Source organism: Ursus americanus, chromosome 26 (assembly GCF_024610735.1).
Source record: "Ursus americanus isolate L20-20 chromosome 26, mUrsAme1.1.p, whole genome shotgun sequence".
In the NCBI taxonomy this organism is placed as follows: Eukaryota; Metazoa; Chordata; class Mammalia; order Carnivora; family Ursidae; genus Ursus; species Ursus americanus.
In genome coordinates this window covers 37,537,341-37,824,222 of record NC_142152.1, presented here as the reverse complement: position 1 = coordinate 37,824,222, position 286,882 = coordinate 37,537,341, and the positions used below count along the sequence as shown (strand labels likewise).

Sequence of the window (286,882 nt, the reverse complement as noted above, 5' to 3'; positions counted from 1 at the left end):
AGTGTTACTTCATACTCCAAAACCTTAAAAGTAAATTGTAAAGATTCAGGGCCTCCCTTGTTTTTTGAGGGCACATTTAATCATCACTTATAGAAAAAGGATCATCTAGATATATAACATTTGTCTTCCTACATTTAGGAATCTAAAACACTCACTTTGCAAGGCTGGCCTGGTTATTTAAATTAAGCCAGCAAGATGTTGCAGGAATAGGCCTACAAAGGGAGTTAGGAAGGAATGAGAACAATGATCGACGGACTTTTCTAGTAAAGCAAATCTTTTGGATAAGTGCACTCTAAAGAACTGTCCAATACAGTAGCCACTATACTGTGAAATATATATATGTATATATAGTGAAAAAGAGCCAGCCTGGCTGAGGAACTGGATATTTAATTTTAGTTCATTTAAACTGAAACAGCCACATGTCGCTAATGGCTACTGTATCAGCACACATTTACACATTAGTATGTTTATAGCTATTTTAATAATTTTAACCCAGAAATTAAGATGCCTTAATTCAGGTCACCAAAAAAAATTACAAAATCTTTTTTTTTTTTTTTTGGTACAGAATATTAGACAGCAAACAAGACAACCTAAGTAAAATTCAAATGTCATACAATCCTCCCTCCCCCTGCCAAAATACCATAAATCAATTGGAACTATCTATTAAATCACTGCTTTTCAACCAGGGATGACTACACTCCTCCGGGAACATACAGCAATGTCTGGAGACGTTTTTGGTCATAATTTGGAGAGACGGGGGCAGGGGCAGTGCATCTAGTAAAAAGGGGCCAGGGATGTGTTTTGCTTAACATCTTACGATGCACAGGATGGCACCCTAAAAAAGAATTAATCTGATCCCAAAATATCAACAGTGTCAACATCAAGAAATCCTGTATCAAGTCTTAAAACTAACCAGCTGGGGAAGAAATTTTCTCTACAAAAGGCAGACACAAAAACTTATGAAGCCTAACCTCAGTCCCTTTCTCTAACCAACTTACTACCTACAGTTAAGCTATAAAGAAAAGGACACTGATAAATCTGAACAGGAATGAGCATTACTTTCATTCATCCAAACACATTTTCTTGCCCTTAGTAAAACCAGCAGGAAGAACTCTATCAAGAATTACTGCTTAAAGAAACTTACTGAAGTAAGTACCTGAAACAAAACTATCAATGAGGTAGTACTCACATTTCACATTAAATAAATCTAAGTTTTAACTTTGTCTACTTGACTATGGCTTTAAACTTAAATATTTAAAAAATGCCATTAAAACAAAGCTGTATTTCCTATAGAGGGTTAAGGAAACACTAAGTTCAATAAATGAGTAAAAAATACTTAAACTTGGACATCTGCTGCTCACCTCAAAATGAACTTCCTTTTTAAAATCCCATTCATGGGGTGCCTGGGTGGCACAGTCAGTTAAGGGTCTGACTCTTTATTTCAGCTCAAGTCATGATCTCAAGGTCCTAGGATCAAGCCCCATATCCAGGCTCCATGCTGCGTGGGAGTATGCTTGAGAGTCTCTCTCCTTCTGCACTGCCCCCCTCCCCCCCCTCTAAAATAAATCTTTAAAAATAAATAAAATCTCATTTGTATCAGGAATTCTATCAATTAGTGGGGCGCCTGGGTGGCACAGCGGTTAGGCGTCTGCCTTCGGCTCAGGGCGTGATCCCGGCGTTATGGGATCGAGCCCCACATCAGGCTCCTCCGCTATGAGCCTGCTTCTTCCTCTCCCACTCCCCCTGCTTGTGTTCCCTCTCTCGCTGGCTGTCTCTATCTCTGTCGAATAAATAAATAAAATCTTTAAAAAAAAAAAAAAGGAATTCTATCAATTAGAAACATGCAGTACACTAGTCCCCCGTTTAGAACACTCCTTCTATTGCTGAAGTTTTAATCAGGTGCTTGAAATATATATATGCTGTTTTGAGAAAACAGTATTATAAATCTGACTCAAACCAAAAGACTTTCTTCTATGTTAATCCCCTCTTTCAAGTTTTCTTCAATCTTTGGTTCTCTTTCCATCAATTTTTCAGTTGTATTATAGATTAAATATGCATTTTGCACTGTGCTGAGAAAATTATCACTATTTAAGCAATTTTTTAATATCATCTCTACCCCCAACATGTGACTCAAACTTACGACCCCAAGATCAAGAGTTGCACCCTCTACAGACTAAGCCAGCCAGGCGACCCTATGCAATTTTAAAAAATGGGTCAAATGAATTCCACACACAACTCTAAGAATACAACTCCTTTACCACAAGCCCAGTCACAGGTTTATGAACTGTATGTATGATTTTTCATAATAAAGTTTTAGGAATTCAGTGAATATGATAAAAAACTAAACAGAGGGGCGCCTGGGTGGCACAGCGGTTAGGCGTCTGCCTTCGGCTCAGGGCGTGATCCCGGCGTTATGGGACAGAGCCCCACATCAGGCTCCTCCGCTAGGAGCCTGCTTCTTCCTCTCCCACTCCCCCTGCTTGTGTTCCCTCTCTCGCTGGCTGTCTCTATCTCTGTCGAATAAATAAATAAAATCTTAAAAAAAAAAAAACCTGAACAGATACTCAGTTTGAGAGTGTAATATCTGAAAACCTAAAAACTGTTCATTGCCATAGGATTGATGAAAAGGTAACAAGATTCTCAAATATTTAATATACATTTTTAAAGCATCTCTTCAGGGAAATATCTATTATTTCTGTGAAGCATAGTTTCAGCTTTAAATATCGCAACAAAAAAGTACTTATAAAAATCACTGAATTCAGTTCAGTTTTCCCTGCTTTCAAAATAACTAGAAACAAAATATAAATTCTGTTATCAAATAGTCTAAAACGGACTTTGCGTTAAAGACTCTAAATCCACGCTAATGAGAACAGCTTACTACTTAAGACTGCTGCTGTTCAGTTGGCAAATTACTTCATATACAAATAAGTCACCTTACCTTGCTTTCACTGATTTCTCGTATCCACTCTTTTACCAGGTTATTTAATTTTCCCAAAATTAAAATCCTGTTGATAGAGCAAATATCGATCAAGTATCAAGTTGTTTCATTACTAATTAAAATGAAAATCAGTTCTCAATAGGTGGCTCCCTAAATTTTAACCAGTTTTTAAGATACCAGAAAGTAAGTACACACTAGTTAACTATATGTAGGCACTGTAACACTGGGTAAGGCATTCCTTTAGCTGAGTAATAAGCTTTCCCCTTCTGACAATTCTGTACTGTAATAACCAAAAGCATCAAAAATCAAAAGGGAATAAAATTCATTGTAGAAAAAAAGTTTTTTCTAAGCATCGGTCTTGCTCAAGACAGATTTCAGGGAACAATTCTGAGTAGATAATGCCTCAAAAATTAATTTATTACACTGATAAAAAATTATAAATTAAAAGAAAAACATATATGTGTGTATTCACCTGCGCTGCAGTTCCTCTTCCTCTTCAAAAACCCCAAAGGGCTTCAGAGTCTCAATTAGTTTCTGTGTAAGCAGGCAGTCAGTCTCCTTGGGGGCTGCTAAGCTGATAGGAGAGGTAATGCCATAGTGCTTCTGGGGCGGCTGTGTTTGTTGTGATCCCTGCGTTGTAACTGGACTACAAAACAAAATTAGATTAAATTACTACTAAAGAATTTCTACAATTTGAGACAAACTGCTTGACTAGAAAAAACTGCTTCAGTAAAATGCATTTCTAAACACAGTTGGTTCCCTGCCATACCCAAAAAGACTCCTTTCAAAAGATATCTTACAACAAAAAGTAACCAACCAAAAGCAAGCGACTCAAAAGAAAACTCTGTATCTCTTCCCACTCCACGGATTTTAACGTTTTCATTACCTAAATATCTAAATAAGCTATAAGAATCCATATCAAATATACTGGTAGAGAAAACACAATCTAGAATATGGTGAACTGAGAAACGACTTCTTGAAAAGGAGCCAAAATCTGTTGTATTGTTATTTCTAAAGCACAGACAAACACACTACAAAAACACTATAACCAATACAAGAGACTCCCCACAAACAGAACTTAGTATCTGACTCACAGTGAATAAAATTTATAAAATACAGGGTAAATAACAAAGATAACTTGAGGAATGGGGGGCAGTGTAGTCACACTAAGCTTATTACACATTTCTGGTGAGAGATTCACACTTCAACAGTGATGCTAGTCTAAAAGGTTTTTTTTTCCCCCATTTTAAGGGAAATTCCAGACTTTTGTTTACAATCAGTAGGATTTTACTATAACTGGTTAAATACAAAAAGGCATGGCATGCTTGAAATGTTTTAGGAAATTAATTTGACCCGAGTATTTTTCAATGAAACTCATTCTTGTTCTTATTCTCTTTGTTAAAATAATTGTAAGTCAACGGATGAGAGCTCCAAAGATAAGTAGCACAATTATTACATAAAAACTAACAAGTCAAATACCATACAAAATGAGGAATGGGCTAAGAACCTAACATCTGGATCAATTATTTCTCCCAAATCTGTTCCTTAAAAAATTAAAGTGTTTGTTTTACATACACACATACACACACCCCTACTTTTCTTCCCAAGTTCTAAGTATGTATTTTTTTTTATACTGAAGAGAAAAAAAAAAAAATGAAGTGCAATACTTAAGCAATAACATGCCAAATCCAAGAATCCTATGCAGGGAAGTCCCAATACGCATTTAATACCTATCCACTGGGTTCTGGTTTATACAGTGACTGCTGGACAGTGTTCTGTATTTTGTCTTCTGATACCAACACAGAACTAAGAATGCCAGGAAACCCATACTGCTTGTTTCTAAATTAGCCATTGGTCTGTATATTCTCTAGTCAATGTTTCCTGGTCTAGTTATGCACTGTCTCAATTTCAATCCAGGTTTTATAGTAATATTTACTAAATAAATATAAATCAGATATATTATCTGCTGCAGCAATTAACTCATCTCAGATCCTTGGTCCTACTCCTGTAACCTAAACTGCAAAGTTATATAAACGCTATGTTAATTCCCAGAGCTGGGGATCCACATGAGCACCAAGCTCAGACTAAATATCTTAATGTTCTATTTTTCAAATTTATGTAGCATCTCCTATGATTAAAATATACAAATTAAACTAAGTGTAAATGCATTCATAATGTCTTGGTCAGTACATATTTTTGCCAATAAACAGTTATCATCAGGTTCCATAAAAGTGATTATCAAAAAGGTAGCCCTCGGGGTGCCTGGGTGACTCAGTCGGTTAGGTGGCTGCCTTCAGCTCAGGTGATGAAGATTCCAGGGTCCTGGGATGGATCCCTGCATGGCTGGGCTCCCTGCTCAGCGGGGAGCCTGCTTCTCCCTCTCCCTCTGCCTGCTGCTGCTCTGGCTTGTGCTTGCTCGCTCTCTCAAATAAAACCTTTAAAAAAAAAAAAAAAGGCAGCCCTCAAAACTGCCTAACCATCTGAGAATTCTCCTTCACACCACACATACTCTGATCTCAGATAAATCAGGTATTAAATGGAAACAGCACACTTATCACATATTCCAAAGTGATTATATTCTCTCCTATTTTTCATTGCTTCATGAGTTTCCCCAAGTAAACTAGACTACCACAGATTATGACTACCACAGGATTATGAATACTTTAATAAATTATTTTAACATGAGTAGAGCCAGAAATGAAAACAAGTGCAAGTTCATTCTAGCTAGACTTGGTTCAAGCAAAGTGAGCTTTCAAGTCAAGTGTGAACTGAATTCATGTTTTCATAACTTCAGGTAATAAACCTCTAGTGGATTGTTTTTTGTTTTGAGCAAGTAATACGTTTCTCTGCATTCATGCCTTTCAATCCATTGCCAGTTAAGTTGGATCACCAGCAAAATAGGAGTACTTACTCTCTGTAAAGTTAAGGCTCACTTATCTTTCCCATTTTTTTTCTTTCTCAAATATTCAGGTTTTTCACTGTCACACAAAAAACAATGCTTGGAAAGGCACTGTCTACTTCAAAAATATCACCAGAATATTACGATAACAACTCACATTTCTAAATTCACACTAAGTCTGCTCACCCTAATTTGAAAAATATGTTGATTTCTATGAGTTTCCACATTAACATTTTGATGGGGAAACAAATTAGATGCAAATTATAGCATTTTTATTTACTTTATTCAAAATATCATCACATCATCTAAAATAAAGATCACATTTGTCCCATCTAACTCAGGAAAGAACATAAGAGCATATGTCTGTCTACACATGTATACATACAGAACATATTATCTAATTCAAGTACAAGTATAGAGCATATACTAACTCAAGAACGCATATAAAAAAATAAAAATGAATCAAAACCGAGTAAGAGAAAAGAAAGAAATACATACTCTGAAAGTTACAAGATACCTGTGCCTCCAATAAAAATGGTTTAATCGTGCTTAAATAGCTGGACTAGAAATTCCAAGCTGCCATATGCTTTGAATGTCCAAAATGTCCCAAGTAGAAATGCAAACCATGACACTGTACTTTAAACGGAGGTTTAAAGTCAAGTTTTCCATTCAATTTTAGTATTAGAAATCAAGCAGAGTGATAAAACAAGGATCTTTTATTTGCTGTTCTAACAAAACAAAAATACACATTCCAATACTGAGTAATTTAAAGAACTCTGCTTATAGACCCTATCCTGGAACAATACACCAGACAGCTATCAATCTCAAGAATGCAGAGTTCTTCCTCCCATTCTCAAACACATTAGATATCTGCCCATATCTATCACTTTCTATCAAATTTTTTACTAGCATTTAGTTTTCTTCAGACACTGTTCTATTTTAAAAATAAAATTCTAGGGGCGCCTGGGTGGCTCAGTCGTCAAGCGTCTGCCTTCGGCTCAGGGCGTGACCCCAGAGTCCTGGGATCGAGCCCCTACATTGGGCTCCTCCGCTGGGAGCCTGCTTCTTCCTCTCCCAATCCCCCTGCTTGTGTTCCTTCTCTTGCTGGCTGTCTTTCTCTCGTCAAATAAATAAATAAAATCTTAAAAGAAAAAAAAAGCTTTAAAAAAATAAAAATAAAAATAAAATTCTACAATTACATAAAACAAAGAAAAAACAGACTAGATACAGAGCTACAGTATCCATGACTTATTAAAATTTCCTTCAGGTTTTTACTATGAAGAACACTTGTGCTTTTCCTGAGCAGTTTATTTTCATCTCATGAACATGATTTATCTTTACTTTTAGGGTACTCTGAATTCTCAGAGTGAAACTGGTAGCCATCCAACAAGTTCTCTACTCTACACAATCTAAGTATCACTGTATCTCTGTTAAGAACTTGTACCCTAGGGGCGCCTGGGTGGCTCAGCCGTTAAGCATCTGCCTTCAACTCAGGGCGTGATCCGGGCATTGTGCGTCGAGCCCCCGCATCAGGCTCCTCCCCTATGAGCCTGCTTCTTCCTCTCCCACTCCCCCAGCTTGTGTTCCCTCTCTCGCTGGCTGTCTCTTTCTCTGTCAAATAAACAAATAAAACCTTAAAAAAAAAAACAAAAAACTTGTACCCTAATTTCTTGCTGTTTTATAGCTTTACCCGTATTTTCCCTTTTCACCCAACATTTAATGCAGAACATTTTGCTCCTTTTTAACATGTGACTAAAGCATTCTGTCTTAATCCCTTCTGGATCAGAGTAAGATATAAATACATACCTACAATTTATAGTACATATCCGAATTTTGCCCCCTCTCAAAATGACAAATGACAGCATCCCCATCCCACTTGTTCTGGTGAATAAGAAGAGTGGCATCTGGGGGGCCCAGAGTGTTAAGTATTTTCAGAATTTTTCTCTCAGCCTTAGAACACAGGATATTTTCTTTACAATATTTAAGATATTTTCATCAAAGCAAAGCTTACACAGGACACATGCCCATTTTTCTTTTTTTTTTTTTTTTTTTTTTAGCTTTAACATTCTGTGTAACAAGTCCATTCCAACTACTCTAGTTTTGACTCTTGGCACCTTGTTCTCACTCCTTCTTTCTCCCTTGTCATGCCAGTCCACCATCCATACTGCTACCAAGTACATCTTCCTAAAACAGCTTCCTTAAAAACCTCCATGATTTCTGGTATGGGAATTCAAAACTCTTGTCTACAAAGTCTGCTCTCAACTCAGAAGCAATCTGCTTAAGTAGAAAGAAAGAAAGCAGGCCTGATTTCACAGCTACTAGTTATGTATCACTCTGGTTTCACTTCTGTCACTATTATCTGTAAGCTGTACCTCCAAAAATTTCTCTCTCTTCTCTACATTGGATGGCAAACTAGGAATTTAAAAACTATAGCACATCTATAACACTAAAGAGCAGTTTCCAAACACAGAAAGTTTTAATACAATACTCAAAGAAAAGCCCATCCTTTCCCAATGTTAGGCTGTGCATAACGTGACTCTAATTGGGATAAATATTTAGGTACTTAGAATACCACATTTTTGTGAAATTAGTATATGACTGACTATAGGTTGCTTATTTCAGCTATATATCTATTTCAAAAGTTTAGGCATCTAACTTAATAAGTATACTCTGAAATATCGAGAACCACTCTGGTACAGTAATTATAAAGCTAACTCAAACAGTATAAGTTCCCATGATGTTAACTGTAGTTTAGTGGCCATATAGCCAAAGTATGATCATTCTTTAGATAAATTATACTAATAACCATTTCTTTTTTGTTTTGTTTTTTAAGATTTTATTTATTTATTCGACAGAGAGAGAGACAGCCAGCGAGAGAGGGAACACAAGCAGGGGGAGTGGGAGAGGAAAAAAGCAGGCTCATAGCAGAGGAGCCTGATGTGGGGCTCGATCCCATAATGCCAGGACCACGCCCTGAGCCGAAGGCAGACGCTTAACCGCTGTGCCACCCAGGCGCCCCCCTAATAACCATTTCAAGTCACTGAGGAAAGTACAGAACACTCAAATGGGTTTGGTTATCCATTGTAAAGTCTAAATTCCAGATGTCACGATATTTCAAAATATTGAAGAATCAGAAATATTTCAAAATATTAAAAACACTATTTTCAGACCATATTTAAGCAAGACACATAAAACTCAAAAGCCATACAGAAAAAGATTTACCTACATAAAAATATTATAGCTTTTATACAACAAAAATATATTATAAGCGAAGTTAAAACAAAATAAGTGAGGAAAATACATGTAACCTATCCCAAAAGAGTAACAGTCTCAATGTAGAGAGTTGTTAAATCAACTAAAAAAAAGTTTCACTGCACATCAGGCAAGCAAATCAGGACAACTAGTTTCCTGTCAGACTGCAGAAAAACAAAGTTGATACACATCTGGTAAAAATGAAAGAGCTATTATAAAACTACAGTATTGGTAATGGTGTAAGAAAACGAGCGCTCTTACCCATCACAATGCAAATGAACGTAATTTTAAAAAGCAACTTGGCAATATTCATTAAAATAAAAATGTATCCATTTTAAAAGTTTATGTTCAGCAACTTCACCTCTAGCAATTTATCTTACAGAAATATCAAGACACAAGACAAACCAAAGGCCCTGAAATTGGGACACACGTTCTTTTTAATTCACAACACAGTTTCAATATAAACTCTAACACAAAAATCCAAATTTCCAGCAGCTTGCGGGATAGGAGTACAATGGATTGTAAGACAGGTCAAACATGGGCCTAAAATCCTGTACAGCAACAATACACTTGAAATTAGCAGTGCCTATCTCAGGTTTATCCCCTATGGGGGGTGGACATGCTTGGTATTTGTAAATACCTCTGTCACTCCACAGGTTCTAGAATTTGACCCTTCTCATAGGAATAATACAAAAAGACATCCAAGGTTGTTCACTGGAGGACTGTATACAATGTACTAACTGGAAACCACCTAAATATCCATTAATATAATATAGGACTGGTTAATTACAGTACACTCTTACAACATGATACTATGCCACATAAAAAGAATGAAGTGATTATTACATGCAGTAGCACAGAAAGATGCCCACAATATATCAGCTGAAAAAAAGCTGTGGAATATAATAATTATAATAGTATTTATTGAAACCTCAACATATTCTAGGTAGCATGTCAAGCACTTTACAATATTCCCAACTGTTCCTAACAACTCTACTATTAACTGTCTCCATATTACAGATGAAGAAAGTAGAGAAACAACGGCTTATCTAAATTCACTGGGCCAGGATAAGAACCCAGCACCTAACCTCTATGCCGAAGTACCTTTATACATCATTTACAATACATAGTTTTATATACTTAAAAGTTATTTGTTTTTATGTCTACGGATACATAAAAACACACCAGAAAGAACGAAGATAGAATTTACACTTTGCACTTTATGAAGGTTTGTTTCAACTTGTTAAATTATTTTTTAAATTAAATATAAATGACGCCATACAAAAGGTGAAAATCATCTAATTCTACTATTTATTCACCATTAAATTAGGTTAGTGATAGTAAGGAGGCCAAAATCATGCCCTAAAATTACTCCCTGGCAGCAAGAGACACCAAATAAATGTTCAATTTAAAACAATAATTAGTATTTTGATTGTTAGATTTAATAAATCCGTTTATGCTAATCAAAGCAATTATCTTAAAGTGAAATAAACAAGACTTTAAAAAATGGATTTTTTCCCATGCAATACTGCATTCAGAAATAGTTAAGTACAGCAAACCATGTTTTCATTGTTCCAGAAAACTGCTAAGGCATTCAAGGTTATCAAACTTCATCAATCCAGTTTTTCTAAAAGCATCTTTTTCTAATTTAACTTAATTTTGCCAAAAAGTATAGCCTAATAAATTAGGCTAAAATTTACTGAATTCCTAAATATGTATGAAAGACAACACTAAGATCAGGAATACAAAGATAGTCTCTGCTCTCAGTGACAATCTCAGATTTGGTCTGGGACTCAGAACCTTAAAAAAAACAAGTAAGTGCAAAGTAAAAGCTTAAAATAAATACTACAGAAACAAAGAATCAAGGCTATGCCAAAGAAAATCATTAAGGAGGTGTGCACTCCAAATGACTTTGATGGGGGGTAGGAGGGAAGGCAGTCTAGGCAGATGACTAACACAGAAAAGGAAAGGACAACAAACCACCAATAGTGTTTTACCCAATAGTTAATGTTTAATGACTTTGCACCCCAATTTAAACAAAGCTCACACTACTGATGAATCCCTGCCTCCTCATATTGGGCATGTGGAATATGCTGTGGCCTAACAGTATCAACAAAGTCAAAATTCATAGCTACCAGCCAATAGAAAACACTTTATCATTTCTTCCTAGCTTTACTCATGTTAAAACTGAAATCTTAATTTGCCTGATAGTCTTCTTTGGAAGCAATCAGATAAATCACAAAAACATATTTAATGTAACAATTCACCACAATATAATTTGCTGCAAAGAGGCCTTAAACATCATGTGCCCACTGGGATTAAGGAGGAAAGAAAGCACACCAGACAGAAATGGAATAAGGGTCTGAATATTCATTCAGATTAATTCTTAACAGAAATAATATAATCTCTTTCACAAAAAGTTTAACATAGGATGTTTTAATTTTACTAGTAGCTTAGTCAAGCCTAGAACCAAGACCCTGTATCTGATCACTAAGAAATTTTACCAAGAATCACTAATTCACCCCCCACGTGTTCTGTGTAAGTGGTACCAAACACATTTACAACCTCGCCATTCTCCTAAAATATGTATTCGAGGTCAATCAGCCGGTATTTAGGAGGCAGCAGCAGAGGTCCCAGTAATAATTTACGCTCAAAGGGACTAAATTATGATGAATCCCAAGGCCAAACTTTGGAAATGCAAGGCTGGTTATGCAGGGGAAGGGTACTTGTTACTCAGTTACAAAAATGACGAAGTTATTCTTCCTTCCTAAGGTCACCTCCAACTGCCCCCTTGCCCTCTTTCTCCCAAAGAGCTAGAAGTAAAAAACCTGTCAGACCATAGTACTCATGCATCAGTTTGCCAACTACAAACTGAAAATGAAGAAAATGTAAATAAAACAGAAAATCTGAAAAAGTATAAAGATGGATTAGAAAGAATGGTCAAAAATACGTTGTCATAGTATTGTAACACGTTAACTTCAGGAAATGCAAGATGTTTCTGAGGACCAAAATGACAAGACCACTATTCTTTTACAACCCCAAAATTATAAACGCCATCATAAAATACAAGAAGCTGGTTTCTGGACAAAACACAGTGGGAATACGAATTTGAAAGACAATTCTGTGACAGAAAAGAGGTAGAAAATAAAGATATCTAGCAAAATCCTTACATTTTTCCTTTCCCAAATCCTTAAATTTCCACAAATGAGAAGGTTATATAATTCTGCAGACCTACAACCCAAAGATTAAAAAATAACACATTCCACAGAAGGCAGTGGTCACAAAATGAGAGTGTAGAGTGGTAAATCTGTACGTGGCTTTAAATAAATAAACCTAAAAATACACTCTAAGATCTCAGGTTCTGTAGTATATTACACTTTATGTATACTATACATATATAATACATGTCACCAGTATATTAAAAAAAAACTTGAGATTCAAATATTCTACACGCAAGAAATGTGATATTGAAAATTAATTCTGCTCCAACTGAACTGATGAAACATAGTTCCCAACAAAGTCCATAGCAGATGGTATAGTACTAGAATGAGAAGGGTACATGGAACCCACAGCTGAATTAAGCCCCAATCTACAACTTAAGCACCCTTAAGACCCTGGACAAGCGACTACTTTAAGCCTCAATTTAACTAACTTTATTTTTATTTATTTATTTATTTGACAGAGAGACAGAGCGCACACACACGAGCGCAATCACAAGCAGGTGGAACAGCAGAAGGAGAAGCAGACTCCCATCTTGGTAGGGAGCCTGATGCGGGGCTCTATGCCAGGACCCCGGAATCATGACCTGAGCTGAAGGCAGACACTTAACGGACTGAGCCACCCAGGCACCCCTCAATTTAATCAACTTTAAAGGGAACTAATATCTCCTGCAGTTCTGCTGTTTTACAAATCATAAACTGAGAATGTGCATTTAAAGGTGCTGATTAATCAGAACAATGAACACACAAAACAAAAAACATGCCTCCAACTCCACCAAAATGGGAAATACTAGGAATCCAAATGGCTTCATTCTGGCCAGAAGGCTTTCACCTGAGAGGGGCAGGGTAGGGAATGGGGTGACTAGGGAATAGGAACTGAATTCAGGTTCATATATTCAATTCCAATATCTCCTAACTTCTCCATCAAAAAGCATGAACTGAGAACAGACTTAAGGTAATACACCACATTCCAAAACCATAGCCAACATTTATTCCGCAGCAAACAATTCAAATCTCTAAATCCTAAAATCTGAAAACCAAAATCATTCTGTTAGAAGTTATCTTCCCTAAAGGTTATCCAATTAATTGTTTTGCATCGACAACAACAAAAAATCTTTAAACCACATGTATGTCCATCCCTCCACACTATCCAAAAACCACCCAGAAAGGCTGCAATGACATCACCACTGGAAACAGCCCTTGGTGCAGCAGTTAGCTGTTCCTGTAAGGCAGCAATTCCCAAGTTCTCAAACTTTTTGGTCACAGACTCCTTTTACAATTCTTAAGACGTATTGAGGACCCCAAAGATCTTTTGCTTACATGGATTATGTCTGCCCATATTTACAGCATTGGAATTGTAACTGGGATAAATTTTTAAATGTTTATGTATTAAAGTAACAAATCTATTACATGTCAATATAATTTTTTTAAAACTGTCTTCCAAAACAAAAAATTTAGTGACACTAATCCTACTGCTTTGCATTTTTGTAAATCTCTTTAATTATGGCTTACTCAAAGACAGCTGTATTCCTCTATCTGCTTCTGCATTCAATCCCTTTGACAAGTTGTTTTGGTAAACACATATGAAGAAAACCTGGCATCACACCATCCTAACTGGAAGAGTATTTCAATGTCCTTGTCAAATAATTGAGGATATTCTTCTATGATACTACACCAAAACTCCACAAGTGGTATTTTATTGAAGATTAGTTACAGTATCAAAGCTGAAACCGTATCAATAAACCCCTTATACTACTGCATTAAAATCCATTGGTCTGGGGCGCTTTGCAGGTGGAGCCTGTGACTCTTGATCGCAGGGTTGTGGGTTCAAACCCTATGTTGGGTGTACAGATTACTTAAAAATAAAATCTTAAAAAAAAATCCACTGATCTACACTGCACTTTGAATGTACCTTTTACTGATGTATGATTTTTATGACATCAAAATTAAGCTTATCTTCCAAATGTTGACACATTAATACAAAGTATATTTTTTAAAAACTGGTATCATTAATATCACTACCAATATAATCAGAACTATTTTTCAACTAGTAGGAAGCTGTCAAGCTCACAATGACAGAAACAAGCCTTCCAAAATTCTCGTTTTTAATCTTCAAGTTCAAATTTATCATTTGGCCACCAATGCTGTCAGCTGTTTTCCTTAAAGAGACAGGCTCACTTCATTTTTAGGAAAATGCTAAATGGTCCAAGTGTCAATACCCACAGTTCATCATTTGTTTTTTCAGATAAAAGAGCTCCAAGAGAAAAATACTAGTTTAGCTCACAAATTAATCAGACATATGCTTTTCTCAAAACAACCATTTACTTTTTAGTATACAGCTTTATGTGTTCTTCCCAATTTATCAAGGCTTATGCAAGACATAAATTCGAGAGTCAGAATTTATTAAAATTAATGTGTTTTACTGTTTCATCAAGAACTTTTTAAAATGTGTTATTTGTATGATAAAGGAATACAATGACTACTAGTACAATATGGTGCCTATGCCTCCATTTTTCCTAAGGCAAGAAGAGCATTATCCACTACTGCGTTCACACGATCGATGCAAATGTCAATAGAGTAAAAAAGACATAACATTTCAGCACTATTATGAAAATAGTTTGAAATTTATGTTCTCCTTAAAAGTATCTCAGAGATCCCCGGGGTTCCACAGATCACAATGTGAGAATCACTGGTACCCATCACCACCCACCAACAGATTCCAGTTCTACTTGCTATGACTTCATGAAGTTCTTTTTTTCTGACTGCTCCAAATATTTGGGAGAAAAGCTACTGTCTCCCCCAAGTCTTGCTAAATATCTCTTCCAGTAACTTTAACAACATTCTATGAATGTGGTATGAATGTTAGGTCATTGACGATGGTTACTCTCAAAATCTTTATTACACTTGTGATAGCCAGAACTGAGCTGATGCAAATAATTGATCTGTCCAGCATAGAGTAGGGCAGAAATCACAATACAGTTCCCAGAAAGGCTTTATACTCTATTAATGCAGTGATTCTCAACAAGGAGAATCTTGCCAGGGTACACCTAGCAACATCTGGAGAGAGACATTTTTCAGTTGTCACTAGTGGAGAGATGGGAGGTGGGGCTCCTGAAATCTAGTAGGTAAAGGCCAAGGATGCTGTTCAACACCTTACAACACACAAGATGGCCCCCTTCAGAGAACTGTCTGGCCCTAAATGTCAACAGTACCTACTAGAGAAACCCTATAATAATGGATCCTAAAGATTACCAAAATTTTTGGAAGCTTCATCACCACAGCTCTTAAATCATACCTGCCTTTCAAAATTATACATACTATTACATGAGTTTTAGATCAAATATGAACACTGTTCACAATGCTGTAATGACCTAAACTTCAGTAATCTATTTTGATTTAACCCACTCTGACAGCTTAACTATGGTCTATACCACAATCCCACCCACCCACCCAAATTTAACAGGACAGGCATACTAAAATTCAAGTGGAAATCAAGCACGATAAGCCTGGAAATCACAATTCAAAACTTCAAAGAAACAAAATGAAAGACATTTGACATATGACACCAGAATATGAAAAACAAAGGAAGTCAATTAATAAGGAAAAAGGCCTATTTAGCTAGGAGCCTGGTCTTTTTGTTGTTTACTTAAAAGTACAGTACACTTAGGATTAAAAATGAGACGGACAGCTAATGAAAAACCAGGCATATTGTTCACATTTCAAAAAACACACTGGAAAGCCAATTATCCATGTGTGAATCTGCTGTCTAAACTCTGTCTTCCATTTTATATATTTGAACTTCCAAGAAAATTTATGCTTTTAGGTCTTTAAAGAAAATGTACACCTCCCTTCCTCAAAGAAGGCTGGGAAAAAGTAGGTATGAAAGTATTTTTATTTTCTACAGAAAAAGATACAGTTGTGTTATTTCTAATTAAAACCTCTTAAGTTGTACATTTCCTATCACTGATCAAATCTTAATACTGACATGATTATCACAAAGTTGCTTTTCAAGCACAGCAATGTGAGCTAACACAAAGAAGTCACATGGCATCACTAAAAACATTTATTTTAATAGCTGCTGAACCGAAAAATGCCACAAAAATCAGTGTTCCTAGTGTCTCTAGCATTTCATAAAAGGATGAATGACTCAATTAACAGTGATCTTGCAGATTCTAAGACTTCAGGCCTGCATATTTAATTAAAACTAAGAAATATTCTCATTTACAGAAATATGTTGATAGGCCTCTTAAAAATGACAGGAGTGGGTGAGGAAGAGGTGCATGAAATTCTTTTTTAAAATACTGTGTAAAAAGCAATAGGTATCTTAAAGCCTGTGTCAAAGTTAGAGCCTCACCTGTAAAGAGAGACACATACATACACAGAGACAAATAAATAAAATTGTAAAACTATAATCTGTAATACTTGCGAAAAAGAAATTGTCTTTACTTAAAAAAACAGATAAACCTGAGGTGCTGTATTAGGTATCTAAAAATCATAAAACCTTTATTTGGCACATAAATAAAACTTCGAGTGTCAATTATATAGTTCGTTTGGAGCCTACAAAGGAAAAAATACGGTCCCTCCTCTCAAAGAAGCACTCTCTTACACTAGAATGTTCAAAAATGGAAGAAATGCAGTCTCACTATTTAGGCCTCTACACTGCTGGATATACGCAGGAAAAAACAAAAAACAAAAACTGTAATCTACTTTCGAACCCAACAATGAGTTCTCAGATTACATCACATTCTTTGAAACAGAGAAAAGAAAAACTTCTTAAAAACGCTACAAGGGAAAGAATATAAGACGCAGACCTAGTAAGATTAGAAGGCAAGGATGGACTAGCTTTAAGTCTACGATCGAAAAATTAAAAGTACCACTGGAGATGGAAGGAGAAGGAAGCAGAATGCATCCGACTGTATCCTATCAAAACAGAACACAGAGCAATACCTAACACAGCGCGTTGCGGAGGACACCCTGGCAAGTGCCTCTTTGCGGACGGTGGGAAGCCTAGGGAGGACTGGGGCGGGGGGGGGGGGGGGTAGCGAGGCTTCCAAAAAGCGAGACTCAACGCTCAAAACTGGGCTTTTAGCTAAGTGCTTGTGCAAGCTCGGACATGGAAGTGGGTTAACTCTGGCGCACGATTTGGGCATCTTGGAAACGGCAGGAAGAGAGGGACGCAGCGGAGGTAGACCAGGAAGAGAAGCATCGAAACGAGCCGAGAGACGCCGAAAGTGGACCTGAACGCCGTGTGCAGACCCCGCAACGAGCGGGACCTTCCTTCCCCGCCACCGGGCATTGTTTTCTCTTTTTCTTTTTCTTTTTTTTTTTCCCCGGACGGGGCGGAGAAGCGGGAGCACTAAGGTTCAGATTCCCCCGGCCGTTCCGGAAGGGGAAGGCCCCCGGCCCGACGGCCGCGGAGCCAGGAAGGGGTGGGGGGAAGCGGGAACCGAGCACAAGGGGAAGTGCGGCGGCGAGCGGGTGAGGAAACAGGAAGAGCCCGGTTCCCGCCTGCCTCCCCCACGGGGCGAGGGCCCGGCTCTCGCGCCACCCCCTCCCCCCTCCCCCGACGCCCCCAAGGCCCCGCCGGCGTGCGAGAGAAAACAGAATACAAATCACTTACAACGGCATCGTCTCCTGCGCCGGCACCGCCCAGTCACTTCCCCCCCGCAACCGCCGCCGCTGCCGCCCTGGGCATGATCCACTGAGGCGGGAGGGAGGGGGGGGCCTGCCTCAGCCCTGGGTCCAACCCCACTCCCGCACCGCTCCCGCCGCTTTAAGCGCTTCTCCTCCTTCCCCTTCGTCCTAACATGGCGCCCGAGCGCTACCACAGCAACGTTCTAGAACTGCTGACGCCGCCACGCACACCGTGCGCGCGCCTGCGCAAAAGCCGCCCAGCGCCGCGCAGCCTCACGGGAACGGTAGTTCGTGAGGCGGCCGACGGTCGGGCAATTTCCGCCCCAACGCCGTCGCACTTCCACGGTGGGTGTCCGGTGTCGGCTGGGAGAGGTGCGGGAGGCTCCGGGTGGCTGGCCGTTCCTCGAGCGGGGACTCTCCTGTCGCCGATGAGCACCACGCGGCACCTCACAATGCGCCGCCGCTCTCGCCCCCCGAGGTCGCGGCGGCCGCGCTTCCCCTCGAACGGCGTCCGTGGCGGCGTTCGGCGGGGACCGAGGCACCCATGTGTGCCGGGTGAGCCGCCCGAGTGCCGGGCTTAGGACGCGGCTGCTCGGGTCGGTGCCTTGTGTGGTCGCAAGTTGCTCGGCGTCTTCCTGCTGCTCTGCGAAGTGAGAGTAAGACCTGCTCCCCGGGATCCTGTCGACTGCTGCATGTGTTGGTTGATGCAGGAGTGCTTAGTACGGGCTGGTTATTGGGACTCCCCCTCTCCTGTTAGACTGAGGTTCCCCGTCTCTGGCTTTCCGCTGATTTTTCCACCAAAGTGTGTACGCAGGCGCTCAAGAAGTGTTTGTTGAATGAATATATTTGCGGGGCGGCACTGTGATGACAGCGAGTTCTGGAACACGAGCTGATTTTACTAGCAGGAACTTCCTGGTAAAGCTGCACTTAAGTAGAAGGATCGATGGCAGTAACCATTGGGATTTTAGCAAAGACTGTGTTTTGCAGCCCGATCTATCCCTGGGGTGGGACCTAGGAGTGGACTCCCCACCCCCCAGCAAAAACTGGAGGAAGAGTGCCTGAGCCCGACTCTTAAATGCACTCCTTCCCTCTGCTAATTAGAACGCGTTCTAAAGCGTCACACAGAAGGTTTATGGAGGGGCTAGAAGGAATTAAATACGGAAGGGATGAAGTTCTAAATTATTTAAGTAGATTAATATGGACTTGTATAACCTCGAAATTTGGCAAAGGACTTAACCTGTTTTCACAGAACATCTAGTAGGACAAGCGGTCTAGGACTAAAGGCTCAGTAGGAGAAGCACAGGACCTAAACCTGCATTGTCCAGGACTATAGCCATTTGTCACATGTGACTTTTGAGCACTTGAAATGAAGCTAGTCCATTTAAGATGTACTGTAAGTGCAAAATAAGATTTCAGAGATCTTAGTAGGAATAAAAGAATGAGATACCTAACCGATGTGTTTTATATTCGTTACATGCTGAAATAGTATTTTGGATATATAAAAAAATTCATGAAAGTTAATTTCATCTGTTTCCTTTTAAAATGTGGCCACTCGAAAATGTTAAATTATACACATGGCCCTTATTTCTGTTGAACAGCGCTGATTGGGAGACTGACTTGTCCTTGAATCTCAATTCTTCTGCTTGTTCCCCTACCGTTTTGTCATCAAGGGGTTTTGGTTGGGGGCCCAGTAGCAGACCTGCCCTTAAAAGTTTGAAAATCTGAGATCCAGAGAAATCAATAAAATACATTAAGGCTGTGGTCTTAAAATTTGCTCATAAAGCTAGGCACTGATGATGTATGCTAAGAATTAAAGAATGGGGGTGCCTGGGTGGCACAGCGGTTAAGCGTCTGCCTTTGGCTCAGGGCGTTATGGGATCGAGCCCCACATCAGGCTCCTCCGCTATGAGCCTGCCTCTTCCTCTCCCACTCCCTCTGCTTGTGTTCCCTCTCTCGCTGGCTGTCTCTGTCTCTGTCGAATAAATAAATAAAATCTTTAAAAAAAAAAATTAAAGAATGGGAACTTCTTGAGCTCATGGCTGTCCTCTGCCTGGCATGTCAAAAGGCAGTGAAGGAGACAGGGTCATGAAACCTCTGTGCTTTCAGTCTCCAGCTGCTCCACAGCCTTCTCTATAATGAGGCAGCTAGATAGCACAATTAACAAATATTTATTTAGTACCTAGAATGTGCTAGATGCGGTGTTACTTGCTAAAGACAGAAGGAAGTATACTTGTTGGTGGAATCAAGGTAGACTTCCCAAGGTGACTTTAGAAATGTCCTCATAGGGCAACCTGGGTGGCTCAGTTGTTTGGGTGTCTGCCTCCACCTGAGGTTGTGATCACCGGGTCCAGGGTCCTGGGATCAAGTCCCGCATCCTGCTCAGTGGGGAGCCTGCTTCTCCCTCTCCTCCCACTCATGCTTTCTGTCACTCTCTCAGTCTCTCAAATAGATAAGTAAAATCTTAAAAAAAAAAAAAAAAATAGGAATGTCCTGATGTCAAATCTCTATGTCGTATACCTGAAACTAATGTAACACTGTATGTCAACTACACATCAATAAAAATTTTTTTTTAATTAAAAAAAGCTTAACAATAAAAAAAATACACTGACAGAAAAGTTAGGATTTAGTAAGGGGACAGGAGGAGAAGGGCATAAAAGGAAACAACTTTTCAAAATGAAGGAAAGTACAAATAATTTAAAGTTTATTTGGAGACAGGGGGACTTTTGAAGTAACTAGACCACAGACACATGGTGGGAATGAAGCTGCAGAGGAGTGAGGGGCAGATAATGAGGGGCCTTTGTCCAGCAGAATGTGCGCCTGCCGCACACCGTCCCTGTGCTAAGTTGGGAGGGCGCTTTCCACTATGAAAAATGGTCAAGATCCCTGACCCAGTTAGACTACATTCTTGGGAAGCGGGGGGCAAATAATGAACCCATGAACAGACAAGGGAATTAAGAACCATGAATAAGGGGCGCCTGGGTGGCACAGCGGTTAAGCGTCTGCCTTCGGCTCAGGGCGTGATCCCGGTGTTCTGGGATCGAGCCCCACATCGGGCTCCTCCGCTATGAGCCTGCTTCTTCCTCTCCCACTCCCCCTGCTTGTGTTCCCTCTCTCACTGGCTGTCTCTATCTCTGTCGAATAAATAAATAAAATCTTTAAAAAAAAAAAAAAAGAACCATGAATAAAATAAACTAGATAATAGAATTACGGGGGCAGGGGGTCCACTTTAGGTAAGGTGGTCAAACAAGGCCTCCCTTCAGAGGACTGGCCTTCGAGACCCGGAGCTGTTTAAAGATTCAGATTTTATCTTTTTTTTTTTTTTTTTTTTTTTTAATGAATGGAGGAACTGTCGAAAGTTTGACAGCAGTGATGAGATTACATTTACGTTTTCAGGAAAGATCACTCAAAGGGTAGGGAACGAATTTGAGCTGGGAGAGCTTTTGAAGCTGGAGGGTAGGTTAGCTCTTACTGTGGTTCAGGTAAGAGATGATGATGTTTGGAATAAAGAAGGGGCTGATTTCTGAGAGATTTAGGAGATGTAGTTAATCCTGAATGTGAGGGGAGGGAGAGGAAGAAGACAGGATTTCAAAGGTTCTAGGGAGGGTGGCAAAGTGGAGGGAGCTACCAGGAAACAGGAGGATAACTAACTGGGTGAGTGGATGAGGTCATGAGAGTCATTTGGTGGGTTTTTTGAAATGCCTGTGGGACCCTTAGAAATGTCTATGAGGTGACTGAAAACATGTTTCAGGAGCTGAGAAGTCAGGGCTGGAGATAGAGTTGTTTTTTTTTTAAGATTTTATTTATTTGTCAGAGAGAGAGCGCACAAGCAGGGGGAGCAGCAGGCAGAGGGAGAGGCAGGCTCCCCACTGAGCAAGGAGCCTGATGCAGGACTCGATCCCAGGACCCTTGGATCATGACCTGAAGTGCAGGCAGACACCTAACTGAGCCCCCCCCCAGGCACCCCTGGAGATAGAGATTTTAAACTCTGAAAGCAAGACTTGTATCTTGGAGTCATGTTTCAGTTCACAGAAGGAAGGGCCCTCCGTACACCTGGTAACTACAGTATAATCCAACCCAAACTTCACGAGTGCGTAATGAGCTAGGTGCTCAGGGATCACCAATGTTTAGCATCCTCTTAAGGATATAACTTGAGCCAATGAAAGGGGAGCGCGTAAGATAAAGCCAGTGACCAGAGTACTGGTTAAGACAGGATCCCTATTGTTAGCCTTGCCTTGCTCATCCTCAGAGCCCTGCCCACTCCCCCCAGCTGCTGTCCCATTCCTGCAGCCCTCACCCTACCACAGCGCCTGTGTTCTACTGACTGCGGACATGGGGGAAGACCTTTGCTACTGGTATCTTAAGGATTGTTCAGATTGCATTTTCTCCAGTACAATGTCATGAGTAGGGGGCAAGAATTCCTAAGCTGGTTCTCATAGGTCCACAGTGCATTCAAATTTAAGAAATGGACAGAAATGTTTATGAGAACAGAACCTCTTCACATACTGAATTAGCTAGATTGTGTTTCAGTGTCATTTATGAGGTGATAATTGGAGATACTATGTTGATATGGAGATTTTTATCCCAATAATAAACTACGCTGATTCATTTGATGACTAATGATGCATACGTTTTAAAATTTTTTTAACCGACACAAGAGACCTAACTATAGAGAACAAACAAGGTTGATGGAGGGGAGGTGGGTAGGGGATGCGCCAAATAGGTGATGGGGATTAAGGAGGGCCCTTGTGGTGAGCGCTGGGTGTTGCATGTATGTGATGAATCACTAAATTCTGCTCCTAAAACCAATATTACACTATATGTTAACTAACTAGAATTTAAATAAAAATTTGGAAAAAAAACCTTTTTACTAGGATTAACCAGATTTATAAATCCCTTAAGTAAAAAAAAAAGTAGCATAAGCACTTTCATCTAATGAGTACCCTGGAGCTATCTTTTCTTTAAATTCTTTAAATTCCCTTTAGATGTTTATTTGTTTATGTTTTAAAGAATATGTCTACTAGGGGTGTCTGGGTGGCTCGGTCGGTTAAGCGTCTGCCTTCAGCTCAGGTTATGATCTCAGGTTCCTGGGATCAAGCCCCACATCGGGCCCTCTGCTCAACGGAGAGTCTGCTTCTCCCTCTGTGCTCTCCCCCCACCTCTCAAATAAGTAAGTAAAATATTTTAAAAAGAAAAGAAAGGAATGTGTCTACTACCATTTGCACAAAAGGGAGAACTTCAATAGCATGTTGATGAGAAGTGGCTCAAACCTGTGCCTCCACTAGTCTCTGCCTTTCGGTCAACAGCACAAAGGGCTTCCAGCTGAAGCCAAACCAGCAAGTCAGTCTCATCAATTCCTTCCTATCTTTCGCTACTCATAGACAAACCATCGTCAACTCCTGTCAGCTGCACCCCCACAATCCATCAGAAATCACCCCCTTCTTGTCCTCTGTACCACCCTGGTCTCAGCCACTGTCTTGTCTAGCTTGGGCGGTTGGGCCAGCCTCCGTGCTCTTCTCCTACTTCCATTTGTGCTTTCCTTCATTCATCCTCTGTCCAGCAGGTGGACTTTGAAAACATAACTCAGATTTTATCACGCTCTCTAACAAGACCAGTTTAATGGCTTCCCATTGCTCTTAGAATAAAACCAAATTTGAGAGTGGCTTACAGGGCCTTGGGTGACCTGGCTCTTGATTTTTCCCTCTAACCTCATCTCAAACTTTGGCCCTTCTTCCCTGTGCTTCACCCTACTGGCCTTTATTCTTTTTTTTTTTTTTTTAAGATTTTATTTATTTATTTGACAGAGAGATGGCCAGCGAGAGAGGGAACACAAGCAGGGGGAGTGGGAGAGGAAGAAGCAGCCTCCCAGCGGAGGAGCCTGATGTGGGGCTCAATCCCAGAACGCCAGGATCACGCCCCAAGCCAAAGGCAGACGCCCAACGACTGAGCCACGCAGGCGCCCCTGACCTCTATTCTTTTCCTTCAACATGATCAGCTCCGAGGAGCTCCTGGGAAACTCAGTCGGTTAAGCATCTGCCTTTGTCTCAGGTCATGATCCCAGGGTCCTGGGATCGAGCCCGACAGGGAGCCTGCTTCTCCCTTCCCCCCCTGCTCGTGCTCTCTTTCTCTCTCAAATAAATAAAATCTTAAAACACAAACAAACAAAAACATGCTCAGCTCTTCGCTGCCTCAGAGCCTCCATGCTTGTCCCCCTCTGCACTGCTGCCCTAGCCCTTCCCATGGCTGTTTTGTTCTCAGTCTGTCAAAGCTCAGATGTCACTGCCTCCCAGAAGCCTTCCCAGACCACCTTATCTAAACTGTTTACCTGCATTATAATCCTTATCATATAACCAGAACTGCCTCACTGATTTTTTTTTTATTTATTCTGTCATCCTTACTAAAACCGACTTTGTACATAACACCTAATGTGTCATACCCAAAAACACTCTAAATAAAGAATTTGAATGGCATTTTGATTAATTTCAGTTTTTTTTAACATAAAAGACTAATTTTTCTTAATGGGAATTCAAATGGTATTTTTCTTTCCTGAAGTAGCTCTAAGGAACTCCATGGCTATGAACAGGTCTGCATTGAACATTTTCTGGGGGTCAGGAATTTGGACATGGCTTAGCATGAAGATAGAAACCCTAACTATATTGTTCAAACTAGTCTAAGCCCAACGCACAAAATCATGCTGGGCACGTACTGGTACTTAAGAATTAAGTTGTTTCTGATTCTTTAAAGACAACTTAGACTTGCTCAGTATTTCCATTCAATTATTTTTTCCATTCAATTATTTTCAATTCTGTAATTAATCTGGCTAAAAAAAACAAAAACAGTTGGTAATTATCTTAGCATGAGCTGCCATAACAAAATACTACGGAATTAGTGGCTTAAACAATAGAAATGTATGTCTCACAGTTCTGGAGGCTGGGAAGTCCAAGATCAAGGTGCCAGCATGGCCAGCTTCTGGTGAGGACACTCGTCCTGGCTTGTAGATGGCAGCTTTTTTACTGTGCTCCCATGGTGGGAAAGGGGAGTGAAAGAGAGGTGATGGGAGGGAGGCGAAGAAGAGGGAGAGAGAGAGAGAGAACAAGCTCTCTGGTGTCTCTTCTAAGGAGACTAATCCTACTGGATCATGGCCCCGCCCTTAAGACTGCACTTGACCTTAATTACTTCCTTAGAGGCCCCATCTCCAAATACAGTCACATGGAGGGGGTTAGTACTTCAACATATGAATTTTGGGACATTCAAATATTCAGTCCATAATAATGATCATCTCAGGATTTTGAACTCCTAGAAAGTAATGATGCATATTCAGTGATACTAGTTATTTAGTGCTGTGTAACAATTTGCCACAAATTTCAAACTATTTAAAACACATTTCAAAAAACAACAAAAAAAACCCACATTATCGAACATTTTCTGGGGGTCAGGAATTTGGACATGGCTTAGCTGGGTCCTCTGATTTAGGGTCTCGAACAAGGATACATTCATGGTGGGCTAGGGAGGGAGTCTCTTCTGAAGGCTCAACTGTGGAAGGACTTCCACACACGTTTGTTGGCAAGATTCAGGTCTTCAGAGCTGTTGGATTGAAGGTATCAGTGTCTTGCTGGCTGCTTGCTAAGGGCCCTCTCAGTTCTTAGCCATGTGGGTCTCTCCAACAGAGCAGCTTGCTTCATCAAAGCATGTAAGCTGAGAAGGCAAAAGATTCTGCTAGCATGATCTCATACAGTCTTAGGTACCCTAAGATTTGCTGGATTCCATTGGATAGAAGTAGATCATGGGTTCCACCCACACTCAAAGGAAAGAGAGTACGCAAAGGCATGAACACTATCAGACAGATTACTGGGGGCCATCTCAGAGTCTGCCTTCCTTCTCAACTAAACCGACTTTGTGCATAACACCTAATGTGTCATACCCAAAAACACTCTAAATAAAGAATTTGAATGGCATTTTGATTAATTTCAGTTTTTTTTAACATAAAAGACTAATTTTTCTTAATGGGAATTCAAATGGTATTTTTCTTTCCTGAAGTAGCTCTAAGGAACTCCATGGCTATGAACAGGTCTGCATTTTAAGGAGCTCTTTTGTTTTGTTTTGTTTTTAGCTTTTTGTTTTGTTTTTAGTTTATGGTACATGGTATATTTCATTTTTTAAAGGTAGAATACCGGGGCGCCTGGGTGGCACAGCGGTTAAGCGTCTGCCTTCGGCTCAGGGCGTGATCCCGGCGTTCCGGGATCGAGCCCCACATCAGGCTCTTCTGCTATGAGCCTGCTTCTTCCTCTCCCACTCCCCCTGCTTGTGTTCCCTCTCTTGCTGGCTGTCTCTATCTCTGTCGAATAAATAAATAAAATCTTTTAAAAAAATAAAAAAAAAATAAAGGTAGAATACCAGTTCCTTTTTAAAAGATTTTTTTTTTAAGATTTTATTTATTTGTCAGAAAGAGAGAAAGAGCACAAACAGGGGGAATGGCAGGCAGAGGGAGAAGAAACCTGGGATCCCAGGACCCTGGGATCGTAACCTGAGCTGAAGGCAGATGCTTAACTATCTGAGCCACCCAGGGTTCCCTTGAAAGATCATTAAGGTACAGTCATACAGTAACGTGTACAAGCATGAAGGCCTTTGTGCTTACCCCTCCATAACACTGCCTTTTGATATGTATGGATTTTTATCCTGTGCACACTCTCATGTAACTAGTACTTGAATCAAGATAGAGAAAACGTTCAGTACCCCAGCAGACTCCCTCCCAGTGAATAACCTTCTGTCATTACCACCACCACCACCACTGCCATATAACCCCTATTTTGACCTCTATCACTATGGACTAGTTATATCTCTTTTTTCAACTTCATACACATGGAATCATACGCTATTCATCCTTGTATGTAACTTCTTTCACTCAACAGTATGTAAGACTTTGTTGAGGGAGTGACAGTTCATTTTCACTGCTGTGTACTATTCTGTACTTTCACCATAACTTTCTCCTATTGTAAATATCACAGTATATCTTTCTCCTATTGATGGACATTTGGGGTTTTTCCCAGTTCGGGGCTTTTATGAGTAATGTTGCTTGAATAGTCTTGTACACGCCTTTTTGTAGACATAAACACTCATCCCTCTAGTGTATATAGTGGAATTGCTGGATCATGTGTATACCCATACTTAGCTTTAGTATGTACTCCCAAAGGTTTTCGCAGGGATAGTACCAATCTGTAGTCCCACCAGCAATATATGTGTGTTCCAGTTGCTCCACGTCCTCCCCAGCACTTGATGTCAACTGTCCCATTTAATTTCAGCCATCTGCCAGCATCATGCTGGAATTCCCCTACGTCTTCATTTGCATTTCTCTGATGATTACTGCCTTTGAGCACTTGTTAATATGCTGACTGTTCATTTGGATATCCTCTTTTATGAGGTGGTTTCTCAAGTCTTCTTCCTATTTTTAAATTGGATTGTCAATAAAAAAAATTTAAAAATTGGGATTGTCAGTCTTACTGACTTGAAGGAATTTTTAGCATGTTCTGAGTACAAGTCCTCTGTCATTTACCTACTTCATATCTGTGCATATCTCTGTACATCCATCATAAATATCTTCCCAATTCTGAAGCTTGGCTTTTTACTCTTTGTAAAAGATATTTATTTAAGTAATCTCTACATGCAACATGGGGCTCAAACTCATGAACCCAGGATCAAGAGTCACACGCTCTTTGGACTGAGCCAGTCAGGTGTCCTGGCTTTTTTTTTTTTTTTAAGATTTTATTTATGTATTTCTTTATTTATTTGAGAGAGAAAGAGAGAGAGACAGCATGAGCTGGGGGGAGGGGAAGAGGGAGAGGAATAAGCAGACTCCCCGCTGAGCAGGGTACCCAATGCAAGGCTCAATTCGAGGACTCCGGGATCATGACCCAGGCTGAAGGCAGATGCTTCACCAACTGAGGCACCCAAGTGCCCCCTGACTTTTTACTCTTTTAATGTTACCCTGAGAAATCTTTGCCCATCCCTGGGTTATGAAGAATTCCTCTTACTTTTTACTCTATTCTAGAAGCTTTATTGTTTTGACTTTCCTCTTTAAGTCTGCGATCCATTTTAAAATAATTTTGTGTATAGTGTGAGTTAGAGGTCAAGCGTTTGGGTTTTTTGGGTTTGGGGGGGTTTTGGGAGGATTGGTTTTTTGGTTGTTTTAATGTATGACTCTCCAACATGACCTGCACCATTTATTGAAAAAACCATACTTTCCCCCATTGAACTGCAAAGGTGAATTTGTTGTAAATCAGGTGATTTATTAATGTGTAGATCTGTTTCTGGACTCCTTATTTTCCATTGATCTTAATTACTGTGGCTTTATAATAAGTCTTGCTGTCTGGAGAGTGAAGTCGTTCAGGTTTGTTGTTGTTCCTTAAGATTATCCTAGGTTCTTCTGCATTACCATATACATTTCTGAATCAGATGATCACTTCCCACCAAAAAAAGGGGAGAAAGGAAACACTGGAATTTTGATTAGGATTGCATTGACTCTACAGATCATTACTTGGGGGAAAGAATTGAATTATTAACAATATTGAGCTTTACAAGCCATTAATATAGTTTATCCCTCCATTTCATTTTTAATTACTATCAGCAGTGCTTTATAATTTTCATTTTTTTAAAAGATTTTATTTATTTATTTGACAGAGAGAGAGACAGCCAGCGAGAGAGGGAACACAAGCAGGGGGAGTGGGAGAGGAAGAAGCAGGCTCCCAGCGGAGGAGCCTGATGTGGGGCTCGATCCCAGAACGCCGGGATCACGCCCTGACCCAAAGGCAGACGCTTAATGACTGAGCCACCCAGGCGCCCCGCTTTATAATTTTCCATGTAGAGGTTTTACACATCTTTTTTAGACTGTAGCTAGGTATTTTATTATAAATGAAACCAGCTCTTTTAAGTAATATAAGAATATATCTATCCAAACTATAGTATATATAATATGTCCATCCAAATTATAGTTCTATAGAGGGATGCTTAGCAGTGACAAGCTGACCTGCTTAGATGTTAGGGGGAAATTGCCTTCAGAGACCTTAATTCTAAAGTGACAATGAGTCAAACCAGAAAAATGAAAAGTCACCTTAAAGAGAGTGCCTCCTAACCTAAGACCTGGAAGAATGAATGTATCAATATCTCTGAAGAGAAGAATGTGTCAAGGGAAGTCATGGAGGTAAAAGCTCACTGTGCATCCAAATGTCTAGGCAAGTGCACCTTGTGAGGAAGAACCAGAGCACAGGACAGGTATGCTGGGGGTGGAGACATCAAGCTAGTGGAAGACAATGCCTTGTCCCGGTTTTACATTCCCCAAGCACTTGTGATCATCCGCTACTCAGACAACCTGCTTCTAGGGAGAGAATGTGCTGGTGAAATGGGTGCAAGTATCCTCCCACTCAACAATTATGTGTCTCATTGTAAGTCCAATCCGTACTCTCTCTTCTCGCCTGGTCTCCTAGGAGATTGGTTAAGACAAGCCAGCATCTCAGGGTCCTGCCTGAACTAAGACATGGCTGAGATCACTCATCTTAACTTGCATGGCTGAGGGCTAGACACTATAGTGAATTCGCCGAAATCAGTGCCACTCAGTGAAGCCTCTTAGTGATCCTGAGTTACTCAAGTATCCCATCATGGCCTGTGGAAATGTGTGTTATGGACTTCGTCAAAGGACTGGAGATCTGAATTAGTTATATACAAAATAAGTATATAACAAAATTTCAGCTAAATAGCTTTCATTCACTAATATTTATTACATCTCTACCATGTGCTGTGTACCCTTTTCATCTGTAGAGATACAGAAAAAAGCAAAATCCCCACCTCTGGGGAGCTTATACGTTAGTGGGGGAAACAATAAACACATAGGCTTATAAAATGATGTCCGTGCAAGCAGAGAAGAGGAACAGAGTGGGATGTCATCAAGAGGATGATCTGAGGAGGCCCCTCTGAGGACATGATATTTGATCCAAACCAAGGATGAAGTGAGAGTGAGCCACAGGCATATGTGTGGGCTGAGGATTCCAGGCAAAGGCCCCAAAGCAGACTGCACTTGGCAATGAAGAGCGAAGTGAGGGGGCAGTGAGGTCATGAGGGGTCAGACTATATTGGGCCTCATTGCCTAGGTCAGGACTTTGCCTTCCATCCTACATGAGATGGCAAGACCTTGGAGGGCTTTGAGGGGATCTGACATCTGTTTGAAAAAGATCCCCCTGCTGATATGTTGAGAGCAGTCACAGGACGGAGCAGCCCAGGGACACGTGACAGCAGCAATCCAGGTGGGAGATGGTGATATCTTGGGCCAGGACAGTAGTGTTGGAGGGGTGAGAAGCAGGCAAACTGGGCATATGTTGCAAAAGTTGGGCCAGTATGCTGCACAGGTGCACTGAATATGGATAAGGAAAAAAAGAGTCAAAGGTGACACCAGGTTTGGGGCCTGAGCAGCCGGAAGGATGGAACTGCCAATCCCTGAGATGGGGGCCTGGGGGAGGAGCAGTAGAGGGGAGAGGTGAGTGTGATTAGGAATTGGATTGGCCATGCTTTAGACATTCAGGTGGAGGGAAGACAGGGTTTCAAGGAGGAAATGATAAAACGCTCACAGAGGTCAAGCAAGATGAGGACCAAGGCTTCACAGCTGGATTTGGAGGTCACTGGTAACCTTGATCTAAAGAGGAACAGGATATTGGGGCCATGGCTGGAGGAGGATGCAGAGGTCTAGGAAGGTTTTTGCATTTTAATCCATTTTTGTCTTGTTTTGTTTTGAAGCGTAGGAGCTAGTACATTAAGTTGGAAGCAAAAGGCGATGATCCAGAAGAGGAGGAGAAATGGAGGCTGTGAGAGAGAAGAGACAGACCTAGGAGCAGTATCTGATGATGCGAGATGGGATGGCATCCGGGGCACAAGTCAGGAGTTGGTCTGAGATGGGAGCACAGAAGGGAAACAGAGCTAGCTCGCAGTAGGACAGAATGGCTCTTTGATTGCTTGGGTTTTCTCAGTGAACTAAGAAGCAAGGTCGTGAAATGAAACCATTGTGAAGGCATGAAAGGTAACTATTATAAAGGCTAATGCCTTCAAACTTGAATATGTGTTTCCTTTATTTAGTGTTTTTGATTAAAGTATACAGGGTCAACAGCAGTGCAGGGAAGCAAAAGAAAAAATAGGTAAATTGGATGTCATCAAAATTAAGAGCTCTTTTGCATTCAAGGGCACCCATCAAGACACTGAAAAGACAAGCCACAGAATAGGGGAAAATGTATGCAAATCATAGATCTGATCAGGGTCTTACATGCAGAACATATAAAAAAAACTCTTACAGTTCAATAGCTAAAAGACAAACAACCCAAACACAAAGTGAACAAAGGACTTGAATGTCCATTTCTGCAACGAAGATATACGAACGGCCAGCAAGCATGTGAAAACGTGCTTAGTCACAGTATGACACCACTTCAGACCCATTAGCATCACCGGTGCGTGCACCCACGCGCGTGCGCGCACACACAGCAACAAGCGTTAGTAAGGATGCAGAGAAATTGGAATCCTCATGCTTTGCTGGCGGGAGTGGAAAATGGTGCAGCTACAGCAGAGACGTGTGGTGGATCCTCACCAAGTTACACATGGAATTACCATGTGATAGCAACTCCACTCCTAGGTATGCACCCCCCCTAAAATTGTCACCAGCTGTTCAAATAAGAACTTGTACACAAATGTTCATAGCAGCAGTATCCCCAAAATCTAGAAGGGGGAAACTACCCAAATTGTCCATCAGCGAATGAATGGTGAAACAGCACGTGCTGCGTCTGCCACAAGAAGGAGTGAAGCCCCGATACACGCTGCAGCATGACCCTTGAAAACATGCCAGTGAAAGAAGACACGAAAGGCCACAGATTGTGCAATTCTGTTTATGTAAACATCCAGAAGAAACAAATCCGAAGAGACAGGAAGCAGATTAGTGGTTGCCAGGAGCTGGGTTGAAGGGGTAGTGCAGGGGACAGGATTTCCGTCTGGGTGATGGAAAAGTTCTACAACTAGGTAGTGGTGATGAGTATCCAACCCTGTGTGAACCAGACTGACGCCATCTTGGGCAAATGCGGTCCGCTGACATGCTAACAACTCTGTGACCCAGAGCCTTCTAGAGGTCAGTCCTTCCCTCACATTCTTTCCCTTTGTTTAACCACGCCCTTAAGTGCACCCTTAGGGCAGAAGGTCCTTGATCTGCCCTGGAAATAGGACTATGACGCACACCTATTCTTTCTGTTACTGTTGTTGTTTTAACGGGGGAGGGGGCAGAGAGAGAAGCTTGAGCAGGTTCCACGCCCAGCGCAGAGCCAGACGTGGAGCTCAGCCTCACCACCCTGAGATCATGACCCGAACCGAAATCAAAAGTCAGATGCTCAATGGACTGAGCCACCCAGGCGCCCGGACACACACCTATTCTCCCGTTGGGTGGACTCCCAACCCCTAGGGTATAAAAGCAGCTTTTATGGGGGGTGGGTTTTTGGGGATCTACTACTGGTCTTGGGGCTACCCTGAAACACACTTCTGTCCATAAGTCTCCTTAATAAACCGTTTCTTGTTAAGCTGGACTTGTCAGCCTTTTTCTTTGGTCTTCCTGCTTCCTCAGCCGTCGGAGGTCGTTTTGCATGTACCTCCCTTTCATGGCACAAACAGCGCGTGCGCTTAATGCCACTGGCTTGTACGCTTTAAGATGGTCACGGTGGTTAAATGTTATCTTGCATGTATTTTACCATAATAATAATATAAAAAAACCAGTGCAGTTATATTCAGATTTAACATTACTTGAAGAGATGAAATAGAAATAATGCATTTCTCACTCATGGTAATTTCTCATTCAGTATAATTCTGGAAATGATGGGATTTTTCAAGCTGGAAAAGACCATAGGAATTGATTGCTTATGCCTATATTGTAAAGTTTGTTGAACATATTCAGCAACTTTTAATTATCACAATTATTAGGATTATTCATTCTGTTACGGGATTTTTTCTACCAAGAGGTTTACAGTTCTCTGACTCGTTGCTTAAGATACTGACCCTGAACTCGAAAATGGAAACCAATGACTGACTCAGTGTGAGTCAACAAAGCATAAACCATTTTCATTTCTTTCTGACACCATTGGTATTGGGGCAATAGCAAACTGTGTAAAGTCATTAGCCTACATGTTCCAATAATATATAGTCTGATTTTGTTCATGTGATAAAGTGTGCAGAACACTTGGCTCAGAACGAGATATTAGATCAGTGTTTGTCCCATGAACTATGCACATACTTTATCACCTTACCTTTCAAATAAAGTTCTTTAATGAAGTCAAGCATTGCCATCAGCTTTTTAGAATATTCTACTTAATAAAGTATTTGCAAAAAAAAATTTATAAAGTATTAAAAAATAATAAACTATTTGCTTATGGGGGAAAACAAAGAATTTTCCAAAAACTGGAAAAGCATTTTTTTTTCCAAGCAAAATTTCAAATTACAATGTTAACTTCATCTCTAACTCTACAAAGGTATATCACACACGATCTTTAAAGGTTCACTGCATTTCGGGATTGTTCTTGAAGAGATACTCTGCCTATAATTGAAAGAAAGAAAAAAAGACAAGTCAGTTTAGAAGACACTACTACCACTAGCGTGGACAATTGAAAAATAAAAGCACATAAATCTTTCCTTTCAAATGAATAAGAAAATCTCACTATAAACTGTGAAGGTTTTAGAGGCTATTTCCCAAATAACCAGACACACAATTTCTCTATCTCAACTAGCTTTCTGTTTAGATTCAGGATCTTTTGTTTTCAAATTGATATTAAAAAAAAACAAAAAAACAAAAAACCTCTTACCAGAAAATCAACAGGATCATCTGGTCTGACCTTACAACACTCATTCAGACCCTGCATCAGTGTTGGCATAACGTGGGTCATTAAATAGTTTCTCAGGGGAACAGACTGGGCCTCTAGTAATTCTCTTTCTTCTCTTTTCACTTCCTCTAGTCGTTTATTCTACAAATAGAACATTTGGGGGTTGGGGTAAACAGACAGAAAGGGGAGTACACTTTCACCTGATTTACCCCAGAGTGCATTGGAACCGGATACCACTGTACATGGTCACCACGTGATGATAAAGATGGCATTTCAAACAGCAGAGAAAAGATGTAAATGATGTTATAACAATGGCTTAGTAATCTAGAAATTAATAAACTGGATCTCAAACTCACTTCTTTTTTGTCGTTGTTGTTAAGATTTTATTTATTTGAGAGCAAGCAGGAGAATTAGTGAGAGAGAGAGAGAAAGAAATGAACACAAGCAGGGGGAAAGGCAGAGGGAGAAGGAGAAGCAGGCTCCCCGTTGAGCAAGGAGCCTGACGATCCCAGGAGACTGGGATCATGACCTGAGCCGAAGGCAGACACTTAACCGGCTGAGCCACCCGGGTGCCCCCAAGCTCGCTTCTTAACTCAAGATAATTTCTAGCTGCCCAGATGAAGAAAGTAAGAGTGGGAGGGTGGGAAGGAAGGAATGAGGGAAAGAATCAAATCATGGAAGTGCTAATAGAAAGTCTAGAAGGTATTCATCTGGTGGACCAGTGTTATTCCTTGCTCAGCATATGGTCCCTCCTCTCCTGGGAAAAGTAATTCCAGATTTCCTTTGAGAAATCTCCCTTCTTAAACCGGGTGGTTTAGGTGGGACTTAAGCCCATCAGCCCAGCCCAGCTCCCAGCTGTGGATGTTAGTAAAGGATACGCACATCAGGTAGAACCAAGGATGATGCCAGTGTGGAGGGCCAAGCAGAGAGAGGGACCCCAGGTCCTTGGCGACACCGTCTGAGCCACTGTATCAAGACTTGCCTGAAGCCAGCCCTACCCCCCTGGACTTTGATGTGAATCCATAAGTTTTCTTTATTTCTAAGCCATTTTGAGTTTGCTTTTCTGTCACATGTGAGATAAAGAGTCCTAACACATTATTTGTTCGAAAGGAGTCTTTCCCAGCAAGACAGCAAACCCAGAAATCAACAGGGGACACGGATTGATGGATTTGATTACATACAACCATAAAACTTCTATATGTCCAGAAGAGACACCATAAATGCTGTCAAAAGATAAATGATGTGTCGAGAAAAACTGTTTGCAACAGATTATAAAAAGCTAGCCTATGACGAGACGCACACAATTTGCCAGGCACTGACCGCACGCTTCTGCACACACTGACTCATCAAGCTAGTCACTGCATGAAGCAGGTATGATCAGCATCCTCCTTCTACAGATGGAGAAACGGGGACACAGAGGGCAATTTGCACAGAGCCACAAGCCTACAAGGAGAAGGAGCGAGACTTGGACTCTAGCAGCACAGCTTGGGAGACCCTTGTCTCCTGAGGCCATTCGTGTTTCTATGACTACACTACGTTATCAGGAGCTGTTCTTGCAAAATACTAAGGAAAGGACACACCGCCCAAACACAAGCAGAGAAAGCATGCAACGTAAGAAATGCCAAGGAACGTAGGAAGAGTTGTTACATGCCTGACCTGAGAGATGAACATTAAAGCAGTGGGATGGGGTTTTGTTTATCAGGTTGATATTTTGTGAGCAAAACTGAAAAAGCAGGGTGGGAAGAAGTGTAGGCAAAGCCACTGGTAGATAAGGTGTGAGCTGCTTTACCCTTGCTAGAAGGTAGTTTTGAAATATGTATCAAAAATTAAACCACGTGTAGTCTGACCTAACAAAATTCGGGAATTCATGCTAAGGAGATAATCAGGAACCCAAAGATGTGTGCATAAGGACATCCTTCCTTCGTCTCCCCCTTCCTTCCACAAATATTTGTTGAGTGTCTGTTACGTGCCAAGCACTGTCCTTGGCATTGGAAACATGGTAGTGAACAACATAGACAAAAATCCTTGTCCTCATGTGATTTAAATTCTGTGCAGAGAAAAGACAATAAACAAGATAAATATATAACACATATAGTCCAGGAGAATAAATGCAAAGAGGGAAATTGAGAAGTATAAAAGGGATATGACATGCAGGGGGGAGTGGCAGGGGTTGGCATTTTAAATACGGTGTGCAGGAAAGGCTTCCTTGGAAAGATGACTTTTTAGGAAAGCCTCAAAGCCAGTGAGGAAGTTAGTTGCAAGGATGGGTGTGTTGTTTAAATGCATCCCGCCAGAACCTTGAGGGCCCCCACAATGAGTTTGGACTTTGGTCTCATGGTGATGGAAGCCTGTGAAGAGTTCCAACAGGGAACTGCCCTGGTGGCTCTGTCTGTTAGAAGGACCGCCTGGGGGCGCCTGGGTGGTGCAGTCCGTAAGCGTCTGCCTTTGGCCCAGGGCGTGATCCCAGGATTCTGGGGTCGAGCCCCACATCAGGCTCCTCCGCTATGAGCCTGCTTCTTCCCCTCCCACTCCCCCTGCTTGTGTTCCCTCTCTCGCTGGCTGTCTCTCTCCCTGTCAAATAAATAAATAAAATCTTAAGAAAAAAAAAAAAAAAAAGAAGAAGGACCACCCGGCGGCAGCAGGGGAACAGGCTGGAGAGGGAGAGGAGCCCAGTGGGGAGACAAGCGAGGAGGCGCCGTAATTCCAGCGAGAAACTCTGACCCGGATCAGAAGTGAGGCACTGTGGGGGGATCGGAGTATGATTTTCGGAAGACTCTGTGATTTGGGGGAATTGAGAGGGTGAAGGAGGCTGACCGCCCAGGTGAGATGGGGAAATGCGGGAAAATCAGAGGATATCCCAAGGTTGGCACGGAGCATCATGGGACCCTGTTACAAGGATCTGGATTATCAATACTCTTGGCGACAGCTAGTTACTATTATTGTGATTATTTCTCCCAAGCAAAAGACCAAGGGCACCTTTTAGGAAATGGTCATATGACAACACAAACAAACAAAAAACGTGCTTGGGTATTTCCATGACATTTCTCTAGGAGCAGGGTGGGAAGTGCAGCTGACTTAAGTGGCTTGGCTTCCCCCCACCCCCCAAGACCCACACACACGCTCACTCACCCACTCCTCCCAGCGAGCGATCTTCTCGGCCAATTCCACAGCCTCCTTGTGCTCCCGTTCTGCTTCCTCCATCGCCTCCTTGGCCAGCCGCTCCTCCGCAGCCCTCCGCTCCTCTTCTGCCTTTTCTTCGTCCGTTAAACCGTAATTTCGAGGCTCCCCAATCTCTTTGATGAGCTGTTTGATGGCAAGCCTGTTCTGAGGGTCTTCAAGTTTTCCTACATCTTTAAATACCAGGAGAGAGGAAGGAGAGCAGCACACGCTTACGTTCTGCAACACACTCTGAGACCGCATTCGGGAAAATTCTTTGTTCCTATTGACGTGCCATGGCATGTTATGGAAATGACCACATTGGGCTTTGCGTGGCCAGCATGGCTCAGAATTTCTTGTCTCACTGGCAAATAGCGCCGTGCCTGGGAGTCCCGGGGCTGGGAGGAAGACTGGGGTTCAGTCTTTGAGCTCTTGACAGTGTTGATTTTGAGTGGGGGTGGGGGAGAGAGGGTTGGATCCCCTTAAAAAAAAAAAAAATAGAAAAGAAAAAGAAAAAAGAAAAAAGAAAAAATCTCCATGCCTGGAAGCATCCAAGCAGAGACAGATGCTTCTGTGGGGGTTCCCACAGGAGGAAGTCCTGCAATTGTTGAAAGCCAGACAGGATTTCCCCGATTTCTTTTTTTTTCTTTTTCTGTTTCTGAGACTCAATGATTCTGGGATACATTTTCAATTCATAAGGAAAACAAACCATTTCAGTTAGCCTACTTGAAGAGGGAAAAGTCCACATTCCAGAATATCTGACTAATGTTAACATCAAGACCAAAAAAATAAATAAATAAAAACAAAAACAAACCCCAAACAAACAAACAAACAAAAAAACCCCCACAGCAGCTTCTTGGTAAACAGCGGGTTTCTCCACAGTCCCTCAACAGTAAATTCTACATCACCCTCTTGGGTTTGCTTGGAAGGTGCCCCCATGGAAGGGTGTGCAGTGAACGATTTGGGTTATCAGCGCCTCAGAACTTCCTAGGGGGGAGGACTTTCTTCTCACTCCGCCCCCAGGCACAAACACGGCCATACCCCCTCCCTCTGTTCAGACAGTATGACCTTGACCCAGACTAAAGGCACCTCCAGCTTCTGCATGGGAAGAGAGGAAGAACTGGGTCAGTGTATCACTTGGTAGGAGGAAGCAAGATCCCCAAAAGCAAAATAAAACAAAACTCGTATATTCTACTTGTTGCCTGCACTCTGACATTTCAGTGTATTTCTCCCGATTTCTCTAACAGAGTAATTACAACTCGATGTGCTTGAGGCTGCTCTGAAACACTTTTGAAGAGATTCACTTTTGGAGAATAGTACTGCCCAAACCAGTACTTCTGCCCTGACCCTGGGACAGGGGAACTGCTGACTGGGGGCGCGAACCTGCCCCAACCTCGACCTTGGATTTGCCCTTTTAGGGAGGTGTTATTAGGGTGGAAAGTCTAGCTCTGGGCTTGGTTCCCAGGGTAATGTGGAAACTCCCGGGTTGTGGGGCCCCCAGTTCACCACGTGGGTGATGGGGGAGAGACGCTGGTCCAAAGAGCCAGAAAGAAAGAGACTCCAAGGGAGAGGAGTCTGGAGGTGCAGAGAGAGAATTCAGGTGCCAGCCCCAGGCCGGTCTGCATTCCTAACCTTGACATCCTCCTCCACACCCACCCTAAGGTCCACTTCTCCCTTCTCTTTTACGTCATCTCCTGCTTGTCAGGGTGGAGATGAGGCCAAATGTGACGGGCACAGAATGAGACAGGAACGCAATGACCACTCATCCATCCCTCCCCCTCATTTCTGTTCTTCTCAACATTTCTCCCCGGAGCTCTCTTGATTTTTCCATAAATAACTTTTTGAGCTTTACTGAAAAGATGGCAATCACTGTTCTTCTGCAATTTGTTCACCATTCTCTCCCAGTTCTCTACTCAAATAGGGTGAGCTACTTTCCGTATTAGTAGATTCAAATCCTAAGGCTTTACATGGAAAGCCTGTGTCCACTGCGCACAATGTCCAGATGAGGACAAAACCCATTTGCTTCCGCGGGTGCCAGATTGTGTAGATTTATAAATTGCGTTATCTTTTTATTGCTTAATAGCACGCCACGTTATGCCTTAGTAATAATAAAATTAGTTACCACTTCTTGAACTTCCCAGTGTGCCAGACACTTCCTGTCTCTTATCTCTGCACTTGGAACAACTCTATGAGCCAGGGATTATTTCCCCATTTCACAGATGAGAACACAGAAACAGAACCAGCCCTGAAATCAGCTCTCCTACCTCATGCGGACATCCTTCCTTGGCGCTACACCTTCCAGTACTCCAGGGTCCAAATGCTGTCCCATCTGGCTCTTGAGGGCAAGGAGAGACCCTGAGAGATCCCCCCCCCCAGGGGTTAGCCTGGCCACTAAGCTTCCACCAGGCCAGGGGGTTCTCACCAAAACCAGGGGAGGAAGAAATGTCAAGCTCCAGGAAGCCAGAAAGGAAGTTCAGCAGTTCACCAAAGCCGAAGGGAGTAGAAACACCTATGACAGCTGAGATTTGGAGCCAGGAACAATGACGGCCACCGTGAGGTTGATGACAGAGCCTATTTCCTGAGTGCCTGCTGGGTGCTAAGATCTGAGTTCAGTGTTTACTGGAAACAGAGAGGAATGCAATGAAGAACAATTTGCTTTCTGAGTGGGGGGGGGGTGTCAGATGGCTGGTCTAAAGGCCAGGAGGGGCTCCGTGAAGAACACCAGTGCCCTGCAATGCTACGGGGACAAAATGTTGTCCCCAAGGCAGTTGGCACAAAGCAGCCAGCAGCAAATATGCGTATCTTTGATGTGTCCTTTAAAAACAATGTCAGTTTGGTATTCGATTTCATAAGATAGCCATATGTTTTCATATAACAATACCCAACACGCACTCCCCCCCCCACAAAATCCTCAAGTAGAAGGACTCCCCAGGAGGAATGCCTTGTTTATCCTGTGACCTCCTGGCCCCGGGGACGTAGCTCTGCTTCCCTGCCCCCATCCCCAGCCCCATGACAGATATGCACCACGGGTGCGGGGGGTGGGGGGTGTCCTGACACTTGGCAATGGGTCTTCACATTCACCTTAGTCTTGAGGTCATTTCATACCAATATGTATCGGGTGGATTTCAATCTCATCGAAATAGTTGATGACAGTCTCATCTTCAGTATTGAGGTCCCGGTAGTTGCTCAGAGACCGGAGGAAGCGGTCCTGGCTGTAGTGGGTCCCCGCTACGATGCTCTCAGGAAGGTTCATCACCCGTTCCTTCAGGAACTCATCCGAGGCATCCAGCACACAAACGAACTCTGGGGAGAAAGAGAGGCTTCAACTTAACCCAAGGATGAAGGGGCTAACTAGCAGGTGCTGGTGGCCAGGCCAGTGCTTAACTCGAAATGTCCGGTTACCAGCCTGGACCTCATGACAAACTGGCCTTATTGCTGCCTCTCACCGAGGATACATACATACAAATCACTGACGTTTCCAGACAGCACCCTGTGAGGCCCAACCAGCGCGTATTTTGTGAGATCTGTTATTTTTCTATTTTTCCCTTTCTTTCCTTCCTTCCCTCCTCTGAAAAAAAAGCAGCAGAAATTGGAAATAACAGATCTCTAATGACAAAAAAAGAGCTAATCTAATACCAAATAGCAAACAGTAGCAAATCTCATCATCGAATAAAAACACATCCGACAACGAAAAGCAGCAGAAATCGGAATTAGCGCATTTCTGATGAACTTGTGCCATCAAGGCCTCCCAGTCAACCCCCACCCCGCCTCTTTCCCAGCACCGCATCTCAGGCTCCCAAGGAGACTAGCGGCTGAGAGAACTGTGGCCAATTTGGCAAATTAATAAAAACAAGGACTTCTCTTGGGATTTTAATTTCCCAAGAAGCCAGCTCTCTTCTCACTTAATGTAATTGGCTAGGAAGCATCTGCCTTCCATCCAGCACAGCGCTTATCTGATGTTTGACACGGGGATCAGATTAATGATGGGGATCATTTCACCCACCTGTGATTTTCTTTTAAACTATGAAAGCAGCTGTTTCTCCAGCTTCTAGCGTAAGTTCAGTGGATATTTGTTGAGTGAATGAATGATTAAAGTGCACATCAGTGAAACAGACTCTCTAGGTGAGTTACTATTCTCAGAGGTTCTTAACACGGTCAGAGTACATGGGTGCCCAAATCATTAACCAGGTGTACTGCAAATAACCTGCTACCTGTAAGAGTCTGGCAAAGCATGGAAACAGTTTAATTTTTATCCTAAAATTGTGTTGGTTCCCTGCAGGCTAAATCCGGCCCATCATCTGATTTTGTAAATCGAGTTTTATTGGGACATTTAAAGATTAATTAATTAAATTGCATTGGTTTGCCATGTAATAATGCCGTTTTCACGTAAATGCATTCTAATAAGATTTCTTGAGTGAGTGAGAAAAGTAAGTGTACAGAGCAGAGCCCAGACCAGAGTGTGCCTACGGGGCAAGCGGACACCCGCTGAATACCAACTGCTTCATGCGTTAACAGTGAAAATAAAGGCTGGGGACAGAGCTCGTGGAGCAAGATCCAAAAAATTCATAACCACAGTCGGCTGCTGCCACTATCCTGACGTATTTTAATTGAGTTTAGATGTTCATCTGTGATCATTTGATTTTCATGAGTGGCTATATTTTGAAAAGGAGAGGAGACAGCTGGACCTCCAAATGCTGGTATACTACTTAAATTGAAATTCTGTCAATAAATTCACTGAAATTTGAATCTAGTTAAGCTCCATGACGTCAGGCATCTAGAAGAAAAGTTAATAAATCTGTTAGTAATCTAAGAATTTTAAAATGCGATGCTGTATTTTTTTTCCCCAGTGATTGGGAGAAGGAAGATTCCAGTTAATGAAACACCACGAACAGTGAGTGATGGACTTGGCTTCCAACTTTCAACAATTTTAGCATGATGAAATATATTTCCCACTGGATGATTTTTTTTTTTTAAGTAAGCTCTACATCCAAGGTAGGGCTTGAACCCATGACCCCAAGATCAAGAGCTTCGTGCTCTACCGACTGAGCCCGCCAGGTGCCCCCAGGTGATATTTTTAAAAGTCCTTTCTCCCTTATGATTCAGAGAGAACTTCAGGATTTTGCAGTACCTTGAGATAATTATTCAGAACATCTCCTGTCCTGGGGAGCCTGGGTGGCTCAGTCGGTTGAGCATCCAACTTTTGATTTCGGCTCAGGTTATGATCTCAAGATTGTGAGATCGAGCCCCATGCTGGACTTCCAGCTCAGCTTGGAGTCTGCTTGGGATTCTCTCTCTCCCTTTCTCTCTGCCCCTCCCCCCCACCCACATGCTCTCTCATTCTCAAATAAATAAATAAATCTTAAAAAAAAAAAAAAGGAACATCTACTGTCCTTGTACTGGCTAACTACGGACAGCAAGTAATAGATTTCTGCTTGGTAAGATTGTCTATAAGAAGGAGGTCACTGTGTTTGGCTATCTGGAGTCGTATGAAAATCTGTGGTTTTTTTTTTTTTTTTAAGATTGATTGATTTATTTGAAGGGGGGCAGAGGGAGAGGGAGAGAGCGAATCTCAAGCAGAATCCCCGCTGAGCCGGACACAGCACTTGATCTCACAACCCATGAGATCATGACCTGAGCCAAAATCATGAGTTGGATGCTTAACCAAGTGAGCCACCCAGGTGCCCCTGAAAATCTGTGTTTTAAAACATTTTTTCCATAGTCATCATTTTTTAAGTAGGCTCCACGTCTGATGCGGGGATCGAACTCATGACCCTGAGATCAAGAGTGGCGTGTTCTACCGAGTCAGCCAGGAGCCCCAAGCAGGTATGACTTTAAACTTGTCTGCTTCAACCACGAGATCTGAACAGCACTGAAGCGGGTGCAGGCTAGCAGCGGTTGTGAAGTGCAGTGATTTACCAAGCGGCGATAACAGCGCCTATGACTGGGTCACCATACATTCAAATGTGTTATCACTCCAATCAAGCATGGAGACTTGTGTTAGTCAGATTTATTATTTTCTGTATCTTACGATGTTTTGAACATCTCAGGGGGACGTTACAGACCTGGAGAGAGCCTGCCTCTTTCAGAACTGGCTAATTCCTAAAGATGGTCAACAGCTTACTCAGGAGCATGGCCCTCATATGCAAGGCGACCACCCCCTTTTACAAATCTCACGCACCAAGCCAGTATTTCCCCTGCCTTAAATCATCCCAGAGCCAGGTACCAGGGAACTAGAGAGCAAAACCCACTGGGACTGGCTTAAACTAGCCAATCCTCTAAAAAAAAAAGCTATTTACTCAGTCCTGCCTTGCCTTTCCCAGAGAAGCCCCAGTTAAGGCAATGGCCTAGCCTTCCCCTTGCTGCTTCCTGCCTCTTGACCAAGCCTAGCACACTTCCCCACTCCACCCAGCATGGTGCGGCACACCCCCTGCTCTGGGGACCCTTCTTTCAATGGCATTAGCTTCTCCTATCCTCACTCAGCCACCTCCCTGTATTAAAAATCCCCTGGGGTACAAATGAGACAATCCTCTCATTTCTTTCAGGAAGACAGAAAATAATGACAATTTCCAGAAAGAGGATAATTTACTAAGAACAGACTAAACACTCCAAACAGATGACATGTTCGACCCGTTTGGACCACGTCCAACAGAGTTAGGGCAGCCCAGTGGACCATGGTTAAGAATCGTGCACAGTTCACATTTGTGATTCCATTTTGTGGAAGGGTTTCACTAATTCTGTGTTTTGGAGGCAGTGGAAAGAGCAAACCGAGTTTGAATTTAAGCCATTCCGTGTACCAGGAAAGTGGTCTTAGGTAAGTCTCTGGGCTTTGGCTTCTGGATCAGGTAACCATGGGAGTAATTCAGCCTGGCAGGACCCTGCAAAAGTTCAAGGAGTTCCTCTCTCTTGTGGTTCTGGGCACAGGACGGACCAACAGTTCATTGCGCTGCCCCAGTGACAGTGTGAGGATTTACAATGCGGTTTGCAATGAATGAATATTGCCCAGAAGTGATAAACTCTAATAAATCAGACAGACCTGGTTAACCGATTTTACTTTAACTTTTTCTGAGCCCAACGCATAATCTGAGACAACCCACCCTTTTGGCATTGCAAGTTCCCGCCCCAGGCTTTAGGGTCCTCAGGCAAACAGTAAATATCCATCCCTGCTGATGACTGCTTTCTGGTGGCCCCAGTGCTTCCAGAAGCCCCATGGCAAGCTGTTCCTGGACCAACGGGAGAGGATTACAGCCATAAACTGACTCCCGTGGGGACTCTGACGCAAGTGAGGCGGGGTGGGGGGGTGTCTGCCCACCTACCCAAGTTTCGACCTCGGGACCTTGGGCTCAGTTGCTGAAAAAAAGCTGTTTTTGTGTTTCCTATGATGATATCTCATGCAAACTGATTTTTAAAAAAAAAACAACTTGAAAGTTCAAGGCAAGGTCACAAGAAATGCCTGCGGGGTACTCAGCAAATTCTTTTTCGTGGAATAAGTTGTTTATGCTTTACTTCTAAGAAGACATTGTGCAATATCTGTGTGTTTACGTGAACAGTGAACTGAGATGCTCTGCACCTGCCCAGTCTCGATCCTGGATTTGGGAAAGACGGGAGAGATAACAGCATGGTTAGCACCTAAAACGGTAAGAAGGGTCCAGTCCCTGGTGGCCTTGCCAACTGACTCAGAAGTCAAGGCATCAGGGGACTGGCCACCCAGTGCTTTGTTCCCAGAGGGAGCGGCCGAAACAAACATTCTCAGAGGGACTTCTGTCCATTTCAGAACTTAGCATTCCTGTATTCCTGATTGCTGCCCCCCATACATTCCCTAGCCTGAGAGTTTATGTTTAAGGGTATCATTTTACCTTTTTCCTAAAAAAGAGAGAGAGAGAGAGATCTGCTTTATTAATATCAAAAAGATGGTTTGGTTACAAAATGGCATTCCATTTTAATGGAAATTTTAAACTTACCGGGTATGATTAGTTTATCAAAGGGAAACATTTTGCCTCTGACTTCTTCTTCCTCCTCCTCGTCTTCCTCTAATAAAACAAAATATACGTTGTTGTGTTTATTACATGCTACCATTATGGACAGCTTGGCAAAAATTAAAATATTTTAACTAGAAAACTAACCATAAATAGAAAAGCATTTATTTTAATCGTCTCTCTGATGTTCAGATTTTAACTGAGTGACTATTACTACAATATGTTGCAACTTATCTGAATATAAACACAATAAAGGAGGGGCATCTGGCCGGCTCAGTCCGCAGGGCTTGTGGCTCTTGATCTCAAGGTTGTGAGTTTGAGCCCCACATTGGGGGTAGAGTTTACACAAAGAAAGAAAGAAAAAGCTTAAAAAAAAATAAAAAAATAAGGGGAGCACTCAAACTTACGACTGAACAGGTCTTTAGCTTGATCATAGGTCTTTGGGAATCCATCCAAAATATAACCTTGATTCCTGCAAGGCATAGATTTCACCTTTTCTTTGATAAATCTAATTATATATTGATCTTCTAGTCGGCCTGGTAAAAAGAAAAAAATATTACTAGGGAGTCACAATCTACATGGGGGTTATCGTCCAAAGTCATCTCAAAAATTGTTGTGTAGTCAGTGTTACTACTGAAAATCTTCTATTTTAAAGTTACAAATACATGGTTTTGCATTTTGAACATGACATGTGAATTTTAATGCACGATAAAATAGGAGAACCCAATGAGCTTGTCAGCAATAAAGAACAGAAGCAAATGCTGATATCTGCAATTCCCAAATACTCAGAACAAGGAGCAAGTGGAGACATCCTGAGTGCTCCCACTTGCCAGCAGGGTTCGCTCAATTCTGTTTTGATATTATGCCTTAATACGTAGCCTTAAGGCATAGTAATAAATGTTTCTGTTGTAAGATTTAGGTGAGATAGTTTTCACGTGTGCTAACACATGACTTAACTAATAGTGTAATAATAGTAATAAATACTTGCTGCATTGGAATACAAATCAAGCTTGGGGCACCTGACTGGCTCAGTCGGTAGAGCATGCAATCGATCTTGGGGTGGTGAGTTCGAGGCCCACGTTGGGGGTAGAGATTACTTAAAAATAAAAAGCAAAAAATAAATTAAAAAATAAAAATCGAGCTTGATCTGACTCTCAAAGGCACAGTTCTCTTTAAAGCTGCAGGAACGAACGCCCTCCCCACCCATCTCTCCAAATGTGCATTCCCGACCTTGGCCCCTCTCCACAGTTCGCTGTCCAGCCTTGGACGCTGTGTTCCCCCAGTTGTGTGGCATCGATGAGGAGGGAGGGGTTTGCTCTACAACTGGCACAATGGTTAAAGGACAATATGATGCAGCTTCACGGCAATATTCATTTATTATTCTATCGTAATCATCAAACAGCTACCATTTCTGAGACAAGGCCCTGCCCTTACATGCTTAACGTATGCATTACGGTATTGTGAGTTTGGCAACTTTGAGTAACTGATCTACGAAGCTCTTTCTAGGGTCATACCATACTTTTAGTTTATCAGTGGGTCTACAATACAAAATAGTTTTGGTCTCTCTTTTTTTTAATTTTATTTTTTATTTTGTTATTTTTTTAAATTTTGTTTTAGAGAGAGAGGCAGGCAGAGGGAGAGAGAATCTTTTTTTTTTTTTTTAAAGATTTTATTTGTTTATTTGACAGAGAGAAAGCAAGAGAGCACAGGCAGGGGGAGGAGCAGAGGGGAAGGGAGGAGCAGACCCCCCCCCAACACACACACAGAGCAAGGAGCCTGACTTGGGGCAGGATCCCAGGACTCTGGGATCCTGACCTGAGCCAAATGCATACCCTTAACCAACTAAGCCACCCCAGCTCCAAGGGAGAGAGAATCTAAGCCCAGCAAGCAGCTCGACATGGGGCTCCATCTCACAACCCTGGGATCATGACCTGAGCCGAAATCAAGAGTCAGATGCTTAACCAACTGAGCCACCCAGGCATCTCGGTTTTTGGTGTCTTTTAATCACTGGATTAAGGACAATAAAATGATGTCATTAAAACACTTCTTCTTTCTTCTACCTCTCATTGCCCCATGACTCATTAAGCAGTAACTGATTCAAAACTAATTGTGTCTTCCAGAAATTTAAATGTTAGGGCTGAGACCAAAAAAAAAAAAAAAAGAAAAGAAAGAAAGAAAAAGATAATCAAAGGCATTATTTTGCATAATGAAATTCCTCGAAATGATTAGACATTACTTCTCACTAAGGTTCACTGTGGTGCAAAGAAATAAAGCCAAATAAAATGTCGAGGGATTCAGCAAAATTCAAAGACAAGTTTTATCTAAGCAGTCTATTTCTGACTTTCAAAGGTTCCATTGCTGAGGCAAAGACACATAAATACTCAGAAATGAGGCTTCAGGCCCCTCCATGCATCCCCTGCTTGATTTCAGCCAGCCCGCTTTGCCATTCATTCCTGTTTCTGAGCTGAAGTGTTCAGTATGCAAGAAGGGGCATCTAGCAGCAGTTTCTGATAATTACGGAATGTGAGTACACAAAGGGCCAAGCCCAAGTAGCTCTCTCTAGAGAACTGTGACCTCCTAGAGATACACCCACAACCTTGGCAATGGGGAGCTCCTTGGAAGGGAACTGTCACTTCTGCTTTGAAATGAAGGAACACAGCCCTACCGGACAGCCTTTAAAACATCACCTGCTTTTTTTTTTTTTTTTTGAAGTCTATCTTTCACATTCAAGTAATATCTTTTTTAAAGATTTTATTGATTTTTTCGAGAGAGAGCACGAGTGGGGGGGCGGGGAGGGAGGGGTAGAGGGAAAAGCAGACTCCTCACTGAGCAGTGAGCCTGATGCGGGACTTGATCCCAGGACCCTGGGATCATGACCTGAGCCAAAGGCAGATTCTTCACCGACTGAGCCACCCAGGTGCCCGAATTTTTATTTTCAAACTCACAGAAAAGTTGAAAGACTAGTCCAAAGACCATTTGGAATCCCACCAACTAGTTTCGATAATCCCACAATGCTTTTGAAATACATAACGTGAGCATAAAGAATCGGCAACCGGTACCTTCTGGTCTAACCCAGCCCCTATTTTGGCCGCATCGTCAGGGGCTGACCAGGGTGGAATTCTCAGGACGTGGAGGCGCCCCACCGCGGGACTGTGAAATTTGTCTCGTTGGAACTGTCAGAGTCATTTAATAACAAATTGGGTCATGTGAGGGAAAAGGGAGCTGACCTCTGACCTCTGACCTGTGTGTCCTTGCTCCAGCCATGCAATTTCTATGTAGGTCTGTGCAGGTTGCTCAAAGGTCTTGTTTTGTCCAAACAGAATCAAGGTCCATGTCCTAGTTTCAGGTAAATACGAATAGGGAGGATTTGGGGACAAACTTGAGGAAGAAAAAAACCAGAACAAAACAACCTTCCTGAGGTTAAAGGGGACTGAAGGAACTGTTCAATCTGGTAGGAAGCGGGTGGGTGACTGCAGGCCACTTCCTCTGCCCCCCTCCAAGGTCCCTTGAGGCAGAGGCTGCTGACCCGGCGTGGCCTCTCCTTACATGTGGGGGAGAACAGAGCCGGCTGCCAAGGACAGGCCCCTCTTAAGCTAGAACAGCACAGCGACTGTCTTCGGCTCGGCACTGAAATTCTTGTCAGCCATGCTCACCTCCCCTGGGGCTGGAAAGGGCCCTGGTGGCACTTCAGACCATCCTGTTACACACTTTGGATACTATTTTTGGGTTCTTGCAAAGACCAATTACATGTCTCTGTCCAATAAACATTGTTCAGGGTTTGTCTCATCCCGTTAGCCTGAATCCTACATGCTCTTCCCTCTCTTCTTGGGGTGGTGTCGTTCACCATTCCCAGTGCCCTGGTCTGGCCTGAGACCTCGGGCTTCTGGTGTATAGACACAGGGCTGTGTACACCTGCAGACCCCTTACAGTCCCAGCCCTCCACCCTCTAATGTGGTCTTGCCAGGTCTCCTTCCACAGGTGTCCTTGCAAGGAATGTCTTATCTTGGGTTGTTTCTCCTCCCTCAAGTGGTGGGAGCCAGGATGCTGTTAGTCTCTCTAGAATCAGCACACCGGCTCCCAAGTATCTCACAGGTGAGACAGAGACCATGTTTTATCTCAAAGTATGAACTGCGTTTTCTACAGTGAGTAGAGCATGTTACTCTTGATCTCAAGGACATGAGTTTGAGCCCCATGTCAGATATAGAGATTACTTAAAAAAAAAAAAAGGGTCGCCTGGCTGGTTCAGTCAGAGGAGAGCACGTGATGCTTGATCTCAGGGTCGTGAGTTCAAGCCCTACATTGGGTGTGGAGCCTACTTACTTTTAAAAAATAAATAAATAATTTTTTTAATTAAAAAAATTTTTAAAAAATAGGGGCGCTTGGGTGGCACAGCGGTTAAGCGTCTGCCTTCGGCTCAGGGCGTGATCCCGGCGTTCTGGGATCGAGCCCCACATCAGGCTCCTCCGCTATGAGCCTGCTTCTTCCTCTCCCACTCCCCCTGCTTGTGTTCCCTCTCTCACTGGCTGTCTCTATCTCTGTCCAATAAATAAATAAAAAAAAATTTTTTTTTTTAAATAAACTGGGTTTTCGATGTACCTTCCTTTCCCTCTGGGACGTCTCTGGGATTCTAAATTCCATTTCCTCCTGGCCCAGCCCATACCAAAGCAGGAACCAAGACACATATAACCAGCTGCCTGCTTGAAATGGACATCCAGTGTGTGCATACAAGCCCATGTTCCCCACCCCTGAACGCCAGACTGGAGTGGCCTGGGGCAAGGAGAGGAGGGGGAGAGATACCTTCAGAGGAAGGTGTGGAGACGCTAGAATTCTTGAAGATGAGTAGCTGGGGAGAGGACCACCTGTAGAGGACAAAGGGCCGGAAGACCAGAGGCAGGGAGGGCAGTCAAGAGCTGTGCCCCAAGGAATGCAGTGGGTGGTCCTCAGTGGGAGGGTCTGCGAAGGGCAACACCAGAAAGGAGCCATCTGTCACCCAGGATCGGCTTACGCCTCTGTCCTCCTTCCCTGCTTCCACCTGCCCAGCCCAACTCTGGAGGATCAGAAGCAGCCACCAGCAAAGATGAGAGGAGGCAGTAAGAGGGAAGAAGCCAAACGTGCTTGAGAGGGTGGCCAGGGGAGAAACTCCGTTAGCTCAGAGTCTGATGGTCACACATTGGACTCGTCTATGAATGATACCAGTAAAACCAGTTTGATGGAGGATCTCGACTGTCTATAGAAATCAAAATGAAGTGGTTTTCGTTTCCGAATAATTACACTCTTTTTCTGCCAAGTAGCAAGGTCCCCTGGAAACGTCTAAGTTCAAAACACAGCTTATAATTATTTGATTGGAATGGACTTCTTAGAGCATGAACAAAAAACGAGACTACTTACTTATTATCTAGGAGTTGTAATGGAACCAGCCTGAAACTCTGTCCAGGGTGGGGAAAGAATGAGTCCAGAGATTGTGTTTAAAGCAACCCCTCACTCTGATGAGTTTGCTTAACAAACTGGTTGGAGTTACCCAATGAGTAAGGACATTTTTCCATTTATTTGTATTTCTTCCTGCATGTATTATGACTCCATATAATCCATCCATTTTTTTTCTATTAAGGATTTAATGATTTTCTTATTAGTTTGCCTGAGCATTTTATATATTAAGGATATTAAGCCTTTATCATATTAGTGGCAAATATTCTTTCCTGGTTTGTCCTTTGCCTTTTAGTTAATGATTTTTGATGCTTATAAAATATTTATGACTACACATTTGGTCTTTTATTATTATTAACTTAGGTAGCTCTTTCTGGTGATTTTTTTTCCTCCGGAGGACAGGGGGATGAGACTATGATCAAAATTTCTTTGTTATATTTTCTGTACTTTAAATAGCAAACAAGTAGTCTTTTATAACAAGGACACAAAGCCTGTTAACAAGAGCAGCCCCATGCCACGCACGCTACCTGCGTTTTGCTCCATGCTTTCCTTGATGCCATCCAAGAGCTCCTGCGCATCTTCCACATTCTCCTCCTCTTCCTCCTCCTCACCTTCTTCTTCCTCTTCCCCTTCATCCTTAGGTGTGACAATCGCCTCCTACATACCACAGGGATATTCAAATTAGATGACGCCCCACACAGATCTGCTACTCAAAAATCATCTGGCGAGTGATCCTGGAAAAGGCTGGCGTCCAAATAGGGAATACGCTCACCCACAGTCATTGTGCAAATTGTCAGGATGGGTGTATCTACAAAGATGGTTGAGAGCCTCGAGGTTTCTCTTACTCTATTTTAGGAGAAGAATCCATTTCTGTTTTAACACCAGAACTGCTTAAGAATCAACACTTTTCTGGGTGTCAGGTTGTATCTTACTTGAAGGAAACACATTTTGTAGAAATTAAGACTTCAAGTAATGATTTAAGGAAATATACCATAGTGGCTGCCACTTCCAATAAAATGATAAAAAGCAGTTAGCCGAGGGGAGGTTGGGATGAATAGACAGAGCACAGAGGATTTCAGGGCAGTAAAACGACTCTGTGTGATACTATAATGGTAAGTACATGTCATTATACATTTGTCCCAACCCATAGGATGTGTAACACCAAAAGAAACCCTAAAGTAAACAATGGGCTTTGGGTGATAACGAAGTGTCAGTATAGGTTCATCAGCTGTAACCAATGTAACTGTTCTGGTGGGGATGTTGATAATGCAGGAGCTTCAGCGTGCAAAAGGTAGGGGATGGATGGAAAATCTCTGTACGTACCTCTCAGTTTTGCTATGAACCTAAAATTGCTCTAATAGTCTCTCCTTTTTTTTAGAGAAAGGAAAGTGTGTGCATGCACTCGAGGGGAGGAGGGCCAGAAGGGGAGAGAGAGAAAGAGAGAAAATCTTAAGCGGGCTCCACACCCAGTGTGGAACCCAATGAGGGGCTTGATCTCATGACCCTGAGATCATGACCTGAGCCAACATCAAGAGTCGGGAGCTTAACCAACAGAGTCAAGAAGGCACCCATTCTCTCTCTCTCTTTTTTTTAAAGCAGTGAATAAATAATCTGATACTACTCAGAGAAACACACATCAAGAATAAAAAAACCTAAAAAAAATTGGGGTGCCCGTGTGGTTCAGTCAGTTAAGCCTCCGACTCTTGATCTCAGCTCAGGTCTTGACCTCAGGGTGGTGAGTTCGAACCTCACACTGGACTCCACGTGGAACGTGGAGCCTACTTAAAAAAAAACCCAAAACTAAAAATGTTCCAGTCAACAGAGAGAATATAAGACATATTTTTTAGCAACAGCTGGAAACAGACTAAATTTCAAGGGCACCCCATGAAAGATGCTTCCACCTCACAGAAGAAAGTCCTGTGGGATGCTCTGTTTTCCTAACCAGGGCCAACAACAAAATCCAATTAAAATAACAAATCTCTATGCAGGATGCCATGTAAAATTAATTGCTTCCTTATTACAAGACTAAGAAAAGCATTTTTTAAGATATAAAAATTCCCAGTGAAGTAGTTAGAAATGTTACCAGTTTCGCTATGGCTTCGGAAATAACATCCTTCAATTTAATGTGATGCAGTTTGTAGTGCTTGGACAAGGCTTCGGCGACACTGGATTTTCCCACAGCAGGAGGACCCAGGACGCAGATCTTGATCGGCTGCAAAAGGAGAACAAGGACCTCCAGTGAATTACGAACAGTCTGTGGCTTGACAGAGTGTTTTTCACTTCAGGGGGGCGCCTTTCCTGAACGTCTCTGGTCCTGCGGGCTTACTCTCCCCTGTCACGCCTCCAGAGCCACTTCCTGCATGGCCGGCCTCTGTGGTCGGTGCCACATCGTCCTCACAGTGCTGCTCCCCATCAGGGAGGGGCCATTCCTGCTCATTCTTAGTAAGCATCTACTATGTGCACCGACTGGCCGTGGGGGCCACAACGCTCACCGAGACGTGCTCAGGCCATACTAGAAGCACTAAAAGAAAGAAGTACTAAAAGTGCTAAAAACAAAGTACTTAAAAGTACTAAAGAACAAAGTACTTGAGCATTACACACTACCATGTCACTCTTTTTAAAATTTCTTATTTAAAATTCAATTTAATTAACATATTGTGTACTGAAGTACTAAAGGACTCAAGCATTACACTAAAGCACTAAAAGTATTAAAGAACAAAGTACTCAAGCATTACACACTGCCATATTACTCTTTCTAAAAATTTTTTTACTTAAAATTCAATTGAATTAACATATAGTGTATTATTCGTTTCAGAGGTAGAGGTCAGTGATTCATGAGTTGCATCCAACACCCAGTGCTCATTACATCCCGTTCCCTCCTAATGCCCGTCACCCAGTTACCTCAGCCCCCCACCCACCTCCAGCAACCCTCAGTTTTTTTCCTAGAGTTACGAGTCTCTTATGGTTTTTCTCCCTCTCTGATTTCGTCTCATGTTATTTTTCCTTCCCTTCCCCTACGTTCATCTGTTTTGTTTCTTAAATTCCACATATGAGTCATATTACTCTTACAAAAACAACAGAGACAGAGAATTTCTGGTCCAGTGGGCGGGGACTTAGATCACTGCCTCATGAACATTGCTTCTGGACTGGGTCTTTAATCATACTTTACTTTTTAGCACAGTTAATTTATTCTCGTTTTTAAAAATATACTCATTAAAAAAAAAAAAGCGCCACCATTTCTTCTGCTGAAACTTGCTTGAATGTTCCAGAATCTCTGTGACATTCATAACCAGGGAGTAAATGTTTATTTTCAACAGAATTCAAAATATCAGTAGCGGTCATTTCTTGCAAAGTGGTCCAAACAGTTGTGGAACTGAAGCCTCGTATTTTGTCAGGCAAGTTAGTAACGACAATCGGGCTGGTGGAAGAATTCCCATTGGCGGAGTGTCCGTGTGCTTAAAGGTTATATAATTTCAGCCACCAAGTTGGCTGTGGTTATTATTACTACCATTTGACGGACAAGGAGACCAAGGCTGTGAAGGAAATAAACAGGGACATTGCAGGGGTGCTGGGTGACGATGCTGAACATGGCTGTTCTCATCTGCCAAGGGACACTTTCGGGACGATGGTGATGACCAAGGTCATGGGCAGGGGGTGTCCAAGAAAGCAGCTCAAGGTGAGTCTGGATGGGCAGGGCTGTGCCCCTGGGAGGACCTGGTGCATTCACCACGGCCTGAGGTCCAGCTGCCAAGCGAGCACGTTCACGAGCACCATTCTGTCCACACACCGATGGCAGATCTGTCTCCTGGGGTGGGCGCACCTCAGCCAGTGAAAAACCAGAATGGCAGTTTACCTGTTCAATAGTGAAAAGTATGACTGCCACGGGACTCAGAACTCCAAGCACACTTGTCTGTACATCTGCTCCCTCGGACAGATGGCCACGGAGGCTTGTTGATGAGCGTCGTTGGAACATGAAGAGTTCGATGAATGGGCTATTCAGTGGCATCCGGTCACGGAGGCTTGACGCATCTGTCTGCAGCAGGGACCACCTTGCCTTGCTAAGGGGACCGGAATCATGGACGCCCTTGGCTTAAGACTCCATGTTTTGGGATGTCACTGGTATGGCACTGTCTACCCCACCCTGGGTAGTTTCCCTTGCTATGCTTCTACTCTGACTAGCCCCCAGGGATGGATAGACTGTTTCATTTTTATTTTTTATTATTTTTATTTTTATTTTTTTTTAAGATTTTATTTATTTATTCGACAGAGACAGAGACAGCCAGCAAGAGAGGGAACACAAGCAGGGGGAGTGGGAGAGGAAGAAGCAGGCTCATAGCGGAGGAGCCTGATGTGGGGCTCGATCCCAGAACGCCGGGATCATGCCCTGAGCTGAAGGCAGACGCTTAACCGCTGTGCCACCCAGGCGCCCCAGACTGTTCCATTTTTAGAGATGCTCGGGGCGCCTGGGTGGCTCAGTCGGTTAACTGTCTGCCTTGGATTCAGGTCATGATCCCAGGGTCCTGCTCAGTGGGTAGTCTGCGTCTCCCTCTCCCTCTGCCCACCCCCACCTTTGTGCTTTCTGTCTCAAATAAATAAATAAAATCTTTAAAAAATTATCTTTTAGAGCTGCTTATTCCCTCTATCATGTTCTGTCCAGTCTTGCTAATGGGAACCATGTGATCTCTTTAAGGTGTCTTGTCCTTTGTCCTTGTACCCTAACTGCGTTGTTTTCCATTTGACCCACAGAGGACAACACTAGTCTCACCAATTGAGTTGGGTCTTGTGTGTCTCAGGATAGGCTCCAAGTACTGCCACCATGGGTATCTCAGATGCTTAAAGGTATCACTGTTTCTTTTGCTGAGAGGCACATCTCCTACTTACTCTTAACTAGGCATGTTTTTCAGGAGAATGTGGTTCCTAGACACAATGGTGATATTGTTCTTGCTCGTATGGAGTCTCCCCTGCACAGTGGTAGCTATGGTAAGGATGGCACCTGTTCCTCATATGTTACCTGACAGTTTTCAACAGGTGTTCTCATGTATTACCCACTGTCCTCGTTGGGATGTTTCCCTGGGATAAATCAAGGACCTGGGCAAGGGCTACATACAGCTGATTTCAGGGAGGGAGGTATGGAGACACTGCAGTTAGGCTGTTCTAGCTAAGTCTGCATCCCAACTAGTTTGAGTCTCTGACTCGCTGTGTGACCTTGAAGAAATTGCTTAACCTCTCTGAGCCTCAGTTTCATCATCTACAATGTGGAGATAAGCATGTCTACTTTGAAGAGTTTGATGATTAAGATGACTAGAGAAGCCCCTGGGCAACAGGAAGAGATCAAAGTAACAATCAGACTTCTCCTTTCCACCTCCTGCAGACCCTCTCCTGTAGGTAACCAAGGGCTGAAACAGGCCAGCCAGGATGCACCTGTTATTTTTCTGTATGTATTTTTTTTAAAAGATTTTATTTATTTATTTATTAGACAGAGAGAGACAGCCAGTGAGAGAGGGAACACAAGCAGGGGGAGTGGGAGAGGAAGAAGCAGGCTCCCAGTGGAGAAGCACGATGCGGGGCTCGATCCCAGGACCCCGGGATCACGTCCTGAGCCAAAGGCAGACGCCTAACGACTGAGCCACCCAGGCGCCCCTATTTTTCTGTATGTAGACAGTACTGAGCTTATTATCATGTTCAATTTGTGTCAAGCATAATAGTCATTATTTGTGTTACCTTTAAAATGTTTAATATTTGATTGACATTAATTAACTAATTAATACAATATACACATAGATTGTTAGACGTGGACGAGTGGATCAAATTTCTAAAAGAACTTGGTTTTAGAAATTGGGGCATTTGAAAAAGAAAATACTTTCATTGGTGTCATTATACTAAACGTTTCATTTACTTTGCTTAAATCAGAATTTAAAACAGGAAATTGTTATATTTACCAATAATCCTCTGCTTTGCTTGTACTCTTTGAGGATATTGTTGATATTTTCCACAAATCCTGTTTGGGCAACCCATCGAATATTAAAATTCTCCTTCACAAAAAGTGCTTCCATTCTCAAATTGACCAGTAAATGGTCAAGGCACTCTTGCTAAGAGATAACGGAATATTAGAGATTGACGTGACTTTTCTTTCACTTTGACAGTTGTAACAGACCAAAATCACTGTGATTAAAGAAAAAAATATTCAGTTGCAAAACACAAAGTCATCAATGGCAACACTTGGTGTTGACAGGGCGCCTCCTGTTGTCTTCCATGACACTTCTAAACTCTTCCCACCTCTGCGCTTGGGACAGGCACATCCTGCCTCTTAGACAAGCAGCTCAAAGAGTAGGAGGATGCCGGAAATCCCAGTGTAAGGTTTATTTTTTTGCAAATTGTAACTGTATCTATTCTTTGAATAGTGCAATCCTAGAGCTCAAAATCCAAAAGAAAAAGAATAGAGGAAAGCATTCTCTTTGACCCCCATCACCACCCACCCGGCTCTGCTCCCCAGAGGCAACCAGGGATACCAGTCCTTCCAGAAACATTCTCAAATGTAGGGTTTTGATGCAATTTATTCCTAAAAAATAATAATAATTAAAAAAATTAAAAAATTATGTCCTAAAGCAAGCTCAAAGGGCACACTCCTGACTAGAGCTGTGTGGGTGTCTGTCGTAATGGAATCAGAAACCCCAGGTTCCTGTGTGAATTACACAAAGAGGCCAAAGAGAAGGACATCCAGTGTCTGTTAATATCAAACAGTTTTCAAATACGGTTTCTGACCAGGACCTCTGATGGTTTTTGAGAAAAGAAAACCAAAGCTTTCAGAAGACAAGGGGAAATTGCTTAGGGTAAAATGTTTAGCTGTGCAGGAGCAAACAGGAACCTGGAAGCCAGGTACTAGGACTCCAAACCCCTCAAGAGTCAACACATTTAGGAAAAGAACCTCTTATCCACTCACTGTTAAGTCCTTGGTTAGGAAGGCATTTTCTTTGGGTACTTTCTGGATTTTCCCAGGACCAGTATTTTTACTGATGCACTATTAGAGAAAAATAGAAATACTATTTGGTTTACCTGTTAAGATTTTAATACAAAATTTCTTAAATGAATGTCAATATAAGTAAATAATTTTCTTTCCTTTTTTTGGGGGGGGGACAGAGTGGGAGTGCCCTGAAGGTATGCATTGATTCATTTGTTTTGCAAATATTCACCCCTGCAAGCCAGGGACTGGTGACAGAGATGAGTAAGGCTGGATCCCTGCCCTCCAGGGGCTCTCAGTCTGAAGGGCAGGCAGCTGAGGACACAGATGATTATGACCATATGCAGCTTGCCCAGGGGACGCTGGTAAAAGAGGCAACTGGCCCGTGGGGGAGGTGGGAAGGAGGCAGAGAGGTGTTCGGAGGATGAAATCTAAGCTGAATGTTAAAGACGAGTAGGGGGAGGTCAGGGGAAGGCCACACTCGCTGAGCTAGCTGGGCTACAAGGTGACAAGTGGCCTGGAATGGAGAGATGCCCCCACAGACTTAGAGCCCCTGGAAGCCGCCAGTAGGTTTGGGGAACCTGACCATATCAGCACTTTGGGGCAAGTGTCCAGGACACATTTTCGTAACCCCCTGTGGGATACCTGTGTGTCTTGGCCCCAGGTGGCCTCTCCCACTCCCTTCCGTGCACAGACGAGAGGAAGGCCATCTTGATTGTAAATTTCCCAACACATGCACTGCAGATGCCGACAGTGACTGTGGTTTTAAGGATATTCCATTTGGGGAGTCCCCAGTCTTGTTAGCACACCCGATTCCATCGCTATACTATAGGGGTAAAACAGTTCAAGAAATGCTATCAAATACGGGATGGAACGGCTGTACCTTGACCAAGTCTTCCAGGGTATGAACAGACTCGTCCACAGCAACCAGGTAATGAAGCTTCGGCACATGGTCTATGATGTTTTGTATCACTCTGCAGCCCACCAGGAAAAACCATCACCAAGGGGAAAAAGCAAAAGAGATGGAGTCAAGTAGAGGCTCACCAACCACTGCCCCCTGGGGGGGCCAGGCAGTATCTCACTTCATCTCCAACATGGTCAGGGGTGGGACGGTGATCTCTACAGATGGGTAAGCTGGGAAGGTCAAGTGAGGCGTCTCAGGCTGAAGAGCCACCGGGGAAAGTAGAAAGGCCAGGATTTCAAGGCCAATCCGTCCAGCTCCAGCTTCACCAGTGTGCTGCAAAGTGCACCTGACCCCCGGAAGGACTTCCGGTTCATGAAGTCTGCTCACCTGGAGGCTCCTGTAAGTTTCTCAACAGTGCTTTGGGGAGGGGTGTCCAGAGAGCAGGTGCAGATCTGGAGAAGCCTGCCTCTCTTAGGGGAGCCACGTGGCTGGAAGAGGCAGTGAGGGGACTACGATTTCCTACCCCGGTGTGAATCATGACTTCCAACATTTTGGAGAGCCTACCTCCGGGTGAAGACTGTGCGATGGGCTTTTCTGGCACTTTTAGATGGTGGACACTATTCCACCAGACCCAAAACAGAGACAATAACCAGAGCTTGTGCATAGGGTTGTCGTCAAGAACGAATACAGTAACACATGTAAGGGTCTTCGCGCTTGGTAGTGCTCACTAAGTGTTTACTTAGACACATTAGTCAATTACTTCCGGGCAAGTGCTAGCGCTAGGAGAACACTTACCCTGCTAGATCCAGAACATGAATTGCTGGAATTACATTTGTTCCATCTCCAAACACAGGTAACGCAGGGACCTCACCCAACCAAGCGCTCTGAAAGGAAAGCAAAAGCTATTTTCCCCTGGTTGTATGTAACTATCAGAGCTCACACACAGCCAGAGTCAGGGCATCCAAAAGACCTAGCTGTCTGACGATGTCATCACCTAAAGGGGATGTTTTGAAAATGAGTTCTGATGAGATTTAGTTGCTGATCAAATCCTATTAAGAGAAACTGTAACCTCAGGCTGAAATACTTTTCTGGAAATCTACAGTCTCGTAGGCTATCTTCAGTCGTCATCTGCACGGTGTCTACACAGAAAGGAAATGCTTTCACATACATGACACCTTCCATTCTCACAAAAAAATGAGAATGAAAGTCTAAAATTACCCCCATAGCCCAGGGGTAATTGTTATCAGTTCAAAGATGAAATGCTTAGTAGATAAAGCATCTGATGAGTCACGAGTCTGGATTTGAACCCCGATCTTCAGAGTCCAAACCCTTGTCTTTTCCCTGCATTTGGAAGTATTGCAATAAAGAAATAGACAGTCTGGATACTGTTTAGCTGTCAGGTACTAGATTATTTTATATTGCTCTTAAAGAGTGAAAGAGGTGACCGCCGGATCTTGTAAGATATTTTGGACTTTGGGAAACCATTGAAGGGTTTTAAGCAGTGGAGTAACATCATTAGATTTGCTTTCGTTGCCTCGTGAAGGAATGATGGGAAGTAAGAGTCTAAATTGGGAGGTGGAGGCCAGGACAATCATGTGGACAAGAGATGTCTGCCCTATCTAGCCTGTGCTTGGGGGGCTGGGGGAGTGGGGCTGGAGAGAAGGAGATCCTGAGGAGGTTGGCTTTATGGTACTGGGAAATTTTGTGACAGATGAGAACGAGGGAGGAGTTGGATTCTGGTTGGTGCATCCGGGTGGAAGAAGGTCTCATTTTCTGAGATGGGGTCCTGGAGGAACAGCAGGTTTGGGGATGACTATAGGTAGAGTTTGGGTTTGTGAAACATTCAAAGTGAGGTGCCAAATAGGCAGCCAGATTCACAGAGCTAGGACTCAGGAGCGAGCCCTGCTGAAAAAACTGATGTTTGAGGGTCATTGGCACCAGTCATGGAAATGGACAGATGAACCCAAGGAGAGTACAGATAGGGAAGACAAGATGGGGGTGCCAGGGTCACAAAGTCAGTTAAGCATCTGACTCTTGGTTTCAACTTGTCATCTCAGGGTCATGAGATCGAGCCCTGTGTTGGGCTCTGCACTCAGTGTGGGGTCTGCTTGAGATTCTCTCTCTCCCTCTCCCTCTGCCAGAACCAGAGAAAGCCAACATTCAGTGGTCAGGTAGGTGAGAAGCAGCTGAGAACAGACAAGGACAAAAGGACTTCTTTGCCTACCATTCCCTTGTACATTGGCTACACTCATCTTTTGTTGTTCCTTAATACAGCCCACACATTTCTGCCTCAGGGCTTCACACTTACAGTTCCTACTGCCTTTTCCCCAGAAAGCAAAGTAGCCAGCTCCCTTGTCACTTTCTGCTCAATGTCATATCATGGGAAAGGCCTTCCCAGACCACCATATTCAAGATATAATCTCCCAATCCTACCTCTGGCTCTCTATCTTTCTCTGTTTTGTTGCTTTCCATCTTATTTTTCAACACCTGAAATCCCTACGTGAACTCCTCTTGCTCTCCTCCTCCATCCCACTGGAATGCAAGTTCCACAAATACAGGGACTTTATTATTACAGTATCAGATTCCCAGAATCTACAATGGTGTCTGGCACATGGTAGGCATCAATGTCTGTCTCATGAATGAAGGGACATCCCTCTTTTTCCTTATTGTTCTGAGATTGGTAAATACACGTTGCCAATCATAGGAAAGAAAAAGAGAGAAAGAAAAAAAATCTTCTAATTGCATAACCTTACTGTAAAACGCTTTTTAAAAAACCCTCATAGACACTAAAAAGTCATACCTTAAAAAAATAATGTAAGATGCCACCTTCCACTCCATACTGAAGTCCAGCAGCAACCACGTAAGTTGCGAATTTTTTGGCCTATTAGATAAAGGAGAGGAAAAAAGCTAAATGTAATATTATTAATCATACCAAACCAGATTATTTTAGTGGTTAAAATGAGTCCTGTATGAATGGATCTGACCACTACTGAAATTTATTTGGGACTTTTAATGAAATGAAAGCCAGAGATAATTATCTGTGAAGACTTCACACCTGCATGCATTATGCTGGCACCTACAGAAAAGGGGAGATATAAAAATGCATCCTTCCATGATGATCTTTACTTACCCAGTAGGGGAGGTGGACATACACAGGGAGTTTTTAGTAATGGGCCGCAATATAAGGTGTGATATTGTGACTCATAAGAAATATATATTTGGTCTTCATCTCCATATCTGGCACTGAGTTCCTAGAACTATGGGAATTTCCAAGCAAACAGAGAGATAGATGCCTTTTGTTACATTAATCAGGTGACTTCAGGACCCAACCTGAAGATGTGGGTTGACTGCCAACTTCCAGCTTCCCTGCCATCTCCAGGGAGGGGTGGGGGATGGAGATCAATGGCCTGTGATTTACTCAAACATGATGAAGACTCCATAAAAACCCAAAAGGAGAATGTTTGGAGAGCTTCTGGGTTGGTGAACATGTGGAGATTTGGGGAGAGCGGAGAAGCTCCATGCCTTTCCCCAAACCTTGCCCTATGCTTCTCTTCCATCTGGCTAGTATTTTCTCGTCTTTAAATGTTTGGTAAAATTCCCATGGGAAGCCTCTGGCCTCAGACTTTTGGTTTTTGGGAGATTTTTGATTACTGATTCAATTTCTTTGCTGGGTATGGGTCTGTTCAAATTTTCTGTTTCTTCCTGTTTCGGTTTTGGTAGTTTGTATGTTTCTAGGAATTTATCCATTTCTTCCAGATTGCCCAGTTTGCTGGCATATAACTTTTCATAATATTCTCTTATAACTGTTTGTATATCTGTGATGTTGGTTGAGATCTTTCCTCTTTCATTCATGATTTTATTTTCTTGGGTCCTTTCTCTGTTCTATTTCATAAGTCTGGCTAGGTGGTTATCAATTTTATTAATTCTTTCAAAGAACCATCTCTTAGTTTCATTGATTTGTTCTACTGGGTTTGTTTCTATATCATTTATTTCTGCTCTAATTTTTATTATTTCCCTTCTTACGCTGGCTTTAGGCTTTATTTGCAGTTCCTTTTCTAGCTCCTTCAGGTGTAAGGTTATGTTGTGTATTTGAGACTTTTTTTTCTTTTTGAGGTAAGCCTATATTGCTATATACTTCCCTTTTAGGACTGCCTTTGCTACATCCCAAAGATTTTGGACTGTTGTGTTTTCATTTTCATTTGCTTCCGTGTATTTATTTATTTATTTTGATTTCCTGGTTAACCCATTCGTTCCTTAGTAGGATGTTCTTTAACCTCCATGTATTTGTGGTCTTTCCAAATTTTTTCTTGTGGTTGACTTCAGATTTCATAGCATTGTGGTTTGAAAATATGCATGGTATGATCTCAATCTTTTTGTACTTATTGAGGGCTGATTTGTGATCCAGTATGTGATCTATTCTGGAGAATGTTCCATGTGCACTCAAAAAAAAAAAAAAAATGTGTATTCTGCTGCTTTAGGATGAAATGCTCTGAATATATCCTCTGAGACCACAAGGTGTCACCTTAGAGCCATGATTACATATCCCTACAGTGGGTTCTCTGCTCATGGGAAAAACGTAGTGGATGGAACCTTCAGAGGTTTGGGGGTTCTATATAAGTTCTACATAAGCTAAATGAGGATAATGATAATAGCCCTTGATTCACAGAATTTTGAGGGTTATTGAGATACACGAGGATTATGTGAACTACCATAAGTAAAACATTTAGCATAGCGCCTGGCATATAGTGAGCAAACCTTCAATAATTCTTAGGTGTAGTGAACTCATTCATCACCAGGGCATTCCTACCATTATTTTGACAAAAGAAAGGAAATACAATGGTTTTACAATATCTATGTGTCAAAATGATAAATTTTGCTGCACCAGAAGGCTAAGAAGCTGTTAGTGTCACAAGAGGTTCTCAGCCGTAGCCGTAGGTATATCATAATAGCAGGTGACCGTGACCGTGCCCGCGTCCAGATCAACCCTATTGAATGATGGAGCTTTGGAATCCAGAAAAAATAAAACAAAAATAAGCCCTGCTGTCTTTGTGGTGGGATGGATCTGAGGTTGAACCACAGCTCTACCACTTGGTACCTCTTCCCCACAGCGCCCACATCTGTGAAATGGGGATAATTATGTATGTATATGACACCATTGCTGTACGGAGTGGATCAGACAAGGCCAAGAAGTGCTCAGGACGGTGCTCAGCAAATCCTAATTATGTGACCTTAAGCTAGTTACTTAACTTCTGGAAGGCCTCATCTCCAGATTTGTAGGGTAAGGTTAATACACACTTTTCTGGTATAAGAATCAGATGAGAGAGATTCTGGAAAAGGGGGAAATGTGGCTCCCCACCTTCCCACTTGGACTCTGAGTTATTTGTCTCTTCTGGGCTAAAGGACTCTTTGGACCCACACCTTAGTGGGCGAGGGCTTGAGCTCTCCTGGGGCCCTAACACAAGGCTGTCAACTTAGTGGGCTGGACCAACACCGGGACCAGAACCAAAGGACAGCCCATCTTGGGGTAAGCCTGAAGCTCAGAGATCTGTGGGCATAAGGACAAGGAGACTAGACACAGAGACGTGTAAGAAGTTGAGATACACGTGGAACAGCCCAGCCCTGGCCGTGTGCACCGAGCGCTGCCTCAGAAAGGACTTCTCTCACCCTAGCTGCTTTACTACTCCAGACTTACATTTTTTCCAAATTTGAGAACCATTTTTTCAGCATTTATGTGGTCCAGAAAATTTGGATGGTGTTTTCTTCTTCGATAATCCTCTTCAGTAAATGGAATCTCAGAATCATCCTATGAAAGACAAAAAGCCAGACCTGAGACATAAAACATAGAGTTACATAAAACTTCTAAGCCCCAAATGCTGGCTCGACTGTGTTCCACAGAGTTCAAACAAAGCATTTGAAAAGCTACTGCTTACTTTTCCCAGTGTTATTCAACTCCCTTGAAAATGTTTTAGCTAGCCAAATGTTATCATTTATACTTACCTTAGGCAAAATAAAAAATTTAAATGTCTTTTAAAGATATTAAATAACCCATTTCTTTTTAAAAATTTTTATTTTGTTTAAATTCAATTAATTAACATATAGTGTATTATTAGTTTCAGAGGTAGAGTTCAGGGATTCATCAGTTGCATATAACACCCAGTACTCATTACATCACGTGTCCTTCTTAATGTCCGTCACCCAGTTACCCCCTCCCCCACTCCCATCCTCCACCCCCAAACCTTCAGTTTGTTTCCTAGAGTTAAGACTCTCATGGTTTGTCTCCCTCTCTGATTTCATCTTATTTTATTTTTCCCTCCCTTGCCCTATGATCCTGTTTTGTTTCTTAAATTCCACATATGAGTGAAATCATATGATAATTGTCTTTCTCTGATTGACTTATTTAGCTTAGCATAATACCCTCTAGCTTCATCCACGTTGCTGCAAATGGTAAGATTTCATTCTTTGTGATGGCTGAGTAATATTCCATTATATATATAGACCACATCGTCTTTATCCATTCATCTGCCGATGGACATCTGGGCTCTTTCCACAGTTTGGCTATTGTGGACATGGCTGCTATGAACATTGGGGTGCAGGTGCCCCTTTGGATCACTATGTTTGTATCCTTTGGGTAAATAAAATAACCCATTTCTTTTTTTTTTAATAACCCATTTCTTAATAGTTCTTGCAACATACATAATTTCATGTTTTAACCTAACTTGTGGGGTTTTTTTTCTCTTTTCCACTTTGCCCTTTCCCCTTAAATCAGCCTCCTGTTAGAAAAAGCATTCCACATGCAAGTTTCTGTCAGATAAGGTGAAATGTCAATTTGCATTGGGAATCAAGGATGAAAAATATTTCTCCACAGTCCACTGAGCGGCATATCATGTTGATTGATTCCCTCCACAGCTCACCCTCCTGTGTGGATCCATGGAAGGATCCTTCCAGAACAAGGAAATGAAAACTTACAGAAAATCAAAGGAAGAAATTGAGACTCATGGTACAGAGTGACTTCCCCTGATCCATCCATACATAGAGGTCCTAGTAGTTGAAGGAAGATTTTTAAAACACAGGGTTCAATAAGGAGCCTTTCAACCACATCACAGTGGTCCACGTTCAATAATCAATCCAAAGCATTTGAGTCCTGGGTTTACATGGAATGAATCAGAGACAGCAAAAACACTAGGATGAGGACCAGAAGTGGCACAATTATTGGCAGGAAGGGCCCAAAGGACCAAGGCCAAGCTGGGAATTGGTAGAGGACAAGGCAGGCAATAGCCAGTTGATCAGGGCTTGTGGACCATGTTGAGAAATTTACATTTAGTCTAAGAGGATAAGAAGGCACTGAAGGGTTTTGAGCATTTTAAACAGAACTAAAACATGATCTGAATTATATTTTCACAGGATCACTTAGGCTGTCCCTTAAAGATTGGATTGGAAGGAGGTGATGGCAGGCACCAGTTACCAGGCTGCTTTTGTAGTGGGGGGTGGTAAAGGCCAAGGCTTGGGCTAAAACGTCGCCATGGATACAAAGAGAGCAAGACGGATTCCGCCACATTTTGGGTGATGAGTTACCACAATGTACTGATGGTTTGGCTGGTGGGTGGCAGGCACTGAGGCTGGAGCAGCTGGAATGGTGGTATTGCAGTGGGAGGGAGACTGGGAGAGAGTCAGGAGAAGATCAAGCTAACCCACCTCAATTCTGGGTGTGGTGGACACTCAATGAGTACCTGTTATGTGATTAGCTGACCTCTAAAGTATGCCCAGTGGCTCACACGGAGGATTGCCAGAGAAAAATACAGGACAGCCAGCTAAATTTGAATTTCAGATAAAAAACAAAAAATTTCTCAGTGTAAGTATGTCTTAAATACCCCCATGGGATATACTTATGCTAAACATTATTCATGATTTCTCTAAATTCCAAATTTAACTGGGCATCCTGTATCTGCATTTGCCAGATCTGGGGATCCTACTCACATGGGGTCTGGCAACAGTGTAATTGGCTTTGCCTTTAGGATGGATTGAGTCCATCTCCAGAGCCCCAGCTGTCATGATGGGGGGGGCAGCCTGCCTGATGGGCCCTCCTGGGCTCCCTGGGTGCCCAGCACCCCTCTTCTAGGATTTGCCTCACCTTCCATCCTCGTGGCTGCAGCAGAGATGGTCACATCCCCAGTGCTCTGGTTCTCTGGCCACAGGTTTTGATGGCCAGTCAACCTCTTCCTTGACATTCTAAGCCCAGGACTGAGGGGCAAGGAAGCTCGCCATCTCCCTGGCCAGCTGCACAGTTGCCCGTCCATGGGAACCAGCCTGGGCTGCAGGTTGTCATCCCGATGCCAGGTTGGGACAGAGACCTGGCTTGCACACTAGGAACCTTCGCTACTGGTCGCTGGGCTGTGTTCCCTCTAGTCCTTAAATGTCACTTGTTACAAATAGACGACAAATGAAGTATATTTTGATCCTGTTTCTTTCATAGAGGTTTTGGTTCCTTGTAACTATTTGCATCTGTGCTTTTCCAATAAATGATGAGTCAGCTTTTTGTCGGCATATCCATGATCTTTGGTTGTCACACAATGGTGGCTGGAAGCATTCCTGGAAACTTAGCCTGCCTTGGTAACATCTCACTACGCTCAGTCAGCTTGCTTAGGGGCTTCATCCTTCCAGGAGGTGAAGAACTGACTGCAGAGCGGTCCTCCCCTTTCTGTTTGGGTGAAATCTGTTGTCTTGTACTACGGTGTTGGGCCTGCTTTTCCACTGGTCATTGTGTTTGACTGCTTGTGTGGCACACCTGCTGGACCTTCCGTGGGACTATCAGAGCACATCAGTCCTTTCTCCTCCGAGCTCTGTGGCTGAGTAACGGTCACCGCTCTTGACTCACACATAAGAAAGCAAACACATAGCTATACTTTTAAAACAGATACTAGGGGCGCCTGGGTGGCTCAGCTGGTTAAGCGCCTGCCTTTGGCTCAGGTCATGATCCCAGGGCCCTGGGATCAGGTCCCACTCTGTTTCCCCCTCTGCCTCTGCCTCACTTTCTCTCTCAGGTAAATAAAATTTTAAAAAAATTAAAAAGTCTTAAAAAAAATAAAAGATACTAAAGAAAAAGGCCCCATAAGTATTAAGATTCTCCCACTTATTAAAACAAATACAAATGAAAATATTCTATTATATTTACCCTTCTTTTGTATTAAAAAATGCCGGAGGGTAGGGGGATGGGGTAACTGGGTGATGGGTATTAAGGAGGGCACGTGTTGTGATGAGCACTGGGTGTTACACGCAACTAATGAATCACTGAACACTACATCAGAAACTAATGATGATGTATTATATGGTGGCTAATTGAACATAATAAAAAAATAAAAGTAAAAATAAATAAAAATAAACAAAATAAATAAATGCCCTGTATACAGTTTTGTATCCGTTTGGATGCTTTTGGCTACAAGGAACAGAAAACTAAATTCAAAATGGCCTCAACACTGATGGGATTCATTATCTCCCCAAAATAACATCAGAAGCAGGGTGGCTCCAGGGGCCCCTGAATGGCTCAGTTGGTAAGTGTCTGGCTCTTGATCTTGGCTCAGGTCTCGATCTCACGGTTGTGAGTTCAAGCCCCATGTTGGGCTCCGTGTTGGGTGTGGGGCCTCCTTAAAACAAAACAACACAAAAGAGCCAGGGTAGCTCCAGGTGCCCTGTGATGGGCTTCTCTGCTCCTCTGATGCTCTCTCGGCTCTCTCTCCCTTGGGGTGTGCTCTCCCTCTTCGGGCTCCTAGCAAGACTGACAGCAGCAGTTAGTTCCAAGTGTCATGTCCGAGGGGACAGTATCCCCAGAAAGAAGGTTGCATCGTCTAATCAGGGACGAGCCCTTCACAGAGGTTTCCTGGCAGACTTCTCTCTGTGCCAACGCCTGGACCACGCTGATTTCCTGGGTGCAGAGCTAGATGACATATCGCCAGCTCTCTTGCAGTTGGGTGTGGCCACGTGACTGGGTTTTAGTCAAAGGGATTTAGGAAGGGATGCACATGTCTTCCACGCCTGGCTTGGAAAGCTTCCCGTGTGTGATCTTTTGTGCCTTCTACCCCGAGTCCCCAAGCTTGATGTAGACTTGCATAATGGTTCTGGAGGCCACTCTGGAAGATGGTCAAGCCATCCAGTGGGAGGAACCTGGGTCCCAAATCAGAGTTGGGAGGACACTTACTCATTCATCAAGAACACCTGTCATATGTTGCATACGAGTAAGGAATAAACTTTCACCACGGCTAAGACATTCTACGTGTCTGGGGTTTGGCTGTTACTCCCTGGCATTCTGGAATTAGCTTTCATGCCTGCCCCTTAGCTCATCATTGGTGAGAGAAATGGGGCCATCACGGTTCATTTGGATTCATAAGGCTTTCCCCCTGGAGCTGGGGATAGCGTCCCCTTTCCCTGGCTCTCATGGGCAAATCCTGAGCAAATCAGGACTCTGCTGGCAAGGAGGACGGAAGAGGGGGGTGGGTGCCAGGGGACCAGCAGTGTCTACACCAATCCAAGCTCACCTTTCTCTTTTGAGTTGTATAATGACGTCATGGCTTTTCACCAACTCAATGGATTTCAGTTAACCACAATGTGTCAGGCGGCGTCTTAGCAGGACAAAGTGGATAATTTGAGGAGAGTTTAAAAACGGCATTATTGGGACACCTGTGTGGCTCAGTAGGTTAAGCATTTGCCTTTGGCTTAGGTCATGATCCCAGGGTCCTGGGATCGAGTCCCGCATCGGGCTTCTTGCTCAGTGGGGAGCCTGCTTCTCCCTCTCCCTCTGCCTGCTGCTCCCCCTGCTCGTGCTTGCTCTCACTCTCTCATTCTCTAAGAAATAAATAAAATCAAACCCAGTGGGCAGGAGAGGGCAAGCTTGCTTGCTGACCTAGCCTGTCAGACCAGAGCAGGGTGGAGAAAAGTGGAGACTGGATCTGAAAGGGCAGTGGGAAATGCCCAGCATGCAAAATTATTTTCCTGATGCTCACCCTTCACCACTGGGCTACTGGGGAGCCCTCCTTGGACTCTCAGCACTGCCCATGGCATCTCTGAAAATGTCTTAGCTTCCTAGCACCAAAGATATGTTCCAGGCTTACCCAGGTTTTTACTGACCCGAAACACGAATCCAGTACCTTCCGTAGTGTCCTGGAGCTAGTGTACCAAAAAGTGGCGTTAGGGATGAACAATTAATTGTGTCTCAGGGAGGCCCAGGAGGGCTGCCATTTTTTCATAATGACAGAGCTGAAGATCTGTCTTTTTTTTTTTTTTTAAAGATTTTATTTATTTATTTGACAGAGATAGAGATAGCCAGCGAGAGAGGGAACACAAGCAGGGGGAGTGGGAGAGGAAGAAGCAGGCTCCTAGCGGAGAAGCCTGATGTGGGGCTCGATCCCAGAATGCTGGGATCATGCCCTGAGCCGAAGGCAGATGCTTAACGACTGCGCTACCCAGGCACCCCAGAGATCTGTCTTTCTTAAAGTCATGAGTTCACAATGATTTTTTTCCAGCTTGACATATCTTGTTAATGACCCCTACTTTCCTCGGACCAGGTTGTTAAGATTTCCTGGGATGATGACGAGAAGGCAGAAGCAGAGAAGAGCAGGGGGACAGGTGCACAGGGTCTGCCCAGCTCCCCAACCTCTACGGCCTGATGGCTCTCTGTCCATGGATTTTGTAAGACATTGCTTATATCTTCACAACAGCGTCCTCTTTCTGTGTCTGCTAGCTCTAGCTAGATTCTGTTACTTGCAACTTGAAAGCCCTGATTTCCATTGATGCCAAAGTCTTCCTCTGCCCCACACCCTTCAGTTAGATTTTTGGGGGACAAACAGTCTTTCAGAGCAGGTTGGGCTCAGTTTGTTCCATTTCCCTAGAAAAGGGGGAACCAGTCATCTCTATGACAGACACTGAGGACAGATATTCGAACTTCCTCTCCCAACCATAACCACAACTGGGATGGTGAACATCTCTGGGCAAGGAGGCAGTCATAGGCCTTAAAGGAAGTCATTAAGGGGTTGCACTCAAATGGTTTTATTCAGTATTTGTGTGGGGCTGGGTGACAGAGAGCCATGTTTTGAGGCCTCACATTTATCAGATCCTCCCATGTCCTGCCCTTACAAATTTAGCTGAGCTCAACTCATCATCACAAGTCACTTGTGACTTGCACAAAAACCCTAGACTATTAGTGCAACTGTGCCTCAAACAGGGGAGACTGAGGGACACCTGGGTGATGCAGTCCATTGAGCGTCCAACTCTTGGTTTCAGCTCACGTCCTGATTTCAGGGTCCTGATCTCAGGGTTGTGGGATCGAGCTCTGCATGGGGCTCTGTGCTCAGTGCTCTGCTTGAGTTTCTCTCTCCCTCTCCCTCTGCCCCTCCCCGCCCCCACCCCCAGCTCTCTGTCTCTCAAATAAGTAAATAAATCTGAAAACAGCAACAACAGCAACAACAACAGGGACAAGTGAAATTCCACCTTTCTTCTTTCTTCTGCGCCCAGTGTGCTTCTCGACATTTTACTTACTTGTGAACTTCCACACTGACAGAATCTCACATTTACGGAAAGTTTGCAAAAACAATATGGAGAACTCCTATACCTTTTTCCCCCTCAGATCCACTCATTTTTAAAATTTCATCACATTGTTTTCTCATTGTATCTCTCTTTCTATTTGTATGAATATCTTAAGGACAAATACAAATTAAAAATAAGAAGCTTAATTCTCCCTGTTGACGAGGGAAGAGGCTTCTCCCCCATCCTTTTTTCTCAGAGCCTTATACTTTCAGAAAAAGTTTGTAAGTTCTTTCTCTGTCTCTTTGAAATGTGTGTCTTTTTTTAAAGATTTTATTTATTTATTTATTTATTTGAGAGAGAGAAAGCACAAGCACACAAGTGGGGAAGGGGGAATCAGGGGCAGAGGGAGAGAGAGAATCGCAAGCAAACTCCCTGCTGAGCTCGGAGCCAGATGCAGGGCTCAGTCCCAGGACCCTGAAATCATGACCTGGGCTGAAATCAAGAGTCAGACACTTACCTGACTGAGCCACCCAGGTGCCCCAAGTGCGTGAGGTTTTTTTTTTTTTTAGAAGCAAAATAAGCCTCTTGCCAGCTATCTAACCAAGAAAGGTCTTTCTCAAGGACCTGGGAGATACCTCTTTGAAATGTAAACATTAAGGGAGAGAGCACCTGTCTTCCAGTTTCTGCGGGAAGGTAGGAGCCTGACATTGCTGCACACCTTGCTCTCAGCTGCAGAACTACCTCCTGTCGTAAAGATAGGAAAGTTTTGTTTTTCCTCTGGATAAACCCAATTAGCTAACACAGATGGCCACCCAAATTACTAGGTGAATCTAGGACGAACGATCTGTGACAGATGGCGCTGTCAAGTCCCCTTATCAGGAAACATGTATGCAATGGACTGAATCTGCTTGGCTACAGAAAAAGGTGAGATTTCCTTCTATCTTTGGAATCTCTTAGCGGACTGCCCACAACGTGCATGACATTCCATTCTAATGCTTGCTCAGTAATAAAGCTGTTTTCTTTCTCTACTGGCTTGCAGAGGGATTTTCCGGGTTGGGTGAAGACATTGCTCCTAATTATATTTCCCCACAGCACACACACGTTCTTTCTTTCTTTCTGAACCATTTGAGAGCAGGCTGCATACACCGTGCCCCCCTTCTCTTAACTTTTCAGTGTGTATCTCCTAAACACATTCTCTCATGAAACTATAGTACGGTGATAAAATTCAGGAAATTTAATATTGATAAAATAATTTTATCCAACCAACAGTCCATGCTCCAACGTCGTCAGCTGTCCCAGCGATGTCCTTTATAGCGCTTTATCCTCCGGCAGAGGGTCCAGCCCAAGATCCCGTCTGGCCCGGAACTGCCATGTCTCACTCATCTTTATCTGGAGCAGGGCTTCGGTTTTCTGTCTTTTATTGCCATTCTAAAAGCACATGGACTAGTTCTCTAATAGAACACCCTTCAGTTTGGGTTCGTGTGATGTTTCTGCACGATTCGAGATTCTATTCGGGTTCCTGCATAGCGAACCTGGTTTCCTCTCGGCCCTGCATCTCCTTCCTCAACCCCGGGGTGATTTCGAAGGCAAATCTCACACACAGCATCATTTCATCCATAACTACCTCATTCATTCCACTGCAGTTGATTTTACTCATTTTTGGGGGTCATATTTAGCATTACTAGGTCCTGTTTAAGAACTCTTCCTCTACAAGTTCTATTAATTTTTCTTAAAAAATCAAAGTGTTGGCTTTTACTTTTAATTATATGATCCATCCGGAAGTGAGCTTTTGTGTGGTGTGGGGTAGAGAATCTTGGGGCGTGATGGAAACGCCCCCAAATTGGTTCTCTGTCTTGACTGCTGTGGTGGTTACACAACCGTGTGCATTTGTCAAAACTCACATTAGTGTCCAGGAAAGAGGGTCACCTGTACTTTACATAAGTTACACTTTCGTAAACCTCACTTCAAGCCATCATGGGCTGTCGAGGAAATATAAGTTAGAACCACAGGGAGAGGATACAGACGTACCACAGGACATAGGAGCTAACATGGCAGCCATTTCCCTATATTTTCTTCTGGGGGACCCACTTCTTCTCCACTCTCAGCCCACGCAGTTTAGGGACTGATCCTCCCTGCCTCTAGAAGTGAGTATATAACCCCAGGCCTGGCCCACCACCCGAGCTCTGTGTTCCCCTGGCCATAGTGACTGGCTCAAGTTTAGGCCCAACACTTGGACTCATAGCATATTCCAGTCCTGGGACCACCAAAGTGAACAAGGGAATTGAAGCTCTGGAGAGGTAAGCCTGGGAGCTGCTGGGGCCAGCAGGAGGGGAGCCTACCTGAGAATGAAGACTACTCAGGAAGGAAGGAAGCAACAGAAGAGAGAGAGTAGTGAGCTCTGAAGCCATTGTTTAAGCTTCTAGCTCCAGCTGTGCCTGAAGTCCACCTTCGGACTTGCCAGTTATGAGCCAATACACTCCCATCTTGCTGAATTCAGTACGAGTTAGTTTATAACTGAAGGAGTGAGCACAGTCTGGCAGGCCAGCTGCCAGTCAAGTGACCAATGACGGTTTTGTAACAGACACTTCACTGGACAGTCTGAAGGAAGAAACTAGAACAGGAGTCAAATGACCAGCTTGGCCGTTGAGGTGACGGCAACCAGATGGAGTGGGTGAGTGAACTTTACGAGAAAAGGACAGAAAACCTTAGGTCTCTGATCTCAAGGATCTCCCAGTTCACCAAGGGAGAGACAATTAAACAAACAAATGGCCTTTGACGCAATGTGTGGTAAGTCCCTACATATTTCCTCCTGATAAGGAATGTATTCCATTGATTCTAACATGTGCCCTTCCCTCCCCACATTCTGAGCTCTGAAGTGAGAATGTGCCTTGCGATCGATCAGTGGGTTCTTACGGAGGTGCTCAGCCAGGAAGTGTTGACGCCGTCCTTGCTGGCACCTGGGTGACCTTGAGCACAACTGATATTGTTATCCCTTCTGATGGAATCAGGCACTGCACCTGTTCATTGAACTGCCTTTCTAAATGTCTTTCACAAGATTGCTCTGTGATTCAGCACCAGAGTGAAAAGGTGGTTCACGGGCACGAAGGCACTGGGGCAGAATGGCAAAGGTCCATCTGATATCAGTAAAGAAAGTCAACAGCCCCGGAAGACCGACTGCAAGTCCACACTCTCCTGCAGAGGAATGACCGTGCGCTTTATGGAAAAGGAAGGAAATGACACGAGGCAGCTTTCCTACTGAGTTATTGTGTGGACAAAGACAGTAGGTAGGGGTGAGTCACACCCCTGGCCTCTGAAGATGAAGGGGTTTGGGGGTTCCTATAACAGCTCTGTGGGGCATCCTTTTTCCTTTTCATCTCTGCATGAGAAGGCGTATGACAGAAATAGAGGTCTCAATACCCCTAAAAGAGAGCTTTTTCAGATAAGAAGTCTAAGTGATAAGTAAGCATGGTTACGGTTTAATAGGTATCATTTATCTTTTCCTTCCTAACTGGCACATAACACAGTGAGGCCCCTCAGAATTGAGTGTGCTTAGAGTTGGTGATTTCTGCTAAATGCTTATTATGGGATAGGGTTCAGGAGGGCAAGAATACACGGTGCACTGTAGAAAGTTCTCTCCACACACAGATCACAAGGTATTCAGGGTGAAAGGCTGCATAAAGGAAAAGCTAGTATAGGGGCACCTGGGTGGCTCAGTTGGTTGAACATCTGACTCTTGATTTCAGCTCAGGTCATGATCTTGGGTCCCAGAACTGAGCCCCACGTTGGGCTCCTCACTCCATGGGGAGTTGGCTTGGGGTTCTCTCTCTCCCTCTCCTTTTGCCCCTCTCCCCTCTCACTCACTTTCTCTCTCTCAAATAAAGCTTTATTTAAAAACAAAAAAGGAAAAGTTAGTGCACTACTTACAGGGTCCAGGGGTTTGGATCGCGCCCAGGTCATCACCGTGGATACTAAAATAAACACCTTGCGCTTTTCAAAGTGGCTGAGTTCTTCATTCAGTGCTGTAGGGCCAGAAAGTGGGTCCGTTATTTGGATTCACAAAGACCTTGTTTTCCCCATCATGTATGGATTTGAAATTAAGACGGGGGTCACCTCTGATCTTCCCTCACTGGTCCCCCTGCCTTCATGGTTCTTGGCATTCTCCCTCTAGCCACCCAAACTCTACTGAGCCCAGCCCCAGGTCTAACCCTCCTTTCTGCCTCCTGGCCCGTAGCAGTGTGATTGCACTTTTACGGGGGGCCAGTGGGAGCACTGATCCTCGCTGGTATGGACTAGAACAGTTCACGGCCTTTCCTGCATCTTTACTGTTATGAGATAGGTCCTACTATTATTTCTGTTTTACAGATTGGGAACTGGGGTGCAGTTTGCCCAGAGCATGGAGGAGAGGTGGGGGGCACAGTCCGATCCCGGCAGCCTGGTTGCAAAGGCTGGCTCTCCCCGCTATGCCCGACAGCCAGCCAGCTGCGTGGAGAATAGAGCAGAAGGACCTAGCAAGGTTGGGGCTGGGGCTACAAAGGCCCCAAATCCAAAGGTGGGACCCCCCCCCCTTACGATTTCACCTAAAGCGGTCCTGTGTCACTTGCGCTGCTGTGGAAGGAAGTAATCTGGGGGGGTGACCTCCCTTCCCACTCCCCCTGGCCTGGGCGGGGAGGCAGCCTATGCAGCAGGTGCTGTGGGCCGTGGCTGGAGGGCCTCGGGTACGGCGGGAATGGCTGATTATGGACACTCTGTAGGGATCAGAATTTAAAACAGTGGTGGATGGAAGCATGAACATTGGATTGCTAAAGGGTTTGTCACCTCCCGGGGCGGGGGGTCTCCACACACTGAAGCATTAAATCTCCTTAAATACTGTCGGCATGTGATTCCATTAAAATATTTTTCATGATGTATAATTTTCCAGAAAAAAAATATAAAGGGAGGTCTAATTAAATTGTCAGAGGAGTTAAGTGACACGGTTGTCATGGTACATTTTTAGTCTCACGAGCTGATTCCCTAAAGAAGCCAAACAACAGAATGCTGATACCCTGAATCCAATTAATGCGTGGAGTCCGACCCTAAGGTGTGAAGGCGTTACTGAATTGAGGATGAGAACACTATGTCCACGTATTAATCTCCGACTCAAGTGTTAATTTTGGTTCCATTTTCATTCTATTAACAAAAATGGCCTCTTCAATTTAATTTTGCCCTTTTACCCTTTTGGCTCTACTGTGCTTCAGACTGGCCTAGTTTGGGACTGCTCGGCCCACTTAGAGCTCCTCAAAGTGGGTTATCCTTTCATTTATGATCATTTTAATGGGTCTAAAATCATCTCCTTGTTCACTAGTGAACAAGCACATTTTATCCTTATATGCAAATGGTTTTTCTCATTCCTAATACTTGTTCCCTTCTCTTGTGTCATCTTGCCTTCTTTTGATAGCATCTGTGAAAAGTAAGGTAGGAGAAGCCTCTTATATTAAAACATTTTAAAATTACTTAATAAAACATATTAAGAAGTAAGACATATCCTTTGCAAACAACAACAACAACAACAACAACAACAACAACAACAACAACAACAACAGGGGTGCCTGGCTCAGTCGGTTAAGTGCCTGCCTTTGGCTCAGGTCGTGATCCCAGGTCCTGGGATCAAACCCTGAGCTCCGTGTCAGGCTCCCTGCTCAGTGGAGAGCCTGCTTCTCCTCCCTCTGCCCCTCCACCCCTCTCATGTTCTCTCTCTCTTTCTCTCTCTTTCTTGCTCTCGCTCTATCTCAAATAAATAAATAAAAATCTCAGAAAAAAACCCACAACAAACAAACAAACATGCAAAGAAGCCCAAAACAAAAAATAAACCCCAAATCTAAGAATGTGCACATCAGGTAAAAGGACAAAATTCTCGAAGCCCCACCAAGCCCACACTCCCCCCACCCCCTCAGGTGACCCCGATGACAGGCTGAGGGCCTCTGACTGTACTTTCTTGCAGACACACACACTCTGCTTCTCAAAAATGAGGTAAGACAGTTAAAACCTTTCCCCCAAATAGAGAGGTAACATTTTCTTAATTATTAAAGCTGCTCATTAGAATGAAGAAGGCAGTAAAACACACTCCATTTTAAAGCTCACGAAAGGAGATGCGGTGTCAAAATCTGGGAAACCATTATGTCCCCCCCCCCCGGGCGCAGTGGGGGGGTCCTATGAGGAGGAGCAGCTCATCTGTCACAGCAGGAGGGCCGGGGCTAATGTCTCAAATTCATAACCAAAGGACATCAGTGCAAGCATTTTTATGCATTAAAAGGTACAAGTGGGTTAAATGAGCTTCCTTTTGGGGTGTAGGGATGGAGTAGAAGGGAAATGCAAGGAATTGTAGCTTTTTATTCTAAGCCTTACTGTGCTTTTTATTTTATTTTAAGATTTATTTATTTTAGAGAGAGAGAAAGAGAGAGAGAGCACGAGCGGGAGGGGCAGAGGGAGAGGGAATCTGAAGTGGACTCTGCCCAGTGTATGAGCCCAATGCGGGGCTCGATCTCCCCACCCTGAGATCATGACCTGAGCTGAAACTAAGACTCAGAATCTTAACCGCCTGAGCTACCCAGGTGCCCCAGCCCTACTGTGCTTTTTAATTTTCAAAACATGCCCAGGGTTTATTTCAGAAAAAAATGTTTAAACATTGCAAGTATACATTATATAGAAAAATTAGTTTTTGAAGCCTGACACAAAAGAAGGAACTCAATAAATGTTAGCTCTGATTGCAATTTTAAATGGTGCAATTATTTTAGAAGGGGCAGTTATACATCATCTGTAGATATTTGCAAAGGGACAACATGCAGAAAGTAGGCTTTTCAGAAAAGCTCTGCTTCAAAAGACGATACAATGTTTGTGTTTTTGATTTGTTTCTCACTGGATGAAATGTAGGCACAAGTTATAAAAGAGAAATCAAACATTCTAAGCCCCTGAGGAATCCCACACATCCGCAGACAGTACTTTTCCACTATTTCCCGGAATGTGGTAGAGGCATTCCTGAGGCTGCATTCCATTTCTTTGAATTTCAGCTAAAATATTGCTTTGCTATTGATCTTATTCAAGGGTTGGTAAAGTATTGCCTTTTTTTATAAATAAAGTTTTATTGGAACCTAGCCCATCATTTCCATATTGTCTATGGCTGCCTTCTTGCTACAACAGCACAGTAGTTGGCTCGAATAGACAAAAATATTTACTCTTTGGCCCTTTACAGAAAAAGCTTGCTGACCTCTGATCTAATCTGCCTGAAACAAAAATACTGATGTGTATAAAATATTCAAATATAAGGTGCTCTGCGTCTTTTTGGCTGTCCTGCTAGTCTAGGATACTGATTCAAATAAGCTGATACGCTTTCTCCTTTGCTCCTGACTTAATCAAGAGGTGAATCATAACAGCCCCAAATTGCTAAACATCACCCTGTTCTCTCAGACCTGTGGTCCTTAGAGTTCATTACAGTTTTGAAAGCATTTGAAAAATGTAAGCATTCTGCCCAAGCCCTCGCTGACCCTTGCTATCAGTGGACATTTGTTGAATTGACTCAAATCCTCATAGAAATAAGTCCTCTCCTCTTAAAGGCACACCTGTCTTGTGATACCTTTCTTGTGAACATGCCATTCTCTGTCCTGCATTAAAGTTCCTCACGTGTGCCTCATCTCTCCCGTGGGACTACAGGGACTTTGAGGGTATAATCTTTGTCTCGTTTGTCTTTGTATCTTCCCAATGCATTTAACCCCACCTCCTTAAGCAGTGCCTGTAGAATGAATACAGGTTGAATTTTGAAAGTTACTGTTTCATTTCTTTTCACGATTAACCAATTCTATTCTTCAGAAGCGCACATTGTTCAATTAATTCAAGGAGGCCATTAAGTCTCAGGTGGCTCTAAGGCCATAGCAGTCCCCATAAGCAAACCAAAACCTAGGTCTGTAAAGGCCACAGGGTTAGAAAATCAAAACCCGAGGATGACCAATCACGACAGGCAGCGAGGCTCTTCCAGGTCGGGCAAATGCTTAAGCTATAGCCAATCCAATAATTCCCTTGCTTTGCTCTGCCTTTGCTCTGTCTGTCTCTCCCCTGGCTCCTGTTGCTGGAGAGCTCCGAACCACTTCCGATGTGGCGAGCTCTCATGAATCAAGTTTTGCTCAAATAAACTCTCGAAGATTTTCCTTATGCCTCAGCTTAGCTTTAACACCATCCAAAGGCATATTCATTAGCCTAATTTCATTCTTATTTTGGGTAGGTCTCAGACAGGTTTTCCCGGGGTCGTAATTTGCCTCGTGGTCACTAGATGGCTCTAAGGTTAAAGAAGTTGCACAAGAGCAGCTTCCCTGGAGAGAGGAGAGAGCGGTTCACTGACCAGAGACTGCCCAGATGGCCTCCTCTGCCTGCTGTGGGTTCTCGGTGATGTTATAAATGATGACGTCACACTCCAGGAGGCGCATGAGAAGGTGCTCTCGAGAGATGGTCTGAAAAAGAGAATTGACAGTCATTTGTTGCCAGGAGCTAACCTTAATATTTAGCCGGAATGACAATTACCAAATTAGATATACTGCAGATGAAATGTCCTACAGGAAAACGTTTGCAGGATTTCTATTTAAAATGAAATTTTGGCTCTCTTCTGTGTGTAGTTTCCAAGTAACAAATAAGTTTATGGAAATAGCTGGGAACAGATGATTTAAAAATTGCATAATGATCTTAGGTACTATTTTCTGCATGCTGTTTAAACCCCAATTCAGAAGGGAAGAATTACAACACACTGAAAGAAAATGTGTGAGGCATTTGAAACTAACTTCAACTCTATGCACGATTATTCGAGCCATTATATATCATGAATCACTCACAAGTGCTGATGAGTGATTAATGCGGATTGTTTCAGAATCCTCAAGTTGGAATTAATTGGTCCTCTTTGTAGATGTAAGGTGCCTTATTACACTTGACAGTTGGGAATGTTTTAAAAATACAGAAACTTTTAAATGGGTAAAAATACAAAATTCTTCCATTAGACAACAGTAACTTTAGTGATCATCATGTTTTAAATAGTTATTCCTTCCTATGTGGATGTCGGCATGTTTCCTAGGAGTGCCCTACCGTGGGCAGGTAGTAAGACAACCATCAGAGGACCCTGCGTTTCCAAATCAGGATTTGCATTTGCTGTTAGTCCAGTTATCCTGAGGATCAGATATTCCCCACAGTTCCTTGACCAGTTGCTTTAGAGCAGAATATTTCAGACCAGACGTGATCTCTTACCACATAACTTGGTTAAAGAACAAAAGCAAGGTGAATGCCTTTCCATATAGAGGACACTACCCTGGCAGGGCTAATGCATCCCTGTTAAACCCAACCACACAGACAGCCAGTTTCCCCAGCCCGGTTCCCTAAGGCCTTTTGCATCCAGCTGCACTAATTTCCAGAGGCTGCTGTCACTTAGTGTCACAAACCGAGGGGCTTAAACAACAGAAATTCATGTCCCCAGTCTGGAGGCTACAAGGGTTGCTGTTTGTGACTGTAAGGCTCTGGACTGTTGCTGCCTTGCTGCCAACCTGAGAAGGAAGTTACCCTTAAGGGAAGGCAGAGCCCAGGAAGGGGCAGAAAAAGCAGCAGCAGCCCCCGGATCACGCCAGCCCTGAAACAGCATCTTCCTTGAGACCACCAGCCACATAAACTGAAGAATTTCCTTATTTAATAAGCCAGCTTGTGTTGCCACATTTCCCTTCCACTTGCAGTCCCAAACAGCCTGAACCGATAGAGAGCAAGGTCCTTACTAAAAATGAGGAGTCTAAAACGTAGAGAGGTTTGCAGAGGAGTGTGATAAATTTAATTTGGGGCATACTGATTTAGAAGTGCCAGCAGGACTTCTGGGGGGAGCGCACTAGAGGGCAGCTGGATTTGGAGGTCAACAGGGCTGGAGACAGATTTGAAAAGCATTGGCTCCTATTGGGGAGCTGAAGCCATAGGATTGGATAAGATTGAGGAAGGACATCCATTAGGGGAAAACTGCATTTAAAGGGAGATTCAGATGCACAGGAGAAGTCAGGCTGTGAAGGCTGCGGAAGGGGGAAGGAGACTTTCTCCCGTGGGAAGCGAGGGAAGACAGGACTTTGGGAATTAGGAGCTCCCTGGTGACACTGGCCAGGGCATTTCCTGCGATGTGGTGGGGGCAGAGCCTCCTGGCACGAGACTCACAAGTGGCCAGGAGTGCAGGAGTGAGGCCGGCGAATGTGGCAGTGGTGGCTGGGCTCGGTAGGGGTGGGCAGTGGAAGAGGAGGTTAGCCAGCCCGGGGTGGGGGGGGGGGGGAGCAATGCAGTGTTATTGACACTTGGAAAGATGTGAGCATGGAGCACATGGAGAGGAGGAAAGAAAGCAGCCAGTCGTGAGCAAAGACCCTGGAGAGTGTGAAAGTGGGTAAGTGGTGGAGAAAGTTCCCTCGCATGGCAGGAGGGGACTCATTCATTCATGTCACGAATGTTTATTGAGAGCTACTTTCTGCCGGTCGATGTGCTCAGGGCCAAAGATGCACAGATGAGCAGGAGAAAAAGTCAGGTGCTGTGTCTATTCTCAAGGGGTTGCTAGTTGTAGTCCGGGCCACCCACAAGAGACAGACAATAACCATGAAGTGTGACAAGTGTGATGATGTAGGCAGGTAAAGATGCTATGGGAGTACAAGAAAAGAGCTCAGTATCTAGACTGGGACTGAGGAAGAAGTGGAAATCACTGAGGGCTTCCTGGAGGAGGTGATATCCCGAGTTAAATCTTGATGGATGACTAGGACTGGGTGGGGTTGGAAGAGGAAAGCCTGTGGCAGGTTTTGGTGTGTGCAAAGTTGTACGGTAGGGTCTGAGGAGCGGCAGGCAGGGTGATGAGAGGGACACCCCTCTCACAGGTATTTAAATGTCGCAGCACGAGGATTGGGTAGCATTTGTTATGGGGAAGCGGTGAAACTGCTAGAGAAATGTAAAGATGGGTGGAAATTAAGATAGATATGCTAGTGCTTCAGCAGGGCTTGATTTTAAACTGAACACATTTTTCTCTTCTTCATTCTAGAAGCACCCCCCCCCCTTCACTTGCTTTTCCGTAGAACCCTTTGTTCCAGGAACTGGGTATCGGTATTGACATCCCGCTGACCTCAATGTATACTTAGTAATGAGACTCCAATGGCCAGCACCAGTGGCATCAGGAGACCACCTTGAAGATGGGAGGAGCAAGGCTGGCAGCACCGACTGGATTCTTACGGAAACCACTCAGATCCTGTATTTTCCTATAAAACCTCTCAGCCTTTTACCCGGGGTGGGTCTGCAGTGTTTTGTTTTTTGCTTTTTTTCCAAGTTTTTATTTAAATTCCAGTTAGTTAACATACAGTGTAATATTAGTTTCGGGTGTAGAACTTAGCGATTCATCACTTACATATAATACCCAGGGCTAATCCTAACAAGCACCCTCCTTGATACCCATCCCCCATCTAGCCCATCCCCCTGCCCACCTCCCCGCCAGCAACCCCCAGTTTGTTCTCTATACTTAAGAGTCTCCCATGGTTTGCTTCTCCCTCTCTCTTTTTCTCCTTGCCATATGTTCATCTGTTTCCTAATTCCACCTACGTGTGAAATCATTTGGCATTTGTCTATGAGAGACTTGTTTCACTCAGCATAATACCCTCTAGTCCCATCCATGTCATTGCAAATGGCAAGATTTCATTCTTTTTGATGGCTGAGTAATAGTCCAGCGTAAAATATATCACATCTTCTTTATGCATTCACCCATCGACGGACATGTGGGCTCCTTCCATTGTTTGGCTATTGTAGACATCGCTGCTATAAACATTGGGGCGCAGGTGCCCCTCTGAATCAGTATTTTTGTATCCTCTGGGTAAACACCTAGTAGTGCACTTTCTGGCTTGTAAGGTAGCTCTATTTTTAACTTTCTGAGGAACCTCCGTACTGTCTTCCAGAGTGGCTGCACCAGTTTGCATTCCCACCCACAGTGCAAGAGGGTTCCCTTTCTCCGCATCTTCGACAACACCGTTGTTTCCTGACTCGTGAATTTTAGCCGTTCTGACAGGTGGGAGGCGCTACCTTACTGTAGTTTTGATCTGTGTTGCTCTGATGATGAGTGAAGTTCAGCATCGTTTCATGTGTCTCTTAGCTATCTGTATGTCCTCTTTCCAGAACTGTCTGTTCCTGTCTTCTGCCCATTTTTTAACTGGAAGGGTCTGCAGTTGTGAAGGCATTAGCCTGCTGCAGCCTCCTTTGCCTGGCAAAGTAATAAAACTATCGTTCCTCTTTATCCCCAAACTCCATCTTCATGTTATATTTCAGCTCCAGAGCACAGGGGTGGGTTTTCAACAACAGCAGCACTGTCTCTCAATAAGACAGCAACATAATGAATGATATGTTATTATTGAGTGGTTTAATACCAAAGGACGTTTCTCTTTCACAGAGGTCAGCACCCACCATAGCCCAGGGTTGTTAGGTAATGTAGGGTTGAATGCATTTTAAACATAGTTTAGAAATTTTTTTAGGGGGGGGCAGAGGGAGAGGAAGAGAGAGAATCTTAAGCAGTCCACACACAGCACAGAGCCCGACGTGGGGCTCGATCTCACAACCCTGAATCATGACCCAAGCCGAAATCAAGAGTCAGACGCTTAACCAACTGAGCCACCCAGGCACCCCAAGTTTAGAAATTTTATGAGTCTGGAAGTCTAGATTAGATCCATCCCTTCCAAGAATATCTAACTTAAATTCTTTGCTCCAAGGCAAGGCAAATATTTAAAGTGGAGACAATGGTTGCTCTCCATCAGAGGAGGACCTGTCTCCACCTGCCCCTTACCTTGTCCCACCCCCATGTTTGCGGAATAGAGAAGGAGAAGCAAAGTATAAGGTGTTGGAGCTCGAGGTGGCTCTGCCCTTGGTCTACTCTTAGCAAAAACTGCCTAGACTTACATCGTACGTCTCCACAGCAAAGTCAGGCCGAACGCTTTCGAGCTTGGAGAGCGTGCCCACAATCTGGAAGGTGCCTTCCTTCAGTTTGGCTGCTGAGGCTTCCGGCATGGTTGACTTATTTTCATCTTCTTCCTCCTCTTCTTCTGTAATTTCTTCAAGGGAAGCCCCGACCACGCAGTTAGACAGAAACTGCAAGGAAACAAACATTTATTAAGAAAAGACTAAGAACAACGTAGAGTGAGGGCAGTCAGTGAAATGACTCTAAAAACGGACCTTTCTGGAGGGCTTGCTAGAGGTGCTGCACACACACAGCCGGTGGGTTGTACATTGGCACCTCGCTGAAGTTAACGACAACCACAGCAACACGGCGAAATGTGTACTATTATGATGCTCTATTTTATAAGATAAGGAACCCAGGCTCAGAAAGCTCAAAGCATGTAGCAAGGATATTGCCTTGCTCTGGCAACAGGCAGGGTAGGGCTGCGGTCACCATGTTGGTCTTGCCTAATAGAAATGGAGAAATGTCATGCTATCCACTCTGGTAAATTAAATTGGCTAGTAGCCACATTAACAGAAGTAAAAGGAAACCAGTGAAATGAATTTATATAATGTTGTATTTAACCCAGCAGATTCAAAATATTACTAATTTCATATGTTATCTTTTATATTCCCTTTTGCTTATACTAAGTCTTTGAAATTCAGTGTGGATTTTACACTGAGAACAGGCACTTCTCCATTTGGACTTGCCAAACTGAAACGTTCAAGAGCCACATGTGGCCAGTGGCTACCTTAATGAATAATGAAATAGAATCAAGTTGGCAAAAACAAAACAAAACAAAAAACAAAAACAAAAACACCCTACAAAGAGGGGCACTTGGGTGGCTCAGTCTGTTAAGTGTCTGATTCTTGATTTTAGGTCATGATCTCAGGGGAGCAGGTGGCATTGCCCAGCTGGGCAGGGAACTAAGGACTAGAGACCCAGCCTCCATTTCTTTTATATGCTTCACATTCCAACTCCTTCCTTGATATGGAGAACAGCGATTCCCTAACATTTCAGAACTAGAGGTCCAGGTTAGTCAAGGAATAACCAAAAAATTCTGTTACTGATAAGTTTTTGGAAAAGATCTCTACAAATTAAAAGAAAACCCTTTGTTCTCAAAATATTATGCTGTAAGAAAATAACCAGAGCTCAAAAGGGGGTAAAGAAAAAGGTTAAATTCTCTTGCCTCCCACCCTCCTAGTCTCAATCAGCTCCCCTCCCTTTTTAAAATAATCCAGGGGGCACCTGTGTGGGTCAGTGGGTTAAGTGTCTGATTCTTGATGTCAGCTCAGGTCATGATCTCAGGGTTGTGAGATCGAGCCCCTTGTCAGGCTCTGCACTCTGAGTGGAGTCTGGTTGTCCCTCAGCCTTTGCCTCTCCCCGCACCCCCTCTTTGTGTTTGATTCTGCTTCGTTAATTTATGCAACAAAAGTCAATGGAGTGCTGACCACGAGTGGGGCACCAGTGAGCTGCTAAGTGAGTCCACCTTCAGACTTTCATGGGCCCTTTCTTCCAAGAAAAAAAAAATGTTAAAAATTATGTTTCATGACTGTATTGCCATAAAGACCCACCATCTTTGACTCTAAAATTTCATTTGCTTCCTTCTGATTTTAAAAGAGATTAAGACATGTTTGTGGGCCACCAAATCTCGTGGGCCTTGGGCCCTGCGCCTGCTGCTCTGGGGCCTGATTCCCTGCACCCTCAACTCTCTGTCCTCTGATCCAACCTTTGGCTCTGCAGTGCCCTGAGTAGCTCCTCTGGCTCGATCCTCAACCTGGGGTGTGAGGGTAAGGGCCAGCTTTAAGGAGAGAGCCCTTTTCCGAGACTCTAAAGCAGCTGCCCTCTTTCACCAGCCAATCTTCTACTCTTTTTCTTCCAAAGTACCTATTACACACCGAAATACCGTGGTTGTTCGAAAAATTACTTATCGTCTGTGGGAGGGGCAGAGGGAGAGAGAGACAAAGAATCTCAAGCAGACTCCCCTCTGAGTGTGGAGTCCGATGTGGGGCTCAATCCCAGGACCCTGAGATCATGACCTGAGCTGAAATCAAGAGTTGGAGGCTCAACCGACTGAGCCACCCAGGCGCCCCTATTTTGAGACATTTTCTGCACATAGATCATCTTTATTTATTTGTCTACCCACCTATCTATCTATCTTCTCTATATTTTTATCTTTTTGAAAGACATAAATCACTTCATACTACACACCTCTTTTTAATGGTTCCTTTCTTTAAATAAATGAATTTTGTTATATACTTTTCCTATTGTGTCCTTGCCCTTTCTCTGCCCCTCCCCTGGCTTTTCTAGTAATGTGGAAGATATATCATGTATTTTTAGTCTCTCGTAGTAGATACATGATATACAATGTACGTACTGTTAAAAAACAAAATTCAGCTGAGAACATTAGAAGATCTAATTGGCTTTACTAAGTGATTCATGAATTGAGCAGCAATGCCATCTAGCAAGTAGAGGGCAGCCCTGAGAAGCTGCACAAAATGGAAGGTTTTTATGGGAAGGAGGGCAGGGTGAGGAGTTATTAGCAAAAAAAGGAAGGATTGTTTTAGCAAGGTCACCTTCCTTCAGGGAAGGGGGGTTATGCAGATTACCTCATCTTCCTTTGGGGAATGGAGGGAACCCTGTGACAGATAACCTCACTGATGCCATCCAGAGAATTTCAGACTGATTGCCTTAAAATTCCACTCCTGGAGAGGTTGAAACTACAATTACGTCTTGGTTTGCTGTCCTGGCAAATGGCTCCACTTGGGCCTTGTGGCTTCCTTTTTAACAACACTGTCACATATATTACTATATACGATATTGCATGCCATATACACGATATACCAGATATACTATTTTTACATGTATATTACCTATCTAAATCTATCTATCTATCTATCTATCTATCTATCTATCTATCATCTATCTATCTATCTATCTATCTATCTATCTATCTATTTTGACTGATCAACTTTAGATGGTGTACTGGGTTGAGTAGTGGCCCCCTACACCCCACCCCCATTTGGAAATAGGATCCTTGCAGATGTAATCAAGTTAAAATGTGGTCATACTGGATTAGAATGGGCTCTAATCCAATGGGTGGTGTCCTAAAAAGAGGGAAATTCGGACACAGTTACTTGAGGAGAACACCATGGGAGGACAGAGGCAAAGGGTGGAGTGATGGGTCTACAAGCCAAGGGTTGCAAGAATTTCCGGCAAGCACCAGGAGCTACGAGAGAGCTGTGAAGCAGAATCTCCCTCACAGCTTTTAGAAGGAACTGGCCCTGCCCACACTCTGATTTTGGGCTTCTGGCCTCCAGAACCGAGATAGAATAAACCCCATTGTCTTAAGCCACCCAGTTTGTGGTAATTTGTGATCACAGCCCTAGGAAACCGGTACGGATGGTATGCACGGTAGCCACATCCTTTTCAGGTAGCACGTGTTGTCTGAAAGGACGATCATTAGCCTCACAGAAGTCCGCCCAAGGTGAGGTTACACTTCTGTGAAGCTCCAGAGGGTAGAATTGAGATGAACAAGTCCTGCTCAGGGAAATTATAAAATTATGGCTTTTTTTTGACTACTGAGTATTTTAAGATGAAGGGTCTCAGGATCCTCTTTCAGAATACCCTCATTTCCCAGGGCTAACGATGAAGGGTGGGGAAGTTTAGTGGGACTCAGGGCCCAAAACAGTGCCTGGCACTTAACAGACCCTCAAAATGTCAGCGGAAGGCATGGATGAATGAATATGCTTGGTTGGGCGGCACAACCACTGGGCTTATCTGTCAGTTGTCTGCTTCAGATGCAGTGGCGGTGGGTAAGAAGAACTCAGGAGGCCGGAGACCTGGGCTTTGTGTCCAGGTCCGGCCCCCAACTTGCTATGTGATGTGGGGCAAGCCCCTTCCTCCCTCTGAGCCTCAGTTTCCTTTCATCAATGGGGGAGGACCCAGCGCTGGACCGGCAATCTCCAAACACTTGGGCTTCCAGCTGGGGGTCTGCATGCGGACTGGTGTCCAGGACAAGGGACCCTCCTTTAGGGAAGGCCCCGACAGCGTCCCGTGGCGCCGGGCTCAGGGACCCCAGGTCGGGGGACTGGGAGCTAGGGGCTGGGGCTCTACTCTGACCCACCGCTGCTCACCTTCCCGATGTTGCCGCTGCTGTATGAATCCAGTAGGTTTATAAACACTCTCTGGATCCGGATAACTTTTTCCGTGGCTGCAGTAGCTTCCTCTTCTTCAGCCATGGTGGGAGCAGCACTGGTTGCTAAGGAGAAAGCGTTCCTCTGGTTGCCAAGGAGGTGGGGCGGGGCCTAGGGCTAGAGGCGGGGCGTTCCGGGGCGGGGGCGGGGCCCCGGTGTGCCGCGTGGGGGAGGGGGGTCTGTGGAGCCTTGCGGCCAGAGGCCCCCCCCCTTTGCTCCACGCCCAGTGCTCTGGGGGGGGGGGTTGAGTCCTCTTTAGGGGCCTCCTGGGGCCTTGCCATAGGGGCCATGTGACCCCTGCTCCCTTTCATCTTTTTAATTCCGAAAATGGAAACACCCCGGAGTTCACAAGACCTGGAGGACTGAAAATACTGCTGAATCTCTGAATGAGGAAAGCCCGAAGCCCATTCCCCTGTGGGCTGGTCTGACCGGGAGGATGTGACAATCCTCCAGCGCCAAGAGCAGCTGTTGCCATGGAGTTCTGGGTCCAGGACGCTGAAACGACAGCGTGTGTGGTCCTCACTGGGCAGCCAGTCGCCGCTGGGTCTGTGGGGCTCAGTAGGCTCCAGGGCTGCTCGGTAGCAGCTCGGGAGAGACGTCTGGGGCAGGGCTGGGGTGGTGCCGGCCATCTACATTCACAAAGGGATGGAATTTAGGTTTTTGACCTTTCCAAATGAGATTCTACATGCAGGTGCCCAGATAAACCTACAAATTAAAAGATGACATTCAGTTTGTCTTATCACAGGACCACAAATGTCCTTGTGGACATCCTGCCCTTATCTTGGAATAGTCAGATTCTATTGAAATACTTGCTGCTCTAAACAATAATTTGTTAAATGTAAATATTTAACACATATAGCATTTTGCGGGGTGGTGGTGGTGGTGATTTTTTTGTATTTTTTTTAACTGATTGCCTCAAAAAAAAAAAAAATGGATATGACCCAGGAGCTCCAAACAGTTTGGAGGTTCTGGGCACTCAGATCTGGCCTTGAATTCCAGCTCTACAGCCATTTGTGAGCGATTGGGACAATATTTTAACCTTACCTCAGCTGTTAAATTGGCTGTAAAACAGGAGTGAACTCACCAGCCTAAAAGGGCTGTTAGGATTAAATAAGACATATTTGACAGCCTTTACTAAAGTGGTGTTCAAAGGTGAAATTGCTTTTTTTTCTGCAACATTAAGGCACACTTCTGCAAATGGGAGCCTTTCATTCTTTTTTTTTTGGTCTTAACCCCCTTTTAATTAATTAATTAGTTAATTAATTAATTAATGGTGGGGAAAGGCAGAAGGAGAAGGGGAGGAAATCTTAAGCAGGCTCCACGCCCAGTACAGAGCCCCACGCTGGGCTGGATCTCACCAACCTGAGATCATGACCTGAGCCAAAATCAAGAGTCGGATGCTTAATGACCGAGCCACCCAGGTGCCCTGCTTTTCTTTTTTACACATGTCTCATTAAAACTGTTTTGATAAAATAATTAACACTTCGAAATTTTGCATTCAATTTGGGAACAGCTTGCTCATAGCAACATTCTTTTTTTAAAATCATCAACAAGATGTAAAAATATTCATGCAAGACTTGTGCAAAACTTGATGGAGTAGATCTTCAGCATTCTTTCAAAAAATTTGTTAGTTCAAATACTCTAGAATTCACGGGATGCCTCCTTTTGATTTTTAGTTTGTCCCTATTGATATGCAGTTAAGCAGGTAAGTATTCTGAAAGCTATCCAACTGGATGTGTTGCTATAAAATATCTTACCTTCTTTCATTCTTATTATTTATACTCCTGATAACAGCTAAGAGCTAGCACCATAGTTTTAAGTGGATGGCTTCCAGAGAATTTTACATCATCTATCATTTTGGTAGGTGAGAAAAATGAGACTCTATTAATTCTATCATATCAACAAGTAATGTACCTTTCTTTTACTGTTACTCCTTTTTTTCAAAATCAGCTTTCATACACAGGCATACCTTGGAGAATTTTGGTTTCCACACCACCACAATAAAGTGAATATTGCAACAAAGCAAGTGAAATGAATTTTTTGATTTCCCAGTGCATATAAATGTTTACCTTATACTGTAGTTGATTAAGTGTTCTATTAACTAATGTACATACCATAATTAAAAAATACATTTTTTTTTAAAAAAAGATCTTATTTATTTGACAGACAGAGAGAGAGCACAAGGCAGAGGGAGAAGTAGCAGCAGGCTCCCTGCTGAACAGGGAGCCCAACGTGGGGCTCGATCCCAGGATCCTGGGATCATGACCTGAGCCAAAGGCAGACGCTTAACTGACTGAGCCACCCAGGCGCCCCAGCAGAACTTCTTTCAAAATTGGAGTGGATTCTCTCAAACCCTGCTGCTGTTAGATCAACTAAGTTTATGAAATATTCTAAACCTTTTGTTGTCATTTCAATTATCTTCACCAGTAGATTCCATCTCAAGAAGCCCACTTTCTTAGCTCATCCAGAAACAGCAATCCTCATCTGTTCGAGTTTTATTGTGAGATGACAGCAATTCAGTCCCATCCTCAGGCTCCTTGCTGTCTCCACCCTATCTGCAGTTTCTTCCTCCACTGAAGTCTTGAGCCCCTCGACATCATCCATGGGGGTTAGAATGAACTTCTTCCAAACTATTAATGTTGGTCTTTTGACCTCTACTCATGAATCATGAATGCTTTTCATGGCATCTAGAATGGTGAATCCTTTTTAGGTTTTTAATTTACTTCACCCAGATCCATCAGAGGAATTTTAAGACAGCCACAGGCTTTTGAAATGTGTCTCTTAAATAAGACTTAAAAGTCTAAATGACTCCTTGATCCATGGGGCAGAATAGATGTTGTGGTAGCAGGCATGAGAATAACATTCACCTGACTGTCTCCATCAGAGTTCTTAGGTGACCAGGTACATTGTTAATGAGCAGTAATATTTTGAAATGAATTTTTCTTTAACCAACAGGTCTCAACAGGGGCTTAAAATATTTAGCTAACCATGTTATAAACAAGTGTGCTGTCACCCAGGCTTAGTAGTTCTGTTTGGGAGCACAGAGCAGGTTTAGCACAATTTTTTTTTTTTAAGATTTTATTTATTTGAGAGACAGAGCAAGCAAGTGAGCACAGGGAGGGGCAGAGGGACAAGCACACTCCATGCTGAGCGTGGACCCCATTGCGGAGATCAATCCCAGGACCCTAAGATCATGACCGGAGCCGAAGTCCGACTCTCAACTGATTGAGCCACCCACGAGTCCCTAGAATAATTCCAGGATTTTTTGGAATGGCAAATGAGCATTGGCTTCTGCTTAAAGTCACTGGCGCATTAACCCCTGACAAGTCAGCCTGTCCTTTGAAGCCAGGGATTGACTTCTCTCTAGCTACCATAGTCCTAGAAGTTATCTTCTTCCAGTGGAAGGCTGTTTCATCTACATTGAAAATGTTTAGTGTAGCCACCTTCATTAATCATCTTAGCTAGATCTTCTTGATAGCTTGCTGCTTTCATTTGTACTTTTATGTTATGGAGACATTGCCTTTCCTTAAACCTCCTGACCAATCTTTGCTAGCTTTGAACTTTTCTTCCACAGCTTCCTCACCTCTCCCACCCTTCGCAGCGTTGAAGAATTAAGGCCTGGCTTTGGATTAGATTTTAGCATAAGGTAATGTTGTGGTTGGTTGATCCCCTGTCTAGAACACTAGAACTTTCTCCATGAGCAATAAGGCTGCTTTGCTTTATCATTCATGTATACACTGGAGTAGCCCTTTTTCCTTCAAGAACTTTACCTTTGCATTCACATCTTGGCTAACTGGTGCAAGAGGCCTAGCTTTTGGCTTATCTTGGCTTTCTATGGTTCCTTCACTAAACGTAATCATTTTTATCTTTTGATATAAAGTGAGAGATGGGCAATTCTTCCTTTCACTTGAATACTTAAAAGGCCACTGTAGAGTTATTCATTGGCCTAATTTCAATAGTGTTGTGTCTCAGGGAATACGGAGGTGTAAGGAGAGGGAGAGAGGGAAATGGCTGGTCAGTGGAGCAGTCAGAACATAATGAATCAATTAAATCCACCATCCTATATGGGTTTTGCGGCATCCCGCCCAAATTATAGTAACATCAAAGATCACTGATCACCACAATAAAATACCTTTAATTTGTGGCAAAAAAATCCTGCATTATCTGTAAAGCGCAATAAAATGATGTGCACCTGTAACCAAAGAGTTCGGGTGATGCTTTTATCAACACACACTGGACAGGGATAGTTGGTGGAGACAGAAGACTGGGGTGTGACCCAACTCGTGTTCACAGGTGGGCTTCAGAGCAAGTCCCTCCATCTGTCCAAGTCTCAGCTATGTCATTCACAAAACAAAGGGGCTGAAGACAGAATTCTGAAGTCGACGTGGCCTATGTCGGAATCTGTGTTTCTACCCTGCTCCCCTTGACACATTCTGTGTTTCTGAACACCAGACAGAACTGCGCAGTGTGCGATGGAGGAAGCTAACGACCAGGACACCAATGGTAGCTGATTTGCTGTTGATGACCTAGAGGTGGGGAGGGTGTCACCATGGGAAAGGAGGCAGGCACTCTTCTGTCTTCATCATCCTACTGCTTCTTCAAGGATCCTGGGAGCAAACACAACTCAACCTAGTTTGGTGCTTTTGCTAGAGAGAGGTTCTTTAGCTGGCTGAAACCCTGGATCCACTGTATTTCCCCTCCAATCAGTGCATATAGGCTAATGCAGAGAAAGTATGAAGGAGATGAAAATTACCTATCTTACTACCTAGTGATAGCTATATTAACATTGTAGAACATTGCAGATTTTCCAAAAATAGACCATAGTTTTATATCCTTTTTTATCATGTAGTGTCATTTTTTTCCTGTTGCCATTCTTTCCATGATTTTTAACGGCTGCATATTTTTCCATCAAGAGCATGTGGCATAACAACCACTTTTTAGAGCCTTTCCATTTTTTCATTAGAGAAAAAGAACATCCTTGTAGTATATCTTCTGCTGAATCACTTCCCTATGCTAGTTTGCTAGGATATTACCGGTTCAGAAGTTACAAGCTTTGTAAAGGCTCTATTACCAATGTTTTCCAGCAAGGTTTCATCGATATATTCTCCAACAGAATGTAGGAGTGCCCCTCACTAAATCCTTATTGTTATCATTATATTTAAATAAGGGAGATTATTAAATTATTAGGTGAAACCCAGAGCTAAACCCTATTTTCCTTTCTTGGATTACTGGTCAAGTAGAATATCTTTCAAGTGGTTACTGGACATCTATATATTTTTTAGAGTTGTTTGATCATATTATATGCCCATTGTTCTTGTTTTCTTACTGATTTGTAAGAGTTACTTATTTAGAAGCTTTTCCTTTTTTTTCCCCTTTTTCTCTGGGAAGTGAAATCGAGGCCTAATTTATCCGATTTCTTTACTCAAGGTAGATGAAATAGAAGTCTTAGTATCTGTATAGTTTTATTAATATCTTCTCTCTCTGTTCCTCTTTCATAATGATAGAGCAAGCACTTCACAGCAACATGTAACCGCACGGAATTCAAAAATGGCCACGGAAGCTCCTGGTCCTGGAACCAGCCATTTATCACAAAATGAACAATGTCAATTTTTGAATATACAATCACTTTTCTTCATATTTAACTCGAAATGAGTCAACAGAATTTTATTTGAACTTTACAAATATCTTTTACATTTATTTAGCCTGAGATTAAGCGTGAGAAAATCCGACCTGTAGTTGGACTTCACTGCCCAAACAGTTAGCATCTGAAAAAAAAGCTGCAAATGGACATGTGTTTACCGAACGTAGTTAAAGCATCCCGATGAACTCTGACGACGAATACTGACCCAAACCGAACTTCAATCTGGTCTACGTGCTCTTCAGAGCCTAAAAGTACCTATTACCTAACAATGATTTTAAAAAGTCTGCAAATGACAAATTATGAAGGTGTGTCCCAATGCAGAATTTTACTTCAACATTTCTACAGCTGCTGCTTTAGATTACTACTACAAAATCAACTCTCCAATCCTCAGTATTCAATGTGTACTTGAAAACATGTAGCAGCATGGTACAATTCATTTTTATAAATATTAGTACCTGTAATAAAGTATAAAAACAGAGCCTCCCTTTTTCAAATATTAAGTCTCTGAATGCTTCATTCATCCTTTGGTTTCAAACCCATACAATGCACACATTTTACATTGTAGATTTAGCATCGAGACAGAATACTGTGCATCTGCTGGGGAAGGAGGGGCGCTATGGGAATACCAAAGCACTGCATTATAGAAAGGAAACATTGAAGCAAAAATACTTTCTGAATATATACTGTACATTATGTAAACAAACATTCATAATAAGAATCAACACAGGCCAAAATATTGTTTTCTAGGAAATCGGAATCTTCTTCCTTTTAAATCCCACACACATACACTGAAGATGCTTTTTGTTAAGAAAAGTGGAGCCTGTTCCTGTATTTGCTTATGTGCTTCAATATCTTGGAAACAAGTAATTATTACATTCATTTGCTAATGGTTTGTCCTCTTAGTTGGCTGGCTGTTGCAAACAAGGAATACAGAACTATTATTTCAGTACCTGTTTTCCATTTAATACTAGCTAAGTAATATATATATAATTAATTCATCTTTATCAGTCCATATTAGTAATATAAATAGATTAAGTGAAGCAGTGAATTTCAAAATTTGTGCAGGGGAAACTAGTTGATAATTTGTTTCCAGTAAGGCTAGTAGCAAAATAATTACTACAAAGTCAGTCCAAGCTAGTAGTAAACCCCTGATTTAGCAAGCTGAATCCAAGTTTGAAGTTAGGTCATTTTAATTCCTGTATATTACTGTGCAAATCTAGAATCTCCTATATAAGAGAGCGTGCTGGCAGCATCAAAGTCCTGTAATAATAGAATGAAATACTGATTAGGCTTTGAAATGCAGAGATACTACACAAAGAAATCTGAATGTCTTGATAACGGGGTCACAGCAATGGCCTCAGGATTCCCTTCATGAATCGGAAACGAAGAAAGACAATTCATTAGTCAGTAATATCTGAGTCAGAAGCCTAAACTTGAAGCAAGAAATGGACATAAAACTAAGGATGCATTTTCTACTCTGACATATGCAAGTATTTCAAGCTTTATGTCAACCTTTTGTACCAGCAGCAGCCCCTCCAGAAGGAGAAAGCGTCGTCACGACTGTCCATCCCTCTTCAGAGCTTCCAGTCTTTGCAGAAGCGCGTTTCCAAACGCTTCCCGGTAGGCGGGGCTGAGCGTGTCCAGCAGCGAGTAGACGGTTTCGTGATAGGGGGAGTGCAAGTGATCATCCACTTGGTCAAAAGCATAACCTACCACCTGCAAGAGAAATGCAACAGTGAATCAAATAACTAGATTTAACTTGGTACAGAAAGCAAAAACCACCTGTTTACGGGGGCCATTCTTGAATGACACAATTTCTCAATCAACAGTTAGAATATGCACATCTTCTAAGCAATCTGAAGCACAGAGGAACACCACCAGCAGAATGCCCTCTTTATCATTTTTTTCTCAAAATGTAAAAGGTTCAGTTTACCTACTCCTGAACCTAAAAAGGCATGTCAGAAGGAATGTAAAAAGCTACACAGAACCAGTATTTCATTTTCATAGACTGAAACACCCTTCTATTTAATCCCACACCTAGTGAGGATCAACCATAACAAGGCACCAGAATAGATAATATATTATCTGTCCATATTTTTATCATTATTTATTTAAACTCTTTTATAAAGAATTCTAAAAATTGTTTATAGTTTCAATCCTGCTTTACAATTAGTTACATTACTAATTCAACATTACTAATACATTACTTACCTGACAAATACTCAACTCTGTGAGATAAAAGGGAATGCTATTCTGCGTGTGTGTGTGTGTGTGTGTGTGTGTGTGTGTGGTGTGTTTTCTTTACACACAGTGAAAACTTTTGTCCCCAAAAAGATCTATCCTGGCTCACCCGCACAGTGTTAGGGCAAAATCGACTTAGTTTTTGTTGATTTGACTAAAGCTTGTGAATTCCCTAGAGAAACTCTAATTTTTTATGACATCTATCCAAGACACCTATCCAAGAAGATGCAAGTTTATGGTACAAGTGGCGTTGGCGTTGTTGTTTTGTTTTATATGACTAGCAGAGGCAGACAGTCAGGACAATGAGTCACACCTCTTCAGAACCATGCTGTGTCGCAGCACTTTCTCTGTGCACTCCAATTCCATTTGCCTCTCTTTTCCCTGCTAGTCTGTAGTCCTCCTAGTGGACAGGGATCATACCTTACTCATGGTTTGATTTCCAATTCCTGATCCAGGATAGTTGCTCAATAAAAGTTAAGTGAATAAGACTGCAAGAACAAATACTGGAATACTTATGTGCCAGGTTTTTAAGGGATCTAGATCTTTCTGCAAACCATTCATATAAGCATCCCCCAAACGCTTTTTAGTTCTTTCTTTTTCTAATCCCTAGGCTATAGATAAAGAAGCAGGGACTCAGAGAGGTTGAATGACTTACCCAAGATCACTTGATTTCCCACGTTAGGCTTCTGACTCTGATCAGAACCTTTCCTACCTTCCCACAGCCATCTCAGAGTCAATCGGTGCAAGACAGAATTAATTTAAGCAGGGTCATTTATCTCTACTTTTGATTTGCCTATTTCTGTTAAAGATCCACTTCTATAGACTTCTGTACATGCTTTTAGAACAAGTTTAGGAATTTAGGAAGGAGAGCACAAAGATTAGTTAATCCAGGTAGTACTCCCAAAACTAAGGAGCTACCGACGTGGCAGTTATGAGGGAACCGGAAGTAGTGAAGAGGTTAGCCTTGCAATTTACTTCAGTGGAGGTGACTGCCTGTCAACGAATACACAGGACACATGGTTCCTATACTTCCAAGCAAACTGAATCTAGTGAAATAACAAGATGTCTGTGTACTTGTTTAATATTGTATGACACTCTTACTTGCTTAGGCCTTGCCCTGTACCTAATGATACTGTGCAACTTTGCGGGGCTACTCTTAGGTATAGAAACAGAAAAGTCAGAGGTCTTTCACCCAGACTGATAAGTATTAAAGTCAAAAACTAAATTGTGCTATTTCTACTATCTATTCCTTTGTTCAGGTCAAAAATTTTCCTAATGGTGAGTTTTGTTGTTCTAGTTATTATTTTTTAAAGATTTTATTTTCAAGTAATCACTACACCCAAGGTGGGGGCTCAAACCTACAATCCTGAGATTAAGAGTTGTACGCTCCACTGGCTGAGCCAGTCAGGCACCCCAGTGAGTTTTGTTGTTTCAAATAGTTAGTTGCTCTTGGGAAGGGCTTTCCAAAGTCAGGATTCTCATTCAAAGGGTGCTGAGAGGTGACTGCCTAGAAAAGCTGACCCACAGGAAAAGACACTCTTGCAAATCTGGAGGCAAAGTATTCTGCTGTGACTTAGTTCTGATCCAACAGCTAGAGAACAGTGCAGTCAGGGGTGCTGTTTTAGTAGAACAGACAGTTTGTGAGAGGTTGGAAAAGATCCTCAACACAGTGACTGCAAAACTCAGTGCACAGAATGCCTAATTTTGGCAGACATATTTAGCTACAGGCAAGAAATAAATTAATTTGGGGGGTGATGGTCAAAACAAAGTAATACTGCAAATCAAGTTTTGTCTTTTTAAAAAAATCCAATTTCTCCACGTTGACCAAAAGACTTTAGAATTAGTAAGAATTCCTAGGGAAAAAAGCTTTCCTTACAAAATCTTGGGGCACGTGGTGGCTCAGGCTGTGATCTCAGGGTTGTAAGATCGAGCCTGGCGTAGGGCTCCACGCTCAGCACGGAATCTGCTTGAGATTCTCTCCCTCTCCCTCTGCCCCTCCCACCTGCTCGCTCTCTCTAAAAATAAATAAATAAACAAATAAATAAATCTTAAAAAAAAAATTGGAGCTGCTGAGTGTTGCGTTCTCAGTTAACACTCTTCCCATCCCCCACCTACAGTGGTAGAGATACCAATAAAAGAAAATTTTTTTTTCCAGAGAGAAAAGCGACTTACCCTTAGTCCCGCTTCAGTGAGCTCCAGGCAGTATCTGTTCCTCTCTCTTGTTTCCACATTGATATAGGCCACATCGTCAGCACAGCGCAGGTTTTTTGAGACAAACATGTTGTTAACAGCAAAGAGAACATCATTTACAACTGCTTCGGCTTCTAGCTTCATGTCTTTCATATCAGCTTCTTCAAAACCATTAAGCTCTGCATCTTCTTCAAACCCTGACATGCTGCTCAGCTCCATGGGATTACAGTCTGTTTCCATTCTGCAAAGGAGTAGATATAAAACATGTCTATAGAGAGACATTCCAAATATTATTGTTTGATTAAAAGGAGCTATGCCTTAATAGAAAACATTAACTAGCTAGCAACTTATACAGAAAATATTGTCTAAAACCATTTTCAGTTGTTTTTCACAGATGTGTATAGATTTTCAAAAAACAACTGTTTTCCACTCCTCCCCAAAAAGGTTAATTCCCACAGTGATACTAATTCAGAATATGAGTTTTCAGCTATTTCCAACAATGCCTCAGTAAAAATCTTAGTACATACTTCATTTTTTAAAAGATTTTACTTATTTGACAGAAAGAGAGAGAGAGAACAGGCAGGGGGAGCTGAAGGCGGAGGGAGAGGGACAAGCAAACTTCCTGCTGAGCAGGGAGCCTGACGCAGAGCTCAATTCCCAGGACCCTGGGATCAAGACCTGAGCCGAAGGCAGACGCTTAACTGACTGAGCCACCCAGGTGCCCCCATAGTTATTTTTAATGTGTAATTATTTTTCTAGGATAGATATTTAAAATTGAAGTTGCTGAGTCAAAGTGTATGCTCGTTTTAACTTTCAATAGATACTGCTGATTCACCTTCAAAAAAAGCCTATACTGATTTATCCTCCACGAATAGAATATGAGGGATGACACTTTTTCATTACCCTCTTTACAATCCTTGTTAATATCTCCCAATTTGAGAGGTGAAGAATGATGCCTCACTGTTTGAGTATCTGTTTCTTTGATTAAACATCTTTTTCATATTTATAGGGTAGTCTTAGTTTCAAGATCATATAGCTGTAAAAAACAGAAACGGAAATGAACTCAGATCATTAAATCAGAATTCAAATCTTTACCTACTACAGTACATGATTTCTCAATGGCTCCTTTTATGACTTCTGGATTTGGGGTTTTGCTTTACGAAGGCCTTCTCCACTCCATGATTACATTTTAAAAACCTCTTGTTTTATGAGTTCTCATTCAATATATGTATAGTTAACCTCCTGATCCACCTGGAATTTATCTTGTGTAGCTTTAATTTTGAAATGGATGGCTTACTGTCCCAACACCATTTATTGAATGACTGACTCATGTTTTTACCACTTCTCTGAACTGATCCAAATATTATAATTTGAAAAACATTATTTCTCAGGCTAACTCAATCCAACATCCCTGCCAGGTTGCTATGGAGTTCTAGCTTCTCTTCTCTGACTCCGGTAGCAGTGAGTATTGTTAAAATTCAAAATGTATGAATGCGAAAAGTTAATGAATGTCAAATTGCACTTGAATGCAGGCTTTTTCAGAAGAAAATATGCTTTCTTTTTAGCTGCAGGCTTTAAAAGTAAGTTTTCATATCTCTGAACTGGATTAAGCATCCACGGTCCTGAATGTAGTAGGACTCTTCAACTTGGGATGATCATTTATATAATTTCTCTATTATCTTAAAAATTCCATCTCTTTTTCTACAGTTACTGACTTGTGCCCTATTTGTAATACTCAAAATCCTCTAAGTTAGTGGTTTTTACTTTGGCCACTGACCCCACCTCAGAGAAAGTGAATCAAATTCTCTGGCAGATTTTTCTGCATATTTTTTAGAGTTTAGAGAATTCTGTATAGCTGCTGTTCTAAAATTACTCACAAAAATCTTAAGGAGTTAGAGTTCCTGTAGCTGCACATCGTTTGCCATCATTAAAGGCAAACCATTTGCTAAAGGCAGTTTATGATAAACCATGTCAAGCCATTTCAAAAACTTGCATAGCAAATGTACTAATAATCTATTCCTCCAATCCTATTCCAACTAATGCTATGCTTTAAGGTTCCTTTACCTTGTCTTCCACGGTACTTTACAGAATTAGTCGCTCACTACTAGGAAGTTAATTATAAATTTATCAATTACTGCTGGAGCAATTTGTCAGATAACTGGAATCTAATATTGACTTATATATATGAAAGTGAAAACATTTGTTTTTCTAAAAATTTCTACCTTTTTTTTGTTTTTTAAAGATTTTATTTATTTATTTGACAGAGAGACAGCCAGCGAGAGAGGGAACACAAGCAGGGGGAGTGGGAGAGGAAGAAGCTGGCTCCCAGCAGAGCAGGGAGCCCGATGTGGGGCTTGATCCCAGGACCCTGGGATCACACCCTAGCCGAAGGCAGACGCTTAACAACTGAGCCACCCAGGCGCTCCAAATTTCTACCTTTTTAAGGTAGAATCATTAGGTATCATTTTAAGGCATAATCATTATGCTCCTTAATATTATACTTGGTTTATGTATAAGAAAAGAACCCATTTTATTTTTTTAGAGAGTCAGTTTTGAAGATTTTGGAATGGAACTGTCCATTATAAGTCTCTTAACATCACGAATAACGAACACCTTTGTTTTGGTTAAGTGATCAAGTACCTCAATTATGAATGTCAGAAATAATAACCATGACATAAAAAAGATGTTTACATGAGAAAGCTTGTTGACAAGCTTTTATTTATTTTTTTAAAGATTTTATTTATTTATTTGACAGAGACAGCCAGCGAGAGAGGGAACACAAGCAGGAGGAGTGGGAGAGGAAGAAGCAGGCTCCTAGCCGAGGAGCCTGATGCGGGGCTCGATCCCAGAACGCTGGGATCATGTCCTGAGCTGAAGGCAGACGCTTAAGGACTGCGCCACCCAGGCGCCCCTGTTGACAAGCTTTTAAAGCAGGAGTCTAATTCACTGCAATTAGGACCTTAATGATGGAGAAAGACGAAGAATCCAACACCAGAATGGAAGAATCCCTCACAGGTCAGGAAAGTATGTCATCAAGCTGTTGCTATGTAATAATTAGCACCAATGGGGAAAAAAAGAGACAACTTTCCTAACTGCAAACTTTTAGAAGATTTTTTCTAAAATGTCTTGGGGCACCTGGGTGGTGTAGTTGGTTGAGCATCTGACTCTTGATTTCGGCTCAGGTCATGATCTCAGGGTTGTGAGATCGAGCCCTATGTCGGATTCTGTGCTGGGCATGGAGGCTGCTTGGGATTCTCCTCCCTCTGTCCCTGCTGGCCGCTCATGCCGTGCTCACTCACTCTCTCTCATTAAAAAAAAAAAAAAAAAAGTCTTTATGTGATACAGGAAAAAAGACACATTCAGAACTTCTGGTAATGATACATACACATGAAAATGAAACATTTTAGTACTGAAGCACTATACAAGTTAATAACATTTTACACTAGTATTACTTCAAGATATCATAATTTATCTTTTATCCATTATAAAGGCTCTTGATTATTATCAATACTCTTTCCCTTTCCTAATAGCACCCAGATTTTCTTAGGGGAATCATAACGCCCTCTTCCCTTACTGAGGAAAGTAACGAAATAATGTGAGTGAGACTGACTCCAGTCCCGGCTAAAGACTACCGTCGTCGACACGTCAATTCCTCCCAGTGACTCCAATCCAGAGCAGTTGAGCGCATAGCCCCAGGTGTTCCTGGTAGTCATCCTGAGACGGGGACACTAGCCCAAGGATGATGCTGACAGTGGGAACGAACGCAGCCAAGAGATTCACAGTGAAAGGGAGCCAGAGTCCTGCCAGCTGCCCAACCTTCATATTTTTCAGTTATTGAGTCCAACAAATTTCCATTCTTACTGGCAACTGACAGCATCCTAATTGATTTAGAAGCCGACCCAAAATGAAAAGTAGTGATTGATCTAGCTCTTCAACAGCTTCATAAAAGAGATTTAAAAAATGGAACTGATATTTTTGAGCCTGCCATGCAGAAAGTGCTTAATAAAAGCTCTGTAGAATGTGAATTTCATTATGTGTCTCTATTAGTTTCCTATTGCTGCTGTAACAAATTAAGCACAAACCTAGTGGCTTAAAACAACACAAATTTATTTTCTTATATTTCCGGAGGTAAAAAATCTAGAATCCAGGTAGCAGCAGGGATGCATGACTTCTGGAGCCTTCAGAAGAAAATTAGTTTCCTTGACTTTTCTAGCTTCTAGAAGCTGACTGTATTCCTCATGGTTCCTTCCTCCACCTTCAAAGCACATCACTACACTCTCTGGTTCTGTGGTAACACCTTCCTGTTCTGACTCTTCACATGGGCATCCCTTTCACAAGGACCCTTGTGCTCAGGTTGGGCCTACCTGGACAATCCAGGATATGTCCCATCCAAGGTCCTGAAGTTAATCCAACCTGCAACGTTCCCTTTATCATATAAGGTAACACATTCCGTTTCTGGGGATTAAAACGTAGACATCTTTGGGGGCCATTATCCTGTCTACCACAGTGCGTGTACCCTATTAGCAGGAAAGGAGTATGAAGGCAGTCCAAGAGACCTCATTTTCTGGCCTTCCTTTTTGGAAGTTGTAATTTATTTTTAATAAACACATTGGACAGGGAATGTACAGTACCAGGCAGTTTACATGGTTCTCTTAAAAAATGCCCAGAGTACTTGCCAAGCTAAGTGTCTTCTTCGGAAAGATTCCTTAATGATAGTTTCATGCTTTGTATTCTGTAACTCCAGGACCATGATCACAGCAAAATGTACTGGGGATGGTGTTTCAATTAAAGGTATCACCTCAAGGCTGGCAAGGGGTCTATAAATCATCCTGAATTAAGAGCTCTGTCCAGCTACTTGATTCTGGGTGGTAACTGGCCTATCCAATTAGATCCTCTCTTGAGGAGACTGAACACAGAGCCATGAAGGCACCACCAAACACTAAGGCAGCTAGTGGTGACAGTGCTGGAGCTACGGCAGTAGACCACCAAGCAACAGGGTGGCTTTATCAATGGGACACTAAAGAAATGGCTTCTACATTTCTGATGATGCATCCCAGCAACTAAAAATACTTTGAGCAGATACCCCATGATATGTATATTTATTTACATACATATTCTACTACAATACATAAATATGAATTTAAATAGACGTAAAATATGATCTATAAACTTATTTTCTCTTACTTCTCAGTGGATTATCTTGTGTACCTGACTGTGGAGGCCTGTACCATAGACGATGAGGAAATGCGTGCCCGTTCTGGTGAAGGGACACCACTAGAATTACTCTTGACACATTAGAGCTGCTGTCTGGTTACCGGAATGACTCTCTCATCAGTATGAATCTGGTAAAAATCCTTGGTTTCCCTTTCTGCAGGCAAAACAAGTTATCATTATATAACAAACTCTAGACCAACAGAACTTTGTGCGATGATGGAAACATTTTTTATCAGTGCTGTCCAAGACAGTAGCTACAAGCTCCTGGTTAGAGTGACTGAGCTACTGAATTTCAAATTTCATTTAATTTTCATTCATCTAAGTTTAAATCGCTAATGGCTCCTGTATCAGACAGCATAGGTATAGACCTTTGTGAATACCTGTGGGTAACATGACAAGGAACTGAATTTATATTAGGGTTGAAAAAAATCAGTAAATATAAACGTACTAAATTAAGCTTATTTTATATATGAGTAGCAAGATTTGGAAATACATATTAGAAAAAATATTTTTTTAAAAAAAGATTTTACTCATATGAGACAGGGAGAGAGGGAGAGGAAAGAGAGAGGGAGAGACAGAGAGGTGGGGGGTGGCAAAAGGAGAGGGAGAAGCAGACTCCCCGCTGAGCAGGGAGCCCGATGAGGGGCTCAATCCCAGGACCCCAAGATCATGACCTGAGCCAAAGGCAGATGCCTGACTGAGCCACCCAGGCGCCCCTAGAAAAAAATATTTTGAATCTTAGCTAGTCTATGGAGGGGAATTAACCCTCTTGTTTCAAATGGTAAAAAGTAATGAATTCTTACGTTTTGTGATCTTGTCAATTCAGACTCTAAGTTTATTAATTATCATATGTCATAATTACCAAGTATAACCCACTATGCGCCTATGCATCCAGCATCTCTTTAAGCGTTAGAATACTAATTAAAGGTGTCTACTGGTGGGGCACCTGGGTGGCTCAGTTGGGTGAATGTCCGAGTCTTGATTTTGGCTTGGGTCATGATCTTGGGGTCCCGGGACTAAGCCCGAGTTGGGTTCTGCACTGAGCAAGGAGTATGCTTGAGATGCTCTCTCTCCCTCTCCCTCGCACTCTCTCTCTAAAATAAATAAATTTTTTTTAAAAGATTTTATTTATTTATTTGAAAGAGAGACAGCCAGTGAGAGAGGGAACACAAGCAGGGGGAGTGGGAGAGGAAGAAGCAGGCTCCCAGCGGAGAAGCCTGATGTGGGGCTCGATCCCAGAACGCTGGGATCACGCCCTGAGCCGAAGGCAGACATTTAACGACTGTGCCACCCAGGTGCCCCTAAAATAAATAAATCTTAAAAAAAAAAAAAAAAAAAGGTCAGCTTAATTTGGGAAATAAGGCAAGAACATGAAATATGTACATAAATATTAACGCTATGCACATGCATCATAATTACAACCTAAGAAATGTACTTAATTGTGAGTGGCAGGTAATTAGAGAAAGCAATGATATGTTTTGGTCCTACTACAAACTTACCACTAAACTTGTATGAACCTGGGCTGGCCACGTAACCTCACTGGACTCATGGTTTTCTCACCTATAAAATAAGGGGAATAGACAAGAAATTCTTTACTGTTCTTGAGAGTGCTGACATCCTGTGATCTATGACATAATTGTCAGTTATGATGGGGCTTGACTTTGACTCATGGAACAGATCAGTCAAAACTGGTCTTGAATGAGCACAGGTGAAGTTATGGATAAAGCAGAAAGGACTTGAGAGTTGTGAAGAATTCTTCATAGGGAACACAGCATAAGGAAGAGTCTGCACGGGGTGTGGCAGGAATTCCTAGGAGACTAGCCTAACTAGTCTAATGCAAGGACAATGTTAGGAGAGGAATGATACAGATGGCCCAATCTGAAGTGTGCTGCTACCCAGAAAGGAGAATTTGATTTGGATAGAAGAGCCTCTTTCAAGCTCTTTGTAAATGGTAACAGCAACAGTCTTTATATTTAAAGTGGGTTTCTTTTAGCAGCATATAGTTTGGTCCTGCTTTTTTATCCAATCTGACGATCTCCACCTTTTAATTGTAGTGTTTAGACCATTTATATTTAACATGACTACTATAATTATTGATGTGGTTACTATTTTGCTGTTTTCTATTTGTGCCCATCTGTGTTCTCTTCTCTTTTCCTTATTTTTCTGCCTACTTTTGGACTGCCCACCTTTTAGGATTCTTTTTTAGGCCCTTTGGTAGCTTATGAACTAACTCTTTGTTGCGTGTTTTTATTGGTTACTTTAGTTTATACTATACATCTTTAATTTATTACCGTCTACCTTCAACCTTGAAGTGATATTATACCACTTCATGTATAGCATAAGAACCTTACAAGAGTGTACTATATAGCCTTTGTACTATTTTTGTTGTATTTTACTTCTACGTGTTAGAAACTTAATACATATTATTTTTGTTTTAAAAAGTCAATTTTTCAGCGATTTAGGTAATAAGAAAGAAGTATTTTTGGGATGCCTGGTGGCTCAGGTCATGATCCCAGAGTCCTGGGATCGAGTCCTGCATTGGGTTCCTAGCTCTGCGGGGAGCCTGCCTCTCCCTCTGTCTGCCGCTCTCCGTGCTTGTGCTTGCTCTGACAAATAAATAAAATCTTTAAAAAAGAAATATTTTTAAAAATGTATTTTATATTAACCACATAATGTCTATTTCTGGTGCTTTGAATTCCCTTGTGTTTATTTACCTTTGCATCTATGATCTGTATCATATTCCTCTGCCTGACGGATTTCCTTTAACATTTCCTGTAGTGCAGGTCTGCTGTTAATGAATTCTTTCAGCTTGTCTATATCTAAACAAGTCTTCCTTTCACCTTCAGTTTTGAAAGTTATTTCTGCTTGGTAAGAATCCTGGGTTGACAGTTCCCCCACCCCTTCAAGATTTTAAAGATGTCTACTATTAATTTGTTTATATTATTTCCCATGAGAAATCTGATGTCACTGTCTTTGTTCCTCTGGTTGTAGTTTTCCTGATTTCTTTTGCTTGGGGTTCATGGAGTCTCATACTCTGTGGGTTTATACAGTTTTTAACAAATCTGGAAAATTTTTGGCCCTTATTTCTTCAAACATTGATCTGTCCCTCCTCTCTTCGGGGACTCAAATTTCATGATTTGTCTAAATGAAGTTGTCCTACTCCTTTTTTTTTTCTTCACATTTTTAATCGCTTTTCTGTGTTTCACTTGAATAGCTTCTATTGCTATGTCTTCAAATTCACTAATCTTTTCTTCTGCAGTGTCTTATCTTTTCTGCCTGAGTCTTTTTAAAAAACATATTTTCCACGTCTCTAACTTGCTCAGTCTTCTCTCAAGCCTTTTAAACATATGAAATGGTATTTTAATTTTAGAGTTGGGGAAGAGAGGCAGAGGGAGAGAGAGTCTTAAGTAGACTCTGCCCTGAGCATGGAGCCCCACATAGGGCCCAATTCTATAACCCCAAGATCATGACCTGAGCCAAAACCAAGAGTCGGAGGCTTAACCAACTGTGCCACCCTGGTGCCCCTCTTCCTTATAATTTTCTTAATAATATCTTCTTTTCTTTGTTTTATTGTTAAGAATACAGTGTATAATGCATGCAACATACAAAATATGTGTTAATTGGCTACTCATGTAAGTGGTAAGGGTTCTAGTCAATAGCTGGCTATTTAAAGAGTTTGAGGAGTCAAAGTTATACTTGAAAAACAAAAAGTTATACTTGGATTTTAAACTGCATGGGAGTTGGTGCCTGCATTGTTCAAAGTTCAGCTGTACTTTTGGACTCTTAGTTTTTCAAAATTCAGCTTGGACACATTTATTTCAGGATTCTGCATCTGATCTCAAGAAAGAGTTAATCACTATAACCTTCTTCCTTTGCATAGTACTGCCATAGGTTTTCATACTTCATCGCAAATCAAGGCCTCTGATGTCTATATTACCAGCATAGGGTCACGCATAAAGCAGGTCTTCACTGAATATATTTTTTAAAATTTATTTATTTATAATCTATACCCAACATGGGGCTCGAACTCACCACTCTGAGATGAAGAGTCACATGCTCTACTGACTGAGCCAGCCAGGTGCCCCTTCACTGAATATTTTCGGAATGAATAAACCAAAGAAAAAATGTGAACTCTCTGCTTCCCAAGCTGTGATACTTGGCCCTGTGACAAGGGGCATACAAAGCCTAGGATAAACACTGTAGACATTCTCCCCAAATACACATCACTGTTATAGTAACAATACTATGAAATATGATGCAAAATTGCCTAGAACTTTACAGCAAAGGGAGGTCTTAAGCCATGCCCTCTTCAGGTTATGCCTCCACACCGCTAGGGTTTCCTTTGCCTCTGATAAAAAATATTTGAGTGAATAGTAAAAGAAGTACTGCTCTTCCCTAAGAAATTAACTCAAAAAGCTTAAAATTCCAGGCATTGGGTCTGGGGGTATGAAGTTAATGAGCAGAGGTGGAAGCTAGTAGAAGGGTAGCAGGTTCGTACTGAGTTGGACCTCTCTATGTCTTTATGCTTCTTCCCACTTCAGTTAGTGTATTGTTTCTTTGTAAAAAGCTAAGGTAATTACTGATAGCTCTTACTCCACCTGTTGGTATGATTTAGGGGCTGCGGTAAGTGTTTTTGGAAAATTCATGAAACTGGTTATCGAGATATTGATTAGTAAATCCTTTATTCCCTACTTCTTAATTTTTTATCTTCTAATTTTTCTATGGTGAAAAGAAAATGTATTATGTTTGCAATAAGACAAGAGTCTTTTGAAAATGTGATATATTGGAAAGTACAAGGTATAGAAGCAGAAACACTCTAAAAGAAGCCAAGCTATTGAGATAGTTAAAGTAACTGGTAGCTTCAGTTTCAAGGGGAATGAGAGGTTTGAATTTATCTGCATTTCAAACAAGAGTTTTGAAAGTAAAGATGAATCATGTTGATTAATTATAATTAGCAACATTTAGAAATTAGCCAAAGCTAAAGCTAGTTTAATCTTTATTTTCTGTTAAAAACACATTTAATCTGTTTTCAATAGCTCTAAGATGTGTTTTGAAATTAAAAACTTTATTTTTTAAAATTTTTCAAAAGGATTTTATTTATTTGAGAGAGAAAGCAAGAGAGAGAGAATGAGCTGGGTGGGGAGGGATGGAGAGGCAGAGAGGGAGAAGCAGGCTCCCCACCGAGCAGGGAACCCGATGAGGGGCTGGATCCCAGGACGCTGAGATCATGACCTGAGCCGAAGGCAGATGCTTAATCGACTGGGCCACCCAGGCACCACCAAAATTTTAAAACTTAAAATCAAAATAATCATATATTACAAATACACTGTATTTGTAATTCAAATAAAAGTGGTATTTTTTTCATTTATATACTAATTTGTGAAATTACTCTGCATCCTACTTTCAACAATGATGGGGACACATATACATGACTAAGTAATAACAAATCAGTTATGGAGGGAGCTAACAGTGAAGAAATATACAGATACTGTTAATTTGAGAAGCCTTGTAAACTATAAATAAGCAGCAACACTACACCCCTGTAAACAACCTTTCCTTCAAAACCAGAAATTAGAAATGAGATTCTAAGAAAAGACTCAAAAATTGAATTCTTAAAAAAAACCCTCCAGGCTTTAGTTTTTCTTTCCATGTAATCCTCTAGGTTACAGAGGATTGGGTACTATATTTAATATAAAGTACACTACAAGCAAAATAAGACAAATCAATATCTAAATAGATATAAAATAGAAAACCTCTCTGCTTTCCATTTCGACTCTAAATTGGCACCTTACCAGGTTCTGAGCAATATTCCACTGCCAGCACCTTCAAAATATTGCAATAGCTTATGGATGCTATCAGTTATTCTGGTAGACTGCGTCACCTTGTAGAAAGTTTCCAAAATGATTCCTTAAAACATCGTACATCAATTATTTAGGAACCAGCTCTTTTTAAAAAAAAAAACATTTTATTTATTTATTTGAGAGAGAGAGTGCACACAAGCAGGGGAGAGAGGCAGAGGGAGAGGGAGAAGCAGACTCCCCGCCAAGCAGGGAGCCTGATGCAGGGCTCAATCCCAGGACCACGGCATCATGACCTGAGCTGCAGAGCTTAACCGAATGAGCCACCCAGGCGCCCCTAGGAACCAGCTCTTACTTCGTCTGTGGGTAGAATTTTTGTGCTATGTTAGTGTTCTAGAGGACTGATAAATTGATTATCAAGGTATTTATCACTAAGTTCTTTATTCTCTACTTGATTTAATAGACTTTATTGTGTTTCATCATAAATTTACACCATCAAAGTGCTGAAAAAAGACTGTAGATTTGTCCTTGATGACAACAATTATATAGCATGACAAAAGAACCGAAGCAGGGGTGCCTGGGTGGCTCAGTGGTTAAATGTCTGCCTTCGGCTTAGGTCACGATCTCAGGGTCCTGGGATGGAGCACTGCATCGGGCTCCCTGCTCAGGCGGAAGCCTGCTTCTCTCTCTCCCTCTGCACCTTACCCCCCCCCCCGACTCATGCTCTCTCAAATACATAAAATCTTAAAAAAAAAAAAAAAAGAATGATTTCAAGAGCAGCATACAGATTTCCAATTTTCACTTTGAGAATTTGACTTTATAGGTGACATTCAAACACTCAGCAGAGGGCTAGAACGTAGTATCTTAAACAGGATGACTTTTTATTTGTATCATATATCACAGTCTGGAAAATCCACTCAATATGAACAAGAAGTGGCCAGCCAATAGGTGCAGTGGTTAAAGGGTCTGGAACATGGCAAGAATCTCAGCTCTGCTACCTACTCTGGGACTTGGGGCAAGATACTCGAATCTCTCTGGTAAGATACTCCTCCTCTCTAAAATGAAGCTAACCACAGCATCACCTAGTGGGATACCACAAGTACAGATGGAAAGTGTTTAGCATGGTGCTAAGCTCAAGAAATATTATCTGGTTATTATTATATATTAAAAAGATCGTTAAAGAAGAGCTGACTCTGAAACTCAAGCCATTTAACTCTGAGTTTGGTGCTTTTTACATCACGTAAATGCTGTAGCTGCTGCCGTCTTGTACAGCTTCCAGAACCATGCAACGCGGGAGCCCTAACATCATATTCCTGTTACCTCAAGTGCCAAGTCTCAAAAGGCCAACAGCAGGCATGTCATCCACTTTTCTTTTGTTTCACACGTTAACATGGATTTCTTTGAAGGATGTACATAGCTCTGGTATGTGGCTTCTAACCTGTCACTTCAAAGCCTTTTACAGAATTCTTAAAAAGTTGACAGTGTTTGGTTGACAATGTTTCTTCACCTTCTTCATTAAATTAACACTAGGTGTTAACATTTTGTGATAGTACTCTGTCTTTGATAAAACATAAAAATAGCACTGTGATTTAGGATGAGTTCATACCCTGTTTGAGCTAAAAGTATAATAATGCTAGGTCCTAAGCCTTAACAACTATGCTGACTTTCTCCTAGAAAGCATAAAACATACAAGGCAACAGGGGTAACACTGGAAGGGAACATGTTTATTATAAAATCTTTCCATTTTTATTTTCCTTTCCTGATATTTGAAATTCCAGGCATTCCATGGACAGTCTGAATGCAATTCTCTATTCCAAAGGAAATCACTTAACACTTGGACTTGAAAAGGAAGTCAATTTGTCAAAAGTCCGGTTCAAACCTTACAAGGCCTATTCTACTTCTCTGCCAGATGAGATTCCACCTTTTCATCACCTTGTTTATACTCCTTTTATGGCAAATGTAATTATTATTCTTAAACATGTCTTACTTATCATCTTCAAAATATATCCAGAATCTAACTGCTTATTACCTTGACCACAACTACTATAGTCCAAGCTACTGCCTTCTGCTGCCTGCATTCCTGCAATAATCTCTAACTGGTCTGGCTTTTTTCTCCTTTGGTCCTCCCACCTCTACACCGGTGTTAGCATGATCCCGTATAAATATAGGCCAGATTATGTCACTCCTCTTCCTGGAACCCATTCACCTACCCAGAGTAAAAGGCCAAAGTCCTTACAGGGCCCTATGGGGCCTGCCCTCACCCAAGCCCCCAGCTTCTCCTCTTTACTTCACGCCCCACTGATGTTCCTTGAACTCACCAAGCATGCCCTGCCACAGGGCCTTGCACTTGCTGTTCCCCTGCCTCGGAAAATAACATGTCTTGCTCCCCAGCGTTCTCCCAAGACTCTGCTAAAACATCACCTTATTAAATAAGAGAGGCCTTCTCTTACCCCTTCTGTAAAAAAGTGGCAAATCTCTTCCCTCTCCATTCTCTTTGTATCGCTTTACTTTTTTTCTACAGCACTTACCAGCACATGGCCTATGATATATTTAATTATTGTCTGTTTCCCCTCCCTTCAATAAAATGTAAGCTTCATGAGGCCGGGGATTTAATCTGTTCATTGCTCTATCAACAGCACCGAAAACAGTCCCTGGTACATGGCAGGCAACAAACAAATCTTTACTGAATAAAGGAATGGCCTTTCACCACAGAACATAAACTCCTTGAATTCTTTTCTACCTTTTCCACATCACCAACTGTGGAGACCTTCAATTAACGGGTCCTTAACAAATATTTCTGAATGAACGAATAGTAAGGGAACTGAGAATGCTTGGGACAAACCTACAAAGAATGAGGGGTACCAACAATCTAAGCAACTACATATACCAGAGAGCACACTGGTTCTCAAATGCAAAGGTGGTTGTGGAAAGGGGAACCCGAGCTTGTTTCATCTGTGAACATTTCCGGGCTGTCTTGGTAGAAGTTATCCACGTAGCAATAAAATCTTCTGAAACCCTTCGTCTTAATTCGCTACCCCTAACGAAACCTTCCGTACCAGTGGTCTGTTTAGGTTTGTCCCCTACTCAAGCTGGGCTAGTCTGGGTTCTAACCCCGGGCATCTGGCCTCCTGGGCACCGAACACCCGCAAGCAGGCCTTTCGGGGTTGACCAAGTTAAAGGGAGGCTCGGCCTCTGCAGGAGCTGCCCTCTAAAAGGCTGAAAAACGGTGGCGCAGATTCCCAGAGCAGCACAAGGACTTCGCTCAGGTTTCCGCCGGGTCCGGAGGCTCTGGCATTGAGCAGAGAAAGCAGTGCTGCCCACAAATGCCTCCACAACTCAAGTTTCCCGGCGGCCGGTGCAGCACACCCAGCACGAAGAAAGCGCTCTGTAAACTGCAAGCCGCTAGGCAAACAGTACCGAAGATGAAGCTTTGGAAACAATACCTGAAAGAGGCGGGGGGCGGATAACTTGCTGACAATGGGCACCGGTCAATACCTGGGGTGCAGGGGTGGGGGATGCGCGGTGGCAGGTTGGGACCGGAGATGCTGCAGCCCCCAGCCTGGGGCCGGCGGCACTCCGAGAGCCTGTTTCCGGGGTCGGGGTCCCCATTGACCGGACGGCCCAGGCCAGACGCGCCTCCAGACCCCTGTCAACCCGGGCACCGGGCCCCTTGCGCCGTCGCCTCCCACGGCCCGGCCCGCTGCGCCGCGTCCCGCTCGCTGGACCCCCGGGCCTCCCGCGAGCCTGTCTCGGCGGCCGCCGGCCCGCCTCCTTCCCGGTGCCAGCTCACCTGCACGCGTCCGGCGTCCTCCTCTTCCTCCCTCCCGAGGCGTCTGGAACCGACCCGCGGCGCCGTCCCGCCTCCCGCCCTCATCCCGCCCACTTGATGCCGGAACCGCTCCCTTCCCGCCTCTTCTCCCCGCCTCCTCAGTTCTAGTGTGGCGTCACTTCCGCCTGCGCCCGGCCGCGCGCCGCGAATGTGGGTGTCGCGAACGCGCCGGGAGCGTCCCAGAGCCGGGAGCGCGCCCCGCGGATGACAACAAATTCGTCGTGCGCCGGCGGTGGAGGAGCCCGCCTCAGTACCTGCCTCAGGCCCTGCTGCCTCCCCGCGTGTCCTCTTGCATCCTCTCTCCGTAACTACTAGGACCCTCGCGGAGGCCCCGCACTCCCACCCGGACCTGGGCCGACGGGGACTCCGCCGCGCCTGGTCCCCGCCAGGCCTAGCGCGAGCCGCGCGGCTCGGGCGATGGGGTCGCCCTGAGGGACGCCCGTCGCCCAGCGGTCATGGAGGGGCTGTCCCGGGCTTAGGCCCCTCCGCGGACCGGGGACGCCGGCTGGGACCCGAGGCGCCGCTGTCGCGGCCTGGAGCCGGAGCCTGTGCCCAGGGCCGGAGTCGCCGCCGCTTGCAGCCCCCGCGGGCCCCGTTGCCAGCCCTTATCATGCCTTGGCCGTTTTCGGAGTCCATCAAGAAGAGGGCCTGTCGGTACCTCCTGCAGAGGTACCTGGGCCACTTCCTGCAGGAGAAGCTGAGCCTGGAGCAGCTCAGCCTGGACCTGTACCAGGGCACTGGGTCCCTCGCCCAAGTCCCCTTGGACAAATGGGTAAGAGCCGCCGGCGGCCAGCCGGGAGGGTCTCGCTGCCCTCCTTAGGGCGATTTGAACGAGTGTCACCCGAGTTTCGTGACGTTCAGCCCCTCCCTGGGGATTGTTTAGATCCAAGTGTGGCAGGGCTCACAGAAATGTGTTCAAGTATTTAGTCTGTTTCTAGGAAGTTTGCGTCCCCAAATCACGTGTTTCAGAAACTTAACAGAGGTGATGGAGTCTACATTGAGGGAAGCAGCTGCGTCAGTGGTTTGGGGGCTTTGAAAGCTGGCCGCGACGGGTCCCTGGAAGGTGGTGACCAGGGCTGACACTTGGGTACTAGGGGTCGCGGGGTTCCTATTTCATGGGATGACACTCTGGAAAGGCTAAGGATGAGGAGGACCTTTGGGGATGTCAGAATTCCTAGTTATTCCTTTATTTTGGGTTGGCTAGTTGAACACCGGGGTCTGGGTACAGCGTCTGCCATCTGGAAGGAGGTTAGGCGAAGGCCTCCCGCCGGCCGGTGTGCCTGTTTTTGCTTGATGATATGTTTACAAGGCCAACCTGTGAATGGTTGCGTGGCCCCAGTAGTGCTGGTTAGTTTTGCTTATTGGCTTCACGTGACATCGTAAAAGCAGGTGTTGCAAAAGCTCTGAAGCTGCGATATTCAGACATTTAAAAACCTGTATTCTCCTTGTCAGCCGGAGGCTGTGAGTTGACTCTGTGTCTTACAGGTGCTTCACGTATAGTTTAACTCACCACATATGGTTGTACCTGCATTTGTATGTTCAGTGCATAGTATTTCACTTAAACTGTATTCAGCCTTGAGTTGAGCAAGAATGGAGTGACTTTTCTCCTTCCTCCAAACCCTTTATTTGTTGGCTAGAGTTTGCTGCTGGCAGTTTGAATTGGTTGTGCCATTTTAGAGTTTTTCTATTCTAAAAGCAGTCCTACACAAGTTACATTTAGGATATTTATAAACATAGGTGACTTGCCGGTGACAGTTGAGCAAAACAAAAGGAAACCTCCCCCTCCCCCATGTAAGCTGTTTAAAAAGCTTAAATATTTTTTACTTTTATATAAAAGTGTTTAACAGAGTAATGACTTTCTCAGCTGCAGAAACCTGAAAAACTCAAATTATGCTAACATCTTATTATGACCCTTTGATGAATTTGTACTAATATGAATAAGCATTTTTTTTCAGTAAGCAGATGACTTAACTAAGGAGAGTACGGGAGATAGTGGAAAAGGCCTGGCTTGAGTAGACCTAGCCCCACATCAGGCTAGATCACGCTAGCCCAGGCTGCCAGTTAGCTTAGGGTCAGGAGACGTAGTAATTCACCTGAGTTTAATAAACACTAATGGAGTATGCATTCCATGCCTGGCTCTGTGTCAGGGTAATATATTAATGTAATTCATAGCTGAAGACATGGATTCTGATGGATATTTTTAAGTTGGGTCACCCATGAATCTATATGCTTCTAGTAGAGGTATGAGTAAACTATCTTAGAGGAGGAGGATTGGGCATTTATTGTCTTTTGTTGTTTGAATGACTTTATGCATTCTTTTTTATTGACTAGTCACATTAACCCTATAAGGTGGGTATTATTTCTATTTTAAAATTGGAATTAAAAAAAATGTGCCCCAGGTCAGACAGCTAGCAAGCGGTACTGTGAGAATTCAAACCTGTCTAATTCTTAAGCCCCTTATTTCTTCACTAATCACATGGCTTCAAGCCAAGGAAAAGGGCAGTTAATGTTTATTGAGCATCTACTTATTTCAGGCACTGTGCTAGGCACTCTTTTTTTTTTTTTTAAAGATTTTATTTATTTATTTGACAGAGACAGCCAGCGAGAGAGGGAACACAAGCAGGGGGAGTGGGAGAGGAAGAAGCAGGCTCCTAGCGGAAGAGCCTGATGTGGGGCTCGATCCCAGAACGGTGGGATCACGCCCTGAGCCGAAGGCAGACGCTTAATGACTGCGCCACCCAGGCGCCCCTGTGCTAGGCACTCTTATTTGTGTAGTTTTTATTTAATCTTTATGGGAAATCAGAGGTGGTGATATTTGTTTTTTTTTTTTTTTCATGTTTTATTTCTTTTTAGAGAGAGCACACATGTGCATGTGTCGGGGCGGAGGGGGTGTGGTAAAGGGGAAGGGGGGGGGAGAGAGAGAGAGAGGAATCTTAAGCAGACTCAAAGCTCAACATAGAGCCCTACATGGATTCCAGCCTCCATCTCAGGACCCTGAGATCATGACCTGAACCGAAATCAAGAGTTGGATGCTTACCTGACTGAGCCACCCAAGGGCCCCAGGTGGTAATAATTGAATTTACAATTTGACTTCAGGATTGTTAACGTAACAATTTATGGCTAGACTTAATCTGAAGATTATGGTTTGTTTTGTTTCTTGAAGGCTAAGGATATGCCCAATTAAAATGTCAAAGCATTTAGTAAACGTTTGTTGTTGCTGATTTATCTATTCTAGTGTGCTGTCTCTGAACTAGGATAAATTTTGATGTGACACTTAGCTATAACTCTTCAAAGTTCTTTTTTTTTTTTTTGATTTTGTGTTATTTGTTAGCACGTGCACACGCACGCGCACACGGGAGCAGCAGGCAGAGGGAGAGGCAGGCTCCCCGCTGAGCAAGGAGCCCGGTGCAGGACTCCATCCCAAGACCCAGTATCATGATTTGAGCTGAAGGCAGGTGCTCAACCAACTGAGCCACCCAGGTGTCCCAACTCTTCAAAGTTGGGACTGATTCCAAATTCAGTTGCTTTTGACTTTTGATTCTAATGACTTTCATGAGTGAAACAAAGAAGATACCTGGCAAAGATTCATAGGTCCAAATGGAAGAATCACATCATTGGCGACATTAGTAATGTTTCAATTCTCAACCATCAATTATGCACAGGATTGTGTTGAAATTGATTGTGACATTCCCTTCTTCCTTGGTCTCAATCAGTTTTTCTTATTAATTGGAAGTTGTTGCATTTATATGTATATGAAAAATTAACTTTAAAACCTCTTTTAAAAAATTCTTTTAAGACTTTTAGATTCACTGGGATAATCTCGTGTTTGCAAATCTTTTATAACCTGTGTAGATGACTTTTAAAAAAAGACAATATTTTTGATTGTTTCAGTAACAAAATCATGTGTGAATGGAAACATTTCCAAATGTAATTTTCCAGAATGTCTTCTCTGTAATACAGGTATCCTTTGAAAAGCATTTTTTCCCTTTTTTTAAAAAAGATTTTATTTATTTATTTGACAGAGTGGGAGAGGGAGAAGCAGGCTTCACACTGAGCAGGGAGCCCGGTGCAGAGCTCTATCCCAGGACCCCGAGATCATGACCTCAGTGGAAGGCAGGTAGCTCAACTGACTGAGCCACCCAGGCACCCAGTTTTTTCCCTTTTTTTGGGAAGATTTTATTTCTAAGTAATCTCTACACCCAACGTGGGGCTCGAACTCAAAATCCCAAGATCAGGAGTTACATGCTCTACCAACCTGGCCAGCCAGATCCCCTGAAAAGCAGTTATTTTCTCACTTGTTATTAAAGTGATATCCTTACTTTTGGAGGGGGGGCAGAGGGAGAGGGAGAGAGACAGTTTCAAGCCGACTCCATGCTGAGCGCAGAGCCCAACACAGGACTCAGTCTCATCACCGTGAGATCATGACCTGAGCCGAAATCAAGAATCAGACACCTAACCAACTGAGCCACCTAGGTTCCCCTAAAGTGATACCTTTACTTTGAAAAGATGGTGTGTTTTTGTTTTTTGGAATATACGTGCTAGGTAGCATATGCTGTTGTTAGCCATGGGTTGTCACATAAATAGCATATTTGGAACTCTGTGTGTAGAAGAAAACTGCTTATCATCTTTAAATTCAACTCTTAAATATTTGGCCATAAGAAAACAAAGTTTTTGTCACATTCTGTCTCTTTACAAAGTTCCTACTGTTTCAAGATCTGTTTTTATTAATGTAGAGTCTATGCTAAATAAGTTTCAGAATGCCGAAGTGGAATATCCAGGTGAGGGCACCACTCTTAACATCTCCCCAGTGTGGAACCACTGTTCTTCACTTTATGCCCATCTGCTTAACGGTGTGAGTAAGAGTATCAGTGCCCATTTGTATATTAAATGTTGGTACACTTTTTAAATCTAAAAATGTGAAAAATGTCTAACTTCTCACCTACCTTTATGTCCTCTGTTCTACTCTCTGGAATACATACACCGCACTTTGGAGATCACTACCTTCCAAGGGCTTAACGTGGAAGGGAGGAATAGAAGCAGGGGGTTTGAAACTATTCTACAACTGTAGTGGGTTCATATATTCATAAATTGTTTTCCCAAGGAAGTGGTTGAAAATTTAAAATGTTGAAAGGAGGAAATTCTACTTGGGTAGGAGGTTGGATTTGATGACTCATCCTTTTCCAACTCTTTAAGACTTTGACTTTATTCTTATTTCTTTGAATTGAAGGTTTTTTTTGTTTTGTTTTTAAAGATTTTATTTATTTATTTGACCGAGTGAGAGACAGCCAGTGAGAGAGGGAACACAAGCAGGGGGAGTGGGAGAGGAAGAAGCAGGCTCCCAGCGGATGAGCCTGATGTGGGGCTCGATCCCAGGAGCCCAGAATCACGCCCTGAGCTGAAGGCAGATGCTTAATGACTGAGCCACCCAGGCGCCCCTGAAATTTTTTCATCAATTGGTTCATTTACCTTTATTGAGTTCTTAGCACATGCCACTATGAGGGGCTGGGGGATATAGCAATGGATAAAGACCCTTCACAGAAGTTCAGTATGTCCAGGAAGACAGACATTAAGACATTGAAGACTTTTAATTTCAACTTAATAATCTTTCTATTGCTTTCCTGCTTATACTGGTATATATAATAAAATTATCTTTAGTTCAAGCAACATCGATTACTAATTCTATGCCAGATGGTGTAGTAGACCAGTGTTACCTTCTCTTTGTCTATCTATATGCATGAAACTCACTGATAACTGAAAGTAAAATGGCCTTCAACATAAGAAAAACTCTAAGGTAATCTGTGATATGACATTTGCTGAGCACTTCAGGGGGCTCTGCTTTTAGGTTAAGAATTAATCACAAGCATATACTTCATTGGGCTAATGAGGAAAATGTTGCCTGAGTAGATAACAGGGAATTAGTTTGTCCCAGTGGGCTGAGACTTTTATCCTCATACACTGTAGTAGACCTTGGAATATCACAGAGTGAGTGAATTTCCAAGTACTTTATGATATGGAATATAGGGAATTTTGCCCAAGTGCATATAAGATTGTATAGAAGTTTGACCTATTTAAACATCTTATATTTAGAGATAGTATTTTGTACCTTAGTGGCACAGTGTAAATTCTTGAACTATTGACTCTTTTCAGAACTGTTTCCTTAACATTACCAAATTATTTCTTTTAATACTATTCTTCACTGCCATAATAGAACTTTCTGAACTGTTATAAACTTAAGGTAGCCACAAAATTGAGACAAATGAAAACTTGGTGTTTATTGGGAAGAGAATTCTATCAAATCCAGTTTCCTAGATAGTTGTCTAATGTTAACAGATCCCCATGTTACAGAGGCTACCATTGCCTATATATAGTTTAAAACACTTTAGTGTATTTTAAATTATTTACTTTTATTATATAATTAACATGTTGATTGCAAAAAATTCAAATGGTAAGAAAGATGAAGTATATACACAGACACACGCATATATATATAAAGGAATGTATTGAGTATTGAATATGAAGTAATATCCCTTAATCCCATCTTTTCCAGAGATAACAAAAATTTCAGACTTTCTTTTTTAAAGATTTTATTTGAGAGAGAGAGCGTGTGCGCACACACACACAACCAGGGGAGAGGCAGAGGGAGAAAGAGAAACAGGCTCCCTGCTGAGCAGGGGAGCAATGTTGGGCTTGATCCCAGGACCCTGAGATCATGACCTGAGCCAAGGCAGATCCTTAACTGACTGAGCCACCCAGGTGCCCCCTCCCCATTTCAGACTTTTAATTGTGGAAGTAACCCATGAGACAAGCCATTCAGAACTTTTTATATGATGGGCCTTTTTTTAGATCCAAACATTCTAAATTATTCATTTAAAATTGATATGAAAATATGAAAAACATGAGTAGAAGGCTGAGTCTTGAATGACCATGGCTTACTGCACTAGTTTATTGGTTTAATAGGAAATCTTAGATATGGAGAAGGTTGTGTTTGTCCCCCTTCCTTGTCCCTGTGGGAGTGGGAGCAAGTGGGAGAGGAAAGGAGGAGATTGATATTGGGGGGAGAATAAGTTTCAACATTGACTTTTTTTTTTTTTTTTTAAGGGGCTTTGGAACATCCAGACAGAGATGCTCAGGAGGCAGTGGGAGCTCTATGTTGTTACCCTTAAAAATAAAACTGCTAGTTGCTTTCCTGGCAAAAATTGGTTTATTTGGGAGTAGCAGAGAATTGCAATCTGGGACAAGTAAGCTATAGCAAAACTATGGGCTAGACTGGAGAACAAAGAAGTAAGCTTTTTTACAGAGGAAAGGGAGAAGTTGGAAGGGCTGTTAGAAACAAAGTCCATTGGAGTAAACTGGAGTTCGAAGTCGAGTGGCTCTTTAGCGGCTGACTGTGACTGTCTCTCCCCAGCTTGGCTGTTGTGGGCATCAGGGAAAGGAGGAAACTTTCCTGCCTCCTGCTGGGATAGGAAGGTAGTAGCTAAGGTAACATGGACTTGCAAGGTAGGTCTCTCCTTGCTGGGTCTGCAACTGACCACCAGTGGTAGGGCATGAGAGCTTTCCCTCCTGGCCTCCTGTCTCCATTTTATTTTATTTTTCAAAATTTATTTTTTTATTAGCGTGTGCGAGTGCAGGGGGAGGGGCAGAGGGAGATGGAGAAACAGAATCCCAAGCAGACTCCCTGCTGAGCGTGGAGCCACATCTCATGACCAATGAGATCGCGACCTGAGCAGAAATCAAGAGTCAAATGCTCAACTGAGTCGCCCAGGTGCCCCCCTTCCATTTTAGATGCGGTTTTCTTTTATTAACTCTCCCAACATATATGATATTGGAGTTGAGGGAGAGCTGGAGATAAAGATTTAGAAGTTATCAGAGTGTCAATAGTGACTGAAACACAGGAACCGCACAGAGTGCGTGGGTAGCATGTAGATGAAGCTGAGAAACAAAAAAGGCTGAAGATGAAGCTGAGTGAGGTGAACACCACCATTTAAGTGGTGAAGGACTGGAAGGAAAAGTGAGAGTGTGAAGAGTGACAGGAGCCAAAGGAAGTTAGGATTTCAGACAGGGAAGCAGTCATAGGAATTAGAGATGAGAATTCAAGGAAGGTGAGGACTGAACATTGTTGCATTCGGCAGCTCTTTTCGGCAGTTAAGAGCAATGTCATCGGAGCTGGGGGTTAGAAGGCAGGTAGTAGTTGGTGATTCCGGTAAGTTGTTGCCTTGGCTATGGGAGAAATGAGGTTGATGACTAGAGGGGACGTAGAGTCAAGGTAGGGGATTTTAGTTTGCTTGTGAACACAACAGCATCTGTTTATTAAGCAGCTTCCATCTCTGTATACCGTAGTGGGTGCTTGTATAAATGTTTTCTTGCGCGCTGTCAAACACACCTTGAATTCCGGGTAGTGCTCATCATTGCACTGGGTAGGCCCTGTGCGAGATAAAGAACAATAGTCAACATTATATTGTGAAGTGTGTACTTGGTACCAGGAACTACGTTAATAGCTTTATGCATTATCTCATTTATGCTCCTGATCACCCTGTGAGATAGATACTGTCCTATTTTATGGCTGAGGAAGTGGAGACTCAAGAATTTGTTCAGAGCCACCCAGCTAGTAAAGTGAGCTAGGACCTGAATACATGCTCTTTTAAAGGAGTGTTCTTCAAAACACGTTTGCCCAATTTTCTTTTAAAGTTTTTGAAAAATTATTGCATTCCCTTGTGCAATTTAAAATTGACTTAAATTTTTTCATAATAAATTTTGTTAAAAAAAAATTCACCCAAAAGCATTTGGAAATCTACTTGGCTGAATCATGCAGTATCCCACCTAGCAGGTAGAGGGGAGCTCCAAAGTTGTGCAAAAGGGAAGGTTTTGGAAAGAGGGAGGGGGGGGCAAGAAGTTGCCAGCACAAGAAAAGATTGTTTCTGGCCAGGACTTCTTTCCTGAGGGGAAAGAGCAGGGACTTTTAGATGGATTACCTCATCTTCCTTTGGGGGTGGAGAGCCCACAGGACAGATTACCTCACTGGTTGCCAGCCAGAAAATCCAGATTGATGGGCTAAAATTTCATTCCTGGAGAGGTTCAGACTGCAGTTAAGTCGATTTGCTGTTCTGGGGGGCAAGTGACTCCACCTTGGACTTTAGTTTTCTTTTTAACAGTTTAAATAGTTGTAGAGAGTAATTTGTATTATGTTGTAAATATTGATATAAAAAATACATATTTTCACCCAGTAAGATCTGAATACCCATCATTATACATTTAAAAGTGCTTGAACAAGCTCTTCATTAATAGTTGGAAATTTAACATTGTATCTTTTCCCATTGAACTCATATGTCCATCTTGCTTTGCAAAATTTTATCTTAATTTATATATTTTATGCCTAAGTCTTTTATTGATCATGTTATGCTTTCTCTACAATAAAAAATTAAATTGAAATTGATCATATTTAAAAATTTACTGTTACCATCCAGCTTTCTTTTGTATTAGGTAAATATTTCCTTTTTAATTCCTTTTAAAATTTATTCCTTTTAATTCCCATTTTAATTCCTTTCATGATTTCCTCACTTGATGTTTTTTGAGTGGTTTCTTTAGTTCCTCTAAGGGCTTCCCGTATTGATGTTAACTTATCAGTATTTCCTTCAGGTAACTATTAGGCTTTAAGTATTAACATTTTTCCTCTGAAATTGTGATTATTATGATTATAAGTGCAGTTGATCAAAACAATATAAATATACATTTGAAATACTAAACGTAAAAACTTCTATTGGAAATACATTTTTTTAAAAAGATTTTATTTATTTGAGAGAGAAGGCAGAGCAAGATAGAGAGCATGAGTGGGGCTCGGGGGGAAGGGGCCCAGGGAGAAGGAGAAGCGGGTTCCCTGCTGAGCAGGGAGCCCAATGTGGGGCTCAGTCCCAGGACCCCAGGATCATGACCTGGGCCAAAGGCAGACGCTTAACTGAAGGAGCCACCCAGGTGCCCTGGAAATACATTTCTTAATGATGCGTGTAGGTGGTTTTCCCCCCTCTTCCCTGATTAGTTCATGTGTCCATCAACAAATATGCGTACAACTAGAATTTGATAGGGCTCATCATAAATTTCATTCTAAATTTTTGAAATAGTTACAGGCTTTAGTCATAAATAAGTAGATGAGAATTGAAGGGATTTTGTAGTAACAACATCACTTAGTTTTTTGACTTTCATTGAGTGTCATGCCAAAGATATGTGTAAGATAGGGAACGACTAGCAAACTTTTTGCTGGTGCTTCCTGGAGATTTTTATACCCTGACAGTGCACAAAGGAAGATTTGGGAAGGGAAAAGATAGGCCTTTTTGGCGAAGTGGGAGAAGGGAGATTATACAACGGAATATGGAAGAGGAAATCCAACATGGTGCCACAGGTAGGTACTCTTCTTAGGAAGGTCAGTTTTAGAATATTTTTGTGGATTGAGGATCTGGATGTGTTTACCTTAAAACCACCCATGCCGGTGTACTCTTCAGAAAGTCTGTAGGATTACACAAACATCAGCATGAAGAAAGCCTTTTAAAGTAGTGACCTCCAATGATAAAATGTGAGCCAGTCTGAATCTCAACATTCAGCGTTAGGTTTGTAGACAAAGAATTATGACACTGCTGTTCACCATAGCGTGCAGAAAGTACCTTACATATACTTAAACTGACATTTAATAAACATTTGGTGTTTTAAGTTCTTTTAATTTATAAAGTACATTGTCCAAAAAAAGTACATTGTCAAGAAATACACTTAATTATTCTAGTAACGATATTTACATCCATTCTGTCTTCCTTCTCTTGTAGTCTGGCTTGCCTTACCACACCACTGAAATCGTTTTCAGTTGGATCACCAGTTCCCTAAACATCGGAAAATCCAGTGGACGCTTAAAAATCTTTGGCCTCTTTTTGCCTTTTGTTGCACTGCACCACTCTATTTATAATTGTCTTTCCACGATTTTGGGGGATGTAAGACTTTCTTGATTTTCCTTCTACCTCTCTGCTTTTTTCTAGTTTACTTTGCAGGTCCTCAAGTGGGCTCCACGCCCAGCATGGAGCCTGATGTAGGGCTGGATCTCCTGACCTTGAGATCATGACCTGAGCCGAAATCAAGAGTTGGACGCCCAACTGACTGAGCCACTGAGGCACCCCCGATTCTTAATTCTTAAATGTTGGTGGATTCAGTCCTAGGCCTCTTGTCATTTAACTCTACATAAGTTCTCAACAGCTGTCTGTCCTCACCCTAGGGCTACATTGATGCTCTGGATTCATAGTGCCCTTCTGTATCTTCAGGCCAGATGGCTCTCCTGACATCTAGACCAGAATATCCAGCTGCCTCCTGGACATCTCCACCTGGATGTCTGCTCACATATACTCTTTGGAACTCAGCTCCCGAGCTCCCCCTAACCTGCTTCTCCGGGTTTTTTCCTCAGTAAACGGCACTGCTAGCTAACCAGCTGCCGAGGTCCCCAACCCTGAAGTCATTCTTCATTCCTTCTTTTCTTTATTTCTCATGATGACAATTAATTCTACTTCCTAATATTCTACAGAAATCCGTCCACTTCTGCCCTTGCCAAATCAATTTCCCTGGCTTCTCTTACTCAGAACGACCTTTCTGCCTGAGTTTTGCTTTCCTCCAATACACGCTCCGCTTGGTAGCGGAACTGAACTGGTTTGCCTACAGTTTTAATCTCATCGTGGTGCCCTTGCTTAAAACCTTTCAGTGGCGTCACTTTGCTCTTGAGATAAATGTCAGAATCTTTAACATGAGTTACAAGGCTGTTCGGATTTCACTCTCGCTTATCTATGTGGCTGTATCTCTGGCTCATCACCCTAGCACTGGAGCCTAAAGCAGCTTTTCCTTTTCAAAAAGTTTTACGTCTCAAATATGTGGGCTTGCACTCTCTGACCTCTGCTTTCTTTGATTCCTTCCACACGCCGTTGTCTCTGTGTGGATCACTGTGCTTGCTTAACAACTCAGCCTGTCTGGTCTCACCTTTAAATAGCACTTCCTCAGGTGGCCTGCCTCGGATCTCCGGGTTAGGTTCCATTACGTGCTCAAATAGTACAGTGTATTTCCTCTTTCACGTAGCTCATCGCACCTTAATTATGTGTGTCCCTCGTGGTAAGCTATCTTGTAAACTTCGTGAGGACGGGGAGTCTTTGTCTTGGACTCTGCTTTCCTTATCCCTAGTGTCTGACACACATATCAGCATATTCAGCATCTTTGAATTAGTTAACAAGTTTGAGTTCTTGTTCCTGTGATTTCAAAATGCACTTGGTTTTTCTCTTTAGTGTCTCAATGAGATCCTGGAGTCAGCAGATGCGCCTTTAGAAGTCACCGAAGGATTCATACAGTCAATTTCTCTGTCAGTTCCGTGGGGCTCCTTGCTACAGGAGAATTGTGCACTGGAAGTGAAAGGGCTGGAAATGGTCTTCCGGCCTAGACCCCGCCTAGGTAAGTGTGTTACGTGTTTCTGTTTTGTTTGTTTCTCTTTGTATTCTTCACAGTTCGGGAAAGTAACCTAATTGTATTAAATTCAGTATTTAGTTTATTACTTAGCATTGTATTTGTGAGATCTTCAGTATAAAATATTAGGACTTGGGGGTGTGTGATTTTTACCTTTAGAGTTACTTGTTGCCCTACTTACCCATGGGAACTTTAGTATATACTGATGATTTGGTTTAATTATTTGTTACTGATTATATAAAGTGACTTGTGTTTTAAAGTTTCAAAGTATTGTGCCAGAAACCAAGGAAGTGCTCAAACATTGATGGAGAAATGTTAAAAGGACAGAGGATTGGGCTTATAGGTGCTCTCATTGGCCAAGTCTGGGACTAATGACAATAAATGGATTATAACACTTGGAATTTAAAAAAAAAAAACTACTGTAAGTCCATACTGTTACAGATAAGTAATCAGTATGTAAGGGAGGCGGGAAGAAGGGAAAGCTCTTTATTGCAGTAGAATATCTACTTGAGTAGAAAAAAATGATAGGCCATCACCGTGTTTTTTGGCCACCAGGGTAAAAATTGATACCGGTGGTCATCATCAATGAATGCTAACCCCATTTGGTGAACAGTTGTTGAGGAGCTTAATATTGAGATGTATCAACATACCTCCCATTGATTACATATTATTTACAGAGATAAAAATGTTTCTTTCACAGTGGAGGAAATTGACAGTCACCACAACAACCCTAGTGGTCAGTCTTAATTTCATCAGTAGTGGGTCAGACTGTCACGATGTGTGTCCTGATGTGATGGCTGAAAAGGACACATCGTATATATACTATGCCTGTTAAAATTGCTTCATCTGAATCAGTCATAAGAAGGCAGACAAATCCAAAATAAGGGGACAGGTTGTTACTCTTTAGAGTATCAGTATCATGAAAGACAAGAAAGGTAGACTTGTTCCAGATTAAAGAGTAAGACATGAATAACTGCAGTAGATAATCCTGTTTTTTTGTTTTTGTTATGAAGGATAGCACTGGGACAGCTGGGAAATATGGGTGTGGAATGTATAGAAGATAGTGTCTTGTCAGTGTTACGTTTCTTGGGTGTGTCGTGTTGTTGAGCTTTTGCATGGGAATGTTTGTATTTTAGGAGTTTCCTGCTGAAGTATTTAGGAGTGAGTGTTAGGATGCCTGCAGTTTACCTTCAGATAGTTCAGCAAAAAGAATGAGAGTGTGTGTGTATTTGCGTGTGTGTATATACTTGTGACCAATCTAAGTGAAGGCTGTGTAGGTGTTCATTGTACCACTATTTTACTCTTCCTTAGGATTGAAAATTTTCCAAGGAAAAGTGTGGGAGGGAGAAGCTTTAAAGAAGTAGTAAGTTATTATTTGTAAGTGTATCCGTGTGGTAGCTTTAGTTATATATATGCTGTTTTCTGACTTATCAAACAGTGTATAGTGTTTCTTGCGTGCCAGATGCTGTTGTGAGTGCTTTACCAATATTATTTTACCATAGCTCTTTGAAATAGATATGTTTGTTAGCTCCAATTTGTGGAGCAGGACATTGAGGCACATGTGGATTCAGTAACTTGTCCAAGGTCGTAGCTAGTTAAGTGGAAAGTTGGAATCTCAACCCAGGCAGTCTAGTTCTGGAGTCCATGTTCTTAACCACTGTGCTCTGTTATAGCTCAGATTTTCTACTTTGGAGAGAGAGAGAGAGAGTGTGTGCTTGTGTGTATGTGTGTGTGTATTTTATAAGCCAATAGTCATGATATAAATCACCTTAAATTCCGAATTAAAATTCTTTGAGTGGCAAGTGATACCGGTGAAGATATACTTGAAGAATTACAATCCTAAGTGCTGTCTGGAACAGCAAAGGTTAAATTATGCTTACTGGAATTAATAGCACCTGTACTTTGAAAGGGTAGTCTGTGCATGGAAATCCTCTTTGATAATGGCATTTAACTAACAAGAATATTTTATTTTTTTAACCATGATGAGTACATAGAATAATATTTTCCTATGGAAAGTCAAATTTTCTCCCTTTAAAAATATTCCATGAGAAGGGTTTTTAAATTCCATTTTGGAAGGCGGTAATTCTAGCAATCTCTGTCAGTTTGTTTTGAATATTGTAAGGAAGTGTAGTGCAATTCTTTAATGAGGGACGACCTGGAAAGGATTTTTCCCAGTTCCTGGATTCCTCAAAGGATGTTCTTCGGTTTTGTCTACATTTATACTGACCTTCTAAAGCCTGGGTCAGATGCCACCTCTACCAGATTTCCTGTTAAAATTCTGTCTGTGGGAAGAATTAACCTCTTGATTTAGCTGTCAGTGTTTTCTGTTGATACTGCGCAGTTGCTTACTAATTCTTCTTAACCACATCTCATTTCTTCCACTCTCTAGGCTCTCAGAGGGCAGAATCAATCATTATTTTTCTGTCCCCTGCTGCAGGGTCAGCTAACTATGGCCTGCAGGCCAAATTTGATCTGTCATATTTTTGTAAATAAATTTGTATTGGAACACTACCATACTCATTCATTTCCTTATTCTCTCTGGCTGCTTTTGCACTAGAGCGAGAGAGTTGAGTAGTCAGGGTAGAGACTCTAGGGCCCACAAAGCCTAAACTAGTCGTCATCTGACCTTCGCCAAAAAAATTTGCTGACCCCTGTTCAGTATTTTGAACAGTACCATGCATGCATTAGATACTTGTTGAATGAATTCATGAATTAACATTTGACAGATACATATCATTTAATGAGAGCACGTGTCTCTGGTCTTCTTTCTGTGATTTTTTTTCCTTTTTCTCAGTTATTAGAAGGTGATGTTTAAATCTCAAGAGTAATTTCTAGAGTATCATATGCCTGTGTAACACCACTATGTTATATATCTCTTGGAGGGTTAAGAATTTATTTCGAGTGTGACGTTTTAAGAATGGCTTTGTTGTAACTATGAGAAGTTATTTAGGATTAATCTATATTTTCTGCAGCAACTGGTTCTGAGCCTATGTATTGGTCAAGTTTCATGACCAGCAGTATGCAATTGGCAAAAGAATGTCTTAGCCAGAAATTAACAGATGAACAAGGAGAAGCATCACAGCCTTTTGAAGGACTTGAAAAGTTTGCTGAAACCATTGAAACAGGTTTGGCATTATTGAGTATTTTTTAAAAATTTTAGGTTTTTTTTTTTTTTTAAATTAGTAATTTAGTACCTTTCTTTAGTAAGCCTAGTATAAGGAAAACCATTGGAGTGATTTTTTTTTTTTAAAGGAGTTACTGTTCTCACTTCAGAACTTTAGAATTGCAGTTATTTGAAATATTCAATTTAATTTCAAGTTCTTTTGTACCCTAGTTTTTCCTCTGTTTCTTTTTGTCAGTAGAGTGTGTTGGGCGTTGTGCAGGTACCTGTTGAGATGTGTTGGGGTAGGTGCTCAGTAAGGCAGAATGTTTTATTACCAAACTCAAGATTTTGGGATTTTTAAGGAAAGAAATACAACTTTATTTTGTACGTTCTTATTACTATTTATTCCTTTCATTAGAAATTTTTATTTAGTATATGTATGGTCTCATGTTGACGGTTACCTGTTTACTCTAGTACTAAGAAGAGTGAAAGTCACTTTTATAGACACTGTCTTGAGAATTGAACATGTGCCAGAAAATTCCAAAACTGGAGCTGCACTTGAAATTCGAATAGAAAGGTGAGACTTCTTATATCTGAGAATAAATGACCCTATTCTTTTCTTTTGTAAGTAATAAGATCTGACTTTCATTAAATTTTATGATGCTTTTAGAGATTAGAAGTGATGCTATTGAGTAACTACATTGTATGGTTTCCGAGTAAATGCTGTTCCAAGATACGTTCTAATCCCATAATCGAAAACTTAAAGTCCCAGTTGAGGTATAATTGTATATAATACTGTGTGGAATTCAAAGCAAATGATTCTCTTTTAGTCAATAATCAAATAATAATCATGAATATGGGAGTGCTGCTAAATTTAAGGCACTGCTGTTGGAGTTTTTTCATACCAGCGACACGCCTGTTTCGGCGTGTCTCGTTAACGCGAAGGGCTTCTTTGCTTTCCTGTGCTTGATCTGAGTGCTGCTTTCACGAGAAAGGCTAAGCCTGCAGTGTTCTTTGAGAGGATTCTGTGAGAGTATCTGTGCGATAGTGATTTACTTAAAAAGATAGAAACCAGCACTTGGTTTTCTGTGTATGCCCACTTGGAGCCTTATAAATAGCTCCAAAACAGAGATTGATTCATACAGATACTCCTGAGTGTCGATTTGAGGTAGTCACTGGTTTTGTTTTTGTTTTTTGGTGGGCAGCAAAGCGAAGTTTATTGAGAGCACAGTAACATACAGATAGTACAAAGCACCCAAAGAAGGAGGGGACCCGGGAGGGTAGCCCTTGAGGTAGTCACTGTTCACCTGTGTCTTAATGTGACAGAAATGTGCAGAATGAAGTGTGTGCACTGAGCACCAAGGACACTTTGTATAGGAATCTGTTGGGGGCTTTTACCAAATTTTTAAGCAGATATCTTATGGTTTCTGTCTTCCTATCATCATAAAATTACCTATTAGTGAAACAGTTATTGTTAACAGATTTTTGAATTAGGTTGCAGTACCTGAATGGTATATTAAGAAGTATCTAAGATCTCATGCATGTAGAACTACATTCTGTATTTTATTGAAACTGAAGTGTAGTCATAAGATCTCATAGTCACAAGAATTCAAGAAATGTCATTCATTGAGGACTTGTGACTTGGAGCCAAATGCTGTCTCACTGTTACCAAGAGATGTTTGTGAGGGAGACAAGAGTTGTTTTCCTTGAGGCTAACTTTAGGAAGTTACTAATCTTTTCCCCCAGTTGAGGAGCCCATAAAATTATCCTCCTTGAGGCTGAGGTCTCTTGGTGAAAACATTTCCTGTGGCACTAATGCTGACCACATTCTAGGCCTTTTCTAAGGAGTGCTAACACTTGAAAAACCCTTTATCTTAAAAAGCTGTGTGTGTTTCTTAGACTTGCAAGTAGGTTTCCTTAGGAGTTTTATGCCAACGCTTTTGAACTTTCAGAACTGTCTACTGTGATGAAGCTGCGGATGAGGCCTCAGGAATTAACGTGCATCAGCCCACAGCCTTTGCTCACAAGTTACTTCAGCTCTCCGGAGTATCTCTCTTCTGGGAGGAGTTTTCTGCGTCAGCAAAGTCTTCCCCAGTGTGTTCAACTGCACCAGCGGTAAGAAAAACAAAAGGAAAAAGCCAAACACTAAATCATAGGTTTTTAAAAAGTTTGAATTAGCGGCGCCAGGGTGGCTCAGTCGATTGAGCGTCCGACTCTTGATTTCACCTCAGGTCGTGATCTCAGGGTCACCTCAGGTCGTGATCTCAGGGTCGTGAGATCCAGCCCAGCATCAGGCTCTGCACTGGGCATGGAGTCTGCTTAAGAGTCTCTCTCTCCTTCTCCAAAAAATAAATTAAAAAAAAAAAAATGGTTTAAAGGAGGTCTATTAAATTGTGCTAGGATATAGAATATGTGTTAGTGAGTTTCCATCCGATCTGGAAGTTAACACAAATATTCAGTAGGGAGTCTCACATTTCAGAGTTTTTAAAATACTCATGATTAATGCCTTTCCTACCAGTGCTGGGTATAACATTGGATACTGCGTCTTGTGGGAAAATGGTATATTAACAGCTAATACCCTTTTAAAATAAAAACAAAAGCAGTGTTCACATTTACCTTACATAATGACTATATTGTTGAAAACTTACAAATCATATCTTAAAAAATTTTTGTAATTTTTATTAATCCTTTCTAAGAGTGGAGAGTCCTTTTATAAATCAGTCCTTCCATAATTTGTCTTTTATATTCAGATTTTCATAATTATAGAATGTCTATTAAGTTTTCTTATTGCTGTAATTTGAATAGATGTTGTGCTTTTTTTCATAAAGTCCTTTTCCATGATTTACCTTTATTACTGTTGTGTTTCATGCTGGCTATAAGACAGTGGTTTATTCATCATCACATAATACAGTTTTTCATGTCAAATTTACTCTTAAGTTGACATTTGTATTTTGCATTTCGGTTTATTTACAGTCAGGTGTTTTAAAGAATTACTTTATTCTTATTGCCTCATTGTAGGAAACTGAGCCAAAGCTGTCACCTAGCTGGAATCCCAAAATTGTTTATGAGCCACACCCACAACTAACTAGAAATTTACCAGAGGTAGCACCCTCTGACCCAGTGCAGATTGGAGGGCTAATTGGTAGGCTGGAGTTGAGTCTCACACTGAAACAGAATGAAGTACTTCCTGGAGCTAAGGTCAGTATTTGTTTCATTTTCTACAGATAAAACAGAGGTACAAGTATTCTTGAATGTGTGCAGTGACCGACCCACTGATTGGCTACTGTGGGTTGTCCTGTAACTAGCATGCCCTCTGTCCTGGATTATGGAGTTCTTACTCTCAGCTGGTGCCTCTGTCCTTAGGTCTCAGGGACTCATGTGAGGACTGTCTTCACCCTCTGCTCAGCTCAGGTGTTAGCACTGTCTCCTGCGCTTGCTTCCCCCCATTCTAGCAGTTCAGAAACCTTCATGAGTTAATAAATTAGGAATTTATTGAAGACCCTTTCTATCATCATAGCATTCGGTTTAATGGAGAAGAGATTTGGAAGTAAGTTGACTGTAGAAGGTGTTTAATTGTATGCATGTAAAAATGCCCACCCAGATGTGTTTTGAACAGAATGACTGTTTTTATAGTTGAATAATGTTTATGAAAAGAGATTTTTTTTCCCATGATGTCTTATGGCTTTTTGAAGACCCTGTAAAGACAACTGCACTTGTTTCTTAGGGAACATATTGAGCAGTGTGCTGGAGAGTCAAGAAGCCTTTATTTATTTAGTCTGTTAAAACATATCTGTGAAGTGTTATTTTCAAACTTTGAAATCTAATTTTCTATATAATCTCTGTAAAATGTAGTTTAAGAAAATATCAGGATTTGTTCATTTGTTTACTCACTGGACTAACTAGCTGTAGATGTTTGAGTGACTACTGGATACCAGGCCCCATGCAGTTTCTTGAGGGAGATGTAGAGAAGAGTGGAATACTGCCTTTGCCTTAATACAACATATAGTAAGGGATATAGACATACATTGCTGTGGGGACATGGAAGAGGGAGCAACTGAGTACTTGTGCACACACGGGAGAAGATTTTCAGAGGATTGAGGATCTCCAGCAATCCATCTTGGACTGTCACTCCTGACTCCAGTTAGAAGCAGAGGAAGGTGATGATCAGAATGCCAGCTTTCCTGTTGCTGATTACTTCGTCTTCTTTTTTTTTTTTTTCTTTTTCTTACTGCTCTGTCCTATCTCAGGTGGTACAAAATCCTTTCACCAGGTCTTAAGCCTGTTCATAAAATAACAGGAAAGCCGTAGGTGTGTTTCAACACTACAGGGAATGCCGAGAAGTGCTAACATCCTTGGGAAACTGACACACCCATGCCTCTGGGGAATGCATCAGCTAGTTCTCTAAGAAGGAAGAACCATGGCATCACTTTTATAGTTCTCTTTTGATTAAATTAGATAGTCCTCCACATTTGCGTATTAGGTCTTTGTGCATACCGGAACTTTTGCACATTGTGTTGATTTGTATAAGTGCCTTTTCGATGTTACTTTTGGACATCTGTGTATTAGGTGACAAATGAACATGTGGAATTATAGCATGATGGCATTGTTTGCCAGCCAGCGTTTGATATTTGGAGAGGTTCCCATCCTTGCCTACATGGTAATTTTGTGTAGTAACTTGAGTTTGAGTACCTTTTGTTATTTAATGAAAATGAAGGCTAAATGGAAAAATCAAAGTTCTAGATATTAGCTTTGAGAAACATAAATCCCAGTGAACTTAATGCCATGTAGACAAAGATGGCATTGGTTAGGGGTGCTCAAGTGTCAGATCTTCAGTCTCGCCAATGTTCGTTAGATCCACAAGTTTTTCAACTGTGCATCAAGATGTTATGAAGGATTTTTTGTGGGGGAGGCTCCTGGGTGGCTCAGCCAGTTAAGTGTCCGACTCTTGATTTTGGCTCAGGTCATGATCTCAGGGTCGTGAGATTGAGCCCTGGGTTGGGCTCCACACTCAGTACAGTCTGTTTGAGATCTCTCTCTCCCTCTTCCTTTGCCCCCTGCCCCCTTGCATGTGCATGTGCTCTCTTTCTCTAAAATAAATCTTCCAAAAAAAAGTTTTTGTTTTTGTTTTGTTTTGTTTTTAGTTCTCTGAGATGGTATCCACCCCAAATAATGTGTCAGCCTGATAGTTCACATGTTCAGTTTTAGCATATACTTTCAGGAATGCATCCTATAAGGAAATAGACGAGCTGTGTGTATTGAATTTATAGACTTTTTGTTTAGTTACCATGTCATATTGAGTGTGAAATTATTTTAGTTATGTTCTGTCTTTTCTATTTCCAGAGGAAAGTAAGAGGTGCTTTGCTCTTTGTATGCCAAACTTAGAATGTAAAAATAATATTTCTATGAATATTAGAAGTGAAACTCTTGATCATTCATCCTAGTGAAGGTCGGAGATTATGTTTTCAATACTAAGAAATTGAAAACCGGTTTTTAAATATGGCTTGTAATCAGAGATTTTCCCACTGTCCCCAGCCTAAACTCCTTGCTGATTCACTGTCTGGGATGGCAGCCGTCAGCAAGGAGCCCCATAAAACAAGTCCACGGAGAGCCATGTCATTGGAGGAGTGAGGCTTCCCATCTAGGTCAGCCTAGGTTAAAATGCTGGCTCTGGCTCTGTAGATAGCCTTGTGCAAATCTTTGTGATCTCGTGTCCTTGTCTGTAAAACAGGAGCCTTACTAGAATGTGGGGAAATGTAATAAAAGCATAGTGCCCCAAACACTCAGAAAAAGGTGATAGTGATGATTGTTATTACTGGAGAATGTATTATATTCTCAGATCATGGAAACCTCTTAGTATTACTATGTAATATTTTTTGTGTTTAGAATCAGATGAAACTATCCCCCTCCCCGGGAAGATACCATTTCCAAATATAAATGTTATTAATTGAATTCTTTTAAAATTGCAAATTGACATAAAGATAATAGGAGTGTTAGCATTAGCCCTAAGAGGAGGTGAGTGAAAAGTAAGGCAGGCATACTCAACGTGTTAGAATGTGATATAGAAAATAGAGTAATTGTTTTGTCAGCATATACTCCACAGGAATCAGGATGAGACCAGCTGGGGCTTTTATTTCGAGGAGGAAAAATGGACAAAGACTTGGAAAAGAGCAAGGCATTCCACATGAGCACCACTTCATGGGCATTTCTGCTGTGGCCCGCACTTTCCTGCCCAGCAGAGAGCGGGCTTTGTGGAACATTGCCTGGGCGTGTGGAGAGACACACTGTTGGTGGGGAAGGCCTCCCATGCTCTGCTTAGGGAGTGTCATCCACAGGCAAACTTGGGAAAGCCAACTTCATTTGCTCTTGGTTGGAATCCCACTTTGAGGATTATGATTTGAGTCTTGAAGTCCTGTTGGGAGTGAATTCTGAGCTATCTTCGTATTCTTCCTAGTGACTGTGGCTTGAAGCCTCCTCAAATACTTGAAATACTCAGAAAACTCAGATAAAAAGTAGGACATTGGACTTGCCAATATGGAATTTTGCAGGAGGATTTCCTCCCTTAGAACAAGAGTTTGGTGGCCTTTAAGTCTTTTCGTTTAGGTTGTGTGAATTAGTGGAGGATATCTTAAGCAAAGGAATCCAAGACTAAGTAATCAGTATTCATCTCAGTGCATTAAAGTATACTGGGATTTGTGGTGATGAGGTTTTAAAGAGTATTTATCCTGAATTGCTTTTTTTTTTTTTTTGGAAGTTGGATATTGATGGACAGATAGACTCTATTCATCTATTCCTGTCACCAAGGCAGGTGCACCTGCTTTTGGATATGTTAGCAGCTATTGCTGGACCAGGCAAGTATGGCAATATGCAACTCTGTTATTATTTTTAATTATTTAAAACTTTATAGATTCTGTGATTCTTAGTTGCTTAAAGCTACTGCAGAGCTCTGGTTAATATTAAATAGTGGAAGTTCTGCATTGACTGTGGCATGAAGTTGCTGTTGGTGTTGGACAAGTGGGTTTTGGGAGAGAGATGAGTGATTGAATGACTCCAAATTTAATTACTGTTTTGCTTTCCTTTCTGTACTTGTAGAAAATTCTAGCAAAATAGGGTTAGCTAATAAAGATAGAAAAAACCGACCCATGCAGCAAGAAGATGAATATCGAATTCAGATGGAATTAAACCGGTATTACTTGAGGAAAGATTCCCTCTCAGTGGGTGTATCTTCAGAGCAAAGCTTTTACGAGACAGAATCCGCTCGTACACCTTCTAGCCGTGGTAAGCCACTAAAACAATTGACACTGGATTCCTACAGCGTCATCACAGAGCAAAGTAAACTTAATTTGGCTGCTGTGAAGTGGAGTTTAGTAATGAAAGAACGGAAAATCTGTGATCTAAGAAGGTTTAAATTTATGTTGATCTAACCGCAGCCTTACAGTGATGCGCTGGCGCACGTATCTTTTTTTGATTGTGTAATCTTGCTTTGTAAATCACAATTTCTTTCTTTTTTTTTTTTTTTGGTAATTTACAAAAATGTCAATTTTTACAAAAGATAAATTGGGGTAATTATTCATTTTGTCAAATTCTTACATGCTCGTATAATGATTTACGGTTAAATGCCCTTAAATGGAACCTGTTTTTCTGCTCTTCCATTAATTACACGTAAATACAGTCTGTCCCCAGTTTACTTTGCATTTTTACAGGTGTTTTAGAATGTTTAGTGCTAATACTTTAATAATAAGAATCAATTTAAGTACGGAATGTTGAACTAAATAAGTTAAAAACTAAAAAATTAAAAGTCGACTCAAGAGATTTTGGTCGTAACAAACTTCATTTCCATGAGGGTAAGCCAACCTCCAGAAAGAAGTGAAATGTAAATAGAATTCTAGATAATACATTCAGGTATTTTTTTTGTTTTTGTTTTCTAAAGAGCTGTATTCATATGAAACCAGAGATTGCAAGATCTTTATACTATTTTAAAGTTGGAATATAACTTCTAAATTGTCATATGACTCTTTAAAACATACCACGTAGTACTGCAAATCCTAAAAAAAAAAAAAAAAACCACCCCAAAAACAAGTTCACTAGTAGGATAGTATAACCTCTTGTTAACTTGTTTCTGGTTGAGTTTTTACTATGCCATTTCTATCTTGGATCCTCACAAATGAACCCGTCAGAAGTAACGTAAATTGTAGGGCGTCACTGTGTCTCAGATAATCCGATCCGAAGAAAGAATATTATATTGATGTATGTTAACTGACTTTAAAGACATGAATTATACAACTGACAAGGTTTAATTCTCTCTAGAAGAAGAAGTTTTCTTCTCCATGGCCGATATGGACATGTCCCACAGTCTCTCTTCTCTTCCACCTCTGGGAGACCCTCCAAATATGGACCTTGAGTTATCATTAACTAGTACCTACACAAATACTCCAGCGGGGTCTCCATTAAGTACTACTGTGGTAAAGTATTATTTAAGTTTTGTTCTGTTCTTGAAACCTGGCTTCTGAAATTCTACACTTTATTCACGTGATTTAAAAAAAATTCTTTTACAGCTTCAGCCAACGTGGGGAGATTTCCTTGAACATCATAAGGAACAGCCAGTAAGAGGGTCCACATTGCCAACCAACCTGGTTCACCCACCAAATTTACAGAAGACTTGTAAGTAGTGTAAGACGCTTATGGTAGTTTTCCACTGGAATTAAAAAAAAAGAAAAATTAAAACAAATTGTTTCTTTCTAGAAAATGCCATTCTACTGCTGCATTTCTTTCCCTCTATAAAAAATTTTTTTTATCTAGGCCAATTAACAAAGTTTAGAAAGAAAATGTGGTTGAACAACTCACCATGGAATATTTTAGAATAGTTGCCCATTCACTGTAGTCTGTGTATTTAAATATTTTTCAGTAAAAAGTAAACTGTAAGTTCCATATTATTGCAGTTTAGGAATCTTAATCAACCATCGATACTTGTTCCATTGTTTACACTTTTCCTTGAAAGAGAAGCTCCGTTCTTTTCTCCGCGAAATTTAATTGAAATAGACACAAGGCTTAAACGAAAATCTGGTGAGCAGCTTTTGGGTTAATCTGCGACTTTTCCAGTATAGTTTTATTAATGCGAAACTTTTGTTCATATGTTTCTTTTTGATGCTTGAAGTATCAAGGATCCTGGATATCAAATGTAGAAAGCTAACAGTTTATCTTACTTGTTTAATGTCAAATATCAAACTGTTGTGTGATCACCTGCTTTTTACAACTAACACATGAGTAAATGTTTTATAATTTTGATATAATGGATTGTTTTTAAGTATTACATTTTATGTATGTAATTTTAACCCATGTGTTTCAGCTCTCCCATCTAGATCTGTTTCAGTGGATGAATCTAGGCCTGAACTTATTTTTAGATTAGCTGTGGGAACCTTTTCCATCTCTGTACTTCACATCGACCCTTTATCTCCACCTGAAACATCACTGAACCTCAATCCATTGACACCTTTGGCGATAGCTTTCTTTACCTGCATAGAAAAGACTGACTCAGCAAGATTTTCAACAGATGATTTTAAGTCTTTCCGAGCAGTATTTGCAGAAGCCTGCAAACATGATCACCTCAGGTAAATTCTCTCATGTTTATTAATGATGCTTGAAAAAGAACCAGATGGGGACTTTTTTTTTATCTACCTATCTCCGTTTTCCTGATTCTCATTTTATTTGTAAATGAGGGAATGAGTGAGGTTTTCTTGCAGTGCTACAAAGATGCTTAATATAGAATCTCTCATTCAGGTTACTTGGCATGCAAAACTGCTCACATATAAGATTGAGATAATCTGGAGTTTTCTCTGCTGTTGACAATTCTTTTTTTTAAGATTTTTTTTTTTTAATTCATTCGAGAGAGAGAGAGAGCACAAGTGAGAACATGAGAAAGGGGGAGGGGTAGAGGGAGAGGAGGAAGCAGACTCCCTGCTGAGCTGGGAGCCCAATGTGGGACTAGATCCCAGGACTTCCGGATCATGACCTGAGCCAAAGGGAGACACTTAACCCACTGAGCCACCTAGGCATCCTTGACAATTTTTCTTTTTTACCACATTTTGCCAATTAAAATATCGACACCATTATAATCATTAAAATAGTTCTTATTGTTACTGGCCCTCAGCAGAGATGGCGGTGCTGGTGAGAGTGGAGTAAGCTAATGAGAAGGGACGTGGACACAACATGACCCCATGCCACTGTCATGGGGGTGGGGAAGAGTGCTAAGGCTGACCCTGAGCCTGGATGCTACACTTTCAATTTCTGCTTTAAAAAGTTAAAGCCATCCGGGGGCACATGGGTGACCCAGTTGGTTAAGTGTCCAGCTCTTGATCTCAGCTCAGGTCTTGATCTCAGGGTCTTGAGTTCAAGCCCCAAATAAAAGAACAACAACAGAACTTTATTAAAAAAAAAATTAAAGCTGTTCACATAGCCAGTGATCCTTTCATGGGTTGAGTCCTAATGGATGAGGAGATAATTAAATTTGTAAGTATAATATTGTTACTATGTAAATATTGCTCAGTTTAACGTTAAAGTGATCTTTCGTTCATATTTTATGCAACAGTTCAGGCACATATACTAATATTTTTAGAAAAGTTTGGCCTTTTAATTTTACTTGATTTTTTTTGAAGTATTGAAATTAATACACAGAGTAGTTTTTATACCTAGCTAAAAAAGCTGTACAAGTTAGGACCATAGTATTTATAATTAAACTGTAAAAACATTTTGACAAAGTTTCAAATGTCTACCAGTAGGAAATATAACAAAAGCAGCAAAAACAGGAAGACGACTTTCACTTGAGGTCTGCTGACTAAAGGTTTTAAAATATTGCATGAGGCTTAAATAATTTTAAGAATCTATTACATATATTTTACAAATTTGAAAGATTTTTGTCCACTGGAGTTTAAATTTTAAAATGTCAAAGAAGGGAGGGCAGTGTTGGGAAATAAATATATCCTGGATAATTTCCTATCAGAAATTGCTTTCTTATGTCAGGGAATGGGAAATTTGAAGCAGTCTTTCTGGTTAATACCCTTAGGAATATTAGTTATTACTAACAACTTGAACTTGTCAGAATAGGTGGATAACTGGGCTTTAGTAACACTCGTGTACTATTCTTTGACATATTGGTTAACCTAGAAGTGTATAAATACTCTTAAATGCTTCGTTTTCTGTAATAGATTTATAGGTACTGGTATCAAAGTGACCTATGAACAGAGACAAAGATCAGCTTCCCGATATTTTAGTACTGATATGTCCATTGGGCAAATGGAACTTTTGGAGTGCCTGTTTCCAACGGATTCTCATTCTGTTCCTCCTCACTACACAGAGGTAAGTGCTAGATACTTTGTCCTTAGGATTATGCTTTAAATCTGCCTTCCTTTTAAAGAGTCTCATTACCAGCAATGATTTTCTTAAATAAAAAGTATAGGAAGTCATAGAGGAGGGAAGTGTGCGTGTGTGCCTGTGCACGCGTTTGTGTTCGTTGAAACATTTTAAAGTATGGCGTTCAAGGTCATTGTAAGAGTGTGTTAGAATTTTTAGAGTTGACATGTTTTAGAGTAGCAGACAGATTATGGGACAGATGACTTTATTTCACCAGTTTTCCAAGCACTGTTAATTTCAGAAGAAGTCTGTTAAACCCTGAATACCCGCAGTGTGCTGGTAAGCGCAGTTCAAGACAAGTAAAATGTCTTTTCTTCATTTATTATTCTGATTTTTTTTCCAATTCTAAAAGTGTATGCTAGAGAAACTTTTCAAAGTTACCAAGATAACATTTATTGCTGTTACTTTGCCCTTGTGCATTTTTTTATTTTCTTGGTCATTAATTTACTTGAATTCTCATGTACATTCTGCAGATGTGATACTAAGTACCACAGAAATTAACTTGTCTTAGATTCACATTGCTTATAAATGACCAAAATGAAATGGAAAATCAGCTTTCCTGACTTCAAAAAAGTCTTCCCAGTACTAGCACCTCTGTTAATTCATGGGATGAATTATAGTTTAATATCTTACATTTAATTTATTTTTGTCTTTCTTTGTAAGCTTTTAATGTTCCATTCCAAAGAACGAACCGATTCCCATCCCCCTGTGTGTCTTCAGCTTCATTATAAGCATTCTGAGAATAAAGGACCCCAGGTAGGAAGCTTTATTGTGTGATTCCCACCTGTAAATTTTCATTTGATATGCATTTTGTCACAATCATACAGTTTCCACTTAATTTTGTAGTACTGTTGGTGATCATATTAATGTTTTCCTTTTTTTTTTTTTTTTTTTTTTAAGGGTAATCAGGCAAGACTTAGTTCTGTTCCTCAGAAGGCAGAATTACAAATTAAGTTAAATCCTGTGTTTTGTGAGCTGGATATCAGTATTGTGGACAGGTTAAATTCCTTGCTTCAACCACAGAAGCTTACTACAGTAGAAATGATGGCATCGCACATGTATACTTCATACAATAAACATATTAGTCTGGTAAGTATTCAGAACATTACAAATACTACTAATTATAGCTAGCTAATAGGCTTATTGGGATCATTTCTGAGCTTAAGTATTCTTAATAGATTAAATAGCATATATTATTAAAACAGCATTACTCATAATGAAAAGATGAAGACTTATGTCTAGATGGTAGACTAGCTGCATAAGTTTTGCTAATATATTGAGTGAAATTTTATGTGGCTATTTTGAATGATGGTTATAAAGATGGTATAGCAACATGAAGAAAGCTCATGAAGGAGTATTAAGATAAAAAGTGAAACATTGTATTCCACATAAACTTTTATTACAGCTGTGTAAAAAAAATTGTATGGAGAAAGAACGGATAGAAATATACCAGATGTACTGTATGGTGACTAACATAATATAATAAAAAAAATAAAAAATAAATATACCAGTTGGTAGCATTGATTATGTTAGAGTGTAGAATTAGATTTCCTTTCCCTCTCTGTTTATCTGAACTTTATAAATTAGCGATTATAATATCTGCACAAAATTTATTCACACATTTGGTAAACTACCTGATCTACCTATAAAATGTAGCCCATGTATTGGGAGGTACGCTTTTTTTTTTTTTTTTTGTGGTTAAAATTTTTTTAAAAAATATTTTTTATTATGTTAGTCATCATACAGTATATCCCTGGTTTTTTTTTTTTTTTATTTTAATGATTTTTTATTATATTATGTTAGTCACCATACAGTACATCCCTGGTTTCCGATGTAAGGCTCGATGATTCATTAGTTGTGTATAACACCCAGTGCACCATGCAATACGTGCCCTCCTTACTACCCATCACCAGCCTATCCCATTCCCCCACCCCCCTCCCCTCTGAGGCCCTCAGTTTGTTTCTCATAGTTCATAGTCTCTCATGGTTCATTCCCCCTTCTGATTACCCCTCTTTCTTTATCCCTTTCTTCCCCTACCGATCATCCTAGTTCTTATGTTCCATAGATGAGAGAAATCATATGATAGTTGTCTTTCTCTGCTTGACTTATTTCACTTAGCATTATCTCCTCAGTACATCCCTGGTTTTTGATGTAAAGTTCAATGATTCATTAGTTGCGTATAACACCCAGTGCACCATGCAATACGTGCCCTCCTTACTACCCATCACCAGTCTATCCCAATCCCCTGCCCCCCTCCCCTCTGAAGCCCGCAGCTTGGGAGGTACGCTTTTAAAAGTGGGAACATAATTTATAGCGTTGTGCTATAGAGCATCACGTGAGGTCACTTTTACTTAGATCTGTCTGGTGCATGGTGTCTTTTCTAAGCAATTCAAGTAAGTCAGATTTGCATGAAGTCTGTTAGGAGTTTTGGGCTGGAATTGGGGGACTCTCAGACCAGGAACAGGTAGAGACAACTTTGGTTAAAAAGAAAAGGGAAGAGCTATTTTTCTCCTTACTTGCTTCTCCCTTAATTAGTGGTGGGTATTCACATTATATCAACATTCTTTATTTTTTGTTGTCACCAATTACAGTTATTTCAAGTTCTGTGGGGCTGGTGTGCATATTTTCTGTTAGCCATATCTATGATGGTTTAATCTCTTGTGTTATTTTTGCTGGGGGGGGGTTTAGTATTACAAAGGGCAAGAGGGAAGAGAAAGCATAGATGTGCTAAAAATCCCAGTCTGGGTTAAGAAAAGAACTCCCTAATTCAGGAGGTTAGACGCTGATTCCTAACTGGGGGAATGTTATCACCTGCAGTGTGCTCTGGGCTAAAGCTTTATAAACTTCTTCAGTACATTTTAGAAAAAAACAAAACAAAACCAAAAAACAAATACTTTCTCTGAAAATGTTCTTCGATCCTTCTGTTGTAACATGGCTTTGAGTAGAGGGTGCATATGTGTCTTGGTTTCTAAGGGTCATTTGATGGGCTCATATCCTTGGGTTGGATGGGAGCTCAGAGCGAGTCATTTGGTGAATATTTAGAACTTAGGCTGTGCCAGGCTCTAGGCTTAGTCCTGGAAATAAAAAGTTAAGTTGGGGATGGGCCCTTGCATTTGGCATAATTAATCTTATTTCACATCAAGTCTTTAAAGTAGGATGTTAGTAGATAAATCCTTCAGATTGAATGTTGAATTGATTTTTAACTATATTGGATTTATTGATAACCTAATTTACATGCTGTTTTTAGTCTATAGGAATGTATGTATACATCTATAGCACCTGTGTCTTCACTTTGGTTCAGTTTATATTTTGATTGATTGATTTTGACTTGATTTAACTTTTGCCAGTTATTTGAAGTTTTATCAATAGCTATTACATTATAAAATTTCATTACGCTGAATTTTTATGGTAGTAGCTAATTTGAATTGTATTTTAATGCATTATACTGAATGAGGAAATAGTGATTATACATATTGTAATGTTGAATATTAATGTCATTTATGTTTACCTTATTTGATGTTTTGACATATTTTTGATATTTTGTGTTTTAGCACAAGGCTTTCACTGAAGTATTTCTGGATGATTCACATAATCCTGCAAATTGTCGGATATCAGTACAAGTTGTCACACCGGCGTTAAACCTTTCTGTTCGCTTCCCGATACCTGATCTTCGATCAGATCAAGAAAGAGGACCATGGTTTAAGAAGTCACTTCAGAAGGAGATCCTTCATTTAGCATTCACAGACCTAGAATTTAAGACTGAATTTATAGGAGGATCAACTCCAGAACAAAGTAAATTGGAGCTTACCTTTAGAGAATTAGTAGGTAAGATCGAACGTGCCGGTAAGAGCCAGACCAGAAACAAACAACTACTCAAGCAAACCTCACGAGAAAGTATATGGCAGCCCCCAACACAGTAACATCAGACACTGTGAGAAAGCAAGAGCAAAGACTTCTTTCCACTGTTGTATACCAATATGTGATAGAATTAACTTTTTTAAAATTACTAAGCATGATTATCCACTTCATTAAAATACTTTCTACAGGGGAGTATAGTGCTTTAGCTTAGATTTTTTTTTTTTTAAGGTTTTATTTGAGAGAGAGGGGAGGAGATGGAGAGGGTAGAAGAGAGCGAGAGCGAGAGCAAGCACACGTGCAAGAGAGCATGAATAAAGGAGGGGGCAGAGGAAGAGGGAGAAGCAGGCTTCCCGCTGAGCAGGGAGCCTGACAGGGGGCTGGATCCCAGGACTGAAGGCAGATGCTTAACCACCTGAGCCGCCCAGGCGCCCTTTTAGCTTACATTTTTATTGCCACCTGACTACTTACTTGTTGTAAGGCTGAAAGTAACCAGAATTTCTTGAATGTCACTCTGTGTTAGGTACTGTACTAAGCACTTCACACACATTACTGGTTTCCTGTCATCGTCATGGTTATGGTAGGCTTATTATTTCCAATTATTTTTATCACTTATAAGTGAGGAATTCATAGACTTAGGAAGAGGTACCTTCTGAGACCATGGGGTGGTAAATGGCAGAATCAAGATTCAAACTGAAGTCTCACACTTTAGCTTTCAATCATACTAATCTCTGGTGACTTTTCTTTGTAAAACCTATTGACAGTTTTTCTGTATTTGCTTTTGTCATCTAACAGAATATATACTCACTTAGGGTAAACCAGTTCTATGGGGAACTCTGGAAGATTCTGACGTTTTATTTGTGGTTCCTAAACGACCTGCCTCTGCCACCACACCCCCATAACCACACCCTCCCCTGCCACCCTATCCTGCTCCTCCATCTCAGGGAATAGGCTGCAAGGTTTTTTCCCTTGCTCTGAGTTTTACATGTCTTTAGAGATACTTACAGTTGACCTGCTGATGATGACTTCATGAAATGGTCTGTAGGGGTTGTCTGATCTTATCCACAGTGGGAACAAACTCATTATTCTGGAGGAAAGTCATTCCTTGTAAAATGGACTGCAAAAGCATACATAGGGGTTATTATAAATGGAAGTAATTCTTAAAGTGCTTCGTACAAAACATTTAAGAAATATAGTTATTATCTCCGTGTTCCTAGATTAACCATATAAACTTTTATGTAGATAAGCATTCAGTGGCAGTAAGTGGCAGTTGCTGTTTTTACTACGTTACGATTATGCACCTGACCCATTAAACTTGGTAGCTCAGAATTTGAGCTTGAACAGAAGACATCGTCTTTATCTGCTCCTCCTGTCTCCCCACAGGTACCCATGAAATAGGTACAAAAGAATAAGTGCTGTGCAACTTAATGCTGCCCTATGTCCCTGATTTAGAAGATCTTTGCTTGTGTTAGGAGGAAACTATCTCTTCTTTCAGCTCTTGGGAAGAAATGCATTTTAGTTCATCAGTCTTGTTTTATTAGGGTCATTCCAGGAAGATAAAGGAGAACCATCTGTGAAGTTTTTCCACGTGTCTAGCGGAGTGGATGGAGATACAGCGTCCTCAGATGACTTCGACTGGCCACGGTGAGTAAGCAGGTGTATATGGTAGACATGTAATGAGATCCTTTCAAAAATGCTGTGGTACTTTTTTTTTTTTTTTTTTTAAGATTTACTTAGAGTGTGTGTGGGTGGGGGGAGGGGCAGAGGGCGAGAGAATCTTAATCAGACTCCATGTGCTGACCGGGAGCCCCACACGGGGCTTGATCTCAGGACCCTGAGATCATGACCTGAACCGAAACCAAGAGTCGGTTGCTTAACCGATTGCACTACCCAGGTGCCCCTGCTGTAGTACTTTTAATCGACATTTTGGCTATTAATTTAAAAATACTCAGCCCTGATGAGAGAACACAGAGAAGGATGGACAAGTTAAATTGAAAAATGCATATTGAGTGTACTACTCTGTGAAAGGTGTCTGTCAATGTTGTGAGAGATGGAGGTATAAAATGTGTTCCCTGGTCTCAGGTTACCCTGTTTGATTAGGGGACAAAAGAATCATTAACCATTTAAAAAAAATAGTTCAGGGCTACAGTAGAAGACTTACATGGCATCATTTGGTTAGTTGTCAAGTGAATTTTATAGTCCATGATTGGTTTAGGACACTGTTTTTCAAATCTGGGGAGCCTTTACAAAATATGGACTCACGGGCCCCACCCTGAGATTTTGGGACAGAGCCTGGGTGTCAGGATAGTCTAAAAATTACACCAGGTGATTCCAGTGTGCAGGTAGCTGTCAAGAATCACTGCTTCAGGATTTCTTAGAATTAATAAAGTAATTATTATATTTATTAGAGATTATTAATCATTAACATATTTGTTAGTCATATATTATATATTGTAACAAGACTATTAATTTAATAGTCTGATAGTGGGCTTGGATATATTTAAAAGGACTTAGTTTACTTGAAATGACTTTTTATTATATTAAAAACTGAATATTTGATACCTGAGAATTAAAGTGACGTTTTTGTGTGCTATTTCCCCCCCAGCCTTTTTTGTACCTGCCCCTGTGTATCAGACCTAGCAGGCTCTTAGGATGGGTGTGATCAGGACGTACCTGAGAATGAGCAGTTTAGTGCATGAGTTTTCATCACACAGTTTACATTAGGACGTCTATAAATTAGGAAAGTCATGATTGTTCCTAATGGGAACCAACTGGCATCACTTACTTAGGGGGAAGAACCATTGTAGATGCCCCACAGGGGCTTGGTTTGAAGGCACCACGCCTCCTCACGACAGTGTTGGGAAGGAAACTGCAGAGCCTTTGCTAGTGATGTGCAGGGAGTGGGAAAGCAGGGGCCCAGAGCGTCTTACCTCAGGTTTGCAGCTTCAGTACAGCAACAAGGCAAGCCTTTCGTTACTGAAATTCCTGAGGGAAAATGCTGCTTTGTTGTTGCAGTTCTAAGTTATTCTCTTATCAGCTTCTCTTTTTCCATTTGAACAATTTCTATGATGGAAGGTCTCTTAGAGAATGTGTAATATTCTATAATAGCAGAACAGACCCCAGAAGCAGTTGGTTTCATGAAAATCAATACAATTCTCAGGTAAAATTTGCCAGCTGTTAATGAAATTGAAAGATAACCTTATATCCACACAAAGTCAGATTTTCAGTTAGCCAAGTATGAAATGTTAATGCCCTTCTTGTGTTTCATCCATTCGACGTTTTGAAGTTTGTAGCACCCTCAGAAGTGCTTACGTGAGACATAATTAGACTTCGTAGAGAAGCTGAATCCTATCGTCAGTGGTCTTTGTATCCGAGTGTAGAAAGGTTAAAGCCTTGCTGTTCACGCTGGGACCTTGATTTTTTAAATTGTCTTTGCTGTCAGAATCGTACTGAAATTAAATCCGCCAGCTGTGCATTCCATTTTGGAGAGAATAGCTGCTGAGGAGGAAGAGAGTGATGGCCACTATCAGGAGGAGGAGGAAGGGGGTGCTCACTCCCTGAAGGACGTTTGTGATCTGCGAAGACCAGCCCCATCTCCCTTCTCCTCTCGTAGAGTCATGTTTGAAAACGAGCAGGTAAAATATGAGTGAGCAGCGAAGGAATTACCCTTTACCATGCAGCAGTCCTTTTCATTCTTTGTTTTTGAAGAAGCACTTTGTATACTGTTATTGCTAGGCTCTTAACTCTAAGACTGAATATTTCCTTCTTTCTTGGTTAAAAGTTACATGCTTATTTGTTTGTTTACATATAAAGTCCCATAAAGTCCCATGGATAGGGCAAGAAGATGCTACTATTATTTTAAACATGAAATGGTTATTTGATGCTTTTTTTGTACTATTGTATTTTAGATGGTGATGCCAGGAGACCCTGTGGAAATGACAGAGTTTCAAGATAAAGCAATCAGCAATTCTCACTATGTCCTGGAACTTACGTTACCCAACATTCATATAACACTACCTAATAAAAGCTTTTATGAGAAGCTTTATAATAGGTGAGTTTAAACACATTTAGTTGAGCCTTTGGGATTGGACTTTTCTGCCTAACTGCCTCACTGTTTCCCCACTTCCCCCTTTTCTTTCCTTGCTTTAGTATTATCTACCATCTCTGGGTACTTTGTGTGGTGTTGATTACAAAACTGTTAACTGTTACGATGGGCTGTTGTCATAGCAGAGTTTCCTAACCAGTGTGTCTGGTGACTGGGTTACTTGTATGTGAGATGTTTATTCCCTCCACCTTTGTTGGCTGTTTGCTCTCTGTCACCTTACCACAGAGTACTGAGCAAATGTCTTCTCTGTGCTCAGTGACATGAAAAGAGTTGGGAGACCCCTGTATGGAGGGCCAGTAGGTGCCAGGGTAGAATCAGAATCCTAGAGTCTTTGTACAAGGAGCATCCCTTTTTCAGAGTTTAAAAAAGCATCTTGTTGGAATTATATAACTCATGCTTGTCAACTTGTATATCACAATTTAAATTGATTACAAATATCCTTAATATACATACCAAGCAAATATGCTGAAATAAATAGCATTCTGGAGTTAAAAGAGCCTAGACTCTGAAGACCTTCACAGCTTACCTGGCCTAAGCTCAGTTTCCTCATCTGTAAAATGTAGATGATACTTGAACCTGTCTCAAGGGGTTGTTTGGAGGATTAGACGATAGAGCACTTGAGAAGTTCGGAGAATAGCGCCTGGCATACAGTAAGCACTCAGTAGTCTTCTGGTACTGTCCTCCGGAATTCCTATCCACTGAAGCCGCTTCTGTAGCATACCTGAAAGATGGTCATGTGCTTTTCTAGAAGAAGATGTTCTTAGTGTCGGTCATCACTAGCTTCTCATATGTAAGACACATGATTCTCCTTTGTGTTACTCTTTAGAAGCTGCATGTTGTTTCTACTGTACACTTACTTGATATCAGATATCTCTGACCCTTTATTCCTTAACTGTTCATATTAAGCTCCGGATAGTCTTACTGCCTACCAGTGACCAAGATTCTTGGTCTTAGAATCAGAAAACTAAGTTCCAGAAAGATCTGCTTAGTTCAGTTGTCTTGATGAGGATAGTCCATTGAGGTGTAGGAAAAAAATGTTAGTTCCTCTGTTTAGCTTAAAAAAAAAAATCTTTTATTTTTTTAACGATTGATTTATTTTCAAGAGCATGTGCGCAAGTGCAAAAGGCAGAGGGAGAGGGAGAAAGAATCTCAAGCAGACTCTGCCCTGAACATGGAGCCCCACATAGGACCCAATTCCATAACCCCGAGATCATGACCTGAGCTGAAAACAAGAACTGGCAGCTTAACTGACTGTGCCACCCACGTGCCCCTAAAGTCTTTTATATTTTTATATTTATTTTATATTATACTTACTGTATATAAGTAGAAACCTTTAATTTATAAATTCGTATCTGAAGGCTTTTACAGTTTTTTTTTTTCTTTTTTTTAGCTGTTACACATGATCTAAAGTTTAGGAACCACTGATCTCTAGACCATTCTTCTTTTATGGTTAGGAATATTGACCAAGAGTTGACAGATGTGCGAGGCTAAGACTGAGCAAAATGAAACAGCTAGTTCAGGGTCTAGCCCAGAGGTCAGAAGAGCTTAATCCTGTTCTTTCTCTTTCTGCATTTGCTTGAGCAGGTGGCTGTTGGTTAAATTGGGACATCAGAACAGAAATATGTACCTTAAACATTCAGTTTATAAATATGTTCACTTAGGGGCGCCTGGGTGGCTCAGTCGTTAAGCATCTGCTTTCGGTTCAGGTCGTGATCCCAGGGTCCTGGGATCGAGCCCCGCATCAGGCTCCCCGCTCAGCGGGAAGCCTGCTTCTCCCTCTCCCACTCCCCCTGCTTGTGTTCCCTCTCTCTCTGTGTCTCTCTCTGTCAAATAAAATCTTAAAAAAAAAAATGTTCACTACAACTTCTTTTTTAAATACAAGGCCTTTTTTTCCCTTCCTTTTAATATGAGCCATAGGTTGGAAGTTTTACACAATGTATGCCTGAAAGATTTTGTCTACAATTTTCAGTTAGTGAAAAAATAGTTTCAAAGGAATCTGAGTGCAAAATCCTTCTCGGTTTTTAAGATTTTTTCCACCTCGGTCTGTATATTTAAGTCATCTGTTAGCATAATATTGAGTTAAAGTATATTTACAGCCGTAAATACAGGTGAGATGAGCCCATTCAAGGCCAAACACAGTTGACACTTGGTGAATATACAGAACATAGAGCTCACCTGATGGGAGCAGACTTCTTAGGTGTGCTGGAGAGTAGTCCCAGGGAGCCAATGGTTAGCATATGGGGGGCGTCCGTCAGTATGGCGGTGGGGCCGTTGATTGCTCAAATCAGGGAACGCGAGAGTATCTGTTCTTCTGCAGAGTTGGTTAAATAGTGGTTGCTGAGGAGTGTTTCTGTTCTACCTTACTCTGCCCCCTTCTCTGGCTCTCAGGTACCTACAGATATATAGATGTGGAAGTGCTCCCTCACCCTGTGCGTCTTCCAAATCACATATCTAAGTTCTTTGGGGTGGCACTTCTTTGCCCCTTATTTGGCTTTGAATAGGTCTATTTTTATTTTGAGTTAATATTTTATTTTTATTATTTTTTTGAGTTAATATTATTTTAAAGTTTTCAAGTATTCTCAAACTTACAGAGAAGTTGCACGTATAGAGCAAAGAGCTTTTCCCCCCCCCAAACCACCTGAGAGTAAGCCACTGGCCTGCCACCCGTCCCTGAGCACTTGAGTGCGTATGTCCCAAGGACGAGGATGTTCGTCTACACAATCATGATTCAGCCGTCAGAATGAGAAAACTAATATCCTGCATTACCTAATCCTCACACCCCATTTGAGTGTTGCTAAATGTTTCAATATTGCCCTTTTATCTATATAATTTTTTAAATTTATTTTTAGTTTTTATTTTCATACATTAAAAAAATAACTTTCTGAGCAGGAGATACAACCAACTCATACATTTTAAGATCTTGGTTTATTTATGCAAACAGTCATGGAACACTACATCAAAAACGAATGAAGTACTGTATGGTGACTAACATAATAAAAAAAAAGATCTTGGTTTATTCCTTTAGTGTCTTAGTCAACAGACTCTTTTTAGATAGACGGTCTCAGGTAGAGGAGAATTTTTTCCATTAAAGTCCTTTAGACTCTAAAAGAATTTTCACTAGCTTTGTTAAATCAGATATTTGTGTATTATGTTTCAGGCCCATAGCCACAGAATCATGGTAATATGTCCTTAAATATCTTTTTTTTTTTTTTAAGATTTATTTATTTGAGAGAGAGAGAATCCCAAGCAGACTCCCCACTGAGTGAGGAGCCCAACCCAGGGCTCAGTTCCACAACCCTGAGATTATGACCTGAACTGAAACCAAGAGTTGGCCATTTAACTGACTGAGCCACCCAGGTGCCTCTGTGTCCTTAAATATCTTAAGTGTTTTCTTTCTTGGTATTAGAAATATCATCCAGGGGGCGCCTGGGTGGCACAGCGGTTAAGCGTCTGCCTTCGGCTCAGGGCGTGATCCCAGTGTTATGGGATCGAGCCCCACATCAGGCTCCTCCTCTATGAGCCTGCTTCTTCCTCTCCCACTCCCTCTGCTTGTGTTCCCTCTCTCGCTGGCTGTCTCTATCTGTGTCGAATAAATAAATAAAATCTTTAAAAAAAAATATCATCCAATGTTTTACAGTATTAATGATATCAAGACTGTGTTTAGACCAAAATGTAAATAAGGAAAATGCAAAATCCCATAAAACTTATATTTAAGAACTCCAGGTTTTACATAAAGTAATAGTTTCTCTAACCTATGAAGATATAAAGAATGGTTTAGGGAATAAGGTAAAGGAAGGGCATTTCCTGAGAAAATTCTTAATTTTATATCTTCATTATTTATTTTCAGAGGAGTTTAGAGTAAGAGCTGGGTTTAGACTCTTTTGTTTCTTTGTCCTGTGGGCACTGTACCCAAGAAGGCAGTGAGCCAGTGAGTACCACAGTTTGGGGGCATAGCCGTCATTGTGTCTGAGATGAGACCTATTTCTGCCCAGTATCTCTGGTATTCTTCACCTACTGATGGTTCCACACGGAGAGCTTTTAGGGTGAGGATTTCAGTCTACCGAGAGTCACGGTACTCAGTTCTGGTTCATACTTTCTAGGGCTTCAGAAGCTTAGGGATTGGCCCCGGGAAGTTCCTAGACAAGTGGCTTCTCACAGCAAGGGCCAGGGTTACGTCATCGCTTGGCACCTTGATTGGTATTCACACTAGGCTTTACGGTGAGTCTGTGCCTTTGGCAGTCCTGCCATGTGAGTCATCCACTGGTCCTTTCATCAAGCCCTCAGCGCCTGCTACATGACAGCCACCGTGCTAGGCACATATAAAGATGACCAGGACCTAAGGCCCTCTCTGAGAGGCTACAGTCTCAGAAAGGGAAGCAAGAAAATACTGTTACAGGCGCCATGACTGAGTTATGTATGTGAAGGATTCACTGTGGGTCCAGATCTAACAACAGACTTCAGAGAGGACATAGTGAAGTCTGAGTAATTCTGAAAATGTAGAGCAGGGGTGATCGCATGGGGTGAGGGGGTAGGAGCAGGAGGGCATCTGAGTAGTGATATTTCTTTGAAAAAGTAGGATGTGCTGGTAGTCTGGCTTGATGTATACCACCCATTAATCACCAGTATTGACTTGGCTGTGCAGCCAGTAGAGGGTTTCCTCTTTTTGTTCCCTGTTTCATATGCATTCTTAGTCCATGCCCACTTCCCAGGGAAGTTGTGCTTTCTGTGGCAGAGAGAGAGAGAGAGAGAAAGCCGTTATCCCTAGGAACAGTGAGTAATGAGGAGAGCTGAACTGAGACCTGGAGGAGATCCGGGCTGTGGCCCCAGTCCTCCCACAAATTAGCTGTGTGACCTTGGGCAAGGCACTTAACCTTTATGAGGCAGTTGCTGTAAGTGTGAAGTCAGAGTAATGATTTTTCCTTGGCTGCCCCATGGGTTTGGGGGGGGGGGTGTCAGATGGGACAGTGTGTGGTGTGTTACAGTTTACAGAGTGCTCTCCTGTGTGAACAGTCTTTCCTTTGTTCTTTACAGATTCTTAAATTAACTTCCTCCTTTTAAGTGCATTTAGGTGTATGTAATTTGCACACAACACAGGTAAAACCAGGGAGATAGGTAATTTGGTACTGAATTGTACAGTCCTTTCTCACTGCAGTAGAACCGCATCAGTAGCTTTTCCATTGAAAGGACCTAATTAATGCTTTTAAAGAAAAAGCTGCTTTGTAGAATCTAATTTCTAATTCCTATTTAGAAAAATTATTATTCATGTGACTTCTTAAAGACATGTTCTTGAGTTTCCTTTCAGTTGAACTACGAGTTATGTATTTTTCAACTTTTGTTTTCCATAGGATCTTTAATGACTTGCTGCTGTGGGAACCAACAGCTCCTTCACCAGTGGAGACATTTGAAAATATTTCCTATGGTATTGGTCTTTCTGTAGCCAGTCAGCTGATTAATACCTTCAACAAAGATAGTTTTAGTCCATTTAAATCCACAGTTCACTACGGTAATATATTTTAAATTTGTTCTGACTTAAAATGCCGGGTTTATCAATAAAATAGTAACCTTTTCAGTTGATAGATTTTAAAATGTTTCTTGGATATTTTCCCCTTGTAACTATATTTTATAATATCTTTTAGTAATTTATAGTAATTCTCCACTTTTATCTACATATTGAGAATATTATCAATTATGTTATCTTTATAGTGATAGTATGTACATTAAGTTCAGTGGGAAAGAGAAAAACACAGAAAATACATTTTTATTGTCATGCCAGATTCTTGGTAAAAAAACAGGTTGTAGGATAAGTATTTTTGTGATAATATTCCAGTGGCTAGTTTATTTCCGTAGCTGTCAAAACCATATCACTATGACATTTATTTCTCACAGATGAGGAAAGTGGATCCGAGGAGGAGACGCTGCAGTATTTTTCTACAGTCGATCCCAACTACCGTTCCCGTAGGAAAAAAAAACTAGACTCTCAGAACAAGAACTCGCAGAGTTTTCTCTCGGTTCTTCTGAGTATTAACCATGGACTAATGGCAGTGTTTACAGATGTCAGGGTAAGGATTTGCAGAGCCGAAGTGTTGTTTCAGATATATCTTATTTTAAATGTGCCATGGTTACACCCGCCATCATCCAGGTAGCGGGAGGTTGTTTCAGTGCCCGAAGAAGGTTGGGGTTCTGAGTCACTCTGCAGTGACAGCAGCTTTGGAGAGCGAGCTCTTCACTGCGGATCATAAGACAAACCTTGTATGGACCTTCTTTTGGCAAAGTGCTAGTTCTGCTGCTGAGGTGATCACTAGTAGTTTACCTGTTACAGAGGAGGGTGAAGCACAGGGATTCATTCTGCAGAGGAGAACCCGCACAGCATTTCGTGCGACCAGGGTGTGTGGTTTGAGAATCAGACAGCTTTGCCGCCATGTGGGAGAATCCTCTAGGCTGAATCAGGAGGGAGCAACCCAAGGGGCATTCTGACTTTTCTGCATTTAAATAATGACTTCTCTGTTTCTCTGATCTTTTTATTAGCAAGATAATGGAGAGCTGTTGGAAAATAAGCATGGTGAATTCTGGTTAGAGTTCAACAGTGGTTCCTTGTTTTGTGTGACCAAGTATGAAGGCTGTGATGACAAGCACTACATCTGCCTTCATTGCAGCAGTCTCAGTCTGTACCACAAAGGTAGGACACATGTTGGATGTGTGTTCTGTTCATCTCTGTGAACACATTTAAATTCTGTTTAATAAAGTTTTTTTTTAAAGATTTTCGGTATTCGTTTGAGAGAAAGAGTGTGTGTGCCCTTGCGTGAGCTCGCACAGGGTGGGGGGAGGGGCAGAGGGAGAGGGAGAAGCAGGCTCCCTACTGAGCAGGGAGCCGGATGTGGGGCTTGATCCCAGCATCCTGGGTCATGATCTGAGCTGAAGGCAGACGCTTAACCAACTGAGCCACCCAGGTGGCCCCTAATAAAGAAAATCTATTGAGAACAGAACTCTCATATTAGAAATTTTCTGTGGGGTGTTCTTTTTTTTTTTAATAATAATTTTTTATTATGTTAGTCACTATACAGTACATCCCTAGTTTTTGATGTAAAGTTCCATGATTCATTACTTGCATATAACACCCAGTGCTCCATGCAATACGTGCCCTCCTTAATACCCATCACTGGCCTATCCCAATCCCCCACCTCCCTCCCCTCTGAAGCCCTCAGTTTGTTTCCCAGAGTCCATAGTCTCTCATGGGTGATTCCCCCTTCTGTTTACCCCCCTTCCTCCTTCCCTTTCTTCTCCTACCAATCTTCCTACTTCTTATGTTCCATAAATGAGTGAAGCCATATGATAATTGTCTTTCTCTGCTTGACTTATTTCACTTAGCATTATCTCCTCCAGTCCCGTCCATGTTGCAGCAAATGTTGAAAAATCGTTCTTTTTGATGGCTGAGTAATATTCCATTGTATATATGGACCACATCTTCTTAATCCAGTCATCTGTTGAAGGGCATCTCGGCTCCTTCCACAATATAGCTATTGTGGACAATGCTGCTATGAACATCAGGGTGCATATGGCCCTTCTCTTCACTACGTCTGTACCTTTGGAATAAATACCCAGTAGTGCAATTGCTGGATCATTGGGTAGCTCAATTTTTAACTTTTTAAGGGACCTCCACACTGTTTTCCAAAGTGGCTGTACCAACTTGCATTCCCATCAACAATGTAGGAGGGATCCCCTTTCTCCACATCCTCTCCAACAATTGTTGTTTCTTGCCTTGTCAATTTTTGCCATTCTAACTGGCGTAAGGTGGTATCTCAATGTGGTTTTGATTTGAATTTCCCTGATGGCTAATGATGTTGAACATTTTTTCATGTGTCTGTTAGCCATTTGTATGTCTTCATTGGAAAAGTGTCTGTTCATATCTTCTGCCCATTTTTTGATTTGATTATTTGTTTCCCGTGTATTGAGTTTGAGAAGTTCTTTGTAGATCTTGGATACTAATCTTTTATCTGTAGTGTCATTTGCAGATATCTTCTCCCATTCCGTGGGCTACCTCTTAGTTTTTTTGACTGATTCCTTGGCTGTGCAAAAACTTTTTATCTTGATGAAGTCCCACAAGTTCATTTTTTCTTTTGTTTCTCTTGCCTTTGGAGATGTGTCATGAAAAAAGTTGCTGTGACCGATGTCAAAGAGGTTGCAGCCTATGTTCTCCTCTAGGATTTTTATGGATTCCTGTCTCACATCGAGGTCGTTCATCCATTTGGAGTTTATTTTTGTGTATGGTGTGAGAGAGTGGTCAAGTTTCATTCTTTTGCATGTAGCTGTCCAATTTTCCCAGCACCATTTATTGAAGAGACTGTCTTTTTTCCACTGGACGTTTTTTCCTGCTTTGTCAAAGATTAGTTGCCCAAAGAGCCAAGGGTCCATTTCTGGGTTCTCTATTCTGTTCCATTGGTCTATGTGTCTGTTTTTGTGCCAGTACCCTGCTGTCTTGGTGATTACCGCTTTGTGGTATAGCTTGAAATTCTGTGGGGTGTTCTGATTCCACTGTCAAAGTAATACTTATCATAAATTAGGAGTTGACTTTATGCTTTTTCTGGGCAGCAACTCTCTTGAGGTACAGTAGTTCATGTACCATACAATTCGGCCATTTAAACTATCCATTTCACAGAATTGTAACCAGCATCACGATCAACCTTTCCATCACCCCCAAAACAGGCTGTGCACCCTTTGGTTGTAACCTCCCACCCCCCAGCACTAAATAACCTCTAATCTACTTTGCCTCTGTGGATTGTGTATTCTGGATGCTTATGGAATCATGATACATGGTCTTTTGTGGCTGACATCCTTAATTTGACGTGATGTTTTTAAGGTTCATCCAAGTGTAACAGTACTTTATTCCTTTTATTGCCAGATAATATTCCACTTTATGAATGTACCATATATTATTATCCACTGATGAGTTGATGGAACTTTATATTTGTTACTCTCTTTTAAGCAGCATTTCCTTTTTGGTAACAGAAAGGATTTACCATCTTTTGAGCACATTCCCTGTTATCCTGTGAATGGAAGATACATTCTTTTTTTCCCCCAAAGTATAGAAAACAATATGCAGTCTTAATGTTTATCAGATTTTTCTATTTAATTTTCCTAACATTTCATATCTTAATTTTTTTTTTTTTTAAGTAGGGTACTGTCAGTCATACCAACATTAGCAGAGAGGTACAGGTTATTAATGCCAAGCTGGTTCTTGGTCATTCTGCCTCCAGGATTGTATTATATCCAATGGAAGCATGTGGATTTTTTTGGGGGGGTTGTAAAAGCCTGTGAACTAATTTCAGGTTATCATTTTGTTATATTGTCACCTCATTGTCGATGTAGGCGTAGTAGATGGAGCGATTCTTCCTACAGAAACACGACTGCCCAGTTCCACCCGTCCACACTGGTTGGAACCTACTATTTACTCCTCTGAAGAAGATGGCCTCAGTAGAGGTTCCTCAGATGGTGTTGCAGGAGACACTTTGAATATGCTCTCTGTTGCAGTTAAAATACTCTCTGATAAGTCAGAGTCCAATACGAAGGTTTGTGTTTTTTACTTTTTATACCATTAAATACTTGCCGTTTGTTTGATTACTAGCTAAAACTGATTGCATAAAAGGCAACACATTTATTTTCTTAGAAAAATTTTTCAGGTTTTGAATTAGAGGGTTATGTAGGTAATCAGTGTAACTTTTTGTGTCGTTCTGTGTAGGAATTTCTCATTGCTGTGGGGTTGAAAGGAGCCACACTCCAGCACAGAATGCTTCCTTCTGGGCTTAGCTGGCATGAGCAGGTAAGAGAGTTGTTATGTACATATTTACTTTTTACTTTATATTGACATGTAATACACACTGTAAAGTTACAAATCAGAAATGATCAATATGCATTGAATTATTGACGTAAACACTCCTGTATAACCACCTCTTAGGAAATAGAACATTATCACCACTCCAGAGTGAAATTGATTTTTTACCTTAAAGTTCCGACCCTAAACATCTCAAAGACAGAGTTCTCTTTTAAGTCATTTAAGGGAAGGCACTCTGTGTCCCAGAACCTACAGAGCACCTGGCATAGAGGAGCAACAGATGACGTATTGACTTGTTCTCACTCCTTAAGTGCCATAATTTCACAATTATTCCCTAGGCCACTAACATGCTTCAAGGCATTTATAAGGATTTCTGTAATTAATTTCCAGTGTTTGATTAATGAAATACAGTTGGTTCTTTTCTATTGAGAATGAAAATTACTGCACTGGGATTCTTGTTCATTTTCCTTAGAAAGAGGAACTTTTTCTTTGTACTGAAAAATAATAAAATATTTTATACCTGAAAGTTTTCAGAGTGCTTTCGTAAAAGCATTTAGGAAACCTGAGGAGACCTAGATCTGTGTAGCAAGGGTAGAGAGATGGTAGGTGTGAACACTGAACTCAGTTGTAAGGGGGAGATTTCGTCCAACCTCATTTAGTTAGAAATATAGGAGAATCTCTGGTTTTCAGACTGAGCTAGGTATAGTTTAAGGAAAAATAACTTTGGTGGATTACATAGAAAACCAGATGAAACGTAAGCATTCTTAGCAAAGTTTTTTTTTTTCTTCCAAGAATTGTCTCAAGCAAAGTAATGTGCAAGTATATTATACATACTTGAGTTTGTATCATGATTTTGATATGAATCATCTCTTGGAGAAGATAGGATTTTCTCAAGACTTCCGTAGCATTGCATTTGTCAGATGGGGCTCTCTCTTCATTTCAAACTCAAGAGTGGTTTTGCAAATAACTTTTTGAAATGAATGGCTTCAAAATGATGATTTTTTTCCAACAAATGGTTGCTTTTTCTGTGAGATATTTTACATTGGTATTAAGGATATCCTATCCAAACTTTTTTCTCTTCTAAAGCAGGGCATTTTATATTTTTGTGATCATAGATCTTATACTTCTTGAGTATTGCTGACGAACCTGTTCTGGGGTATAACCCTCCAACTTCGTTTACAACTTTTCATGTTCATCTCTGGAGCTGTGCACTTGATTATAGGTCAGTTCACAAATGGAACAAAATAAAGCTTTATTCAAAATATGTACTAAGTTCTGAAAAAATACATAATTTGAATTATAGAGTTAAGGTTCCAAATGCTCTTTTAAGGGAGTTTCTGTTGTTGCAGCAGACTGATGTTCTTTGTTTCTTTTTGGTATTAGGCCTCTTTATTTGCCGATCCGATCTCTTCTCACTGTGGAAACCTTCAGCGTTTCGAGTAGTGTGGCCTTGGACAAATCCTCATCTACTCTCAGGTGCATGGGTAAAAATGAAAAAACTTCACTGTCTGCCAAATGCAGCTGTTCCAAACAGGCTAACTGATGTTTGGCCAGAGGTTGAAGTCTCAACCTTTTGTTAAAAATCAGCATTCTTTTACTCATAGTCATGTCCCTTTATCCAGGTTTTCAGTTTTTCATTTTCAAACGATTCATCCCATCTCTTTATTTATCACTGTTTTTTGTTTTTAGGGAGGAAATGAATTCTTGAGATTGGTAGTTTACTTTTAAAAACAGAAATCTAAACTTCCTATACTACCTGGTAACACTTTATTTTCATAATTTAGATCTCGTGAATGTGGGCGTCTATTAAAAAATGCTGAAAACTTGAAGTTAATTTGAGCAGATGTTTCAGTCTCATTCTTTACACCATTTAAATATTTCTAGCACTTAGAAGCAGTGAGTTTTAAAGAAATGTTAGATGCCACTTGTAAGAATCAACATATGACTTTGCTAACTTGTATATCAGAAGAATGATACAACTAAGTATGTCATGATCGCATGTCATGTATTCAAAGTTAATTTTTTGGATGTTGATTTTATATTGTTTCCTCAGAATAATCTTGGATGAAGCTGCTTTGCATTTGTCTGACAAGTGTAATACTGTTACTATAAATTTGAATAGAGGTAAGAGTTGAAAAAATCTGAGATAGATGAATATTCTTTGTATGTGAATATTTTAGAGTGTTTGAAGTAACGCTGTTGAACTAAGGATCTTTTTAAATACCAGCTTGAAGTTGTAATGTCCTTAGAACATGTTAAGTGCATCAAATTATATATACTCTATTTAATGTAAGATTAATTTTGTTCCTAAGTAAAATAAAGGCAATTGTAGGACTTTCATAGGATGAAACTGTATTTCCATTGCATTCTAAATATTTGTACCACTAACTGCCATGAATTTTAAAGAGATGCTAGTTTTATTACATGTTGGTTGGATACGCATTTTTTGAAAGCTTTACTCAGATATTTTGTTATATTAAAAAATTTTAGATTATGTTCGTGTGATGGATATGGGGCTTTTGGAATTAACCATAACTGCAGTGAAATCTGATTCTGATGGAGAGCAAGTAAGTTATTAAAATAAATGGAAATTTGTACTTAACTCATATTTTTCATAGGCAAGACTAAAGAGTTGAATTTACTGTAAAATTATTTTGGTCAAAAACAGATAAAATATTTTAAAATTAGGATACAGTTACAAATACACATTTCCTTTGGCAAGTAAATTCTGTTTTATTTAATGTAAGCCTATGCAAAACAAGAAAGTTTTGTCTCTTGTTTGGAAAGCCTGTTCATTTCTTTTCCCTTGTGTCCGTCCAGACTGAGCCGCGCTTCGAGCTACACTGTTCCAGTGACATTGTCCATATCAGAACGTGCTCCGACTCTTGTGCTGCATTGATGAATCTCATTCAGTACATTGCAAGCTACGGGGACTTACACGCGGCAAACAAGGTGGAGATGGAGCCTGGAGCCCCTCACAGAAAGATGAAGGTATAGCCAGCAGCATCATTCGTTAGAACTAACTCACCCCTGACACCTTGCAGCCACGTGAGTGACGCGTGGGCGTCCGTGAGGGCTCTGTGACCGGCATGAGGTAGAAAAGAAACTTTGAAAAATCACCCATCTGTTCTTTACCTTCAGAGTGATGGCATCTAGAAAGGTGATTCCATAGGTGTTTTTGGAAAACCATTCTACTGTTTGATATTCTTTGTTTCAGAACATTAATCTTTTCGGCCAATGAATACTTTCTTCCAGACCTGAGTTATTTTCATCTCCCCTCCAGGAAGAAAAAACATTTAGCAGGCAAGAGCTTGTTCTGTGCCAGTCGTCTGTAAAAATGCTTAGGAGAGGAGAGAAACAAGTGTTAGTATTATTACCAGAAGACTTACATTATCTTTTGTTTGTTACGTATGATTCAGTTCGGTTTTCAGCATATTTTCTCATTTGTGAATTCCTTTCACTCAGTGTGTTAGAGAGGTTAAAGATTATCACTGCCGTTTTACAGATGAATAAGTTAAAGAGAATTAGGTGATTTGCCCAAATTAGTAGCAGAAATAGCAGCAAAACTCAGATACTTTGATTTCTGGGTCGGGGCTTTCTTGTGCCCCCAAGCATCACCTCTCTGTCCTCTCTTATGTACAGATTGAACAATGTCTGGTTTGTTTAGCATTTTTAACTTTTTAGTGCTTTTTCATTCTTTTTCACAGCCTGCTCTGTGAGCAGGATTCTCCGTCTCGTAGGTAATGGAGCCTCTAGTAAGGGTCTGCCTGGCCTTGCGTTGTCTTTTGTTCAGATGCTCTTACACTTCAGTGGTGTTTTGCTTCTGGTTTTGACTCCTTGTTCTTGCTATCTTCTCACTGATAAGAAGGCAATTAATGACACTCCCTCTCTACTGTTTATTTTCTTTTTAAAAACATTCTCCAGTTTATTAAAAGTTACTTTAAGTTATCCCTTTCAAATTGGATCTTTTCATTTTAGAGTCATGCTTCCATTTAAAAAGCGTGGTCTGGATTAAATGAACCCACAGCTTAACCAAAATGGTTAAGCATCAGTGCTGGAGTTGAGCCCTGTGAGTCCCCACTTAGTAGATTTCCCCTGCTGTGTATTCTCCTTCCTGTCCTTGGGTGTCCGTCTATTCCAAGACACGAGACTCTGACCTCTAGCGGCTTTGTGTCCATGGGGCGAGAGTTGGTCAGCTGCCAGATTTGAGCAGCTCCCGCTCTGCAGAGAGAGACTGCTTCTCCCCAGGCCTCCCTGCAGTGTTCTTAGTGTTTTCTCTCCTCTAGTGTGCTCTCTCCTCACCACCCCGGCTCACGGTGCTGGCTTTGAGGCGACGGCACACTTATTTCTGTTTGCCGGTAGTTGTTGGGGTGATGATGACGTTAACAACTTAGAATGCGACAGCGGCTGGGCAGAAGGGTGAACGATGGCTATGCTCCTGTCTCTGGTGTCTTTGTAAAATGTCACGTTTCTAGAACAACATCATGCTGAGTAGTTTGCTTCTTAGGACATTTTCAGTTATTTTTAATTAGGTGTTTTGGTTGTAGGTAGATTCCAGTGGTCGCTCGTCCTCACGAGGTCCAGTACTTCCTGAAGCAGACCAGCAGATGTTACGTGATTTGATGAGCGACGCTATGGAAGAGGTTGACCTGCAGCAGGCCGCTGTGTCTGCGCAAGCCCAGGCTAACGGTAGGACGGGCCGGGCCTCCCTCCCCGGGAGCACTGGGGCCTCACTTGAAGCTTATGTTATTTGTATGCTTATAAATTCTGCAGTAAGTAACTTACTAAAGGAAAGACAAGTCTGAGTTTTGGTGGATATTTATTCGTCAATCCGCTTGTGTTGATCGAGCGTCTAGTAGATAAAGAAACACCGGCCAGGGTGTTGTGGGAGACACAGAGTAAATGCAAGACAAGCTTATCTTTTCTGTTAGCTTAGAGTTTTAACACAGATCGGCAGTAAGCCAGACTGATGTTCTTATTTATGATTGAGAAATGACCTGAGAAAGTGCTTCAGAGTGTGTCACATCCTCAGCTACTGATTGGAAGGAATTGGAATTGTCTCATTAGATTTCAGTGAAAGTGAGAGGAGTTGGCTTAATTTTAAAGAGTGGCTGGGGTGTAGGTATGTGGAGGGGAGAGAGAAGGTAGTCTTGGCGAGGTCATGAACGTTGAGGCACAGAAGCATGCAGAAGCCGTAATTATCTTGCAGCTCAGGCTCTTACTGGAACAGAAGCTTGCTTCTCATTGGAAAGAATTGGCCAGCAAAGTTGGATAAGCAGAGAGGAACCAGCCAGTGGGAGAGCCCTGAAAGCCAGCTGGAAGCATCTAAATACTTTGAATCATCTATCTAAAAAAATATTTTTTTATAATTGGATGAACATAGTCATTTCTATATGTTCTGAAATCTTAATTTTTAAAAATTATCTCATGGCATTATAAAAGTTTAGGGTTAAATTGTTACTTTTATTCTAATTCAGTGTAAATTAGAACTCAGGAAACAAACAGGAACTTTCAGCTTCCTACGTACTACATTATCTGTAATAAATATTAGCAGGTAACCTACTTATGTGGGAAAGAATGGTTTCATGAATATTTACTGAGCAGCTTCAATATTCAGGTGCACCGGGCACCTATACAGGATGAGTAAGTCCAAGGTGCTGCCATAGAAGAATTTAAAGTCTGGTCTGTGAGCCTCTTGAGGCTAAGATGTCACTTTGTTCATCTTCACGTTCTCAGTCCATATCACATGGCTGGAATGACAGATGGAATGGAGAAGGAATTAGTGGATCTACTATATATTAAAATGCATAAAAATGTATGTTCACATTACAGATTTTGGCGTGCGTGCAGTCTCTTGTGAACCACATTGTCAGCTACCTGAGAACAGGTGGCCCGTTCGGGTATCCAATGCCCCATGAAGTAGTCTGTTTATTGTGGGACACCGCTACCCGCTTGGCCACTGTTTCTCCCACCTCCCCTCTATATAAGCAGAGATTTCCTATAGTTTTAGGGGAGGCACTGCCAGATGTAACCAGTTGTTCCTCCCTTTGCAGTATTGTTCCAGAAGTTTCCAGGTCTCCACCCATAGAACAGAGTTGTCAGTATGCAGTTCTGGCTTAAAGAAAACTCAGTCGACACTAACCAGCTGCCGCCGAATTTCTGAGCTTCTCTAGTGTGAATGACTAAGGCTTGCTATGACTTTATGAGACCATCATTAACTGTTCTCTTAGAGAACTTCAAACTTATTATCAGTCTTTTTATTAGTAATTGGTTAAAAATGAGATATGGCCGGGGAAAACATTTCAACGTAGTGTGTATCTGACATGTGGTTAAAATGCTTACTAAACATTATTGTTGTTGATATTTCAAAATGTGCCAAAATTGAGTGTTGTATTCTTTTTTACCTAGGTGTTTTGGATGAAAAATCTCAAACTCAGGAGCCATGTTGTTCAGACCTCTTCCTGTTTCCAGATGAGAGTGGGAACGTGTCCCAGGAGCCCGGCCCTCCTTACACCTCGTTCACACACCACTTGATTAGTGATGCAATGGCAGGTGCGCCCACTGAGAATGACGACTTTTGCATTCTTTTTGCACCAAGAGCAAACATTCAGGTAATAAATGGCCTTAAGGTAGTGTTACAAGTTGAATTGACCAAAGGGTACCTGAGAAAGAGTCTTCAGATTTTTTTTTTATAACTCTTGGCAGTTCACAATGACTTCATTTTGTAATTTATTATTGAGGCTTTGCAAATGTTTGCTGTACTTTACTATTTCTGTGACACATGGCTCTAAAACTCAGAGAAGAATGCTCAATTTTGCAAAGTTTTTTTTAAAAATTATTTTTTTTAGATTTTATTTAAATTCAAGTTAGTTAACATATAGTGTATTAGTTTCAGGGCAAAATTTTCTGCATAGATTATTAAACTACAGATGTTACGCGTAGTTAAGATAGCTCTTCAGGGCAAGGAAATGGCGAAAGGAGTGCTATCCAGGGTTGCTAGTCCAAGAATTAAGAAAGGTAAGATGTGGTTTGTGTGAAGGCTGATAGATGGTTGATAAGTGTAATTGCCATGTGAGAGTCATGCTTCCATTAAAAAGTGTGGTCTGGATGTAATGAATGCACAGTTCACTAGAATGGGTAAGCCCTGGTGCTAGATTGAACTTTATGAATCGCCGTTTAGAGTATATGAATTAAATCACTCAGTAGTAACTTGGTGAATGAATTTGTTTTACTGCATCCTGGGAAATTAAAAAGAAATAAAAGCAGTCAAACTCAGGATAACTTCTTTATTAGGATCATGGTAATTTGGTCAGTATGTTGAAGTATGTGAAGTTTGCAATGTAGTATTGACTCTGAATTAAAGAACTATGCACACACACACACACACCCACGTGAGCACACACCCACTAAAACTGCCTTTTTATTATCAAATGTTAAAAGCCAGATTGAAGACTATGAAGACTCCTCGTGGGGTGATTTACTAGAATAGAAAGTTCATTTGATGCTGAATTATGCAGAGTATCCAGTGTGATGATGAATATCAGCACTTGCCCATTTCATGTATTCATATTGTTATTAGATGCAGAATCAAGAAATTTTGAGATATGCAGCATGATCAGTGGTCTCTACTGATACAAGACCATGTGTGTTCCCTGTTTATTTTAGGAGAAGGAGGAAGAGCCAGTTGTAAAAGTGATGGTCGATGATGCAATTGTAATAAGAGAGAATTACTTTAGTCAGCCCGCTAAGAAGACGGATACGAGCAAAGCCCCGTTGCACTTTCCCATCCCTGTTGTCCGTTATGTTGTTAAAGAAGTCTCTCTCGTTTGGCATCTCTATGGAGGAAAGGATTTTGGAACAGTCCCTCCTACTTCTCCAGCTAAAAGTTACATGTAAGTGGATTTCTACATAAGTTTTGTTTTGTTTATAGGCCATTCTTTTCCTAGAAAAATACATGGAATTTGTCATTTTTTAAAGAAGATTTTATTCATTTAAGAGAGAGAGAGAACACGAGCTGGGGTGAGGGGGAGAGGGAGAAGCAGACTCCCTGCTGAGCAGGGAGGCCAGTGATGTGGGGCTCGATCCTGGGACTCCGGGATCATGACCTGAGCTGAAGACAGATGCTTAAACGACTGAGCCGTCCAAGTGCCTGTAGAATTTGCCATTTTAAGAATTATTAATAAAGTAGTATTGAAAACTATGTAATTTAAATGTTACTCTTTTAATGTTAAAACTTTTCATTTGTAAAGTTAGTTGCGTGGGTTTGTATATTTACTAAAATATGGTCACTTAAGTGATTTTCATTTCCACCCAAAATTTTTTGGGTACCTACCATGTGCCGGAGCCTGTGTTAGAGGCACTTTCACTAAAATGAGTAAGACTCAGGGGCGCCTGGGTGGCTCAGTTGGTTACATTTCTGCCTTCAGCTCAGGTCATGGTCCCAGGGTCCTGGGATCAAATCCTGTGTCGGGCTCCCTGCTTAGTGGGGAGTCTGCTGCTCCCTCTTCCTCTGCTGCTCCCCCTGCTTCTGTTCTCTTGCTTGTGCTCTGTCAAATAAATAAATCTTTTAAAAAATTAATTTTTAAAAACTTACAACTTTAATTCTTTTCTGTATTGATTGGGATTTTTAGGACTTGTACTCTGACTGTAAGGAGTTTCCGAATAAGGAACTCCTCAGGAGGTCTTATTTTTCCATGTCTTGTTATATGAACACCAACACCATAGTTAGATTTTTCTGTCGTTCTAAATATTTAGCAGGCAGATTATTGCCACAATGGCAGTAATAAAATTCACGTTCTCAGAGTCTCCAAAGCATAAAGATGTGGCTTAGGTATAGGGAAACGCAGTTTGTGGCAATGTGTTGATAAGTCTGTAATCTTATTTTCTCTTTTTATCTTGCTGTTTTTCCTGAGGTCATTCATTACTTTTCTTTGAATATTTCCTTTAACAAAAGGTTGTTTTGTTTTGTCTTAATTTTTCCATTTATAGCAGTCCCCACAGTTCACCTTCTCACACACCCACAAGGCATGGACGTAACATGGTATGTGGGGGAAAAGGAAGAAACCATGACTTTTTAATGGAAATACAGTTAAGCAAGGTAAGATGACATTTTGAAAGGAAAAAACCACTGAAGTAGGAGCATTAATTGGGGGTTCTTTGGTTACTCCCCAACCTTGTGGTCTTGAGCATAAGTCCCAGCTCTTTGGATTGGAAAAATGCAGGGTCTTGTAAAACTTTTACTACTTCTTTCTCAAATGTTCCGAGAAGTTTGAGGGGTTTTGTTTTGTTTTTGTTTTCCCAGGCTGTCCCTAGAGGAATCTCTGAGTTGAGCAAGCATCAGAATCCCCTCGAGGGCTTGTTAAAACACAAGTTGCTGGGCCCCAGAGTTTCTGAATCAGTATGAGGTGGGGCCCATGAATTTGCATTTTTAATGAGTTCCCAGGTGATTCTGATACTACCTTTCCCAGGACCACACTTGGGGAACCACTGCCTTGGGGTATCTATCTGGGAGGGCTCCCATTGGATAGGACCTGTGTCAGCTCCTTCATGAATGTCTGGAGACCAGTATGTCCAGGTCGCCAATGACATCATATGCATTCAGTTCTTTCAGCTTGTCTGGGATTGTGCCAAGTGTCATATATTAGGGTACTTAACATGGAAATATTGTAGTGATGAAGATTCCATGCATTTCATTGTATCCTCCCCCCGCCTTTGGAATTTGAACCTTGCCGCCACTGATTCGTTTTAAAGCAATGTCATAGGTATGCAAGATGATAATTTTGTGTATTATTCTTATACAGGGTTTTACTTTGAAAAGGATAGGGATTTTGCCAAGATCAAATGAGAGATGTCAGTAGAACTTGTGTGGTGGGGCACATGTGGATGAATAAAGTGAACAAAGGAAGGAATGTTCTGTTGTTCTGTGAAAGTGGAATCAGAAGCTGAGAATTCAAAGAAATTGATGGGCGGTATTTTGCATTTTAAAGAAGAAATCTAATTTAAATGAAAGGTAAAAATGTTTGTGTGTTCCTTCTTGTCTGTGAAGGTGAAGTTTCAGCATGAGGTCTACCCGCCTTGCAAACCGGAGTGTGACTCCGGCCTCTTAGAGCACCCGGTCTCCCGCCAGGTGTTCATCGTGCAGGATCTTGAAATTCGAGATCGTCTGGCAACATCACAAATGAATAAGTTTTTGTACCTGTATTGCAGTAAAGAAATGCCTCGAAAAGCCCATTCCAACATGGTAAGATTTAAGACCTCATATTTCCTGTTGTATATTTGTTTTGGAAAAGTGTGTTTATTGTATCTAACTGCAGAAGATTAAGATTGGGGAAAATTGAAGGTTTTTTTTTTTCCTCATGTTAATATGAAAATCCCTTTTAAATATACTGCTTAAAGTTTTGCTACTGTTTTTAAAGATTGTATTTATTTCAGACAGAGAGTGAGCAAACGAGCAAGAGCAGGGGAGGGGGCAGAGGGAGAAGCAGACTCCCCGCTGAGCAGGGAGCCTGATGTCGGCTCCGGCTCTGTCCCAGGACGCCTGGGGATCAAGACCTGAGCCGAAGGCAGATGCTTAACCGACTGAGCCACCCAGACACCCCTTATTAAAGTTTTATTTAAAAATTATTTTACATGTCACTTTTAGGGTCCCTTAATTATAATTGCCAAAATATTGATACCTGAGGAGAACCGGAAGCCCATGGTGATCTACACAAAATATTTAGTATTGCTGGAAGTGTTCCAAATTTCTAACACTTAAACTGAGTTTTACTGGAATAGGAATGATTCGCTCAGGATTGCTACGAAAACATCCCAGAAGCTGTCTTTGGGGTGTGGCTCTATGGATTTGCTTCAGGGGCCCAGTGGACCCCCCGGGACAGTGCACGTATCATACTGTTGTTTGCGTCTTTCCCACTAAAGAGGACCCATACCTCTCCTGAGATTCTTTAGGGAGTATGTGACCCAGAAAAGTGTGATTCGGGCCTTTAAACAAAGAGAGGAAACAATTCCACTTTTCGTTCTCCTATAAGGAATAGAAATGGGTTTTTTTCCTTTTCTGTTTTTTTTTCTTTTAAATGAAAACAAGGTTGTAATATTATTGGGGGGAAAATGTTTTTCTTACTCGTAGTTGACAGTGAAAGCATTACACGTGCGCCCGGAGTCCGGCAGGTCACCTCAGGAATGCTGCTTGAGAGTGTCCCTGATGCCGCTTCGCCTCAATATCGACCAGGTTTGTACTGCAAGCATCGTGTGTGGGGTTATGCATCTACGTCCCAGATTCAGAGGGAGAGATTTAATTTAGGTGAATTAAAAATATTTATTGTTACTTAACTGTTACGAAGTTGCATAATTGAAGCGGAGGTCTGCTGGCAGAGAACAGGGCAAATTCATCAGGCGTTTGGGATCTGAACTGTTGGTGAGTAAGCATTATTAGATGTTGTGCTCCAGTCTCCTCATTGTCTGCGTGACCTAGCCCTCAGCCCCTGCTTCCCATTCTCACGGACACACACTCAGGTGTTTTCAGAGCGTGGGAGATGACCCCCTGACACCTGTGACTGAAAGATCAGAGGGCTTGTCTCTTAACCCCAGCACCTGGAAGAGAATTCTTCTGCCCTGGGCAAGGTGACAAATTCGTGAATTGCAAACCTGAACAGGTCACAAACAACAGATTTGTGGAAAGACCTAAAGAAATCCACTTTGCTGTATTCTAGCAAGCATTCCATCAACTTGTTCTGGGTTTTGCTTTGACTCAGCTGTTTAAAACATCGTTGGCGCCTCTTGGGCAAACTTGATTCAGGGTGTGTGAGCACCTGATGCTCTGTAGCCATGTGGTGTAGCCGTGAGGGGCACAGGCTCCGGAGTCAGACTGGGGTTAGGACCTCAGTTCTCTTTCCCTGTAGTTGTGTGGCTTTGGGGACATGACTTCTCCAAGCCTCACTTCTTCACTGGTAAAATCGAAATCAGAGAAGTAGGTGTAGAATCATTTTTTAAAAAATGAGGATCAAATGAGCCTCGCATGTAGTAAATATTTAGCTTGGTGCCTGGCACACAGTGTTAAAGAGCAGAAGTGTTAACTGTTGTTCTCATTACCTGAAGCACGTCACAACTGAAGAAAATGGAGTTCTTAAAACAGCCTGCTTGGGAAACAGCAGAAGTAGAGTTCTGTGGGGTGGCACTGTTGGTTTGCTTACGTGGTACGGATTGAATAATGTTGACTTGTTATTTAAATAAGTAACGTATTTCAGGAATAAGGTATTAAATGATAATTATCTTGCAAAAATATAGGCATTTCTCAGAAGAAAGGTCTTGTGAAGCACAGAAGTTCACAGCTTCACATTAATGTTTGTAGCTTCTGAGCGGGGGCTGACTTGCCAATGCGTACTTTAGATTTATATTCTCTCCTCATGAGAAGAATTTCTTTGGATACCCATATTTTAGTTTGATTTATCCATACATTGCCCTGTGATTGAATAGGAGTACGATCAAGTATTTATGGGAAATTCAATCCGTGGAAATCCGTGTGAGCAAGAATTTGAGCAACATACTTTTTTATGGCATGACTTTGCCAGATGTAGCAAGCCCAGTTTTCTTTTCCTTTTTTTTTTTTTTTTTAAGAATTTTAATTTACTGGGCGGGGAGAGAGAGTGAGACTGTGTGTGTGTGTGTGAGAGAGAGAGAGAGAGAGAGAGTGCGAGCACACGAGTTGGGAGGGGCAGAGGCAGAGGGAGAAGCAGACTCCCTACTGACCCTGGAGCCTGATGCATGACTCGACCCCAGGACCGTGGGATCATAACCTGAGCCAAAGGCAGACACTTAACTGACTGAGCCACCCAGGCGCCCTGCCCAGTTTTCTTTAATAGACTTTTTTCTTTAGTATTGAGCTTAATTTCTTCTTAGAACTATAAAGCATTGTGATTTTGAAACAGGGAGATACTAATCTTTGAGAAAAGAGGAAAATCACTGTTTTGGCTGACCTGAGGAGGAGTGGGAAATCGTTCCCCAAGATACGAACCCGAGGTGAGCACGGCCACACTGCAGGTGTGTGCTGATGGTTTTGCTGTGCAAACGTCCTTTCTGGCCAGCACCTTCTAAGATCAGCTTGCCTTAGGTTGAGAAAGCAAATGGTCATCTGAAGAGAAAACCAGATACTTCTCTATTTTTTCTTTTTGAAAACAAATCCGTGAAAAATGATAATGCTTTGAGTAATATTTTTCTTACCAAGCATGTCTCTGACTTTATTTCTCTTGACTGGATTATAGATATTAAGTATGAAAGCAACACACTGTTTTCTCATGTTTTCAACAAAGCTGCATTGCTCTTGAAGTTCAGGGCCATTGCTTCCAAAGCTTATAGTGTAGGCAGGACACTAGGCAGAAGGAGCGATTTTCTTCTGGGGAAGAGTAAATAGGTGATGAAGGTCATGTAACTAGGCGGTTTGAGATCTGCACTTTGAAGAGGCCAGATTTCCTGACTCTCCTAGTCTGGTATCCATTTCAGTGTTGCACTGCCTGGAAATCTGTGCAGGGAAGACATGCTTGTTAATCGCAAATGATTTGCTGGATGCCAGCCTCGTCCCAGGTCCTATACTAGGGTGCTGGGGATACAAAGATAACTGAACATCCCCATCCTCAAAGATCTCTGTATGGGGGTGGAGGCTGACATAAAACAGATGTCTTTAACACCCTGTGGTAGTCCCAGTGGTAAAGATAGGCATAGCGGGATATGCCCCAGCAGAAGGGGCTCCGAAACCAGGTGGGGAGTTCAGAAGAGTGAGGGGGTAATCAGGAAAGGCTTTCTGGAGGAGGTGACACTTGAGGTGGGTCTTAAGGAATGTGGTGGAGTTAGTTGCATTAAGCTTTGTGTAAAGGCATTGAGGGCCTAATTCAGGTTGTGAGAAGAGATGTGAGGCCATTCTGGTAAGGTGAGTATGTGCTTGGCTGAGGTTCGAGCTGGTGAATACATAGCAGGACTTGTTTGCACATTTGTGATTTTTTAGCATCATTACTTGATTGCCTGAGTATGACATAATTAATTATTTTAACACTTCTATCCTATGGTAGACGATACTGTTAGTAGTTTCTTAAAGCTAGAAATAACTATAGTCTAAGTTTGTAAAAATAATAAAGCACATTTTTTGAAGTTTTACGAAGTTGATTGTATGGAGGTATAATTTACATACAGTGAAATGCCAGGATTTTAGGTGTACAGTTTGAGCTTGACAGATACACTTGAGTAACTACTAACCAGTCGAAATAGCGTTTTCTGTTCCCTTCAGAGTCGTTTCCCCCCGCCACCCCCCCCCACCCCGCCGTGCCCCTTTGTGGTCAGTCTCCACCACCCCAGAGTAGCCATTGGTCTCATTTCCATCACCGCAGGTTAGCTTTTTCCGTCCCACAGCGTCATGTGAATGGAAGTGTATCTGGCTTCCTGTGCCAGGAGCTTCATCTGTGCTGAGGCTGTCGATTCATCTCTGTTCGGTCTTTTCCTTTTTATTGCTGAGCACGGGTGTCGTTGAATGGCTGTACCACAGTTTGTGCATCCATTTCCATGATTTACATTCGGGTTGTTTTCTTGGTTTTGGCTTTTAGGAATAAAGCTGTTATGAAGTTTGTACAAGTCTTTTTATGGATCTTTGTTTTCATTTGTCTTGGATATTATAAACCACTTCCAGGCCATAAGGCAGATGTGTATTGACCATTTTAAGAAGCTGCCAGTCCCCCCCCTCCATGGTTATACCCTTGTACATTCCCCCCAAACATGAGAGCTGCTGCTGCTTCACACTCTGACTAGACCTGATACTGTCTTTTTAATTTTAACGATTTTATTTGGTATTCATTGTGGCTTTAATTTGGATTTCCCTGATGACTAATGATGCTAAGCATCTTTTCACATGCTTATTTGGCATCTGTATACCCTTTTGTGAAGGGTCTGTGTCTTACTAGTTTTAAAATTAGGTTATTTTATTGAGTTGTAAAGAGTTTAGCATAAATACCAAAACCAAAACTTCTGAGAGCATATCGAAATGCTGTCGATTAGTATAACCTCTTCTGTTGTTTTGTGCATTTGTAGTGAAAATGGATAAAAGCCACTGTCTCTGTGGTCTTCCCTCTCTCTCTCTTTTTTTTTTTTTTTTTAAAGATTTTATTTATTTATTTGACAGAGGTAGAGACAGCCAGCGAGAGAGGGAACACAAGCAGGGGGAGTGGGAGAGGAAGAAGCAGGCTCCCAGGAGCCCGACGTGGGGCTCGATCCCATAACGCCGGGATCATGCCCTGAGCCGAAGGCAGACGCTTAACCGCTGTGCCACCCAGGCGCCCCTCTCTCTTTTTTTTTTAAGAGCATATTTATACCTGGTAGTTTTCTCTTGTGGTGGTAGTGGGTTTTTGTTTTTTTTTTTTGAAGGCGGTCCAAGAGTCAAAAGTATTTATTGTGTTAAAATATCACCATCTAGTGGTCAAAGAATAATATTTTAGGTGCTATTAACTTTGTAAACATCTAATATACATACATTATCAAATGTGTGTATATATACACGTATCTGTATAGTAATATATAATGTATGTAATGTGAATAACAAAATATAGACATACATAAATGTAAAGCATAATGTTATAAACAGTTCATGAACCCACTACCTTACTGCAGAGCCAAAATATTTTCAGTACTGTTGAAACTACCTGCTTGTTCTTCAGTTCCATTCCTCAGTCTCCCATGTGCCATGTTACCTAGAAAAATACCTTTCTGACTTTTATCATTTATACTTCTGATAAACGTGATCAGTAGTTAATCAGATCCTTTGGAATTACCAAACTTAGGGTATGCTACCAAATATCGTGATGCTGTAATTCCCCACCACATTGCACTTTGGTACAATATTAATGCTTTATATTAATTGATAATTTTTTTAAGTGGAAGGGAAGAATAAGAAAGAATGGGCTCAGGCATTTAATTTTCATATTTTCCAAAAGGGGTCTGTCAGTGTGAGTGAGGTGGGTAAAACGAAGCTGCTGATATCGGGTGAATGTGGCTTGCTCGGGCAACATTAGGACGGGCCCGTGCATTTTTGTTATTGTATCATTTCAGAAGAGACCACACTTGGTGATTTTATTGATTTTAATTTTGAATATCATGTCCAATGGAGAAAATGTGTTCAGGCAATAGAACATAGTGGTAAAGGCAGAAATAAGGTAGAACTTGCAAGGTACACGCACGTGTCCAGGCTGGCTGGCTGCTGTTCCTCGTGGCAGTAATAGCCCACTTCCGGTTTACACTGAGCACTGGCGTCCAAGAACAAGAACGCCGTGTTTCTGAGAAACCAAAATTTACTTGGATTTAGAAATAGGCATGTAATCTTGGACTTCTCTGTGTCTTAATTTTCACATCTGTAATCTCAGAGTTGTGAGAATTAACATGGAAGTGCGTGTGTGTGAGAGAGAGAGAGAGCGAGCAAGAGAGAGGAGAGATGGGGAATAGGAACAGTGCCTCACACAGAGTAAGAACTTAAATTATAGTGGTATATGAATAATGAGTAAAATATGAGACTTTGAGATACTTTGTAGTTTTAGAAATAGGTGTGTGTGTGTGTGTGTGTGTGTGTGTGTGTGTCCCCACCCCTGCCCTTTGGTTATAATTACATCTTTTCATTTTAGGATGCCTTGTTCTTTCTGAAGGATTTCTTCACCAGTCTTTCTACAGAAGTAGAGCTGCTAATGGCTCCAGATCCAGAAGGTATTAAATATGTGTACTTTGAAAAGGTCTGTCACAATTACTTGGATTGACGTTGATTGTTGTGAGGCCTTTTTGAGAGTGTACTTACAGTCTTTATGCTCATTTACATAAATGTGCTTTGTGTTTATTTTTTTGTGTTTTGCAAATGCAGTTTATATAAGAGTAATAATTTAAAAGGTGGAAGTCAATTTTCTCTGCAGCAGTAATTGTGTTTATTAAATGTAGCAAAACAAGTTAAATCCAGGTTAATTTTAAATGGTTGCTCCAAAGAAGCATTCTGAATCTTTCAAATGTGTACATTATTTTTCAGTTAAAAAGTCTCCTGGAGCTGATGTCACCTGCAGTTTGCCAAGGCACTTAAGCACCTCCAAGGAGCCAAATCTAGTTCTTTCTTTCCCTGGGCCAAAGCAGCCTTCCCAAGATAATGGTGCCAATTCAGTGGAAGTGGTTAATGGGGAGGAAGAGAAGGACTTCACAGCTGAAGAAGCATCATTTAGTGATCAGCCAGTGTTTTTTAGGTAAATCACTGAATTTTGATAACAAATGAAGTTATTTCAACGTTTTGTAGGTTGTTCTTTAATGTGTTTGTGTACCACTAATCGTGAGGTTACGCCAGCTTTTCTTTGCACTGCCAAACAGTAACTGGTGTCTTTATTTACCTGTGGGCTCCACGTATCCTGCACCCCTTGATTACACGTAGTGACCGTGGTTCAGGAGTCATTTCTCTTGATTCTGCACCAGGAATGTCCTTTTCCTCTTAGCTGCTGCTTTTTTCCCCCCTCTTCCCAGTCACTGTTATGGCTTATTTGTACTTCCTCAAACGTGAAGTCCTTTCCTCTTTTCCCTTACACACCTTGGCTTCCCCGTGCTTCCCTTCTCCCGTGTGGGCATTTTCCATCTGGTTTTCCATCTGCCCTTCCCCATCACTGTTGTGTCTTTCCTGACCCTTTGCTCCCTGGCTCAGTCGGCACTGTCGGGAAAGACCGGCACGCTGTGCTCCCGCTGTCTGCTGTGGCTCCTGCCCCACGGCTCAGCTAGCTGCTTGCACGCTGGAATTTATCCCTCGGTTCTACACCCATTCATTCTTCCCGTTTTCCTTCTTTCCTGGCCCTTCATGGTGGGCATGGAGCCTTGGCTCTGTTGGAAGGAGAAAGAAGGAAGATCTGAGCCACCTGTGTTGTGAGGGACCATTAGTTACTTCCCCTCATTTTCTTTACTCCTGCTGACATCGATTGTCCCCAAATTCTGTCTTTCCAAGCTGACTTTAGGTTAGACTTAGGGTATAGCCCAAAGCGGGCAGTATAACTATTTAAAGTACTTTCATATTTTTATAAATCTTGAAAACAGAGAAAAAAAAATAACAATATGAGAATTGGAAAGATTCTGGATAGATGACCTCTGGCAGTTCCAAATGTTTCACCAGGAAAGAAGAATCTCTTTTATTACTTTCCCATATTGATCTTTTAAATTTTCTTACTACCAAAAAATTATGTATCATAAGTAATAATTTGAATTCTCATTTTATATTAATCACATGTGAATTCCTAGTTTGGTTTTTGTGAACACTGGCTAGCCAGTCCAAAAGAAATTGAATTGTTAACAATTCTGGCCTGAAAGCAAAGAAATTTGACTTTTTATTTGGCTTGTATAGCCTCACTCAGGTAAATGTTTTGGGTTTTTTTATTTTTTTATTTTTATTTTTTATTTATTTTTTATTTTTTATTTTTTTTAAGATTTTTATTTATTTATGTGACAGAGAGACAGCCAGCGAGAGAGGGAACACAGGCAGGGGGAGTGGGAGAGGAAGAAGCAGGCTCCCAGCAGAGGAGCCTGATGTGGGACTCGATCCAGGAACGCCGGGATCACGCCCTGAGTCGAAGGCAGACGCTTTAACGACTGCGCCACCCAGGCGCCCCTGTTTTGGGTTTTTTTTAATTAGACTATTTAAAATAGCTATGGATTTCTTTTTTGTTGTTGTTGTTTAAGATTTTATTTATTTATTTGATAGAGATAGAGACAGCCAGCGAGAGAGGGAACACAGGCATGGGGAGTAGGAGAGGAAGAAGCAGGCTCCCAGCGGAGGAGCCCAATGTGGGGCTCGATCCCAGGACTCCGGGATCACGCCCTGAGCCAAAGGCAGACGCTTAATGACTGAGCCACCAGGCGCCCCTAAAATAGCTGTGGATTTCTGTTTTTATTCTCAAAAGCTCCTAGTAGGCCTAGGGGTGGTAGTCAGTGATAAAATCCAGATTACTCATTTCACAGATGAGGAACTTCAGTGTCCGGAGAAGTAAGTTGACTTGCTCAAGACCACACAGTTAGTGGCCCGGTCAAGACCAGAACGCGGGTCTTAATCCCAAATCTGTGCATTTTCTAAGTGATGGTGTAATATCCGCCAACCATTCCATAAATATTTATTGAGCTCTTACTCTGTGTCTGCCAGGTTCTGTTCTAGGCACAGTGAACAAAGTCGAGAAAAATTCCCTATATAATTGAGCTTACAGATAATTAAAATATATGATCTGTCATATTATGTGCCCTGAAGAAAGCAGAGTGAGAAAGGAAGAGAGCCAAAATGCCCAGAGAACCAAGTGGAGATGTGTATTTGGAAGATGAGGGATGACCTGGAGTCCTAGGCTCCTGTAGTGATTGATGTTTAAATACAACATTTCCATTTTACTGGGGGTTAAATTGGACTTTTGTGGAATGGCTTAGCATGTAAATGCAGACATTAATTCTGTAGGAAAAATGTGTTTTAAGCCCAATTTACAGCCCAACTTTGGGAAGCCAGCTCCTTTTGTTTGATGTGTACCATCAGTGTGTAATTATGATTTCATTCTCACAGAATTCCCAATGCTTGTGTGTCGATACCCTGTTTATAAGCATTAATTTCAAGAATGCTCACTAAAATTCACCAGTGTTAGGTGGCATTTTTAAAATTTACTAAGACATTTAGGCTCAGAGTTTAAGTTCCTTGCCCATGATTACATCACGTATAACTGGTGAAACTGGGATTCATGGCTGGCTTTTCTGGCGCTTCCTGCTTCATGATGGAGCTGGAATAAATCCCTTACCTTTTCTCTTTTTTACTTCTTGGTAATGATTATATTATTTAGTTTGATCTTGAAGGTCGCCTTTATTATTCCTGTGTATAAATTGAGAATATCTGCCAGAATAAATTTTCTAAGGTAAACATTTAGTAAACTAGGAGAAGTTTTTTGTGAGAAAATTTAAATGAAATAAATACAATGTATAAAATGATTAACATTAGTTTAGTTGTTATATTTATTACCTTAAGAAAAAGTAAGAGCTAAAAGACATTGCCCTTTATTTAGGCCTTGAGATATTCACATTATTTTGTGGTTTTGTTTTTATTATCCAATTGAACAAATTAATTTATATCTAATTTCAGCTATTAGTACTTTTGAATATAAATAACTCCCCTCCTTTCTTTATCTTCAGAGAATTTAGATTCACCTCAGAAGTTCCTATTCGTCTTGATTATCATGGCAAACACGTTTCAATGGATCAGGTTTGGAAACTTTGTATAAATATACTCTACAAAATTATCTCCTTTGTTTTTCTAATTGAGTTAATTTTTAAACTTTTTCTGTCATGAATTTTTTGTCATGACATGCAAGATTTTAAAATTTAATTGTTTTTAAAGTAAACATCATTTACTTAACCCATGAGTAAAATTTAGTATAAATTGGGTCGTATATATTATTAAGTATGTATTTTAGCTGCATGAGTGAATAAATATTACTTTGACTTGCCCAAATAACAACTATTTTAAATGTTCGGTCTCTCAGTTATACATTAATCTGGCTTTTTTTAATTTTAAAGGGTACGTTAGCCGGGATTCTAATTGGTCTGGCCCAGTTAAACTGCTCAGAACTGAAGCTGAAGCGGCTTTTCTACCGGCATGGGTAGGTCGATTTCTATAATATGAGGCTCTGTGGTATAATGACTGTAATTAGTTTACAACAAGTCAAACAATGACTTTTCTTAGCAAACATAAATCATTATTTTACAGTATTGTGTGCAGAGAGCTCTTTTTTAGAGGAGCCTTACCGATTAGGGGCTACTTTTTATGCTGAGAGAGTAGTAGTTTGAACAGAATAGTATTTTTCAAAAATAGCTATAGTTATTTTTTAATAATTTCCCAAAATCATACATTCATTTATTTAGCTAAAAGACTGGAAGTTCACAACATAATGGTTCTTAGTCGCTGAGAACCATGTAGCAATTTATAGACAGTGAGTTAATCCTATGCTAGAGCTTCAAGATTTTATTTGAGAGAGAGGGCATGTGCACACAAAAGTGTGGGGAGGGGGAGGAAGAGGAAGAGGGAGAGGGAGAGAGCATCTCAAGCAGACTCTATGCTGAGTACGGAGCCTGAAGTGGGACTTGATCTTACAACCCTGGGATCATGACCTGAGCTGAAACCAAGAGTCTGATATTCAACCAGCTGAGCCATCCAGGCGCCCCCTATGCTAGAGCTTTAGATGTTCAAGAAATAGGAGCAGTGGAAGAACACATTTATACGTGTTACCAAAGCCTTGTAGAAATTATGAACATTAAACTGGATTATATATATGTGTACGTATATGTGTGTATATGTATGTTCAGATCGAACATCAATAATATTTTGTCCTTATAATTGGTAAATTTTCTTTTGTCTTAAGTTAAAAAATCCCCCCAACTTATTATGTTAAATGAATTTAAGTCAGAGAAAAACAAATACCGTGTGATTTCACTCATATGATGAACAGATAAACATAGGGGAAGGGAGGGAAAAATAACAGGGAGGAAGGCAAACCATAAGAGACTCTTAACTCTAGGGAACATGCTGGAGGGGAGGGGAGTGGGGGGATTGGGTAACTGGGTGATGGGCATTAAGGAGGGCATTGATGTAATGAGCATTGGATGTTATATGCAACTGATGAATCACTAAATTCTACCCCTGAAACTAGGAAAAAAAAATCCCCCCAACTTATCTGAACCTACAAATTTCTCTTTTCCGTATACTAATAGTCATTTGCTCTAGCTTGCTAGGTGTTGACAAATTGTTTTCGTATGCAATCACTGAATGGCTTACTGACATTAAGAAGAACCAACTACCAGGAATCCTGGGAGGTGTTGGGCCTATGCATTCACTAGTACAATTAGGTGAGTTTTCTTTTTTAATCAAAAGATGATTTATTTTGCCTGATCTATGATTATTTATTTATTTATTTATTTGACAGAGAGACAGCCAGCGCGAGAGGTAACACAAGCAGGGGGAGTGGGAGAGGAAGACGCAGGGTCCCAGCGGAACAGGGAGCCCGATGTGGTGCTCATTCCCAGGACCCTGGAATCACGCCCTGAGCTGAAGGCAGACACTTAATGACTGAGCCACCCAGGCGCCCTGATCTATGATTCTTAACCCCTTTGGAATTATGGGTGCCTTTGGGACAGTCTGTGTGAGGACCGTCTTTCTAAAAAAACCTCTGTGTGTGGTCATGCACACATGTAAGAGCACTTTGCATCCCATTTGAAGTTAAAAGCCCCAGGGTCAGAGTGATAGCGGAGATCTGAGCTCCAGCACTCCCACTGATTTCTCTGTGTTGACCGTTGTTCTAGTGCAAGGCCTGAAGGACTTGGTCTGGTTACCGATAGAGCAGTACCGGAAGGACGGTCGCATCGTCAGAGGGTTCCAGAGAGGTGCTGCCTCCTTTGGCACCTCGACAGCGATGGCTGCTCTGGAGCTCACAAACAGGATGGTTCAGACCATACAGGTATCTTTGCACAGACTGCCTTACTCTGTACAGAGAGGAAGAGTTACTGTGGAATGGTTGGGACTTTTATGTTTTTAAAGAGATATGGTGAAATATAGAAAATGTTGAGAATAGATACCTTATTTAGGAATATTTAATATTGTGGGTTTTTGTTATTTTTATTACTCAGCTCTCCGGTGTTAAGTAATTTGTAGAATAAAGCAGTGAAATAATACAGTGTCAAGTTTGTTTGCTTATTTCAGTTAAATTCTAACCATTAAGTTGAGGATTTATTTTGCCTCATTTGTATGAATAGATGATAGCTAAACATGAAGAAAGCCTTACAGATCAAACAGTAGACGTATTAAGGTTTGTTACGGTAAGTATTAAGCTCCAGTTGACCTTTTCCATTTGTTCACGGACGGCATTCTCGATTAACCTGGTAACGTGGAGGAGGGGGACAGAGAAGGGACTGAGAAAGTCAGCTCAATCCAGATATTAGTTCTTAATGTGCACTTTAATGTTCTTGTTATAAAAGTGCTAAGGTTTTGTCGTGAAGAACTCCCGATAGTGCAGACGTGCCTGCGTCAGGGCCTGCGAGTCCCGATGGCAGGTGCTTTGTTGGAGCAGAATTCTGCAGACTTTCTTCTGATTCGTTTCTTACTTTCTGATAAAATGATCCAGGCAGCAGCAGAGACTGCTTATGACATGGTGTCTCCTGGGACCCTTTCTATGGAGCCCAAGAAGATCAAAAGGTTTCCTCATCACCGCTTAGCCCACCAGCCAGTGGACCTGCGGGAAGGCGTGGCCAAAGCCTACAGTGTTGTGAAAGAGGTGAGCGCTTACCTGGGTGGGCGGGCCGTAACCAGCTGGCCTGCTTTCCTGGCTTTTTCGCAAGAGCGTTCTGTGGTTGGAAATCCCTGGGAGTGGACTTGGAGTTACTGCCAGCAGCAAGTGCAGATGTCTGTGTGAGGGCGGAGAGGAGGGCCACATAGTGACGGGCTCTCAGAGTCGTGACCTGCAGGGAAGGCTGGGTCTCCTCACGTGCAGAAGCCAGCCGGGTAGCGGACACACACTCACACTCGCACCAGCTGGACACAGCCCGTAGTTGCCCTGCGCTGTAGAACTCAGCTTTGTTTAAGAGTACAGCTTTTCGGGTGAATCACTCACCCTGATCCCATTCCCATGCCTTCACTCTCCTCAAGATGGTACACGTTTTGGTACGAGTTTTTATAGTTCTATTGTGTATGTATCCATAAGCAACACGTACTATTTATAGTTTAGAAGTTAACATACATGGGGTCATAGTGCATGTCTCAGTCTGTAACGTGTGCCTCTCAAGCTCTATCCATGGTGACACACGTGCATCTCATTTAAAGTGTCTTACGGCATTTCATCGCAGGACTATAGCATACTTTATTTTCCTGTTGGTAGACCTTGTTTTCGCCAAACCACTGCTATAGGAATGTTTATGTAAATGTCCCTTTGTTCATTGGTTTCAAGAGGTTGATAAGAATGAAGTTGGTGATTTGTAACCATCTGAATCTCGACACTTATTACACGTAATTGCAATTTAGTTGCACCCATGAATCCTGGTTCTTAATGGACACTGTAGGGGGCATTCCCTGTTGTCATCTCTCCTAGACATTCTTTTTAATGTGACATGAAATTTGAGGTGGTTTTACTCTTGATGCATGTATTAGGATTTCATTAAAGATCTTTTTCCCTGTCGTATTCTGAGAGGCACAAGTGCCTAGGACAGTCTTTTCCCTGACAAAGTGGCCTCTGTGGTCCCGAGTGGTCGGAAGACCACTGAAGTAGGGCCCCCAGGAAATGTATTAGTGGAATAAATAAAGGTGAAACCACTTGCTTTTCTTGAAAGGGGATTTAGTCGGGAGAATAATTACTGGTCAGACCCATTCCTGTAGATGTCCGAATCGGGCCAGTTACCAGTAGACATGTTAGAAAACAGATTTATGGGGCGCCTGGGTAGCGCAGTCGTTAAGCGTCTGCCTTCGGCTCAGGGCGTGATCCCGGCGTTCTGGGATCGAGTCCCACATCGGGCTCCTCCGCTGGGAGCCTGCTGCTTCCTCTCCGACTCCCCTGCTGTGTTCCCTCTCACGCTGGCTGTCTCTCTGTCACATAAATAAATAAAATCTTTAAAAAAAAAAAAAAGAAAAGAAAACAGATTTATAAAAATAATCCTGGGGTTCAGGCATAGCAGGGGCGGTGGGCAGCAGCATATCATAGCACTTGGATGCGGAGCACTTTGCGGTGTGCGTGATGCTTGCCTGATTTAATCTGTATTCATTTGAAAACATATTTGTGTGCTTACTTTGCACCAGGTGTTAAAGGTAGGTGGTGTTCCTCACTTGCCCACGAGGACACTGGCTCAGCAGGAATGGCTCCCCAGTGTAGTGGGGGGAGTCAGTAGTGGGGCCACGATTGGACCCTGGGTGTTCGGGTCTGCTGTGTGGTTGTCTCTCTAAGACTGTCAGTGTGAAGAACGGGGGTAGGGGGCTGAGAACAGTGAGCATGGATCGAGATGGCACCGTGTGCTTGATTAGACCGAATCTAACTTCCGTGTTAAAAACATTTTAAGCAGAGGCTCCTACATGGTGATAAATGTATCTTTTCCCTTTTAGATGTTAGTAACTCAAAGGTGGAGAGAAAACATTCCAGCTGTTTCACAGTTTGGCTCTTCCTTTAGATCCAGGCTCGGCACACTGTAGCTTCTAGGTCACGTCTGGCTCAGACCTGTTTTTGTGTGGATTTACCAGCTCAGAATTAACAACTTTAAAGGATTGTAAAAAGAAAAAAAAATCATATATGATAGAAACTGTGTGGCCCACAAATATTTGCCACGTGGCTCCTTCCAGAGAAAGCTGGCTGACCCTTGCTTACGGCATTCCCTTCCGTGGTAGGCAGGCAGCTGTGTGAGGGCAGCGGCCGTGGTCCAGGGCGTGCTTCGTGAGCACGGAGCACCAGTCTCTGCGGGTGCCTTGTGCCAGCGAAGTCGGACAGTCCCCATAGACTTTTAATTCCGCATTGAAAGGACTTGACTAACAAAACAAAACAACAATGAATGAAAGAAAGGACTCGGCTCAGGTAACACACTGAAGTGATGGAGCTGAGATATGAATTCACGTCTGTCGTCTCCAGACGCGGTGGTGGTACTCACTATATTACAGTCAGCTCATACCTGCCTGTTGTCTGTGGGCTAGGGAGGGGAGCTGAGAGAGGAGAGAGAAGGATGCTGGGGACAGATGGATCAACAGTGAGCATTTTCTTTGTTGTCACGGTTTCACTTACTGTGGATAGTTTTAAAAACAGCACTTGTATTTGTTTTTAGTTGTGTACTTTTTCTCCCCGTACGGTATTACATGTTTACCCTGCTGTGCCAGGTAGAAATGATACTCTCGTTAGTTTGTTGGAGTGATGGCTGGATTCTGGGCAAGGACAGGATTCCCTGATTTCCCTGGAGAGCCCAAAGCACCTTGCACTGTGCCCTTCACTGAGATGGTCACAACGGAACAATGCCTCGTGTGCCCTGCGGGATTTCTGAGTTAGACAAATGGTAGATTCAGAAGTCGTGCGGGGCTTTACCACTTTGGCTTGATCAACACATTTATATATTCAGCTTTAAAGGGTAGCAGTCATGATTATTTTAATGTTCCACAATTATAAGAAACATGAAAAAAATGCTACAGAAACTTTTAAATTATTAAACGTGTTCCTGCTTTATGTTTTCAGAATTTTTTCTATTTAATCCAGTCCTTTTATCTTAATTAAATGTTCCACAGTTATCTTTTCTGGTACATAGCCAGTAATTTAAAACAATTTTCTGGAGCTTTGTAGAATTGGGTTTTCTTGTTACAGTTGAATCAAAGGAACTATCACCGTATTCCTTTTGTGATTATATTTATTCCAGAAGCTTTGTTTGCTAAGTTTGATTTAACTAGAGTGATTAATAGTGCCAAGAAAGCTACTCTTGGATCATTAAATATTTCTTTAAGCTTCCCTACGTGAAATGGTAGCTTAGCTATATTTTCTACACGCACATGTCACAACAAAATGCTAAATCATAATAATTGCCTCTTATTTTCCCTATAATTACAATGTTGTCATAAATACAATTATCCTGGTTATCTCAAAAGCACAGTGGGTTTTTTGGTCTCGTTACAAGCATCATGTTGATAAACTCTGCTAAAGTTGTATACAATAGGATAATTCCGAGATTTTTCTGACCTTCTGCCCTCTTCCCCTTCCAGGGACTTACAGACACGGCTCAGACAATTTACGAAACCGCGGCTCGAGAACACGAGAGCAGAGGGGTCACTGGTGCCGTGGGCGAGGTCCTGCGCCAGATTCCTCCTGCAGTGGTGAGACCTCTGATTGTTGCCACAGAAGCGACATCAAACGTCTTAGGCGGCATGAGAAACCAAATTAGACCAGATGTCCGGCAAGACGAGTCACAGAAATGGCGCCATGGGGAAGACTGACACTTCAGATGCGGTCCTTTATGGAGACAGGGAGGGTGAGAATAAGGAGGAGGTGTCCTGTTGGTAGCGTTAGAGGATACTCATTTAACTTTATTGTGCTCATCTCAGGAACAAAAGCATTTCTTAGTTAAATAATTTAATATCAAAGCAACATGCAACCAAAAACTTGTGACATTTTAGGGCTAGTTTGGTACTTGCCTAGAGAAATGTTTGGTGGCTAGTGTCAAAAGTCCTTAAGTGTTTGCTGCCAAGTGAGTGGATTGCTTGCTTTTATTAAAATGGCTGTAATTCTCCTGCTATGGATGAGACATCATTAGAAACCTCCTGTTACAGTACAGAGTGCTCAGAAACATGTGTGCACTTTGAAAGCACTATTTATGTTGCCCTGAGGAATTGAGTTTTCTCAAGGTTTAAAAAGAATCACAGCTTCAAAACTTTCATTGAGAATGAGAGACAGAAGCTACAGGGAAAGCGAAGCAAATAGGATTTTAATATAAATATCACTGAGGAATAAATAACCTAGTCTGATGGATTAAGTGTCCGTGCACTTGAGAACGTTATTTCCATTCCCTCAGAAAATCTGTCTGTGGGCGTTTGAGAACGTGAATGTTGCAGAACGGAACATGTTCTGTTGTGTTGCACTTTATCCTGTGTGTGTGTGTGCGTGTGTTTAGATTAATACAAGTCATGTGATCTATTTGTTATGTAATTTACAGATTTTCACAAAATATAAAGAGGAGTAAGACTGAATGTTTTTGGCAAAGGAAGCTAACTCAGATGTAGTGACTTCCGTTTATTTTAAGTGTAAATGAAAATGTGCGTTCTATAACGAACTGGGGCCCATATGATTGTTTATGTGTTCACTTTTAAGCAGATATAGCGCAAGCTTGTTAGGAATGTGTGGAAAGGGAGATTGGAAATGATTTTTACTTTTCTGAAATTAACCAAAAATCCTCCAAATATGCCCTAGTCAGCTATTTCGGAGTACCGTTTTTACTTGGTTAACAATGTACATTTTGATAACCTGTCAGGAATGAATAAAGTATTTTTATTTAAAGGTAAAATTGTTTCATGCTTCCATGAACATTTTGCTTTTCATAGAGCATATTCATAGATGCAGTACTTGGACCCACCCCAAGACACTTGGGGAATACTTTCTCGAACCTGATTTTGGTTAATATCAAGTAAGTCATTACCTAGGTGTGAGAGGAAAATTGTTTGCAAGGACTCACTTTTTGACTTTAGGTGAATCTTGCAGAAAGTAAGTGTAGGACTTCGTGTTCATCCACTGTTTAAAGTCGCATGATGTGAATTCTCATTTTCTGAAGTGGGAGAATGCCGTCCACATGAATTTTGACTTCAGAACTGCGTTTCAGTTTGGGGTTTTTGAAAGTGATGTTGAATCGATTCCGTTCTCTAGATTTTCTGAACAAGAAAGCAATGTAAACCAAACATCTGGACGTTTAAAATTCATAAAAATTGTGCTAAACAGCGTTTAATTTTTATTGTTTCCTTTTTACTGCTAAAAAACTTTAAAAAGGCACTGCTCATGGAACCATCCGAACCATCTGTCTCAAATAAATGGAGTCCGTGTACAATGTGATCCTGACTGGACAGTAGCCACACCTGTGTGTCGTCGCAGAGGCTCAGCCTGCTTCAGGGGCACGTTCTGACCGCCCTGCTCACTGACCCCATGGTGCTCCATGCGTCCTTAAAACAGAACATACTGTGTCTGTTATTTGTGATGATTAATCACACTGCAAAGCCCTTGATCAAACTTAAAAATATAAAATCTCTTTAAAATCTATCTTCCATAGTTACACTATTTAAATTCAGTTAGATATAGTCTAGGGAGAAATAGTCATCCTCTTCTTTGCACTCTTGAGTTGCAAATAGACCCATCTTTTGACAAGTTTGGTTTATAAATCCTATTGTAACATGTATCTTCATAATGTCTTCTCCATGGTTCTTTCTCTTTCCTGTGCTCATGCATGTGCTGGCCGCAGAATCTGGGTTTGGGAGTCAGAAACCTGCCTCAGAAAGGCCCAGTGTCAAGGCTCTGTTTGTTGCCAGTTTAACCGAGATGCTCTTTTAGATGTCTGCGTTGACTGTATTTGAACACTTCTGCATTCTTAAGTATCCTCAATTTTTTCTTAAAAATGTCTTTCCCAACCTTTATGTCAAAGTGACGCAGTAAGAAGAGTGTTGGGCAGGACCCTTGGGCTCCCACATCTGCCCTCAGTCAGCAGGTGACTTGGCCAAGACATTAGATTTCTGTAAACCTAGCATCCGTCTGCGAACTAAGGGGTTTTGTATGACAAAGCCCAGCAGAGATTTTTGGATGATCAGGGTGTGTGTATGTGTGTGTGTGCATGTGTGTGTGTGTATGTGCGTGTGTGTGGGTGTGTGTGCGTGGGTGTGTGTGTGGGTGTGGTGGTGGTGGTGGTGGTGGTCGTGGTGGATGTAGTCCTTGGTGGACTGCCCCAGACCTGTGACACCCCGGGCTGGTGGCGATGGAGGAGAGCACGGAGGTCACATCACACGCGGTAGCCACGGGCCCCTTAAGATCATGGATCTTTCAGAGTACTGCGTTGCTGAGTGGGCACCGTGCCTGCGTGGTTGACTTGTGATGAGCTATTCTGCATGCAGTAGACGGCGTGTGTCCACGTGTCGCTGCGTGGAGGCTGTAGAGGTGTTTCCCCAGCGAGGCCAGGTGAGCGAGCTTGACCAAGATCCATCGGCGGGTTTTAGAATACCACAGTGTTACAGAAGCATGTGAAAACCACTTTAGAAAGGCAGCGAAGGCTGTAGGCCACGGCAATACTTTCTCTTGAATGGGGCTGATGTGCACCCCCGGTTTCCCTTCCTGTCTGTCCCCAGATGGCTATTATTTACAAGTAGAACATCCCCTTTTAATATTTGCCTTTTAGGATAGACGTGATACGGTGTTTCTTCTAGACATAGCAATAAACTTTCATTTTATTGAAGTTTGGGTCCAATTTGGATTCCCACTTGAAGCACATATATTTCACATCAATATTTTTATAATGCAAGACTCACTTTAGGGAATCTTTCCAAGTGGCAGTGTGCCTAGAATAGCAAAAATACTAAAAACTGATGTTTCCTGCCTCCTGCTGTGTGTCACTTTTAAATGGTATTAACATATTTCCAGGAAAAATGTTTAGTTTCTAATCCTCTCCTTTAAAAACGGTGTTCTGTAGGTTTGGCGCCTTTGCTCAGTTTCAAAGCAGTCTAGACAACTCTCCTCCTGTGCAGGGGCCGCTGGTCCAAGGGTGTCCTGCCTCCCTCGAGTGTGTTTGGGTTGGGTTCTGTGCACTGTGGACTCTCCCCAGAGCAGGCGGACAGCAGGCAGTGTTGACCTTCAGCAGTTTTCAGTGAGAGCTTCTAGACCTACTTAAGCCATGAGGGCCAATGTCTGTGAAGTTCTTTGAGCTTGGAAGTACGGGAAGTTCTTTGAGCTTTGAGGCAGAAACCAAGTGATAACTCTTCTGTGACTGCATCCATCGCACGCAGCACTTGGTATCAAATAGAATCAATCAAATAGAAATTGGTGAGTCTTAGGGTTAACTAGGAAGGTTACTTGTATAGTGTATAGTTAACATAGGGGAAAAATCTTTTGTCAAACAATCTTATTTCTGTTTATTGGAAGGTATAGCCAGTCTTTCCATAGAAGCCTAGTTGAGTGCTTTCAAGCCAACCTATTTTCCTGTCGGTGTTTTCAGGACCATGTAGGCGCACCACCCCCTTTAACAGACCTCGTAAGCCCAGCTGCCATCGGTCCGTTGACACGGGCAGTATTTTCCTTAGATCCTGTGTACATCAGGGACAGAAAAGGTGGTCCAACGCACCGTTGTTGTGGGCTGCTTTGGGGATGAGAAATTTGAGTTTCAACAGTTTACACCGAGAGGTAGCAGTTTTAAAAAATTTGGTGTCAGGGATTTTTGCCTCCCGTACCAACCATGGGCACCGTGGTTCCGGGCATGTGGCCTCATGGTCAGTGCCCGAGTGCGGGCTGCTGTGCGTCTCGAGATGGCAGAGGCGGCGGCGGGGGGCTCGGGGACACCTCCGGGGCCGCGGGCCGTGGACTCAGCAGCCCCTCCTTTAAGAAACGTGTTTCCTTTGTTGTCGCACTGGTATTGTGTATGTACGAAATGGCAGCTTCCAGTTTCTGGTTGGATTCGTCTTCCGCCGTTTCCGTAGGCCGCCGGTCCCGCAGGGTGGTCACTTTTCCAGGGTGGGGTTTGGGAGGGGCCCCGAGTCCGGCCCTTCTGCAGATCCGCCCTGACTTAATTTAGAGATTGACCTTCATCTCACCACAATGCTGTATTCGCGTTGCTAAGTTTCCTAATCTCCCTACTTAATTTTGGCTGTGAGTACTTCAAGAATACTGCTGCTGTATGAGTACCTCTGTGGAAATGTAACTCGTACCGTGTGACTGTTGAAAATATTATGGAATGAAGAATACTCTTTAAGAAAATTAAAATATTTACTCTTTGGAGTTTGCTTTAAACACTACTGTTTTTCGCCAAGAACGGGCCCCAAAGCCTGTATAAAACACTTTTCCGAGTGGGGCCTAGGTCCGTGTCAGATCCTGTTCCTGAGAAACTGCGTTCCTCTGACCCTGGTGCGGGCGAGAGCAAGTCACGTGTCTACCGCTGCCCGTTTCTGAGCCGCACAGGTCGTGGGATGCTGACGTTTGCCACTCCTCCTCCTGCAGGGTGTTCGTCACTCTGTTCGTTATCTCAGCCCTACAGCGTGGACTTGGGGCAAACTACCTTCTAGGGTCGGTCTCAGGGACCTACATAAATACCTGATAAGTCTGTTTATATGGGGGAATGTTTTTACTTGTAGAAGAGAGATTTTAAAGAAATACTTGGGAAGGCAGTGCTTTAAAGGAGGTTTTGATAGGACAGGTGTCACCGTGTGAAACCACTCGGAGCTATCGGGAACATCGCGGCACACTTCACACACGGCTCTTGTGAAGGAGGGATAGGAACCTTCGTGGGGTGCCTGCTGCCTGCCGGGTGTTGTGGTGCCTGGGCTCTTTCTGTAACCTCAGGGCCCCTCTGAGAGCAACCCCTGTTTTCCAGAGGAGAAGTCAAGAACCCTCCCATGGTCACATGCTGTGACTCCCAAGCCCCGTGCTCATCCTCGGATATCGTTTAAGGGGAACTAGCACAGTTGTCTGAATTCGGGAAAGCTCATCACGAATTAGGAAACTGAGAAAGGAATTTTGCGAGAAGATTAAGATTGACCATTCTTAGAACGCTTGAGCCTAAGGCAGAGCAAACTTGCTTCTCCATCTCTCCCCTGCCTCTCCAGCCCTGCTCGCCTCTCCTGGCTTGGCACCAGCCGCTCTAGTCCTTTCATTCTGCCACATCCTGGTATGCAGGGGTTAGAGATCTTTTTTTTTTTTAATGATGAAGCTCGGTCCCCACTCAGCACCAACTAAATAAGAATCTGCGAATGGGGCTAAGTCAGGGTCTCCACACGTTAGCAATCTTGACATTTGGGGCTGGCTAATCCTTCGTTGGGGGCCCGTCCTGTGCGTCGCAGGATGCTGAACAGCAGCCTTGGCCTTACCCGGTAGATGCAAGTAGCACCCCTCCCCACCTGTGAAACCCAAAACGTCCGCAGATATGGTCAGATGTCCCCTGGGTGGCAGAATCCATCAGGTGCAAACCCCTGGGCTGAGAGCTCCCCTGGGGGGAAATAATGTGCCTCCTGGAGCGAGAACAATGCCTAAGAGCCTTCCCATGTTCCTTTCCAGAATGCTCTGCCTGCTTCCTTCCTGTCGCAACTGAAAAGGTTACCATTTTCACACAGGGCCAGCCGCCCTACCTACCTCTTTATTCTCCATTATCGCACACATTCCTTTAACCATAACAAACCTTTGTGGTCTTGTTCTCATAAGTCCACACTGGCTTGTCTCGGTGTTTATTGTCTGACACCCTCCCTGAGGGCAGGGCGCGCACACACATTCCCAGCTGGCACCTGGCACAGGGCCTTGCCCAGAATCAAGGCATCGGGCCTAGTGAATGAGTGAGTGAGTGAGTGAAGGAATCTTAGTGGTCCTATAGTCCTACACAGTCTCTGGCAGTTGAGGATGAAGTCCAGAGAGGCAAAGTTATGTGCCCAAGATCACATGATTGGTACTTGAAGGTGCCCTTTATTCAATGCGGTTTTACTGTTCCTTGGTTTTAGCAACATATGAGAATACCAGTACAGCCGTATACATAAAATAGGTGAAAACCCCGTATTTGTTCAATACTTACTCCAGAACTGCCACTCTTCGGTGTGGCGTTCAGCCTCAGCCAGGGCCCTGGCCGGGAGTGGAGGGCCATGTGGACGACTGGCAGGAGGCCGTGAGGAAGGGACTGGCGGAGCCTGGGTGGGCAGGGCCAGGGAGACCGCGGCCACCTTGGAGCCTCTTTTCACATTCAGCTCGGGGCTTGTCCTGGGCCTCCCAGGAGTCCATGATGATGTCTCGAGTTCTGAGAAGCTGCTAGAGCAACACTAAGCCTCATTGCAGGCCCGAAGGGACAAAGAGAGATTCCCAGAACCTGCCACTGAAGGAGGGGCCGCCTGACAGCCGGAGGTGGCCTCACGCGCAGGGAAGTATCCAGAGGGGTCAAAGGAATAAACCCCACCCTCAGGCTCCTACCCTTGCGTCTGCTGCTGGAGCCTCCTCAGGGGCAGGTAAGCGCCACTCAGCCCTCGAGCATCACCTTCTTCGTATTTGTGTTCCTTCTGCAGGCAACAAAACTGGTGCTTAAGAGAGGGGACCTGTCCAAAGCCACACAATCAGCTAATCAAGGCACACTCCTCACTGATGACAGATAATCCCCCAAATCCCAGCTGCTTTTCATTCTCATAAAGTCTGGTTGGTGGGGGGTGGGGCGCCCAGGCTCCCCCTATCTTGTGGCTCTGCCTCCCCTGGAACGGGGTGGGGGTGGGGAGGAGGACAGCTGCGTGCTGGAGACCGGGGTCCACAATCCTGTCATGTGACCACACCCCGCCGGAAGGGAACCTGGCGTTGTGGTCTTGCTGTGTGTCTAGGGAGGAAGGAAGACGGGGTGGTGAGCGCCCGGCCGGACTGCTACACGTAGCTCATCGCTGAGAGTTTGCCTCCGGGAACGTGCGCTCTGCGGCACCGTTCTGGAATTACAGGTAGTTGCACTCCAAGATAATTTGCCAGTACCAGAGTTGGAGCTTTTTTTTTTTTTCCCCTCCTGGACTTGTTTATATTCCTGAAAGCAGTTCCACGCAGAGCAAATTAAATTCAGCAAACAAATTTGCGGAGTAACGAGGCAGGAGGCATAATGCAGCATCCTCCCAAATTGTCTGCCTGTTGGAACCACTGGGGGATCCTCTAACAATTCCAAAACTCAGGCCACACCCAAGACCAATTAAGTCACAATCCCTGGGGCAGATTTTTGAAGTGACTCGTGTGCAGACAAGTTTGGGGACACTGGTATAGTGGCTAAGAATACAGATTTTAGAGAGTCAGACTGCCTAGGGCTGAATCCAGACTTCAGTTTTTGTTAGCTGTGTGGCCTTGGGGAAATTGCTTAACCTCTCTGTGCTTCAGTTTCCTCTATAAACAGATAATAATATGGTTGTCATGAGGATTGTGTGAGTTAATACATGCGAAGTGCTTAGAATAGTGTCTCACATGTTGTAAGTATCACAGGAGCGTTCGACGTAGTTACTATTTCCTGAATCTTACTGTGTACCTTGTCCCAGGTGACAGCTGAAAGACGTCCCCTTGCTCTTGGGGAGCTCAGAACCCAGTGGGAAGACATCGATTAGACACAGCTAATCATTCCAGCCATTTGCCCCTTATAAAATGGAAATCAGTATGTTTTGCTCCTGAGAAATCAAGGGATATTTCACAAAGCTGAGGCCGAAACTACTCAGAGCAGTTTTAGACTGGGAATTCCTGCTTCGGAAGACACCGCCTGGTCCTCTCCCATGGCCGTTCAGACCTCTTGCTTCCCCAGCATTAAACACAGATCTGGGAGAAGCCTTGGGATTGCTGGGGATGCCGGCTGCCTTTTTAGCCTGATGTTCAGGGTTGCGTGGTTACAGGGAAATTTGACTTGGAGGGTACATCCTGGTTAGCATTTGGAAATAAAAGTCAGAGAGGGTGCTGGAGGCAAAGTCATTTGGGTTTGGGGACAGCCGAGAAAAGCAAACCCTACCACATCCTTACCATAGGAATTTCTAGGCTATCCGCAGAAGGCAAACCATTCTTTTAAATTTAGATTCCATTGAGGAATAAGGGAAAACATGGCTGCTTGGTGCAAGGTATGCTTCTACTTCCAAAACCCTGACGTGAGCGTTTGTCGGCCCAGATGTGGCCCAATTATTTTTAGAGCGCAGGAGACCTCAGGGCTCTAACTCAAAATGCACTTAACATCTGGTAAAAGTTAAGCACGATCCCTCCCATTCCACCCTGCTTTTAAAATCAGTATCAACAGAACAGCTCCACACTCAGAAATCCTCCCTTTCATTTAGGACGGACGATCCCAAAGCCAAATAAACACCTCTCTTCTCCATTTCAGTTTAAACTGGAGTTTTACTTGTAAGATTTTCCCTTTCAGAACGTACTATTGTCTTCAAAACCCTTTTTAGTTTTCTTACGGGGTTTCGTTTTGAGAGCCGTTTTCTTAGCTTTTATGTCCTATTTGCTGGAGTTTCGCACTCTCCAGCCCAAAGAGTGACCTTGAGTAAGTCACTGAACTTTGCAGTACCTCAGTTTCTCCACGATTTATCTGTCCGATAGATCCTGACAAGGGGAAACACCGAGTCAATGATACACCCATTGAAGTGTGGGCGTCTGTTGCCCCTTTTCCTCTTGTAGAAGTGGTACCTACTAACATAACCCCCAACAAAATGAATCATTAAAACAGTTTTTATTATTTTGAATAGATCTTTAAACAACCGTGTTCCAGAGAAATCACTGCCTTTTCCCATTTCTATATTCTGTTAAGCTTTGGAACCTGTGTGCTGTAACCCTTGTAATCAGGGCTTTGGAAATAACGCGCAGAATCGTCTGTGGGAAAAGAGCAATCCTCCTCGGGGGTCAGCAGGGGGCGCCCACTCCCTTCCCGAGTGGAACTTCGGCTCAGCAATCTCCCCGCGCGGATCCCGCCCGCAGCCTCGCAACTGAGCGTGCACAGTCTGACTTCCCCAACCCTAGTACCTGGGAAGGTTTGGGGGAAATCCTAACTATCCCAGCCCTTTCACCAGGCTCGTCTGTGGCAGCGTCCTCTTCGTCGAGGGCACTGCCTAAATTAAAAATAAAAATGTCATGTAATGTCACAATCGATTTCCCCCTGCAAATACTCCCCTGGGTGGTAGCTCCCGCCAGGCCGTCTCTCAATGCCTGTGCAATTGCGCCTGGGGGAGGTGTCCCAACAGGCTGATAAGGGAATATTTGGGGCATGAGAAAATAGAAGTGTGCTTTATAGTCAGATAAAGATCTTTGGTGGTTTTTCCCACAGGGGTGTCTGAAGGTGAGCCTGAAACAAGCCTGTTTAAGCTTCTGTGCTGGATTCGTTCCTCTGCTGGAGATGCAGCCCCCAGCCCCCTAACCCTGCCACTCAGGGCTGGGAGAGGGGAGGCGAGGGGCATGGGCCTTGTGCACATCGGTAATCAAGATAAACAATAATTTAATGCTATGTCCTTAAAAAAATCCCACATGAATGCACAAGCATCCATGACACACAAAATACCGGCATTCTTATTTTTATTTTATTTTTAAGATTTTACTGATTTATTTGAGAGAGAGAGCACAGCTGGGGAGAGGGGCAGAGGGCAAAGCAGAATCCCCGCTGAGCAGGGAGTCTGACTCAGGGCTTGATCCCAGAACCCCGAGATCATGACCTGAGCTGAAGACAGACACTGACTGAGCCACCCAGGGGCCCCCTTTTTAAATGTTTTAAATAGGTAATACCTTTACTTTTAAAAGTAAGCTCTATGCCCAATGCAGGGCTCGAACTCACGACCCTGAGATCAGGAGTTACATCCTCCACCCACTGAGCCACCCAGGTGCCCCAAAACATCAGCATTTTCAATAAAGATCTGACCCTGCACCTCCAAGCGCCTATCACCTCACCCTTGGCCAGGTCCTGTTGGATCCTGTCTTGACTTTCAATGTTGATATCTGTACATTATGATTGAATCTCATTCTTCCCTCCCTTTGCTCCTCCTTTCCCAACCTCACCCCTCTGCCCACCCCAAGGTCGGCAATAGGATGATGGAGGAAAATAACTTTGGGAGAAGGCACAGGCGTTGACTGGACGAATTTATTGTAAACACCGGAGAATGATGCCAAAATCAATGGTGATGAGTTGCTGTAAATGCTGTCAGTGTTTGGGCTGGAGGCGAGACGGCTGTAATGGAACCAGCAAACATTTACTCTGCGTGCCGTGCATGTCAGAGAGTTCTGCGCCATTCTGTGTTTGGCTCTTCAATCATTCCAACTGTCGTGTGTGTGGACCGCCCGCTCTGCTGCCCCTCTGAGTGTGCCCGCAAGCCTCTGTCCTGACACCATGGCTGTCCTGACACCATGGCTGTCCTGCTGTCCTGACACCATGGCTTCTCCCCTTCCCTTTGTTCAGTCCTTCAGGCCTGACGGCCCTCCACCTCCAAGAAGTCTCCCCAGACCACCAGCCTTTCCTTGCGGCCGTCGCTGGATAACTAGATCACATGAGCTAAAATGTGGTTCTCGGTTGGGGGTCAGGGGCGATCTTGCTCCCAGAGGACACTTGGTGGTAGCTTGGGACATTCTGGTTGTCACCCTGGGGGAGGGCTTCTAGAATCTAGTGGTAGAGGGGAGAGGTCTGAGGTGCTGCTGACCACCCCGCACTGCCCCACACAGCCCCCTCACCACAGAGAGCCGTGTGGACCCAAACCTCCGCAGTGCCAAGAAACCCGGAATCAAAACTTGCTAAGGTTTTACCACGGGCTTTGTGAAAAGTCTCTCAGGAATCAGGTGTGCATTTCCCCACTGGGCTTTCATGGTTTTGTCCAAGGAGTGACAGATGTTTGGAATTTGAGTCCCTTGGAGTGAGGATTGGGCAAGGTAATGGGAGCTGGGGTTTGGGGACACTGTTTTCCTGCCCGGGTCTGGAGCTAAGTGAGGCAGTCAGGAGTCAGCCGATGGGGGCCCCAATGTCACCTTCATGACTGAGGAGGGGTTGGCTGGGTGATGTCACTTCGATGTTCGGCCTCAACAGGCTTCTTAATTCTGAACCCTAGGATCAGGCCAGCCTACCCACAAGGCCCAGGCAGTGCAGGCCGTTTCCTCCATGGGGGCAGAGCCGTTAGCACTAAGTTCACCTTGGGGCTCAGAGGGGACCAGTCGGTGGACAGAGCGGGAATGGAGGAAGGCAGCAAGCTCTGTAGGCTCACTTCTTGTTTTGAAAGCAGTCCGTCAGGTCACTTTTCTTCCACAGAGAGGAGGAAGGAGTGGGCCCCAGGCCGGGGCGTAGGGAGCTAGCCCTCCTCAGTGAAACCTGGTGGGTCAGTCGGGATGGGAGGGGTTCTGCTGAGTAACAAACATCCCCCAGCGCTCTGTGGTTCAAACCACCAGGATGGAGTTCTCCCTCATGCTGCGTGTTTCCTGCAGGTGGGGAGGGGGCTCTGCCCTTCTAGTAACTCAGGGGTCCGGGTTGCTGGGCCTCCATGTCTTAATGACACCACCTTCTCAACACAAGCCTTCGGGGTTTGCTACAGCAGAGGAAGAGAGAATTGCTTCTGCTTAGAAGTGAATCCAAGTCCCCTTGCATTGGCCAAAGGAGGTGAGAAGGCCACTCTCAGCCTCCACAGCGCGAGCAAGTTCAATCCCCGTTTCCCAGAAGGACGGGAGGGGAAAGACGGGACAGCAGGAATGTCTCTTACAGGAGAGCGAGGACGAGGAATGGGCTGCCCTTCCTCTCACCCCGTCAGCACTGGGCAAAGGTACTTCCATTCGAAAGACAAGGTATTTGGGGCACTTGAGTGGCTCAGTTGCTTAAGCATCCGACCCTTGGTTTCAGCTCAGGTTGTGAACTTAGCGTCATGAGATTGAGCCCCAGGTCCGGCTCTGTGCTTAGTGCAGAGTCAGCTTGAGACCATCTCTCCCTCGCCCCCTGCCCCTTCCCCCCCACTCCCCCTCCCAAATAAATAAATCTTAAAAACATGAAAGTTCTTAGGAAGCATTTTCTGGGGAGCCACAGTACAGGGGGAGAGGGCTAGACAGAGTAGGGGAGCTGGGGCCTCATCCAGACGTCACAGCAGTGTTGTCACCTCGTGTGATGGGGCAGAGCATTCTGGGTCTCAGGTCTTCCATCTGCGCACTGAGCAACCTGCACGAGATGACCTCCTCCGCGCGCTGTGAACCCTCCGGGGGGCAGCGTCTCACTGTCCTCTGTACCCAGGCCTCGCACAACACCCGGCATGTACTAAACACGTAGCAAGTGCCGTCAAAGCAGCAGGCAATTCAGCTGCTCTGCTTCTTAGATTGGGGAGGTCAGATTTGGGGTGCTCCCCCACCTGCCAGCATTACACCTAATCTGTCAGTGATGTTTAACTTATCTGAGGTGGGCTCTGTGCCCGCTGCAAACCTCCTGCTCAGCCCCCAGAAGCAGAGCTGGCGGGCCGTCCGCCAATGCATGTGGGAACGCAGCCAAGACCAGCCGAAGAACCAACAGCAGAACCCAGCCCGTGCGGTCGACTACAGAGCTGTGAGCTGAGGTGGTTCTAAATCTGTAAGTTGGGGGATGGCTTGTTACGCAGCAACAGATAGGTGATACGACCCCAGGCCGTTATCCATATTCCATGTAGTCTCGTGGTGTGATTGTTCTAAAATGTGGCTCTGAGCTTGACAGTCCCCTGTGTAGAGTCTCTGTGGACTCTTGTGGCCTCTAGGGAACCCTCACCTCTGAGCCTTGTGATAATTCTTCTAGCCCTTGATCTCACTGGATCACATCTTGGATGAGGCAAAGACTGGGTGGTTAACACCCTCATCGTCCTACTTAACTTCAAGACCCAGCTCAGGATCACCTCTTCTGTCACCCCCTTGTTTCTAGAACTCCTGCCAGGCAGACTCTATCACCCCGGGATTACACATTTCATACAGAGAAATGACTTCTTTTCCTATCGGCCCCCCTGCTTGCAGTGAGCTGCTCACGGGTGGGTGTGCCTTGGGAACAGGAAACCCATCCTTAGCCAGGTTCTACCATGGGACAGCTCTGCCTATCAGAAAGTTCTTTCCTGGGGCGCCTGGGTAGCGCAGTCATTAAGCGTCTGCCTTCGGCTCAGGGCGTGATCCCGGCATTCTGGGATGGAGTCCCACATCGGGCTCCTCCGCTGGGAGCCTGCTTCTTCCTCTCCCACTCCCCTGCTGTGTTCCCTCTCTCGCTGGCTGTCTCTCTGTCACATAAATAAATAAAAAATCTTAAAAAAAAAAAAAAGGAAGTTCTTTCTTCAAAGAAAGCTGGAATGTGTGTCTCAGGATTTTTTTCTCTTTGGTCCTGCTGGGGTCACACTAACTACATTTGTTCCCCTTTCTCTATAGGTCTTTGCTTCTTCAGGAAAGCCCTCTCAGGCTCTCACTATGTCATGAAGGTTATGATATTGAGTCTCTTTGCCAGTCTGATCCCTTCCTTCTGAATGAACCAAGAGCTGGAACACAATACTCTTCACATACCCTGTCCAAAGCTAAGGTAAATGGGCTCTCACCTCCCACATTTTAGATGCTATACTCCTATTAAGATAGGCCAAGAGCCGGCAGCTATTTCAGCAGCCACTGAGCTCCCTGTCAAGGAAAACCCTGAAATATTTTCCCCTCATACTTGCTGAGCCCCAACTGACCCTTCAATACCCTTCTGTCTCCTGTAGCTCCTGAAAAGTAGGCCTGTCTTCCTGCTCATTATCTAAAATCCAGCACCAAGTACTGGAAGTCTGCCACCAGGAAGGCAACACAGATGGTGGCATCCCTGACACTCAGGTCTGTTCTCCGACCTCACAGTCTGGTGGGCATCCTTGGGTCTGCACAGAGCCCTGCCCCGGGAGTCCAGCTCACTGGGGAACCTCAGGAAAATCTCTGCCTATGTCTGGGCCTCAGCTTCCTTATCTGAAAAATGGAGAGGTTCAGCTCTCCAAATTCAATATACATATATTTTAAACTTTTTATTAGATCCACAGAGAGATCCCTTGTACTCTTCACTCAGTTTCCTCTGTGATGACATCATGTGTAAGTGTAGTGCAATGTCACAACCAGGAATATTTTCAGATTCTAGCCAGATCGTGCTGGTTTGACATGCACTCATTTTAATTTAATTTAAAGCCTTTTCTAGGACGTAGGAGAAAACTTCCTGCTTGCTCCTCATCGAGCTCCTGACTCATCTCCGGAGGACAAGAACCCGCCTGTGTCCATTGCAACACCCAGGAGTCTCCCTGGGCTGGGATTCGAGAGTCCTTAGTGCTATTCAGTGCCCAGGGTGGATGGGGTGATGGCTACAGCGGGGGAGTGGGGAGGGCGGCTGCGGACTGACACAACAGGCCCACAGCTGGAACTGGGCTGGAGAACAGGGCCCTCCATGTCTCTCCTTGGCCCTTCTCAGACAGAAAGTGGGAGCCCACCTGGGTGCTGGAGTCAGGGATGATGGGAGACCATGTGCTCACTAGTCCCTCCATGTCAGGTGTTAGCCCTGCAAGGTGAGGCTTGGGGCTGGACCTACATGTGAAATCCTCCAGGTCAAGCACATCTCCCAGATCTGTGTGAATTCAAATATTAATCTCTCCTGCAGCACTGATCCTTTTAACCAAGGCAGGAATTTCTCCCTCTGCAGATGAACACTTGACCTTGTCAGTAGAAGCGCAGCGGAGTCCTCGCTGTGAGCTGCCAGCTTCTCTCCCTGCAAGGCTGTGGGCCGGGCTTTGGTGAAGGTTACACCCGTTCCAGAAATCAGGGGTCTGGCTCATTGGAGACCATGCAGACAGCCTACTGCTGAACAGGCATATGAGCAATGGTCTGATTTCTCAAGCCAGTACGCTCATCTCGATGGTGGGATTGTCTTTTGCAACCCCTAGAGAGCATTTTGTATAAGCCACAGCTCGAATGCAGGGGGCTGAGAAAGCAAGGAGGACAGTTTTGGGTCCGTTCACTCAGAGCAGAGGAGAGACTGGGCATTATCCTTCCTTTCCGACTCTCTGCCTCTGCCTGATATTCCTGTCCTGGCCGCTGTGTATAGGACCTTTGCTCCAGGGATTCTTGCCCTGGGGGCCCAGACATGGCGTCGGTGCTGGGAAGCAAACAAGCTGGAGGGGGGCCCTGGCATCAGGGGCACCTGCTCTCAGTGCCATAGAACTGGTGTCCTAGGGGAGCATCCAGAAGTCAGTGCTGGGGGCCCCTGCTGTGCTCCCAGCGCCCACAGTAGTGTCTGGCATGAGCTAGAGGCTCAGTAAACATCTGCCTAAGGAAAGAATTAGATCTTTTCTTGTTAGATCTGCCAGTGCTCAAGGGAAGCCGAAATTGGGATTCTTAGGTGGAATGTAAATATTGGGCACCAACTCAAAAATAGTTTTTTAAACACCGTGCGATCTAAATTAAACACACGTGCTGGCTGGATCTTTGCTTGTTGACTTAAATCTCTGCCTTCCAGGACACCTCCAGGGGCTGGCGCACTGACCGTAGGGTGGCCACCGCCGGCCCAGCCCCTGCTGGCCTCTTAGATCCCATCGGCAAGGCTCCAGGAGCTCTGGCTTCCTTTCCCTTTCTTGAATGCATTCGGGTCTTCGCTGCTGCCCCCATGAGGATCTGCTGCCCCAGGAGGACCCTGCAATCCCGGCCCTGCCCGGACACCGGCCTTGGCATCTGGCCCATGGGCTGTCTCCGTCCCACGCCCCTCCAGCACTTCCTTGCCTGCCTGCAGGGACCCCGTGGGCTGTCCGTCCCCTGCCTCTCCATTCCTTGACTGCCTTGTCACCAATGACCTTCTCCTTCCCTCTATTCCAGCAGACTGATGCCATAGCTACACGGGAGATGGAATGTTCCATGCAAACACTCTGTGGCCACAACCTCCTATTCTTCTGCTCTGTGGCCTACGTACTCCCACTGCCCCTGCTCTGTAACTGTGTCCATGTCACTCTGTCTCCCTCACCTCCTAAGTTCATTCCTTCTCTAATTCAGCCAGTCTCCATAGTCAGATCAGTACCCCCAACATTCTTGAATGAGGGCCATCTGCTGGCAAAACCCCAACATTGGAGATACCCAACTGTCTGCCTGTTTGGGGCCTGATGAGTGTGGCTAGAGTAATTCACACAACAGAATAACGCCTTCCAGAGTCAGCTGGGCTTTTGATGCATCCCTCCCTGCCCTTGACCATCTTGTCCTCATCAAGTCTCGAACCCCTCTGTGACTGCCCTGTACCTCACCTTCCTTCATCCTTCTCCCGCCTAGCCTCTAAAACCCCCCGTCTCTGGGTGGAGCTTGTTTCTTCTACCTGGAACGCACCTTTTTCCTATTTGGTTCGCCCAATTGCTTGTTCTTTGGATTCACCTTATAGGTTAGGTCTCTTTCTCCGGGAAACCCCCCAGACCCCCCCCCCACAGCTGCTCATCCTGGGTGCCGTTTCTCTGTGCTCAGAACACCTCCTCTCACGTGATGGGGGCAGTTACCCCACTCTCTGACACTTTCCGAACTCCTCGAAGGCAGACTTCTCCAGGTTCACCACTGGGTCCCTCGTAGCAAGAAGAATACTGAAGCATTAACAGTTTCATAAATACTCTTTCCTGCCTAGCACCTGTGCTCCACCTGCGAGCCCCGGTCATCCCTCTGCCAGGCCTCCCTCCCTCTCTCCACGCATCCAGATTCTGCCCTTCCTAAAACTCAGCTCCCCGTTGACGCCCTTCAGAACGCCTCTCCTGACGGCCCCTTTCCCTCTGAACACTCAGGGTGCTGGACATGGGGCGTGCCACTGCGATTTCTTGTTTTCTTTTTTTATATTCTAATTATTTATGCAAGTTCCTTGTGGGTGGGATCCCTAGCTCAATCATCTCTGTATGCCTAGCAGTCAGCCTAGAACCTTTAGGATTGGCACGTGCAACATAGGCAGGGAGACCCTTACCGGAAGTTTCCTGTGGCTGCTGGAACAAATTAGCACAAACCCGGTGACTTAAAACAACATGACTTTATTGTCTTCTGTTTCTGGAAGTCCGTCTCAGTGGGCTTAAGTCCAAATGTCTGCAGGGCTGGCTTCTTCTGGAGGCTTGAGGGGAGAATCCGTCTCTCTTTTTTCCAGCCCCTAGGGGGTGCCAGCGGGCCCTGGCTGGGGCTTCTGGCATCACTCCAGCCTCCTGCTTCTGCTGTCACGTGGCCGCTTCTCTTTTATAAGGACCTTTGTGATGACACTGGGCCCACTCAGAGAATCCAGGATCATCTCCCCATCTCTCCTTAGCTTAATCATACCTGCAAAGTCCTCGTACCACAAAAACTTACCCAACAGTTTCCAGGGACGAGGTCCTGGCCATCTCAGTGGGCTCATTCTTGAGCCCACCACAGCCGTATCTATTATGTCCGAAATCACAGATGAGGAAGGCACGCCTCGTAACTCCCTGCTGTTTTAATTCTGCCAGAAGTGTTGGAGAACATCTGTCCGGTGGGGCAAGGACACTGGAGTAAGACTCCGAGGCGTGCATTGCTGGTAAAGTTCCCAGGCCTTGGTCCTGAAAAGCCGGCCCACGAAGACGTAAATCACGGGGTTCAGGCAGCTGTTGATGAAAGCGAAGAAGTTGGTGTATTGCAGGCCCAGGTCTATGAAATCCTCCCAGAAACAGCCTCGGACAGCCCGCATCTGGTAGAGGAATTCCAGGAAGGCGAAGAAGTGGTAGGGGGTCCAGCACACCAGGAAGGCCGCCACGAGAGTGAGGATGAGAGCCGTGGTCTTGCCACCCGTGGGGCCCCCACACCGCATCCCCTGCACCTCCGCCTGCCCGTGCAGGGAGGCCAGGATGTGGCAGTTGAAGAAGACGATGGCAGCCAGCGGCCCCAGGAAGCCCAGCACGTTCAACTCCACCATCCTGGCCAGGGGCCAGGGCCCGGGTGGGTGCAGGAGCACGCAGGCGTAGGAGTTGTTCAGCTCTGGGACGGCTTCGAGGGAGCGGAACAGGAACGTGGGGACGCTCAGGAGGCCGCCCACCAGCCAGATGAGCAGGCAGGTGGCCTGGGCCCGCCGCCGCCGCCGCCGCCTCCGGCTGGCCATGGGGTGCACCAGCACGCGGTAGCGGTCCTGGCTGATGGCCACCACCAGGAAGATGCTGATGAACAGGTTGGCCTTGATGACTCCATTGACCAGGCGGCAGAGGAGGCCCCCGAAGGGCCAGTGGAATTGGTTGGCGATGTTCTCCGCCCAGAAGGGCAAGCCCAAGACAAACACCAGATCGGAGGCGGCCAGGTTGGCCAGGTAGATTTCTGCCACGTTCAGACGCCGCCGGGGCAGGAGGAAGACGGACAGCACGAAAAGGTTTCCCAGCAGGCCGCAGACGCAGATGACGATGATCCATGTGGGTAGCACTTGGTGCAGCAGGGCCCAGGCTTCGCGAGCGCCGTCACAGGTCGTGGCATTGGGAAGTGACAGCTGGCTCCGGTTCAGTGACAGGAACTCCAGGAGGGTCCGGGACGCCATCCACAGGGGACCTGCATTGAACAGCACGCGGCGTCACCTGGGAGGCCACCAACTGCAATTCGAGGGCCGGATCAAGCCCGCCCCGCAGGTTTGGAAAATAAAGTTTTATTGGCACACGGCCACACCTGTTCATTTACATATTGTCCAAGGCTGCTTCTGTGTGGCAGCGACAAACGCTGCGTGGCTTGCAAAACTGAAACTATTTGCCATCTGGTTCCCTTGATGAAGGGTTTGCTGACCCCTGGTATAAAGGAAAGGACCAGGTCTTTCAAAACCGAGTCCAAACCCTGGCACAACTACTCAGTGTGGGCCACTTGGACCCACTGATTTTTATTTTCCTTTTTGGAAGTTGGAACTAATCGTATCCCTCTTGTGGGATTGTGGCGAGGACTGGGGATAGGATCTGTGGAGCGCTTGGTGTGGTTGCCTCGTCCAGAGGAAGGGCTCAGTGGAAGGGGCTGATTAGTCTTATTAACAACCCCATGATTGGGGCGCCTGGGCGGCTCAGTCATCATCTGCCTTCGGCTCAAGTCATGATCTTGGGGTCCTGGGATGGAGCCCTGCATCGGACTCCCTGCTCAGTGCGGAGTCTGCTTCTCTCCCTCTGCCCCTTCACCACCCCCACTCGTGCTCTCTCTCTCTCTCTCTATCTCTTGCACAGGCACAAACAAATAAATAAAATCTTAAAAAAAAAACCAACCACATTATTATTGTTAACAGTTTTGTTAAACATTTAACGAGCACCCACTTTGTGCCAGCTCTATGCCAGGTGCCAGAGATACAGAACAGGAGCCAGCCCCCAGCCTGCAGGTGCTCACTGCCTAAAGGGGTTGCAGACATGGAGACAGTGGTCAACGACCTAAGAAAGAATCAAGAAGGGCTAGGAAAAGGTACAGCCGGTGGGGATGCCCATCCATTGGAGCCGAGACCAGCACGGTGGAAAGGGTGGGGGCAATGGTGGGAAGTTTCCAGAACGAGGAGGTTCTCAAGCTGGGCTTGAAAAATACAAGTAGTAAAAGAGTAGCAGCTCACACGGATGAAATGTTCTCTATCTCCAGACACCATTCTAAGACTTCCACATTTAAATATTTTTTCATTTAATTTTCTCAACAGCTCTGTGGGGGTATGGGCTTTGTCCTCTCCAATCGGCTGCTCAGAAAAAGGAGCGCCGAGGGACCCATCACTCCTCTACAGTCACACAGATGTGGACTGCCTGATTCCAGAGCCCGGGCCTCTGTCTACTTGATCCTGCTGCGTGTTTTGTCCCCACTTGGTAGATGAGGAAGCCAGGCTCAGACGTTAACAACCTGTCCTGGGAGACCTCAGTCCACGCTGACCCCTAGCCACAGAGCTGGCCTGCCTCCTGCATGCCCACGATGACTTTCAGGGTGGGAAGGAAGCAGACCGTGCCTCCCAACCCTCTGGAACCCCATGGAAAGAAGGGACCACATCCCGTACTCGTGGGTTTGTGGGTACCTGCCAGCAAAGCTGGCCACAGCCGGCTCAGGGGACGCACGTGGTCCCATGCCCACAGCGAGCAGCGGTCTGCACTGTGGGATTTCTGGGGCTTCGCACCTAAAACTCTTACCCCCCCGGATGAGTTAATATATGCAAAGTGCTTAAAATGGTTCCTGGCTTTTCATAAGCACTCTATAAATGTTAACTCTTATTATCGTTACTGTTATTACTTAGTGATGCTTGAGAGTCCTTCAACTGGGCACGGCCTCCCGGTATCTAACAGAAGATACTGTGTAAGAGAGAACCAATCTTGGAAGAGTCTATTTGGCTGTGTGATGTTGGGCAATCACTTCGTGTCTCTGAGCCTGACTTTCCTTATCTGAGGACACGATGACCATCAAGTTTTTATTCTGTTGGTAACTCACACACTTTTCCATTCACACCGAGGATAATTCACCAGTTCCTCCATGCATTTATCTACTGAACTAGTATTAATTGAGCACCTACTATATACCTGGCGCTGTCCTAGGTATTTGGGACAGAGCAGTGAATCAAACTGGCAAACCCCCCATGCCCTCAGGGGGCTTCTAGCCTAGTGGGAGGAGAGAGCCCACAACAATGAACTTAGTGAGTAAATGTGTTAGGTGGGGAGGGGTACCAGTGGGCATGGTAAAGTTGCCATCAACCGAAATGGAGGTTGCAGACTAAAGGCGGGGCAGGATTATTTGAGTGTGGGGGGATCAGTTCACTCTTGAACATGTCAAGGTCAAGATGTCCATTGGACACCAAGTGCGGATTTCCAGGGGGCACCCAGATATTCAAGTCTGGTATTCAGTGACAAGATCTGATATAGTGACACGTAAATGGGAACTGTGATCAGCTAGATGGTGTTCAAAGCCACAAGACTGGGTGAAATCACCAAGGGAGAGTGTGTAGACAGAGAAGAGAACAAGGGGCTTGGCCCCCAGGGGGCAGGGGAGTGGGAAGCACGGGGAATTATGGGTTGGGTGGCTGTGGGGTATCTGGCATGTAGGAGCTCTGACCCTGAGTGTATGAAGACTCAGGATACTCTTGTGTTGTCAACTCTTGCAGGGCATAAATCCACAACTAAATATATATTTGGTTATTTGGAAATACTCTTTTTTTTTTTAATTCTTTTTAAAGTAGGCTCCACGCCCAATGTGGAGCTCATACTCATGACCCTGAGATCGAGAGTTGCATGCCCTACCGACTGAGCCAGCCAGGCGCCCCTGGAAATACTTTTAAATTTTGCAATGTGCCCTTTCTGGCAGTGATGAGCTAAAAATTGAAAGCAATGAAAATTTAAGTAGTGAGCTTCTGTTTCTCAAGGAAGTTGGTGACGAAATGTGCAAGTTGCACAGAACGCTTGCTGGTGTTTACAGCACTGTGGGGGCTGGAGCGATTTCACTGACCACAAGAATACCTAAGACACAAAAGCTGCCCCTTGAGAAGTTAGTACTTTTAAAAGATCTGCCATAAGACGCTGATCTCACCCAAATGGCAGCAGAAGGGCACTGCTCTAGGTCGCTCTGGAAGCATGGCTTTTCAACCTAGACCAAGCAGCTGTTCTGAAAATTAATTCAGCTGATTTTTGGTTCCAGGTTTTCTCCTGCACAGACAACAGTGGAGGTGGTGGCTGATTAGGGGGCAGCCTCGTAAGAACGCCACACACGGAGTTCTCGGTGCCGGTTTGATATTGTTATCTTCAAATTCTTCCACTAGAAAAATCTGTCCTTGCCAATCATGATCCAGTGCACGGACTCAAAGCCAAGCTTCTGGAAGTTCTGTCTGGCTGAACGGAACAACGCACTTCTGGAGAATGCTCTTCTAAATTCAGTTTCAGTTGTTTACATTGGAAATAGAGTTAGGTAACACAGAGATAGATTTTGCCGGGGCACGGTGTCATGGTAACAGTTACGTTCTGACTAAATAAGAGACCAATGAAACAGAAATGTACTTTGAACAGGCCACAGTGCACACACAGTTTATAATTGCATGCAAATAAGTTTCAGTATTCTACCAATTGAAACGGAGAGGATAGTTGACAACATTCAGAAAATTTAAAGACATACGCACAAAGTTAGTGAACCACAAGCTTATTGTAGTGAATTTGATGGTGAATTTAAAAATAATGCAAACCTTCAGCACGTATTTCTCCCAGCATCACTCAATTTTATAAAACCTTGAGCCTAAATGCCTGAAAGTGTTACTAGCCTGTTTGTTAGAGGAGAGCTCTAGTTTTTTTTTTTTTAATTTTGTTCCAAATCAATGGGAAATCTTTAATCAAGGTGTTCAAAGAACAGAGCGCCAAAACGTCTGCTTTGGCATGTCTAGCAGATTGTAATGATAGAAAACAAAGCTATTATGCAGAAAATAAAGGAAATATGTTGCAAAAGGGATTAAATGATTACATTTGATGATTTAATGATTACATGATTAAGTCAGAGAATGAGAGCTCAGTGGCACACAAGATTTAATTTTAAAATTCCATAGTGAGCTTTGGAATACCTCAGTTTGTGGGAAGAATCTTTTGAATTGGATACATTCATATTCTGTACAGAAATGAGATGAAATTGAGAAAACCCACCATGCACAACATCTAAGCTCGGCAAAGCATTCAAAAATTTTACTACAGCTTATTTGTCGAGTTGAACCTGATAAAAATATTTGTTGAAGAAAGCCACTTTGAACTAAGGCCTAGAGGTACCCCCTGTGAAAATATCTGGGCTAAAATAGTTACATCATTTTATATGCCGGAAGTCGGACTTGAGAGTAGCCCCCACTTGCCAGAACTTGCTCAGAGCCTATCAGGCACCTGAGTACCTGCCTAGCCACGTTTTCTTAAATAAATACGTTCTGGTCTAACAGAAGGGTCAGTTGAAGGTGCTAATTTAAATGTATTAACTGTAAAATTTGAAGGCAACGATTTCAGCAATTATACGGATCAATTAAAAATAGTAAGACCAGGCAGAAAGAAAAATTCGTTCTCCAGGAAAATGCCCAGGACCTACCCGAGTCGGGCACAGATTGGATATGTACCAAAACCAGTTTATTTTGCTTATGTTCTTTTTCAATGTTCAGCTCAGTAACATAAAAACTTTCATTTTGCCTTAATGTATGTGGGTGTCTATATGTACTTGAAGACATAACTATTTTTGAAAACAATTTCTTAACTAGAACTACTTTATAACTCCATCGCTATAATATGGCCAGTCTGTTGGGGGGTGTGTATAGAGAAAGAGTTAAATACGTCATTTTTTGGAAAGTAGCTTTGGACGAAAACTGCTTTAAAACTTCACCACTATAATATGGCCAATTGGTTGTTTAAAGCCACTCTTTGTGGGGATTCATTTCGGCAGCCGCAGGAAGCCGGTATACCCAGCAAATGTGATTTCTCAGATGCCTGGTGCCCCCCAGCACCCCGTTGTACCCCATACACATCTGCGGAGCTGTATCCTGAGACTGTCATGGGACCTCACGCCATACCTTCCTGTGCCCTTCTCTGCACGTGGTGACCAAGTTCTACCCGCCCAGAAAACCCACACGACAGCTTGGTCTCGGCCCCAGTCCTCCCTGACACTAGAGCTGGAGGGAGACCCGGACGCCCAGGTCTGAGCCTTCAGTATCAGCCACACCTGTCATCTGCAGGGGGTCTGAGACTCCGCTGGGCTCTCAGGAACTTGATCCTGACAACATGGCTGCATGAGCAGTCTTAGAGTTGTGCCCATGGTACAGATGAACAAACTGAGGCAAAGATACGACACCGGGGCCTTTGAAGATGGAGGTAGGGGCTGTGAGCCAGGAGACAGAGGCAGCCTCTCGAAGGTGGAGAAAGCAAGGAACGGATTCTCCCCTGGAGCCTCCAGAAGGAACACAGCCCTGCCAATACCTTGACTTTGGCCCAGGGTGACCGATGTTGAACATCTGACTTTCAAAACTATACGACCATAAATTTGTGTCATTTTACCGCTAGGTTTGTGCTAATTTATCACAGCAGCCATAGGAAACTCATCCAGGGGGCAAGGCTTCACCCTACGGAGGAGATCAGGGACTGCTTCCCAAGCCACGCGCAGAGACCTCTGACTTCAGCTCGAATCTGATTGGTCCCGCACACACTGCCCTCCATCCCACAGCCTGTGTCTGCTCAAGCGGGATTTATTCGTTTTTTTTTTTTTTTCTTAAGACTTATTTATTTATCTGAGAGAGAGCACGAGCAGGAGGGGCAGAGGGAAAAGGAGAGAGAATCTCAAGCAGACCCCGCGCTGGGAGCCTTACAGGGGCTCCATCCCAGGACCCTGAGATCATGACCTGAGCTGAAACCAAGAGTTGAAGGCTCAACCGACTGCGGACCCAGGCACCCCAAGCTGGGTTTATTTTTAAAGGGTTTGTCTTTACCATCCGCTGTCTGTGTTTATGTCAATTTGGACAGAAAGGAGAGACCTTCCTTTACCAGTTCTTAGTTGTAGCTCTGAAATTTGCCTGGCACATAGTAGGTGCTCATTAAACAGCACTGTCAATATTTTTAGTAATACTCAATCTTATTTATTAAAAACTTAGAGGTGACGTTGGGCAGGTCTACTAGAGAAGACGAGTCTGTAATTTCTATGTGCTATTTTCTGAGTTCTGTGCATTTTAACATTGGCATTACTACTCGGGAGACCACTGTCTTCCCACAAGGAGGGCTTCTTGGAATTCACTCCAACAGTGAGGTGGTGATAAAGGCATTTGAAATACAGACACAGAAATGAAAGAATCTCAACTCAGTCAAATAATAAGACGCTATTGTCAAGCCACAAATAACCCAGTCTTTTGAAATCTGGTAAGCCGGCCTGGGGAGATCGGTCTGATTTTTATCCATCAGAATTTGTGGATGGAAGCCGGTCAGAGTCCACACGGAGCCCACTGGAGGCTGTCTCCAGCCTCTACATGTTTCCTGTGGGCTTGATATAAAGAAAGAGCTTCTGGAAACTTCACAGACTAGTCCAGATGCTCTCCTCCTTTTCTTCTGGAAAAGCAACTCAACCCCAAAGCAGGCATGGAATACAGTCTCTTAAACGGATTTAGAATTATGATTTAAAAAAAAAAACACTTAAAGAAAACCGAAAATTCTGCCAACATTTAATTGTAAAAAGAAGCTTTTTTTGTTTTTTGGTTTTTGTTTTGAGAGATGTGGATCTCCTCTTACACCTCACTCTCACAAGAGAAGAAAAAAAAGGTGGTCATTTACTTACCAGAGGGCCCAGAACTTCAGCCGGCTTTTCTGATGGCGAGAGCAGCCTTCGGAGGTGAGTTCTGCACTGGGAAGCCCCGTGGAAATGCTAAGGCCTTGGATTACACCACCTCGTCCCAGTGAGGTCACTGGAGGGATTGCCGAAAAAGATGAGTCTTCAGTGAAAGAAGCAAGCTGGGGCTTAAAAGGAAAACTGCTCTACATCTTGGGGCTGGCGAACGATTATTCAGCTCCAACCCCCCTCCTAACGTTGCTGACATCTGGGGAGGCCAGTGACTGCCCAGGAGCGGTATGTTGGCCAACATGCACTTGAAATGCATCCCGGCCCCCTCCTGAGCCCCCATGAGCCTCAGTGGACATTGAGTGATGGCATCCCCATCTACCACGGGGTCCTGCGTGCCTGAGGTTTTGCAGCAGTTTTTCTTAAATGCCTCCTTCCGAATTTCGGCCCTCGAGGATCCATGGCCAAGAATCCATTCATGTGGACCCCACTACACAAACAGTGAGCTAAGAAAAATTTGACTCATGCGGTGTCCAGAGTTGAGTAAGATCAGATGCACTTCTCCTAATCTTCTCTGGCAGCTGCGGAGCCCATTTTTCAATGTTCATCTGCATATATCAAGCTGAACTACTCAAGACCTCGTGTTCAGACAGTAAGACATTTCTGGCTTGCTTTGACAGCCTCAAGATCCTTTCACTGAAATGCTCCTTATCCTCCCGCTTAGAAAATGAAGACATTTCAAACTCCCTCCCGAAATGCAGGAGAACACATCCACACCAGGACTTGAATTCTGGCTTCTGGGTGATCCCCAAAATCTCAGGGCCCCAGCCCTCCCCACACCTTAGTCCTGCCTCTTGGATGATCCATGTCCCCTCCGGATGTTACCTTGAACCCAACATGTCTGGAGCAGAAAAATGACCCCTTGGTCTTCAGAATCTGGTCGTCTCTGTTTCCTTTTTCTGCACTGGCACCTCAGTGGGGACAATCTGCCCTGTAGAATTTTCTAGCAATTTTCTCCTGTTGCTAGATGTATTAAAATTGTGGAAGCAGCAAATGAAGAAGAAGAAGAAGAAGAAGAAGAAGAAGAAGAAGAAGAAGAAGAAGAAGAAGGAGAAGAAGAAGAAGGAGGAGGGGGAGGGGGAGGGGGAGGGGGAGGGGGAGGAGGAGAGAAGGAGAAAAGAAGACTCCAAGACTCAGTAGCCCATGAGTATTTTAGGGAGGAAACTGGAATTTGTCTTTGGGAAGGCCCCTTCCCATCAGGGGAGACCTGGGATTTTTTTTGAGTAACACAGATGTTAGGTGAGTGTCAGCCACGGTTTGGGGGAGATTTTCATCAGAGGGTCCTTCCTGATTAGTAATGAAGATTGGGGTCTCACCAGAGCAAACCCTTTCCAGAAAGCAGCTGCCTTTTCTCCCTTCCGTATGTGTTTAGACTGGACTATTTCTCACGAGTATCTGTTCTTATGGGATGCCTTCCTGCCCAGGCCCTGAGACCAGTTCTGGGGGAGATGGGGTCTGCGGGTCTGATCCTAGCCCCGCTCACGTGGGGTGGGGAATGGCCAGTGAGGACAGGGGGCCTGTGCATGGCAGGGCCCTCTGGCCCGCTTGCCATGGGGTGGCCAAGGGAGCTGGGCTTTGGGAGATGACTCCATGGAGGCCTTGCCAAAGCCATGGGGCCCCATCCCGGGGGCGGGATGGAATGTTCTTTTAAGAAAATGGGTGTTTCCACTGTTGCTCACTCAGGGTGGAAAATGGGAAGTGGGCCTTGGTCCCACGGGGGAGAGAGTCTCCCTCTACTTCTGGGGCTGTGGGGAGAGGGGGCCTGAATTCTGAGGGTTTGAGGACAAGGTGAGGGAACCCCAAGCCTGTGGGAAGAGGGGCTCGATTTCTCAGGGCTGAGGGCAGGATGAGGGAACCCCACATCCAGGAAGGGGTACAAGCCCCTATAATGTGGAGGTGGGCGAGGCTGGGAGTGGGATGAGGGTCCTCTGGGTCCTGGGGTATGTGGGGGGCGTGTGCAGGGAGAGTAGGACAGCAAAGAGGCACGAAGAGGTGGCCAGCAGATTACCCAGGACTGCCATCTACAGAGGACAGCCTGTCTGGCTGGGCGGGACAGGTCCGCCTTCCCTGGGATGGTCCCTGAGGTGAATGTCGGGGAGTCTGGGCCACTGTGTCTCCTGAGCTGTGGGTAGGCTCAGGCTATGCTCCATGCATTTTCAGGGAAGGTGGGCTGGAGTTTGAGGGACCCGGGGACTCACGGGTCACAGTCCCCACTGTGACATACACAGTTCTCCAGTCGCTAAACCCCAGAACCACCCTGTCTCCTCTCCCAGTCCCATCCAGCAGCTTCTGCGAGGATACGTCGTTGGGGACACCTAGAACCCAAGCACCTTCGGGGTTCTTGCTCAGTCTCCACAATTACATGTGCGGTCCTTACTATTAACTTTTCTTGCAGCCGCAGGAAAGAAACCAAAGCCGGGCACCTTCTGGCCCGAACTGAAGGCCCCCAGTCCTCTTTGCCCTCTGTCCAAGCCTTCCTTCCTGTCGTTGGTGTTAGACACTCAAGCAGCAGACACGTCTACAACACGGAACTCCCAACAAACCGCCTTGCTTTCGGATTCTTGTCCTTCCGTCGATGCTTGTGCTAGATTAATATTCCAGAGACCCGGGATTTCATCATTTCACAGGACCACACCCCAGCCCCTGGGAATTCACGGACTCCTCCACGGTCCTGCTGTAATACCCAGAGCCACCGCCCACCCTGGGTCTTCTGTTGCGGCCGAGGGGTGACTTGCAGGCTCGTAGCACCTCTGGACTTGTCTTCCCGTGGGCATTTGCTGGACATGGCCTCCCCTCTCTGTCTACCTCATGCCCCTCCATCATTCAAGGCCCATTGTAACCCTTTGCTCCTGGATGAGCACAGGTCTGTGTGTTCATCCTCGTATTCTGCAAAGACGAAGGGAGCATCTGCCTGCCTGGTGCCTGGTGAGTGCTGGGTGTCAGGGGACAGAGAGAAGAAGCCTTGGTGTCCCCCCGGGACTGCTCATGTGCCGGTGGACCTGGCAGGTGGTCAAGCCCGAGTTCGCAGCCAAGTGGGCAAACCCCGCTTACAAGAGCACACAGCGGGCCGCACAGAGTGGGCGGGAACGGAGGCGGCCAGACTAAGGCGTCAAGGTGGAAGGGGGTAAAAATAAAATCTTAAGGTTTGTAGGTTTCACAAAGTGCAAACCCCTGGAAATCGAAAGGGTGACGATTGCCGGCTTGAGTGTGTCCCAGGCAGCTCTAAGCACTGCTCCGGCCTAAGCTGATGGCCATTTTGAGGTGAAGGGCTCTGGGCACTGGCCACTCGGCAGAAAAAGCTCTGCTGGGCCAGGGGTTCCAAAGACCAGGAAGGTTTAAAAATGGCCACATAAAACTCTGTCTTTGTGTCATTTTTGCTTTGGGAGATGCTTTCTCACCTGGACAGGGGGGCCAGGCAGACCCTCATTGGAGGGGAGTTGGGAGAAACCTGTGAGCTAACAGCTGCGGCCTGGAGCGCACTGGCGCTCTGGAAGCCTCTCCAGGGACACCACTCGGAAAGGACGTGTGACTGGGGACGCTCAGCCACATTCTGCTACGTTCTAAAGCCTAAGTCTGACCGTGTCGTGTCTCTGCTGGAAACCCTGACTGCTCCCATCTCAGGCACAGGAGCGCACCAAGACTGCCTTTTCTGAGTGTCCTTGTCGCGGTCCCCACCTGCTCCTCCATTGGCTCTCCTGGCTCTCTTGCTTTGTTTCGAACACGCCACATCCTCTCCCACCTCGGGGCCTTTGCACTGGCCATTCCCTGTGCCTGGAGCACACCTCCCACGCCTCAGGTCCTTCTGGTCCTCACAAATCCTCCCTTATCGGAGAGCCCTTCCCTGAAATAACTTCTCCTCCCCTCGCCCGGCTTCACTGTTTATCATAACCGGTACCATCACCTGGACACGTGGTTTAGTTTTCACTTCCTGTCTCTCCCACTAGAGCGTGAGCTCCATCGGGCAAGGGGTTTATCTCTGTTGATTAGAGTCCTATTCCAAACTCCTACAACAGAGCTCAACAAATATTTGCTGAGTGAATTCATAACCCTATTTATTTATACATCAGAATATCAGTAAGTTTGTCTCCGGATCAACCCGCAGTCCTGAACCCCTTGAGGGCACCAGGTCCCTTGTGGGCGCTGGGAAGACACAGATGAACAAATCTCTTTCCCTGGCCCGTTCTGGGGCTCTGAGTCCATCTGAGGACAAAGACACACAGTGACTGTATGCCATGGAATGCAGAGTGACAATGAAAAGCCAAGGCTCTGTCCGAGTATGAGGACCTAAAGAATTTAATTCTGCTTGAGGCCGAGTCTGGGAAGAATTATGGCAGAGGGATATTTGAGCTGGGTTTTGAGAGATGAATAGGAGTTTGGAGGGCAGGCAAGCTGAGAAAAGCTTTGTAGGTTTCTGCATGCGTGTGTGCATGGACGTGTTTGTGGAAGGCTTCCGTGGGACCCGGAGTTGGAAAGCCCAGGCTCAAGCCTCCTACTGCATTGACTCATTCTTTCTGGGTATCACTCAGCCCCTACCCTTGGGCAGGCCCTGTGCGGGTATGCCCCGAAACGCTCCTGTTTTGGAGTAGCAAAGAGAATTAAACAGTTTCAGATCGGACTGAGAAATTCTCCGACAACACAGATACCCCACCCCCAGCCCCGTTGTCGGGGAGGAGGGAGAGCTGGGGCACCCTGGCCGTCCTGGGGATCCTCTGACCCGGTTTCTTCATCTGGAAGTGGATGTGCCCTGCCTACTTCCTAAGCTGTTGTGAAGATCGAATAGATCCATGGAAAACGTCGATACTGCGTCGATATTTCATCATACGGATGCTCTCAGGGAAGATGAATGTGTATTTTCCCAGTTTTATGACCTTCCTCTGGGTTCTCTGGCAGAAATTGCCCATATGGAAAACCTCTGACATCATTTTTCAATCAACCTAGACGCCTAAATGGCCCATGTGTGCAGCAAAAAAATGGGGGGCATGAAATCAAACCAGTTTTCCTGAGAAACCAGTAGTGCTGGTATGTCTTTAAGAGAGATGGGGTTGATGCTGTAGGCATGTGTCGTTCACGTAAATCGCGCCGGTGCCCGTGATCAGACCTGGGTACAGGGGAACTGACATGCTGGAGTGAACTTTCACCTTTTCTTGAGGACTTGGGGTCACCCTTGACTGTCCCAGTCCTCATAGTGGCTACACACATGTGACAGAGACAGAGAAGTTGAAGATCCCTGTGAAAGACCTAAATGGGGTTCTCCCCTGGGCTCTGGGATCAGGGAAGATGCCTCAGAACAGAGCTAACGTTTCAGAATTACTGGCTTAGATGTTGTCCCAGTCAGGGCTCTCCAGAGAAATCGAACCAATAGGATAACCACCTCTTTCTTTCTTCTTTCTTTCTCTTTTTCTTTCTTTCTTTCTTTCTTTCTTTCTTTCTTTCTTTCTTTCTTTCTTTCTTTCTTTCTTCTTTCTTTCTCTTTCTTTCTTACTACCTACTTACTTATCTATCCATCTATCATCTGCCAATCAATCGATCAACCAATTAATCTATCTATCTATCATCCACCCATCAAGATATTTATTCCAAGGAGTTAGTTCATGTGCTCACAGGGGCTGGTTGGTCAAAATTCATACAGCAGACCAGAGAACTAGAAACTCAGGCAGGAGCTCGTGCTGCAGTCTCGAGACAGAATGTCTTCTTCTCTGGAAACCTCAGTGTTTGTTCTCAGGCCTTTCAACTGCTCAGACGAGGCCCGCCCACATTACAGAGGGCCATCTCCTTTACTGAAAGTCGACTGATGGCAGATGTTCACCACAACCCCCAAAGACCTGCACAGCCACACCTGGATTCGTGTTTGATTGAATAACTGGGTGCTGGAGCCCCACCCAAGCTGACATTTAAGACTCACCAGATGGCATTTAGAGCTGTGATCCTGGCTGAGATTAGTAAGGGGCCCATGTAGAGAGATGAGAGGAGGGCTTAGGGTTGAAGCATGAGGAGCTCCAACATTTAAATGTCAGGTGGAGAAGGAGGTACGGGGCAAAGAGAGTAGAAAGAGCAGCCAGTGGAAGACAGGTTCTGTGCCAATCAAGCCTGGGAGACCGTGGGTTAGACCAAGCAGAGAGGAGTGTGGCCCTCTTTCCTGCAGGACTTCTCAGGGCCTTTAATACATATCCGTGCAACGCGCAGCCCCGCAAGGAAGATGTAGGAGTTGCAGTTCTCGGACTTATTTGACCAATCGGGAGTTAGGTTTTGGTTTGGTTTTGTTTTGTTTTGAGAAACTTTGGGGAAAATCTGCAAAAGTCAATAACGGCACTGAAATAGCTTTAAGATTAGAAGGTGAGCTCTATACTTCAAGGAGAAGCTGATATCGAAACTGAATTGAAGAGAAGGAATTTGGGCAGTGATGGGGTGGGGTCGCCGAGGGGAGATGACCAGTTCTCACAGTGACAGGGTCACTTCTTCCTCGTGGATCGTGAGGACAGGGATCCGACCGCCCTGAAAGGCCATTTGCGGTCAGGATGCCAGGGTCTCAGTGCTTTGTCTTCCTCCAGTGGGATAAGTATTTTGGGGAAAAATCTGATTTGGAAGCAAGGCCTGATCTGGAATTCAGGGCAGGCCGGTCTGGGCCGCAGAGCTGAATCTCAGCTCCCTCACTGTCGAGCCAGGGGCGGCCAGTTTCTATGCCAACTCCTGAAGCCTCGGTTTCTCAGTCTGTGGTCGGGGGGTGCTTCTCAGAGTTTGGAGATCAGGTGAGCCACAGGGGTGATGCTGCTGGCCCTTGGTCAACAGCCGATGGGAGCTGGCTTGGTATCGCTTTGCTCTTGCATAAGGAAGGGTTACGTAAGCCGTCCTCCGTCTTGGCCAGGACCCAGAGAGGAAACAGGCCCACATGGCTGGCCCGCTGAGTGGGCCTCGGAAGGTGACTCAGCGTGGAGGGGGTGCCCAGAGGGGTCTCAGCCCTCTCTCGGGTCATCTTGTGGGGACTGTCTAGCAACAACCTCTCCCCAAGGTGCACTTGGCGGCCAGGCTGCCTGGAAGCCAGGAGTCAGGCCCTGTGGCCTCTTCTTAGCCTGGCCTTAGATGCCCTGAATCAGCCTGCCTTTGGGGCCTAGGCAAGGAAGAGGGGAACAGGGCGGGCCTGGGCCTAGGCCAGCAGGGGGGCCTGGGTCAGCCCCTAACGTCTTGGGAAAGGCCTCAGGGTCCTCCTTTTGAAAAACTCTCCGACATTCTGTACGATGGTCTATTCTGCTCTTTCTCAGGGGAACATCTGTCACCACCTAGTATCGCCAGCCCTCGGGAGACCCGAAGAAAGCCTGCGGCTGACTTCTGCCTGGCTGGGGCCTGGGGTCTGTGTGGACTGTGGTAGGCGATCTCAAAGGCGAGGGGGCATGCCCTCAGAGCCGGGAACACACGTCTGTCCATCTCCTCGGGCTGCCGCAGCAAAGCACCACAGACGGGGGGGCTTAAAACAGTGGGAAGTCGGTTCCTTCTGTGAGGGTCCGAGGGGCAGTCTCTTCTATGCCTCTGTCCTGGCTTCTGGCGGCTCCGGGGAATCTTGGACGTGCCTTGGCTTGTGGAAGCATCACTCCCAACTCTGTCTACATCTCCTGATGGCCTCTGTGTCTCTGTGTGTCTCTCCTCTTCTTATGAGGACCCCACTCATTGGACATAGAGCCCACCATGACGCAGTATGACCTCATCCTAACTTAATGACCTTGGTGAAGACCCTATTTCCAAGTCAGATCATGGTCTGATGTCCCACGTGGATATGAATTTGAGGGGGAAGAGAGCCCATTTAGTCTGTGAGAACACTTTGACCTGACTTACTCTTCAAAGTACTTGGATCCTCATTTTATAGGCGAGAAAACAGACGCTCAGAGAACTTAGCTGGCTTTGTCCAAATTCCCACAGCCAGGAGTGGCAGAGCGGGGATGGGAACCAGGATCTTGGCTCCAAGCCCAGGGCGGTCCCTGTCGGGTGGCTCTGCCCTTTATAGTTTGTGGAGCCCCTTTTCAGAGTTATTAGCTCTGGCTGAGATAGGCACACTTATTGCGTTGTCTCTCCATTTTACGGATGACGAAACGGAGGCCAAAGGCCATGGAGGGGGTAGGAATGAGCGGAGTGGTTTGGCAAGATCACACGGTGAGTTAATGGCGTGGTAGGGACTCCAGGCCTGGCCTCCAAAATTCTTCCCCTACAATTAAATATCACATCTCAGCGTAAGCCCGGTGAAAGGAGCCAGCCACAAAAGGCACACGGCGTATGATTCCATCCATATGAAATGTCCAGAGACAGAAAGAAGGTTAGTGACTCCCAAGGCTGTGGGGAGGGCGGGATGGGGGATTTCACTTTGCGGTGATGAATGTGTTCTGGAAGCAGAGAACAGTGACCATCACACAGCTCCAAGAATGAACTAAAAGCCACTGGAATGGGCGAACAGTCTGGCATGTGAATCATATCTTGATAAAGCTGCTACGGAGAGTATTTCTGGGTCAGGTGTCAGCTGCCAGCCCCCGCGGAGATCTGCCGGGGGCAAGTACGCACAAGGCCGACAAGATCCAGTCTGTTGATTAGGACAGACGCAGCCCCAGCGCCGGCTCAGAAGCTCTTCACGCAGGAAGGCACCTCGAGGGCTTTCCTGGTGACAATATTCCTAACCCCCTGGTTAAGGCACGAACCAGCCGAGACCAGGTGGGCTTCCCGAGCCCCCTCCTGAGGAACCGTGTGGCCTTGGCGAGTTACTTCCCTCCTGGGTCTCGGTTCCCCCATCAGGGACTGGTAAGCACCTGGTTCTCTGAGTGGTCATGAGGGAGGTTATGACCCCTCTGAAAGGGGTCAGCAGAGAGTGGGACATTATCATGGGGCCATTTGACCTCAGCCAAAACCCAACAAACAAACCTTCCAGCCCATGCCATTGCCCAACTGTGACCTCCTTGCTCACCCCGGACCCCCGTATCCTCCAGGGCTTGGCGAGAGGTTCAGAGCTATGCGAGGCTCTATCACGGGCTCAGGGGCTGAGCGACCAGGAGACAGCGGAGCTCGTTGCTGGGGGCTGCCAATCGAGGCTTCACCTTCCAAACCATGAAGACTCTGTTGGTGGTTTCATACATTGATGGTAGCCCCCATCACTAGCGTTCGGTCCCGCCAGGTCACTGGGGGTCGGTTTGTATCTCTACACCGGGTCCTCACCCACTTGGCCCCGGGGCAGTGTCAGGGGCTGGGCAGTGCTCCCGGGCTTCTCCCCATCACACCAGCTCGCTGGTGCCACGGAGGGTCAGTGGGGGTGAGGCCGCTCATGTTGCCTGGCTGGGTGGAGGGAGGTGGCAGCGAGGCTCTCCCAGCCTGTTTCCACCCGCCCAGAGCCCTGCTCACGGTTCCAGCCGGGTGGCTTCTTCTGGAGTGCAGACTTCCTCGAGTCAGGCTCCCATTTGTGAACCAAGTCCCTTGGATGAGTGAGCTCCCTCGGGCCGTCGTGGGCCACTTTCTCCAAGCTCAGAGCTACTGGGGAGGGAGGCGTGCAGGCTGAGTGGGAAGGGTGGGCACTGGAGGGGGAATGGAAAATCTGCCAGACTCTGTCTAGTTGTGGACCCTAGGGCCAGAGGGTAGAGAATGAGCCAGAAAGTAGAGAGAGGGAAACAGACAAGGCAGGCCCGGCTCGTGAAGGGTCTTACAGACCACATTATGGATGTGGAACTTTATCCCAGGAGTGGTGGGACACTGTGGCAGGAGTTCTCATTAGAGACCATGGTCACTCACATCTGCCTCACGGCCGTCATCACCACCATGGCGGCTCTCATGGGTCCAGTGCCAACTCTGTACCCGGCACTGTGCTAACACGTGCTATGTGAATCCTGTTAACAGTTCTATGGGGTAGATCCCATTATTATCCCCATTTCACAGATGAGAACACGGAGACTCAGAAAGGATAAGAGCTGTTCAAAACCACACAACAAATAAGAGCCCCGGCCAGAGCTAAAACTGAATCCAGGTCTGCGATTCCAAAGCCTTGGCTCCTCAACACGGTCTTTGGGTGTATAGCCCCTCAGAATGGTATGTGCATGACAACACGTCCTTGGCTGCAGAACGAAGAATAAGGATTCGCAGATGGTGGTAGTCAGACTCAGAAAGGAAAGAAGCAGGTAGGTTCAGGAAACCCTTAGGTGGAATCTAAAAAGAAGTGCTGATCCACTGGGTGGAAGGAACGAAGGAGAGGGTGCATTTACCGATCAACCCCACGTTTCTGGCATGGGTGGTTGGAGGTGTAGACGGACTAGTACCATTTCTGTAGACACAGAACACAAGTTTTCTTTAATGAATGAGGGAAGCAATGAATACACGAATAATGGAGAGGCCCCCCAAATGAAGTGGATAATGAGTTCCCCATCACTGGGATCATGCAAGCAGTGGCTAGACAACTGTTTAATCTAGACATTGTAGAAGACACTCCTGATTTGAAGGGGAGGTCAAATGGAAGGGACTCAATAAATATATTGCATGCATGAGTGATTGAGTCTCTGCCATCACTACGATACGAGGTCCTCATGGGGTCCCACTGGACCTGATGGGAGCTGGGTGGTGAGTTACCACTGTAGGGATGGAGGCAGGGGAAAGTAGCAAATCCTGTTAAATTTTCTTACATTTCTATTTCAGTATATTTTAGAGCCTACATTTTAATACATATCAGTAAGTTTGCATATTGGGTATGTATAATCAAAATTCCTTTACTTAGAGAGTTACACAATCACAGAAGCTTGGACACCACTGTTCTGCGGGCCAGAAGCCCTAAAATAGGTTGAGTGGAAATAATGACCTGCCCCCCCACCCCCCCAAGGCTTCTGACTGCCTATCACAGTGTCCTCACAATACTCAGGGGTTCCGGCGTTATAACACATGAAAGATCTCTGCAAAAAAGGCCTCATCCATTTATTAAGCTGTATGGAAAAGACGCATGTTTACACGTTTCACCCATTTCTCATTATTTGTGAAATGCTCCCTCTTTACAATGTAACAGCTCTTTGGGTCTTTCAAGGACAGATGTTCTCTATCGCGGCGTCAACACAACCCACAGGGCGGCTGCCGTCTCACAGACTGATTGCTCCTCAGACCACAGGAGGACCCCCAAGGGACCATTAGGGTCCCAGAGCTGTGATGTGGCTCTGCTCAGAGAAGACCTTTAGACCATCACACGGCAGCTGATGCATGAGGACTCCACAGCGGCAAAACACAGCCTCCTTTTTATTCCACAATATGTGCACCTGTGTAATTTCATTCAAATACGAAACCACTGCTACTCCTTATTCAACTGTTTTCTTTCTCCAGCTGCAAGTGCGTAAGTTTACTGGGAGAGGTGTGTGTGGCAGGGGAACAAAAGCTGGGGGTCTTTTCTGATCCTTTTTGTCTGAAAATCTAGAGCCGGCTTGATGAGGATTTATGGGCTGTTTGCCATCCCAAATTGCCCCATCCTTTGGGTTTCCATCTTCTCCAGAGAGAGCCTGCTAAGAAGTATCCATTTATTTTATTGAGCAGATGAGCGCTGCCCAGGTGCTGCGTACCTTACTATCGTGGAAGCTCCTGAGCCCCACTGCTACTGAGCTGGCCCTCCCTGCCTTGGTTCTCTGCCACTTGATGTCAGAGCCTGGGTGGTGCGTTCTCCATACTCCCCAAGGGGCTGGGCACGGTGCTGACCCCAGGAGGCAGATTGTGAAACATGTGGGAAAAAAGAAATGAATCCTCCCTGGAGGACCTGGGGCTTGGGGACAGGGCTGTTTCTTAAGGCTCTGGCCAAGGATGCTGGTCCAGCTTCCTGCTGCCTGGCACCTGGGAACCGCCCCACCCCACTCGTCACCCCGCCCCTCTATAGTGCTGGCTGCGGGCCTCCTGGGGGAGGGCGTTCTCCCTTCTCTGTTCTGCAGAGGACCAGCTGTTTTGCTGCTCATTGTGTGGGTCCCTCCCCAAGGCTTCGTCACAGTCACACCTGCCCGGACCTAGCCAGCCCTCCTGACCCAGGGCTGCTGCTGGCACCCATGAACCGCTCAGCCCTCTAGGGGAGCTTGGTACCAGGACCAGTGCTTTGGGGTCGATGACCTTTTTGCCAAATCATTGGTCGGCCACCCTCGAGTGGCCCCCACTTGGCCACCGTCCAATAAACCACCGGTTGGTGCCCTTGGTTGCTGAGATAGGGACGTTAGGCAGGCCTGGACTCCTCCCGACTACTGTCCACCCCCAGGGAGGGTCCGAGCATGTGGATTCCCTGAGTAAGTTCCATCGAAGATCTCTTGGGCTCATCACAAATCAAACACTGAACGGGTGGCCTGCCCCCAAAATGCTTGTGTATGTATGTGGCAGGGGGGACAGAGTATGGGAAGGAAAGGTGGAAGGCAGTGAACATTACTGAGCTGCTACAATGTGGCAGATACTGATGGGTACTTGACACGACCCTTAGCAACAAAGCTATGTCTTTACAATCAATTTACTTCCGTTCTGGGTGCGTAATAATGCCACACGTGTATATAGCACCTTTCCTTCCTTCAAAGTACTTCTATGCCTGTTGCCTCTTTCAATCTTCACAACACCCTGGTGTTCCAGAGGACGACACGGGCAGGGACAAAACGATGTGCCACAAGTTACGGGCTGGCAGCGGCAGGCTCCTCACCCCTCTCCTCTGCACCGTCCCCAGTGCCTTGCTTGACCACGCTGGGTCACAGAACAGCCTTCTGATTGCAAGTAATCACCCCGTTCGAGTTTGCAAGTTCCTTCAAGACAGAGATGATGCTCTCTTTTTCTTCCCTCTTGCCCATGGTGCTCAAGGCTGCATGAACAGCAGGTGCTGGCTAAGTGCTGACTGAGGGTGTTTTTGGCACAGACTGTCTTGAACATGGGCAGGGGAAGTGATGGAATCCTGGTCTCTGGGTTCTTACCAGGGATCCCTCAGAGTTAAACCTTCATAAATCTGAGAAATCATCCTCCAGAGTCCCCGCTGGGTTATTTAAGAGACCTAAGGTGAAACCCCAGCCAGGTCCCACCTGTGCACTCAGCCGCGGCACCAGAGCTGGGGTGGCCGTTCTCCTGGAAGCCTGAACTGGCATGCTGTGGCGGGGCGGGATGCCACGTGGGAGGGAAGCTCAGTCACTCCTGTCCCTGGCCCCAGGTGCCCTCCATTCCCAGGATGATGCAGGCTGGCCCAGGGGTGGCAGCCAATGAGCACAATAATACTGTCGTGTGTATGGAGCCCTTGGCTGTGTGTGAGGTCACCCCGTCCTCACGGCCCGGCTCACTGCAGTTTGGGCAGGGCAGCCATGAAGCTCCTGGGTTTTCCCAGAGTCACCGACTTATTGCCTGAGGTCACACACATGGCATGCCCTCCATTCCTTCCTGGGCACGTCCTGAAGTGCCACTGTCCCTCCGTCTTGGCACACATGAACAGGGGTCCTGGTGGCGTCCCCTCACTGGCTGTTCCCCACCCACTCTGGCAGTTTGTGGATCTGGCGCTCCACGGAGATGGAGGTCCGGAGCGTGCCCATGGAGTTCTCCATCTTGCTGGGCTCCAGCATGCAGCCCCCTTTCTGGCACAGTGCCTGGAACACCTCCCGGGACTTCTTGCGGAAGCGCTTGCCCACAATCACGTACACCAGCGGGTTGAGGCAGCTGTTGCTGTAGGCCACGTAGGTGGCGATCTGCGTGAAGACGTCGATCACGTACTCATCCCAGCAGCCAGACAGGATGTCCAGGCGCAGCAGCGTGTCCAGGACGGTGCTGATCTGGAAGGGCAGCCAGCAGATGACAAAGAGCAGCAGCACGGCCAGGACCAGCACCGTGGCCTTCCTCTCCGTCTGGATCTCCTTGAACTTCTGCATCTCATTGTTACGCAGCACCTGCGTGATCTGCACTGTGCAGAAGGTGATGATGGTCAAGGGCAACAGGAAGCCCACGAAGTTGAGGAGGATGTTGGTGAACACTTCCCAGGTGCGGGACGGGTAGGTGATGACGCAGGCAGTGACGTTGTGGCCCTCGTCCCTGTACTCCTTCATGGTCCGGAAGGCCAGCATGGGCGAACTCAGGAGCAGCGCGCAGCCCCAGATCACGAGGCTGTAGAGCTTGGCCCAGCGCACCCCGCGCATCCGGCCCGTGGACATGGTCTTCACCAGGGCCAGGTAGCGGTCGATGCTCACCAGCATCAGGAAGGAGATGCTGCTGTAGAGATTCATGTAGACCATGGTGTTCACCACGCGGCAGAGGACCTCCCCGAAAAGCCAGTCGAAGTTGTTGGCGATGGTGATGGCCCAGAAGGGCAGCCCGCAGGCCAGGATGAGGTCCGCCGCGGCCAGGTTGCCCAGGTAGATCTCGGCCACTGTGCAGCTGCTTTTGTGCAGGCAGAAGATGCTGAGGACGAAGATGTTCTCGAGGGCCGCCAGCACGAACAGGACCCAGAGGAAGGGGGCCTGGATGGTGTTGAGCCAGTTCCACTCGTCGGAGTAGAGGCAGGTGCTGGGCGCGGTCCCATTGAACGTGGGCATGAGGACTTGCGACGTGAGGTTGAGCATTTCCGTGCTGCAAGAAAGTGGAAAAGAGGCTGTTACACCTCGAGTCACAAGAGGCAGGAGAAACAGCTGCTGCAGAAGGAGAGGGGAGATCAGCAAGCAGCTTCCAGAAGCGAGGTCGGGAGTGGCACTCAGGCCCTTTCTGCCGCACGCTCAGAGACTTGGGTCCGGGCAGCCCGGACTCCCCGGGGTCTTTGAGAGGTACCCCGTGTCCTTGGGCTAGGCCGAGAGCTCATGGTCTTCGCCTCTTGGCTCCACTGGGATGTTTCCTTGGCCAGCGTCCATCATCAGCACTGACAATTACAGTCTTGGACCCTGGACCTCCTCGAAGCTTCCGTGATGGGAGTTCACCATTCCTTCCTTATCGCACGGGCCCCTCCCAAGGGAGCTGGTCGTCTTTCAGCCTCTCAGGGCCTGGTCATGGTGAGTAATTGATTAGAGGAGAAAAATGATATCATGCCAGACAGGGAGATTCCAGCCTGGCTCCGAGACCACAGCCCATGTGCCCACACCCTGTCTCCTTCTGGTAGAGGGCAGCATTGTGCTTCCAGAACTCCCACCAGCAAAGTGTTGATGATGATCAGAAGTTGCATGATGGAAAAGGAGGGCAGGGGCTTTGGAGCCAGGCAGTCCTCCTGGGTTCAAATCCCAGCTCATTCATTAGCTGTGTGACTTTGGGTAAGTCTGAACCTCTCTGAACCTCAATGACCTACCTTGCAGAATGCGAGTAACAAAATCTACTTCTCAGGGTTGTGGTGGGAATCCAAGACAATTTGCAAAAAGCCCCAAACTCTGCACTTGGTTCAATAAGCATGAATAATTATCTATTTTTGTGAACTTATTAAACCACCAGCAACACTCTGCTTGCTCCTGTGTTAGTGACTTTATCATTAACCCACTGGTTCCTCTTTCATGCTTGGGTGAGACTCAGACCATGGGCCAGTTCATTTTCTAGAACTGTCACTGTTAAGGCTAATTCATCTCTACCTTCAGCAAAAAGGCATGGGGCTTGGACAGATATGGGTTCCAATCTAGCTGTGTGGTCTTGGGCAAATTGCTTGACCTCTCTGAGCTTCTATTTTGTTTCCTTTGGAGTAGAGTATTACTCTCTTCTTGACTTGCTTTGCATAGTCGTTGCAAGGTTCGAATCAGAGTGGGTCTGAAGACACATTGAAAGTAGAAAGCACAACTCGGAATGCAGGACTGAGTGGACACTTTCCTAGTGCCCTCTGGGGTTGGCGGGGAGTGGGGGGATGGCGGCACTAGAGGGGCTCTTCCTGGGAGGGTGATTCCTTCCTGGGCAGGCTCATGGGGGAGGAGTTGAGCCACGGCTTATGGGAAAGAATCTGCTGTTCACCTCTGGGACTTCCTCGGAAAATCCCCTCTACTTCCAGGAGTAGCTGGCCAGCCTTCAGCGGCCAGACTGGGCACCTGTGACTAACATAAGCATTGATGAATTTATCCTGGAAATGTGCCTCGAGCTGCTTCTCTGTGCTGAGCTCCACCCTGGCTGTGGGGAGCCAGAGGCCAGTACCGCGTGTCACCTGCCCTGCCCAAGCTCCCAACTGTGATGAATGCCATGGGGTGGAAGGAAGGGCATGGGGCACAGAATTGGGGGGGTGGAGAAGGTTGGAGGTGACTCTCGAGCTGGGTCTCCAAAGATGAGCAACGAGTCAATGGAGAGCAAGAAGGACCAGCGTTATACGGTGACAGCTGATGGCTACACTTGCTGTGACCACAGCGTAATGTACCGAGAACTTGGATCACTGTGTCGTACACCTGAAACCAAGGTAGCTTTGTGTGTCAGCTGTACTCAAATAAAATTAAAAAATAAAACAAACACAACAACAACAAAGGAGAAGGGACAGACCAGGCAGAAGGAGAAGCTTGAGCGGAGGTGCAGAGTGGAGAAGCCTCTGGCATGTTCTGGAAGGCAGACTGGACAGGGAGGCAGGAAGTGGCAAGAGATGGGATGAATAAGGGAAAAGGGACAGTCACCACCGGCTGCTAAGAGACTGAGACTTTAGCCCTGAGGGCTTTACGGAGGGAGCAATGGAATAGAAAAAACACTCTAGAAAGATCCTTCTGGTGGAGTGGTGGTTTTAGTCTGTCCAGATTCTGTGCTGCCCTTCCCTTCAAAAGGTAGAGTCTAGTTCCTCTTCCAGTGCATGCGGCCAGACTTAGTGACTTGCCTCCCACCCGTGGTGGCAGTGACAGTGTATCACTCCAGTGCCAGTCATAAAACGCATTGCAGGGGCGCCTGGGTGGCACAGTCGGTTAAGCGTCTGATGCTTGGTTTCGGCTCAGGTCGTGATCTCAGGGTGCTGAGATCTAGCCCTGCGTCCGGCTCCACACTCAGCACGGAGTCTACTTGAGATTCTCTCTCCCTCTGCTCCTCTCCACCACGCACCGCCGCCCCCCCGCCCTCTCTCTCTCTAAAATAAATACATCTTTAAAAAAGCTGCAATGCAGCTTCCTCCTTGGCCTCTTGGGTTGCTCGCTGTGGGGGAGGCTGGAGAGCTGCCTCTCGGGGTCTGGCTCTCTAGAGACTGAAGGATGGTACCAGCTGCTGCTGGCTCATTGCCCAGCAATATGGTCCCTCACCAGGGGGATGGCCCCTGGCCCCTAGTTGGCACGGGATCTTCCAAGGTGGCCTGGAGAGTGTGTAACTGGGAGTTACATGCCCTGTGGCACGGTCATCTGCACAGTAGGCTGTACCCAGCACAGGGCTGAGAGGCCAGGCTGGGCCCTTCTCTGCTTTGTCGTGCCAGCGTTGCCCCCTGAGGACCGACCCTCCCTTTCCTCTGCTTCCACTCGGGATCAGCTGTCCCAACATTCTCTCTCTCTCTCTCTTTTTAAGATTTTATTTACTTATTTGACAGAGAGAGACAGCGAAAGAGAGAACACAAGCAAGGGGAGTGGGAGAGGGAGAAGCAGGCCTCCCGCCAAGCAGGGACCCCGATGCGGGGCTTGATCCCAGGACCCTGGGATCACACCCTGAGCCGAAGGCAGACACTTAGCGGCTGAGCCACCCAGGCACTCCCGCCCCCCACCCTTCTCTCTTTAGCATGACTTGGCCTTCCACCAGACGTCAGACATGTGTTGGACACCTCCCATCTCCATAGTGACCTGGCACATCTCTGTCTGATTCCTTGGGTGTTGACGTCAGAATGTCACTTTTTTCATTCCCAAGCTCTTTTGGGATCGCTTGCACATGACCACCAGTACTGTGTCCTCCTCCTGCATCCCTATGCCCCACCAAACCCCACAGAACGCTCCAGTCCCTCTGCTCCCACCAGGCCCATGGGGATTTGAACACCGGCCTCACCAGCCCCCCTGAGAGTTCTCGTCTGTGGATTTAACATCTCCTGTTGCTTCAACTGTTGTCCAGAAGATGAGGGTCACGTTCTCCAGGCCTTCTCCAGGCTGTATGCCCCTCCCTTATAAAGACTAAATCAAGGAACTCTTTTGACTTACCCGAAAGAGGCTGTGGTGGGCACAGGGTCCTCATGAAAAGACAGGAACATTGATCTCTTCCAGTTGGAGAACATTTGGACTCAGAGTGGGACGTAAGTGAGGCTCCTGGGCTGACCAGGGGAGAAAAGACAGTGAGACGGTGGGCTGGGGACCATAAAACACGCCAGGGAAGGGGAACGGAGTCCCTCACTTAGCAAATGTTTATTAAACGACTACTGCAGCCGGGGTGCCTGGGAACATCATGGTACAATGTCTTGTCCTCCAGGAGCGTACAATCCGATGGAGAAGCTAGATGTTACTGAATTAGTCACTAATTAATTGAAAACTGGCATAAATGCTATGAAATAAAGATCCCATGACAGTGTGTAACATGGAGTCCTAACCAGCCTGGTGCGGGGAATGAATGGATATTTATTTTGAAGCCGGAGGCTAGGCAGGAGGAAACTGGGTAAAAGGATGGTGGTGGAGAGGAGGATGTCTGGGTGGAAGAAGCAGCAGGTGCAAAGGCCCTGAGGCAGGAAGAAGCTTGCTGTGGACATGTGTTAGGCCCTGGTGGCTCCTGGGGGAAGGAGGGGACAGGCTTGTGGCGGGGACGTGGAGGCCGGGAGATGGGTTAGCAGGTGCTGCCCATTCATCTGGGGGCAGGATGATGGAGACTGGAGAGGGCGAATCCCAGGGGTATTTAGAGAGGAAAGCTGACATGCTTGGTGTAAGACTGGCTAGGGAGAGGCTGGGGATGAGGGTGAGCAGCGTGTCAAGGACCAGTCCCCCCCACCCCTGCCTACGGGTGCTCCTATCTCCTATGAAGGGAAGAGGCAGAGGGGGCTGACTTGGAGAGAGCATCATGTGTGTAGACTGGCCCTTGTTAAGTGCCAGTGGGGGTGGAAGTAGCTGTTGGTCCCAGAGTGGGTCTGGAGCTCAGGGGAGAGGCCCGGGCTGGAGGATCTCCAGGGACTTCAAGCCTAAGGAGAAAGGCAGGTAGGGAGAGCAGTTCCAACCCTTTGTGGTGGTGGGTGCTCCGGTGAGCTCTCATGTGCTGAGAGATGTGAGCCTTTCTGCACAGCGGGGCTCTCGCTGACAAAGCCTCCCTCCATCCCTCATCCCTTTTCTCTGTACGGCTGGCCCTTGCACCGCACAGCTTCCAACGGCAAGGGTTCACTCATGCGGATGTTTTCCAGTACAGACGGTACCATCCTGTAAATGTATTCTCTCTTCCTGATGCTTTTTTTTTTTTTTAAAGATTTTATTTATTTATTTGACAGACATAGAGACAGCCAGCGAGAGGGAACACAAGCAGGGGGAGTGGGAGAGGAAGAAGCAGGCTCATAGCAGAGGAGCCTGATGTGGGGCTCGATCCCAGAACGCCGGGATCACGCCCTGAGCCAAAGGCAGACGCTTAACCGCTGTGCCACCCAGGCGCCCCTTCCTGATGCTTTTCTTAATAACCTTTTCTCTTCCTTAGCTCCCTTTATTGTAAGAGGATACCATATAGTACGTATAAAAAGTCTGTGTTCATCGGCTGTTCATGTTATCGGGAAGGTCTCTGGTCAACAGTAGGGGATGGAGGCTTAGACCCCCACCTTCTGGTCCGGACCTCGAGCTCGCTCCCCGATCTCACGGGACCTCTTGCTCCTGTCCCAGAAGGGTGTGAATGGCTGGGTGCCTGGGTGTACATGCGTGTGAACATGTGTAGCCATGGGTCTGCCCTGCCTCAGGTTCCAGCCCCTTCTTAGCGAGAACAGCCTGTGCAAACAGCAGGCACACAGGCTTCCAGAAGCCAGCTCTCCGAAATCATTTGTGGGGCGTGGAGGTAAGGCAGTGGACTGTTCAGGAAATAGGAGCACATTAGGAAAAGAAGAGACTGAGTTGGTAAGGGAGAAATGAGGCAGAAGACATTTGATTCACATCTGGGAAATGTTTTGGCAAACCCTAAGCTGAGTGGAGGCCAGGATTTGGGACTCCCCAGGGGGAACAACGGGCAGCCAAGTGTTGCTGATCCTTTGGGGGGGTGCGATCTGGCGAGGGGAAGAAAGACCTCGTAGATTGCCTTTTTGGGAGGCCCTCCCTGGCCCCCATGAAGAAAATTCAGCTGGAGGTCAGAGGTGGTGTATTTGAATCATTCATCCCTCTGTGCTGCTTGCTGAGAAAGAGCAGGTGAGCTCCCTCTGCCCCATGGGGCTCCCTCTCCTGCTGAGGGACCTGAGCCTGGCACAGGCCTCCCTTTTCCACGGGGACAGTGACAGGCGCACAGGCGACTCAGGGCCTCCAGCTCTGTCACCCTGGGGAGTGCCCAGCATTTCCCCACTGCCCTGTCTACCTGCCGGGGTGCTCCCGGATCTGGCTGGCTGATCCTTATTGATGGCTAATGGCTGTAAACATTGCTCTCATTTTCAAAGCAAAGCTGAGGGCTTCTCTCTTTCCAGTCCTGCAGAGAGAGGGATTTCAAGTCCAGAGAAGTTGGTCCTGTGGAGGCATGGGTGTTGTTTCTCTGCCTCTGCTTTGGAGGCTCCCAGCGGAGGTCTGTGTGTGTGGGAGCTGCAGGCTGCTCCCCGCCACTCTCCCTGCAGCCTCCCCCAGACCCGGGGGACCGCGCCAGGGGCTCTGCGCCCCCGCTTCCCAGGGACTTGGCCAGTGGGAGCACCAGCAGAGCCTGGAGGGAGGGAGAGCATGAAGATGGGGCATCGGCTCCCATTTCCCTGCCTCGGGGCCTCAGTGGCTGAGGTCACAGCTCCTATCAGGGGCCCTTTCCATCTCCCTGGCCAGGATTCCAGAGACGACTATCTCGACCGCCTCATCTTGCTCAGTTCTCAGGGAGGGAGAACTCCTAGCCCCGAGGCCCAGGTGGCACCCCCACACGCTGTCCACACTCTGTAAACAGACCCCCTGTCAAAAATCTCTCCATATTACCCGGTGTGAATGTGCCTTCTCTGTCCTCCTGGGACCCTGTGGCGTATACCCTGGGATTATAAAATCCGAAGTCAGAAAGGGATTGGAAGGAATATGGGAGGGAGCATGGATGGGAGGCACCTTGGCGACGAGGGCGGGGCAGGGCCGGGGGGGGGGGTGCCGGGGGGGGGGGCGGTCATGGTGGTGGTGGCCAGGAGTGCGGCACTCTCTGTCACCCTGAAGGAGCCCCTTGTCCCCCCCCCCATGTTGCGGTCAGTCCCCCGCAACAGGGCTGAAGCAGCGCCAGGAGGCGGGGATGACTCTGCAGCTGGGCTTCCCCTCCTGCCTCAAACGGGTGCTTCAGAACGCACATCCCACGTTCTGATTCACTTGTTCTTCATCTGCCTTCGAATCCTGGCCAAGAAGACTCGCTTCAAAAATATGTCCCTTCGCTGAATCACATCAATACCGGCTGTCCACTCCGCAGGAGCAAATGCCACTGGAGTCTCCGAGGGAGCCCGTTCTGGCTTCCCAGGAAGCCGTGTCTGAGGGGCTCTGAGGCTGGGGCCGCCCCCAAACGCACAGCGTCCCTTTCTCCAGGACCAACCTTCCACTCGTATGGGGCCCCCAACCTTGCAGCCAACTCCGGGCATCGCTTCGTGGCTGCAGTGAGGGGTGTGGGCCCTTCGGTGCGGAGCCCTGTAGCGTGTGCTCATTCCGCCTGACGGGCCAGGCCCGTGTGGCTTCAACACCTGTCTGGGATCTGTACCCCGCTTTCAACAAAGAGGGCGGGCCCCGTGCCTGAGTCTAGCCAGACCCCAAGAGTGTTGTTCATAGTCCACTGTATTTATTTTTTGCAGGTTGTTTTCATGACGGATGATAGTCAGTTTCCATTTAATAAAGTTGGTGATAGGCAGTCATAGGTCAAAAGTAAGTGTTAGAGAAGCAGGGGTGTAGGGGGCTCAGGGGTGGCGGAGACAGCACGCGGAATGACCGAATTTGGGAAAACACCCCCAAAGCACCTAGCTAGACACTTGTGGCCCATGATGGGGGGCGCAGCCTGGCAGCTAGGCTGTGGGAGCAGACGTCGGACCTGGAATTGGGTCCTCCTCCCCTGGCTTGTTACCTGGGGGTCGGTATAAAGACAGCCGCCCCCCCAGGGCCGCGGCGTGAGCTGGATGAGTCAGTATGTGTCAGTACACGCACACGGCACCTGGGCAATACGTTCTAGAACGTGAGCTGACCTTCCTGCCCCAGCAAGGGGGCTGGTCTGCTTCAGCCACACGATGGGGTGTGGGATTTAGGAGACCCTTCTCAGGACACCCAGGCTCCGTTTTCAGATCCTGACTCCTCAGCTGGGTGGAGAGAGATGAGCGTGTGGCTAGGACGTGACTGGCCGTGGATGCAGGGAAACCACGAGGGTGCAGTTCTAGCTCCCACGGGAGTGGGAGTGCGGGTGTTCTCCTTTTGCCTCGTGTGTGTGCGTGGTGTGTATGTGTGTGTTGTGTGTGTGTGATTGTGTGTGTGGTGTGTATGTATGTGGTGTGTGTGCGTGTGTGTGTGTGGTGCGGGGGGGTGGTCTGTGTGTGGTCTGTGTGTGGTGCGTTCGTGTGGCCATCGAGCCCGTTGTATTCAGTACCCCACGAGGGGACGCTCCGTCAACTTTGCACTCTCCGCTGTGCCTGCACTGATCTGCACGTTCGGATCTCTTGAAAAACACTTGCTCCGTGAATGAGTGGAATCCCTCAGACCACCCAGCAATTTGGAGGCAAGGCCAGGGCCAGAGAGAAGCGAGGTCTCTTGAGTCACATCGTGGAGCCCTCTCCCGGACACCTCCCCAGAACAGATGCTTTCCTCTACACTCTCATTTCCACGAGTACCCGTAGGGTGCTGTTTATAGCCGGTCACCAGGGAATAGTTGGGGCCGCAGTAAACATTGGAGTGGCGGGGGAGGAGGGGCTCCTGCGCCTCATTGGCCTCAGCAGCCCGGGAGAAGCGTGTGTGGCCCGGGCACATAGTTTCCAAGGGACCCGTTTCTCCTTTGCCCTGAAAAAAGGTCAAAGCCGTGTCTGGGGAAGGATGGGGTTCTGAGAAGTCAACCCCCATTCTAGGAACTCCTAGAGAGCAGAATCAGAAGGCCCAGTTCCATCACGTGGGCTCTCCTGGCATTTGCACACTTTACGGGCCTGGGATGTTTTGGAGACATTTGCAGAGACGGCAAGAGAAGCCGGGGGGCCCCGGGCCGCACTGAGCTCTGCAGCAAAGGGTAGAGCGCGCTGGCCCGACTCTGCACTCTGCTCGCCTTCGGACGCCCCGGGCCTGGCTCAGTCTTTATCTTTTGCTTATTATTGGCAGCTTACTCTGCTCAGCATGTTTTCCTTCCTTCCCCCACATTGGGTTTTGAAGTTTTCATGATCGGGCAACGTCATCCAACAACCTAACACCAATCCTTCCCCTAAAAAAAATCCCACCCTCCCTTTTTGTTTTATAAGATAATATAAACACAGTGAACAGCCATTTAAACATGTTCAGATCTCCCAGAGTTCTATCCCTATGCATATCCACATGCAAGCATCCTTTCCTCTCCTGTGGTTTTACATGGAATATCATATCAAAGGAATTTTTTCCATGTTGTTCCGTGGTTGTCATAATGACACCTTTCAGAAAAGCATTGCATTTGTTTATCGTTATTGATGAAACCATTCCTTTATTCTAATCCCTTGTCATGTGATACATTTTCCTAGTGCCTGTGCAATGGAATAAAGGGAAACCTCATTTAAAACGGGGTCAGTTTGGGGCACCTGGGTGGCTCAGTTGGTTAAGCACCTGACTCTGGATTTTGGCTTAGGTCATGATCTCAGGGTCGTGAGATCAAGCCCCGCATCAGGCTCGGTGCTCAGTGGGGAGACTGCTTAAGATTCTCTCTCTCTCCCTCTCCCTTTGCCCCCTCCCCACCACTCTAAAAAAAAAAATTAAAAAATAAAATGGGACCACTTTACCCAAAGGATACAAAAATACAGATTTAAAGGAACATACACACCCTGATGTTTATAGCAACATTATCAAAATAATCAAACTATGGAAAGAGCCCAAATGTCCATTGACTGATAAATGGGTAAAGAAGATATGAGATATATATACACACGTATATCTCACATCATATATATATGATGGACTATTACTCAGCCATCAAAAAGAATGAAATCTTGCCATTTGCAGTGATGTGGATGGAACCAGAGGGAATTATGCTGAGTGAAATAAGCCAGTCATAGTCAAATACTGTGTGATTTCACACACATCTGGAATTTAGGGAACAAAACAGATGAACATATGGGAAGGAAAAAAAGAGAGAGATCGGGAAGCAAGCCATAAGAGACTCTCAACAATAAAGAACGAAGTGAGGGTTGCTGGAGGGGAAGCGGGTGGGGGATGGGCTAGATGGGGGATGGGTATCAAGGAGGGCGCTTTTTAGGATGAGCCCTGGGTATTATGTGTAAGTGATGAATCATTAAATTCTATACCTGAACCCAATTTTACCATGTGTGTTAGCTAACTAGAATTTAAATAAAAACCTGAAAAAAGGTAAATAAAATAAATATTTTTCCAAATAAAACAAAATTAAAAAAAAAAAAAAACGCAAAATGGGGTTGGGAGGCCAGCAGGGGGAGCTCTCACACCACACACTCCCCGTAGCCCTTTACAGACCCAGCAGAAGACATGAGCGTGGAAAGAAGCTTGTGCCTTAGGACCCCAGCAGAAAGAAGGAAGATTCTTTTCTTGCCCAGCAATAGCCCGGCCAATGAGAGATGGTCACGGCTCAGCCAGTGAGAAACCACTGCGCTTGGAACTCCCAGTTTACTCCAACAGGCTTTTTGTTTACAACAGCCCCTCGCAAGTTTGCCCTTCTCTCTGTAAAAGAGCCTTTCTCTTCTTGGTTCTCTGCACTTGCCCAAGGTTTTGCTGTAGCTTGTGTGTCCCAAATTGCAACTCTCTGCTATTCTCAGATAAACCATTTTGCTGGTAAAGCCACCGACAGTCTTATTTTTAAGGTCAACATGCCCCAGCCACGTTGCCCCCCCTCCTGTTCTCCCAGGACATTTGCTATGCTCCCACCTCTTTGCCTTTGCTCCCCCTTTTGGGTGTGGGGGTGGCTGCAGCCTGTGGGGATGGCAAGGGCAGTCCAGCTGGCTGCGTGGGGACGGTTGGGGAATCAGCAGTCCCTGCGCTTTTGGTTTGGGGCTTGAGCAGGGAGTTTGATGAGTGTATATGGAGGAGCAGCCCCAGTGTGTGTGCGTGTGTGTGCCCGCGTGTGTGCACGCATGAGAATGTGGAAGAGCACGGGCTGGGTACCTGGAGATGTCCCCAAGGGGTTGGAATGACTAGGGATGGGAGTTTCACGGCCGAGATCCAACCAGGTCAGAATCCCGGCATCAACACGTACTAGCTGTGTATAACCTTGGACAAGCAGCTGAACCCCTCCAGCTTTTTCATCCATCGAATGGGCATGTTAATAGCACTTACTTTGTAGTGTTTCTGGGAGATAAAGGAGGTTAATGGTTGCAAAGTGCTTAGAACAACTCGACACATATTCAATGCTCCATCAAGTCAGCGTTCCCTTCCTCTCCGCCCTATGTCAGGTTACTGCAATTTTATTGGAGGAAAGAATTTTCCTTAAAAGGAAAATGTTCAACCTACCCCCACCTTCTTTTACAGAAGGGAAAACTGAGGCCCAGAGAAGTGATGAGATGTCTAAAGTCACACAGCAAGTAAGTGCCGGCCTGTGACAAGAGCTGAGGCCTTGCCTGTCTCCTGATGGAGTGGCCTTTTAGGGGTCTGGTGCAGGCCAGAGGCAGTCAGGGTTCTGGAGGCAGTCGCAGGACTGGGGCCATTGGGGACAGAGCCCGAGGATCTGTCTTAATTGATGCATGGGATTCTTGTACCAAACCTATTCCTCCTTTCTTCTTCCTTTCACCCCTGGAAACTCTTCCTAGGTTAATCTGACAGGATCCTGGAATATTAGGGTGGGCAGGGCTTTCGAGCATTTCATCAGACCCGCTCACATTATGGAAGCGGTCACGGATGCCCAGAGATGGTGGGCATTTTCCCAGGACACACAGCCAGCTAGTGGCCGCACCCAGCCATGAAGCCAGGTCCTGGAATCCTGGTACCCAGACTCTCTGTCCTTTCTTTCTTTCTTTTTTTTTTTAATCATCCCACAGCTGTCCTCATCCACATGGAAGAAAGAGCTGGGTGCTAATATTGTCTGATCGTGAACATGTTTAAAACCCCCCAACCTCACACCCCTAGCCCGTGCAACGGTGTGGCGGGCAGACACCAGACCTAAGAGCAGCCACTTTTGTGTAATTATAACAGTGTCCTTTCCACTCCCCAAAAGTTCCAGGGTTGCTGTCACGAGCATGTAAATAATTTATAAAGGGAGGAAATAGAAATCCTTGCAAGAGAGCCTTGCAAGAAAGGAAGGCTGTGGGTCCGGAGGGAGTGTTTTCCAGAAAAGCAATTACCCTGGAAAGGCTCCGGTTTGGGTGTGCTGAAAACACTCATTTCTTCTGCAGACTCTCTGGCTCCCTGAGGGTCCTGGTGGCCCAAGGGTGGCAGTGGGCCTGCTGGAGTGGGAGGAGAGGGCAGCTGGCCAGGGGCCTTAGCCACCTTGGCCACTAGCCTGGTTCCTCTGCCACAAGCACGCGCGTACCGTGACTGTCTTCCCACGCAGCGGGTTTACAAAACGAGGGGGAGGAAGACAAAATAAACAGAGACTTGGAGCCAGCTGTAGAGAAAAAACCAACCCTTGTGGCACGAAGTGGTTCGGGTCCTGCTGAAGGTGCGTGCGAGAGGAACAGTGGAGAACACCCAGTTTGGGGCAGGTGGAGTTTTGTGCCTTCCTGCACACCGTGACGTCTGAGGTCTCCGTTCCGAAGGGACGTGTTCTATTGCGCCTTCGTTTCCTGCTCATTTGTGCATTCAATGCACTTCTATTCCCCATGCAATCGTCAGGTTCAGTGTGAGATATGGGGGCGGGGGAGGAGCGCAGACACACTGGGCAGGACCAAAAGAACGTGGACATCAAGCCACGCCTTAGTGCCATCCCTCAAGGACCATCTCCTGTCTCTGTCGCTGAGCACCAGATGTGACCTTGGATCAATGCCTTGCCATCTCTGGGACTTCATTTCCACGATTACAATAAGCAGATGTAATAGATGGTTCTGGAGACCTCTGTACAACCATGTCCCTAAAGAGGAAATGGGCTGCCACAGGGAAACATGCAAGCTGGGGGAGGGGGACCAGCACAGTGCTGTTTCAGGGGCTCATGCTCTCACTTGCTGGCATCCAAAGCCATTTATGGAGATGGATGGAATGAGTCAATCTTAGCAAGCTCCCCTTTACCAGGAAGCATGCCTCCCTGCTTGCCTGCCTCGGAGGACCCCGGGGCCCAGCCCTGCCTGCCAGGCCTGCCAGAGACAAAGCCACAGTCAAGTCTGAGCCTGGCTCCAGCACTGGGACTCTGGCTCTCTGCCCAGTTCTGCGTTGGGAGGTGGAGCCTGTTGGAACCCAGGGAGTCAACCTTCAGAATTAATCCCAGAGCCCCAGGTTCAGCCTGTGTGATACCTTTTCTAGAAAGGAGTGGAAGGGGAGCATATTTCTTAGTGTTGATCTGCAAAGGAATAGACCTTGAGTCTCCCAAGACCTGAGAAGCAGAGAGGATGGGAAAAGTTGGCCCTGAGTCCCCAGCACAGGTATTGATATCATGGACATTGGCAAACCGGGTGTCTTGGTTTTGTCCGGCTGATGGCCTGCGGCAGGAGACCTAGTCCCTAGGGTACATGGGGATAGCCTCCCATAGAAAGGGGATTGTGAAGACTGATAACGGTGCGTAAAGCACCTGCAAAATAAATGTTTTTTCTTTGCACATTTCAAGGCCCATTATAGATCATCTTCTGCAGCATAGGGACTATGTTACTTCCCTATTTCATAGATGAGCAAACAGAGGCCCAGCTAGCACGGTGGAGCTGCCGGGATTGGAATGCAGGCAGAGCCCCAGGTTTGTCTTTCTGTTTTTCTTTTTTAGCTTATTGTTACGGATAACTTTGAAAATATACACAAACGGACAGGCTACCATCATGAAACTCTCCGTACGTATCCCCCAGCTTCCGTAAGCGCCAACTCACGGTCAATCTTGTTTCTACACCAGAACCCACCCCACCTCTCCTGTGAGATTTAAAGCCAGTCTCCCATGCCTACCCTTTATTCCGTAGTATTTCAGGGGGCGTCTCTAACAGATAAGGACTCTTTTCAAGAAGCGTCCCCCCAGACCCATGATCACATTTATAAGAAATCAACAGTAATATACTAGCATCAACTCTCCAGGTGGTGGTCCAATTTCTGCCGGACCCAGATGTCATATATATTTTTCAAGTTATTTTTTCTTCTCTCTTTTTTTTTAAGTAGGTTCAGCACCCAACGTGGGGCTCAAACTCACCACCCTGAGATCAAGAGTCACCTGCTCTACCCACTGGGCCAGCCAGGCGCCCCCAGTTATTTCCTTGAATCAGAACCCAACGTACTTTACATATTGCATTGGTTGATATGTTCCTTATGTTTCTTTAAATTTAGAGGTTTTCCTGACATTTTTCCCTCTGCTTTCGCTTCCTTTCAGTTCACTTCCTCATGAATCCTGAGTGTTCGTTCTTTGGTTTCCCACAGCCTAGAGCAGTGCTTTTTAAGTAATTCTAAATTTTCTAGTAGCCACATTAAAAACAAACAAACAAACAAACACCAGAAAAAGAAGCAGACTGAATTAATTTTAGTACCATATTTTTAAGCCAGTATATCTAAAATATCATTTTGATACGTGATCAATAAACTCTTGTTTGTTTATACATCACTCGTTCCATGAATTTGTGCTCGCTTCCTGGGGGCCAGCCACCAGGACATACGCTAGCCTCAGTTAGTAGGGTTTACTGTGATTGCCAAGCAGTGCTCCAAGGGCTTTCCATGAATTAATTGAGGAAATCCACAACCACCTTAGATGGACGTCTACTATTGTCCCCATTTCACAGTTGGGAAAGAGAGGCCAGAGTCACACAGTGAGGGCCTAGCAGAGCTGGGATTCGAACCCTGACACCTCGCTGCACGGTCTCTCTTTATAGTGTCACTGTACGGTAAACTAGAGCCAGCATGTGCCCTCGGGGATCTCCCAGGGGGTTGGAGTATGCCTAAGGGTGCAGCATGGGAGGCTTCCTGGAGGAAGTGATCGGCTGATCACTTCAGCACCCACACCAGCTGACCTCAACCATAGAGCTTTCGTGTATAGATCTCACCTTCACGGCTTTTGCACTAGGGTCCCTGACCAGCTAAAGAGCAGGGTGTTGTCAGGGTGTGACTGACACCGTCACTCTGGAGAGCTTGGGGGCTTCCCTGAATTGGGAGGCAGAGAGTCAGGGGGCTGAGGCGGCCACGCAGGAGAGCTGGTGGCATCAGAGGGGGGGGAGGAGATGGACAGATGGGAGATGCCCGACAGGATGGACTCCAGAGGGGGTGAAGTGTGGATGACCAGGGCGGGTCAGTGGCCTTGAGGGGGCTTGGAGAGGGAGGCTGGGAGCGTGGGAGGGGGGGTCTCCTGTGGTACCTCCACCTGCAGGATCGAGGTGACCCCTTACCTCCCAGAAGGCAGGCGTGAGCAAAACCTTAATGGTTTCTTTTGCTCCTGCCTCTGTGTCTCCTGATGCAAAGTTCGGTCAGCTTCCAGCTGTCTGTCTGTCCTGGTCAGGAAAGCGTGTGCCTGAGAAAATGCCCCCGCACTCATCCTGAGCTGCCCCAGGGACCGACTCACAGGCCGGCTGGCCAGTCCCCAGCGTGGGGTGGACTCCCAGTGGACACTTGCTCAGGAAATACTCCTGCCGTTCCCTCGGACTTGCGCAGGACGGCTTGCGGGCGGTAGAGCGACTCCTGCTGTCCTGTCCTTCGTCCTTGGGACACCCGTCCCGATGAGGGTGGTGGGCTTGTCCAGCCAACTGAGGGGAGCCAGAGGCAGGGGTGCGGCATGCCAGTGAATGTTACCAGCTGGCTCTTGGGGGCGGCAGGGATGGGGTGGGGGAAGCCTCATTTGTAGCCTTTGCAGATTTGTGTGGTGAAATCAGGGCTGATTTCAAGCCCGATGTGATGTGTCGATGAGCTCGCAAGGTTCCTAACAGTGTCATCATTGGCTCTGGGCCTGCTGGGCCCCAGACACCTCGGTCAGAGGTCTACCTCTCTGCCTCCCTGACCACTTTCCCCCTTCCAACTCCTATTCATCCATCGGATCCAGCTTCATGCCACCTCCTCCAGGAGGCCTTCAGAGACCTGGCTGAGCTGTCCCTGCAGAGAGGCTCCCAGCCCCAATGTGCTCATTACGTCTGAGCACACTGTGTACACAGCTCCCTTACTGCCTCTCTCCCTGCCGGGTCAGTGTGGGTGTGTATGGGGGGGATACAACGGCAGGAGGTGGCTCTGCCTTCCCCTCCACTGGACCCCCACCTCCGGCCACTGGCCCTGGCCCATAGCAGGCGCTTGGGGTTTAGGTGTCAGAAGGGCAGATGAGGATGAGGAAGGTGACGTTGACAGCAAATGCGTGTACCATCTGCCGGTCGCCCGCTCTGCTCTGAGCACATAACACATAGTAACTCATTTAACCCTCACAACACTGCTAGATCGGCATTGATGGCCCCATTTTACAGATGAAGAAACTGAGCCTCAGCAGTTTGGTGGCAGAGCCAGGCCTGGGATGCTGTATAAAAGTGCTCTCATGTCCTTGGGTTCCCACCGGGCCTGTAAGAAGTGGGGGGGGGGGTGTGTGTGGCTCATAGTATTGTCTTCATTTTAATAAACAGTAAAACAGGCTCAGATCTCTCTCACACACACACACATGCTATTCCTTTTCTTTACACCCATCCCGACTGCCATCTGGTCAGTCCCTTGAGCACAGGACCGGGTTCTTGCTTCTCTGAATGCCTGGTCCTGTTAGTGCTCAGCCGACTGAATCTTTGCCGAATTGCATTACTCTTTGTAGTAGTGAGTTTCCCGTCACTGGAGGTGTTCAAGTAAAGTCTGGGCAGGGTTTTTGGTGTATTTGGACAAAGGTTCCTTAAATCCTACAGATAGAAGCCCTACAACTACCTATAGCTGTCTACGCCAATGCCACGGTCCTGTCACTCCTTGGCCTTTCTGGTTTGAGACATATATGAAATTCGTATGTTGCAAAGGTCCTAGGGCTGTCAACTCTAAGTCAGGTGATTCACAGACCTGAGCTCCCTTAATTCTCCAAGCAACACTGTGAGAGGCTTACCCCGGGTGCGATGCCACCTGATTTTTGCGTGAAAAATGAACTTTAGAGAGGTCACCACCCCCAGAAGACCCCCCAGCTACAAAGATGCAGAGGACGGCCTGAGACCAAGGTCTGCATTTATTCTAACCCACTGGGCTGCCTTCTGCTTGAGGCGGGGGTGGACTGGGGCAGGGTGGAGAAGGGGGTCGAACATCAGAACACTGTTACGTCTTCGTGTAACCCTGCTAAGGAGCCGTGGTCTGCCCAGGGCTCTGAGACCTTTGCAGACCCTGCTGGGCAGGTGGGGGGGCGGTGCAGGACCCCATGGTTTCTCATTTCTGGTGCTAAGGCAGGTGGAAAATTCCCACTTCCTGAGCCAGGATCGAGGAGAATTTCTGACATGCACAAGCTTGTCTCGTCCCTTGTGTTTTCCAGTTTGGGGACTAGAACCGAAAGCCTCTGAGACGCCCCGCCTGGCCCATTGCGAGTCTGTGCCAGGCAGAGGCCGTTTCCAAACTCACCCTCTCACACGCTCTGCTCTGAAGCCTGCCGCAGGAGAAACAGGGGCCACGGTCCTGTGTCCCTGCTCACTGCCTGGTCCCTTAGCCTGGCTGAGACTCAGTTTCCTTACCGGGAAAATGGGATTGGTTTTTAATAAGTTCTCAGTAAGGATTGCTATTAGTAAGCGTTTTCATCTGATGTAATGCCAGACCCCCCCATCTCCAGGGTCTGGCTGCCTGGCTCCGATTCCTGGAGGCACCCACCGCGGCCAATACAGCATAAAAACAATCTGATTTGCAAGCGTTTAATGGGCCGGTCTCAGACTGAGACAGGTGTGGCTTGGGTATCTTCTCTGAATATAGTTAGGCTGGAGAGGGTGAGTGGATCCCAAACCCGTCACTAGAAAATTCAATTGGGATAATTCATTGAAACAAATCAAGAACCTAAAAAAAAAAAAAATCCCTTTCCTGTTTGCTTGGCATTTCTGAAAAGAATCAAAAGAACAGGAAAAGCTCCATGCATTTAGAGGAGGAAAATAAGAAAAACCAAAATATTTAGGACCAGGAAATCGCTTATATATATTAAAAATGATGCTTCAGGGATACCTGGGTGGCTCAGTCGGTTAAACGACCCACTCTTGGTTTTGGCTCAGGTCGTGATCTCAGGGTCGTGAGGTTGAGCCCCGCGTGGGGCTCCCCACTCAGCAGGGAGTCTGCGTGAGGTTCTCTCTCTGCCTCTCCCATTTCTCCTCCCGCTCGTGCTCTCTCTCTTTCTCTCTCTCTCAAATAAATAAATAAATCTTTAGGAAAAATGATGCTCCAAACGGTTCACCAAAAAAAAAAAAAAAAAGTACTTCTGATATCATGTAAAGCAGAAAAAAAAAAGCAGAGCACTAAATTGTACACACAACATTTGAATATAGGCAAAATACTGAATTATTAACTGACGGTGTTTGTCTTTGAGTCTGGGATCATTTTCTTTATTTGTTGTAGTAACCTCCAATTTTTCTATGAAGGAGATACATGACTTTTGTAATGAAGATATTTAAATTAAGCTAAGTGCTTTCTCCTATTTTTCAAAACATAGGGAATGAATTATGGGTTAGGTTGTGTAAGGAAGAAAATCAGCCAACTTGTGTTCAAAGGAAAAGATTTGCTTACATAAAAACTGATAAAGATGCAATCCTGTTTTCATTTAAAATGAAATGTCTAAAGTATTTATGAACTGTTTCTCCAGTGTTTCCTGTTTACCGAGCCCCAGCTCTGAGCAGGTGGTCAGCAGGCTTCTCAAACCCAGGGAAAAGTACCCGGATGAGTTGCTGCTGAGGGAGTTTCTGGGAAGCTGCGGTTTTCTCCCGGTCATAAGCCCTCAGTGTCAGAGGACTCGGACTGATTTCCTGAATTTGGGGTCCCCGTGGCAGAAGCCAATAGTCTCCCAACTTCTGTTCTAGATTTTGATTAATGCCTCTGTTGCCTGGGTTATGTCTCTGAGTAATTTTTTCCATGACAGTTGCAGGGATGGCATATTTTGTGAGCCTTCAAGATTTGAGCATGTCTTTCTGCTACTTTTGCTCATGGAGGACCGTTCGGGATCACAGCCTGTTTCCCTCCTGAATCTATAGGGGTTCCTCTGTTGGGGAGCTGGCGTGTTTGTTGCTGCAGAATACCTGAGGCCAGATTGATTTTCCTTCGTTTGTAGGCTGCTTGCCGCTTTCCCCTGTTCCCCCGCCTCTGTGTTGTTGGTTTTTTTTTTTTTTTCAATTTTAAGATTTTATTTATTTATGTGTCAGAGAGAGAGCACAAGCAGAGGGAGCAGCAGGCAGAGGGAGAGGGAGAAGCAGGCTCCCCACTGAGCAAGGAGCCCGATGTGGGGCTTGATCCCAGGACCCCAGGGTCATGACCTGAGCTGAAAGCAGACGCTTAACCGACTGAGCCACCCAGGCACCCGACCTTCCCTCTCCAGCCTCTGGTGTATTCAACTGCGTCCCCTGGCTGCCCTAGGTCCGGCCAGCTGGGACACATGAGGCCTATTTGCCTGGGTCCCCCACTGGTAGGGCAAGGAGCTTTATCTCCCACGTGCAGGACGTGGTGGGGACCCAGTGGATCACCCCTGGCACCCAGGACCTCATTACGCCTCGGCTCCCTTTCCTGCCTCAGGAATAATCGTCATTTCCACTGTCTTCAGATGTAAGGGTTTTTCTGTGCGGTGACTGCCCCCGGGGGCTCCCCCTCCCTGCCCCTCAGCCACAGCTACCACCGTCCAAACAGACTCTCAGAAGAAGTTCCCCAGGCCATTTGCAAGGAAAATCTCCATGGCTCATTCTTATTCTTACAGTAAACATGGGTCCACGGCCAGGGACATGCAAGGTGTCCCCGTCAGGACTGTTAGCGCCCAGCTGGGGCTTCTGGATTACGTCCCACTGTGGGAAGCACCCAGGCTGGGGGGGGGGGGGCGGCCCCTCTCTTGATACCGTTGCTTATCCGGGGAAGCACGATGTCCTCATGGGAAGTACCAGACCAGGTCCCAACCTAGCTTGGCCTCTGACTCGCTCTGTTTTAGCTCTGAAGACTTTTCCTTGACTCTCGAGTGGGGAGAGCAGCCCTGCTTAGTGGGGTCATCAGAGGGAACACTGGTGACAGTGCTGGGTGGGAAGGGAACCCAGAGGTGGGGCTGAGATGACTTCAGGTGGCACTGTGTGTGTGTGATACGTGTGTTTGTGGGGTGTGTGTGTGGTGTGTGTAGTATTGTGTGTGTGTCCGTGGGGTGTATAGTGTGTGTGTGTGCATGTGTGTGTGGTGTATAGTGTGTGTGTGTCTGTGTATCTGTTGGTGGTGACAGAGGCCCAGGGAAGGCAGAATGGAGACCCTGCCTTTGGCTCTGGATCTGAGATGCTTGGGAACAAGCCATGTGTGTGACTGTCCCGGGTCCTCTGGGGATGACACCAGGGGCTCCAGAAGCAGAGTGCTGTGTGAGAGTTTCTTGGGCCCTCGACTGTCTCTCCCACCAGGCTCTGTGGACCTTGGGGGTGGGTGTCTGAGCTGGAGCCCCGATCAGTAAGGCAAGGACAGGGGGAATGTGGCATCACGTGGCCATCTGCACACACCGTTCTGTTCTTTCAGCCGCACAGCGGCTGTGGACCGTGGGCTTTACACCCCGATAGGGCGAGAAAGGAGAGGCTCCGAGAAGTCCAGGACTCGCCCTGCGTCTCTCAGCCACCGAATGGCCACGCCTGGGTCAGAACGCTGGGCTGCGGGCCAACAGGCCAGTATCCCCCTATCCCGCCCCTGGCCCAGGACCGCAGCCGACTGGAGGCCGCTTTCGGGGAAGCCTGCTCTCAGTGTCCAGACGGACCTTCAAAGAAGTCGACTTTGCAGAGACGTAGGCCCGTGAATGGCTGCCGTGGGACTGCTGGGAAGGGACCCTCTTAGGGGCCTGAGGCTCAGGGCTGCTGGGCTGACACGCGCTCTCTCACCGGTGCCCCAGAGCCTTTAGGGTGTGGGGGGGGCTGGCTTGCACGGTGAGGCTCACAAGAGATTAGCCTGGAAACTCACCTAAATACCAGTCTGTAGTGACAAAGACGTCTCCTCGGGACACCTGCTCTCTCTTGGCGGCCAGAGCCACAGAGGTTCCAGAGCTTAATGGCTGTGGCTTCTGACAGCCAGGTGCCTCTGACTGTCACTGCAGAGACTGCTGTCCCCAGGCCCGGCTGAGCCTACCCCGGTGTAGGCCCTACCAGCCAGGAGGGTGCCGCGGGGTCTGGTTCTGGGTCACCCTGTGCCCCGCAGCTCTGCTCCGTGCTAGTCTAAGAAAGTCCTTTCTCCCAGCTTAGTTCTGCCAGATTATGACCATTTTTTAAAATCTGAAGCATCCTTTTAAAACAGTTATGAAGCTTCAAAATTACCTTACAACCAAACTTGCTAGCCACACCTTAGACTTTAGATGGTTTCGATCACACTAATTCACGGATCACGCTGATTTTTTCTATAACATCTTCCCCTTTCTTGGATTATTTGATGGGATTAATTTCTCATTCGGCTGGAATGAGCATACAAGTAAAAAAAAAAATTTTTTTTTCCAGAAAAATACTCCTCCCCAGAGTCTGAGCACGACAAGCTGTTTTTGGGTCCCCAGCAGCATCCTGGTGCCCAATACAGAGCCCCCACCCAGCAGATGCACAGTGTATGCACTTCCTCAAAAACTCACAGAATTACCAGAGGGCCGGCCTGTGCCCCCACCCTGGGGTCCCTCCTGTTCCCTCGATGCCTCTTCCCTGCACTGGCTTCTGGGTGCCTGTGCCAATGTGTAATTGTCCCCTCCCTTCCTCTGCAGGACAGACTCAGGCTGTGGAGAGTGGGCATCTTGGAGGACTTTGTCTCCTTATTTCCACTTTATTTTCTTTCTTTCTTTCTTTTTTTAAATATATATTGAAATTCTGCAAAGAGGTATGCCTGCTTGCGATAAGAATTTCAAAGAGTAGGAAAGTGTATACATGACCAGGAAGCCTGCCTCCTGGCTCTGGCCCCGCCCCCAGCATCCTCCAGAAGCAAGTGCTCCCTCTGGTTTCCCCCGGCTCCTTCCAGACCTCTTCTGAGTGTGTAGAGCATGGTATGGGTACCCGTTGTTGTAGGAGGAGAATGGACCCGTCCCGGACGCACAGTCGCCCTGTTGCGTTTAACAAGCCAGCCCCCCACTTCGAAGGCACCAGACATGGCAGGCAGTTCCTGGTTCCTTTTAGGAGGTTTCCGATTCTATGATTATTTGTAGATGACTGAACCAAAGCTAGGAGAGGCTAAGGGGTTGTCCTGGGTCACACGGCTGGGGAGGAGTGGGGGTGGGATTCAGTCCCTGCGATGGCTTCAGAGCTAGGAGGGAGCGAGGCTTTGCTGCCATGGGGGTCTACTGCCCGCCTGCCCCAATTCATTTGAGTCCCCTGCTTCCCACTGTTTCAGTTACCACGAGTGATCTGTGCAGACCGCCTTGTCCGCAGGCCTTTGCCCCTACCGAGCCCACCTGTGCCAGGTGGATGCACCCGGCTTTTCCTCTCCCCTCCATGTTCTTGCATTCTAGCCATTCATTTCTGGACATTTCCGGTCAGAAGAGAGCCCAGAGGCCACTTCTCCCACCCCCGCTTTACTAGCTGACATTTAACAACATCCCCTTGGGGTCCTACCAGGACCTCCTCAGGGTTGTTCCCCTCAGAAAGCCCTTTGTTCAGGCAGTTTGTCTCCCAAATGTGGACATGGGTCCACCTGTTTCAAAGTCCCGGGAGCTGGTAGGAGTTAGAGTCCCGGGAGGGGGCCCTGGTGTCTGCAGGAGGCCGGAGGAGGGAGCCAACCTCCACATATGACAGGATGCACAGCAACGTCTGGAAATGGCTAGTCCTTCCCTGTGACACAATGCCCACGCCGGAGTGTGGTCGTTCAGGGAACCCTCAGGAAAGAGGAGACGCGGAGTCATGGGTATAGATCAGCACAATGACAACCACTGAAGTGACATGCACTCTACAGTTCACAGCATCCTGGGGGATGTCAGGGACAGATAACGCCGATTTTCAAATGCGGCCCCGTGAGGCCCAGAGAAGCGAGGTGACTGCTCTGAGGTCTCTCTGCTGTCTGGTGAGTTTGGATTGGGGTCTGGAAGCCGGTTGTCTGTGCCCCACCTGCCAGCATTCCCCAGGCCCCAGACATCAGGAAGCCCATAGGCATTGGGGGTGGGGGACCGGAAACCTAAAGTTTGAGCCCTGAAGGGAAGTATGATGGAGCTCCTGTTGTCACCACCCAAGGATGCGTTGCCTGGGAACCTGGGCGCGTGGTGCTGGGGGGCCCTTTTCCCTGGGAATCCCCAAGACGCAGTGGCCCCATTGCAGAGCAAAGACAGCACCTCTGATAGCCCCAGACCCTGTTCTTGCTGCCCCCCCCCCGTAAGCCATCCCTCTGCTAGGCGGGCACCTGCAGTGAGCCTGATGCCTGCTTACAGCCCACCGACACCATCAGAGTTACGCCTCGCCGTGGTCCTCACAAACAGGAGTGGAGATCCCCATTGCACCGTGGAGAAAGCAGGCTCAGAGAGCCCTAACCGGTAAACAGGATTTGAACCCACAGCTCATGTGTGTTCCAGTGCTTTGCGCTGTGATGATTTGGTGGGGGGTGGGACCTCATATTTTTCTAGCCTCCAATAGCCTCCAGATCCCACTGGGATGACAGAGTCAAAGAAGTAGCTGACTGTTTGGGTTTGTAGGAGAAAGTGTGTCTTGGTGAAGGAGCTGAGGATAGTTAGCTCAGAGAAGGCCTGCGAGGACTAGAATGCATACACTCCAGCTCCAAGAAATAGAAAGTGGACCATTGGGGCGCCTGGGTGGCGCAGTCGTTAAGCGTCTGCCTTCGGCTCAGGGCGTGATCCTGGCGTTATGGGATCGAGCCCCACATCAGGCTCCTCCGCTATGAGCCTGCTTCTTCCACTCCCACTCCCCCTGCTTGTGTTCCCTCTCTCGCTGGCTGTCTCTATCTCTGTCAAATAAATAAATAAAATCTTTAAAAAAAAAAAAAGTGGACCATTGCTCATTGGGACTGGAGTCTAGCTCCAGCCTAAGGAGGGACTTTTTAACAGTAGAACACTCCTGAGACGGAGCGGGCTGGCTGGTGAAGTAGTGAGCTCCCTGTCCCTGGAAGTATGTACACTAAGAAAGATACTCACAGGTCAGGGGGTTCCTGGACTGGGTGGGTGTTGGGAGGGATGCACTTGGGGGTCAAATCTTAGCAGGTTCGGATCATTTGACTCATGGTCTTGAGATATTCTACGTGCCTTCTGAATTCTCAAAACAGCACACAGATCTGCTTCGTGTTCTTTTTTTTTTTTTTTTTTTTTAAAGTAGGCTCAATTTTTTTTAGGGCAGTTTTAGGTTCACAGAAAAATTGAGCAGAAAGTACGGAGACTTCCCAGAGGCTCCCTGCCCCCTCTCACCCACAGCCTCCCCCATGATCAACATCCCCCACCAGAGGGGTGCATTTCCTGCAGTGAATACCTTCATTGGCACATCGTTATCACGCAAAGTCCGTGGGGCTCCTTTGTACACTCTGTGGGTTTGGACAAATGTGTGATGACGTGTACCCACCACTACAGCCTCATAAAAGCGGTTTTGCTGCCCTAAACATCCTCTGTGCTCTGCCTATTCACCCCTCCCCACCCCGACCCCCAGCAGGTACTGATCTTTTTTACAATCCCCGTAGTTTTGCCTTTTCCAGAATGTCGTACCCTTGAAATCCTCCAGTAGGTAGCTTTTTCAGATGGGCGTCTGTCACGTAGGAATTGTACCCATCCATCATCCATCTGCTCATTCGGCAGGTAGTGACCGGAGCCTGCGTTATGCTGAGCACGGTTCTCCGTGCAGGGGAGGCAGCCGTGAACCGAGAGAGGAGAGCCCTGCTTTCATTCTGAAAACCAGTCCCTCTGACCCGCTCTCAACTACAGGCCAGGCCAGACGCTGTCACTGTGTTAGCCGAGACCACGTAGCACGGCTATTTCCCCTGTGTGGTCCCTGCTTGGCCGGCATCTCTCAAATGTGGTCTAATCCCAAGTCCTTAGACCACCACCCCCCTGCCCCCAGACTCAGGCAGTCATCTGAACCTTCCCCTGTGTGTAAGTGACAGAGCCAGAGTCCCAAAGAGGCTGAGGCATCCCCTGACCTGAGCAAAGGGCTTGGGGGAGGTGATGTCCCCGCTCTGAGACTGTTTCTTCACCTCTACCCAGAGGGGCTTGGAGCACAGGATCGCAGGGATTTTGTGAGTTTAGGGCAGGGCTGGAATGGGGCCCTAGGCTTTTGCCTGCGGGGATGGCATGGGAGCCTTCTTGTTTTCAATGTTTTACCCAAACCTCTTTCCCTGGCTGTTCCCCAGACCTGCCTGCCTTCAACCCCACGCAAGGGGAAATGGCACACTCTTTCCTCAAGCTTGTGGGGCTCTCTGTCACCCCGTGGCTGCCAGGGCCTGGAAGGACACAGAATGACTTTCCTCCAGAGAAGAGGCAGTGCCCTCTGGGGTCGCTCACCCTGGCCCCGGCCCAAGCCGTTTTCTCTCTTACAGAAGAAATTCAAGGGGGTTGGGCCAGGGCCCCCCACCGCCCCACACCTGGGCCAGAGCTCCCACTTCCTGTGTGCAGGAGCCACAGACAGCCCGTGACTCAGGGAGGCACATTCGAACCTGCCTGTCCGAGCAACGCCCACTGCCCACCCAACCCAGGCTCATGTAACCACCTGCCCTTGGCAGCCCTCCTGGAGCCCCACTGCAGCTGTGGTGGCAGGCACACAGGCGGGCATGAGCCCATGCCTACCCTTCCACCTCCCTGCCAAGTCATCTCCACGCTCAGGAAACAGGGAAAAAAAATAATTTGCTCAAAAATGTTACGCAGGGAATAAGAGCAGAGCTGGGACTCCAACCCGTGCAAAGCCCAGGCTCTGAATGGGTGTCCAGGTTTATCCCTCAGCCCTGGACAGCCAGGACCAGGACCAGGACCAGGACCGGGACCGAGGGGCTTTAAGCCTGCCTGAGTTCCCACCGCCTCCCTGCACATCACATTTACAGACCCTCTCCTCTGCCCTCTGATTTAACCCCCTCCACCCCGAGGGCCAGCTAGCAGGGTACTTTGCAGACAGAGAGACTGTGAGGCTCAGAGAGGTTAAGCAACTTGTCCAGGGTCACACGGGGCCCATGAACAGCACAGCTGTGAGTTAAAAGCCGGATTCCAGAGTCTAAACCCCACACCCATCCCTGCTTGCCCCTTGTTGCTGAAGTCCGAGGCAGCTACCCAGAGTCCATAAAAATCAAATCATTAAATTGTTCACGCAAATACACACATGACTGTCTCGATTCAGGGAGAAGACAAACCTGGAACAAACAAGATAATTCCTCCGGCTGGGAGCCCTTCTTGTTACTTGTTAGGACTGGGAAAGGAAGGGAACTTCTCCGCAGGACCTGAGGGAACTTTACCCCCAACCCCAGGGAAATTAGCCCCTGGGACACTCACCTGCCGGCTCTCTCTTTGTGCTGGGACCTCTTGTCCTCCTGGCAATGGTGAGGCGACTGGACCAGACCCTACCCGGGACCCCCGTTGTCCAGAGCAAGCCACGCGGGTACCTCGGGCGCTCCCTCGGTCCAGTAGGGCTGCCTGATGTCCTCACCCCTCCTAGGAGCCGCCAGAGCCGCCAGAGCCCGCGCTGAAGTGGTGGAGGGAACAGCTCATCTTTCAAGGGCTGGGTGGTGATGTCACCGCCCTCCTGGGCACTTCCTCCCTCCACCTCCAGCCCAGCCCAGCGCTCCTGCCCGGTGACCGGGCCAGTCCGGCCACAGTTTCTAGAACCCACGCCTGCAGAGGCCAGGCGGGGTGGCTGTGGTCACCCAGAGCTTTTCCTGCCCCATGAGCCTTGAGAGCTCAGGGAGCCACATGGAAGATTTCCAGGTTAGCCCAAGGAATATTCTATTGTAGGCTGGCTGCCGTTTAGAGCCACAGGGTGGTAAATGTATCCAGTGCTCAAAATCGGCAGGTCCTGGATCCCCGTCCCCTCACTCCCTGCCTCAGGGCCTCGGGAAAGTGGCTTACCCTCTCTGAGTGGGGAGATGGAGCGGAGATCGTGACAAGTATCAGAGGGGGTGTGGTGAGGGTTCATGACAGCCCTGACCCATCTATAACTTATGCTCTGTGTCAGGCATTTTTCTAAGCACCTAAATGGATGAACTCAGCTGATCCTCGCAGGAATCCAGGCAGACTGGCTCCAAAGTCTGTGATCTGAACCGCTGTACGATCCCCTTTCTCAATTACATGCAATCATGAATGTGAAAAGTGGATTGCTTTGCAGGTGACTCCTAAAAATCAGCATTCCTCCTTCTGGCACGGCGGTAGGCAGCTGGCACCCTCTGTAAGTGATAAGTTTGTCTAATACAACATTTATCTCTTCTCATTACTTCCCTCACGTGACTGCTGTGATGTCTGAGTTTCAGTGTAAACAGTCCGCCTGCCTCCCAAGTGGTAGAAACATGGAAACTACTTCGGAGAAGGAGCGCCTTTCCCCGTCTTGTTTTCTGGCAACACGTGAGGCTTGTGCCCCCCCAGACCGCCCCCCCACCCGGTCTGGGCATGTTTGGCAATGGTTTCCTCCCACTTCCACACTGATTGGTTTTCTTGGCTTTACTCCGGAGACCTGGAGACTTACGGATCTTAACACTTAACCATTTCCAGCAGCTTCAAAGCCGGCAAGTTCAGGGCCTTTCCGATGTATGTATTTTTAAGGTAAAACCTTTCCCTCCAAAGAGATCAGATAAAGTGGAATGGGGAATAGATAAGAGGGTCAGAACCCCTTTCCCTGTTACCTTCTCTGAAGCACGTCTACAAATAGTGATCCAGTTCCACTCCGTCCTCGTAGAGATAGGGAAACTGAGTCCCAGGAAGGTGTATTGGGATCTGGGCCTGACGTGGCTGTGGACTGGTTGCATAGACTCGAGTCAAGTCCCTCCCGGGCCAGGTGCCTCGAATGACTCTCCAGAGTACTGGCCTGTACCACCACATTAGGCCTCCTTAACTTGAGAGTTCTCGCTCTCTGTGTGGAGACAGGGCTCTGGGGAGAGGCTGCACGGGGCCCACTAAGTGGGTGTGCAGAATTGTGCGTGTGTGCCTTTCCTGGGGGAGAGGATCTGTTGCCTTCCTCAGGTCCGGAAGACCAAAGTATGTTGGGACCCATCAGCGCAGAGACTTCTCGAAGTCCCCAGCTGGTACGTTTTCAGGTTCCAGGTTTATGGGATGAAAATCCTTAATTATCTGAATCCACTCTTGATGCTTCTGTAAATACTACTGACTGAGAGAGCTCCAAAAGGCATCTGTCCATCTACACCCTTTTCCATATACCCCAATAATGTAGGTTTTTTAAAATAAAGATTTTATTTATTTATTTGAGAGAGAGAGAGAAAGAGTGCACGCTAGCATCAGCGGGAGGGGGAGAGGCAGAAGGAGAGGGAGAAGCGGGCTCCCGCTGAGCAGAGAGCTCAATGATGTTGATGTAGGGCTCGATCTAGGACCCCAAGATCACGACCTGAGCCAAAGGCAGAGGCTTAATCAAGTGAGCCACCCAAGTGCCCTGGAATGTAGTTTTTGAACAATACCGTCTTGATCCACTTTTGAAGTTCTGGTTGGAGGCTGGTCAGTTTTTGTTAGCAGTTAAGTTCACGTTCCAACACTTCCCTTGCTGGGCTCTCACACTCGGGGCCACTATGTACCTAATCCCCCTGGGGCCAGGTACCGGATAACTGTGGACAGCCCCCATACCCTGGAACTTGGGGAAACTTATTCAAATTAGCCAATCCACAGGGAGCCTGGGAATCGTAACTAAGCCCGCCCTGCTGGCCACAAGTAAGCTGCTCCTTGCAGCTACCCTGTCCCTGGGTACAACCCTTTGTGTGGACGTGCCTGGAAGCCGTCTCACATTTGGAATGAAAGTAACAAAAAGCTATACCTTTCATCCCTACAATTGTCATTGTGTTGTGTCTTGCCATGAAAATAAAGTTTAAATCTTATAAAACATTCACCTACTTTTTCATTCACCTACAGGTCTATCTACCCATTCATCCAAATACCCATCCATCCACCCATCCATCCATCCTTTACCCAACCCATTCACCTATTCATACACTAACCCATCCACTCATCCATCCACTCATCCACTCATCCATCCATCCATCCATCCATCCATCCATCCATTCATCCATTCATCCATCCATCCATCCATCCATCCATCCATCCATCCATTCATCCACCCATCCATCCTTTACCCAACCCATTCACTTATTCATACACTAACTCATCCACTCATCCATCCACTCATCCACTCATCCATCCATCCATCCATCCATCCATCCATCCATTCATCCACCCATCCATCCTTTACCCAACCCATTCACTTATTCATACACTAACCCATCCACTCATCCATCCATCCATCCATCCATCCATCCATCCATCCATCCATTCATCCACCCATCCATCCTTTACCCAACCCATTCACTTATTCATACACTAACCCATCCACTCATCCATCCATCCATCCATCCATCCATCCATTCATCCACCCATCCATCCATCCATCCTTTACCCAACCCATTCACCCATTCATACACTAACCCATCCACTCATCCATCCATCCATCCATCCATCCATCCATCCATTCATCCACCCATCCATCCATCCTTTAACCAACCCATTCACCCATTCATACACTAACCCATCTACCCATTCACTCATCCACTCATCCATCCATCCATCTATCCATCCATCCATCCATTCATCCACCCATCCATCCATCCTTTAACCAACCCATTCACCCATTCATACACTAACCCATCTACCCATTCACTCATCCACTCATCCATCCATCCATCCATCCATCCATCCATCCATCCATCCGCTCACCCGCCCACTTATCCAGCTACCCACGCACTCATAAATCAGACATCCACATAACTAGGCTGTGCATTGTTCGACAGAAGTGAATGTATCCAACACACCCTTGCCTGGAAGCAGTCTGCCACTGAGGCTCGTCCCCTGCTTAGGGGCAGAAGCTGGGTGGGGAACCATTTCAAAAGGAGCTTCAGGTGGACTCAGGAACAACTCTCTCTAATTTTTATCTGTGTTCGCGTGTTTTCTGTCCTTCATTTTTCTATGAGGCAATTTGACTAAACCCTTCCTGCAAAATGACTGCGGCCACTGACTTGTTATACTCCTCCCCATTGGGTCTGCTTGGCTGGGGCCCTTAGAGGGACTCAGGCCTGCCAGGACTCCCAGCTCCAGCCAGCGCACCTGTGTGCAGAGAAAACAGCACAAAAGCAAGCTGTAGACATGTATGTACCTATGCTTGTTTATAAATGTCTGCCCCTCCACCCCTGTGTTCTGGAATGTTCTCTCCAACATCTGTGTGTGAGGCCAGAGTTGTCACTCCCACCCCTTACCCCCCTACCTAGGCAGGCCCTTGTCACTGGCCCCCAGGAGTGGGCTGTGCTTTTGTACAGAACGCCACCGTCCTGACCAGAAAGCCAACCCCTGTTCTCTGTGATCGGCAGCCACTGAGGGAAGGGCTGATCCGTCACACCGCCCAGCCCCCGCCCCCCCCAGACAGACCAGTCCTGGAAAACCGGCAGGCAGAACTGAAAGGTAAGCTCTGACTTTGGTGCATAGCAAAACACATGCAAAACCTGTAATTTTGACTGGTTGGCTCTGACAGCCACACCTGTGAACCCCACAGAGCACATCCCAGCCCTCCGTCCCGCCTCTGGTCCCCACTCCCAGAGTCCCTTACACGGACGGCCCTGCTAGAGGCCTTGACCTTGAGCACAGTCCCAGCTCCGGCCCTGTGGCTGCCGACTGCCTGATGATAACACTGTTGGCTATTTAATGTCGTTCTAAGGAAAGCAAGGTTAAAAATGTAAATTATTAGCAGGCATTTTACCATTTATCTTCATATTGCTCAATGCCAATTTTAAATGCGAATATCACTGTGTTTGAGTCGTTGGTGGAATCATCAAAATGACATCATTCATTGTTTCATAGCTTGTATGTGCCTATGTGCTTTCTTCTTATCAGACTGGGCAACACTGCAAAACACAAGCTCATCTGTTTTTGTTTAACTTCGGGATATGGGAGTTTTCCCCACTGTTTCTATTTGACTGGCCTTTCCCACAACACCTAACCCTCCCGGATTCCGGATTCCCGGAGTGAGTGAGATCCCTGCTATTCCTGGTATGCAGACCTCCGAGGTGGGCTGGGAGTGGTGCTCTAGGGTGGGGGAGACAGCAGTGGGGAGGCCCGTCCCTCCTCAGTCCCTCCGTCCATCTCCTTGCTGTTCTGCGAGGTGGGTGGTGGGGCGTGCTCCCCTTGGGCCTGGCAGGCTGTTGAGCACCCCAGGCTCGGTGGAAAGGAGCCCTTGGTCTGCCCGTCAGCCTAGCCACACTTCCTAACTCTGTCCTTGGCCCTGGGGCTGTCGCCAGTAGGTCTTGAGAGGTGGTTACTCACTTCCTGCGGCTGGGGCTGGGAAATCCTCAGGGCGAGGAGGGGAGGCTGGTTCCTGGCATCCCTGGGACCCTCTTCTCTCGGGACTGACCGCTGAGCCAGGGTCCCCAGGAGGGGGAGTCCGGTGAACAGTGGAGGTGGCTGAGGCTTCTCCTCCAAGGACTTGAGGGGGCGGGGATGGGGAAGGCTGGGTGATTGGCTAAGATGTTTGGGGATGTGCAGGGAGGGGGAGCTGGAGGGACATCGAATGACCCTCCCCACCCCCATTTGCCCTCCCAAAGCCCAAATTTGGGTTCCATCCCCTTGGCTGCCAGAGGTGGCGCTGTGGGCCCCCTGTTCAGGGGAGACTCCGTAGGGAGGGCAACCAGTCCTGGAGGGGAACTCGTGTCCCATGTGTCTACCAGGGGCCCCTTCACCGTCTAGGTCTGCAGCCCCCGTGGACCCCAGCTGGCGGTCACTCTGCACTCTCCTAGCTGACCCTCCCTCACCTGGGCTGCCTTCCCCTCACTCTCTAGCCGGCGCCGTGCACCTGCTCCAGAAGCCCCCTGCCCACCGAGCTCGAGCTCGGGGCTCTGCAGCCCCTCACTTTCTGTCTGTGCTCTCCAAGTACCCCAAACCTGTCGTCCCTCAGGGGCTCCTGAACCCCGTCCCTTGTCGCTGGGGTGGCTCATGCCCACGATTTTAGATTCTAACTGCTCTGTGCATCCGCTCCCCCTGGTACCGCAGGGGCGATACTCCCGCCTGGTGGGCGTGAGGCTCCGGTGAAAGGGGGGTATGCGGCGGGGGGTATGCGGCGCGTTGGCTGAGCAGCAGGCTGAGGCAGGGGTCCCTAAGGGGTGCAGACCTGACCTCCAGCCCCACACCATCACGGCTGCTCTAGCTTGGGCAGGGTCCCAGGCTCCTCATGGTAAACCAGGATGTCACGTGGGCCACGGGGGCTGCTGGCAGCCTAATAGGGACTGGGGAGCCCTGCCCCTCACTGGATTAGTCCCCTCTTCCTGCAGTATGGACCACAGGCACTCTCCCTTCCCTGCCTTTACAAAAAACACAACAGAAATTAACCATTTAAGAGCTCATTGTCATGGAGCAGATTCACCACGTGGTACCATCTCCTCTGTCTGGTTCTGAAACATTTCCATTTCCCTCAAAGGAAACCCCGCACCCCATGGCAGTCACTCCGCATTGCCCCACTCCCCAGCCCCCGTAGCCAGCCACCTGCTTCGTGTTTTGGGATTTACTTATTCTGGGTATTTCCTACCAATCGAATCGCACGGTCTGTGAACATTCGCTCCGCCTGATGTGTGGGAGGCTCCCCCACGGGGCGGGGTCTGTGCTTCCAGCCTATTTACAGCCCCCCTTTGTCCATCCGTTCACTGTTGACGGACACTTGGGCTGTTTCTCCCTTTTAACTGTTGTGAGCCACGCAGCCATGAACATCTGTGTAAAAGGATCCGAGTTTCTGTTTTCAGTTCTTTGGGGCACATGCCGGGAGTGGAATTGCTGGGTCATGCGGTAGCCCTATTTTACCTTCTTGAGCACCCGCGGGACTGTTTTCCACTTCACCTGTCCCCGCGGTGTCCTTCCCACGTGCTCCGCACTTGGGTCCATGCGCTCGGCCTCCGATGCTGCTGGGGAGCGAGGGGCACTTCGACGTGGGGCTTAGACGAGTTTCTGCTGACTCAGGGGCCAACCCTTCAGCCCCAGCATCCATACCGCCTTCACCCCCAGTGTCGGCTAGAATATCTTCAGTTCACTGAGGTGCAGGCCCACGTGCTCCTCCTCGGAGTCTTTTTTTTTTTTAAGATTTATTTATTTATTTATTTATTTATTTATTTATTTATTTATTTGACAGAGACAGGGAACACAAGCAGGGGGAGCAGTAGGCAGAGGGAGAGGGAGAAGCAGACTCCCTGCTGAGCAGGGAGCCCAAGGTGGGGCTCCATCCCAGGACCCTGAAATCATAACCTGAGCCGAAGGCAGATGCTTAACCGACTGAGCCCCCCAGGCGCCCCTCATTGGCGTCTTATAATGAAGCAGAGAATTTGAGTATTTGGCCCAGAGTCGCCCAGCTCTGAGAGAGGCTGAGTTGGAGCAGGAATCAGGCCTCCTGACCCTGGTGCTCTGGCCTGCACGATGCGGGGCGCCGATCCAGAGTCTCCTCTTCCCTGAGGGTCGCCCCACAAGCCAGGCTGTCCCTGGGACCTGTCTGCCCTCCACCCCAACACCAGTGCCCCGGCCTCCCTGGGAGAGAAACACAGAAGTACATAACATTCTGGGCCACATTCCTCTGCGCAGGGTGGCTGGAGCCACAAGCCGGGGCCTGCATCCAGGTGCCCTTCACCCTTGAGTAATTCCCCTCGGGTTTACTTTCAGGTCTGTTTTCTGAACGCAGCCCCTGGCCCCTCCCGGTCCCGGCAGCTACGGGGCTGGAGAGCTCCCGTCCCGCCACGCTGAGGTCAGTCGCAGCCACCCTCTGGCAAAGCATAATCAGCCAGGCTCCTAAGTGCTGAGCACATCGCTCTGGCCAGGCCCCACCAGGCAGGTTACAGGTGTCACCCCCGCCCACAGGGTCAGCCTGCAGGTGGAAATCATAGCATCATGTCCTCAAAGAGGAACCTGGGGCTCCCCAAGGTCAACAATGTGAGTTCAGGTACATGACCCAGCTACCCTTACCAAGATCCCTGCAGGGGCCCCAGCTAGTCTCCCATGCCCCCCCACCCCCACCCTTCCTCCTCCAGCTGCCAGAGGGATCGTTTTGTAATTAAAAAACTTAAAAAAAAAAAAAAAGAAATGTGCATATAGTAAAGTTTACTCTTGGTGGTGTCTGGGTCTGTAGGTTTTGGCAAATGCAAACTCCTGTAGCCGGCACCCCATGGCCCCCCAGCACAGTGCAGGGGCTAAGCACGGGCCCCTTTGTTCTCATGCCTCCCTTACTCTCTGGCAACTAGTGCTCTGTGTTCTGTCCAGAGGGATTTGTAAGAAGGTAAATCACCCTCCTGAGGCTTCTTCTAAAATAAAGCCCAGCCCCAGGCCCGGTGATCCAGCCAGCGCTTTCCTGCTCACTCAGGACACTGGCACTGCAGGTCCCTCCCCGGGGAATGTTCTTCCCTCTGGCTCCCTGCCAAGCCCTCTTCTCCTGAGTTCCAAGGCCCAGCCTCAGTGGCTCCTTCCCACGGAAACTTCTCTGCCATCCTGGCTAAGAAGGTGTCCCCCCACCCCCCCCCCCGCCTGTTCTCCTGTGTCCCCTGGGGGCTCTTCTGTGGGACAGCCGCCCTGTGCAGTGCTGTGAGCTTGTTCGCCTGTGTGTCCCCCTGAACTCATAGCTCCATGAGGGCAAGGGCCGTATCCACAGTATCCTCCAGTCCACAGGCAGGCACACACTAGGTGCTCAATAACCGCTCAAGGAAGGCCGCAGACGGCCGTGAACCCGGTGCTTTCTGATTCCCAACTGCACCTTTTTCACGATGGCTTGTGGCCTCCTCAGAATTCTCACACATCCGTCCATCTGTCCATCCATCCATCTGTCCCTCAAACACCCCCCAGGGCCAGATTTGTTCTCTTGTGCCCATCCAGGGCTCACAGGAACTGGGAAGGCTGGTACCTGATTTCTCATGGTGGAGAGATGAGCAGCTCCCTCCCCAAGCACTTCAGAGGCAGGAGAGGACCCTCCCCTCCATTTCCTCACCTGGCTGCCTTGTCACAGCTCTGTGAGGTGAGTGACACTGGAATCATCAACAGAAGGGAGAGTGGGAGCTGAAGAATGTGTAGGGCGGCCCAGTCCCCACAGAGCCACACTGTGTGCGCTCTGAGAAAGGCCGCTTGGGGCGGCAGGAGGTGGGGCAAGGGGACAGCGCTTACACGGGGCCCTGGGGGGGGGCACAGCGGGAGCCTGGAGCCTGGGAGGGTCTATGAGGGAGCTTGGGGCGGGGAGGGGTACCTCAGAGCCGGAGGCCCCCACCCACCCTGCGCCTAGTGGGGAAACTGGGGTACTTTCAGCTGGGCTTTTCTTTTTCCAGCCCCACCGGCGGGGGCAGTGGGTCCCTAGTGGGTCCCTGTGTTTCTCGGTGGGTCACAGAAGCAGCCTGGAGACGTGGGAGAGGGGTGCTCTGGGGCTGAGGGAGGAAAGCCTCGGTGTCATGGTGACAGCGAGCATGTCCTGTTGTTCCTGCCCCATAAATAAGCCCCGCCTTCCTAAATGCCACCCCGTCAGGAACCCTGAGGGTGTCGAGCTGCAAGCAGGATCCTGAGTTCCCTGTCGCCAGAAATAAGCGAGGGGGCCCCCCTACGAGGCAGAGACCGTGTGGGTGGTGGCTGGCCGCCCTTCCGGGCACTGAGCTGAGTTCCCTTCCCAGACCGGAGTGATTCAGAAAGTAAGGAGGTGACCTTTTTCCTTCCCCGAGGGTCACTTTTTTGATTCCAAGGTTTTTTTTTTTTTTGAGGAAAGAGGACATTTTAGCAATCAGATGGAAGCCGGAGAGGGTGATGTCAAATGACCGAGGAAGCCGTGGTGCCTGGCGCAGGCGGACGTGTAATTGGTACTTGCTGATCGACTGGACAGATGAGTTCTCTCCCTGGCCCCCTGCGCACACAGCACTTAGAGACAGACAGTAGAACCCGGGGCAAGTCTGTGCACCCAAGGCCGTGACCAGACGCTCAAGTCCCCGGGGGTCGGGGGCAGGGGGCCATGCAGCCAGCTGCGTGATGCCCCGAAGCCCCCTTGGGGCCACTTATGTGCGGACACTGCTGCTGCCCCACTGGGCGGGGGTCTCACTGCTGCTGCTGCGCCCAGACTGGGGCTGGACGCCTCGCTGTCCCTGGTGCACCAGGGAGCTGGACGCTGCTGCCACCACCTTTCCCGGACGGCTTCCCAGTGCTCACTAGCTTTGGATTCAAAGGCCCACGTGGGAACGTCTGATGGGAAATCCTGGTCGAGTATCTGCATCCCAACTTGCAAGAGAGGCTGGGAACGCATCGGCAGTCCTCCAAGACTCAGGGGTGGGGAACTCCCATACTCAGCAGGGGCACTCAGAGATGCAGGGGAGACCCACAAGAATAAAGGCGCTCACAGCCCTCCTCTGCGGACATCCCACAGCCTGGCCAATCTGCATCTGGCCTTGCCAGGCTTCTGAGCCTCCCCGGATGCGGCCCCCCACCTGTCCCCGCATCTTGGTGTGTCATCACACACATAGATGTTCCTCTTGCTTCCCCTCCCTCCGCCCCCCAATGTGATCATATCAACAGTTTGGGTGCATTAGTTTTCATGTTGTTGTGCCCACGTGTGCTGTGCTGTGACTGGGGAGGCACGTGTCCCGCCACGAGTAAGTATATTGGTTTCCTAGGGCTGCTGTGACAAATGACTTATGACATGCTTATGACAGCAGAAGGGTGTTCTTCTCAGTTCTGGGGGGCACGGGTCCGAGATGCAGGTGTCAGCCGGGCTGCACGCTTCCCAGTAGCTCTAGTGGCCAGTGTTCCTTGGTGCTCCTTGGTTTCTGGCCACCTTCACCCCTCCCCCCCGCCTGTCACCTGCCTTCTCCTCTGTGAGCGCCTGCTCTCCCCCGTCTCCCTCTCATGAGGACACTTGGGATGGTATCGAGGGTCCACACGGACAATCCAGATTCTTGTTGTCTTCATCACATCTGCAGAGACCCTCTTCTCCAAATAAGGGCACCTTTATCATTTCTTCGACAAGTCTCTCCCTCTGCTTTGCTTCTGTTTTCTTTTTCTGCAACTTCTAATGGCTTAGTTTGGAACCACCTGTACGGAACCTCTAACTCTTAGAATTTTTCTTACTCATTATTATTATTGTTTCCCTTCTTTTGGGAACTTCCTTTGATATTATTTTTGAACGCTTCTTTCGAGGATTAGTTATCATATTTGAACCGGCTCTGTTGGTTCATATAATGGACACATAATAAGCCGTGCCTATTGCAAGTGTGCAGTTCGGCAGGTTTTTACGGACGTATACGCCACGAAGCCATCCCCACAATCAAAATACGAACACATACGTCCCACCATGGAGCCCCTTGGGGATCCCTCCCTTGCAGCCCTGCCACCCCCACCTTCTGTCCCATGGATTCGTTTATATTACTTCGAGATTTATAAGGATGTAAGCATGCAGGGTGCCCTCTTTGTCTGGCTTCTTTGACTCAACATGATTATTTCAAAATTCACCTATGCCGTTGGGCCTGCCAATTGCCCATCACGTTCTACTGTTGTGTAGATGAATGTACTAGACTTTGCTTTTCCATTCATCTGTTGATGGATATCTGGGCTGTTTCTGGTTGGGGCTATTAAGAATCAGCTGCCGTACTGGAGGAGATAATGCTAAGTGAAATAAGTCAAGCAGAGAAAGATAATTATCATATGATTTCTCTCATCTATGGAGCATAAGAACTAGGATGATCAGTAGGGGAAGAAAGGGATAAAGAAAGGGGGGTAATCAGAAGGGGGAATGAAGCATGAGAGACTATGGACTCTGAGAAACAAACTGAGGGCCACAGAGGGGAGGGGGGTGGGGGAATGGGATAGACTGGTGATGGGTAGTAAGGAGGGCACGTATTGCATGGTGCACTGGGTGTTATACGCAACTAATGAATCATCGAGCCTTACATCGGAAACCGGGGATGTACTGTATGGTGACTGACATAATATAATAAAAAATCATTATAAATAATAAAAAAAATAAAAAAATAAAAAATAAGTAAATAAATAAAAATAATCAGCTGCCGTGAATATTCACGTGCAAGGCTTTTTAGGACGTAGAGTTCCTGTTCTCTTGGGTAAATAGCTAGGAGGGGAATGGCTGGGTGAAACGGTAAGTATATGTTCAACATTTTTGGGAATTGCTTAACAGTTTTCCAAACTGCATGAATCATTTACTTTTCCACCCGCAATGTATGGCAGTCGCAGTTAGCTCGTAGTTACACTGGCACTTGGTAAGGTCAGTCTTCTTAATTTTAGCCAATCTTTATTTATTTATATTTTGAGAAAGAGAGAGAGAGCGCATGTGCACAGGGTAGGGGTGGGGTGGGTGGGGGCAGGGGCAGAGGGCGAAGGAGAGAGAATCTCAAGCAGACTTCATGCCCAATGCAGAGCCTGACATGGGGCTCGATCTCATGACCCTGAGATCACCACCTGAGCTGAATTCAAGAGTCAGATGCCTAACCGACTGAGCCCCCAGGTGCCCCATAACTTTAGCCGATCTGGTAAGTGTGTAGTGGTGCCTCCTTGCGGTTTAATTTGCGTTTCACAGTGACTAATGATATTGAGCATCCTTTCATCTCCTTATTTGCCATCATATAATCTTTTTGGTGAAGTGTCCTTTCAAATCTTTGTCTGCTTTTTAATTGGATTGTAGGTTTCTTTATTGTTGGATTTTGATAACTCTTTATATATTCAGGATGCAAGTCTTTTATCAGATACGTATGTACTTGGCAGAGATTTTTCTTCCAATCTTAGTCGTGATATTTTTAATGTATAAGAGTTCTGTGTATTCTTATTCCCTCTTATAGCACCCTGTTCTTGTGCAGTGAGTGCAATATTTTATTTTTGTGAGAATATTAATTATAATTTAAAAAATTTCTGCACTGTCTCTTCTAATTTTTTGCCCTGCTGATCCTTGGTCTCTTTTCCTCTTTGCTTTTGGGTGAGCAGGTTTCCTCCAACAGCCAGTTCCCCTGGCTGTCTTTTTATCCTGAGGAGTGAGCTGGTCCTAGGTTCTGCATACTTCCTGGCCTCAGTGACAGGTGCGCCTCATGGAGAAAGAATCCCCAGCAAGCCAGGACTGCTGCTGGGGAAACTTCAAGGTCAGTGCTACAGAGTTTCCTTTGAATACACTCAGCTTCCCAGAGCAGAGCCCTCGGTCCCCGGCCTGAGGAGGCCAGAGCCCGGCCATTGGCCTTCTGGGGACAGGGCAGGGAGGGATCTGTGGGTGCCAGGGCTCAATGGGCAGATTTTCACTGAATCCTATGCTGTTCAACTTCATGCCTCATCTCTACCCTCTCTTCTTTGATTTTTCCAAAGGATAAAACTCATGTCTGGGGCTGGAGGTGGCAATGGAAGGAAGGAGAAGGTGATGCTGGCGTCAGACAGGAGACTGGCACCCCAGATATTTTGCAGAGAAACTTTCTTCCAGTCTCTACTCCCACCCCTTGCAGTCCTATAGTCAACATCTTCCTTCCAAGGCACCTGGTGCCTCAGGACTGAGCCCCTGTGGTGTCTGACCAAGTGGTGTGTTTTTCTTGGTTCAAGCCGTTAGATGGGAACCACCTCCATTTGACCAGATCTTTCTTCTGCTTTCTGCCAACTAAATATCTCCGAACTCAGCTGCTATGGCAGCCTCTGCCGGGTTTATGAACTTGTAGAGTAATATCTTTTTTTGGTAACACCTCTACTAACATTTTAAAGGGGTTTGGGGGAAAGAGGAGACCCATGGATGGCCAAGTGCCACTTTGATCAAAACCAGTATTTCTCTTTTTGCCTATAACTCCCCTTCTTTTCATATGACTTATTTGGCTACTCCTGCTGCCTGTTCAGCCTCCCCTGAGTCATTGCCTCCTGTCCCTCCCCGTACGCTTTGTCCCTCACTGCCTTCTGTCCCCTCTCTACCAGGCCAATGGGTCTCCCACAGCTCAGCTGTGATCTTTACCCCTGGAGGCTCTTTACATATTGGCAGCTCCAGTGTGGTGGGCAGATGGATGAACTAATGTTTTCAAGAGGGAATCTTTACCCATCAACCAGCCTCAGGCTATGTGAACAACTTTGCTTTGTCGTACATTCTGGAACTCAGGCACTGGCAGGCACCCTGCGCAGTGGTGGCCGTGGGCTGCCCAGTCCGCAGTCTGGCTCTGCTGTGAATCTCAAGCCAGGCCCTAGCGGAGCTTCCTTATCTGTCAAATGCAGCTGGAAACAGTCCCGAGAGGATGGCTTGTGTAAGGACCTCAGGGGTGCTGCACGCATAGGGCCTGGCACGCTCCTGTCACTTACTATTATCCCCAGTCGGGGATTAAACGTTCCATGGACACATGGCCGCGGGCAGCTCCCGGAACCGGACCCGCCTTCCCACACCTGTTGTTCGGGGGTCGGGGGCGGGGGTGCAGCACGCTGGCTCAATGACCAGAGGCAGCTCCGTGCCCTGTGTAGTCGCTGTGCTCCCTTCCCCGCCCCCCTCTCCGGGGTCACTCTGGGGCTCCCACACTTCCTTAATTTCTGTTCATTTAATTACATGCTCCTTTACTCGAGAGGGCAACATCAGGACAGCTTGAGGCCTGTCATCTTCTGCCAGACGAGGTCGTGGGAGCTCATGCACAGCTCTGGGACTTTGGCCATCTGCTCTGGAAGTTTCCACCTGGACCAGGACCCCCTTGAAGGTGCAGGCAGGGGACACATCCTGAAAAGAACCCTCAAGCCGGTCGGGAAGTGTTCACCTTCCCACCCTCACCAATAATAAGAAATGATCATAAGCTGTTATCAGCACCTGCCGGTGGACAGAACTAGGCTGAAGGCTTTTTATAATTATTACTTAATTTAATATTCAAAACACACCTGTGAAGTAGGTGTCTCCTTTTACCTGTAGGGGTGCTGAGGCTCAGAGAGAAGCAGTAACTTGCTCTAGCTCACGAACTAAGAGACGGGGGTGTGCTCAGCGCTCAGACCCCAGGTCCAGTGTCTAAGCACCTTGCGGGCTCTCGATCCCCTGCTGACCCGTAGCCTGGGATACCTGGTGTATGACTGCAGATCTGGGCACGTGCTGGAAGAAACTCCTTCCAGAGTGGAGACACAGCCAAAGGCTTCTGTGCAGGGCATTTACTTGGGAGGTGACCGCATGCGCCGAGCCATGGTGGGGGGAGCTGGGCTCACCTCCGTGCCTCAATACCCTCCCTCTCCTGGGCTCCCAGCCATCTGGATCACCATATTAATTCCCTTGCCTTTCCCAGATTCTAGAGGCTGACCCATCCCTGGACTCATAGCCCTTCCAGCTTCAAGAACAGCAAAGGCCTGTCTGTCCCTCAGATATGGTTCTGGGTCAACCCCGCAGACACAGGCCCAAGCTAGAGAAGAGGTGCAAGGAAAAGGGAGTCAAAACCGAAAGGACACAGGAGAAGGAAGCAGCTTTGGAGCTTTGCAGCTGTCTTGCTGTGTCCGCCCAGCACTCAGCCCACATCTTCCAAGAACAGCCCCTCTGATTCCCTATCGGAGGCCCCCTTGGTCCCCATTACATGCAGTGGGGACTGTCAGTCAAGCGGTAGGCATGTGGCTGAGTTGGGTGGATCAGAAGATCTTCTCCAGGAACTTGACCTTCGAGAGGATGAATGTGAGGACGGAGCGTGGTCAGGGTGCTTTGGTGCAGAAGGACGCACGGGAGGGCTTCTGACCCGTTGGCAATGTTCTGTTTCTTAACCTGGCTGGTGGGTGCACGGGAGGTCGGTTTACATCATATTCCTGACACCATGTTGACCATACTATGAATACAATCCCCCCCGGCTTTATTGAGAAATAACTGATAGGCGTCACCGTATAGGCTCGAGGCGTACAGCGTGAGGGTTTGATTTCTGTATATCGTGAGTGAATGTCATCTTTCACATGCAGGGTATAATTTGGTCACAAAAATCAGGCAGTGGTGGTGGGCTGATTTGTCCTGCTTGCAGAACTCTAAAGGAACCCTTTGCTAGTCCCTGGTGCTAGTGTCTCCCCTGGCTGTGCCCCGTCCCTCGCAAGACTTGGCCTTCTGGCTTCTGTCGTTCTGGGAACTTTCCCAATGTCTCTGGCTTTTCCTCATCCGTATCCTTGTCCTCAGCCTCTCTCTCCTCCTTACGTATGCCAGAATCGGTTTCTGTGGCTTATAACCAAAAAGCCCCTCCTGAAGCAAAGGAAACGTGATATGGGCGTGTGTGAGCACGAGCGTGCCGGTGTACGTGTGTCGCGGTGTGAGTGTGTATGTGTGAGCGTGGGGGAGTATGTAGGCGTGTGAGTGTGTAAGCGTTGTGTGTGTGTGAATGTGTAGGGCCCACTGAGGAAAGCTGACTCCGTTTTCTGCCATTGCAGGCAGGGAAAGACGGAGGGAAGCCCTGTTTTCTGTGTATGGTCCCAGGCTCACCCCCGGGCTGGTGTGGCTGGGGTGGCACGATCTGGTGGCTTAAGAGTTCCTTGGGGTGGAAAGGTGAGCAGCGGATTCTGCCCCCAGGCAGAAGAAGTCTTGGCAGTGAGAAAGGGCATTCGTGCCAAGATGCAGAAGGAGACAGACGGCTGTGGGTCGCAGTCAGGGCTGAGGGCCCGTGGCCATCCTCTGATCCAGCTTCTTGCTGTATAGACCCAAGTTAAGTCACCTGCCCCAGTGACACAGAGAATAGGCGGCTGAGCTGGGTCTTGGGTCTGAACTTGCGGTTGGGTTGTCCCCTTAGAAAGGAAAGACAGAAGCTGGCATGAGACCTGGGTCTTCAGCAGCTGGGGTCTGGAATGTGGGGCTGGAGGCTCTGGGTGAGGAAGGGGAGGGGGCAATGCGGAGTCCCGTGGGGGTGAGAGGTCTCCGGGCAGGCTGCTGCCACGCGGCTGGCGTGTGATCGGGGGTTGTGCAATGATGGGGACATTTCTGAGCGTGAGCCTTAGTCATCTAGGCAAACAACATATGGTCAGGGATGAGAAAGAACGCTCACTGTACCCAACTGGAGACACGTTTGGATCATGATGGACATTCATATATCCTTTTAAATGCTGTGCAGGCCTACTAAGTGCCCTGCTCACAGCCTGGGGACTCCATGAGGGCCAAGCAGCCTTCTTGCTGGAGAAACCAAGACATTCAGGGAAGACGGATATTAAACATGTGATTTTACACATAGTCATGATTCAGCCACTTTTGTACTAAGTGTCAGGGACCGGTCCCCGTGGAGGTGACGTTATAAGCCGCTGCTGGGAGAAGGAAGCTTTGGGACAGATAATGGGCACCATAGAGCCCAGGCGATGGGAACAGCATGTGCAAAGATCCGGGGGCTGGGCGAATGTACCTCATGGGTAGGACAGGAGGAAGAAGGCTTTTTGTGATGAGTGGAAGTGGGTGAGCTTGATGGGGCCTCATGGGTATTGGAGGAATAGAGGGCGTCAGGGCTGGGTCTGGGGGTTGAAGAGAGGGAGAGGTGGAGAAAGGCCTTGTCGGCCAGAGAAAGAGGTTTGGACTCTGTCCACAGGTCAAGGGAAGCCACCAGGGGTTCAGTGTCTGCGTGTGCGCACGTGTGTTTGCGTGTGTGTGTCAGTCTCTTTCTCTATATCTTATTGGTTCTGTTTCTTTGAAGAGCCCTGTCTAATCCAAATCTCTCTTCCTGCCCCCCCAGGACCCCTCTCTCCTGTCTTCTGGGCACTCCACGTTTGCATGGCCCCTTGCAGCTTACAGCCCTGGCCGCCTCCATCACCCATTTGCTCCCTGAGGTCCCGTGAGGCCGGCTCCAGGAAGATCATGATCAACCCGTGAGCCTCATAGCAGTCAAGTGCATGGACTGCTGGGTCTGACCCACGGTTCTGCACCCCGCATGGGTGCATATCTAAACTGCTTGTGCCTCAGTTTACTCACCTGTAAGGAAGGGGTGATCCTGTCAGCACCAACTCACAATTTACTGAGGGCCATCTGGGAGTCCCGGGAAGAGCTTGCACGCTTTCTCTGCAAGTTAGAGGCAAAGCCGGGGAGGTCTTCCTGACCGCTCAAGGCCTCAGTTTGTCTGTCTGCAAGGTGGGTAGGACCAGGCCCACTCCCTGGGAGGCTATCAACAGGGGCACCTGCCCTGCGCTGTTCCCGCTCCTGAGTGAAGGCAGAGCTCGCCGGCTGTCCCTGCCGAAAATGCTAGAGGACCAGTCTCCCTGAGGCTTGGGAAGGCTGGGCGGGCACTGGCTGTCAATGATCTCAAGGTGGTGGTCCGGACTCCTCTGGTGGGCTCTCCAACCTCGCACGGTGGGGGGCGAATTACTGACTCTTTTCTGCAAAATGGAAAAATACTTCCGACTTATTACCAACCCATGTGCCAAACCCAGCGGCCGCCAGCAGCCAGGGGACCTACAGAGCCGAGGGCCGCAAGCCTCTCTGCTCGGGGAAGGTTACTGAGATATGTGAGACCTTCTTTAATTGGCCAAATCGACAAGCCAACCTTACACCTGAGACCAGGCTCAACTTTCTCAGGTAAACTGATGAAAAAATCCCTCCGCAGAGGGGTTGACCGAGAAACAGGTAGTGTGACTGGCTGGGTTTCAGCCTGCGTCATGGGACTGAGGTTTGCTCATACATTCATTCACTAACCGATATTCATTTAACCGATATTTTAAAAAGCACTTCCTAAGCTCTAAGTGCTGGGATACTGCAGTAAACAAAACAGGCCACGCCCCTGACCTCATGCAGTTTGTATTTTGCAGGGGGGAGACTAAAAATAAGTAAGAGTATTAAAAGTTAAGAGAACACTGGCAGAGTGGTCTGACCAGCCAGGGTAAAGGAATGCTAACTGTGCTAACAAAGCATCTTCTAGCTCACTTAGTAGCCCAATGTGGGTGTAGGGGAGGCTCTGCTCCCCCCGTCTTGGAGCTGCTATCATGTGACCCACCTGCCCCCAGTGCCTAGTGTCTGGGAGCCCTCCCTAGATCCTTGCACTCGGCCAGTAGCCAAGGGCAGAGAGACATCACAGGAGATTGTGAGACAGTTTTAGGGACAGGCTTGAAAGGGGTGCACTTGACTCCTGCCCACCTTTCATCGGTCAGAACTCAGATCCTTGGTCTCTCCTAGACCACCCAAGGAAGGGGGGCTGGGAAGGGCCAGCTAGCCACAGATGGGAAGTATTGGCGAAAACTAGCCAGGTTCTTCTCCTGTCCTGGGAATGGTAGCAGGAAGGACCAGATCATGTAGGGCCAGATCATAGGTCACATCAGGAATCTGGAGTTTGTTCTAGGGCCTGGGAGCCTGATGGAAGGCTGTAAAGAGAAGTGACATCACCTGGTTTACATTTGTGACCTGCCCTCGGACACTAAACTGCTGTGTTCTATGTCCCAGCACAAGCCGCATAACCCACAGGCTTCCAATTTCTTCATCTAGGACATGAGGAGAAAGGGCACCCAGATGATTTTTTAAAAAGATTTATTTATTTATTTTAGAGAGAGAAAAAGAGAGAGAGAGAGAGCATGTATGCAAGCAGGGGAGGGGCAGAGGGAGAGGGAGGAGCAGACTCCCTGCTAAGCGTGGAGCCCGATGGGGGGCTCTATCCCATGACCCTGAGATGGTGACCCAAGCTGAAACCAAGAGCTGGGCACTCAACCGACTGAGCCACCCAGGTGTCCCAACAGGTTATTCTTAATATCCCTCACCTCCACATCCCTACCTCTTCTATGGCTTCCCGGGGACCTCGGGAAACAAGGTCACTCTACCCCTGCTGAGGACAATCCTGGGGTCCAGAGCAGAATGGGACAAGGGTGGGAAGGAGCCCCTCCACCAAAGGGCTGTCCAGCCTGCTGCTCTTTCCCACTTTCCCAGTAATGACACAGAACTTCCCTCCCTGCTCTTCCTGCCTCCCTGGTGATCGACAAAAACCCACTGGTTTCATGAATCATCTCTGCCCAGAAGAGCCTTCCGATTCCTCTCCTGGCCCCAATTCACACACGTCCTAGCAGGTTCCACTCAACACCTCCTTTTCCTGCTGTCCACAACGATTTCTCCCTTCTCTGCAGTTCCGCAAACGTCAGGGTGTATATGACCCAATTTAGTAAATGGCTTGCTCATTGATTTATAATTCATTATTTTTCTTTTTATTATTCTATTTTATTTTTTTAAAGGATTTTATTTATTTATTCATGAGAGACAGAGAGAGAGAGAGGCAGAGGCAGAGGGAAAAGCCGACTCCCCGCTGACCAGGAAGCCTGATGTGGGACTCGATCCCAGGACCCTGATCATGACCTGAGCCAAAGACAGATGCTTCAACGACTGAGCCCCCGAGGCGCCCTGATTTATTATTTTTATTTTTATTTTATTATTTTTTTTAATAGTAAGTTTCTTTAAGATTTTCTTTATTTATTTGACAGAGAGAGAGAAAGGCAGCGAGAGAGGGAACACAAACAGGGGGAGTGGGAGAGGAAGAGGCAGGCTCCCAGGGGAGAAGCCTGATGTGGGGCTCGATCCTAGGACCCGGGGATCACGCCCTGAGCCAAAGGCAGATGCTTAATGACTGAGCCACCCAGGCGCCCCTGATTTATCACTTTTAAAGGCTCATGTTTGTTGAGTGCTTTTGATGAGCAGTTGAATTCAAGACCTGAAAGGCACAGCATGCCCTAGGCGGTGGACAACTGTGGGATTAGGCTGCTTGGCAGAAGGAGCTAAGCCCCGATGGCTCCGTGGCCTGAGCAATGAAGGTCTATGTATTTGTCACAAGCCAGTTAGACTCTCCTCCAAGCTCGGACTATACATGCGGAGTTTTTTCTGTATATTTTCAGTATGTTCTACAGTGAGAAAACAAGTGCCAGTATGTGTTTAAATTAGTTGGTTGATTTTTCTTAGATTTATTTCCATGAAGACAGATCACAAGAACAAAAAAGTTGCCCGCCCAGTGGGGCGCTTGGCAGCAGCATTCTTACTCGTAGAAATAATTTCTTACATTTATGATCCCGGTAATTTACCATGTCACAGTACTCCTGAATATTTTATTTCCCATTTCACTTATTCCTCAGGAAGCTCCAGTCCCACCCACAGTCCCCTGGGTCCTGGCAGGACTCTGGGTGGCGGCCAGGGGCCAGTCATTGGGTTGACTGGGCATTTGTGCATCGAATTCAGGAATAAAGTCATGAAAGAATTTAGTGAGTTCCTGCCCGGTGGGCCCCAGATCACAGGGCCTCGCGTGCCCTGCGGTGGGTTTGGTGGGTCTCCTGTTGGCCCCGGGGGCAGCGAAGCAGGGGTCTACGGCTATCGGCCTTGGTTTCAAAGCTCACTGCTGTGACTACAGGTTGGAGCTGGGTGAACACGGAGGTGGGGATTCTGAAAGACATGGGGGGTAGAGTGGGGGGCTGCAGAAGCCCAGGATGTGCCTGGAGGCTGGAGACAAAGGCCAACCCAGGGCTCTGTCTAGAACCTCATTTCTTAGCCTCCGGATGGCTGGGCGGTTAGATGTTCCTGCTCTGTCATCGTCAAGCACTCAGAAGGGTCCCCCCCAGATGCGACCGAGAGCCCAGAAGCCCGTGCAGGCAAACATGTTGTTTCGATTTCTCATTTGTGTATCTCAGAATCCCGGGAACATAAACAAAGCCGTGTTTGTCAGCTGTGGTCGCCTCTCAGGGGTGAGTCAAGATGTCCTGTGCGGGTCCTGCCCGCCCGGGACTTTCTGGGAGTAGGCCGGGTGCACGCGCATGTGCGCACACACACACACACACACGGATACGTACGCACACTCATGCACGTACAGACACACATGCACACACACGCACACACACGGATACGTACGCACACTCATGCACGTACAGACGCACACACACAGATACACCCACACACGCATACGCACGCACACTAGACTCGAGGACCGGCTCTGTGTCCTGGCTCTGCCCTGACCTTTCCCCTCTGTGTGGCCGTGGCTTTCTGAGCTGATTTCTAGTCCTGTGATTCCACGGGGGATTCCCATTATGGTTGAAATATCATGCTTGAAAAAATTAAACGATGTTTTGGGAAAATTTAGAGTCCTTCTAGAAGAAGTGCAGAGGCTGTTCTTCCCCGCTGCCTCCTAATTCCTGCTTTTAAATCAAATTTAAGCCATTATGTGCTTTTTGTCTTCAGAGCTCTTTTGGAAACTTGGGTCAGCTCCGGGTAAGAAGGGAATTTGAATTTGCATGCAACTGTGTTAACTCTTTGAAGTCTGTGGGGGCCGTGTTCTAAGATTCAGCTGCCATCGAGCCAGAAGCGATCTTACAGATGGGGAAACTGAGGCCCCTGGGGAGGAGGGTCAGGTTAGCGGCAGAGCCAGCGGTGGGACCCAGGACTCCTGACTTTGTGTCAATGTATGTAGTGTAAGAGCAAGGTCTTCAAAGTCAAAAAGACCCTTCAGGGAATCCAGTTCAGCCAACTAAGAGTCCCAGACGGCAGGCACGTTATTTAAAAATCGGTAAATCTCAGTTTTGTCCTCTGACAAGTGGAGCAGTGTCTAGTTCATAAGGCTAATATTGGGATTAAATGAGATGATGATTATAAAGTACTGAGCCCAGTGCCAGAAACAAGGAAAGTGCTAGAAAAACGTTAGCTCTACAGTGATTGCCCTAATGTCAAAATAAGGAAACTGAGGCTCAGAAAGTTTGGGCCTCTTGCTGGGCGAAGCTCCAGAGTCTGTGTCCCTTACCTACCACAAGCACTGTTCGTGCACAGCGGGAAGCAGTGCGCAGCTCAGCTCCTTTCCGCCGAGTGTGACATGTCTCAGGGAGAGATCCCTGGGCAAGCCCACGGGGACCAGAAGCCGGGCCCCCAGGGGCCGGCGTGAAGGCAGCAACACCCTGCTGCGGGCCAGAAGAATGATGCAGTTAGTCTGACATGTTGAGAGGAGGGAGAGGATAGAGACAGGAAGGAAAGAGCCAGAACCTGGGCAGGGGGTGATGGACGCCCAATGCCACCCTTACCCCGGCCACCCAGCCTCAGATTGCTGAAGTCACGAGATGTGGCCATTGAAGGGACCTTGGGTTTCACGAGCAGGAGGCTGAGGCCAGCACCGAGCCAGCGCCCCAGGATACACAGGCTCAGAGCTGGAAGGAAGAGCTCCAGGAAGCAGGCTGTTGAGAAGCCAAGAAAATCATTTTGGGGGTGGGAGGTTGGGGTGCTGGGGGAGAAGGGCCCTCTGGAGGCACTGAGCCTGCAAATTCAGAGTTGGGGCAAAATTTCTCCAAATACCTGAAGGGCACGAGGTCCAGCTTGATCCCTAGGTTTTGTGTGTCTAAATCAGTTTAGTTGGTTTTCCACGAACCTGGAGAAACAGCCCCGAGAAATTTGCGGCCACCCACACTGACGCAGCTCCCTGGGCTGTGCCGGGTGCCCGGGGCTGCATCACCTGGCACTCTGCGTTCCAGGACCAGTCCTGCCAAGCCTTCAATGCCCCATCCCCTCAGCCTTGGGCAAGACCTGGGCCTCCTGGATCCCCCCAGCCTGCCCACCTCCACAGACACCTCCGAGCGCTCCATGACTCATGGTCCGTCCTGAGCTCTGCTATTTCCACCTTGCGCGGACCCAAGCCTGGTGTCTGTTGACAACTCTGCTCCCCTCCCAGTCTTCTCAAAAGGTTGAATTTTGCTTTTTTTTTTTTTAAGATTTTATTTATTTATTTGAGAGAGAGAGAAAGCTTATGCAGGGGGAGCGGCAGAGGGAGAGGGAGAAGCAGACTCCCTGCTGAGCAGGGAGCCCCCTGTGGGGCTCGATCCCAGGACCCCAGGATCTCGACCTGAGCTGAAGGCAGACACCTAACCGACTGAGACCCCCAGGTGCCCCAAGAGGTTGATTTTCTCTATCACAGACCACAATCTCAGGATCTGAGAGCAGTAGAGTCAACATCTGTTGCTCTTCTCTCAACTTCCACGCTGTCTCCTTCCTACACAAAACGTCCAGATCCTTCCAAGTGCTCTGCCTCCACGACACTTGTGCCTTCTCGTGGCTGGCATTTCCTGATGGCCCCCTTAGTTACCAATGACATCAGTACTTGATTCGCTGACTCCCCATCACTGTGACCTTCGATGCTCTTGGCATGGGACTATCTGTCTGTTCTAGAAGCAGAGCCTGAGATTGGATGCTTATTCGGATCGTTGCTTAGACAGTACTCCCAGGGAAAGGGGAGCAAGGTAGCAGGATGCGCAGGTGGAAGAAAGACTGAGTGATAAAGTGATCTGTGCTGGAGGCCAGCTTCAGCCTGCTCCAGGGGAGCTCTGGAGCGTTAGCTGCCCCGAGGCTCCTTCCATTCTCCAGGGGGACAACCTCCGTGCCCGCCGTCCATCAGCCATTGGCTGAGGTCTGCAGAGCATGGGAGTGCAGCCTCCTAGAGTCTGGGCAGTAGAGCCCACCCCCCACCCCCACAACTGCCCAGTTGCCCGATGTCAAGGCACAGCCCACGACCTTTCCTGCCACCCATCTCAGCCACCCATTCCAATCTTGATTTCCAGCCTCCCAATTTCTTTTTTTTTTTTTTTTAAGATTTTATTTATTTATTTGACAGAGATAGAGACAGCCAGCGAGAGAGGGAACACAAGCAGGGGGAGTGGGAGAGGAAGAAGCAGGCTCATAGCGGAGGAGCCTGATGTGGGGCTCGATCCCGGAACGCCAGGATCACACCCTGAGCCGAAGGCAGGCGCTTAACCGCTGTGCCACCCAGGCGCCCCGTAGCCTCCCAATTTCTGACCACCATCTCCTGTTCTTCCAGCTCGCCTCCTTCTGCAACTTCTCTGCCTCGACCCTCTGCTCCCCCTCTGCCTGCACCTGCAAGCTGATTGGAGCTGGGAAAAATCATACAGTGGAGTGGCTGTCCTCCTTTCATAGTTTGGAGCCCAGATCTCTAGAAGGCAATGAACACTTGCATTAAATCCATGTGCGTTTTCCTAGAAACTTCCTTTTGTACATCCCTAGTCTTCTTCGTTCTCTGCATCTTCCACGTGGCTTCCTTCCCTTCCTCTTGGCTGAAGATCTGATCTCAGATTTTATAGAGACCATCGATGTATCTAGGTGAGCATGCCCTGTCTCGGAGTCCCAGCCCGCTGTGTCGGTCTCCGCATGCCCTACAATGGAAGACATGTCCTGTTTTCTATCTGCGTGGCTTAGGATTTCATTCCCCCCACCGGCTCAGGGATGTTGCTTCGGTAACTGTCACCTGTCCTTCTCCCATCACCCATTATACCCTTTCTGCCGACTGCCCCAGTATGCCCAGTGGCAGCCTGGGACACTCCCTTGACTCCACGCCCTCCTCCATTCACCACCCACCCTCCTGCTCCCTGCCCAGCACCATGGAGTTGTCCTGACGTGTTAGCTCCATTTTCTCACCTCCTCCTCTAAGCCTTTCCAACTGAGCTCTTGTCCCCACGATTTCCTGTGAGATGGCTCTAGGTGACCCATGCCTTCCATGGCACCGAAACTAATGCTCACCTCCCTCAGTCTCCCAGGGCCATTTGATGTGACTGGTCACAGTGTCCTGAAACTCTCCCTCCCTAGGCTTCACCCCTCCAATGGGCTGTGGCCCCTTCGCCATGTCCTCCTCCCCTTGCAGGGCTGGGTTGCCCAGAGCCAGTGCTCAGCCCTGCCGCCCCCTGTCTACACCCGCCAGCTCAGGCAGCCCAGGTGCGGACTCTGAAGCCCCTTCTCCAGCCCAGACTTCTCTGAGCTCCAGACTCTTCCTCTCTCCCTGCCAGCAGAACCCCTCTCCCCAGATGGAAACCTGACGTGATAAGGTTGGTTCTCACCACGGCCTCTGAGTCTGCTTCTTCTCCAATCTTCCCCCAGACAGGAAAGGGCTTCGCTGCTTGCCTTGTGGCTCGGTGGAAACCCAGAAATCACACTCCATTCCTCAGTTTTCCTCACACTCCACTTCCAATCCCCCGGTTGCTCCTGGTAGCCCCATCTCCGCTCCCCTGCCCCTTGTCCTGCCAGGGGGGCCCAGATCGCCCCCCGGGGGGGCACCTGGTTCCAGAACTCCCCACCAGCCTCCCGTCCACACGGACTGCCTAATGCTCTCCCCTGGCCTCCCATCACACTTCTGGTGGAGTCCAAACTCCGTAAGGGGGCCAGGCCCTCTGCCGTCTGCCTGCCCGCCTCCACGCCCTCCCCCTGCACCCCAGCCTAGCAGCCACACAGACCTTCTTTCTGCCCCTCATCCCGTGATGCTCTCAGGGCCTCTCAGGGCCTTTCCACCCCTCATCCTTCAGTCTAGAATGTTCTTCCTGAGATCTTGGTGTCGTTGCCTTCTCATCAAAAGCCTCCCCCTCTGAGAGCCTCCCTGACTCCCCAGCCTGCCGGGCACGTTTGCCAGGAACCTGCTTGGGTTTTCTCTGCAGAGTTCCCAGCTTCCATGCCCCCAGGAGAATGTGAGCTCCTTGGGGGCAGAGCTCCTTGGATGTGTTCACAGCCCAAGCCCGTCGGCCCGTCGTGTAGGAAGGGGCCACCACACAGCACATCTGGAGAAGGGTTTCTCGTCTGGCAGAGAGGTGCCCGAGGCGATGGCCAGCCTCCCGGGTGCGCGGATAAATCACAGTTAATGCGTTTCTTTGGAAGCCACCAGGCATGAGCACAGACGGTGCCTGCATGGGAGGGACAGGTGCTGCGACAGACCCCGTGGGGCGCGTTGTGGGGCTGGCACAGGACAGGACGGGGGTGCTGCCAGAGGTCTCTTGACTCTGCCAAGATGCTTTCCTGCAGGGCCGGGGAATGAGGGCAGCCACACGGGGCAGGAGGAAACGCATTTGCAAAAGCCTGTCTCCCGCGGACCCCCGGTGCTGAAATGCTTGGGCAAACACCAACCCACCTTCACACTTAGGCCTCCGCCAGGTGATGTTCCAGAAAAGGGCCATCCACAGCGGCGAGGCATCGTCCAGATCATCTCCGGCTCTGCAGTAGCCGCAGCCAATTGACTCAAAGAATTCAACCCTTCTTGCTGCCCACAGTGTGTCTGCAGCGAATCGCAGAACAACACGGGAGTGGTCGGTGTAAGAGCCGAGCCGGAATCCAGCAGAATGGCCTCCCAGACTTGGTCCGCGGATCCGTACCTGGCTTCCCGTGTCAGGCCATCAGGCTGGGACAGGGCTGTCTGAGGACAGGTATGTGGGTGTCACAGGAGACGCTCCATCTAGGGTCGGATGGATAGTGTTGGGGGACGGGGGGACCCTAGGGATGGTGGGCCGGAATGGAACCACCGAGGAAGCTCTTGGACTTCGAGAGTCTCGGTTTTGTCATCTGTAAGGTGGGGTTAGTCGCACTTGGCTTGCCCAACAGGCAGACAAAGCTGCGGGCTTCAGGCACCCGCAGAGCAGGGGTGTGCAAAGAAGCAAAGCAGAGCGGCAGACACTTCAGTGTCTCGAATAGGGGTGGCCACAGTCAGCAGGGACAGGTGAGACTTTCCGACACTTCCTTGTGCTTATTTTAAGGCTAACTTGTAGCATTTTGCCTGACACGTAATAGATGCTCAATCCATGTCCCTCCTTCCCCTGTCTGTCCTTCCTTCTCAGAGGGGAAGTGGGATGAAGCTGGAGACAGACTTTGCCGACCTGATCCTTTGGGTTTCTATGACATTTTTCTAGAGGACAAAGGCCACATCCTCTGTGTTCTCCAACCCTGGAAATCGTGTGCATGGTCATTGGCCTGGAGATCCAGCTGTGAACCAAGTGCTTGTGCAGGGCGTGGGGGTGGGGCTCACGCCCGCACTGAGTCAATGAACAGAGGCATTTGAGCTCCTCCAGGTGCCAGGCTAGAAAATAAGAGAGGGTGGGGGGACGGGCAGTCCTGGGGTGGGAGGGACATTTGAGGAGGGCCCCGAACAAGGAGAGGGAATGAGCAGCACTCTGGGGGTGCAGCTTTGCAGAAGGAAGAACAAATAGGAAGGCCTTAGCATGGGAGGGCCTGGAATGTTCGGCATACAGCAAGCAGAGGGGCTGGATCAGAGTAGCCGGGGGAGTGATTTTTTTTTTTTTAATCTTTTATTCTTGGTGGGATGGAAGGGGACCTCTGGAGGGTTCTGCGCTGAGAAGCAACGGATCTGACTATCCTCTCAAAGGGTCCCTCTGGCTGCTGTGTTTTGAACAGATGGCTGGGAGGCAAGTGCGAATGGCAGGGAAGAGTTACGAACATTTTGCCACAATTCAGCGGACAGATGATGGTGGCTTGAGGTGGAAGGTCACCAGATCTCTGTGGATCACTTGCGATAATCAGAGACCAGCTCAGCCAATGGCACGTGCTAGCGTCTAGCTCGGATAGCAGCTGTCTGCTGGACTGACGTCTAGCAGGCACTTTATCTCCCGGCTTGTCTGTAGAATCTGGCAGTAAAAACAACTAACATTTATTAAACGTCTACTGTGTGCCAGGCACTGGTGGCTGGAATAGAATGTGGCTCAGAACCAGAGCTCCTGGCAGAGAAACTTCATCTCACAGGTACACTGACCGTAACTTCACCGAGTCGATGCCGGGGTCCGGGGCAGGCTGAGGACACGTGTGGCTGAGACGGTTCAGTAGATCCAGGCGGTGCCCCGAGGGATCCAGGATGAAGAGCGGTAGGCACCCCGCATGGCCCCCGTGTCTTCACTCCCCAGCAGCTCCTCACCGTGCTCTCTGCCAGGCAAGGGGAGCAAAGCAGAAGAAGCTACAGACCTTACCCACTAAAGTGTTTCAACCCAACCGGGAGGCGATGCACAACGCTGTCTGGGAATGCTCTTTCGCGCCTAAGTAACAGCAACTCCAGCCCAAACCGATTCACGTGAGAAGGAATTTTAGTCTGATGTCACCTGAGTCCAGGAGTGTGTCTAGCTCCAAGAGATGCTCGCAGGACGGCACCAGAACCCCAGGACCCTGCGGACCAGCATGCGGCAGGGCAGATCCCCAGGAGGAGGCCGCTACTGGACATAGAGAAATGGGTGCTGGATGTCCACAAGTCATAAAAGAAATGGCAACAGTCAGCTGGAGTCCAAGCCTAATTGCAAAATATTATTCCAAGAGTATTCTGGGGAGGGGCACCTGGGTGGCGCAGTCGTTAAGCGGCTGCCTTCTGCTCAGGGCGTGATCCCGGAGTCCTGGGATCGAGCCCCACATCAGGCTCCTCCGCTGGGAGCCTGCTTCTTCCTCTCCCACTCCCCCTGCTTGTGTTCCTTCTCTCGCTGGCTGTGTCTCTCTCTCTGTCAAATAAATAAATAAAATCTTTTTTTTAAAAAAAAGAGTATTCTGGGGAGGGAGAGATTGATTCTGACTGTGCGCTCTGCAAAGGGTTGAGGGAAGGTAGCGTTTGAGCTGCAGCTTAACGGTGCATTTCCGGCCAGTCCAACAGGCGGAAAGACAGACACACCGGCGTGAGCTAAGGTGCAGGGGTGTGGGAGTGCCCGCTGCGCGGGGGTTGGGAGCCAGCGTGCGGCTGGAGGGTCAGGCGACTTAGCAGCTAAGGGAAGGAATCAGCTGGGGTTGGATTGTAGAGTCCCTAGTGTCCTCTTGGTCTTCCTTTTTTAAGCAATGAAGAGCAACAGGAGGTTTGAGGACAGGGAGATGATGTGTTCTGTGTTCTGGAAAGATAGCCAGTGGCAGCATGGAGCGTGGACAGGCGTGGAGGGCAGCCTGGCAGAGGGCACAGTTAGGGAAGTTAGCCCAGTTGGAAACCCTGGCTGGGGGAGGACAGGGGAGCTTGAGGAAACTAAAAAGTTCGACTCTACAGGATTTCGGGACTGGCTAAATGTGGGAGCTGTGTGGTGGGTAGCTGGTTCCTTATCAAATATCCATTCTCCTCTTTCTTGGCCATAGAAATTTAGTTTTTTTCCTGGAGATTTCTTGACTTTCCAAATGCGTTGGGTGAAAGGTGGTCACGTAACCCAGTTGGGCCAATGCAGTATAAACAGAAGACTACCAGGTGAAGCTATTGTTTCCCAGTTGAAAAGGAACACACTCAGGTGACATGAACCTTTGCCCTGCATCTTTCCTGTTCTTCCTGCTTGGAATGTAGTTGCAATGCTTGGAGGTAGAGCAGCCCTGTTGTGACCATGAGGATGAGACCTTCAAGGTAAGGATGGTGGAGCAGGAGGTTCTAAGGGATCTGGGTTCTTGATGACTTCCTCAAGCAAGTGTGCCAGCCCCACACTGCTTACCTCTAGATTTCATGTTGCATGATGCAAATAGATGCTTCTTTGGTTAAGTCACTGTAGTTGGGTCATGACACATTATGGCTCAAGCCAATCTTCATGTTAGGCATGACTTTGGAAGGGTGAAGAACCAGGTGGAGATTGATGCCATTAGCTATAACTGGGAAGTGGTTTGGAAGGATCAGTGTATTAGGAAAAGAGTCCACCCCCCAGAGCCAGCCTGGCCCGTGGCCAAACGGGGTCCTGGGAAAATCTCATATCTGGCCCAGCTTCTGGATCCCCAGCTGCAAAATGGGATTTTAAAGCCAAATTTATCGAGACCAGAAATAACAGATCCATTATATAAGGTATCTGATACACGGTTTGGGTTCCCAATAACTTATGGATTTGTTTTTGGGGTGTCAAGAAAGAGGATGCCAACCTTGCTAGGGATTTGAAGTAGAGATTAGAGAAGCCAGTGCAAGAAGGGCATTGCAAACTCTGGCCCGTGTGTCCCAGACTAGAAGGCCACCTCTTAGCCTGTCACGGGATGAGGATGACCCCAAGCCAGTGGTGGGACCAGTGCTGGTTCCTGAGGGGTGAGCTGGCTGTGGGGGGGGCACTGCAGCCCACACCCCCTCTTCTTGTCCAGCACAAGTATGTTGAAGGCGGAATGACGTACCGACCAGACACAAAGATGACTAAATATGGGGTGGTCAGATGTTTGTGGGCTCATCTTGGGTATCACATTTCGTGCAGCCACATAAACTCCAAGGAGCAAACACATGGTGATGACCAATAATGTGTTTATAATAGTTGTTGGAGGGGGTGACTTTTTTTCAGGCATTCCATGCAGTGACTCAGCTCTCATTCACCCCCTCCACTCACGGACCGCTTGCTGGACACGGGAAGACCGTGGGCAGCAGCGGTCTGGACACCAACATCTTGCAGGACCGTCATCTCCCGGGGTCAGGGATCCAAGGGCCAGAAGGGGCGTTGGAAGCCATTGAGGCCACCGCCCACTGGCGTTGAGTGCCTGGCCCATTCTCTGCCAAGCTGTTGTTCAACCTCTGCCCCAATAGCCCCAGAGATGGGGACCCCACCTGTCTAAGGATATGCCCACTCGCCAGGACCCTGGGAACAGGTTGCAGGTTTTATCGGACTCCTACCCCCAGAGTCTGGCCCAGGGTCAGACTCCAACAACGTCCATCCCATTCTCTTCCCCCCAACATCAGCCTTATTGAGGCTTGAGCTACACCAGGGGGTCTGAGACGAAGACCTCCGGCCCTGGCCTGAGGGACCCAGAGTCCAGAGGGGGAGGAAGGAAGCGAACAGGTAGTGACAGTACAGTGGGATGGGTGCCCCCAAGGGGTGGTGCAGGATGATAGTTGTGCAGGCACTCACGCAGGGGGCTCTCGCCTGGCGGTGTGAGTGGGGGGCAGCATGTGGAAGTGCCTGGAGGCTGAGGTCAGCGGAGATTTCTCTGACTTCTATCATCTAGACAAGATTGGCTGGAACCCCCACTTCTCACCCTGGGGAAATTCAAAGCTTTTTGCAATATTTCTTGGGGATTCAATTTCCCATGGATGCCTCTGGCCCCAAGCACCTGAGTTCGGTTCATGGCTTATCTCCCCGCCCCATATCCCACCTGTGTGTTGAACCTGACGTAGACCCCGGCTCCCTTGGTTTCTGTGAATGAACCAAAGGAGACAAAGCTCAGGCCAGGCGCGCACGAGCATGCATAGAAGACTCCCCCGAGGGCCTGTGAGAAGGGGGGAGGATGCATTGCAGCAATGCCGACAACCACTGCCAACAGCCCCCCTGTGGGCCCTCTGGCCCCCTCGCCTGGGCTTCCCCTGGCTGCTTTGCCCTGAGCCCCACTTCTTACCATCCTGTGCGTGTATGACTCTGTGCTGGCCCCTCCCACTTCTCCGCACCCCACCTCCCTGCTGGTCCCCAGAGGGAGGGGACCTGTTCCACAGAGCAACCCACCTCTCCACAAGCCCTGGCACCTGCCCAAACCCACTCGTGCTCAGCAGGACCATGGGACCCTTCGCAGAGCAGGATCTTTCCCCTTTAGGAGCAAGAAATTTGCAAATAAGAGCTCTCACTCTCTGGGATTTACTGTTTATCTGGAATGAGCTCAAACCAGGCTTCCCTTGGGCCTTGTTCTGTCCCTTGGGCAGCAGAGAACCAGCATGTCCCCTCCTTTCCCGGGCAGAGGGCTGGGCCGGCATCATGTCCTTGCTCTGTGCCAACCTCGAAGGGAAGTGATAGGCCAGGGTTTCTCTGTGCTCCTCACTTCCTATCACTGACTACAAGGCCCCTCGTTTCAAGTTCATGCTTACGGATTCCTCCCACCCCGGCGGGCAGTCCAAGGTGCAAAGAGATCTGTCTGTGCTGCCTCTTGGGCAGGGGTTTTGAGCAAGTCTGTGGTGGCAAGATTTGATGTGAAAGGAATACATCAGATGTGGTGGTCAGAGGGCATTTCTTGAGAGGGTCTGTGGCTGGGCTTGCGTTTCCTCCTACCTTCCTTGGGACAAGCAATTGCTTACAACTTGGGTCAGGGAGGGAGATTGGAAACACTGGAGGCGTCTATCTCCCTGGGATTCTGCCTTTGGGTCCCCGCAGGCAGAGAAATGAATCAGTGTGTCCACAGCCCTGTCACTCATGGCATGCACCTCTGCCGACCCCCTCGATTCTCCTGGCCCCTGGGGTGGTGCTGGGGGCAGGCAGGAGGCGTTGGTAGGGAGAGGAGAGGGAGCAGATGGCTGACAATCTGTCCTGCTCTTCCCACTGTCCCTCTCAGCCTTGAGGATGCATGCAATGTCCCTTCTGCTTTCCCCAAGGACAAGGTGGGGATTGGAAGAGCCAGAATCAGTAACATGGCAAATGGTCTTCATGCCTTCCTTGCTTCCCAAGGGACAAAAGGGCCCACCATTGCCCCTCTCCCAAACTGAAGGAGGAGACACTAGGGGTCAGGAGAGGTGAGCTTGAGCCAGCTCCCCTTTTTGGTCTCAAAACAAGGATATTGGTTCAGAGTCTGTACTGTGTGATTGAGTTCAGTGACTCCCTTCAGCTAATTCCCTCCTTCCTTATTCCCATCTCATTGCTAATTGTCCCCTGCAAATTCAAGGGCTCATTAGGGCCAGAAGCTTTGCGGGGCTCACCTCCAAGTCTGTAGTGCCCAGCTTTGGGCTGTCCCCCAGCGAAAGTTCTGAAGATCCAGCACGCATGGGTGGTGTTAGATGGCGGGGCTGCAGCCCTGTGGTCTCTGGGGGACCCTGGCGAGTTAGGAGCCTCCCCGAGCCTCCCCTGTAATGGGATGAGAATGTCCACCCAGCCAGGTTAGTGGAGTGAGGACAAGGAGTTAAATGAGTGCACTGGTTTCCTGTTGCTACGTAAGAAAATACCCTAGACATAGCTGCTCAAAGCAAAACCCATTTGTGACCTCAAAGTTCCGTAGTCCAGGCAGGCCAGCTGGCTCTCCGTTCTGGTTTTCATAAGACTGGGACCAAGGTGTCGGTCAGGGTAGGTTCTTAGCTGGTGGCTCGGTGCCCCATTGCCTTGAAGGCTGTGAGCCAGTGGACACTGTCAGCTTCTAGGGACCACCACATACCTTGGTACATGCCACCTCCCTCTCCAAGGAGCAATGGTGCCAGGAATCCTTCCTGTGCTTCTTATATCTCTAACTTCTTTTGCCTCCAACTAGAGAAAACTCTCTCAAAAGGGCACACCTGATAGGGCCAGGCTTCCTCCCACCCCATCCCAGATAACCCCTGCAAAGTCCCTCCGCAGCAGTACGTAGGTTAGTGTGATGGAATAACCAGGGGATGGGATGGGAATCTGGGGCCATCTCTAGGATCTGCTAATGTCAAGTGTCTGGAAAAGTAGCTGGCCCACAGTAGGTACTCAACCACATCTGGGAGCTGGAAGGATGGTCCTTCCCCTCACAGGGCTCATATAAATCACAGAGGTGTCCCTGTGGGTATGGAGATTACTAAAAGCTAGAACGCACAAATCCCAAAGGTTTGGCAGCCTTTTTGTGACCATGAGGAAAAAGCCAAGATCATTACAGAAACGAAGGCCCTGACATCACTGAGCCACTGAACCCATACCAACACCACTGGGAAATCACGTGGGGCTGAGGGATGACAGGGTGTAAGCAGGGGAGTGACTTGATCTGGTGGGAGCTCTGAAAGGACCAGCATGGCTGTTGTGTGAAGGCTGGATTTTAGGGAAAAAGAAGAGAATCTGAGAGACAAGTGTGAGGTCATTGTCTTAGTCCTGGTGGCTTAAACCAGGGTGAATGAGAGAGAAGAGGAGGGAAGTGGTGGATTCTAGATACTCTGCCGAGGGAGAGCAGTGGAATTTGCTGGTGGACTAGACGTGGTTTATGGGAAAGAGAGGGAACCAGACAGAAAGCCTGTGGAGGGAGGTTGGGTGGGATAGAGGGTGCACTGTGTCTAGTTGGAGATGCCTAAGAAAATACAAGTGGAGGACTCCAGCATGTGGACACATGCAGGTCTGGGGCACAGGGGCAGCTCACAGAGAGCCCAGTTGTCTGGGAGCCAGTCTTTCCGAGGAACCCGGGGTGAGTTTTAAATGGGCATTCTGGAGAGGGCCAGGGACTTGGCATGTTTAAGCAAGTGCCACAGATATGGCTTTTTCCCCCTCCAGTCTGAAAGGTTCAGCCCAATTCAGGTCAGTCCTCAAGGCCGCAGACCCTTTAAAGGCCCACGGCCACAGACCCTTTAAAGGCCACCTGCCACGCGGCCCATGGTTTACCCATCATATCTGTCTGCCTCCCATGGTGGCTTGTTCTCCCAACATTTGTCCTTTAGAAGGGCTACATGTTGCTTGGCTAACACATGAAGCTCACCTCTAAACTGCACAGAGGGGATTTCTAGAGATGGAGGTTTCTGGAATTTTGTCCCATGCCTGAGAGATGTGTCCCAAGGGTCACAGGTCTGGCATTAGCAAGGCAGGGAAGTTCTCATCATGCTGACATATTTTTTCCCTCCTCTGGAGATAGGGCCTGGGAGGAGCAATTAAAAGTGGACATGGTTTGGAAGCCCAGCAAGAGAGTTGGCATTCACAGCAGTTTTGGCGCCAAAATGCCTGGCAGAGGAGTCCGGATAAGCGCCAGTGATGGGGCAGTTACTGCATGTAAAGAAAACTCAATGCTAGGTGCTCTGACAGCCTCAAGGGCTTATAAACATGGTCCCCTTCTTCCAGGCAGTGTGGAGTGGAGAGGTAGGCAGCCTGGTTCCACCACTTACTAGCTGTGTGACTTCAAGTAAGCTCCCTGACCTCTCTGAGCCTTGGTTTTCTAACCATGAAGCAAAGACAATCATACCTGCCTCATTAAATTATTAGGATTAAGCCAGCTAGTACATCTGAAAGCAGTTAGCAAAGTGCTGGGCACTGGTAGGTGCTCAAAACATCCATTTTTTCCCTTCACTCCTTCCCATCCGGCTATACGTGGCTGGGATAACTACACTTGTGGCCTGATGGTTTCCCCAGAACCAGGCTCCCCCAAAACAGCACCTGCGGTATCCATCTCAATGGATAGTCAGGTGCACTGGGAAAAAATGTTTCCAGCTTTGTGCTCAGGCCCACCTCATGGATGTAAGGATGCTATTGAACCAGCCCCAGAGCCTCTGTCCTTGTACCTGGGTGTCCCAGCGATGACTCAGGTCTCAAGTGGACCACAGAGCCCCATCCTAGCAAGAGAGAGACTCATACAACCTGCTCCACCCTCATCAGCAGCCAGGACAGATCCAGGTGAGAAGCCTGCACACTAGGCTTGGCCTTCGCCTTCCCCCAGAGTGAGCTGGCTTCCCGAAATCTGCTATATTATTTCCTGCCTCTGCTGCTTTGCACTGCTCAGACCCTCTCCTAGAGCCCTCTTCCCCCCTTTATGCAGCCAGAGAGCTCTGACAAGCCCTTACGAGTCTGCTAGGACACCGTCTTCTCTGCAAACACTTGCCTTATCTGAAGAGTGGACCCCCGTGGCTCTGTGCCCGTAATCTTCCTACTGCACCATTTTAAAGTTGTCTGTTTCACACCAGTTAGTCTGCGGTGTCCTGTGCACGGGGACAGACTCGAATTCAGCTCCATCCTACACGCCTGGCCCAGAGTGCGGCACAAAATAGCCGCTCTGGGAATGTTTGTAGACACGAACGCAACTGAGGCCGACATCAAGGCAGACAGGCCCCTTGGAGTCATTGCCCTAATGAGTTAGAAACCTGATGATGGGGGTGCCTGGGTGGCTCAGTCGTTAAGCGTCTGCCTTCAGCTCAGGGCGTGATCCCGGTGTTC

The 286,882-nt window shown here is 45.5% G+C and overlaps 6 protein-coding genes and 1 long non-coding RNA gene across 19 annotated transcripts in view; 2 read left to right on the top strand and 5 right to left on the bottom strand.

Annotated features, from left to right (window-relative positions):
* The window catches only part of PAPOLA (poly(A) polymerase alpha), a 55,472-nt gene extending 37,328 nt beyond the window's left edge, over positions 1-18,144 (bottom strand). For all 6 annotated transcript variants that reach the window (XM_045815817.2, XM_045815819.2, XM_045815821.2 and 3 more), the window contains exons 1-3: positions 17,928-18,144; positions 3,411-3,584; positions 2,939-3,005 (exon numbers count right to left, since the gene is read on the bottom strand). In XM_045815817.2, the coding sequence (XP_045671773.1) occupies positions 2,939-3,005; positions 3,411-3,584; positions 17,928-17,935 (249 nt within the window). In that variant the 5' untranslated portion in view covers positions 17,936-18,144. The remainder of the gene's footprint in view (positions 1-2,938; positions 3,006-3,410; positions 3,585-17,927) is intronic.
* A 13,688-nt stretch (positions 18,145-31,832) lies between these two features.
* AK7 (adenylate kinase 7) lies at positions 31,833-88,087 on the bottom strand. Its single transcript, XM_045815775.2, has 18 exons — positions 87,857-88,087; positions 83,684-83,872; positions 79,107-79,215; positions 74,666-74,760; positions 63,924-64,034; positions 61,032-61,112; positions 59,027-59,115; positions 58,211-58,301; positions 57,310-57,387; positions 56,309-56,458; positions 52,453-52,581; positions 50,897-51,026; positions 45,353-45,481; positions 44,931-44,999; positions 40,078-40,275; positions 36,946-37,166; positions 33,799-33,957; positions 31,833-33,533 (listed from the first exon to the last, which is right to left on the bottom strand). The coding sequence occupies exons 1-18, from the start codon at positions 87,959-87,961 to the stop codon at positions 33,495-33,497; spliced, it is 2,172 nt and encodes a 723-aa protein (XP_045671731.2). The 5' UTR covers positions 87,962-88,087; the 3' UTR covers positions 31,833-33,494.
* On the top strand, positions 43,594-52,567 carry LOC123803930 (uncharacterized). The gene is made up of 3 exons (XR_006783001.2): positions 43,594-43,783; positions 44,520-44,606; positions 52,504-52,567. It is a non-coding gene; the product is annotated as an uncharacterized LOC123803930 (long non-coding RNA).
* Positions 88,088-94,725: 6,638 nt separating the features above from the next.
* GSKIP (GSK3B interacting protein) lies at positions 94,726-112,870 on the bottom strand. Of its 3 annotated transcripts, XM_045815784.2 has the most exons (5): positions 112,791-112,870; positions 104,702-104,762; positions 103,197-103,356; positions 97,971-98,229; positions 94,726-95,273 (listed from the first exon to the last, which is right to left on the bottom strand). In XM_045815784.2, exons 3-5 carry the CDS (start codon positions 103,217-103,219, stop codon positions 95,112-95,114), a joined length of 444 nt encoding a protein of 147 aa, XP_045671740.1. In that variant the 5' UTR covers positions 103,220-103,356; positions 104,702-104,762; positions 112,791-112,870; the 3' UTR covers positions 94,726-95,111. The 3 variants fall into 3 exon arrangements, with proteins under 3 accessions (XP_045671740.1, XP_045671742.1, XP_045671745.1); XM_045815786.2 differs by lacking the exon at positions 103,197-103,356; XM_045815789.2 differs by lacking the exons at positions 103,197-103,356; positions 104,702-104,762 and having other exon boundaries at positions 112,791-112,862.
* Positions 112,871-112,959: 89 nt separating this feature from the next.
* ATG2B (autophagy related 2B) lies at positions 112,960-189,094 on the top strand. Of its 5 annotated transcripts, none has more exons than XM_045815760.2 (42): positions 112,960-113,601; positions 125,123-125,285; positions 128,270-128,422; positions 128,875-128,977; positions 130,353-130,515; positions 131,419-131,598; positions 135,152-135,248; positions 135,490-135,675; positions 136,708-136,859; positions 136,953-137,058; positions 137,744-138,005; positions 139,599-139,749; positions 140,467-140,559; positions 140,704-140,892; positions 143,355-143,628; positions 145,200-145,302; positions 147,101-147,293; positions 147,567-147,709; positions 153,109-153,266; positions 153,650-153,822; positions 154,289-154,439; positions 157,127-157,326; positions 157,497-157,577; positions 158,705-158,811; positions 158,973-159,065; positions 159,643-159,713; positions 160,080-160,156; positions 160,410-160,580; positions 162,137-162,278; positions 163,998-164,200; positions 165,255-165,481; positions 166,578-166,686; positions 167,635-167,829; positions 168,715-168,816; positions 174,236-174,314; positions 174,625-174,832; positions 177,777-177,846; positions 178,161-178,243; positions 179,365-179,486; positions 179,940-180,094; positions 180,758-180,907; positions 184,345-189,094. In XM_045815760.2, the coding sequence occupies exons 1-42, from the start codon at positions 113,440-113,442 to the stop codon at positions 184,573-184,575; spliced, it is 6,231 nt and encodes a 2,076-aa protein (XP_045671716.1). In that variant the 5' UTR covers positions 112,960-113,439; the 3' UTR covers positions 184,576-189,094. The 5 variants fall into 5 exon arrangements, with proteins under 5 accessions (XP_045671716.1, XP_087712338.1, XP_045671715.1 ...); XM_087856212.1 differs by having other exon boundaries at positions 136,705-136,859; positions 153,109-153,182; XM_045815759.2 differs by having other exon boundaries at positions 136,705-136,859; positions 166,581-166,686.
* Positions 189,095-201,208: 12,114 nt separating this feature from the next.
* Positions 201,209-210,108, bottom strand: BDKRB1 (bradykinin receptor B1). The gene is made up of 2 exons (XM_045815767.2): positions 209,984-210,108; positions 201,209-203,284 (listed from the first exon to the last, which is right to left on the bottom strand). The coding sequence occupies exon 2, from the start codon at positions 203,271-203,273 to the stop codon at positions 202,212-202,214; it is 1,062 nt and encodes a 353-aa protein (XP_045671723.2). The 5' UTR covers positions 203,274-203,284; positions 209,984-210,108; the 3' UTR covers positions 201,209-202,211.
* Positions 210,109-220,949: 10,841 nt separating this feature from the next.
* On the bottom strand, positions 220,950-251,351 carry BDKRB2 (bradykinin receptor B2). Of its 2 annotated transcripts, none has more exons than XM_045815766.2 (3): positions 250,778-251,351; positions 228,055-228,159; positions 220,950-224,587 (listed from the first exon to the last, which is right to left on the bottom strand). In XM_045815766.2, exons 2-3 carry the CDS (start codon positions 228,126-228,128, stop codon positions 223,483-223,485), a joined length of 1,179 nt encoding a protein of 392 aa, XP_045671722.1. In that variant the 5' UTR covers positions 228,129-228,159; positions 250,778-251,351; the 3' UTR covers positions 220,950-223,482. The 2 variants fall into 2 exon arrangements, with proteins under 2 accessions (XP_045671722.1, XP_087712337.1); XM_087856211.1 differs by having other exon boundaries at positions 228,055-228,164; positions 250,778-251,350.
* Between the last annotated feature and the right edge of the window lie 35,531 nt (positions 251,352-286,882).

Bases quoted from the DNA above. Each gene is read 5' to 3' on its own strand.
- AK7 (XM_045815775.2), bottom strand. From the start codon at position 87,961: ATGGCTGAAGAAGAGGAAGCTACTGCAGCCACGGAAAAAGTTATCCGG. The intron at 74,761-79,106 runs GTCAGTGAACCG...CTGGCCCTACAG, and splicing joins GGCCATCTGGGCAGTCTCTG to CACTGAATGAAGAACTCAGC. The intron at 37,167-40,077 runs GTATGAAATGAC...TGGTATTTAAAG, and splicing joins AATCCACCCGATACATATTG to ATGTAGGAAAACTTGAAGAC.
- GSKIP (XM_045815784.2), bottom strand. From the start codon at position 103,219: ATGGTACAGGCCTCCACAGTCAG. The intron at 98,230-103,196 runs GTACACAAGATA...ACTCCTTTGCAG, and splicing joins GTACAGGCCTCCACAGTCAG to AATGGAAACAGACTGTAATC. The intron at 95,274-97,970 runs GTAAGTCGCTTT...TTTCTCTTGCAG, and splicing joins TCACTGAAGCGGGACTAAGG to GTGGTAGGTTATGCTTTTGA.
- ATG2B (XM_045815758.2), top strand. From the start codon at position 113,440: ATGCCTTGGCCGTTTTCGGAGTCCATCAAGAAGAGGGCCTGTCGGTAC. The intron at 178,244-179,364 runs GTAGGTCGATTT...CATTTGCTCTAG, and splicing joins CGGCTTTTCTACCGGCATGG to CTTGCTAGGTGTTGACAAAT. The intron at 180,095-180,757 runs GTATCTTTGCAC...AAAATGATCCAG, and splicing joins GGATGGTTCAGACCATACAG to GCAGCAGCAGAGACTGCTTA.
- BDKRB1 (XM_045815767.2), bottom strand. From the start codon at position 203,273: ATGGCGTCCCGGACCCTCCTGGAGTTCCTGTCACTGAACCGGAGCCAG.
- BDKRB2 (XM_045815766.2), bottom strand. From the start codon at position 228,128: ATGTTCTCCAACTGGAAGAGATCAATGTTCCTGTCTTTTCATGAGGAC. The intron at 224,588-228,054 runs GTAAGTCAAAAG...ACTTTCTTGCAG, and splicing joins CCCACCACAGCCTCTTTCGG to CACGGAAATGCTCAACCTCA.